Source organism: Poromitra crassiceps, assembly GCF_964638095.1.
Source record: "Poromitra crassiceps genome assembly, chromosome: 17".
Classification (NCBI taxonomy): domain Eukaryota; kingdom Metazoa; phylum Chordata; class Actinopteri; order Beryciformes; family Melamphaidae; genus Poromitra; species Poromitra crassiceps.
Genome location: NC_139635.1, coordinates 33581719 through 33870076, shown reverse-complemented (window position 1 = coordinate 33870076; position 288358 = coordinate 33581719). Strand labels below are relative to the sequence as shown.

General features: G+C 42.8%; 7 protein-coding genes across 7 annotated transcripts in view; 4 read left to right on the top strand and 3 right to left on the bottom strand.

Annotated features, from left to right (window-relative positions):
• Positions 1 to 18544: 18544 nt before the first annotated feature.
• LOC310792357 (uncharacterized protein) lies at positions 18545 to 47849 on the top strand (the record flags this gene model as incomplete). The annotated part of the gene is made up of 15 exons (XM_083654079.1): positions 18545 to 18673; positions 22112 to 22333; positions 28694 to 28830; positions 33174 to 33254; positions 36013 to 36110; positions 36996 to 37076; positions 37350 to 37430; positions 38354 to 38489; positions 38747 to 39309; positions 39400 to 41370; positions 44046 to 44228; positions 44757 to 44918; positions 45296 to 45388; positions 45490 to 45550; positions 47833 to 47849. Exons 1-15 carry the CDS (start codon positions 18564 to 18566, stop codon positions 47847 to 47849), a joined length of 3996 nt encoding a protein of 1331 aa, XP_083510205.1. The 5' UTR covers positions 18545 to 18563.
• A 2749-nt stretch (positions 47850 to 50598) lies between these two features.
• On the bottom strand, positions 50599 to 60136 carry LOC310792356 (plexin domain-containing protein 2-like; the record flags this gene model as incomplete). The annotated part of the gene is made up of 14 exons (XM_083654078.1): positions 50599 to 50808; positions 51269 to 51426; positions 51649 to 51684; positions 53475 to 53706; positions 53788 to 53848; positions 54659 to 54740; positions 55117 to 55212; positions 55549 to 55648; positions 55772 to 55890; positions 56088 to 56210; positions 56699 to 56768; positions 57350 to 57493; positions 58101 to 58321; positions 60040 to 60136. 14 exons carry the CDS (start codon positions 60134 to 60136, stop codon positions 50599 to 50601), a joined length of 1749 nt encoding a protein of 582 aa, XP_083510204.1.
• A 1909-nt stretch (positions 60137 to 62045) lies between these two features.
• On the bottom strand, positions 62046 to 65276 carry LOC310791880 (peptidyl-prolyl cis-trans isomerase Fkbp12-like). The gene is made up of 5 exons (XM_083653557.1): positions 65162 to 65276; positions 65028 to 65075; positions 64325 to 64437; positions 64066 to 64236; positions 62046 to 62525 (listed from the first exon to the last, which is right to left on the bottom strand). Exons 1-4 carry the CDS (start codon positions 65196 to 65198, stop codon positions 64108 to 64110), a joined length of 327 nt encoding a protein of 108 aa, XP_083509683.1. The 5' UTR covers positions 65199 to 65276; the 3' UTR covers positions 62046 to 62525; positions 64066 to 64107.
• A 48419-nt stretch (positions 65277 to 113695) lies between these two features.
• On the top strand, positions 113696 to 142589 carry LOC310791941 (macrophage mannose receptor 1-like). Its single transcript, XM_083653623.1, has 31 exons — positions 113696 to 113829; positions 114286 to 114642; positions 115005 to 115175; positions 115484 to 115639; positions 117613 to 117723; positions 119362 to 119499; positions 119658 to 119834; positions 120396 to 120547; positions 121820 to 121933; positions 122248 to 122363; positions 122721 to 122869; positions 122957 to 123156; positions 123713 to 123825; positions 124220 to 124292; positions 124897 to 125050; positions 125986 to 126024; positions 126333 to 126496; positions 126699 to 126760; positions 128510 to 128610; positions 128761 to 128903; positions 129065 to 129170; positions 129550 to 129677; positions 129782 to 129826; positions 130571 to 130673; positions 132253 to 132485; positions 133296 to 133461; positions 133776 to 133946; positions 136999 to 137115; positions 137241 to 137399; positions 137763 to 137792; positions 138446 to 142589. Exons 1-31 carry the CDS (start codon positions 113727 to 113729, stop codon positions 138694 to 138696), a joined length of 4302 nt encoding a protein of 1433 aa, XP_083509749.1. The 5' UTR covers positions 113696 to 113726; the 3' UTR covers positions 138697 to 142589.
• A 2112-nt stretch (positions 142590 to 144701) lies between these two features.
• LOC310792355 (macrophage mannose receptor 1-like) lies at positions 144702 to 184529 on the top strand (the record flags this gene model as incomplete). Its single annotated transcript, XM_083654077.1, has 29 exons — positions 144702 to 144705; positions 148803 to 149153; positions 150148 to 150318; positions 150939 to 151094; positions 151569 to 151679; positions 152009 to 152146; positions 153138 to 153314; positions 155285 to 155439; positions 157615 to 157728; positions 158465 to 158580; positions 158734 to 158882; positions 158981 to 159180; positions 159425 to 159543; positions 162133 to 162205; positions 162338 to 162476; positions 164046 to 164078; positions 164636 to 164799; positions 165026 to 165087; positions 165846 to 165946; positions 166078 to 166223; positions 174666 to 174762; positions 175351 to 175598; positions 175774 to 175939; positions 177588 to 177755; positions 177843 to 177959; positions 178409 to 178573; positions 178771 to 178803; positions 178953 to 179139; positions 184010 to 184529. The coding sequence occupies 29 exons, from the start codon at positions 144702 to 144704 to the stop codon at positions 184527 to 184529; spliced, it is 4380 nt and encodes a 1459-aa protein (XP_083510203.1).
• A 126-nt stretch (positions 184530 to 184655) lies between these two features.
• Positions 184656 to 235009, top strand: LOC310792354 (macrophage mannose receptor 1-like; the record flags this gene model as incomplete). The annotated part of the gene is made up of 32 exons (XM_083654076.1): positions 184656 to 184713; positions 188350 to 188724; positions 194706 to 194876; positions 195531 to 195686; positions 196122 to 196232; positions 196552 to 196689; positions 197185 to 197361; positions 198264 to 198418; positions 201222 to 201335; positions 204951 to 205066; positions 205188 to 205336; positions 205429 to 205628; positions 206019 to 206134; positions 206669 to 206747; positions 206871 to 207009; positions 208016 to 208051; positions 209680 to 209843; positions 213347 to 213408; positions 215217 to 215317; positions 215469 to 215614; positions 216355 to 216457; positions 218079 to 218200; positions 219631 to 219672; positions 219956 to 220033; positions 231466 to 231562; positions 232101 to 232348; positions 232611 to 232779; positions 233106 to 233273; positions 233361 to 233477; positions 233928 to 234107; positions 234290 to 234328; positions 234478 to 235009. The coding sequence occupies 32 exons, from the start codon at positions 184656 to 184658 to the stop codon at positions 234732 to 234734; spliced, it is 4383 nt and encodes a 1460-aa protein (XP_083510202.1). The 3' UTR covers positions 234735 to 235009.
• Positions 235010 to 240556: 5547 nt separating this feature from the next.
• Positions 240557 to 288358, bottom strand: part of LOC310792030 (voltage-dependent L-type calcium channel subunit beta-3-like) — a gene marked incomplete at both ends in the record, with an annotated part of 49958 nt that continues 2156 nt past the window's right edge. Inside the window, 12 exons of the mRNA XM_083653713.1 lie at positions 240557 to 241294; positions 242825 to 242998; positions 243829 to 243924; positions 244552 to 244736; positions 246317 to 246426; positions 246530 to 246588; positions 246968 to 247048; positions 247237 to 247262; positions 247364 to 247422; positions 249410 to 249549; positions 252725 to 252847; positions 258309 to 258374. Of these exons, the coding sequence (XP_083509839.1) occupies positions 240557 to 241294; positions 242825 to 242998; positions 243829 to 243924; positions 244552 to 244736; positions 246317 to 246426; positions 246530 to 246588; positions 246968 to 247048; positions 247237 to 247262; positions 247364 to 247422; positions 249410 to 249549; positions 252725 to 252847; positions 258309 to 258374 (1857 nt within the window). The remainder of the gene's footprint in view (positions 241295 to 242824; positions 242999 to 243828; positions 243925 to 244551; positions 244737 to 246316; positions 246427 to 246529; positions 246589 to 246967; positions 247049 to 247236; positions 247263 to 247363; positions 247423 to 249409; positions 249550 to 252724; positions 252848 to 258308; positions 258375 to 288358) is intronic.

Sequence of the window (288358 nt, the reverse complement as noted above, 5' to 3'; positions counted from 1 at the left end):
GGTGTTACCTCCAGATGGGGGAAGGCCAGTGACGAAGTCCACCGCTATGTGTGACCATGGCCGGCTGGGGACAGGCAGGGGACGGAGCAGGCCAGAGCTGGGCTTTGTGGAGGTCTTGCTGCGGGCGCAGACAGAGCAAGCTGCCACAAATGACCGTGTATCCTGGTCCATTGTGGGCCACCAGAAACTCTGCCGAAGGAAGGCCATTGTCCGACGAACCCCCGGGTGACAGGTAAGGCGGGATGAGTGAGCCCATTGCAGAACCTGGGAGCGGACAGAATCAGGTACAAACAGGAGGTTAGGAGGACCATTACCTGGGTCGGGCTGGGCCCTCTGGGCTTGGCGGACCTTGGTTTCGATCTCCCAGGTAACGGCAGCGATGACACATGAAGATGGAAGAATGGGCTCTGGGTCCGTGTTTGCCTCCTCCACCGCAAACTGGCGTGACAGCGCATCAGGCTTCACGTTCCTCGAACCTGGGCGGTAGGTGAGTGTGAAATTAAACCTGCCAAAAAACAGAGCCCACCCTGCTTGGCGTGAGTTGAGCCGCTTCGCCTCCTTGATGTAGGTGAGGTTTTTGTGGTCTGTCCACACGACGAAGGGATGCTCAGCCCCCTCTAGCCAGTGTCGCCACTCCTCCAGCGCCACCTTCACAGCCAGGAGCTCTCTGTTGCCGACATCGTAGTTCCTTTCTGCGGGGGAAAGTTTGTAGGACAGAAAGGCACAGGGATGTAGTTTATCATCAGCCAGTGTGCGCTGAGATAGGATTGCACCTACCCCTACATTAGAAGCGTCCACCTCCACAATGAACTGCCGGGTCCGGTCTGCCTGGACGAGCACTGGAGCGGAGACAAACCTGCGCCTGAGCTCCCCAAAGGCTGTCTCAGCCTCAGGTGTCCATCGAAATGAGATGGAGGTGGAAGTGAGTGCAGTCAGAGGGGCTGCTATCGTGCTGTAATTACGGATAAACCTTCGATAGAAGTTGGCAAATCCTAGAAACATTTGCAGTTGTTTGCGGCTAGTGGGCACAGGCCAGTCCCGGACTGCTGCCACTTTGGCCGGCTCCATCTCCATTTTCCCCGGGGAGATGACGAAACCCAGGAAGTGCACTGTGGATGCATGAAATTCACACTTCTCGGCCTTAGCAAACAGTCTGTTTTCCAGGAGACGCTGCAGCACTGCCCGCACATGTTTCCGGTGTTCCTGGAGAGACTGGGAGTAAATCAGAATGTCATCAAGGTAAACAAACGCAAAATGACCAATCATGTCCCTGAGTACATCGTTGACGAGTGCCTGGAAGACTGCGGGCGCATTAGTGAGGCCGAAAGGCATCACTAAGTACTCAAAATGGCCCAGGTGAGTGTTGAAAGCAGTCTTCCATTCATCTCCATCTTTGATGCGCACCAGGTGGTACGCGTTCCGGAGGTCCAGTTTTGAAAACACTGTGGCATCATGAAGGGGCACAAAAGCAGAGTCAATCAGAGGCAGGCAGTACTTGTTTTTAACTGTGATGTCATTTAGTTTTTTATAGTCTATGCATGGTCTCAACGACCCATCCTTCTTGCCCACGAAGAAGGCACCTGCACCCACCGGCGAGGATGAAGGTCGGATGATCCCTGCTGCCAAGGAGTCCTGGATGTATTTCCCCATGGCTTGCTGTTCCGGCAGAGAGAGATTGTACAGCCTGCTAGAGGGAAGAGGAGCTCCGGGCAAAAGCCTTACCTCACAATCGTATGGTCTGTGCGGAGGGAGTGTTAAAGCCTGTTGCTTACTGAATGCAGGAGCGAGGTCATGATATTCTTTTGGGACAGACGACAGATCTGGAGGTTCTGGTACTGGTAGCGGCTCAGAGGAAGGTGTCTGGGCGGAACGGAGGCAGTTAGCATGGCAGAATGAGCTCCATGACCCCACCAGTGGTCCAGTTGATCTGGGGGTTATGGAGTTTTAACCAGGGGAAGCCCAACACCAGAGGAACATTTGGAGAATGAATGACATGAAACTGAATTTTTTCTTGATGATTTCCAAACATGTGAAGGGACAGGGGAACGGTTTTTCTGTCCACTTGGGCCAGCAGTACCCCGTTGAGGGCTGTGGTATTTAGTGGGACATCGAGGGGCTCAGTCTCGATGCCCCACTGCTGGCACGTACCATCATGGATGAAATTCTCATCTGCTCCAGAGTCTATGAGTGCAGAGAGTGTAATGGATTGCTGGCACCACACGATGGCAGCATCGAGCTGTGGACGGACAGGGAGAGAGGAAGTGGCTGCTCGACTCGACAATACCTCTCCAACTATTGCCGAGCCGACCCTTTTGCTGGACGGATGGGGCAATCCGAAATACGGTGGCTGGGGTTACCACAGTAAAAACAGGTCTGTGCTATAGCCCGACGACGAGCCCTTTCCTCAGGGAACAGATGGACCCGGTCGAGCTGCATGGGTTCGGGTTCTGGAAAGTTTGGAGTATCGGGACGTGACGAGAACAGAGAGACGGGGGTGTCAGTACGCCACAGGGCAATTTGATCCGCAATTTTAATGGCCAGACTAATGGCGACGTCTAAGGAATTTAGTTCTCCCCGTAGTGCTATTTCCCGCCCAATCTCTCTATTCAGGCCGCTCTGGAACGCTGCAATGAGGGCCACATTATCCCATCCCGACTCAACAGCCAAACTGTGGAACTGGCTTATGAACTCACGAACTGGGAGGCTTCCTTGTCGAAGCTTCAACAAGCGCTGCCCCGCCTGTTGCCCTCGTATCGGGTGGTCGTACACTCGTTTGAGCTCCCCAGCAAATACGGCAAAGGACTGGGTGAACGGGGAGCCCTGTTCAAAGAGAGCATTGAAAAAGTTAAGCGGGGGTCCCTCCAGTAGGTTAACCAGATATGCAATTTTGGCAGCTTCAGTAGAGAAGCGGATGGGCTGAGCGTTGAACGACAAGTGACACTGTGTGAGAAATTGACGACAGCTGTGTGGATCACCTGAGTATTTTGCTGGAGGTGGGATGTGAGGCTCCGGAGCTGTGGTAGCAGGCAGCGCTGGCTGGTCGGGCTGAGGCAGAGCGGCAGCTGGAGCTGGTGTAAGACGCTCGGTGAGGCCCGTGATGGTCACACAAAGCCTCTGCATCTCCGAGGTCAGGGTCCGCAGACGCTCCTCCTGGCCTCCCAGCCATTGGCCCTGCTGAGCAAGGGCTTGTCTCATGGCGTCTGCCTCTGCCGAGTCCATATTGGTCAGAGTATCCTGTTAGGGTTTTGTTTGTTGGACTCAAGGGCAGAGACAGACAGAGACAAAATATCAAGTTGTAACACAGTTTGTTTATTTAAATGTTATTGGTTGAGTCCGGTTGGACTAGATACTCAGGTTATGGCAGGCTAGAGTCCAGATAGGTGAACGAGCAGGCATACAGAAGTCCGGGCTGGCAGAGAGCAAGCAGGCTGAAGTCCAGGCTGGCAGAGAACAGGTAGGCTGAAGTCCAGGCAGATGGCGAGCAGGCAGACAGACAGGTGAGGATTGGCGCCAGTAGTCAGAGTTAGGACAGCAGACGTTCCTCTCCGTGTAGCTGAGAAGATACTCTGACAGTGTCTTGGAGTCTGGGCTGGGTATATGAAGCCTGCTGATTAATGATGATTGGCAGCTGCGATAGCTGGGCCCCAGCTCCACACACCTGGCTCCAATCCTGTAATCACACAGAAGGAAGGGGGCGAGAGAGACTAGGAGGCAGAGGTTGAGGGCATGACAGTGGTACTTAGGGCCAAAACAACATGTCTATCTAATTCCTTGGCCCCAACAACCTTGGGTTAGACCAAATAAGTGTGTCTCTATCTTTATTAGTTACTGAGATATTAAAAATATTTGTTTTGTGGCGGACACCTTGGACGCCATCTTTGAAACAGTTATTTTTAACTAGCTGTTTCAGGCAAAGTAACATTCCTTCTCAGGTATATGAACCCCAAAACCTTGGTTTATACCATAAACAGACTGTTTTACTCAAAATAATTACATTGATATGATGAGCACTCGATAGAAATGGCGGTCATCTTGAAAAATGGTCGCAATATTGAATTTTTGAGTGGCCAGTGCCTTTCATCCACAAACCCAAAAACCTATGTATAGACCCAAAAACTGTGTTTCTATGTATTTTAGATCATGAGATATTATCACAGCTAGTTTTATGGCGGCCATCTTGCACACCATCTTTGCTACAGCAGTTCACATAGTAGTTATGACAAAGATAACACTTATAATAAAGAAATGTGAGACTCATAAAACATTTTATGTTACCAATCATAGGTTACATGCTCATTTAGTACAACACGTGGAAGCCATCTTGAAAAAGCGCTGCCATCTTGGATTTTGGAGTGGCCAGCGCCCTTTTTCAAAAGAGTGGCCCTTGGAGAGTGTTTGTGCAAAATGTCATGCTTGCATCACAAAGTGAACGGTTGTTCCACTTATCTGCTGCACTATTAGAAAAGTTCAGTAGACTATAGTCGTGTTTCCATTACCGTCAGAAATGCGCAAAATCTAAATATCGCAATAGAAATTGGGTAATGGAAACACGTAAATTTCGAAAAAGCTCCCAAATATCGCAAAACGTTTTTGCGCTCTCATGAGGTGGTTTTTCAGACGTGTCGATATAGCAGTTTATCGCAAAAGTGTAATGGAAACAGATTTTCCGCATTTGCACGTCATGTGACCCTTCTCCTTTGGAAAATGAAAGGAAATTAGGGAGAAAGGGTTTGATAAACCGTGGCAAAACCTTCGCAGCAAGTGGAAAACTTTGAAGCAACGCTACCTAGCAGAAAGACGTGTTGTGCAAAAGCGGAGCCGGAAAATAGATCATGTTTAATGGGAGAAATCGATCCATGCCTGTGTGCGCGCATTTGGCACAGCGGCGAGATGATCGGCGGGATGAAAAGCACACCGGTGCGGTGCTGTTGACTGAAGTGATTAATACATTACACACGTTTCAGGTGCAATGTTATAATTATAATACACGATATTCTGACTATTGCACCATATCAGCCTTTGCCTCCCTCCTCCATCTCTAAAATGGGACAAGTTGTAGGCTACCTTTTTTCCTCTGCCTGTCGCGCTCACTGCATTCACCGCAGCCCGCAACATGTTCTTTTGAATTGATAATCAGGCTCGTTTATATGCGTTGTAACTTCATGTTGTGATTTGCATTGACCATTGGTTGGATTTGAGCATGCAGGGGACGGGATATGGGGCAGATCCGCGTGCGTAATCACTGTGGCAGCTGCTGGTAACGGGAATTGCGAAACTCAACTTCAATGGAAACGCCTACAAGTCGCAATTGTACATTGTCGAAGTTGTAGAAATATCGCAATTATTTCGCGAAAAACTGTAATGGAAACACAGCTAGTGACACGTATATTAAAGGTCCCAATTCGTGCAGCTGTAACCTCTTAAAAACGTGTGTCTCTGGTCCATAAAACATGATTCTGGATTAATTTGTCGAAAATATAGCAACCCTGTTTGTTGTGACGGAGTTCTCACTTCCTCATCTCGTCGCTTCCCAAGAATGGCCTGTTTCTATAATATATTCAGAACTAACAGTTCCCATTGGCCGCTGAGGGAGAGCCCGCCCCAGGCTCCCAGCGGCCAATCAGATTAGCGTCTGTGGACCAGCATGCTAGGTTGCGAGTTATCGTTAACTTAACGGTTACTACGCTGAAGAGGACATCTCAAAATGCCTAGACTTACCGAATGCACCTCTGCAGTTGCTGGATCACGTACAGTTGGCGTCGCTCCAGCTAGAAGTGTTAATTTTGTGGCTATAGACAAAATGGTGCAGGTAGCTTGTGTGAGAGAGACCCGCGCAGTATGCGTGAGGAAGCTCGTGACGTCCCAAATCCCCCTCTGGGCAAATGAAGCGTTTGGGGGTGTGGCTTGGAGGAGACTGCAGGGGGACGCTGGATAGGGACAAATCCAACTGTGGCAGTTCTGAGGTTGTGACCACTCATTACAGGGAGGGCTGACAGCAGTATATATGCATTTACAAGTAAAAACTGCTTTTGCACGGAATGGGACCTTTAATCACTCTGACTTACCAACTGCTGATTGTTCAATGTAAGGATATGCCAAAATACGAGTATGTGTGCTTCCTGTTCCTTTCTGCTTCTGTATAAATGATTGTTGAGTTCACTCTCCTCATGAGGACAGCACACTCTATAATAGTGTACAGAGTCCTCACAAAGAGACCAGCAAGGCTCCCTGACTCCACATTATAAGCAAACAATTCTTGTGCCGTCGCCTTCTCCCTGTTTAGCCCTGCCCTGCTGGTTTCTTGGTGCTGCAGCTTGATTGGCTGTCTTGCTGTCTTTCCGTTTTCCATTGGTCTTTTTTTAATTTGGCCCCTCCTCTCATCCGATGTTCGTGATACCAGGTAACCCAACATGCTTTTTCAGTGATTTGGTCACATCAAATACAAAGTGAATGGGGGGCGAGGGTTGTTCACTATACAGTGTGCAGGCAGCATAAACAGTGCAAAGGCGACTACATGCAAATTTATCGCTATATCGGCAGCAACTCGGCAGCAACTTTGATGTGATTTTTGTGTCATGGCCCGTTCTCTTGAGCAAACAATTTGCACAAGCAAACTAGTGCGAGTGAAGCTTTTTTTCCCCCTTAAAGAAAAAACACGAGGTTCACATGTGTCCATAGGTTTAACATGTGGACACATGTTACATTTCATATGTGAAAACATGTGGAACACATGTGAAACCCATGGGAAGCGTGTCATTTTACAACATTTTCACATGTGGAAAACATGTTATCACATGTTATAACATGTTTTGCCACATGTTGTATAGCAACATATTTTCCACATGTGGAGCACATGTGCAAAACATTTACATGGGTTTCACATGTAATCACATAGGTTTCACGTGTAATCACATGGGAATTTACATTGGTTTCACACATTTCACATGTGAAAATGTTCCAAAACCACACGCTTCCCATGGGCAAAGCACGTTTCACATGTGAAATTTCAGATGTGATTTTCCACATGTGAAGTTCATGTGGTTTTTCTGTAAGCCCCCCCCCCCCCCCCCCCCCCCCCCCCCCGTCTATAGGCTAAGGACTTTTTGAAACGTCAATGGGAAATTCACTTCCTGGAACCATTCAAAAGTTGGAACATCATGAAGAACAGCAATAAGGACTATCAAGTGATGCAACCCTAAGGACTCATAGGCCAACACACATGGTCACGCACGCACTCCCCCAAACCCCCCCCCCCCTCCCACCCCCCTCCCCTAAACCAAACCCCCCGCCTTCAGCAACTTCCCCCCGCTTTCGCAACCCCCCCCCCCCCCCCTCCCTTCCCTCCCACGAACCAAGCTGGCGCTGAAATGGCAGCCTCCTTGGTGTCGTGGTGTGGGTTGTCTTTGCTGGTAATCCTGTACATTTACAACATATGTATTTGTATTGTATAATATTGAAGTGTGCCTTTATTACTTTTCAAATGAGTAATAATGTGATTTCTGAGTTATTTCATTTAAATGCTTTGTCCAGTCCAAATTGCTGGCGCTGTTCAATGGCGACCCGGTTTTGCTCTCCGACTCTGAGAGGGAACCAAGCAGAATTTCGCTCGTGATACTTGTACCATGTAGTGACAATAAAGTTTATCTCTCTCTCTCAACCCCCGCCCCTTTGCTACATGAATGAAAAAGTGTTGTTGTTGTTTATTATATTATTATTATTAGTAGTAGTAGTAGTAGTAGTAGTAGTAGTAGTAGGAGTAGTAGTGTCATTATTATTAGTATTACATACAGTAGTGAGTGACTGTGTGTGGTATGGTGGTTATAGGGGGGGAGGGGGTGCTAAGAAATACCCAGCATCTTACTAGAAGTGATGCGTTCAAAGAAATGGACAGGAAGTCATTTTGTACATGAGGTTGTTTTCACAGCTGAAAAGACGAAGCAAGCGAAGAAGGTGTGAAAGACCTCGGACTTTCTGAAGCCTCTCTTTGTTTTAACTTTCTACCACAGCAACATGGCCAACAGCTACTACACTCTGTGTGTAACTGTGTGCTATCAAACTAGCCTGGGTAAACCCATCCCCCACGTGACCTGCTCTCAGACCTGTTCTCAGTCACTAGTGACTGGGAACTGAGAGAGCAGGTCACGTGGGGGCTGGGTTTACCTAGGCTACTATCAAACTGCATCTTCTCCATCATTACCTACAGCTGGCTTTGCTCACTGAGCTGCATCTGTCTTCTTTCCACAGAAAATTGTCATGAATTGTGGGGAATGTGTGTCATGATTACTTTAGTTAGAATAGGCCATGGTGTTTGTGAAGCTGGAGTCTCTCTCTCTCTCTGTCTCTCTCTCACACACACACACACACACACACACACACACACACACACACACACACACACACACACACACACACACACACACACACACACACACACACACACACACACACACACACACACACACACACACACACACACACACACACACACACACACAGTTTTTTAATTCCTTCTCGGCCATGGCCGATGTCCCAGAGTTATCTGGCTGACAGACAACATCTGTTTCCTTCCTATCACTCCCCCTCTCTGGACTCCCTGCACACATTACCAAGGAACTGAGATGTTATCTTTTGGGCCAGCGCTAGCGCCGCGCCGTAGGGCCTACATGTCTGCGAGCCGATCTGCAAGCCGATCTGGTCATTACATTACATTACATTACATTACATTACATTACATTACATTACATTACGTCATTTGGCAGACGCTTTTATCCAAAGCGACTTACAATAACACATTTTTGTCAGCAATAGAGCAATCAACTATGGAGTACAATCTATGACAACTACAACTTCTGAAGGAACAGTGGTACAAGTTTAGGTTAGTGGTACAAGTTTAGGTTAGTTTTTTTTTTTTTTTTTTTAAGAAAGAGAGAGAGAGAGAACGAAGTTAGATCAAGAAGGGCCCAGCTGGAGCCTGAAAAGGTGAGTCTTTAGTCTTTTCCGAAAGATCGGCAGTGATTCAGCCGTCCTGACCGAAGGTGGAAGCTCGTTCCACCATTGAGGTGCCAGGGACGAGAAGAGTCGAGATCGGGATGAGCGACTTTTGAGCCCCCGTAGCGAAGGAGGGGCGAGGCGACCAGCACTGGTGGAGGAGCGAAGGGAGCGCTGAGAGGTTTGGAACCTGACCATAGATTGCAGGTACAGGGGAGCTGTTTGGTGTGCAACCCTGTAGGTCATCTGCACGCCAATCCGAGGAAGCCTTTGAGCCTTTGGGTGGCAGGCCAAGGAAATGCACCTTCCAGAGCATTTTGCAAACGGTTTCCACTTTTTTTTTCTTTTCTTTTTTTACAGTGAAACTAACATTTCATAACTTTTGCACATCAAGAAAAAGAAGAGAAGACCTAGTGCTGAAGTCTTGCACAGACGCAATATATAGCTACAAGTTTTCATGGATGCAAGCCAAGGCAATCAACTGAGTTATACCGATTCGTGTGCATCCTGGTGGCTCACGTACGACGTTGGCTCGGTCCTTCGTGCGGGCGGCGCGGGTTCGAATAAGACCTGAGGTCCTTTGCCGTATGTCATCTCCTCTCTCTCCCCACCTTTCCTGTCTGCCTACTGCCCCATCTAAATAAAGCCCCCCCCACCCCAAATGGCTATATACAGATTTGCATACACATCAGCAAGGCTAATGTTAACAATAAGGCCACTCACACACAACTACACAAGAAATACAGTATGCTCTGCAACAACCCCAGGCACGTGCACAGATAGATCCCAGGAGGTGCTCAAGCACCTGCTCATTTGGCATCGCCCATCGCAAGATGTCTAATACTTCCTTGGCATGGTAGAGCCTCTCTTTATTATTGACCTTTGGTTAGCCTTGATTATTACTTGCGAGCTCTTCTCTTAGTGACCTGCCCACATCTGCTATAGATGGCAGGTTAGAGGTATGCAGATATGCAGATATGCAGGTGTACAGTAGAGGCAGGTTTTTATGATTAGTTCCTCATCTCTGGTAATCACTCATCAATCAATCATCTGCTGCAGTGTTGGAATGAAAGGCTGCAGACTCACGGCCCTCCATGGCACCTCCATGGCACCTCCATGGCACGACACATTGTTGCCCACATCCCTGCCATAACACCTTGATAACATCTTGTTATCACATTGTTATCACATCTTGTCCTCCATTCCCGCCATCAGAGAACGCATTCTTTTCAAACTACTCCTCCTCACCTTCAAAGCCCTCCCTAGCCTGCCTCCCCCTATCTGACTGACCTCCTCCCATCGCCCTAACCGTAAGATAAAGAGAAGCAGGTCAGATGTGAGATGTGTACCGTGTGAAAGGGACTGGAACTCAACGTCACAGATGTCTCTTTCCACTGTGTCATGCCACTGAAAGGCACCACACCCTTGCTCGATGTGTGGGTGTTTGTGTGTGAACAAATTCAGCCTATAGACGGTTTTCACCAGAGCGCAACCCCACAGCACTTCCTTTTTCTCAGCATTCGGCAAACTGCAGAAATATTCACTCGACATCGTTACTTTTGTTTTCGCCGCTCAGCTGTATAGACGGTTTTCACGGAATGGTCAGTCCTGCACTTGAATGTTTTTTTTCCCTTTATGTCCATAGCAAACACTGCAACAGGAAGTGAGCAGGGGGTTCAATTTAGAATGTTTTTGTTGTCAAGTTAAAACCGTCTATAGACAGTTTTGACTCGACCAACATTCTAAATTGGCTAGCATACTTCCTGTTGCAGTGTTTGCCAATACAATAGTTGCAAGGAAATAAACTAGGTTTCAAACTGTTCAAACTTACATAAGAGTTGTATAGAGCCTATACCAGGAAGGCCTATTGTTGCTGGCTGTGGGTCAATCACAGAGCCCATTTCTCAATACATTGATTGCCACATAAAACATAGTGTGACACAACTTCCATCTTACCTTAAAGATACTACTGATTTTTTTAATAAATTAAACTCTTTACAACGTATTGGAGAGAATAGCTTGTTGTGCACGATGGATGTCAACAGTCTATACACTAATGTACCCCATGAGGAGGGTTTGGTGGCCTTATCATATTTTTTAGAGAAAAGATCAGCTCTGACACCCCCTAGTGATTTTCTGGTGGACCTCTCTAAGCTTGTGTTGAATACCAATTATTTTAAGTTTGAGAATGCTTTTTATCTTCAATGCCAAGGTGTGAGTATGGGAAGTCCTTGTTCGCCCAATTATGCTAATCTATTTATGGGGAAGTTTGAAGAAGATTTCGTGTATCACAATGATCCTTTCTCAGAATTGTTACATTGCTGGTTGAGATTCATTGATGACATTTTTTTCATCTTCACGGGATCTCTCAATGAACTGGAAGAATTCAAGGTATACATTAACTCCAGACTGTCCTCTATTTCATTTACTTTAGATCACAGTTTAGAATCAATTTCATTTTTAGATGTTTTGGTGACTAAATCTGAACATCTTATGACCAAGGTTTATAAAAAACAAACTGACAGAAACAGCTTCCTGGACTTCTCCAGCTTTCATCCCCCTAGTCTCAAGAAAGGTTTACCTTACAGCCAGCTTCTGAGAACGAGGAGAATTTGCAGCACTGATAGCACTTTTGAGGAACAAGCCTCTGAACTATGTGAACGGTTCTTAGTTAAAGGATATGATAACCAAAACCTCAGTAAGAGCTTGCAGAGGGTTAGGGGCCTTAACAGACAGGACCTGCTAACACCAAAAGCCCCCTCTGTAAGGAAGTCCAATATTGTTTGTGCTACTACCTTTTCTCCTGCTTCATTATTAGACATTAAGAAAACCATTCTCAAACATTGGCACATCCTACACAGTGACCCCCTGGTGGGCCACGTGTTCGAGAAGCCCCCCATTTTTGCACAGAAACGTGCTAGGAACCTGAGAGATGCTCTAGTGAAAGCAGATTGCTACACACGCCCCACACATTTTTTATCAAACTTGCCAACTGGTAATTTTCCCTGTGGAAATTGTATCCAATGTAATGCTATGATCAGAGGGGAATTTTTCACCCACCCCCATTCTGGTAAAAAATACCACATTAATAATAGAATCTCTTGTAAAACTAAATTTGTGGTTTATTTGCTTAAGTGTTCATGTTCCAATATTTATGTGGGCAAGACTCGAAGGGAACTCAAAACTCGTATTTGTGAACACAAGTGTAGCATTAGAAACCGAGATGAGAAGTCGTCTGTGGCTAGACATTTTAATTATATGGGCCATGATGTGTGTTCACTCGGTTTCAGGGAATAGAGGTTGTTAACCCTTTAAAAAGAGGTGGTGATAGGGACCGAGCCTTATTACAAAAAGAGACGTTTTGGATCCACACACTCCAGTCAGAACACCCAAAAGGATTAAATGAAGAATTACTGTTGGGCTGCTTCCTGTAAAAGCATTTCTCTTTTGGTATTCTGGTTTGTATTTGTGTATTTGTGTATATTTGTAGTGTCATTTGTCACTTTCTTAAATTTATAGCCTACATAGGTGCCAGTCTGCCTTGTCACTTTGAAGACAACAGAATTGTTTCTTTGACTGTTTTATTATTTTAAATTTATATAAAGTCCAGTCCTTTTTATTTCTCTCCTGCTGCCACTTTGAAGACAACAGGTCGTTTTCTCGAGGCTGTGGTATGTTTCTAATACGAATTATATTATATATATACATTTTTTCTATCTTTGTACTCGTATCAATGCTTGTGTACTATGCTGGGTTACATTCTAGTATATCTCATCGATGCATAACGCACTTTTCGAATGTACATATATATATATATATATATATATTATTATTATACCTTTTTTCTACACTAATTGTTTGTACTTCCTGTCTGGCTGTATTTATACGCCCTTTTCCGCCTGACACAGCACAACGCTGACGAAGGCTATTGCTGAAACGCGTACGTTGTGGTTGTAACAGGAATAAAAACCCTCAAAAGGACATCATTGAGTGCTGGCTCCTTCTCTACTGCTTACTAGAAACTCTTGTGCCGTGCACCTAAAACTTTATTTATCCGGTGACGGTGCAGCCACATCTACACGTCATTTGATGCGGGCTGACGCTGCTGCCCATCCACTTTGTATAGACCAAATCACCGTGACGTCACCATGTAAACAAATTTACTTCCGGGTACCACTTGGGGAAGGCGGCAGGTTTAAATGTGCGTGTTGTCATATAAATGCTGTCAAACCCTCTCGTTGTTTTCGGCCGACTACTTTCAATTTAAATGGTTAAACGGTTGGTAAACATGCTTGTCCGACGTATCTAGCCTTTCTTCTGTGTTTGTTTTATGTAGTGTTAGCTAGCTAATAACGTTTGTTTGTCTGTCAAACTCGCTGTTTTTTTGCAGACTTGTTAACGTTACAGACAGAGCTACTAACCTCGCGTCACCAGGCTCTTCTCGGCGAGAAAGAGCTACTGACGCCACGTTAATTTAATTTAGCTTCAAGTCTACTCTGGTCTGGTCCAACAGGTAAATTAGCTAGTCTGGTCTCCACTAACGTTAGTGAAAGTGTTGTTATGAATGATATTAAACAACAACACAACACGGACGAACCATTTTTGTCTTCTTTGTCTGTTTTTGTCTTCAACACGTCAGTTTGTGCCGTCCACCGCCATTATAATGTGTGGACCCAGGGGTACCCGGAAGTAAATGTAAACATCCCGCTGATTTGGTCTATAGGAACATGCTGCTCGACGCCTCGCAAAGCATGCTGGGAGACCAAGCGAGCATAGCAGGCTCGTGAAGCGACAGTGGGCAACAGAGGGGGCGGGGTGGAATTTGACAAAGTACAAAGCTAGCCAATTGAGCTCGTCCTAGGACCTATCCTACCCTTCCTGTCCTCTTCCACTTCCTCTCTAACACCAATTTTCAAAGAAGCAAAGTAAATCTAGCAGCAGCTAGCTTGGGAGCTAGCTGCTAGCTTGGGAGCTAGCTGCTGCTTCCGGATTTCCACGCCCACCAAGCGTCAAGCGTCCATACAGCCAAGCGTCAGCCCGCGTCAAACGACGCGTAGATGTGGCCGGGCCGTGAGTGTGCGGGCTGATAGCTCCCCAGCTATATCTGCCCAAAGTTGCAAGGAAATAAACTAGGTTTCAAACTGTTCCGTGGCAACACAATAATTGTGCCATAATACCAGTTTTCATGTCTTAGCAATTGCAAAAAAACTGTAAGGGATCAGGATCTTGGTAAACAGACGGGTTCAACAGAATCTGGGGGCAACTGCCAGGGTTTTAAACAGCCGTTCATGGTAAAACCATGCCCTCTTTAAACTGTAAATACTCCATACTTTAAGCAAGCCCGCCATTTAAAATTTAAATGAGTCACCACTTTTCAGACTCTATCACCTTAATTCAGCTTTAATTTATCTTTGTACTGTTTGAGAAATTGTAGGTTGTGTTTTATGCTTTTTTCAGCCTTTATAATGGGACCCTATGGAGCCAGCCTGAGTGTGTCTCACTCTAGCAGGCTGTGCTTTTTACTAAATTCACACATTTTACATCTTCAGTATCATGTGTTGGTCAATTGTTTTTAAATTTATGGCAAGAAAGCTTCCACAAGGCGGAAATTCAAAAACTGTCTCAATCACCCTTAATTTACCCTACACTATATAGTCTCTTAAAACAGACTGTCTCATCTACATCTGGCGAATGCAGCTATATAACCTCGCGTCACCAGGCTCTTCTCGGCGAGAAAGAGCCTGGCTCCCGCCCACAATTGATTTTGTCACCCTACTGGTTCCGGCCTAGAGCCCGCCCTAGACCGGATGGCAGCGTTTCTAGCTCGTCAACTTTCACGTTAACTTGACAATTTGACCCAAGTATCAGAACGGCAAACAACAAAACAAAAGATGGACGTACCGAAGTTCTTTTAGAAACATTGCGGATTCACAATCTCACATCTTTTAAGCCAATACAGAAGCTTTGCATCAGACAATTAATCGAGGGAAGAGACATCAAGCTAACAGCAACACAGATGTTTTTTGGCGCACTGCCTTCCGGTGTTCATTCTGGTTCCGTGGTTTACGCCCCATGACAAAAAGCGGGGTGGAAGGTGCCCAGACTAGCAGCTATACAGTCTGTACGTTACACCCATGGATGGGTTACACCCCCAGAACATGCACAAGGAAGTTGGGAAAAAAAACTTCAGACAGGAAAGAAGTTCGACGGAATCCGACCAATCACGACACGTGTGTCCACGAAAAATGCGGCATATTGGATGCTGATTGGACTAATGAGCGGAAGACCCGCCTTTCTGCGATTCTGATTGGACTAATGAGCGGAAAACCCGCCTTTCTACTTCCCATTCCGGTTGGTGCATGATTCTCCCCCACGAAGTACAGACGGTATGGCGGAAGCATTTGAAAATTGCGGAAGCCAACTCGTCTGTTTTAAGAGACTATACACTATACAAAAGATGCAAACAAACTAAGTACAAAGATTTTATTGATGCACAGTACAGATGTTAGTTGGGCTTCACTCTTCCCACAGTTGAGGAAAAACCAAAAACCTGGTGACCCATTTTTTCTTCTTTGGAGGTACATGGGTGCTCATCCGACCGTTCTCTCCCTCTCCATTTTCTTCTGTTTCCTCTGTTCACGGCATGCCTCTCTCCTTTTTGCAAGGCGGCTTTCCCTCTTCATTCCATCTTCATTCTTACGAAATTCACTATATGCAGCTCTCCTTCTTGCCAGCCGGATTTCCTTCTTCATTGCATCTTCTTTCCGGCGATATTTGCGGGCTGCCTCTCTCTTTCTTGCACGGCGGATTTCCTCCCTCTTCATTGGGTCAACAGGGTCAACACTAGTCTTGCCTTGAGGCAGTCGCGCAGAATCCCTTTTCTTCTGGCGATATCGACAGGATGCCTCTCTCCTTCTTGCTAACTCGATTTCCCTCTTCATTGCTGAGTCAGGGTCAACACTCAGTCCCTCAGAAGCCCTTTTCTTTTGGCGATATTGACGAACTGCTTCTCTGTTTCTTGCACGGCAGATTTCCTCCCTCTTCATTATTAGGTCAACAGTCTTGTCTTGAGACAGTCCCACATAATCCCTTTTCTTATGGCTATATTGAAGGACTGCCTCTCTGTTTCTTGCACGGCCGATTTCTCTCTTCATTAGTTCAACAGGGTCAACACTCTTGTCTTGAGAGAGTCCCTCAGAATCCTTCTTCTTCTGGCGATATCGAAGGGCTGCCTCTCTCTTTTTCGCAAACTGAATTTCCCTCTTCATTGGGTCAACAGGGTCAACACTCAGTCCTGCAGAATCCTTTTTCTTTTGGCGATATTGACGGACTGCGTCTCTGTTTCTTGCACGGCGGATTTCCATCTTCACTGTTGGGTCACACTCACACATTCCTTGAGACCTATGGTAGGTAATGTTATGTCCTGCAGCCTCAGGAGAGGCACCGTTAGGCACCAGCACCATCTGCTGGCCGTCAGGTGTCTGGGCATGCTGCAGGATGGCGCTGATTTGCTGGGCAATATGTCGAGGTTCTTCCTGAATGACTTCAGACCCTGGGCCCAGTTGGCTGGTCTGGTAGATTGGGGTGGTGGTGGTATCTGTCACTCCTGTGGAGGTAAGGGTGTCATCATTTCCCTGGGTGTGGCTGAACTGCTGTAGGGCTGCTTCTCCCATAATCACTCCGAAGTACTGCAGTGGACACCCATTTTTTGTCCTCATGTTGGCTACCTACTGCTCTGCTCAAAGACGTCAGGTACAAAATTAGCTTGGGGCCGCATGGATGTGCTCTTATATAGACCGACCGGCCTACGTCATAATATGACGTCATCATCACTATGACGTCAAACGATCATGACGTCATTTATCGTCTGGCCAGTGGCCAGAGACTTCTGAGGTTTTTGTTAAACAAGCTAGCCAATAGCCACAACACGAGACTTTGGCGTCCAGCCTTCAAACCACGTTAAGCAGACGAACGGAATAGTTCACCCACGGTTGACAGACGAATTGCTGCAGTACCGCCGTCAGGCAACAACTGTATATGTGTATCAGAAAGTCTAGTTTGTTGTTGGTAGTTTAACCTTTATAGTCTTTGTTAATCGTGTAAACTACTTGATAGTTTGATGTGTCCGAGTTGACACTGATCCAGGCTTTACCCATAGATCTCTGTGAGTGTGAAACAGATTGGCTGCAGTGAATGATCACCCCACCGGGTCTCGAGGTCACCTGTACCCGGATTTTAAGCACCAAAGTCGGGCTTCCATGAGCCAGAAGAGAGCCCCAAGCATGGTAGTCACCTCCATGCGGATCTAATGCATCAAAGTCGGTCTCCATGAGCCAGGAGGACAGACCCCCTGGCTTGGAGATCACGTCTATCCAGACAATTATATCATTTTTAAACAGTTAAGTTTCCACAATAAATCATTAGAATATGCTCCCGTGAAGTCACAGTGGAGGATGCATTATCGGCGGGCGTACAAAACTCGGCATAACACCTGATCCTCTGCACGCACACTCCCAAGTCTGCTCCTCCACTTTACTTTACATAGCCTTGCCTCCTACTACTGACGACTCCGTGCATTGTGGTTGGTTGTCGGTGTTGGCAGTCGCCCAAAGCCTACTGTAGGCTACTGTACGTTCAGAGAGAAACACATGGTCCGGTCAGTCATTCCTGCTGGGATTTAAAACAGTGGAGGCGACAGGCCCGGAGCTCGGTGAGTTTGGAATATTACATGAGCTAAAATCATTTAACTTAAAGATTCTGAAAAAACTCTTTCTCAGATAGCCACCATAGCCTACTCTAATTTAGCCTAATGTTGACAATCACAATAGGCCAGTGAGTATAGGCCTATAGGCGATGTAGGCTATTAGTGACCTTATTTAATTGTAGGCTATGCGAGTATGCGCTGTCTACCACCTGCATATATTCTGTTTCTGATGAATGTTACCACCAATGATTTGCTTGAGTAACGTTAAGTGGCTTATACTATGTTGAAATGTTTTAGGCCTATGCAAGTGGCCACAACTACACTCATGTCAACCAGGTGCATCTGCTTATAGGCATATTCAATTGAAGTGTAGCCTACATAAATACATAGCCTACTGCAAAACCTGATGTATTTTCGGTCAGTAGGAGCTTGTCATACAGTGGAGAGATCATCTATCTCTAGCTAATAGCCTAAGTTGCTTACTAGAGTGTCTTGCATGAGTCAAAATGTGGAGCCTATATTTTAATGGCAAGAGGCGGCCAATTCCACAAAAATACACACGTGCTGCCCTACAAACAGCAAAGTACTTTTTGTATAGCCTATTTTAAAGCTTGAAGGTAGGTTTCCTATCAACAAAAATATAGAAAATAATCAACAGAGTTATTTTCTTGTTTACACTACTTCTATATTCACTACTATGGCTTTGTGAAGCAGCATAGAGACCCACCTGTTGCTTTGCAGCATTACAGTAAACCCTTGTTGTGCAATGAGTGTGGAGTAGCCTATATGAATATTTATTTTGTCCTTCGTAGGCGGTTAGAGACAGCTGATTGGTCAGTGGGGTTGAGTGACAGCTGGACCTGTGTCAGCGATGGGCCGGAAGCTGGATCTGTCCAGCCTGACAGAGGAGGAGGCGGAGCACGTGCTGCAGGTGGTGCAGAGGGACATGAGGCTGCGCAAGACAGAGGAGGAGCGCCTCAGGTGAGTCCTGCCCTCCTGGGTGAAGGCAGCAGGTGCATGGTGTCACTGGGCTGGTGGTTAGAGAGGCTCTCGTACAGCCAGACGGTCACAGGTTTGAGCCCCACAGCAGCCAATGTGTCCCATCAACAGCCGTGTGGCCTGTCAGTGTGTCTTTGAGCAAGTTAACAGACTCTCAGCTGGTCTCTCACAGCAAGTTGCTTCTGATTGGAGCGTCCGATAAATACCCATACAGTGAGTGTGTTATTGATTTATTATAGTTCATTCCAATCCATATTCATTGCTTCTCGTGTGGCTGCAGTGAAAATGTGTCCTCAGCATCTTTAACATATCAAATAGAAAGAGTATCTTTATTAAAGGAGCCCTATTACAGAATATTTAGTTTTCCAAAATCTATTTACATTATGATATATGATCAAGGATATTTGATACAGCTAAAGTGAAGATTTTATTTGAAGGGTCACATTTAAAGTTATTGCAACATTATTAAACAATTCATCCATTACAGGCAGTTTCGGCAGTTAACTCCATGTTAACACTAATTAGGCTATACATCATAACTGGACTTGCTTGATTGGTTCCCCTGATTCATTCATAAATACCCTTTTAAATTAACTACATTATTTGCAAAACATCACGAAGAACACTATTCTTATCCTGAGCCACAGTATATTTGAAAACAAAAACTCAAGAATACAAGAATATGCTATTTGCACCTGTACGTCAAATACGTCGAATTTAAAATGTTTAAGCACGTCTAAAGTATGCACATGACATGTGCACCTATGTGCAGTGAATATGCCACTGTCTCTGACTTGTCTTATCACTCTATTGCCTTATTGCTTGTTGTGTCTCTTGTTGTTTTTGCACTCATATGCCCTGTTATATTTGTACTATGTTGTAAACGGAGTCCACAGCACAAGAATTTCACACGTGATACTTGTACCACGGAGTGACAATAAAAATCTTGAATCTTGAAAGAAGTGCACGAGTATTGTGCATTTACACTACTCTAACCATAGGCATTTTCTGTGACTATTGTTTGTCCAAGGCTCAGTTTGCATCCCAGACATTATTAGAAATCAGTGGAAATTTCCCACCCTGCCTCTGTGCTCTGAAGTGTGTCCTCAAAACCCTGGACAGGAAGAGACTGCCCTTTCCTGTTCTATTCTTGCTCACTTCCTCGAAACATCGGGGGTCCTCAGTCCACACATAAGGACTACGTGTGTGAACACACAAACACAACATGTTATTTGGCCAATTTCAAGTGAAACGAAGAAGAGTGAATTGATGGCCTGAATTTGGGCTGATAGTGCAAGCATACCACTCTAATGTGGTACACAATAGTCGGAAGCCATTTGTCTGCTTGTTGGCGCAAATAACTATTCAGAGGTTAAGAATAACACGATTATGTCAGTATCCTCCTTCTCTCTAGTCTACTCCATGCACTTGAATCTCAAAACAGATCCTTCCTGTTCTCTCACAGGGTGTTATTGCTCCGCATTGCGAAAAACACTTAGTGGAATCAGGGAATCTGCTCAAGACAACACGTTGATTGTCCCCCACCAAAGGGGGGGGGGGGGGGGGGGGGGGGGGGGACGCTAACTGGTCGTCATGGCAACTCATTACCGTATGTTTTTTGTGAGTTTGGGTCCCAGGGAGACACAAAATGTACCTTTTGGGTCCCAAGATGAAAACGTTTGGGAACCCCAGCTCTCCATCCATCCGTCCGTTTGTCCGTTTGTTTGTTAGTCACACTATAACGTTGACTTTGTGCCGCTAGGGGGCGGTGTTGACAATGAATGGGGACTCTGGTAAAGCAGGAATCACTGACCCAAGGGTGGAAGTACATCACCCGGTGGACAGCATGTTTACGATTTGCTTGTTTTGTATTGTGAACAAAATTGCTGTTTCCTTGAGATTTAGAGGAATGCCTTAAAAGAACACGTAAAATTTTTGCAAGATTAGCCTATTTTGCCATATTCCCGATAGTAAGGTGAGCATATAGATGCCTTTCTTCGATGGCACAGATCATTCCTCTATGTCTGACTCTATCTGAATGAGTGAGAGACAAGGGAGTTGAGTTAGAAATGAATAGCGATGGAATGAGGAATACAGTGATGAATGTTGTTGCTGTGTGTGTGTGTGTGTGTGTGTGTGTGTGTGTGTGCCTTTTCTTGTGCTCCTCCTGTTGCACAAGTAAAAGCCTTGTTTCTTACACTGAGACAAATTGTCACTTAACTCTTTAGCCGATCTGCACGTTAGTCTGCTGATGTTGCATTATCTGTCACAGCTCTGTCAGGGTTTCAGATGTCTGAAATATTCCAGGAATTTCCAGCGATATTGTTCTAGATCAAATTTATGAACGATCTTGCCTTTTACTTGAGACTATTTGCTGCAGTGCAGTATGCCTTTATGATACTAAATAAACCCTTCAGTTTACTCAATATAACATAGGAAATGGCCCAGTGTACTGTGGGATTCCCAACCTGTAGATTAATAATGTACATCTACTAGCCAACAGGGGGCAGTGTTGAGCGGAGCAAAAGCATTGACACACTGTCAGCCACATTAACATCCCAGTTTCACTCATGGTGACACCTATGTGTGTATATGTATGTAGTATAATCTGGATTTACAGCCGCAGGTAATCTTATGTAATCCTATGTAAATTGCGAGATTATCTAAAGAATGTACAGTGTGCAACATGCAGTCATTGAGGAGTAACAGTGTTTATAATCTTTGAAATGAGGTCATGCTCGGTATTAACAATGTGAATCTGTGAATGATACACTGCCATCAGTAGCCATGCAGGGAGGAAAGCTGCTGTTACTGTGAGGAAAACACTGATGTATTATTCAGGACAGCTTCCGACCTTTGACCTTTACATACAGCACACAATGAACTGGGAATGATGCATTCTCCGCTTAAGTCATTCATATTCAATTAGCTGTTTATGATTAGACAAACATAATCATCACAAACATACATCACAAACACCTTTTATTATGATGAAATGACTGTATTCTTTATTTTCAGCTCCATTTCCATTAAAGGGATAGTTTGGTATCCACTATCCATCCATCCATCCATCCATCCATCCATCTATCTATCTATCTATCTATCTATCTATCTATCTATCTATCTATCTATCTATAGATCTATCTATCTATCTATCTATCTATCTATCTATCTATCTATCTATCTATCTATCTATCTATCTATCTATCTATCTATAGATCTATCTATCTATCTATCTATCTATCTATCTATCTATCTATCTATCTATCTATCTATCTATCTATCTATCTATCTATCTATCTATCTATCTATCTATTTATCTATCTATCTATCTCACACACACAACCTCACTGTCTGTCTCCCTGCCCCTTCGCCTCTCCCTCACCATCTCCCCCCTCCCTCCCTCTCTCCCCCCCGCAGCGAGCTGAGGCAGCAGCTGGAGGAGGAGGGCAGTCGCTGCCTCCTGCTGTCACGGCAGCGTCGCTTCAACCAGCGCTGCTGCATCCGCTGCTGCTCGCCGTTCACCTGGCTGCTGAACGCCGCGCGGCCGTGCGGAGCCTGCAGCTACAACGTGTGCCGGGCCTGCCGCCGCTACAGCAAGAGAGACAAAGCCTGGCTCTGCTGCTCCTGCCAGAAGAGCAGGTGAGCTCGGCCGAGGGGTGGGTGTGTGTGTGTGTGTGTGTGTGTGTGTGTGTGTGTGTGTGTGTGTGTGTGTGTGTGTGTGTGTGTGTGCGTGCGTGCGTGCGCTTGCCTATGTGTAGGGAAGTACAGGGAAGCAAAGTTAAGGATGACAAAGGCTAACGTCGAAAGTTACTTTCCATTGAGCTACAATAACTGCTGGAGAGATGGATTTACCATAACGTATTACCTTGTTATACAAAGTATGGTAATTGATACACATGTACAATATAGCGGTGGTGCTTTTCCGTGCAGCGCCCAGGGACCAGCTTCTGTCGTGGTCATCGCCGGTCTGGTGACAATCTTCTGCATCTTTTTAGTGCGGGTCCATACTGATATTTTATGGAGGAAACACCAGGGAGAAAATGCAAACTCCACATAAAGGTTCCCTTTTGACGAGGTGGCCCACCTGGGCGGTGGGTGCTGGTGGCGTGTCGCCCCACGGCGTCCGAGGCGGGGGTCGAACCCAGGGCCTTGTAGCTGGGAGTCGACGGCACTACCACTGTGCCACGGTGCCCCCAGTTTATTGTGTGTAGTATGTGATTATTACTCCTCTATAGTTTGAGAAAAATGTAGGTTTATGAAACCCTTTCAAAACCATATTGGATACTAAAAAAAAGACTAGGCAAGTCTAGTTAAGCCGGACCCAGACTGCTGCCACTGGTGCTCAATAATCACACATGCGTGTTTCAACAATGGGGAGTCAGTCAGTCAGTCAGTCAGTCAGTCAGTCAGTCAGTCAGTCAGTCAGTCAGTCAGTAAGCTCCTAGCTGAGACGTTTCTTAGCCAGCTCGTTCCGGGTCCAGGAAAAATAATGGTGGTCAAGCTAAGATCAATGCTGTTTTTGGAACAAAATAAAAATAAATAAAACTAAATTTTTTTTTTTTAAAGTTGACATGTTGATATTTCTTAAAAGCATATTGTACATTAGAAATACTGTATATGATGTACCATTTCAAGAGTTTAATTGTGAAATCTGTACAGATTCAAGTGTGCGGAAATTCCTTTTATAAGAGTTTAATTCCAACAGCATACACTAAGACATTTCCATCCTCAACAAAGTCTTGTGATATATTTTATGGGAGTTTAGTACATAGTTTAGTACTGAGTTTTACTTTCATCACAGCTATCACTTTGTTAGAGAAGGTGTCGGTGGATATGTGCAACATCAGCAGCTCATGTGCTGCTGGCAGGCGGTGTTGACGGCTGATTTAACAGTCAAACCAGTCTGTCTGGGGAGTCGCCTAAAGATGGGTGACACCTGGAGAGCTGCGTGACTGTCACCTCCACCCACTGTCACCACACACGCACGTACGCACACACACACACACACACACACACACACGCACACGCACACGCACGCGCACGCACGCACGCACACACTCACACACACACACACACACACACACACACACACACACACACACACATACACACACACACACACACACACACACACACACATTTTCACACATCACTTCACTGTAACTTGCCAGCGTGGTGCACAGATGGTCACACATTAAACAGACCTTGAAAAATGAAGATCTCTGCAATATCCTTTAAACATCCAACTTCGTCTGTGCTTAAAGTAGCCTATGTGGTGTCCCTTATGTATAATATCAGCGATAGGAAGTCCAGTTTAGTGCTTAAGGAATCTTGCAGATGACAGATTAATTTATGGTAATACTGTAAGATATTACAAGGTTTTATAAAGCTATATGGGTAACTGTAAGCAACTGAACTCAAAACATTGTCCTCATGACGCTGTAACACAATGGCACAAGCTGCATTAACATGAAACATGAAACATGCGCAGAGTTGTGTGCTGTGGTCAGTAAAGATGATGGTGCATGCAGTAGCAGTACGGCCCTCGGGGACACCTGTATGTGTGCTGTGGTCAGTAAAGGTGTTGCATGCAGTACGGCCCTCGGGGACTAGGGTTTAATCCCGGGAAACGGGATTCCCGGGAAATCCCGACTGGACCATTTCCCAGAAAATACAATAGCGGGAAACGGGAAAAAATGAATTTAAGAAAATAGCTGTACAGCCTATTGTAGCCTAAATAAAATTGCGTAATGACCATTACTGCAGTTAATACGGTAATTCGTCCACACAGCCCACACCAACCTGTTGAGTGAGTCACACACTGAGAGCACCATGCTCATGGATGTATTAAAAGAACGGAGCACGCTCACCACGCTGGTGGATTCCACCACGATGTCTTCTGCTGCCACGCCTGCCAGTAGTTTTGCGTGGAGATACTTTACAAACAACCAAAACAACGAGGATGCCACATGTAACCTCTGTGAGCGAGTGATAAGATGTGGAGGACGATCAACAAGCGGGTTGCTGCGACATTTGGAGTCGCAGAAACCCCGCAAGTGAAGCATACTTAACACCAAAAGCCTCGGTGGCCGAAATACTGTCAGAAATGGCAGCATATTTTTTTTGCAATTTTGCACAAGCGGCACAGGCCGTGATTGTTTGCACTAGTTTATTGATTCAATTGCACTTGAACAATGAATGTCACTTGGAAAGTAAATGAAATTGTTTGGCTATTAGAAAGGCTGCTGAACGCTATCAGAATATGGAATCCATCTCAGCTTCATTGAAACACGCAAAATAACTTGCTTTAACGAATTTCATTTGTTTATTGTCCAATATCACTTCCCAAATTAAGTGCTGTAACGAATTCCGTTTATTTATTGTCAAATAACATTTCCATGAGGCTGTTCTTATCAGCAGACGATCACATGCAATGAACACGGCATTTCATATGAAGTTTTTATCTTAAATTATAATGTTTGTTAACATAAATTCATTCTTTTTCTTTAATCCTATAATAAGAATGAGAATAATTATTGATATCAGCAAATAAGACACTACAGCATAAAATTATCAACCCATAGATTTATTAAAAAAAAATAATAATAATAAAAAATAAAATAAAAAGGATGATTTTTCTTCATTTCCCGTTTCCCGCTATGCCTCATTTTCGGGAAAAATATAACCTATCGGGGAGACCTGTATGTGTGCTGTGGTCAGTAAAGATGGTGCATGCAGCAGTACGGCCCTCGTGGGGACACCTGTATGTGTGCTGTGGTCAGTAAAGATGGTGCATGCAGCAGTACGGCCCTCGTGGGGACACCTGTATGTGTGCTGTGGTCAGTAAAGATGGTGCATGCAGCAGTATGGCCCTCGTGGGGACATCTGTATGTGTGCTGTGGTCAGTAAAGATGGTGCATGCAGCAGTACGGCCCTCGTGGGGACACCTGTATGTGTGCTGTGGTCAATAAAGATGGTGCATGCAGCAGTACGGCCCTCGTGGGGACACCTGTATGTGTGCTGTGGTCAGTAAAGATGGTGCATGCAGCAGTATGGCCCTCGTGGGGACACCTGTATGTGTGCTGTGGTCAGTAAAGATGGTGCATGCAGCAGTACGGCCCTCGTGGGGACACCTGTATGTGTGCTGTGGTCAGTAAAGATGTTGCATGCAGCAGTACGGCCCTCGTGGGGACACCTGTATATGTGCTGTGGTCAGTAAAGATGGTGCATGCAGCAGTATGGCCCTCGTGGGGACACCTGTATGTGTGCTGTGGTCAGTAAAGATGGTGCATGCAGCAGTACGGCCCTCGTGGGGACACCTGTATGTGTGCTGTGGTCAGTAAAGATGTTGCATGCAGCAGTACGGCCCTCGTGGGGACACCTGTATGTGTGCTGTGGTCAGTAAAGATGTTGCATGCAGCAGTATGGCCCTCGTGGGGACACCTGTATTAGAGCTGTGCATCTTCACTGATCTCACGATTCGATACGATTCGATTATACAAGTCTACGATTCGATTCGATTCGATTATACGATGCATCTTAAATCGATGCATCACTTTTTCCGCAATACATGATTTATTTTTTCTCACTTTCTTTTTTCTCACTGTGTGGCTACTTTTAAAATAAAAGTGCATTTGGAATTGCATTGTATTATGATCCATAATTAAAATAAACAACTGCATGTACTTACATTCTATTTTATTTGATTATTTAAAAAAAAAAAAAAAAAAATTTTTAATAATCGATTTTTTATATTTGTTAATCGATTCAGAATCGTCCTATTAAGCATCGCGATGCATCTCTGAATCGATTATTTTCGACAGCTCTAACCTGTATGTGTGCTGTGGTCAGTAAAGATGGTGCATGCAGCAGTATGGCCCTCGTGGGGACACCTGTATGTGTGCTGTGGTCAGTAAAGATGGTGCATGCAGCAGTACGGCCCTCGTGGGGACACCTGTATGTGTGCTGTGGTCAGTAAAGATGGTGCATGCAGCAGTACGGCCCTCGTGGGGACACCTGTATGTGTGCTGTGGTCAGTAAAGATGGTGCATGCAGCAGTATGGCCCTCGTGGGGACACCTGTATGTGTGCTGTGGTCAGTAAAGATGGTGCATGCAGCAGTACGGCCCTCGTGGGGACACCTGTATGTGTGCTGTGGTCAGTAAAGATGGTGCATGCAGCAGTACGGTCCTCGTGGGGACACCTGTATGTGTGCTGTGGTCAGTAAAGGTGTTGCATGCAGCAGTACGGCCCTCGTGGGGACACCTGTATGTGTGCTGCAGCAGTGCAGCTATAGCCTCTCATTAAGCTCATCTTTTATTCATTCAATTCTTGCTCTGTTGTGTTGTAAACATCCGCATGAGCTGCTCAGCTGCAAATCACAGGCCGAGTTTTTCAATCGATGCCATTCTTAGATAAAAACTTAAATCCTGCAACTATATTTTCAGAGTAATTGTGAGTGCGTAAACGTGATTGGAAGTTACACTCAAACATTCAGATTCATGTATGCACAGCCTCAAACACACACACGCACGCACGCACGCACGCACACACTCACGCACGCACACGCACACACACACACACACACACACACACACACACACACACACACACACACACACACACACACACACATTGCCAGTAGCAGCTCTATACTGAGTCTCCTCTCCCCTCTTGTCAACATGCCTCAGACTGAGAAGTCTGCTCGTAGCTGAACCTGGAGGTACGCTTATGTGGATTTGTGAGTCAGCCCGTCTACTGGGCAATTTAGCTTAGCGAGCGCAGAGTTAGAGATCTTAGAGAATTTCCTGACTTTTCAGATGTTTCCTTCTCAAAATGTGTTGTAGTGTTGTCATTTTGAATCATACAATTCTTACTTTCTTAAAATAAGTGAACAAATCTGCCACTGGGGTTAGAAAATTTCACTCTCTTCCAATGCAAAGCAACTTATTTCAAGAATTTTGTAGAAACAAGTATCAATTTTGTGATAATGCAGTGATCTTCTTAATCTGAGTTGTTTCAAAAATAATGACACACTGATAATGACACTCTTGGTTTAGCAAAATAATATTTTAATGCTAAATATCTGATTAAATTGTGTTTTTCTTTAACTATAGGACTTCACAACGAGCTGGTGGCCTTTTCCTTCTTCACCTCCTCTCTGTGTCCACCTGTGACTAAGCTGTCTCCTTGTTTTGTTTCTCTCTCTCTCTCTCTCTCTCTCTCCCTCTCTCTCTCTCTCTCTCTCTCTCTCTCTCCTGCTCTCTCTCTCTCCCCCACTCTCTCTCTCCATCTTTTAGCTGTTGCCGCTCTCTGTTTGTCATTTAACCCAAATATTGGTGGTAAACCACAGGATGATATTAGGTTAACAGCACTGTCTAGGCACCCTGAGACAGAAGCACAGATAAATAGTGTAATTTGGAGAGGACATGGAGAGTGAGTCTAAATTGATAGAGGGCAAGAGAGAGAGAGAGAGAGAGAGAGAGAGAGAGAGAGAGAGAGAGAGAGACCAGGAGAGTGAATTGTATGTGAGAGGGAGTTGGCAGGTGGCCAAGGTGACTTCAGGATAAGAAGGGACATTTTCCTCTGTCCACAACAATCCTGTAGCTACATGCCTCTGTGTGTGTGTGTGTGTGTGTGTGTGTGTGTGTGTGTGTGTGTGTGTGTGTGTGTTTATTTTTTTTATTTAACCTTTATTTATACAGGTGAATCACCTTGAGACCTGGATCTCATTTTCAAGTGCGACCTGTTCAAGCAGCATCCAGACAGAAAGTTACAGTACTGCGTGTGTGTGTGTGTGTGTGTGTGTGTGTGTGCGCGTGTGCGTGTGCGTGTGCGTGTGTGTGTGCGTGCGTGCACGTGTGATGTGTGTACATTGGATGACATTTTCCTCACTAAAGCATTTTCAAGTAATTTCTCTCTCTCTCTCTCTCTCTCTCTGTCTCTCTGTGTGTCTCTCTCTCTCTCTCTCTCTCTCTCTCTCTGTCTCTCTCTCTCTCAGGCTGTTGCAGACCCAGTCTCTGGAGTGGTTCTACACTAATGTGAAGAGCCGCTTCAAGAGGTTCGGCAGCGCCAAAGTGCTGAAGACGCTTTACAAGAAGCACTTGGTGCAACACGGGACGCTTTCAGAGCTTACTGGTAAACTAGCCTACTGCATTGTATGAGTGTTACTCCTAAAACATATTTTTATGGGTTTTGTCAGGATTACTGTACGCCCACTACTACTACTGTACTTTGAATGTCTGCTAATAGTACTAGTTGCTTTGTAGTAGTTTAGTGACCTGTAGTTGATAACAAAATACAGAAAACTTATCATTATGGAGGATGGGGGAGGAGAGAGCAGGTAAAGGTAGGAGGTGGGGAGGGAGAGCGGGGTCGATGTGGGGGAGGAGAGGGCAGGTAAAGGTAGGAGGTGGGGAGGGAGAGTGGGGGCGATGTGGGGGAGGAGAGGGCAGGGAAAGGTAGGAGGTGGGGAGGGAGAGCGGGGGCGATGTGGGGGAGGAGAGAGCAGGGAAAGGTAGGAGGTGGGGAGGGAGAGCGGGGTCGATGTGGGGGAGGAGAGGGCAGGGAAAGGTAGGAGGTGGGGAGGGAGAGCGGGGGCGATGTGGGGGAGGAGAGGGCAGGGAAAGGTAGGAGGTGGGGAGGGAGAGCGGGGGCGATGTGGGGGAGGAGAGGGCAGGGAAAGGTAGGAGGTGGGGAGGGAGAGCGGGGTCGATGTGGGGGAGGAGAGGGCAGGGAAAGGTAGGAGGTGGGGAGGGAGAGTGGGGGCGATGTGGGGGAGGAGAGAGCAGGGAAAGGTAGGAGGTGGGGAGGGAGAGCGGGGTCGATGTGGGGGAGGAGAGGGCAGGGAAAGGTAGGAGGTGGGGAGGGAGAGCGGGGGCGATGTGGGGGAGGAGAGAGCAGGGAAAGGTAGGAGGTGGGGGGGGGGAGCAGGGGAAGGGGGGAAGAGGAGAGCAGAACAGATAGAATATACAGCAGCTACTCAATCCGCCCGGCCATCCCGCTGCAGCGGCACACTGGAACCAGCAGCAGAGCGTCCAGGCCAAATGAGCAGCAGCTCAGACAATCTGACTACTCTAGCCATTAACCTGAACTAATATAAATATCTCGCTCAGTCATTTCTAGCACTCATTTCTAGCACACGCTTTATAGCGCTCACTTTTAGCGCCTTGCCGCCTTCTTCTCGCACATGCACAGTAGAGCAACAGCAAACAAGGTTTTATTTTATTCAAATCTGATGAAACCCCAAAACAGCTAAAATCTACATTTTCTCATCAAATCACGTTTCTACACAACATGGCAGACTCATCAGACTCATCAGACTCATCAGACTCATTTGGATAGAACAGCATCACATATCTCCAAGCAATGGAGAGAGGAATTAGGGAGCGGGCAAAACAGGATTAAGCTCTCTGCTGGCTTTCATCTCACATAACTTCAGCAGATTACGCTGGCTGCTGTCTGACTGTCTGTCTGACTGGCTGCTGTCTGACTGTCTGACTGTCTGTATGCCAATGTTTGTTTGGTTCCTCCATATTGTCACTCAGCAGGGAATCAGGAATCAGGAGTGCAAGCTAGTGCGCTTGAGTTTATGTCTGCATATATTTCTGTGTGTACCTCCAGTAATACCGGTACATGCATACAGTATGCATGTGTTTTTGCAAAACGTATGCCAGTCATATGAATCTTATCAGTGCTGTTGCATAAAACTGCATTTTGTTTCTTAACTGAAGGCCCATGAAACCTGTTAAAATCCATTATCATCATCATCATCATCATCAGTATATAAATGGGAGCTAGGGCTCTGTTTGTCTGTTTGTTTCTCTGTCTGTCCCACTGATGACATCATCAGTGATGTCATAAATTAATCAGTGATGTCATAAATCCCACTGATGACATCATCAGTGATGTCATAAATCCCACTGATGACATCATCAGTGATGTCATACATTCACTCACACTAATGATAATACATGTATGTTTTTTTTCTTTTCCTGTGTCTGAGCGTGTTCGTTTGTATTGTCCAGAAAATTTAAAATAAAATATATATAAGCAGCATGCTACATCTGTCTAGCCAGGGACAGACTGCAGTACAGGCAGAGGCCATTAGTTCAGAGCATGTGATCTGATTGAACAGACAGGGGATTTCAGAGTATTATGTGTGTTTTGCGGAGATGTTGACAGCTCCGCGGTGTGAGCTGTGCCCCCCGGTGAGAGGAGGGCTGATGTGGGTTCAAGCTGTGCCCCCTGGTGGGAGGAGGGCTGATGTGGGGCTGGCATCGGGTTCGAGCTGTGCCCCCTGGTGAGAGGAGGGCTGATGTGGGTTCGAGCTGTGCCCCGGTGAGAGGAGGGCTGATGTGGGTTCGAGCTGTGCCCCCTGGTGAGAGGAGGGCTGATGTGGGTTCGAGCTGTGCCCCCTGGTGGGAGGAGGGCTGATGTGGGGCTGGCATCGGGCTGTTGCTCATCGTCTCATTCTGTTTTATCTATCTGGATTTTCTTCTGCATAATTTGATTTCAAACACAAACACACACTCATGGTCACACGCTGTATATCATACATTCTAATTTGTTTCGAACTGACCTGCACTGTGAAATCTTTGGCGTAATACGACTCCCAAATCCAATCTGCATAATCTGACTCATGAAAGGATGCCTTGGTAGTGTTACTTTGCATAAGAACAGTGTGAGCTGCATGAATAGCTTCACATTTAATAGAGCTGACATTTGAGAACTTAAAAGCTGTGGGCATAGTCATCGTCAAGTGTAGAAATTGTGCAGTGGTGCAAAATTCCCCTTCAAGATGCATAGCAATAGTGCTGTGAGACACAACCATCTAAATACCAATTTATAGCGGCTCAGTGGTTAGCACTCTTGCCTCACAGCAAGAAGGTCCCGGGTTCAAACCCCGGTCCGTCCCAGGTCCTTTCATTGTGGAATTAGCATGTTCTCCCCCTGTTCATGTGGGTTGCCTCAGGGTGCTCCGGTTTCCTCCCACCACCAAAAGACATGTATGTCAGGGTTAATACTCCTGGTAGGGTCCCCTGACCAAGGACTGGAGTTGGTCCCCGGGCGCTGCACCGCAGCTGCCCACTGCTCCTAGTTCTAGGAAGGTTCTTAGTAGAGGGCTTAACTTGACATGCTTTTTTCCAGGAAGAGATTTTGACATGAAAACACATTGGAATAAATGTTTTGTTGGCAAAAATGGTCAAATAAGAGTGTGGTAGGATAGAATTACAAGGTGAAAAAGTATATATATTTTTTTCATTTCAGTGTCACTTTAAGTGCAACTACTTTAGCTTATATTGCAGAATTAACCCGCCATATATAGCCTATGCATTTATCATACACATGAAAGGACTGTGAGTGTACTGTAGATATTTCTATGTGCCTATGTGTATGTCAGTATGACTCCACCATCCTGAGAGGCTTGCAGAGACTTCAGAGTTACTGTGACCTTTAGCAGCGCTAGTAGTTGAGATCCTCAATTGATCACCTTTTTAAGACGTCGTCGTTCTGCTGAACTCTCATATTTCCCTGTAGATCGTTTGGCAGTGAGAGGAATTGAAAGCAGAGTGCTCTCTGCATTTTCAAAATAATCTCGTTCATACACATCAGTTGGGTTAAAGCCCTATGTTTGCCCATTAAAAGGATTGGAAGTGACCCTGTGCGTACTCCCCGACCCCGAACACAGCATCTGAACATGCTGTGCACGGATCAGGTCCCTGCAGTAATGCCACACATGAGACCACTGTAATGCACTTAGGTAACCACAAACGGCAGCATTGTTGCGCAAATGTTTACATGGTGTGAAAAAGAGCCTCAGGGTCCTGAGCGGGGAGGGGGGAGCCATTACCAAATAGCCCCAGGCTGGAGGCAGGGATCTGCTCAGTCACTGGCTGGCCCCAAATCACTAAGTACACATTCAAAATCTCAAACCATATTTTTAAAGACGTGAGCAATTATTCTTGTTTAAATAGATGTGTCACTAACCCTGCGTGCGTGCTTTTTTTGTCGTCTTTTTTAAATCATATTTATAGATTATTATTGCTATTATACTCACAGTCCTAAGTTTATATGGAGTGTTCACTTCAAACATTAATATTCATGAACTAAGTCATAACATTGATGAGATTTAATATAGTACAAAGTAAATCTCTTTCCCCAACTTTTTATTATTATTATTATTAACATATTTTTTTATATATTTTTTTGCTTCAATTTCAACATACTTTTGTTTCCAATCTAAAAAGCAAGCTTCCCGACGAGAAATTCATTCCATGTAAATGTGCCCCATCTGTGTATTCAGGGATTCACAACATTGAAATGAACTGTCAAAAACAATCCAGCGTTCCATTTGAATTAGAGTGGAATAATACTTTGTTGACCTGTCAGAGTCGTCCACGTCCCCGTTATGCAGCAGCTATGCATTACGCGCTGTGCTGTGTCCACATCTGTCTGTTTGTTTGTGTCTGTCTGAGCAGAGGGCAGCGCCTACGAGGACAGCATCTGCAATGAGGGCAGCGTCTGTGGGAGCGACTCAACCTTCTACAGACAAAGTGAAGGTGCACACACACACATTTTAATATTCCACGTTATTTCACTGTTAGCTGTTTTTACCGTACACCTGTATTTATAAAGAAATAATAATAATAATTGATTGGATTTCCATATCAGGGGGTGTGTTTGTGCCGTGGGGGGGGAGTCAACTCATCCACCACCAATGTGTAGCACCCGACTGATGCAGTTTTGCGCCAGAATGCTCACCGCACATCAGCTATCACAGTGGAGAGATGAGGACTGAAAGTGCCAATTAGCTCACGAGCGATGATTAGTTGGCCATGATGGAAGCAATTAAGGCCTATGAGCTTATTTAGCCAGGGCACCGGGGTTACACACCTACTGTACTCTTGTTTGCGAAGAGTGCCGAGTCAGGACGTTGGTTTAACGTCTCATCCGAAAGACTGCTCTCTCACAGGACAGAGTCTCTGTCTCTGCCCTGGGGCATTGGGGGTGGGGATATATTCATGAGACCAGGGGGAAGAGCACCTCCTGCTGGTACTCCGACGCCACTTCCGGCAGATGGTCTCCCATCTCCATCCCCAAGGACTAGCCACACAGTCAGACCGGCTTAGCTTCCCCAGCATGTAATGCAGGAGCCACGGTGCAGTTTGTAAACTCTACTTTTACAAGTGCTACACATAAACAACTTATTACACATTATAGTAGTTTAGAAAATGACCCATATACTGTCCAGCTGTCTCAGTAAGTGTTTAACTCTGGCTCTAATGTAACCTCAACTCTCAGTTCAAGGCTTTCTCCTCATGACGTGCTCTCACTCTTGAAGCTTTTTCAAAAGACTCTGGGTCAGTGTGATCCTGTTAGGAATCCATAAACTCCCATTTGGTCTCCCAGGCTGGTGACTGAAGCACAGATCCGGTGACTGAAGCACAGATCTGGTGACTGAAGCACAGGCCGGTGACTGAAGCACAGGCTGGTGACTGAAGCACAGATCTGGTGACTGAAGCACAGGCCGGTGACTGAAGCATAGGCCGGTGACTGAAGCACAGGGCCGGTGACTGAAGCACAGGCCGGTGACTAAAGCACAGGCTGGTGACTGAAGCACAGGGCCGGTGACTGAAGCACAGATCCGGTGACTGAAGCACAGATCCGGTGACTGAAGCACAGGCCGGTGACTGAAGCATAGGCCGGTGACTGAAGCACAGGGCCGGTGACTGAAGCACAGGCCGGTGACTGAAGCACAGGCCGGTGACTGAAGCACAGGCCGGTGACTGAAGCACAGGCCGGTGACTGAAGCACAGGGCTGGTGACTGAATCACAGGCCGGTGACTGAAGCACAGATCCGGTGACTGAAGCACAGATCCGGTGGCTGAAGCACAGGCTGGTGACTGAAGCACAGGCCGGTGACTGAAGCACAGGCTGGTGACTGAAGCATAGGCTGGTGACTGAAGCACAGATCCGGTGACTGAAGCACAGGCTGGTGACTGAAGCACAGGGCCGGTGACTGAAGCACAGGCTGGTGACTGAAGCACAGGCCGGTGACTGAAGCACAGGCCGGTGACTGAAGCACAGATCCGGTGACTGAAGCACAGGGCCGGTGACTGAAGCACAGGGCCGGTCCCCTGCTGAAGCACAGATCCGGTGACTGAAGCACAGGCTGGTGACTGAAGCACAGATCCGGTGACTGAAGCACATGCTGGTGACTGAAGCATAGGCCAGTGACTGAAGCACAGGCTGGTGACTGAAGCACAGGCTGGTGACTGAAGCATAGGGCCGGTGACTGAAGCACAGGCCGGTGACTGAAGCACAGGGATGGTGACTGAAGCACAGGGCCGGTGACTGAAGCACAGGCCGGTGACTGAAGCACAGGGATGGTGACTGAAGCACAGGGCCGGTGACTGAAGCACAGGGCCGGTGAGTCGGTGACTGATCATAGCAGCAGACAAATTAATCGTTAAAGGGCCTTGGTGGTAATCTCTTGGGTCGGGTGCCACTTGCATCCCAAACAGCTGTGGAGGTCTCTCCTGCTCTCTCCCTGCCTGCCTGTGTCTCGTCTCCCTCTCCTCCCAGTCCAGCGCACTAACAGGATGAGTAACTGCCACCATGAATGAAAGAAGGCAGTGATCTAGCTCACGGTCATGTCTCTCCCTGTAGTGATTAGTGTTGCAGCGGCGGAGTTAAACTGAACAGGATATGACTACTCCCTCCCATGTTACTTATTTGCAATCATGGCCGGATCTACCATATGGGCAACCTGGGCAGGAGCCCAGAGGCCCCTCAGTATGAAGGGGCCCTCCAAAAAAATAAAAAATAAATAGAAAAATGCTCAGGCTCATGTCGGGCTTCACAGAACTATGACACAAATCTAAGACTAATCAGAATAACATAAAAATAGTTTCCAAGTCTCATGATTGAGTGTCCTTGGATGGCTGTGGGCAAGTGGTGACTCGTCAGCCATTCATTTTTCATAGACATTTTGTAAAATGCTTATAAAAAATAGATTTACTTGGTAAAAAAAAAAGCATTTCAGTTATATTTAGAATAAGGAGAGACCATATAACATTTTACTCTGACCTAAAAAAGAAGTCCCTTGTGTCCGAGTGTAATGTTCGGGGAGTGTGTGTGTGTGTGTGTGGGGGGGGGGGGGGGGCTTGTTTGCACTGGGTAAATCATGTTTTGTTTTGATTTCATTTCATTGATGATTCATTTGATTTCATTTGGAGGTAATGGTACAAAGCTGGATGATGGATGGATATAGAGATGCATGTCTAAATAGATGTGGTGGTTATGTTCCCCTGTCAGAGCACAGCATGGCAGAGACACTCACCGTGGCTTTGCGGGTGGCAGAGGAGGCCATAGATGAAGCCATTTCCAAGGCTGAGTTCGACACTGCCAATCAGGTAACTCATTTCACCCATTTCTTATAAATGGTCTGTTTTAAATACACATATCTCCTCCTCATATAAACACTTCATCTGCCTACGTTGTTTGTCTGTGCCACTGTCTGTCTACAGTGTCAGCAATACAAGTATTATTATTTATTTACAACAATGCAATGTAATAATGTAACATTTATCCTGTAAATAATGCACGGAGGGTAATGCTACAGTACAGTATATTACTTTCCGCTGTCTCTGCACTATGAGAAAGATGCCAATTTATATGCAGTTCTGTAGAATAAGGTAATTTCCTTAAGCTGACTTCTGTTTGAGTCAGATGATTGGAAAGGATTATGTTATATTGGAAATGACATGTATTCATATGGGATCTTGTGAAACCCACATGAAAATTGTTGATATGTTTATGCATCATAATGCTGGCCATAGACCACATTGGTCATTCATTTAAAGTGAAGTTAAGCTGATAGCTTAGTGTAGTTATGTCTTCATTCATGTCTCATAATGTTTTCCAATGTACGAAGCGTGATTCCTCTGTACCAGTGCCTGTTACTTCATTTCAATGCATTCTAGTTGTGATGAATATTTTGTAACACAGCAGCTAACAGTACACACAGCCAAAGTACATTTCAGCTTCTTCAGCTACTGCAATATATTTCCCAAAAGACTTACTGTACTTCTCGCTAATCTGTAAAATATCTCAAAGCTTTTTGCGTTGAGTACAGAAAATGTGGCATATATTTAAGAGGAGTAATCCGCTTTTGCCTCTTTGCATTATGCTCTCTGAATACCTCTCTTATTTGTGTGTGTGTGTGTGTGTGTGTGTGTGTGTGTGTGTGTGTGTGTGTGTGTGTTTGCTTGTTTGCTTGTTTGTTGTTTACTCACTAGGAGAAGCAAAATGAGGCACTCTATCTGCAGGAGCACAGAGGAGAGTTTATTGAGGAACTGGCCAAAACTATTGTGCAAAAAGTAAGTCACGGTGATACATTTTAGTGTTAGAGATGCTGACACAATCATTCCATTATAATTGACGTAGAGATTTTTTTTTATAGTGAGTAATTAGGGCGATGTATTTAGTGTGAAAGCGATTGCACAACCCTCAAATGTAAGTCAACAGGGGGCTTTTGCACAGCTGTTACACCAATAACATTGAACCATCAGTCTGCCCTTAACGGGAGGACGAACTGATTTGGGATCAGAGATATAATGCAGCACTGATCCTGTCTGTGTGCATCATGTCAGATCATCAACAGGAAGAAGACCGTGGGTGAGATGAACCAGCACCTGCCCGCCCGCAGCTCCCTCAACCAGCCCGGCCTCTGGGTAAAATACACATCACAGACGCGTGATTTCTAACCCCACATAGGATAAGCAATAACCACGCCCTGTGGCGCCGGGATTGGCCAGGAGCATTGAGCTTGGGACTAAAGCACCTGGGGTTTTTCATCTTTTAAAATAAAGATGTTTAAAAAACTATTGCTTGTTACATTTTCAGTGCTGTGCCTTTTCTCTGGGTAAGAATTGAGCTTGAAATTAACGATATGATACATTATATTATATGAGCTATGAACGTGAACACAACACCGTTTATATTATTGCATGTTTTTGTAGATTGTGTACATTGTGTAGATTACAATTATTATGCTGTCGCTGTCCGTTCTCAAGAGCTATTCAGTTGGTTCATGAAATCGCTGGGCTGCGTGCCCTCCAGTGTTGCTCCTGGCCAATCCCGGCGCCACAGGGCGTGGTTATTGCTTATCCTATGTGGGGTTAGAAATCACGCATCACAGACACAGGCAGATGCACTGAAGCTTCCAAGTACAGTTAATGTACAGGAGGACAGTGTGTGTGTGTGTGTGTGTGTGTGTGTGTGTGTGTGTGTGTGTGTGTGTGTGTGTGTGTGTGTGTGTGTGTGTGTGTGTGTGTGTGTGTGTGTGTGTGTGTGTGTGTGTGTGTGTGTGTGTGTGTGTGTGTGTGTGTGTGTGTGTGTGTGTGTGTGTGAGTGAGAGCGTGCGTGCGTGCGTGTGTGTTGTCTGCTCCACTAATGGCTCCACTACACATCTTCTGAACTGGAAGTTGAAATATGCTGACCTCTGCTGGTTGGACATACAAAAAAAAAAAAAAAAAAATTTTCTTTTTTTTGGCATTCAGCCTGACCACTGCTAACAGCCATAGTTATAGTGTGAGTGTGACGCCTATTGACAAATTTCTTTTCAACATTTTACATTTGTCATGACTTCCCCCAGAGGTCTCGCTCTGCCTTCTCCCTGTTGGACAATGACCTTCCAGATCTGCACCAGGACCATCTGCAGGGGTTAAAGAAGGAAGGTGGAGGCTCTGCCATGTCTACTTGGAGGAGTGTAGACCGGCTGGACAACTCTAGTAAGTTCATGTTGATCACTGCCTTAAATACAAACATTACGTCCATATTAAAGCTGAAGTCATTTAAAAATGATATTTGACAGCAATATTCACTGTTAGTTCAAGCTTGTCTCCACTGTGTTTGTTTTTCTTTGTTTTTCTCTCCTGTCTGTAAGCCGCATGTGTTTTTGTCTGCTAATGTCTGTCTCCTCGTGTGTGTGTGTGTGTGTGTGTGTGTGTGTGTGTGTGTGTGTGTGTGTGTGTGCGAGCATCCGGAGGCATGTCTTCAGTGCTGAAGAGTCCAGATGGGAACTGGATTGCCCTGCAGAGCGCCCAGCTCTCGCGCCCCAGCCTGCTGACCAAAAGTAAGAGCCTGGTCTACAGCGCCTTGGAGAAGGAGTCCGGGGTCGTCTCTGCCTACGAGGGCATGGGCTCCGACAACGAAGCCAAGCCCGAGCCCGACAGCTGCTGGGGGGCCGCCCTGCACGAGTTCCACAGGAAGATGACAGACTCTAACTTCAACCTCCAGGACACCCGCGGTCACCGATCCAGCACCCCCTCGCCTCCGACGGGCCGCCGAGGCAGCAGAGACGCCCTGTTCTCAGACTCGGAGGGGAACTCGAAGCACAATAAGCCTCTCCTCGCTATGTTTAAGCTGCCCCAGGAGATCAAACGGCCTTCGTCATCCCGCCGGACCAGCATCATCGATGTGAACTTTAACCCGGAAGGAGCAAGAGAGGAGAGCGGAGGAGCTGCTGAGGTGGAAGTGAGAAAAGTCAGGAAATCACGGAAGAAAAGGAGGAGTAAAAAGGAGCAAGTGCCAGCTTCTACTTCTGTGCTGGTAAGGGCAAGAGATTATAATATAAGATAAGATAACTAAAAATAAGTTAAATACATTTTGCTTTTAACCTGTTATTTATTAAATTCACAGGATTACAACACTATCCCTCTGGACATGCTGGTGAACAAGTGCATTGTGAATAAAGGCAACCAATCCCAGCCTACATCTGACGCGACGCCTGGCACGCTGACCCCTGAGGTCGCCACGCCTGAACCGCTTGACCTCGATGACGACATGGCCACTGGAGCCGGAGCCGATGGAATAGTCCAGGAACTCACTTTCAAACTACAGCGGCTGGCGAGCCAAGTTAGCATCTCCCACCTTTCCACCGGAGTACATGTAGACAAACTTGACGGCGGGAGAAGCAACAAGCGACAGACAGAGGAAGGGGAGAGCGGAGGAGGCAGGCAAAGAGAGCGCGAGAGGTTGTGGAAGACGGACGTGGACGTGGACCGAGGAAGAACAGAGGACGGGAAAGAGGAGGAAGACATCGATGAGGAGATGAAGTGCAGACTGTACAGGCTTGTTGGCCAATCCACGCTCGCATACCTCTCGTCCACCGATGACGAGCTGGACAGAGCGGACCAGAGTGAGGAAGACGTGGGAGAGCTTCAGCTTACCTACAAACTGCGTCAGCTGGAAAAGCAAGCCGGGGCTAACCAGCTCTCGTCCACTGAGGACGAGCTGGACAGAGTTAGCTTCAGCGATGGAGAGAGAGAAGAGGAGGACGATGGGGAGAACGAAGATCTGGCGGTCAAACTCTGCAGATTAGCCAGCCAAGTCAACGCTGCCCAGTTTTCATCCACCGAGGACGAACTGGACAGAGCAGGCAGCGCGATAGACGAAGAGACCCTGTGGACAATGGAGGCGGCCCGGGCTGCTCAGGTGCGCGACTTGGCCGGCCTAGTCAGCGCCTCGCAGTTCTCCTCCACGGAGGACGAGCTGGACAGAGTCGGGGAGGACGAGGGAGAGAGGGAGGAAGAGGTAGATCAAGGAGAGATCGTTACTGAGAGTGCCGCGGAGAGGAGCGGAAGCATCGGAGACATAGATGTGAGCATGTTTGACTTTGGGGACGAAGTCGACCCGGAAGGAGAGAAGTCGACGGACGCAAACAAAGTAGGAAAAGACACGGGAAGAGGAGAGAGCTGCGAGGAGACAGTGCCGGACAGCGAGAGGAAAGCGGAGGCCGTCCAGCAAGATGAAACCGCAAAGAAAGGTTGCGTGGGAGAGGGAGCGAGAGAGGAGCAAACGGGAATGGTGGACGTTTTGAGAGAGGACCAGGGGGAGCGAGAGAAAGAGACAGATGAAAGGAAAGAGAAAGAGTTAGACATATTGGTGGAAGCCAAGAGACTGAAGGAAAGGGTTGTGGAGAGGATAGCCACAGCCTTACAGGGCACAAGAGTCCCACATGAAGCAGAAAATGACGAAGAAGATGTGGAGTTTGACATCATCATCAGTAGCATGATGATGATGTCTCTGGATGAGATGCAGGTAGACACACATGCCCAGAAAGTAGAGGGTGGATTTGGGGAAATAGGAGGAAGGAATAAAGGACTAGCGGAAGTAGATGACAAGATCGTGGGCGAAACTGGAAAGATGGAAAATAATGTTGATGCACAAAGCACAAATGTATCGAAGGAGGCAGTAAGCGCAGAAGAGAGTAGAAGTGGAGGGGATAACGTGATGCCAGAGTCAGTTGTGAGTGAGGGAGAGAGAGGTTATCTCGAAATAGGTGAGCTTTGTAGAAAGAATGGAGATGCCGTAAACATAAATCCACAACAGCAGACAGAAATACATCCCCCGGAATTAGAGAAGCAACGTACAGTAGATGTGACAACGAACGACACGCGTGAGGAGAGAGGTGAAGCCAGATGGACATGCAAAAGCAAGGCAGTGCACGAGGAGGACCAAGAGGAGACGAGAGGAAAGGGGAGCCAGGAAAATCCTGCTGTAGAGAGTGATGGAACATTTAAAGGAACCAGTGAGAAAAGTGGGGAAGACGTGGAGCAGAGCGCCTCCTCTGAGCTGGAGGGTATTCTGTCACCAGAGGAGATTCAGAATGTAAGAACTGCTGAGGGAAAAAACATATTTTGACTTCTCTAAGGGAAGTGATACTACACAGTAAAGTGGCTTTCACACCAATCCACCAGTGCACATATTTTGCGCAAGGTAGAGTGCAAGCTGGAATTTTGGTAGGCTACAGAAACATATTATATTCTACGATTTCAACAGCCTATGCGGTTCGTTTTCTGCAAATACTCCATTTTAAACGGTGTATAAGCATAGATAGATTTACTAATGACACGAATAACCTGCTAAATTGCTGCTTTCAAGTCTTAACATTGTTCAAAGCAGCGGAACTATTTCAACAATGATGCTATCTAGGCTTGAGCTTCTTTTGAATATGTAAAAAATGCAATATAATCTTTCTAACCTGTCCTATCCCCATCCATGGCATGGCAGATATTATCTGTCAGTGACTTTTTGGCGAGGTCCCAATATGTTTTTAAATCCTTGGTGCTCCGGAGCCTACAAAACCTCCACATCCTGTAAATGTCGGACTGCTATTGGTAGCTGTCAGTGTATTTTGAGGTCAAAGTGCAATATTGTTGAACTTTTCTCACCGAACCTGGAGAGAAATCAATGTGATGTGCGCCACTTTCCGCTGTGCAGCTAGGAGAGCGCTGCCGCGTCCTTCATGGAAAACAATGGCCTTGCTCTGCACAATGAATTGCACGATCGGTGTGAAAGGCGGTTAAGCATTTTCCCGGGTAAATGGGCAACAGCAACAGTATCAAAGTGAGACACAAGTTCAAAAGCAATTATTTCCCAAAAGACGTGATTAAAGCAACATTGAGCATTGAGCAATTAAGCCCATTATTTGCCAAAAACCAGCTAACACTTCCTTCAGATGCTTTCTGCAATGCAAGTAACCGCTTAACACTAATGACTAACACTATGATGCTGCCTTTCCCGCGTGATTTCGAATCGCACATAGGTTACGCAAAAACCACGCCCTGTGCCCGCCTACGCAGCAGTCAAGCGCCGGGATTGGCCAGGAGCAAGTCTTTTGTCTTCTTTTGACAGCTGGAATCTCCCACACCACAACCACTGCATGGTACGCAGCCCAGCGATTTCATGAACCAACTGAATAGCTCTTGATAGCGGACATTGAAATGAATTATTAGTGTAGGCTAATGAAAACGTAACACACAAGCTTTTAACACATTTCCCACACACCACAAACACTGTGCCCAGCCCAGCGATTTTATTAACCAAATTGCTCTTGATAGCGGACATTGAAAATAAAGTACTGTAATAACGCCAATGAAAACGTAACACAAGCTTTTAACACACAATCGATTTTTAAACATTTATTCCAAAACATCATTGTAAAATTCAGGCCTTTAGCCAAAGCATCAATAACAGAGCTCAGCTGACAGTTTAACCTGCAAATGAAAAATATAAAAAATATCAAATTAAAAATACAATAGGCTACAGCACATATGGCCTCTGTGCACTAGGATAGAGAGGTGGAGCTAGACAAAACAATAGACTTATCAACTCTGCTAGAGCAGGTGAGACTGACTTCTGGTTTTGCTTTGGTAGGCAGCATGGTAGAAAATGACCTCCCATACTCAATCTTTTCACTTAATTTTTCCTTTCACATTATTTCCATGTGACGTCTTATCTGATTTTGTCTTTTCTATTTTCAATATGCTGTATTTTCCAATGTGTGCTCTGCACAGAATGTGTATTATGTGTGGTTTTCCAATAGGGTTTTGAGCCTTTGGGGGGAGATTTTGCATGACAGTAAGCATGAGTGGACCGAGCAATGTGTTTTTAAAGCACCTCAAGTTTCAGACTTAAAGTCATTTCAACGTAAAAATGTGGGACTTTGAAATTCTTTAAAATGATAGTAAATGCTTGAGTTTGGGTTAGTCGTTAGTGTGTAGTCAGGGTTATCCTGAATGCAACCATATCAGTCATTGTCAGAACTTATGCAGCAGCACCCACACTTTGTACACATGTGGGACTTTAACTTTTAAATTCTCTAAAAGTAAAAATGTTTGATTTTGAGTTGGTATGCAATCAGGGTTGTCCTGAACTCAAATATATCAGTCATTGTCAGGATTTCTTCCTTTTCTTGCAACCCAAAACCAAAGAAAAAAGTAATGTCCCTAAAGATTTAGTGGGATGCTTTAATTGATATGGCTGAAACCTCTTTGGGGGGCACCAAAATCCTGGAATATTTGATATCTGGATATATTTGATAGAAGGTCAATATTGGCCTTCTATCAAATATCAGTCATGTCGTCCACCACCACCCACAGCTACATAAAAAGCCTGTAAAAGAGGCATTCTATTTTTGTATTGTTAAATGTTTTGACAGTGCTGTATCACTGAGATTCCCCTTCCATTGAATATAGGCAAACCTTAAAATCATTTTATTATAATGGTTTTCAGTGGAGAGTTTTTTTTTTATTTTTTTTAATGCAAATGGAAACTGGAAATTGAAAGATACGAATGTGAGCACAAAATATCAGCTATCTGAAGCTTCAGTACAAAAATAACAGCATCAGCCTTGGTAAACCACATTGGTCACTTATATTGGCATTAATGTATCTTTGTATTATTTGTATGTGTGATTGTGTGTGTGTGTGCGTGTGCGTGTGCGTGTGTGTGTGTGTGTGTATGCGTGTGCGTGCACACGTGCGCATGTGTGTGTGTTGTAGCGGTACTCCGCGGTGTCCCTGCGCAGCATCACCACAGAGATGTTGAAGGTGTTGAATGCCACAGAGGAGCTGCTGCAGGGGGTGGACGGGGCAGCCAGCAGCCCCCGGCCCCCCGGCCCCGCCCTGCCCCCCAACACGGACCCCAACAAGCTGGACCAACACTTCTCCAGACTAGAGGAGAATGTGAGTTCAGCTTCATTTCACTTGTTCACTTGTGACATTTCATTAACATTGCACTTTAGGAGGACACTGTTTGTAAAAAAAAAACTTGATTTAAGTCGATTACCTGTAGCTGTTATCCAGATTGATTTACGATGAGTGTAGCAATAGTAGGCTATATAGGCTAGTAGTATACATTAAGTATATTTTGATGCATGCAAAATTGCCCCGCTTAAAGTGGAATGTTCGATTTATGTCTTTTGGGTTCCATAGTATAAAAAAGAAGATTTTGAAGCCTAGTAAGTAAGTAAGTAAGTACAAAAAATATATAAATATACAGTACTAGTCAAACTTTCTCATTTAAGTTCATGGGAAGGTGTGTCCAAACTTAACGCTATTTACTGGGCGGTGATGTGTGTAACTGTATGAATATGAAGCACATGCTTAGTCGACTTTCCATATAAATATCCAATAATACCTCGTGATATCAGTAATAATCCACATGTGAAACCGTTGATTATGTTGTGTGGCCCTGGCCATGCCATGCTACAGGTGTATGTGGCAGCTGGTGCAGTGTACAGCCTGGAGGCGGAGCTGAGCGACCTGGACGAGTGCGCCAGGGGCATCAGTGGAGCCACGCCCGACTGTGAGTTGTCCTTCCTGGAGGAGCAGGTGGCATCAGCAGCTGCCAAGGTCCAACAGTCTGAGCTACAGGTGGGTTTGGCCTGGGTATGCACCTAGAGCTGAAACAGGCATATCAAGGGTCCTGAACATGTTCTACCACTAGTATATAATAAATAATACTATCTCATAGATGGTGTGGTGTGTAAAATGTAGCCCTGCTGAGTGCTGACCAAGGTCTGAATCCAAGGTCTGAACCCAAGGAGAACTTTCTTTCTTGTGCATTTTCCCACTGCGTTGTGGTGGTTAAAAACATGAACTAATTGGCTGATGAAGAGGAAATTAAAAGTAACAAAAAAAAATCTAAATCTGAAAGGCCATAACTGATCATTTTGATGATACTTGGATGCTGGTCGTTTGCGGGAGATGACGTTTCACTTGTGTCACGTGCTGTTGGTGCTGTACTGTAGATATCGGACATCTCTGCCAGGATTGCTGCGTTGAAGAGCGCAGGCCTCAATGTGGACCCACTCTTCACTAAGGCCAGGAACATACCGGTCATGGTACGGTACTACTGTGCAGCTTATACCGACAGTGTATAACAATCATAATGTCTGTGCTGGCACCTAAGAAACCATCTCTCTACCTGTGCTTCTCTTTGCAGCCCATCACCCTCGACTCATCAAGACAGCTGAGGAGGAGATTACCTGCCCCACCTGTGAAAGGTAATAGACTCATTGTGCTATTACTTCACCACAGACTGATGTTTGACTTTACTACACAGGTTTAAAAGCGGGGGAAGCGCGAGACGAGAGAGACAAACAAACAACGTTACATCATATTTGTCTGTCATGCATTAAAATGAAAGTAACTAGCCTGTTTTGAAAAATGTAAGGAGTAGAAAGTACATATATTAATGTATAAATTGTGTTAAATTGTAGGGAGTAAAAGTACAAAGTTGTCCGAAAAATAAATACTCTGTAAAGTACAGATACTGTACCTGAAAATCCTACTCAAGTACAGTAACAAAGTATTTGTACTTAGTTACTTCCCATCTCTGGCTTTAGGCATGAGGAGTGATGGTTGGTTAGGTTAATATCAGGGTAAGAAAAAGTCCACAATGAAAATAAACCTTTTGATTGACTTTATTCATGGATATAGAGACAATAAAAGATCCAAGGGATAACATGTAAAAGTGTAAACACTTATTTCCAACATGGTCCCTAATGTTTTATTGTGTTCTCTTGTGTTCTCAACCTCGATGGTTTTTTAAATGTACTATGTATTCCTGCTGGGCAGTTGTATCCACCTTATTTCTAGCTGCCGTGATGCCTGATGGGTGCTTCTTCCGCTTCCGGTGTAATAGACTGTTTTAACTTTACTTGCCAAAAAAACCATCTATGAGGATTTTACAGCAGAGCCATTCTGCTCTACAGCCGTGTCGTTCGGGTGCGCGATATTTTTTTCCCCATGATGGCGAAGGCATGACCCGCCCCTCTCTGCCTCTGATTGGCTGACTGTACTCGGCTGCTCCCACCTTCTTTCCAGGCGAGCCAGAAGTATCTCAAACGTGAGCAGCAGGTGCAAAACAATCATTAAATCAACAAGCATGAGATACTTCATTATATGGAACATTACAATAGCAAACTAACCAATCATCACTCCTCATGCCTAAACCTAACCAATCATCACTCATCATGCCTAAACCCACCCAATCATCACTCCTCATGCCTAAACCTTTGCATGTGAAAGTTTCTGCCATTGCCTTGTGGTCACTTGTAGTATTATAGCTATATATTTTTTATATTCTTTGGCCAAATTAATTTAAAAACTACATTTATTTTGAATGACGGCTAACGTGCTGCATGCCATATCTGGTTTTATTTGGGGACGGGGGGGGGGTCATTATAAAGTAACTTTGAAGTCATGAAAATTGACTATTTTCTTAGCACCCCCACAGATTGGTCTAGCCTCCCCCAATCCCCCCCTTAGAAAACCTGGAGCCGTGCCTGTTCCTTTCATTTTATTGCCCAAAATTGTAGTTTGTAGTCTGAGTAGTTAAACTACACCAAAATTACCAAAAAGTAGTTAACTACTTGACTCACTACCCAAATATGAATGTAGTTGAACTACCAGCAAGCTACTACAAAATGTAATTAAACTACATAGTTCAACTACATGTAGTTCACTACTCCCCAACACTGTTGACTACTCAGTATGATGCATCACTTTACATTAGGGTACCGTACACAAAAAGAACAACTAATGGTCAGGTAATAAGTAAGCAATGATTCGGTACTCATGCAGTAACAACTCTGGAGCAGCACTTAAGGGGGGAACGATAAAGGTAAGTGGTGTTAAGTAATAATGAATGAGTCACTCTTTGGAGTGAACAGCTTTGATATACCTACAAAATAATCATTAAATAATCATTAACTACTCTATATATTCTCACACATATTCTCACACATAACTCACATTTAGGCTACTAATCATTAACCATCTATTCAGGAATTGACCGACTAATCAGTAACTAATGATTAACTAATATATTCACTAACTGACATTTATTAATCATTAACGAACGATTAACTACTCTACTCATGGAACTGACCGACTAATCAGTAACTAATGATTAACTACTATATTCAGGAGCTGACATTTAGTAATCATTAAGTAATGATTAACTACTCTACTCAGGAACTTCGATACTAATCATTAACTAATGACTACCTACTCATTAACTATGATTAACTAGTGATTGACTAATGACAAATTATTCATTAGCTATTAGTTAATGATTAGTTTACTAGTAACTACTACATTATTTGTGTACGTTATTGTAAAGTGTTACCCTATGTTCTTGTGCTATTTGAAAATTAAAAAGAAATCACAAAAACAAATACAGTATTCTGCTGAGGTCTGCATCATTTTTTGGTAAGGGCCCCTAATCATTCTGTATTTATTTCATATCTGCATTTGTTGTCTTTGTCACATTGTGTCTCAGAAGATAAAGAACCATAAGCGGGGCTGACTGCCATGTGACGAGCCAACCTGGACCTTTGCAGTCTCTTCCCCCACAGTAGTGCCTTGATCCTGGGTGTCTGCAGCCTACAGGCCGCTCCAAGTGATCCAGCTGGACGGGTGCTCTTTGCCTTAATTTCACACTACATTCAACTACGCTGAGCCTCAGAGAATATGGGACAATACTAGGGGTGTTTTCTGTTCATGCTGTATATAATTATCACTGCTAGTGGAGAAAAACCTATGATTCTTCAAATGACAACTTTTCAGGACTTTAGAAAAAAGGCTTTATTCTCAGATTGATGACTGTGTACTTTTTGAAAATTCCTCCTGAGGTTTTGAAGGACGTCATGTCCTTGTTCAACTCTACAGCATAGATCAGATAAATCAGCTCATATAAGAACAGGAATATCACTAAAAGTTGAGGATTTGATATTCCATGTGTGGACGATTTTCCAACAGTGAGATAGAAGTGGTGAAATTAGTATTTGTAAAAATCAATTGTTAAATGTTTAAAATAGCATACTTTTGTATAGAGTGTTTATCCTAACTATGCCATTGAGTGAAACAATTTGTTAGTTTGTTGACCATTGAACTTGTTGATGAATAAAGCCATATAAATGCTGTACAATGACTGAGTATTATCAGCCACATTAACAAGCAGAACAGCTATTGGAACCTGTGATTAATAATATATTCACTGTACTTGAATAAAAAATAAACAGATCAGTTGTCATACATGTGAACAATTACAGCACGATAGGAGAAATCACACTAATTCACTTCATGTGTTGTTTTGCCAAATATTGATTAACTACTGACTATGAATAATACATAACTAGCATTTTGAGGTAAAGATCTAATTTTACATCATGCTCCATGGTTGTTAGGTGTTATTTCATCAGTATAATCAGTAAATTGTTCACATTTTTTATGCTTTTATTCAAATTACCTCCAGATAATAAATAAAAAAAACAAGCATTCCCAAAGTCACAAACATTTGTTCCACTGTGAGAATATATCATGCACTGGGGATAAACAGCACTGAAATCTGTCTGTGCCCCGCTCGCCCCCAGGGCCGGTGAAGGTGGGTGTAGTGGTGAGGAATTTCGTCTGTGTTTTTGAGATGAGGAAATGACACCCCAATATGACATTCTTCCTCGTGAAGGAGGTGTGTGAACGACGTATAAGAGCTCTGGAAAATCACAGCCGCCCTTGGGAGAGATGAACTCAAAACAAACTCTGAACAGCGTCACCTTTTGGTTTTTTATGATGCTGCAGCAAACACAAGTTTCGGGTTGTCCTCCGTCCATCCGTCCCATTCTCGTTAACGCGATGTCTCAGGAACGCCTTGAGGGAATTTCTTCAAATGTGGCACAAACGTCCACTCGGACTCAAGGATGAGCCGATTACAATTTGGTGGTCACTGGTCAAGGTCACTGTGACCTCACAAAATAGATTTTTGGCCATAATTCAAGAATGAATACACCAATTATGACAACATTTCACACAAATGTCTTCATAGGATAAAATGATGAAGTGATGAAATGTTATATCTAAAAGATCAAAGGTCAACTTCACTGTGACATCATAATGTTTTGCTTACCACTGTACCTGAGAAAACGATCTTGAGTCATTCTACAAAAACGATGGAAGTGCTGTCACTCACTTTTGCAGACACCAAAACCCTTTAAGTTGACCTAATAATCACATTACTTATATTGATTTGGACCCCAAAATACTATTTATCACTTTTTTCTGACCCCCTCTGCCGATCAGTCGCCTTTTCACCTGACAGCGAAGAGTTCCACCGGCAGGACGTACTGTAGCGCGTGGGAGGATCACGTTATTACACCCAGTTGCCCCGACTGACCAGAGGAGGCACTAGTGCAGCGACCAGGACACATACCCTTAATCTGTCTTCCCACCCACAGACACGGCCAATTTTGTCTGTATGCAAGCCCGACCAAGCCGGAGGTAATACGGGGGAGTGAATCTCCACCCCAAGATACTGTATAAGTCCACCTTCACTTTCTCTCCCTGGATGGCAACCAGGATGGGGGCCTCCTGTTAGTCCACCACCACCAGCTCATTGGTTTTGCGGATATTGAGCTTCAGGTGATTGTCGTTGTACTCTGTGATGAAGCTCTCTATCAGTCCTCTGTACTTATCTGTAAAAAAAATAGTCTCTAAGTGAAGACAGTATGTTTCTCACTGGAATCATAGTGATATCTTCCATTTTGCAAAAAAAAATGCACTTAATAACTTTTATTAAATTCCTTCCAAGTCTTCACTACATATATTTTATGAGTCTGGACAGACATGGATGTAGACTGCAACTTGACTTGTTGGCGGAGGCATACAACCGCGAGGCGGTTATTTCTAGTTTGCTCTGTGACTTTGAGTCTTTCACACATACTTGCCGTTAGACAAGAGGATTTTCCTCCATTCGCACAGCTTTACGCCATTTGAAACATTTCCTACGGCTTCACGAGAGAAAACATGCAGCCACACTGCGGCAGCCAAGTCCATCAGTCAAATTTAAAAATGTAATTTCACTTTCCATTTCCTCACAGAGGTTTGACGCTTTCCTCTCTGAACGCTCGACTCCGGTCCTTAGAGTGAACCTGAGCAACAGCTGAATAGGAAAGAAGAAGAAAAAAACGTCTCAGCATTTAAGGAGGAAGGAGCCCTTGCTCACATAGAGAACCAGCTCTATCCCAAAGCCTTCTGGGATATGTAGTTCTGGTCAGGAGCTCTCTGAAACCAGGAAGCGCTCCCTCTGATCTGGAACTATGAAGCCTTCTTTCTGGTCACTCTCTCTTCTGCCTGATATGATGAAATCCTGTCTGGGGTCGATGACACTGTCCTTCTCCTGGCTGGCAGCCTCAACCTCGGCGTAGGAAGGGTTGCCGGAGCCCCGCCGAAACTTCATGATGGGCAAGCGGGTGGGGCGCCGCTGTGCGGGAGGAGGGGGAGCATCAATACATGGATAGGAGGGTTTATGAATGGAAGGATGTATACATTTCTGGGGGAATTTAATTTCAGGTAATATAATTAACTTCTTCCATATTACTGAATTATTAAACCAGATCTTAATGTAAGCAGCAGCAGCCAAATAATCAATAAGCAAGATTTTTACTACCCCCTAGCACAAAATGACCGTAATATATCTGTGGGGGATTTATAGGATTGTTGAGAAATACCAATGACACAATGATTTCTTTTTGGATTTCTGTCTTTCCAAACTCACTTTCTGCCCCGGAACCCTTGTTTAAGAGCTATAACTCCCCAACCATGTTGTTGCAATTCCTACTGGTCACCACTAGAGGTCGGTACACTTACGTTATGCACCTTTAACTGGTGATTCAAACTGAGGCAGGTTAGTGCAGAGCTACTAGCTGCGAGGTGTAACCGACCTCCATGAAGAAGAGGCTGGCGCTGGAGGTGGGGTGGTTGTACAGGTAGACAGACAGAAGGACCACTGTTGCCATAACAACCATCACCAGGACGATGCCCACTAGGAGACCCGTCTGCAGTCGCTCCTCCGTCTCCTCGGTGCTCTCCACCTCTGCTGCTGGAAAGAGGTGATGGTGAGACACTGTGATTTTTTAATACTTAATAGTATTAAAACTTCAATTATAAATTATGACAAAAAATTGACTTGACAAGAATTTAAATGATGTTAGAATGACATAATGAAAAAATCATGCTGATCATTGCAACACTGCATACGTGTATTTTTTTCAGAACCGTTACATACACAAGCGACAAACATAGGTGAACAAGAATGACTTACGTGCTTCATTGATGTGCAAAGAGATCTTTGTGCCATCTAAAAGGAGAAAAACAACAACACAGACTAATCTAAATGACATGACACATAGCTTTTTCCAGCACGAGTGGCCTTTCAGAATTCTTAGGACAAATTAAATCTCGTAATTCTAAGAAAGAGCCCATGTCAAAACAGTGTCGGGCCGCTAAGCCTACATACAGTAGCTCCTCGAGCCAAAAATACTGTATACATGAATCTCTCCCATATTTTGACCCAACCAAGACACATAGTGATACACACATATAGTCATCCTTCAGTAGCTGAGGACAGTATGTAGTATTTAACATGCCGTTGTATACGCTCAGCTATGAGCTCACAGAGGGCTGGGAAATAGCTGGCCACTTGACCCTCAAATGGTCAGCCTCACCGAATACCTTCAGCCTGGACACCATGCAGTGACATCAAGCACTCATTCAGGAGATGATCATGACATTAGCCCTACCCCGCTCTGTAATGGGTCAAAACTGGGGGAATGACTGCTGTTCGAAGCACAAATCAAAACAGTCAACGTGGAAATGAAATGGGAACTGAAATGTATATTGATGTAAAACTAGGTGAAGAGTATCCTGCTTCTTAAAATCCTCATGAAAGGAAATTGAAATGTACTTTTGCTTCCTGGAAAAGCAAGTACTGTATGTTTAATAGTGACCTCATGCTGCATGGTGCACCAGTAGGTGGAAAAATAAACGCCAACCAATAAAACTTGAACTACCCCACCCCTCCCTCCCCACCCCTCTCATCACATAAACCCAACTGATATTCCATTGGTTCAGACCTTTGAATGATCCCTCACTGCATTATGTCCCGCCCCAAAATCCTGTTTGACAGCATCCTGTTTTACATCAAATCAAGGAAGCTGCATCTTTACATTCAAAAATCTGAATGGGAATCCAATGGGAAATCCGTTAGGGAGAGAAAGGCATTTTTATGGGAGGGGTGGAACTGTTCTGTGATGTGATGTTTTATTGGTTGGAGTTTTTCATGCTGGTGGCTGGTGCAGCATGGTCACATTTAACACTGCTTCCTAGGAAGGAAAAGGAACGGGGACTTAATGGCGACACAAAGACGATTATTACAAGTGGATAATTAGATTAAACGATAAAAACATTCATTCACTACAAAAAAAGATAGATAACATTCTCATTACAGATATCTTGAGGTGAGAAGTAAAGGGATCCCTTTGAAAATGGCCATGCCCGTTTTTCCCTCACCAAAATCTAGCCTAAATTTGGGACATTATTTAGCCCTCTTCCTTGACATGGTTGGTACCTCTAGTTCCATATGATATCAGGATCTTCACCTTGGCTTTAGAAATGACCTTGCTACCCCCCCTGAAAGACAGTAATGTTGGCCACGGACGCTGGAGTCCTCAATGAGTAGAAGAACTTTTTTCTCATGCACACATCCACGACTCAGGTCATGACCCACCAGTTGAGAACCACTGGTCTAGCACCTGCCCGTGCAGACACCAGCTGCTTATTCTCACCTGACAGCGAGGAGTTTCACCAGTAGGACGTAGCGCGTCGGATGATCACGCTATTCCCCCCAGTTCCCCTCCCCCCGAACAGGCGCCCCGACCGACCAGAGGAAGCGCTCGTGAAACGACCAGGACACATACCCTTAATCCGGCTTCCCACCCGCAAACATGGCCAAATGTGCCCGTATGGACGCCCGACCAAGGGGGATACCATGGGGGGCTTGAACCTGCGACCCTTCGTGTTCTTAGGCGGGGAATCTACCGCTGCGCTACCCGGACGCCGTCGCTACAAACTACTTGAGTGTACACGAACCCTCTGGAGGTTTGCTGGTAGCGGGCCGGGCAGTGGATACTGTTCTTCTGCTTGTGCCGCTGCGCGTGGGGGGGTTGGTCACCGTGGAGATCTTGGTGACGGGGGCGGGGGCAGCGCTCGACGTCCTCTGCCGCTCTGTGGTCGATGTGACCGGAGCGGTCGTGTGCGTGAGGTGGGGAGAGATGGCGTTTGTTGTGATGTTGGCCGTTCGGACGCACCTCGGGTCCCTTCTCTGCAAAAGGAACGTGGATTTAGTTTCTGCTCAGTGCTGTTACAGCTTGAATGTCTGCAGTTTCAGGCAAAAGATAAGCACCTCGTCCGGACAGCCGAGGTCGACCCAGTCCTGCCGATTACGATCAAAGCCGCTGGAGCATCTGACAAGGGAAGCTGCAGGCTCAACCACAGATACTGTGCAAACATATACTGTATATTTGTGACCGAGATATTCACAAGTTTCACTTAATCCCAGTCCAAGTCAGGTCTCAGTCTCCCATGAGTCTGAGCCAAGTCTCAGATAGTCTGCTTAAACTACATCATGGTGGTTTCTTATTTCTCATACTTATTTACAGCCGGCTAGTTACATTATGTCTTATTTAGCTATTATCAGGCATTGGTTCATTACAATGACAGTGTAACATTCATGATGACATAGTGATGTTACCCCCATGGGTCACATAGTGATGACAAGTGTACATGCTGTATACTGCCTGCAATGAGCGGAAAACAAACAATGAGTTTTTCAGTCTTTGTAACGGAATGCTATTATAGATGGCTCTGCAGCTGATGCCATGCTGCTGTTTGTCGGGTCAGCGTGATGTTTACAAACATCTGTAATCTCAAAACAAAACAAAAAAAACACCGCAAACATTTTTAAACAATGCAGCGATGCTATTCTTTTACAGATTATGCATTGCTCATGAGTCACTAATCTAGAGTCCAAGTCAACTCTGAAGTCAAGTTTAAGGTCAATTTGTGTGAGGATATGTGCAACTTGTGTGTTCCCATCCCCTGACTTGTCGTGTGCCAAATATCTCAGTCACAACACAACACCGTCAAGTCCTTGACTGCATTTCAACTTCAGGCGGCTCTTTACCTTTGCAGTCGACTGCACCAGCTGCAGTTAAACTTCAGGCGGCTCTTTACCTTTGCAGTCGACTGCACCAGCTGCAGTTAAAGCTCTTTACCTTTGCAGTCGACTGCACCAGCTGCAGTTAAAGCCGATCTGAGAAGTGACACATGGAGCACAGCTGGAGAACTGCAGACACGCTGAGAAGAAAGAAATATGACGGGCGGCTTAGTGACGAGTCTGGAGGAAGAGACAGCCTGCATGTGGGAACCCTTCAAAACCTTATGCTTATCACAGGCCATCCTGCAGAGTACAGCTAACTTGCAAACATGGCTACCTGTTAACATACAGTACGAGTCACTTAAATGTGTGTGGGAAAGGTGTGTTCAAACTTTTGACTGGTACCATACTGTACCAATGTAGTCATTCTTACAATTTCACCGTGTTGCAAGCAGCCAAATAATCAAATGTTGGCCAGGCTAAATGGGTGACATGGTATCAAAAATCCAAAACATGCGTTTAGATTAGGTTCTCAGCCTCACCGCTGTATCTATACTGTAAGTAGGACTAACTTACTAGGGAGAGGTAGCATCTCGACGGCTGTAGAGTTGGAGATTTTGGATTTAAGGATGTCAACTTTGTGGTACTCATAGATGGTCCTCCTCCGAACATCTGAAGCGTGGCACAGAGAACATGACTGTCAACAGTGAGGAGAGCTCAAGTCTTTGTCACAAAACAATGTCACATGTTTTACTGAATGTTGTGTTTACTTGAATTGAAGGATTGCATAGTTCTCTCTGGGTTAATGGGAAGGTTTTAGGACCCTTGGGTGTATGAAGACCTTTAAAAAAACTTTGATAAACTGAAAAAGACATGTTCACAAATCTAACGATAAGGTTGATTTTCTTTGATAAACGTTTTGGAGATTCGCATTTTGGAGGTTCAAGGTTTTCAGCCAACAGCAGTGACAAGAATCAAGCGTAGATATAAGACTAATCTGCCACTCACTGGGGATCTGCTGTATCTCATGGAGCACCACAAAAGCATCCGATAGGCCTACTTTGACCGGGTGATTCTCGGCACTGATGTCATCGATGTCAATGGGAATCTGTGAACAAATATATAATAATAATCATCATCATCATCCAGATTAACCTAATTTCCTGTTAAAAGATGCAAATGAAGAAGATGTGACAGTCCGAAATATGGCTACAAAGAGGAGAAACGTCACCTCTTTGTAGGCAAAGACAATCCGTCCGTCGCTGTGCAGAGCGGCTTGGAAGGTGAAACTTCCCCGACGGAAGCTGTCTTGCAGGTGAACACGGTTCCACTGCACCACCAATGCTGTGCCTGAAGATACAGACACACGCGCGCACACACACACACACACACACACACACACACACACACACACACACATCAAGTATACACACAACCACATACAGAACATATTCAACAGCATGATCAACAGAACAGACACGACAAGCCTGTGTGCACACAGTCACAAATACAATGTCGGTCATGCTAACAAGCTAACTCTCTCTTACCATTATCAAAGTAAAAGACAGTTGAGTTTTTGGAAAGGCTCGGGTCAAAATTAGCCATAAGAGGGGCGATGTACTGAGTGGCTGTTAGCATTCGGTGGATGATGTCTCCAGTGTAAATGAAACCTGCGAGAGGAAAACACACACACACACACACACACACACACACACACACACGCGCACACACACACACACACACACACACACACACACACACACACACACACACACACACACACACACACACACGCGTTACCATCAGTAAGTCTGTAAGCTCAGCTGTGAGGACAGAGACATTCACAACATCCATCTCAATCAGGTATTGTGTAAACGGAAAATTGTGTGTTTCCATTTTGACGTTTTGATCTAGAATGAGTTCTTCATATAATGCAACTCTTCATTTAATGTGGCCCTACAAATATACGTACATATAGCTTATGTTCATTTAAGAGGATAAACAATAAAAACCTTATAGTCTTTAATGTTTGTTTATGTGTAAAATTTAAGGTTCAATATCTGGAAACTACTCTGAGCACAAATACTGTAGACCACAATTAGTAGAGGAAAGACGACATGTTGATTGTGTTGCCAAAAAAAGAACAAAAAAGACTTACCTCCAGTTGCCACGGTGATTTCTTTTAGTATATAACCATAGAAAGGAAAACCAAAGGAAAGATTCACTCTCTGGAAGCAAAGAAAAGTAAAGTCCACTATTATCAGAGTGTAAAAAAAAAGATCCTTGTCAGAATCTATCATTTCAACTTAAATATAATAATAATTTATACTAATTTAAATCATTGCAACTAAGTGACAGTTCACTCTATCTTTGATTTCCATAAATTGTTTTCCTGTCGAGGTTTGGTGTCATTCCCTTTAAATCCTTTCAAAATGTAAAGGAAAAAACAATTTGTATATTAATGACAGACCTTTCATCAAAATGTATGTCTTTATAATTTGGATATAATAACCTTTTTATGGTGACATTTTCAGTTATTTACTGTATATAAATTATATATTTTTTAAATTCAGGAACATCCATGAATTCAAAGTGAATTGATGCCATTCCTGCTATCTATACACTTTGACTTTGAATACTGTACCTTACTGTATCTTCTACGGCAGCTAAAGTAATCTGTGAGAAAGCAGCGACGGCCCACTGCCTTCACATGGACGGATTCCATATCTCAGCTTGTCTGTGGGTGCTGGACAGGAGGCCATGCATACCTCAGCTTGTCTGTGGGTGCTGGACAGGAGGCCATGCATACCTCAGCTTGTCTGTGGGTGCTGGACAGGAAGCCATGCACCTTCCAGCCATCCTCCTCCATCTCATCAAGCTCCACCCACAGCTCTCTGCTGGCAGGGTCTGCAGCCCCGTAGATTTTAGATGTATAGTACGCATGATCGATGTCCTGTCCAAAACACCACCAGCATACATGATACATGACATGCCATGACGAAGGCATGTAAAACCTTATTCTGCAAAGTGACTAGTAACTACAGCCGTCACATCATTGTAATAGAGTAAAAAGTACAAGTTCAGGAGGAGAGGAGAGGAGTAAAAGTATTAAAGGGGCACTTCACAGAAAAACAATGTTGATTTATTTTGCACATGATCTCACACATATCCGAAACCTGACAACAGTTTTGCAGACATTCATTTAGTTTGACAGTTATTGAGTTGATTTGGGTTAAGTTGATGCCAGTGAAGTCATCAGAAGGCACTGAATCATTAGGTTGGATTACAAGTCTTCTGATGACATCACTGGCATCAACTCAAATCACCTCTCAATAACTGCAAAACTAAATGAATGCCTGTGTGACTTGAATCATGTGCAAAATACATCAGCATTGTTTTTTTTTCCAGTGAAGTGCCCCTTCAAGTTTCACAAAATGGAAATACTCAAGTAAAGTGCCAGTACCAACTTGTACTTAAGTACAATGAACTTATGAAGTACTGAGTAACTGAGTACAGTAGATGTGCTTACATTATTGCTTATGGGTGCACAGTAAACCTACCACTATCTGTGAGGAGTTGTCGTGTCCCTCCTCAGTGAGCAGGTCAGAGTCCGAGTCCTCCGGCTGGTGCTGGTCTCGGTAGTGGCCCCTCTTATCGGCCCAGCCAGCGGCCCCAGACTTGGCCCTGGACACCCACCTCCTCCACCTGGGCTTGGACTTCTCTACATTTATATCCAGTGTTCCCTCTGGAGGAGCCAGCCCCTGCACGTCACGATAGACCCCTATGGATGGTCGAGGAAGGGACATGATGACAGTTTCCTTCTCGCGTGTTTATGATTGTGTTTGAAGGTTATACGATGTGGTCAACAGTGTAGTCAAGCACAAAATGCTCAGGATCTGACCGCATATTTGGTGAAACTCTTAAGAGGATTTTCAATGCCCGAAGAACCTCTAGAATGTCTCAAACATTTGTAAACCAGTTGGCATGAAGAGCCTACAGAACAGAATCCAGTTTGACAGCAACATTGTTTTCACAAAAGCAATACATCTAATCCTGACAAACATGACATGGCGTTCCCTCTAGCACAAATACTTAAAGGTGTCAATTCCTGAATATACTATTCAACATTCTCCGGTTTTACCCCAGACTACTGCCTGAAGTTTTTATGCATTACTCTGCTAATTAGTTTGGAGGCGGTCTTTAACCACTTTTCAAGAGTTGTGCACCACACATAGAGATATCTACAGACGTAGAGGTATCTACAGACGTAGAGATATCTACAGACCCTCATGTTGTGAAGCAGGGAGTTGGTCTATATTCTGAGGCTGTCTAGAGCTGTCTAGGCCACCAAAAACACAGAGGTGACGTTTAGTTCTGATGCATGATTGATGACCTAAAAACCTGTAGCACTGCCTGAGTTACAAAAAGTAAAATAATTTGCAAAACTCACAGTTGGAAAGCGTTTTGTTTTTGAAGGATATACAATGATAATGAATTCATACACAAAATGCTCAGGATAGTTATTTGGTGGAACTCCTAAGAGGATTTTCAGAGCAGAAGAACATCTGTAGAACATCTCAAACATCTTTAAACCTGGGGTTTCCAATCCTTGCATGCAACAGGACAAAAACAGTTCTTCAGTTGTTTGTGGACCATGTGGCAAACATGCATGGTCACCCCGTGGTTCTACAGTGACAGCAGTCCAGACTCCCTCCTTCACAGCAGAGGGTGAAAGGATGCCTCACATTCTTCACACCAGCAGGTCCAGGAGTGGGCCTGAGAGGCTGGGCAGTGGTGGCTGTTGTGTCTATATTTCTGTCACATGGCTGCAGAAGACCGGTGACCCCAAGACGCAGTAAAAACCTACATCATCTCTCATATTAGCTCACTCAATAACATCACATGGGGACATAATGTGAGGGCAGGTGTGAAGAGGTGGAGAAACTAGACACAGCCGTTCCATAACAAGCACCTTCACTATAGGTTCAAATGTGCATGGTGACACCCCCCCACCACCGAAAATGAGTAGTCATCTCTATTAACATTAGGTGATTCAGGCTGATATTGGCCAAATATTGGATATCAGCAGTTAATGTTGCCCAGTACTGATTTGAGGATGCTCACCAGGTACAGGGGTAACAGTAGGTACAGTCTGCAATGAAAGTACAATGAAGCCTGCCTCTCCCTGCCTAATCCACCTAAACATGTTTACTTGTAGGCACGCACACACACACACACACACACACACACACACACACACACACACACACACACACACACACATGAAGAGCAAATAAATGAAATTAGATGCTAATAAAACTTAATTTTACTGCCCTTAACTATTACAGTACTGTATCTTCATAGCAATGGTCCTAAATTAAATTACATGTTTGTGGTCCTATCCAAAGTGATCACTGATCACACACTACAGTACCAACAACAGCGGGCTGCTGGCTGCACTCTGCAGCACCATTGCGACTCCAGATTGATCTGACTTACCATGGGCAGATTTGAACTCCATTTGGCTGATTTGAAACTGGAAAATAATCATCATCCCGGCAATAAGACGAATGATCTTTGCCACCGTCATCGCCATCGTTCCTCTCTTCCTAATGCAACTTCAGAGCGCAAAGAAAGTCATGGATGAGCGCTCCTGCGCGGCTCTGGCGCAGAATATCACACTATATGATCAATCTGCAGTCGGTTGTTTTTAGGTAGGTCAAGAAGAACAAAAAGTCCGAACTCTTCTAAACTTTAAATGTGGTAGTTGGTAGCCTACTATAAAGCAGAGTAGACGATGAAAAGTTGCTGCATTATTTAGCCTATGTAACTTTCAAGTGCGTTGCCGTGTCAATGTCCATGCCAAACAAAGTGCTCTCAAATGATTGGGAGACTACGCATGCCTCGGTCTTATTTCCATAGGAATGCGTCGTTTTCTCATCTGAAATATGGTCGGTGATGTTGAGCATGGTGATGAGCTGCACTCTGGTCCTTCGCGCAAGAAGAGTCCATGCTTGTGGAAATGTGGCGTTCAAGTGCTGTCGTAGAGCGCACATACTCGACAGGACAAAGTGTTCAGTAACGACTGGGAAAGTCAGAATTGTCACTGCTAGCAGAGTTGTGGATATCTGGAGCAGCAGGCAAGTCGTGAAACAGTCGTATCATTAAATATAATTATGATTATGAACAACCTTTTTGGTTCAACAAATTACATGCCCTGAGTGCCCTCCCTGATAGACATATTGTTTTCACTCAGCAGCTGCTGCACAAATGAGCTTTGTGCCATTTACTTTGGCTATAGAATAAAACGATAAAAACTACTTTGGTGCAGGGCAGTGCAGGGCAATGCGCCTACATGTGTGCCGACAGGCCAGATTACGACCTCCGGACTGCGGAGGAGCACTTGAAGACACCAAATTAATGTGACGACTTCCCCGACTTTTGCCACTTGGTGTCGCTGTTAGCCGACAAGTTACAACTGTCATTTCCACCAACTTGAAACAGGAGATGTCCAAAATGGGGATAACAGAGGGGAAAATGATTAAAAATAAAAGTAAAAAGGCAACAGTACCACCAAGAACCAAAATAAACTCACTATACTATAGGGCCAGGTGGTAGGGTGATGAGTTTAGCTGGTTGCTTAGAAAGTGTCATCATCAGGTTATTTGATTTGTCTGTTATCTCTGAACAGTTTGTTGTGTATTTGTTGGCACCGAGGAATGACTACAATGTGTGGTCTGAGGTTTAGATAGACAGTCCAAAGGGAAATACACTCCTAATGCCATGCACTTAACTGGGAAAGTATGTCAAGCTGTCTCAGACACCAAATGTGCAGTTAACATCACTGCACATGAAGAACAACAAATACCTAAATGTCACTGGCCGGCTGCACTTCAGTCAGTTGACACACTGTCAGTGTATTGTAGGCCTTTGTAGGCCTATGCTAACAAACTACATTTTATCAGTGTGTATATGTTCAAAACTCTTGGCATGAAGCGCTGAAATCCACGTATGCCTACAGAACAGAATCCAGTTTGACAGCTCAGTGTTGTTTCCAAGAAAACAATTAATCTAAACCTGACATGGCGTTCCCTCCAAGACAAATAATGAAAGGCGTCAATCCTGGCTTTTACCCCACCTGTCTGAAGCGCTCATGTGTATTTCTCTGCTAACTAGGCCTACTGTAACACTGAGACCATAAGAAGTTGGTTGTGAGACTTTGCTAACCTAAGATGAGGAACACGTTACTTCCTACTACACGCAAACATGGTAAATAATTACAAGTGTTGTCTGAATAAACTATTAATCTTTGACATGACATGACGATTATAAGATTGCACAGATATCTATCCCAACGAGTTGTGTAACAGAACACGGTGGTTTGCAGCCTACTGTATTTCACTTCAAACTATTCACTATTTACTTACAAAACCACAAAACCCATTCACCTCAAAAGATTTGCACTGAATGTGTTACATGTTTCTAAAAACAAGCAAAAAAAGATGCAATGAGAAGTGGAATCTTTATTATCCCCATTTGAAATACTTTAGGTAAAAACAAATGTTATGATGGAAATGCACAGCCAATATACTATGAGTTCTGGACTAACAGATTTCTGCATTTGTAGTAAGCTGACAGTAGGACCAATACAACATGCTTGACCATGCACTGTATCCGGTGCAACTTTTTTCCTTGCCAGGTCATGACGTGTGGAACAAATATTTACTCAGTTTTTAATTCAAGACAATTTAATCCTCAATTAATACCATTTCAAATGGATGATACACTAAACAAAACATAAAAAAGAAAACATTACCATAAAATACAGAGGAATGTGATCAATGGAAAGCTAAACATCTTACAATTTAATATGAGGAAAAGGTGTCATATCAAATGCCGTAACACACTGTCTGGAAAGGAGATTCAAGTAGGCCTGTTGCAGCTCCAGTATAGACATGGGTGTTAGGCAAGAGACAGGAGTCAACCTGTAGTGAAAGGAAAAAGGAATTCAGTTTGCACTCCCCTTTTTTACCATGACTGTGTAAATGAAACCACAAAGGATAAAAGCAGAATCACTGTCAGCTAGGGCTGCACAATATATCGTTTCAGCATCGTCAACGCAATGTCCTGCAACTCACCCTGTCTGTGGCTAAAAACACACTCACTTCCTACTACGTCAACCACGCACGTTACCCACTAGGCCACCTTCTTAAATGAGCAAGGCTTGATAGACCTATTCAAGACTTTTGGTGAAAATTCCTGTATTTTTTCATATCGCAATATATATCGCAGAATAAAAAAATATTGCAATGTCAGTTTTTTCCAATATCGTGCAGCCCTACTGTCAGCATGTAGAACATAAGCACTTAATGAAACCTGGTACTAATAGGCCTACACCTGGGTACGATAAATTAAAGAAAGAAAGCTGATGCAAATTGTAGGTTAGTATTGCTTCTAAACATATTAATATGAACTCCTGAAAGGCTCCATCTTGTATCAAGCATTTTTTAATCAAGTCTTTTCAGACACCTCTAGGTGGAGTTTTAGCAGTCCTCCTTAGTAACCTTTGACCGAGGAAGTGAGGTTCCTATTTGCAACAGGAAGCAACATGGTTCATGGGAAATGTAGTCTTAAGTTTGGGGGAAAACTAGGGTGTTTTCTCTATTAGCATTCTTGTTTTCTTGTGTCCTCCATATAGAGTTTGATGTAATATCTAACAGCCGCGGAAGACATCAAAAACAGAAGAAACCAAGGCTGGAGGGCGGATAAAGATCCCAGAAGTTTAACTGAGGAAGCATCAGATGGTGAATAAGCTGATGAGAACTAAGAAGGAAAGAAGCCCCAATATTCATGGAGAGACTGTGAAACAGACGCATTACATCCAGACAGATTTGTTTTTTTAACCTTTATTTATTCAGGGTCCCCTGATCACATTCACTCACACATTCACAGTCTGATCTGCTGGCAACTGGAGCGGTTGGGGTTAAGGGCCTTGCTCAAGGGCACTCCAGTGGTGGTAATGAGAAGGGACGAGTGCGGCTTATCACTTCCCCCACCCAGATCTATCCTGCCGGTCCCGGGGATTGAACCAACAACCTTCCAGTCACAAGCTGGCTTCTCTAACCTTTAGACCACCACTGCCCTATGTCTTTTGTTGAGCCGGTTGACAGGTGGGAAAATTACCAACCGTGCTTTTTAATTGTTTGCGTACGATGTCAATCCCACAGCCCATCTCAAACTATGAGGATGCTTCCCTGTGCTCGAGCAGCTGAGAAGTGTCTTCTTGCCAAGACAATTTCAGAAGATCGTTCTCAACAAGGACACAAACATCAACTTGGCACTCTTGGATTTGAGAGTCAGCTAAGAGGCACTAACAATATCACTGGTGTGAGACTATCAAACGTCTCCACCGTGGTCTAGTTTGTTTACAGTTATTAGCCCAAGATATCACCATTAATTCAACAATGACATATTTGAGGTTTAAAAATGCTACACAAAACACCTTTAAACAGCCAGTCCTCTCACCTGAGAATTTGAGTGGCATTAAATGCTGTGAAGACAAAAGATTCAGGCAAAGCTCAGCAGCTCAACATCGAAGATGAGAGTGGAGTTGGGAGGGATGACCTCCCCGAACCCTCGAGCACCATAGCCATAGTCCGGTGAGCAGGTCAGCTTGGCCCGCTGGCCCAGGCTCATCTGTGGAGGTGTTCAACAACTGAGTCATAAAAACGGAAATATATTGTTGATATGAAAATGGAATATCTATGAAAACGCCTCTTCTTACCTGGGCTACTCCTTCATCCCAGGCTTTAATCACCTCACCCATTCCAAGCTTGAATTTGAAGGGCTTTCCGCGGTCCCTTGAGGAGTCAAACTTGCTTCCATTTAGCAGTGTGCCTGTTCAAACAACAGCTTGTTAGCAGCTGGTGACTAATCTCTCTACATAGTTATGCTTACAAATGTTAATTCTCTCCCCAGCTTGCTGGATATTAGCTACCTTATTTTTGTTGCAGCTTAAATTTTCATTATAATTGAGTATTGAGGTAACACTTTACAATAATGGGGCACTAATGAAGCGTACTTAGTTAATTATGAATAATGATTAACTAAGGATTAGTTCATGCTTATGAGGATTAGTTGGTACTTGTGAGTGAAATTACTGGGTTTTGCTAAAATAGGTAGCATTTGTGTGTGTGTACGAGAAAAAGCAAACTATTTCCACATAATGTTATGCATTTGAATAGTAACATGGGCTCATGAAGCCAAAACATACATGGACACTATTTTGATGGCAGTGTTTTAAATTGATCACACCCGTGTTTCATTGATGCCCTGTGTATTGTTTTGGCGTTTCATTTTGCCAGAGATTTGTGGAGTTTTGACAAAGTGGTTAAGTCTTTTCAGTTTTGTGTTTTGAGAAATTGAGCCACAGCTTCTGGAAATGTGTTAAATACATTAACAAAATACTGTTACACAGTCTGACTCACCAGTATAGTGCACAGTGACGTTTTGTCCTTTTTTCGGGAAGCTGCTTCCTGAAAAGGGGAGAACAGCTAAACATCACGATATTGCTGGGAAAGGAAACATTCTACTGTAATTCAACTGGAACAAAGCAGTTTACCGTCTCCCGGCTTTATGGTCTCAACCTGTACTCCCATTTTCACTCCTCAATCTTCCTCGTCTCAGCCTAGCTTCAAGCGAGCTACAAACAATGTGCTATTGTGTGTGTGTGCGTGTGTGCGCGCGCATGTGTTCACTGTTCAGTAAGCTGCAATAGCATTGGTTCGTCTTCTGAGTGTCCAACGGAGTCATTGGTTAGCATGTCTCACATGGTTGAGAGGCATGGGCGGAGTATGCGGGGGGCACAGGCCCGGGGTACGCGCACAGGCCCTCCAGGTTAGGAGGCCACCCTTCATTTTTATTTTTTTTGCCCCATTTATTTATTTATGGGAATTGACAGGCATATATTTTTTATTATGGTGGCCCCATACAACTCAAACTCCACCCATGTTGAGAGCATGTTTGCTTGAGAGAGAGAGAGAGCAAGAGAGAGAGAGAGAGAGAGAGAGAGAGCAAATGTTGCAAGCATGGCCATCGTCATCACTCTCATAACTTAAGGTATATTCTCATAAGGTAGGCTATATTGATAGTATGGTACATACAGTAAATAAATGGATTCTCCTGTATTTTTTGGCTCCATAGTTATCAGGGAAAACTCATCAATCTGGAAAATCAACCTCAAGCATTCTCTCTGTTGTAATGTACTTGTGGCTTATGCAATAACCTGCTGTTTGCACCACTTTGCACTTGTCTCTCACCTCCAGTTCTCGGCACAGCATTGCGTATACACTTTCAAAACGATTTCCTTTTTTATGCCTTCTTAAACTTTCTCAACATGCATGCTGCAGTGCTGTAGTCAAATGATACAATGGCATGTGGAGTAGCCTACACTCACATTTATCTGCCAATTTATACCTATATAATACCATTAAAAACACAGTTGGTAGGTAACCTCATATTCAAATAAGTCATGTGGTTACTGCTGCTTGAGACAGTTGTTGCTGTTTCTAGATGCCACTCCTCCTCACATGCCTGAGTGTGAATGTGCTCAACAGGACAAGTTTCATTCCTGCAGATAGGATTATGGTCTTCCTGTTCATTCTTAAATCCTTGCACGGACCAGGAATTACATTCTAGGAATTACTGGAAACACAGCAGTGCCACAGAGGAAACACATACATGATTAGCTAGCACCGAGAGGGATTACTTATAGCCAAGTTGCATGCCATGTATTACAGTATTTCTGTATTATAATGAGAACACTATGTAACCATGAGAGTTTCTCTCAGAAACCTCTTTTTGAATCTCAAACACCACTGGTCTGATTTTGTCAAAACTTGGGGGGGGGGGGGGGGGTGGCACTTTTTAGCACTGTTCTGGCATTTAACAAATTACAGTGAATGGCCTGATGGGGGCGCTATAATTAAGGCAAAGATTTTGAACTTTGAAAGGCCATAACTGCTACACCACTACTTCAGTTTTCTATCCCATCATGCGTCAGCCCATATTTATATAGATACACTCAAGACAAAATTAAATTAAAATTAAGACCAATTCCTCGTATGTAATCTTGTATATTGTGGCAATAAAAGTGATTCTGATTCTAATATATATACTATTTGTTTTACTATATCGTCAATACTAACAAATTCAATTCTTTCTGGCATTAATTCTGTATGTATACACTGCATGAACGAGTATACTAACAAACCGCAATAAAAGCAAAACATGCACTACTGGTTTTGTTTAGGCATGCTCATACACAATATAAGACTATAAGCTACAGGCTTGAAAGTCCATTCAAATGCTCAGCAAATGCTAAGTACACCATGAAATCAACTCCAACTGGAAACTGGTGGCTCAACAGAGGCCTCCTCAGCAAAATTAAGGCACAGAAAAAAAAGAAAAAATACTAACAGTCATAAATAAAGCATAAATAAAGCAATAAAGCAAAGTGAGCTTTCAGTTGTGGTTTAAGATACAAGGTTTGTTCCTTAGCCAAGCGGTTCATAAATCTACAGGCCAGGATTTACAAATGCACAATTTCCAATAATTTGTCTCTAACCCTGATAATGTAATAAACGGACAAATAATCAGAAAAACACAATGTACAACTGTCATGGAAATATATCATTTGATCAATCTCCTCAGCAAAACACCACATTAACATGAAAACAATTCATTTTATGGAAATTAATGCAATTATTCACAAACTGGTCATGGTCCATTTGGCTCATTACAAATGACATCGGTAAACAAATAAATGTGTCAGAAGAAATACATACAGAAATATAAACGTATCTATTTGAAGCCGTTATTCTCATTTAGTTTGAATTATCACTGGGTTAAATGCGTGGTGTTTTTCTCGTGCTGGCACGTCACGTCGGGACTAAGCATCAGTTGTAGCCACTGTGGGTTCAGTTGCGTGTTCGGACGGGTTGTACAGATTGTTGGAGAATGTAAAGTCAGAGACCCTTCCATGCTGCGTACCCTGCAAGGAAACACATGCTTTTACCATCTGAGCTCTACAGAGCCAGGACAGGAACTCAGGCAGTGATGCGTTGTTATTGCATTTTGCTCACTTACATCTATTCTGCAGTCATAGAGGTCAAACGCCGAGTTCTGCTCTTGTTCTTGTCTTGTTTGGTGTGGTATTTTTGGCCGGATCCTGAGCAATAAAGGCAGAAATGGTAAATAAAGAATATATATATAGTTATCATTCCAATAATCACTAGTACTATGAATATATGATATGCCTTAATGTATTGATCAGCACTACATACATCATACAGCCCCTTCTGTTCAGCATGAAGAGCACAGCCGAGATGACAACCCCAGCCAATAGCGTCAGACCGACCGCGAGCCCGACGGACAAGGAATCTGCAGACACAGATAAACACAAAATATGAGATCAATAACCTCCTAATACTGATCACATCCCTTTGCATGCCATGTACTGTATGTCAAGCCTTAAAAACCCCTCATTAACTTCATCATTACTGATGCAGGTCTAATACAGCTAGGGAGTAGAGCATCATAGCCTGTTAGTATCTGGATTGACATGGTCAGTCTATTTCATATCAAACTAAAGGGATTGACATGCTCAGTCTATTTCATATCAAACTAAAGGGATTGACATGCTCAGTCTATTTCATATCAAACTAAAGGGATTGGAAGCAAACTTGTCAAAGTATTTACTGTATTGAAGCTTCAAAAGCACATCAATGAGCAGCAGTGCATAATGACCAGGTGAACTTGGTGTTCTTGTGGACAATAATAATTCCCCCTCGGCGATCAATAAAGTTGTTCTGATTCTGATTCTGATAAGCTGGACTGGAGAGAGAACTCCGGTGCCATCTTTAAAAGGGCCCAGTCCAGGCTGTTTCTTTCTTAGGAAGCTCCGGTCTTTTAATGTTTAAGCAGGTCACTCCTTCATGTTCTTTTTACCACAGTATTTTACTGTAGCTAGTAGTGTGTTATGTTATGCTGTTGTCTGTTGGGGGAGTGGCCTAAGATCTGAGGACAGAAACAGGATCAATAAATTGATCAGGATGGCAGGATCCATTATTGGCCTGACCCCTAACTGGAGCAGGATCTTTTGGAGCAAAGAATGGACAGGAAGCTCAAGGGGATCATGTATAATGAGGGTCACCCAATGTTCCCTGTTTTTAGTGACCCGAAGATCTCTTTTAGTGACAGGCTTGTCATGCCCAGATGCTCTGCAGAGAGATTTAGGAAGTGCCTGCAGCAGTGACGTTTTTTAATGAACATCGTCGTTGATTGTAGCTGACGACCAGGTGTTGACATTGTCGGTTGTGAATGTTAGCATGAAGCAGAAACGCCTGGACAATGTGGCAGTTTGTCACATACATCAAGAAAGCGTTGATGCCTTGGACAGGAAAAAGCTCTGCCAGGAAGTTATCTCTGCCAATGGTCGGAGACTACATGTGTTTGGATTTTTTACATAGAAGTTGCCTATCTGAACGAGAAAAGAAACTGAACTTGTAGCAGAATAAAAATTTCCCTGATAAGATGTAGCAAAATAGATTTATTATCTACAGGTTTGTATGCTAATACATTTAGAGAATATAGGAATTATATAGTATTCAACCCCCCATAAAAACACAGCCTATCGTGCAGAGAAGTCATTAAAGTTGCTTTGCTATTTGAGGGTCTTTATCTGAGGGGAAGCAGCTGTTTCCCCTCGCTGGGTGTGTGCTTTGTGTGTGTTTGTGTGTGCTTTGTGTGTGTTTGTCGCAGAGGGTTGTCAGGATGTACGGCGCCACGTCTGCATGTGGTATATAAGCACGGAGCGTTCTAAAGACAGATCTTTTCACCTTAAGCCTTGTGTCTGTATTTATCATTGATGAACTTCAACAGTGGATAGTCTTTTTATGTGAATAACATTTTGGGTGAAGCAAGATTTAGCCATTTTTCATGGAAAGTGTGTAGAAGCCAGTGTAGAAGTGAGCGACTAAGCTATTATTATTACAACAGTAGTACTATTATTGTGTTATTATTATTATTACTATTATTATCCCTGTATCAACGGTCTCTGTTTGATTATGTCAGAGCTGATTGGCAGGATGAGATCTGGTGGAGGAGGAGAGCAAGAGAGAAAGATTAATTCTTCAGAAGAGGTGAGAACATTTGAATCTGTTGGTAAAATCAACCTGTTATATTCATAATGCGTGTTTGTGTGTGTGTGTGTGTGTGTGTGTGTGTGTGTGTTTGTGTGTGTGTGTGTGTGTGTGTGTGTGTGTGTGTGTGTGTGCGCGTGCATGCCTGCATGTGTGTGTGTGTGTGTGTGTGTGTGTGTGTGTGTGTGTGTGTGTGTGTGTGTATTCCTCTTCCTTCTTTTCTTTTCTTGGTGTGTTGTTGTTTGGGGCATCACCACACCGTCAACGTGACATCACAGACTACTGTATGCCTGTAATGTAAGTTTCTTCGTGACTGATAGGACATGGAGGTCACGTGGAGGCTGGGTTTATCCAGGCTATCACCACACAATGGCGTGGGGGCGGAGGGTGGGGGGGTTTGAGACGAAATGTGCACAATTGACTATGAAATGTTTGAATGTTTTTGCGAAACTTAATAAAAAGAAAGGAAAATAACCTGTTAGCTTGCCTATTCATAGGATGCCGTACTGTCTGTCAGAATGCTTGCTAATTATTCTCTCTCCCTCCCTAATTTTGGTAACATTAGCCTGTTGGCTTGGTTATTCATACATTTGTGATGAGATATTTCACAATGCAAAGCTGCTACTGTTTTTCAGGTCTGGATGAAATAAAATATGATGCCATTTATTGTATGATGTGCGATAGTCTGATATGTTACACAGTACATACAACAAGATATGTTTGTCTTCTAGCATTATGCTTTCATATCATAAAATACTTTGTCAGAGATAGAAATGACTTTATATTCATTATATCTTTCCCTATGAAACAGAGAGACACCAACAGACCAAAATGTCACCCCTGTTTGCAGTGTGGGAAATCTTTCAGTCAGTCAGGTAACCTAACAATACATCAACGCATTCACACCGGAGAGAAGCCATACTCCTGTGACCAATGTGGAAGCAGCTTCAGTCAGTTAACTAGCCTAACAACACATCAACACATTCACACTGGAGTGAAGCCATACTGGTGTGAACAATGTGGAAGCAGGTTCAGTAAGTCAAGTGACCTAACAAGTCATCAACACATTAACACTGGAGTGAAGCCTTATTTTTGTGACCAATGTGGAAGCAGCTTCAGTCAGTTAACTAGCCTAACAACACATCAACACATTCACACTGGAGTGAAGCCATACTGGTGTGAACAATGTGGAAGCAGGTTCAGTAAGTCAAGTGACCTAACAAGTCATCAACACATTCACACTGGAGTGAAGCCTTATTTTTGTGACCAATGTGGAAGCAGCTTCCGTCGGGTACATCAACTAACAACACATCAACGCATTCACAGTGGAGTGAAGCCATACTGGTGTGAACAATGTGCAGGCAACTTCAGTCTCTCAAGTGACCTAGCAGTACATCAACGCATTCACAGTGGAGTGAAGCCATACTCCTGTGACCAATGTGCAGGCAACTTCAGTCTCTCAAGTGACCTAGCAGTACATCAACGCATTCACAGTGGAGTGAAGCCATACTGGTGTGACCAATGTGCAGGCAACTTCAGTCTCTCAAGTGACCTAGCAGTACATCAACGCATTCATAGTGGAGAGAAGCCATACTCCTGTGACCAATGTGCAGGCAACTTCAGTCTCTCAAGTGACCTAGCAGTACATCAACGCATTCATAGTGGAGAGAAGCCATACTCCTGTGACCAATGTGCAGGCAACTTCAGTCTCTCAAGTGACCTAGCAGTACATCAACGCATTCATAGTGGAGAGAAGCCATACTCCTGTGACCAATGTGCAGGCAACTTCAGTCTCTCAAGTGACCTAGCAGTACATCAACGCATTCACAGTGGAGTGAAGCCATACTCCTGTGACCAATGTGCAGGCAACTTCAGTCTCTCAAGTGACCTAGCAGTACATCAACGCATTCACAGTGGAGTGAAGCCATACTCCTGTGACCAATGTGCAGGCAACTTCAGTCTCTCAAGTGACCTAGCAGTACATCAACGCATTCACAGTGGAGTGAAGCCATACTCCTGTGACCAATGTGCAGGCAACTTCAGTCTCTCAAGTGACCTAGCAGTACATCAACGCATTCACAGTGGAGTGAAGCCATACTCCTGTGACCAATGTGCAGGCAACTTCAGTCTCTCAAGTGACCTAGCAGTACATCAACGCATTCACAGTGGAGTGAAGCCATACTCCTGTGACCAATGTGCAGGCAACTTCAGTCTCTCAAGTGACCTAGCAGTACATCAACGCATTCACAGTGGAGTGAAGCCATACTCCTGTGACCAATGTGCAGGCAACTTCAGTCTCTCAAGTGCCCTAGCAGTACATCAACGCATTCACAGCCAAGTTGTGTTCAGGGAAGCCTCAACGTCCGTTGACACCTAACAAGACATGAACGCATTCACAGTGGAGACAAGCCATAATGCTGATGCGAAAGAGATAGATGAAGTACATGAGTTAAAAAAATAGGTCTTATTTTAGATTCCCATCTTAAGTTTGACAGACATGTAAAGAGGTTGTGCAAAACTGTCAAAAACAATTTTTAATTGCTTCCGCTTAATAAGACGAAATATAGCCTACCTCTCAAGGCAGCACAGCAGTTTATGAATGCAACAATATTTCCTCATTTATCATACTGTATAACCATTTGGGTTCAGGCCAACCAAACAACAATTACACCCATTAGATCATTGATAAGAAATCAGTCAGATGACACCGTTGCTTAATTCTACAGAAACAAAAGCTACTAAGTGTTGACAGTTTTGCAGACTTGTAATTTATTAAACTTATTATTAAATGTGCAAACAGCCTTGTTTTCAATCCACCTTCTGACTGCCATTTTGCCATCATGGAAGGCTGCCCTGTGTCATGTCATGTGACCAATGTAGCAGATATCTACCAAGTGTAATTTCTGTTAATTTGAATGTTTCGGAAGCTGATGTGCAGACACAAAGGCCAGAAGACAACTCATGTGTGCGTATTGTCTTCTGCAGATATGCATTTTCATGTTACATGTTATAAGTTGTGTTATTTCTGTTTAGTCATCGCACCCCACACACCATTTTATATTGCTGTTCTTACTTTTGTATAATGTTTTTCATGGTTCAATTTAAGTTTTGAAGAGGAACAGTTTTAAACTGTTGTGATCATTTAGGAAGAAGAAAAAGGTTTCCTGCATAATGTGCTCTTAGTGAAATATTTCCTGTATTTAGAAATATTGTTAGCATGTGTAAATACTCTATAGCTCTTGGTAATGTAAATATATACTGTACTGCAAGGGGGGAAAGAACAAAACAGACAGTGCCATCTTGCAAGGAAGTAATGGGGGGAGGGGGGGGGCTCAGGCGGGACTATTGGACTCATGCACTTTTTGAATGTGGACTTTTTGAACATTATACTAAAAAGAGAGAGAGAGAGACCCATCAGGCATTAGGACCACGCAAATCAAGCTTCCACCGACCGCCCATATAAGCAGCAGGAGAAGTGGCACATTGGTTAATTTTTTTATACTGAGTGACACTGGGCCATCCAATCATATCTCTTACTAGGCCCAGCCCCAGAGCAATCTAGTAAGAGACATATACATTTTGGTTATCGGCCATAACAGCAATGTTAATCGGTATTGGCCAACATTTTCATATTGGTGCATAGACTGCAAACATGAAGAATTAGGCAACGCGTTTCAGGCTCAGTGCTTTTCCCCCCCAGACAGTCCATTTCATAGAAAGAACATTATATTATTTTGTATATTTACACAATAGTTAGAACATATTAACAGGGCTTAATAGTAAAAAGTCATAAAAAAAAAAATGCTGTTCAAACCATCAAACTCTGTACTGGACCTATGTGCTAAAAGGTATAGTTAAGAACAGAATAAATGAGTCCAGATCTGAATCAAATAATACTTCAGAATTTCTTTTAAACCGTTTCAGGATAATCAATCCAGAAAGAACAGATAATAGAGAAATGATATGCTACAGAGCAATTTTGCTTCCAGTTCACTAGTATTCTGTACTATAAATGACAGTAAAGTATTACAGTAGTAGAGTGTAGAAAAGGCCTTGGTGTTCAGTAGCAGTACAGTGGGAGTTTCAGTGTACCGTGAGTAGCAGGGGCTTTGGTGGGCGGCACTGAGTAGCAGGGGCCGGGGAGCGTGGTGATGTCATCTAGAGCAACGTCCCCACCCGCGGTCATCCCCCTCTCATACACAAACACAAACTGTGACAAGAAAACAAACACGCATGGAGGATAAAAAAATAATGTTCTGTAATGTTGTGACATTTGTTCTTAGAGCATAGTTAGCTGTTCATTGTCTCTTTTGTTTCTTGGAACATTAAAGGTTTTCATGTTTGATTCTAAGAAACTGGCACCAACCTCTTCACCACCGCATGCACTTTTGAGGGTAATAGTTGCATAAGTTAGCGCTGCTATTACTGTATTAGTATTACGGATAGTATTAACAAACACTAACAGGACACTGGCTCCAGTTCCAGGTGTGGAAGCTTTGAATGTCCTCAGAAAAAGCTAAGGGACAACGATACAGGATTTTCAAAAAACTAGATTTGTCCTCTGAAAACAATCTGCTTCATTTTTGTTTGATGACAGCAGGGTGAACTAGCTGCTTACCCAGAATGGTTGTCCATGTTCTACAGACACACTGGCCTCCTGCCACTTGTCTCCCTGGTCCCCCGTCTCACTCCACTGCAGAATCCCTTCCTCGTCTCCACCAGTGTCTAGTTTCCTAGGGGACATTTGTGAAAGCAGCCTTCAGTATTGTTTAATAGACAGCTTAGTAAATGAATGTTTGGCACACGTTTTAAAATGCAGCTCTCTAGTGTAGTATTGTTGCTACTCATCAGGCATCAAATGGTTACCTGTCATTTATGGAGACTCTGAGAGTACCAACATTATTGCCATACATGTGGAACCAGAATTTAAGACAGTGCCCTCCAGTGGCAGGCTGGAGTACATCACTGTAAAGGAACAACAAGTCTCCTCTCTGGCCCATATAGCTGTCCACATAGAGATAGTAACCTGGGAGAAATATGCAGATAAACAAATAAACAAATAAATAAGTGTGTGTGTGTGTGTGTGTGTGTGTGTGTGTGTGTGTGTGTGTGTGTGTGTGTGTGTGTGTGTGTGTGTGTGTGTGTGTGTGTGTGTGTGTGTGTGTGTGTGTGTGTGTGTGTGTGTGTGTGTGTGTGTGTGTGTGTGTGTGTGTGTGTGTGTGTGTGTGTGTGTGTGTGTGTGTGTGTGTGTGGCTAGCTACTATAACCTGATGTTATTTCACAGCTGGTATATTGTATTTACTGTACACACCAAATGGGAGCAAGACATGTTTGAAACATTTGAATTTCAATAACCAGAAATCATGATGTCATGTTTACCAACCCGCCCGATCTGTGACGCTTTACACCAAATGATACCAAAAGGTCAAACATTACAAAAGGCAGTTGTAATGCAAGGTTTGCCGATCATAATGTTATAAACACTATACCAACCCTGTACTGAGTTGGTGGTGTGGTCCACACTGGGGCCGGTGTTGTTCGAGGCTCCTCTGCTCCTTAGCCAGTCCCCCTGATCCAGTCCTCCGCCCAGGTTGCTCCAGCTGCACAAGCTCCTCTCAAAGTCACAGTACCCAGGAGGAGGGCAGCGGACATCGGTCAGCCCCACGTCATCAAAGGCCATGTCCCCCTGCTGGCTCGAGCCAAGCTTCACACCTTCCACCACAATCTGAAACACACGCACACATGCATGCACGCAGGCACGCGCACACACACATACACACACACACACACACACACACACACACACACACACACACACACACAATGCTATGGGCGTCACCGCTTCCAATACAGTGTACAATTAATCTGTTAAGATTTAATTTTAGTCACATTTTATTGACTGAAATGTTTATTGAGTTAAAGCCCCATTCAGCAAGTTTTCCAAGTTTTGCTATTGGGGAAACTGCGCCCTCTGCGTGCAATAGTATCGATAAAGATAGTATTGAAAACACAGTGCCAGAAAGCTCTATGTACATGTTGTGACATCGGGTACTCACCACGTGATGAAATAATAATCCATAGTTCCGTGAAACATCATTTTCGTAGCAAATCCGAATCAAGTTACTTCCTGGTTTTCAGGAATACAACGCTGCCGCTGTAGAGCGCATGCGCACATCTTTTTTTTTTTTTTTTTTATTGCCACGGGACGTGGCAGACAAACTGCTTAGTCCCAGGGCTGGCCAATGGAGGGCGGTGTGGGATAAATAAAGGCGAGAGTCTCCCTATTACAAGTCAATCTACCATGTCCTATGACTAAAAAGCTCTTATATTACAGTAAAAAATGTCAAAAATCTTACTGATTGGGGCTTTAACAGTGAACATGGGTTCATTATAATCCCATTACAAATATAAAAAAAAATATTAAAATGTTGTTCAGAGGATTTCTAAGATTAATTAATCTCTTTTTTTCTTTTTCTCAAAACATTACACTCCGACTGTAACCTAAAGATAGCAGAGTGGATAAGCATCTGAGGCTGGACCCAGTGACTCACCCTGTACGGCTGCAGCCGGTGCACCAGTCCAGCCTGGGCGAACCTCCACAGCCGGCCCTGGTCTCCTCTCTGTGAGAAGAGCAGAGCTCGCCTCCCCTCCTCACTCTCCTGGTACACGTTCAGGGTCCCCATGCCTTCACCATACATGTGGTACCACAGCTCCACACATGCTCCTCTGTCTGAACAGCCACAGGAGGGAACACTACATATATAAACTAATGGGGCTGAGGTGTTTTGATTCCATTGCTAAAACTCTGTGGGGCGATCAAATACTAATAGCCACTGTATTAACTTTATTACCCTCCCTTTAGATCTGTAAAGTCAGACTACTAGATGTGCAGTGGGGCTGAAATACATATTCTATTTCCAATTATCCTCATTATTGTTTAAATAAAAGTAGAACCAAGGAACCTATAAAAGAAGGAAGAGTCATTACACCATACCAACGTTCTAATGTTCTGGTTGGGGCCAGACTTGGGTGCCAGTTCTATTGAAGCCTATAGGAGATACATGGAGAAGCACACTAAAACCTAACATATCTACGTCGTATGACCTTTGATGAAGAAATGCCTCTACCAGATCAAAAGAACACAAGCAGAGTAGAACGTTGCTATGATATAATGGCTCTTCCTTCTTTTATAGGTTCCTTGGGTAGAACCATGGAACCAATCTACGGCACAGTGCTGATCTGAGTGTGTATACATCTCAAAAGGAAATGACCGTGAGACTGTTGTCTGTACAAGAACAGTGGAAAGCAAGCAACTGCCTCACCTGCAGGGTACAGCGGTGAAGCCATCTTGGCCGTCTGGCCGGCCGGGTCAGTGGCAGAGGAGGGCAGGTAGTAGTAATTTCCAGCGGGAGTGTTGGTGGTGTGGTCGCTGTCTGGCCCAGTCCCGGGGTTGGGAGTGGACCCCGACTGTCTGACCCAGTCAGAGTCATCATTGGTCTGCTGCTGCCAATCACAGCTCCCCTTCTCGAAGTCACACCGACCCACAGAAAGTTCTACAGGACAATATTTTGGAGGGAAAGGGGGCGGGGGGGCGATTACTCAAAGTTTATCATTCAATATCTCTAAAATATAGAGATGAGTGTGTAAGTGTGTTACAGTTCTTTGAGATCAACTACTATGTTGTACGGTTGTTTTAATTTCTTCTCTCCATCGGTTTGTAAAACTAGGTAGGCTATCACTTGCCAAATGGTGGATATCAAATTTTGGAACAAAGGGTCTCTCACTGGGTCTATCTGCAGTTTCAGAGGCCTCTTCACAATGCAAAAGGGGAGGAGGGGGATCATGCACACATAAACCCAGACTTTCAGCTCCCTTATATGATGGACACCAATCTACACTATAATGACAGGAGTGTCTGTCTCTCTGTCTCTCTCGCTGTCTCTCTGTCCTTCGCGTATCTCGAGAACCGTTGGTCGGATCGACTTCAAAGTAAACTTTGGGAGTGCGCTAAGGGGGACCTGACATAGAGCAGTGCCCAATTTCGTGCAATTCGGCACAGCGCCACCTACTGGCAACACAAAAAGTTGTTTATCTTGAGAACCGTTCATCCGATTGACTTCAAACTTGGGGAGTGTGCTGTCATCTGATCAACTTCAAACTCGGGGAGTACGCTTAGGGGGACCCAATAGCGCCACCTACTGGCAACACAAAAAACGGTTTATCTCGATAGCCATTCATCTGATCGACTTCAAACTTGGGGAGTGCGCTGCTGGGAACCCGACATAGAGCAGTGGCGAATTTTGTGCAATTCGGCACAGCACCGCCTACTGGCAACACAAAAAGCGATTTACCTTGAGAACCGTTCATCCGATTGACTTCAAACTTGGGGAGTGTGCTGCTGGGAACTCGGCGTAGTGCAGTGCTGAATGTCTTTTACGTTTTTAGAGTCTAGTCATAATCTAATAATCATGTTAAATGCATAACGATCATTTTCTAGTGGCATTTTCTCCCAACAGCAGCCTTAGTACCTGTGGCAGGACACGACCCATTGATGAGAGAGGTGTCATCAATGGCAATGTCTCCTGCCTCTCCGCCCACTGTCGCCTCCAAAATCACTTGGTGGACTTTCTGTAAGGTCACATGACTCCGCACCACACGCCACTCATCCCCTTGATTTCCTGTCTGTTGCCACACCTACAGGAAAGAAAGGACACTGATTCATTCTTCACAATGAGGATGTGAGGAGATTTTTGCAATACCATGAAACCGACCAGTCAGTCCTCCTCAATATGCCATACAGGCATACATTGATGTTATTTTGCAACCAGCCTTGCACAATTGAGTGAAATGTATAATAAACAAACTGAAAACACACTGGAAACGGCCCTGTGTGTTTCTCAATCAACCTCAAAGTCGTTTTTCTGCTAGTTAAGGGAAGTAGGCCTAATTGTGGGCATCATCCATCAAGCAGACACGATCAACAATACAAATGTAGGCTGTCTTACCCACAAACAACCCTGCACTTTGATTGAAATGTAACTTTATAATATATATATATATATATATATATATATATATATATATATATATAGAGAGAGAGAGAGAGAGAGAGAGAGAGAGAGAGAGAGAGAGAGAGAGAGAGAGAGAGAGAGAGAGAGAGAGAGAGAAACATATCCCTATTATTTTATTTGAATATCTTGCATGTCTTACCAGTGTTTTCTTTAAGGGGTCAACTGTTTGCAGAACCATCTTCAAAGAGCCCACTGTGGCGCCAAACATGTGGTACCAAAATGTGAGGCAGTAGCCGTCTTCACCAGCGGGCGGCAGCAGTGCAGACTTCAGCTGGGCCACACTCCCCTTTGTACTTGGAGGGGAACTTTCAATGTACAAGTATTGCCCTGTGAAGCCCCATACAAAATTGATAATGGAACTAGGAACCATGCATCTTATACTGTAGCATCAAAAGCTGGTCGTCTTCTGTAATAATTCAGATGACATCCATTTTTAGTTAAAGTGGCAAAAACAATGATACAAATACAAAACAGGAAGTGGTGATCTTTCGGACTCATGTCATTCACACACACGCCTGCGCGCGCGCACACACACACACACACACACACACACACACACACACACACACACACACACACACACACACACACACACACATCATGCAATATTATCATTTGCTTATCCACAGTGTCCCATGCGATTGCTTATTACCACAAAACAGACGATGCTCTGTTATCTGTTGTACCAAGGCTCCAGTAGAGTTTAGAGTTTTTCTTATATATGATCTAAATCTGTTTGGTTTGTGTTTTGTTTAAATATGTGCCACAAGTGTGATTGTCAGACCTGTTTCACCATACAGTGGCAGTGAATGGCCAGGAAGCTACACAGCCCCCCAAGTACTACCAAAGATCGTCTAGCGTAGCACTGACCAGTGCTGGTGGTGTGGTCTCCTGCAGGCCCGGTGTTGGGGGTCTCAGTGGGACCAGACCACCTCTGCCAGTCCAGCTCCTCCTCAGCCCCCTGCACCCACCCACACAGACCATCTTCAAAGCTGCAGCCGGAGACAGACAGGGCTGAGGAAAGAGAAATAATTTACTATTAGCCAACCTTGCTCCAAAATTCTCCCTTCTTGTTGGTTTCAGCACAGTACACAATGCAGTGCAGCACTGAGGGTGGCCCCTGCTATGTTTAAAGTTATGCATGGCTGCACTCTCTTTCAGTCGAACTACTAGCTTCTAGATAGGCACACACATTATTAAAGGGATAGTTCGGTTTGTTTGAAGTTGGGTCCTATCAGCTAGTCAGATACACTAACGTAATTCGGTACAGTGGTCTGGAAGCGAGGCGCAGTGTCTAACGAGATCCGGCACCCAGAGCAGCAGCCAAACCAGCCTTTTCTCTCTCAGTACTGGGGGTCAACAACTAAAACTATAACTGTAATTTAGCCACCTAAAACAACGCCCACCTAAACAAATCGATATCCGTGTACATGCACGCTCTATTTTGACAATTTTCATCGCTTTACTTTTCCGCAAAACAGCAGTTTCATTCGGCACTGCTTTTTCTCACAACCGTACAACCACCGTATTCCGCCGCTAAAAGCCAGCTCCGAGCCGCAGCACTGGATTACTCCGCAGTTATTTGGGGGTAGGCTATTTTATTTCTCCCGGTTTGAAGACACAACAAATAGAATACACGAACGAAAATATGAGTGATTTTGATAGCGAGGATGATATGCCATTCACCTTGGTGACAAGAGGATACAATTATGAACCAGAGAGAATACAGAAGAGGAACTTTTGCAGAGAGTGAACAGGCAGAGAGATGCGCCTGCTGCCTAAATGCCTGGGTGCCCTGGCTGCAGACCTTATTCACCATTCCCAGGATAAATTGTGGAAAACGTCCCAGACCAGAGAGGCCAGGTGACTTGTTGTCTCTAAAGTAAGTCAGTGTTTTATCTCTATTCTAAGCCTTCCTGTTTTGTAAACCGCGGCTCTGTGCTCTGTGCTGGCTTTAGCGGAGGAATACCGTGGTTGTACGGTTGGGAGAAAAAGCAGTACCGAATGAAATGACTGTTTGGCGGAAAAGTAAAGCGTAGAAAATTCTCAAATAGAGCGTGCATGTACACAGATATCGATTTGTTTAGGTGGGCGTTGTTTGAGGTGGCTAAATTACGTTTTAGTTGTTGACCCCCAGTACTGAGAGAGAAAAGGCTGGTGAGGCTGCGCGAGGCTGCTCCTCTGGGTGCCGGATCTCGTTAGACACTGCGCCTCGCTTCCAGACCACTGTACCGAATTACGTTAGTGTATCTGACTAGCTGATAGGACCCAACTTCAAACAAACCGAACTATCCCTTTAAGGAAATATTATTTACCTGGTGGTTGGAAGGAATTTTCACAGTTTAGGAAAGAGATGTCATCCACAGCAACAACGGGATCTCCAGCTGTAGTCCCCCCCTGACTAGCTCCATCCACACTACTGAACAACACCTGAGAATAGAAACAATCACACGAATGCTTCAGTTCTAGTCACTCAGGTGTACGGGACTACAGGTGTATGGGACTACCTGGACTCCCTGTATGGGACTACAGGTGGAAACTAGCCCTTGGGCTAAAACCTGGCATATTTACTGTACGGCTGTACTGTCCATTAATGTGCAATGTCCCATCTTCTAAATAAATGAATCTGAATCTGAATCAGGTCCTCCTTGATTTTGAATGAGCCCCGACTCCTTATAATTATCAATCAGCATGGAACAAAAACCTGCAGGACACTAGTAGAGCTCTTTCTCAAATGTGTCCTCGGGTGTTCTTGTGTCCTCCTCCATGACACGTTTTATGTAATATCTAACCGCCAAGGCACCAACACAAAAGCACCAATGGTGACTTGACCGGTGAGAATGAATTGAAAGCCCCCAAGCTTCATTGTGAGAACGGCACATTCTACAGCAGTGCAGTAGTCTACACAGTACAGAGGCAGGGTAATGAACTGCTGTGTGTCTTGATCATAATTTAATCAATTGATTATGCGCTCGACGTGAAGCACACAGCCTGTCTCAAACTGTATGATGACTGTATGGAAGCGTCTCCGTGCTGACCTTCATGAGAAGATCTTTCTCTCCAAGACAATTTGGGAAGAACTTTCTCCGCAAGGTCACAAACATCCTCTTGGCGTTCTTGGATTTGATAAATCAGCGTAGACCTCAAGGGCCGCAATTGAGTACCAATAATTATAGTAGTGTCCCCAAAAACAAAGATAACCTCTCGACTGTATTGATCAGGATGGCGGATTGGCAATGTACTACGTATGTAAGGGATCGGCAACCATGTGCCATGGAGTGTGCCATGGAGGGCCAAGAGTCTGCAGGCTTTCATTCCAACCAAAGATTACGCCGGCTGATTCCACTAATAATTAGCACATCTCCGTTAAAAACACATATTACATTTACTTGCATCGATTGTATTCTTTCCACCTGTCTTAAAATGGAACTATTCAATGGATATGAAGGCACACCTTATAAGGCCGTAGGTGCTGGCCCAGGGGCAGATACTCGGCGGTCCACGTCGGGGAGCCGTCAGTCATAACAGAGTTATGGCTGCGTGACCACAGGGTTGCTTCACTGCCGTCAGCGTGCTGCATAAGCACTCTGAGTGACCCAGCACTGCCCGCACTCATGTGGAAGTGAAACCTGGGCCCAGCGAAGAGGGAAGGAAGCCGGGGAGAGCGTTGGGTTAGGAAGGGAGGCGTGTGTGTGTGGGAGGGAGGGAGAGAGGAGGAGGGGTGTGGGGGGCATTGAGCAATTCATACACTACCAATTCCACTCTCAGTATCAAAACAAACATTTGATAGACTTTGGGCATGATAATGATAATAATAATAATAATAATAACGTGGCTTTTTGTTATAAGAGCAAACTGGCCACCGGTGTCACGGCTGTCACTCACAGAATCTGGCAGTAGGGGGATGAGGGTGAGAGGGTGGGACTCTGGAGTCGGGCCTCGCACTGCGCGGGCTCTTGGCTGAAATTCACTCTCACGTAGTGGCCTGGGAAAGGAGGTAAAACATCCGCGATCAGCAAAGTTGCCTCTTAAACTTGCCTGCTTCAGCAGCTCTGGAGCGTTAGCAGCAGCGACGATCACTTGAGCTCCACGTCCAGGTCAGAAAGGTCACCTGTGTCTGTCGTGTGGTCGGTGGGAGGCTCAGTGTTGTTACTGGCTCTCTGTCTCTGCCATCTGCTCTGCCCAGCGCTCATGTCAAGCCACCCACACTGGCCACTCTCAAATGTGCACGGACCTGAAAGGCACGTACAGGGCATGAGCCACCTGAAAGGCACGTACAGGGCATGAGCGACCTGAAAGGCACGTACAGGGCATGAGCGACCTTTGTTGGGGAAAAGACAGGAAGTGAGTATTGGTTCACTTCGCTCATAGCATTGTTAGGGGAGAAATTTCGATTTATTTCAGCAGCAAAAATAAATATGTATTATATTTCAAGTAAGAACTGCTATTGATCATCCATGGCAATCAAAGCAATTTTTGTAACAGCAGTTTGTTTTTGCAGTTTGAGAAGAACGATCTATTCTTTTGTCACAAAATACCCATACTGTATTTATAGGCTAGTGTACCTTAAGTATCTAAAAAAAAACACAGAATCTGTTTCGTCATTATAAGATTAAACTCTAAAGTAACGGTGTGTTTCTCACAGAACTGTGAACTTGGAATGTGCAAATGCACAAATCTCATAGAAAACATTGGCCAAGTGGCCTTGACAAAAATAACTGGTTGTCTTCTAGAAGAAGGCGGTCACCTCTCATTATGCATCTCTTTAAAGTGCTAATATGACTGGTTGTACAGACCACTTTATTATATTCTTTCTGTATGAACAGAATGATGGATATTCAAACCTATGAAACTCTGTGTAATGATCCACAACCTGCCAAACTGCCACTCTCCGCCTCACTGATGCGCCAAGCAGCTCTCACCACAGTTGTCCTCGTCCTCCCCTAGGGGGCAGTCCAGATGATAGTCACACTGTGCGCTGGCCAGAACACACACTTTGCCGTCTGACTGCCAACAGAAAAACTCATTATCCTGCAAGAGACAAAGAAATACCTTGAAGCCCACAGTGCGGTGGTGTGGCCATTCAGCCTTATGGCACTTTAGCCAATGTTTGGGGGTACCTCAACAACACGGCTAATAAAAAAAAACAAAAAATGGTCCTAACCCTAACCTCCCACAACCACATACCCCTTGCCACTCCCCTACCCACCCCTCGAACCCCGACTCTCTACCACCTTCCTATCCCTAGCTACAGCCCCTTTCCCCTAGCACCACCCCCTTCAATCACCACCCCCTCCTCCCACCACCCACATCCCCATAGCCACTCCCTCTACCCACCGCTCGAACCTTCCTATCCCTCCTTTCCTTGATGGAAAGGATGGACATGAGGTCACAGTGACCTTGAACTTTGACCACCAAAATCGAATCAGTTCATCCTTGAGTCCACGTGGATGTTTGAGCCAAATTTGAAGAAATTCCGTCAAAGCATTCCTGAGATATCGCGTTAATGAGCATGGGACGGACGGACATATGTACGTACCCGAAAACATAATGCCTCCGGCCACGGCTATCGCCGGCGGAGGCATAAAAACAAACAAATTTGCTTTATTCATCATTGAATTGCCTCTGCGGCCATTGCTTTGCTTATCTCACCATTGTCCTGTACAGTATAAATGTCAACTAACTCACCTGACAGGGATTGGTTGGTGCAGTTGAGGGTGAGGGCGTGGCTGGAGAAGTGGGTGTGGTAGAGAGAGTGGGTGTGGTAGAGAAAGTGGGCATGGTAGAGAAAGTGGGCGTGGTAGAGAAAGTGGGCGTGGTAGAGAAAGTGGGCATGGTAGAGAAAGTGGGCATGGTAGAGGAAGTGGGCGGGGCAGAGGTTGGCAGTGCGCCAGGCAGTTGGCTGTTGTTGGGGTCCAGCACACACTCCCTCGAGAAGGAGATGTCATCCAGAGCAGCCAATCCTCTCTGACCGTCTCCTCGCTCGTAGCAGAAGACAATCTGCGGAGACAAACATACTAGAGAAACTAGGCCTTTCTGACCTTACTGCAACCTGCTATTTTCCGTGGTACTATGTGAGCACCCTCTCTAAAACAAAGAACCATACACAAAGCCAAGACCTTTTAGCGGACGTAGGTCTTGTTATTATTGTGCTATGCAAGTTCACCTGGAACACATTGTCAGCGATGACCTAAACAACCTATTTGTGAGGTAGTGAAACGTTGCCTTATTATGAAATGAAAAGATTTGAGAGATAACAAACATAAATTGGATCTGATACTGCATACCATCATGGGATCTGAGGCCCTCATTAAAAGTAGGTTCTCACCAATGCAGTTCTTCATTAAATCTGATTTATTTTTGTTCATCAAGATATGAATGCCATAGATATGAATGTGATCTATTATGTCATATGGCAGAATGAATGACCCGAGCCCATCTTTCTTTTTTTTAATATATAAATGAGGCTCTAGGTAGGATTCTATGGTGACAACAGTTGTATTCCATTAATGAACCAGCTGTCTGTGTTCTCCTCACTGACCTTACTGTTGGCGGAGGAGGAGAAGGTGACCTCTGCTCTCTGCCAGCTGAAGCTCTGTGAAGTTTCCCTGAGCCACAGCACTGCATCCCCACTGGCAGACTGTAACGTTCTGGACTGGACAGTCAGTCTGGCTGCGTCATCATCCAGACTGTAATGGAAGAATCTCACCTGCATGGATTCAACAAGCATAGCTGCACTCATGTGACCACACAAAACAAGGCGATGGTTTGCTTCGGAAAAACAAGAATTACCAACTTCTTTTTTTCTACTTGGTTTGTGAACCAGACGGTCTTGTGAAGGGCAATCTGGGAATCAGTTAAAAAAAAAAAAGTATTTTTCTCTAACCTCTGGAGGCAGCCCCGTTTCAATGTGGCGCAACAGGAACTCAAGAGGCTCCGTCGGCAGCGGAAGAAAATCCCTTTCCGCTCCCTGCAAGCTCTGCCATTGGCTCTAACCGACCGGCTCTGACCATTTATGGATTTCCTTTCAGTTTCCTGCGTGTCGCTCTCAAATCTTTCCATCGCTATGAAACAACAAGAACAACTCTTGCTACATGCCACAACTTGCTACACGCTGAAAACAGTACGTTTTGACTACACACCGGTCACGTCCACTCTATTTTGATCGGGTAAAGCGCAGCATGCAAGCCTGCACCCTGCGAGCACTGTTGCACCCCTTTTCACGGAGCTTGCCGACAGATTTTCGATGCAAGTGGGAAAGTCTGTCTCGAGAGATTATGTGAAGGATGATCAACTCGCAAGGTTGCCTGACTCACAATACTAATAAATTACACTATCAGTGAATGTACAATGTTTTTCATGATCTTAAAGCCATTTTGATCTAAAGGCGTATGCTTAAAAGCTTGGAATTTGTTTCTTAAACGAATATAAATAGTGAAGCCTGCGTGTCTGTGTATGACTTTCCCTTTGCCTTTCTATCAGCGGCTACTTTAAAGAATCAAAAATATAAAATCATTTTGATTTGTGTCACTGCATAATTCCATTTGTTATGTCATAGTTTTAATGTCTTTGCTAATATTGTAAAATGTGGAAAATAGCAAAAATAAAGAAAAATGTGGTCCGTCCAAAATTTCGACTGGTAGTGTTACAAAGGGTAAAAGCTATAGACAACGCTGTCTCTCCTGTCGACAGCTCATACATACAATGGAGAGAAATTCAGAGAATGAATAATGTATACTGGAATGAGAGACAACGCAAGTAACAACTCAAGTCAGTTAGCTGTATCATGCCCAAATACCTGGAAGGCCCATGTGCATCTATACTCACAGTGCAGTTAGAGCTGGGTAGTAAAGTATTGGAGAGGATCTCTGATGTCTGGCCCTTTTCAGCCAGGTGAGTCCCAGGGACAATATAGTGACCTGGATGATGATGATGACAGTAAAAAAAATAAAAAAGATTCATAATTATGACAGTAAATAGAAAGACAAATTAATTTTGAAATCCCAGGCCAAAACCCACCAATATGTAACTCCCCCCCCCCCCCCCAAAACAAACAAAACACAAAACACAATAAATATATTCACAATACCATTAATTTATGATTTGTGTAGTCATTGATTTGTGTAGTCATGTATAGGCAGGACTCTTAGGCATTAGCACATTGCTGGTTACTTCAGAGAGTGACACACCTGCAGCTGTGTTTTGGGTGTGATCCCTGGGAGGCCCGTGGGCCGGCCAGGCTGCCTGCCCCTCGCGGAGGGTCCACTCAGCCCCAGGAGTGTCGGCCTCACTCCCAGCCCAGGAGCACAGGCCCTGCTCAAAGCTACAGCGCTCCACCACACCCTGCCGCTCTACAAAGAGTGAGAGACTGATCACAGGTTTCAAACAGGTACACAACAGGAACACCAACCTGTGAATTTACTAGGAATTTCAAATATAGACACAGACATTGCTTTTAGATTCCTAACAATATCACACCTGCATGCTTTTATATTTCTGTCTGTAAAATAAGAACTTTGTAATGCATTAAGTCAAAAAGTACAGTACCTGTATGGGCAGTGTGCTTGCGTATATTAATTTGACTGTATATGAATACCACTATTTCTAACATATTGACTGTTGTTGTAACTTGCCACAGTTGGTCTCATCAGACCAATCCCCACAGTCGTCACTGAAGTCACACACTTGGGTGTGCTGCACACAAACATTGTTGTTGCAGGTAAACATGTCCACTGGACACCTGGGCTGGGGCTCTGGAAAGGATGGAATGACCAAACATGCATATAAATTAGCTCGATGCTGAAAAAAGTGCCATGTATTCTAACCATTCGCTGGATAAGAAAAAGGCTATAAAGGGCAATATTTACAATAATATTTAATTAAATTAATAATCCACTGTTGGATTACACTGTTAGTATCAAAAATCTGCAGCTGCCTTACTTTCATTTGGCTAACTGATTCATTTTTCAATATATAGTGGAACAGTTTTTCAATACACTGTTATTATAGCAGTTACATTATAGCATTATTAAGTAGTAGTAGTAGTAATAATAGTAATAATAGCAGTAAGTAGTGCAGTAGTAGTAATAATACATGACAGTGATATAGCGCATTTCTAGAACTCAGTCGCTTAGTAGTAGTGGTGGTACCTGTATTATCCATTTCAAAGGGATAAGTAAGAAGAAATAAGTGCTGCGTTAGTGAGGTGGTCTGATTTGATTTGAGTTGAATTTATTTGGGATAAACAAAGTAACATACAGTACATGGTAAAAGTACTTCATGTAAGTTTCACCCCAGAAGATCGCCCAAGAAAGTATGAATTAAAACACTTATTTCCATTGTGGTCCTCATTTAGTGTGGTCACACTAAATGTGTCTGAGCCTACCAGGCAGGGTGCAGTTGGAGAAGTCTACGTCATCAATGGCAATGTGGCCCAGCTGGCTGAAGGTCCTGGTGGCTGCAAACAGGACGGTGAAGTCCTGAGGGGTCCGACCGACCGTGACCTCACCGTGACGCCACGAGTCTCCCTGGTTTCCAGACAGCCACCACAGGGGAGTGGACCTGGATCCCTCCTTCAGCAGCACCTTCAGCTCCCCTATGCCTGTGACAGTGTGACAGTATGACACTGTGCACAGCTGAAGATCACATGCAAGGCAACGTACCGCACATATATTTGTGGACACACATACAGACTCTCATATGAAGACAGGTACACACAGGCGCGCGCGTGGGCCCACACACACACACACACACACGCACACGCACACGCACACAACATACTGCACATACTGTATGTGACAGGGACTGGTGTTTTGGATAAGTAGGCTATTTTTTTTACAGATTATGAAAGTGCAGATTGTAAGCTTTCAAATGATGTGTGATAGTTGAAGAAGATATGCTTATTTGAATGTTCGTACTCATAAAAGCACGCACGCACGCGCGCGCACGCACCCGCGCACACACACACACACAATCATGTCATTATGTATGGATGCATACACACACACACACCTTCTCCATACATGTGGTAGTAGAAGTGCAGTGTGCAGGTAGCGCTGGCCTGCTTCATGCTGGGACTCTGCAGGGCAGCAAAGCTGATCTGGTTTCCTCGGTCAGCCTCCACCGCCATGTACCAACCTGGAGGAGTCAGAGAAGAACATGAGTCCTCTGTATTTATGCAGCAGTGCTAGGCCACCACAGCAGGAACACAGCCTCCACTGTTGGAGGAATCCCTGAAGTGTAGGCCTAATGTTTAGAATAAGCAGCTTTATGATGAGTATCCAAAGAAGAATACAAAAATCAACGGTGTAAACTTGCACATACAAGAACCACAACTGGGACAAAACAAGGTTGGTGGTGGAGACCAAGTCAGCTGATACACTGTTGAAGTAATGTGATACCAGGTAAGGGTGGGGGGGGGGGGGGGGTTGGGGTGTTTCGTTACCTAGCTCAGTGCCCAGTGTGTGGTCCACAGAGGGTCCAGTATTCTCAGTGTCATTAGCGTTTCTGCCTCTCTGCCACTGAAACAGGCCCACGCTGATGTCCTCCCAGCTACATGTGTCATTCTCAAATGAGCAGCCGACAAAACCTCCACTCGTTTCATTCACTGGAGAAGATATTAGTAGACGGAGAGCAACAACACATTGGGCAATTTTTTTTTTTATTATTTATTGTTTTTCATTACAGAATTTAGACTAATGGAATATTGAAATGAAGAACAAAACAAAAATGGCAGTACCTGGACAGAGGCCTGGAGTGAAACTGATGTCATCGATGGCAATAAATCCCATGTCTGTGGACTCTGCTTGGATCAGCACCTGAGCATGGTGGTTGAGGATATCAGTGAATATTATTGATAGAAATTGTTTTTGAGGAATCAAGTATCAATTTAGGTACTCAACTACAGTTTAATGTAAAAATGCTTCCACAGTCTGTTTCTCCACACCTGGAAAGGTTTGTCCTCCACGACAGAATGAGAGAACTGGGTCCAGCTGGATCCGCCACTGCTACTGTTGAATATCATGTCCTTCTCTGATGGCCCTGACCGTGTGTACACCTGCAATGTCCCCGAGTCACTGGGAAACAATAGACAACTGTGATGTTTCTGTTAAATTTCCTCATTGTAAAAAAATAAAACCTCCGTTTTATGTTAAAGTCAGGGGGATCAAACAATGTTGTTTTAAAAAACTTTGCAAAACAGGTCTTCTCAACACATCTCAATTCAATTTGAAAGTGTACAAAGTGAACTCTGCCTCAGGATATTGCTAGCACAAACCAGTGATTCACTTCTATGACATTTGAGCACACTTCCTGAGGAAGTCATGGGAAACTAAGCAGGAGAAACTTGCTCAAAAGTGCATCCTCTGTATTTTCACATACTCAGTAATGTGGGAAGGGTGATGATTTAGGTTTTTCTTTCTTCTGACCTGCTATCCATATGGTACCAGAAGGTGAGACAGCAAGTGTTCTTCAGTTGGATCCATTCTGAGACTACTTGAGCTAGACTGCTGCGGTTTGGGGACTTTGATGAGCTCAGCAAGAACCGACCTAATAACGAATAGATAATAAAAATGGGACAAAATCAAGAAGAAGAAAAAAGCTTAAAACTTAAAACGAGTTATACTGTGCTTTGATGACAGCCATTGTATTCATCACAGCAGCAGCATGGACCAGGAGCATTGCCTTAAACCAGTGGTTCTCAAACCTGTTCATGTCAAGGACCCCTAAACTGACTAAAATTAGACTACCGACCCCCATTTGATCATTTGATAAGATTTTGTCCCAGGGTCCCCCATCTGATAAGGTTTTTGTTTTTAGGTGTTTTATTACAGAAAGTGTATGAAACCCTATGACCAAACTAGCCATACATTCTGTCATTGTGTTACTTATGGATAGAATTATAGTGAAAATAAATTATTCACATTTTTACTGGGGACCCCCTGGAACCCTCTCAAGGACCCCTGGGGGTCCCCTGGACCCCACTTTGAGAACCACTGCCTTAAACCATGGCTACAACAAAGGCCCTGTGCACTCACATCCGTACAAAAACAATGAATAGCAGTGACTTCAGATAAATCGAGATTGCACCCTCTTTAGTTGTTAACGTCACCTTCTTTTATTACTTCTTACTACTTCTTTACGGTTTTTAACTTTTCACACTTTTCTGGACCTGCATAGTGACCAACCATATCTGAAGTCAGTTGGCTGACGAAACAGACAATGCAAGACTGCAAGTGTTGTTGTTTTTTCAATGAGAGGAGGACAATGAGCAGAATTTTGCAATCCATGACTCGGAGTGGCGATGCACACGGTGCAGCCAACTGTTGGCGGTCTTAATTGAGTAAGGAGATTTCATATTGTCTTGGGAAATAGCATCACATCAGCATGGTGGAGAATCGATTGTGTTAAATATGATTTAACTTTTACTACTGTAAATTAAATCACCGTTGCATAATAGCATCATTCTTCTATCAGGCTTAATAAACAGATACATAAATTGCTGAATTAAAAAAATATATGCTATTTTATAGAGCATTGCAAGCCGGTGGAGACATCTGAATTGTGACCTGTTTCTATGGCAACCACTGCTGATAAATTACACAGATTGGCCTAATGGGGGTGTAATAATTAAAGGTGAAATTGTAAACTTTTAAAGGCCATAACTGCTCCACCATGATCCGATTCTGCTGAAACGGCGGAATTACTGATTGGCCCATCCATCATTGCATCATGGGTGATGACACTTGTTTATTAGTGTTCTTATTTTTTTATTAGTAATCCAACTGCTTTCCAGACAGCAATATTGGTGTTATGGTTCCCCACCATATCACCAGCAACAAGTTATTATCGCCAACAAATTCATCACACCTACTCCTGGGATGTTGTTGGGCACAGCACAAAAACGTCCTTGTTTTCCATGATCGTTTCTGGGGCACAGCAAGATAGCACTAGTGGACCTGCCCCAGTAAATGGAGAGCTAACAACACCCTTGGCACGGACGGTCTATTTCTATTCCACTGGGATGATGATGTTTATCTTATTTACCTTATCCATGCGTTAGGTCTTACCCTCTGGCGTGTGAGTGGTGTGGTCTGTCGGTGGACCCTGGAAGCGTCCGTCGGCCAGCACCCAATCATAGCCCTCTTCCTGGGGGACTTTGACCCAGGTACACTGTCCTGACTCAAAGTCACAGCTGCCCAGGGGAGCGCATGGCCCATCCCTCATAGAAACATCATCTATTTGCATTGTAGAACTGGTGCCTGGAGCATGGCTTGCCTTAAAGACCACCTGATGAAGGTAGATGAATGAATGTTTTACCATAAAACATCTCATTGTACTAAATGGTACTCAAGTAGAAATAAAGATTCCCAGAAATCTAGTGTTACTAAACTAAAACAGTAACTAGTAATTTTCCACATCTGCAAATAGACAGCACAGACTGACTGAGAGAGAGACATGTTTGAAAAGGACCGCCATAGGAATGGCTTACATAGAATTTGCTAGGGGAGGTCACAGTGACCTCTGCCACCTCCCAGCCTGCAGAGGGAGCTCCAGAGCGCTGCCACAGTGCAGGACCCTGCTCCCCGCTCCGCAGCACATGGACAGCAAGGATGTCAGAGGAGCCTGTGGTCAGCCAGTACCTACACACACACACGCACGCACGCACGCACACACACTCGCACACACACACACACACGCACACGCACGCACACACACTCGCACACACACACACACACACACACACACACACACACACACACTCGCACACACACACACACACACACACACACACACACACACACACGCACGCACGTACGCACGCACGCACACACAGTTATGTGAACTGGTACATACCATGTTGTACAGTAAACTGGTACTATAGCTCTGGACTCACCAGAAGCGTATACACATCGCTGCTGTAGAGCTTAACTCTGGTGTGAGCAGCTGAGTCACTTCAGCCTGCGTAGGAGTCAACACAGTCAAGTAGAAACCTACAGGAAAGACAGAAAATGACAGCTGTTTAAAATCCAGCAATGGGTTGTTGTTTCAGCATAACTAAAACGTGTGTGTGTCTTGAGGTACTGCTGACATTGTACTTTGGGTATTGCGAGCCTTTCAATCTCGTTTCAAATGCTTTATAAGGCATAGATAGTCCTCACTTTAGACGAGGTCCCTTCAATACTTAACTAACAACTAGTTAATGCTTTCTAACGACCTGAATCCATCATGAATCACATACACCATCAAGCACACGCTGACTTTACTTTCTGTGTGTTTTTCAAGTATAGAGTGTTATACTGATTGTTTGACTTCTGGGCTATAGGCCAGCTACAGGACTAGCGGGTCAAGCTTTTTTTCTATCTTGTGTTTGTTCTGTTTTTACTCTGTTTGCTGTAATTATCCTTTGCGCTCATTGCATTTGACTATTTCTTATCTTTTTACTACGTTATTTTACTACTGTATTTTACTCTGTTTTGTATGTAATGTGTAATGTGTCTGGACCCCAGGAAGACTAGTGGTCGTCTTGGCGGCAGCTAATGGGGAGCCTTTTAAATAAACAAATAAATGAATTGCAGTATTAGTATGTCTTTATAAAACATTTAACCATTAGTGCATGTCTAAATCATTATATGGATAAATGCATGCATAAATATACATCTTGTTAATCATTAACTTACACTTTCTAAATGATCTTATGAACCATCAACAACTCCTAAATAACTGGTAGAATAACACATTTATAAATGATGAATTTTAGTATTTACTAATACTTAACTAATGCTTCATAGCGTGCAGTTATTATGAAGTGTCGCCAACTTTTGTGGTTCACTTACTATTAACCAACTGCACACGTTTGAACAGAGCACTGTCCCTGCCGCTGCTTCTACAATGGCAAACCTGAACTCACCATTTTCAGTTCCATAGGTGTGGTCCACACGATCTGCTGTTCCTCTTTTGCGATCCCAACGGCCCGTATGACTGACATCCTGCCCAAAGCCGCACCAGCTGGAGTCAAACCCGCGCACATCTACACGGGTGTAAAACGAGCAACGCTGTAAGCATCTCTATTAGGGGTGTCACAATATATCGTCCCACGAAATTTCGCGATAGTAAAACGTCACGATATGTATCGTTGAGATGAAATCTCATATCGTGAAAAAAAAAAAAAAAAAAAAAAAACATTTTTTTTTTTTTTTTCAAAAGTAGACAAAGAAACGTCTTTGTTTGTTGAAGTTCAATGTGTGGAAAGTAGTTCAGTTGAACAAGTCTCTGAAGAGACACATGAGAAGTTATACAGGAGAGAAACCATTCAATTGAGTTTCTGGCAAAACTGTTTACTTGACAGGAAAAACTGAAGATGCATAAAAAATAGACTAAGAAAAGTCTTGTTGTTTGAGTTTGAAGAAAAACTGAAGATGCATAATGATAATTTATACTGCTGAGAAACCTTTTAGTTCAAAGTAAATCTAAGTGACGGTGTAACTCATTCTATTTCAAGATAAGCCTTATCTCCAATCTCATGTTTTTTCTAGTTGTTATTGTAATAACAATTTCCCACAACAGCATGTTTTGTATTTGTGCATTTCAAATAAAATACTACTTTTCCAGTCATATATTGTCATTATTCAAGTTTAAAAAAATATTGTTAAAATCGTATCGTATCGTATCGTTATCGTGAACCCAGTATCGTGATACGTATCGTATCGTGAACTGAGTGTATCGTGAACTGAGTGTATCGTGACACCCCTAATCTCTATTCATGTTTTTGATTTGCAGTAGCCATTGCTTTCTGAGTGGCCGGGTGGTGTTGGTTACATAGTATCCACTTACTGTGATCATTGCATGCTCCCTGCCTCACTGTAATATCATCGATGGCCATGAATCCTCTGCTGCTGGCATTTCTCTGACCTGCGATCATGATCTATGCACAAAAGCAGGAATACTGTGTTGTTGTCGAGTGAAATCCATTGTACAGTAAAAGGTGACGTGATTTGCTCCAGCACCGCTTTTATTGAATACAAACATACAATGCAAAATATGGGTGTTTGTTGGTGTGCTTTGGATCAGGTGTTGTTGTGCTTTGCTTCATTCTCTGATCATGATCTCCAAGAGAGCTGATTTTTACCTCCGCCAAACAGAGGTCATATTTTCGCCCCCGTTTGTCAGCCCGTCCGTCTGTTTGTCGGGAAGGATATCTCAAAAGGTTATGAACGGATTAGCACGAAACTTTGTCGAAAAGCAGGTCATGGGCCAATTTAGAACGGATTAGCTTTCCACACCCACTGGCCAAGAGGGGATTATGGCAATGGCCGTGGCCTTTCGCAAAAAGGCGCCTAACTTCCAAACGGATACGTGTAACACAACACTTTGTCGAAAGGTTGATCATGGGCCAATAAGGAAGCACTGATTGACTTTCCACGCCCACTAGCCAAAAGGGGGGGGGGGGGGGGGGTAATGGGTGTAACCAATCACGAAAAGGCACCTAAATTCTGAACGGATTCACGTAACACCATAAAACTTTGTAAAAAAGTTGGCCCTCTAGTTATTTTCCGGTGCGTGTGTAGATGTACGTATGTGTGTGCACGTGTGTGCGTAGAACATCAAAACGTACCCCCATCGTATCGTTCATGCTGATGGTCACATGTGCATTCATCCATTCTGAATCCTGGCTTCCTCGCCGAGTCCAGGCTGACAATTTAGAGGAGTTCTAAAGGGAAGTATTTCATTATCGCTCGGAAGTTACTCAATCCTTTACAATTCATTCTTGTTGAAACATGCACAGTAGACATTTTGCAGCAGTGTCAGGTTACATACTGTTTGAACCAGTAGATCCAGGGTGGACACCGATGGCCCCAGCATGAAATACCAGAATCCAACACAGATATGTGATGTAAGAGCTCGGACAGGAACAGAGATGGCTGCGCTCTCGCCATCCGTAGATCCAGATCCATTCAACAGTATGTAGAAGCCTTGTAGAAAGAGAAAACTGAGCTCACTGTAATGTAAATAGCTGAATATTGTAGCCTACTACTGGATCAATGTTCTTTTGTCTGTTTTATCATCAAGAAGTTTCCATATACAGTTACTTACTGAAATCAATCAAATCAATCAATACTGACTGTCTGATTGGTTCTTTATAATAAACATCTACTGACAACTCATGGGCTAAATTGAGAAGAGAGGTCAGTAATATGTGATAATGTGTAGGCTACTTGGGCAAATAACCATATATGAATGCACATTGCACACCCTTGTTCCCCCATTCCAGTCCCACTTTGGCTACACCAGTTTACAGGTAAGCCAATTTCTCACTAGACATCCATTCTAAACTTATTTCCAGTTAAAACCGAATAACGGCAATGTTCATTCATGTGTATTTCTGCGTCGCTATTCAATACCTTGGTCATTGCCAACAGTGTGATCGTACAGAGGTCCATCCCACGGCTGGTCCACTTGAAGCCCTCTGTGGAGAGTCCAGTCCAAATCATCACTGACCTCCTGGTCCCAGTTACAAAGACCTGATTTACAAGATAACATTTTAAATCTGGAAATACTTAAAAGAGAAAATAATGGAATATATAACTATTATTGGAATTATACTAATGTATATTGGATTTATATGTAGTTATATGTAGTTCCTAATAATATCATAACTATATGTTATGTACTGCACTGGTACAATATTTCAAAAACATGGATGATTCAGCCCTCAAAAAGAGAACTATCGAGCAAGAAACTTAAGCAAGGTTGTTAAGATGACTCACAACTTTAACAGAAAGCCACAGTTTGCTTTCACATCAATAATCATTTTATGAGCTTTTCTTGGTCGGGCATCCATACAGGCACAACTGGCTGTGTCTGTGGGTGGGAAGCGAGATTAAGGGTATGTGTCCTGGCCGTTGCACTAGTGCCTCTTGTCAGGCTGCCTGTTTGGGGAGAGGGGAACTGGGGGCAATAGCATGATCATCCCAAGCGATATGTCCTGCCAGTGAAACTCCTCACTGTCAGGTGAAAGAAGTGGCTGGCGATTGCACGTATTGGAGGAAACATGTGCTAAGTCTACAACTCTCCCAAGAATCTGGGGCCCAGATTGACAGAGGGGGGCGGAGCAACGACCAAGACAGCAGCGGGAATACAATAGGTTGAGGCAATGTCTCGTCATAGACGCTGGGTTAGCTGGCTCCGCCTGGCTGGGGGCGTGGTCAGGGTGGGGTAAATCCCCCGTTCTATCCATTCAGCAAAGTTAGAATTTAGCTGAAAGCCCAGCCCAGGCAGACATGATCGGGGATTTAATCACCGCAGTAAACGCACATGAGCAGACGTCTTGTGTTCTGCTCTAGAACCCCCAAACCTGTAGTTTAGAGCCGCAGCACCGTCCTTTGGTGAGTCAGCCCATTGAGATATATCGGCGGTTTTACCCCACTTGCGCGCCAGCCGTTTAACATTTTGTGGGCGTTCCCACACATTCCGACTGTCTCTATTGGGGAGTACAAGCACAATTGGGGAGAAAAGGGGGGAAAACTTATATAAACTCTTATATTATTTTTTATTTTTTTAAGCGCATAGCATCTTTAGAAATTAATCAGATCGACAAAGCACAATCTGGCCTGACTACAGTCAGTATATGAAACCTCCCATTTCCCTAAGTCACCCTGCTCAAAGGTGCAGTCCATGGGGGAGGCCGGGGGAGTGGTGGTGGTGGTGGCAGGGTTTGGGGTGGTGGCTGGGATACCGTCACACGCCTTGTCCCTCATGATGTGGACGTCATCCAGGGCAATGCTTCCACTGGGTGCAGACATGCGCGTGGCGTCGCCTTGCAAAATGATCTGCGGAAAAAGGACAGAATTTTATTCAAATCTAATTTATTCAGTGACAATCTTTAACAGGCAAATGTATCAATGTAAACTATAAAATGACGGCCGTTACCTGGTGTACTCCTGATGCGTTGTAATCCACCCTGGCTTGGTGCCATGTTCTATTCTTATATCCACTTGCAGTCCACACAGAACGCAGTCCAGCGGTCTCATTTAGAAACACGGTCAGCCAAAGGTCCGATGGCCCTGGAACCGCCATATGCATTAGAACTCATAGAAAGCCAATCATCAAAAAACAACACCCTGTTTACTGAGAAGGTCTTGACCATCCAGCTGACAATCGTCCTTTTTCAACCCACTGGATAGATTCTCTCCCCTACTGCATGATGCAATTATCATCAGGATAAAAATACATCATGTGATGATGGTGATAAGTCATAAAGCATTTGTATAGGACAATACTTAGATGATTGGATCTGCTCTCTTTTCATTATTTGATTAATTCATTAATTATTTTAATTATTACTTTAATGGATCTGTTGTTGTTTTTTAGCACACCCAGGATCAAAAGAGAGCCATGACCTCATTTGTACTAAGGAGCATACAATCTTTCCTCAAATCTTCTATGTACAACTTTGTTTCATCCCTGTTACTGAGCATTTCTCCTTCTCTAAAATGATTTTCTCATTCTTATGTCAATATTATTATTTGCTGTGACCAGGGGTGTGTGTACTACAATTCCCGATAAACAGATCCAGGATCTGTTCTCTTGATCTGGATTGACTTAACCAGACAATCACAATCACGCTAAACGATCACACGACGGTGGTTATCAGCTGGGCCTGTCATTTTAGGAGAAACACAATTTAGGATCAGATAAACACCTCAGACAAGAAGGTACTCTACTCACCAGAAGTCCAGCCTTCGGCATAGTGCCAGAACTCCAGGCAGGCACTTTCTACTGCCTCCATCCACTCACTCTCCAGACGGACAACCTCCTCTCTGTCAGAGGGCAAGAAGAAGACAAAGTGGCCTGTTGAAAGAAAAGAAAAACACATATCCAGGAAAACCATCTTCAACAGTGCTCTACTGTCCATGCTGTAACATGTAGCATGTTACTGTTTCCTTTCCCAGTCAGTCCAGGGATTTGAACAAGCTTTTCAAAATTTAAGAATCCGAATCAGAAACGTTTATTCCCCAAGTACACTAGACAAAGCATTCCCTAAAGTAGATTAACATGAAACTAATAAACATTTTTTTAAAAAAAGTTTTTTTTTAAAATCATATATATATATATATATATATATATATATATATATATATATATATATATATATATATATATATATATATATAATTTATATGCAATACAATACAATACATGTACTGTATGTGCAATGAGCAATGTGCAATGTACATACAATCAATAATGATATGTTTAGTTAAATCTGCATGTGTGAAGAAATCTATAATGAATCTAATCTATAAGTTTATAGATGGCAGAGACATTATCAACATTGTTCAGATATTGATGCATCTGATGATTGTCACTTAAAAGCAGTCAGTGTAGCTTGACAAATGCAAGCATGACCAAACGTCACCTGTACCTAATTGAAATGCTTATGTGCCTATAACCTACCTCAAACGTCACCTGTACCTAATTGAAATGCTTATGTGCCTATAACCTACCTCAAACATCACCTGTAGTGTAAGCTGGCGAGGATTTTTCCTGACATTGATCCCACGTGTGATAAATGTCGGCAAGCTCCTGCAGATCTTTGTCATATGTTTTGGCTGTGTCCCTCTCTCTCTTCCTACTGGGAAGCTGTTTTTGATACTTTGTCTAAGGTCACTTCGGTGCCCATTGAGCCATCCCCAATTGCTGCACTGTTTGGAGTCCTGCCAGCTGGGACTCTGCCCAAATACTTCTTAGATTTTGTGGCTTTTCTAACTCTTCTAGCGAGGCGATCAATTCTAATGAATTGGAAGGGTCCCTACGCTCCCACTCATTCTCGGTGGGTGGGGGACGTGCTGCATTTTATGCAGATGGAGAAAATTAAGCACACCCTACGAGGCTCCCTGCACAAGTACTATAAAATCTGGCAGCCTTTTTCAGAATATATAAAGGGCATCCAAATTATCCCGCCAGCTCCGGACTGAAGAACCTTTGGTCCCTCTTGATCTTGTCTTGACCCCGATCTACAGTATCTGACCTCTGTATAAGCTACTTCTACTGACCTCTTTTTATCCTTAATTCTGTCTACCCCCCCCCCCCTTGTTGTTTATATTATTTAATATTATTTATTTACTTTTTTCTCTGTATTGTATTGTTGTTTTGCTGTAACTGTGAAGTTATGTGTGTTGTGTTGTGATGTACGTGTTTTGTTTGTGTAAACTTGAAAAATCCCATAAATAAATCATAAAAAAACAAAAAACAAAAACATCACCTGTACCTAATTGAAATGCTTATGTGCCTATAACCTACCTAACTGAGACGCCGTGGAGTGATCCACCTTTGGGATCAATTCAACGTCACTCGTCCCTGAGAGCCAGTCCCAGTCAACTCCAAACTCTGCTTGAGGACTGTTTACCCAGCCGCACAAGTCCATCTCAAAGTCACAGAAACCTGTAATGAATAACAGACATAACACATATACCCCCCCGACCCCCCCCACTCACACACACACACACACACACACACACACACACACACACACACACACACTTCATCTTTCAGTGCATTTGCTCTTTAACTTTAACAGTTCTCTATCTGAAGCCACACAGTGGGTCACTAACCCGCCGGTGGACAGACGCCATTCAGGACAGTGAGGTCATCAATGGTGATGTCTCTCCTCGGTCCATCACCTACCACCGCCTCAAAAATCACCTGTCAATCAAAATGACGCATGTATATTTGTGGAGTGGATTTGAATTGACAGCTACATCTCTTTGTACGTAGATGGTGCAGACTGATTGCAATGCATCAACTGTCTCACAGGCGGACAGATCCGATTCACATTTTACTGGTCTGAACTACAGCAAACTAAACTGAAGAACCAACACCATACTGTATACACTAGATGCAGACATGGAGCTGAGTGGGGAAAACCCCTATCAGATACAAACTCACCTTTACTTGCAGATTTCTACTCTCATTGAACCAAACATAATTTTATACACAGCATTTAGCATTTTTTATCAGCCTATTGTTTGCCACATATTTGGGTGTCTCTGCTGTCAACATACACTAAAATCTAAATAATTTGTAATTATAGCAGGCAAAGAAAGCTACAGTACAGCATTTAGCGGCTTATCATTATAGTTTCAGGCATCCAGAGAGGGCCACCTGATAGGGGGAGTCAGGACTGAAAACCGTCACTCTTCCATGCCTCCAGTGTGTCCCCTGATCTCCACTTCTGGTCCACAGCTGGACAGGGCTTCTGGGGCTCTTCTCAGGTGTCTGAAGGTAAATATTGAGTTCCCCAACTCCCTGCTCCTCCATGTAGTACCAAAACATCAAGCACTCCCCGTCAGGGGGGGTGGGCTCCATCACGGCGGTCACCATACCACCTCTGGACCCCACAGGGTGACTCCATAACTGGGCACTCAGGTAATAACCTGGGGATGAGGCAGAGTCATGCACATGGTCATTTTGCATGTGTAAGTTTGTGTGTGTATGCATGTGTTAAACACTTTATTTTCTGGGTACACAATTAAAAATTAACAAATAACAAATATGACAGCCCTTTCACAAGTTCTATCATGACCTAAACATTTATATTAGCCATACAGAGTATATCAGGGATATTCAACTTGCTTTGCCCGGGGTCCACTTTTGCAAAATGACAGGAGGCCAGAGGCCAGTTAATAAACAAACACCAATATTATTTTTTCTGTAGCAGATTGTAGGTTTTTGGGGTGTTAGCCAGAGTTTAGTCTTACAATTTTGTGCTTAGGTTACTGTAAGTTAAGTTAAGTTGGTTAAGTGGATAAGTGCCTGGGTGGTGAGCAGGCGGTGATATTTTACAATTTAGCTGGAGCTCAGTCAAACTTTAACATTCACTAGTTTTCATCTAGCCCCCGGGCTGCAAGTTGAGTATCACTGCAATCAGAATCTTGAGGATCTCTGGGGTCTCGAACCTTGCTCGGTGCCCAGAGTGTGATCCTTGGCTGGGCCGGATGAGTTGGTGGGCTGGGTCCCTCTGGTCCGGCTCCACCTGAAGTCTGCAGAAGGTTGGGGCTGCAGCCCACAGAGGGAACCCTGGAAGGTGCACTCTCTTTCAGCCGGACAAGAGCCATTAACACTGCTGGACACCACAATGTCATCGATGGATATGCTCCCTTGTTTACCACCCACCACTGCTTCTAGGATGAACTGGGAAACACACGAGAAACAAAATGTCTGTCAAAAGTGAATTCAAGTTGGTCCATTATTCCAAAGGCTGCTGTAAGAGTAAGAGAATGTACTGTAATATTGGCAACACTTTATTTGAATGGGTGTGCATAAGACTGACATGACACTGACATCATAACCATGACATGTCCACCTTTCATGAACATGAAGGAGGTTTTCTAAATGTTTATGACTATTGCCATTCGGTAAATGATGTCATTATGTCATTATGTCATGGTGACAGCTACTGCCGATCTTCTTGCTCCTTCCTTCGTCCGCGGCTACCGTGAAGATTTCAGCTAAAAACAGGGTGTAACTTATTTTGACTTTTCAAGTCAACTTGGCATCTCAGGGCTTCTGGAGACTTATGCCAGGTGAGCAATATACTTCTTTTTTTTCTTCTTTTTTGTTGGACCACATCCACTTCAATTGTTTTCGGAGAATTCTGCAACAGTGTTTTGCTGTGAAACTCCACAAATATGTTGTGGAGTAAAAAAAAACATCACCCGTCCTTCCATCAGCATGGGGGTGAGTAGATAATAACAGAATTTTCATTTTTGGGTGAACTTATCCTTGAAGTAAAAATGTTTTGCTATTCAAACATCACTAAGATGTTTGAAGGGAAAACAATCTAGGTATGATCATGCCCTCAGCCCACAGCTGGGAACATGTACAAAGGAACAACAAGAAGAATTCAGCAAGAGGAAAACCTGTATGGGCGTTTCACTGGTGAAGGTAAGATCAGCGAAGCGCCACTTGTATCCCTGAGTGCCATTCCTCATCCACACAACTGTCTCCGGTTTACCCGCATGCTTTGTGATGAATTTCAAAGAACCTAGAAAAAGGGCATAACAACAGAACCTGTGCTATGAGGAAAACGTGTGTTTATGAGTAATGGTTGAAAGACGGTGATTGAATCACACACTACGGAACTTACCTATGCTGTTCCCAAATATATGGTACCAGAAACTGACACATATGACATGACCTGCAGGCTGAGGGTAGCTGATAAGTCTGGCTGCTGATGAGGGATCCGGGTTGTTTGTGGTAGCTATATAGATGTAGTATCCTATAATAAACAAAGGGACGGAAGGTTGTGAGAATATAATGCAATCTGAATGATTCATCATATAAAGTCATCAGAATCAGAATTAGAATCAGAATCACTTTTATTGCCACAGTATGCAAGTTACATAATGAGGAATTTGTCTTAGTGTCTGTATGCAGCGTAGCGGTCACATCAATATACAGAGATAAGAAGTAGGAAGATAACTAAAGACAATCACAAAGTTGCAAGTGCAATCAAATCTAATCAATATATACAATATGTACATGAGTGGTGAAGTGTTCTGTGGATGATAAATATAACATTGAATTTACATGAGATTTACAGACTGGTAAAGTACTGGTAAAGTGAAATCAAATGCATGATGTCAAAACAAACAAGTTTTGTTGACGGAACATCTGTCCATCTCACAGCCTTCTGGCGCTGCTGAATTGTTGTTTTGTACAGTAAACTTTTAGTCAGCTGTCAATAGCACACTCACCATCTCCAGTGGTGTGGTCACTTTAATAGCACACTCACCATCACCAGTGGTGTGGTCATTTTAATAGCACACTCACCATCTCCAGTGGTGTGGTCATTTTAATAGCACACTCACCATCTCCAGTGGTGTGGTCATTTTAATAGCACACTCACCATCACCAGTGGTGTGGTCATTTTAATAGCACACTCACCATCACCAGTGGTGTGGTCATTTCAATAGCACACTCACCATCACCAGTGGTGTGGTCATTTTAATAGCACACTCACCATCTCCAGTGGTGTGGTCATTTCAATAGCACACTCACCATCACCAGTGGTGTGGTCATTTTAATAGCACACTCACCATCTCCAGTGGTGTGGTCATTTTAATAGCACACTCACCATCTCCAGTGGTGTGGTCATTTTAATAGCACACTCACCATCTCCAGTGGTGTGGTCATTTTAATAGCACACTCACCATCTCCAGTGGTGTGGTCATTTCAATAGCACACTCACCATCTCCAGTGGTGTGGTCATTTTAATAGCACACTCACCATCTCCAGTGGTGTGGTCATTTTAATAGCACACTCACCATCTCCAGTGGTGTGGTCATTTTAATAGCACACTCACCATCTCCAGTGGTGTGGTCATTTTAATAGCACACTCACCATCACCAGTGGTGTGGTCATTTTAATAGCACACTCACCATCACCAGTGGTGTGGTCATTTTAATAGCACACTCACCATCTCCAGTGGTGTGGTCATTTGAATAGCACACTCACCATCACCAGTGGTGTGGTCATTTTAATAGCACACTCACCATCACCAGTGGTGTGGTCATTTTAATAGCACACTCACCATCTCCAGTGGTGTGGTCATTTTAATAGCACACTCACCATCACCAGTGGTGTGGTCATTTTAATAGCACACTCACCATCTCCAGTGGTGTGGTCATTTTAATAGCACACTCACCATCTCCAGTGGTGTGGTCATTTTAATAGCACACTCACCATCTCCAGTGGTGTGGTCATTGTAATAGCACACTCACCATCTCCAGTGGTGTGGTCATTTTAATAGCACACTCACCATCACCAGTGGTGTGGTCATTTTAATAGCACACTCACCATCTCCAGTGGTGTGGTCATTTTAATAGCACACTCACCATCACCAGTGGTGTGGTCATTTTAATAGCACACTCACCATCACCAGTGGTGTGATCATTTTCCGGGCTCTCATCCCCAAAGCTCCCTCTACTCCTTGTCCACATAAGGCTGGCGGTGTAGTCGTGGTACCATGAACACGTGTCCTCTTCGAAATCGCATGAGAGCTGGTCTGACCCTGCAGGGATATTTCCCTCCCAGCAGTTCTCAAAGCTGATATCATCAAGCATGACATCCTTGACTCCATAGAATAGGTGTTCGAATGAAAACAGCAGCTATGGAGAGTATTATTATTATTGCATGGAAATTGTTATGAAGATTTTTTTTTTTTATTGATGAGAGTGGCAGATTACTACCAGAGTACAAAAAATACATAAACTTCAGTAGAAATTCAGTGTAGTCAAGTAAATGAGAGACATAAGTAAAAGAGTTAAGTAGGCTAACAATTACTTTCCACCTTAGATAGTATTGCTGTGAACAGCCTGAAGGGATGCAGGCTATTGTGCAGAGCTCACCTTGTAGCCTCCTGGCTGATTACCAATGAAGGCCGTGGCATTCTCCCAACCATTTGTCTTACTTTTTGAAATCTTCCACAACTCCTCCTCAGTGGTGCCTCGAACCATTTTCAGATAAAATGATGCTGATGGTGAGTAGGGCGCATCGTCATAAATATAGTACCAAAAGCTGAAACATAATCAACAGTCACATCACAAAAAAAACAGACAACTGCTAAAATGTGTCAAAAGCATCAAGGATTTAAAATACTTTTCATCCACGTTTTTATTTTTATTTTTAACTGTCGTTTTTGAAGAATAAGAATTACATTGTCAAAATGATGGATATTTTTCTTAAACTTCATTGAAAACCCTAAATAAACTAAATCAATTAGAAGATAGCTCATTCGGTACCAGATCTGGCATCCTAGATCTGCCAGCTTGTCAACAGAATACTCCAAAGTGGCCTCCGAAGTTATGCTTCTTTGTTTTCCATCTATATACATGACATGTCCTGTGAAAACAGACTCATATCAAACAGGTAGGCTACAATGGATGCAATGATGAGATCAGTGAGCTAGGCTAGAACCAGTAATCGTATACACATAATACAATGACAGTACATTTACAATCCCAGTGTATCTGTTAACAATGAATCAGTATGAAATGACACACATGAAACATGACAAAGTCTTAATATTTACCCCAAGGGCTTCCTGTGGTATGGTCTTGTCCAGGTACTGAGGTGATATTTGCCATCTCCAGTCTCCAGCAGTAGGTGGTCTCACTGGTGTCGTTCCAGCCACAGGAGTGACGCTCAAAGTCACATGACCCTTAACCAGGAAGGGGGGGGGCAACAGAAATTAAATTGCTTCAATGTTAGTGTGTTTAAAAGACATGCATATTCCTTTACATTTGTTTTAAATGCAAATTTGATAAGGTTTTTTTGGTGACATCAAGCTGAAAAAAACAAACAAAAATGAATCCGCTTATTTGAGTTGCACAGGTTGTGCAGAACGACCAACGCACCACAAAAGTCTTCATGTGAGCCATCTTCATAGTCACTCTGGAAATCATAGATCGCCCCAGCAGGAACACATTCTCCAGATACTGACTCAAACTGGTCACCAAGACAAGATGACACAATGACCAGAAATGCTGTGAAGAGAATGTTATTACAAATGAATAACAAGAAGACAAGTTGAGGGGAAAATGTGTCCATAAGTTCGAATGCCAGCATGGCCCAGATAAAGTTTGACAAGCCTTTCTCACAATCCATCCTCGATGTTGAAATAATGGCAATAATAATGACAACAACAATGACATTATTATTATTAGTAGTAGTAGTAGTAGTAGTAGTAGACGTAGACGTAGACATATGTATTAGTATTAGTATTATTATTATCATGATAAAAAAATGTGTTTAGTAGTTACAAAGTGCTCTGCAGATAATCAGCAGATGAATAAAGGCTTTTTTCTCCCCAATTGTAGGCTACTTGGCCAATTCCCCCTGCTGTCCCAGTCATGGCTCCACCCCCTCTGCCGAACTGGGGATCTGGGGAGAGTTGTAGACATGCTTCCTCCGATACATGTGCAGTTTCCAGCCGCTGCTTTTCACCTGACAGCGAGTAGTTTCACTGGCAGGATGTAGCACGTGGGAGGATCATGCTATTCCCCGCCAGTCCCCTTCCCCCCCGAACAGGCGCCCTAACTGACCAGAGGAGGCGCTAGTGCAGCGACCAGGTCACATACCCTTAATCCGGCTTCCCACCCGCATACACGGCCAATTGTGGCTGGCTGTATGGATGACCCGACCAATGGCAGATAAATAAAAGCTGATAAGATAAGCAATATAAATTCAATAACAGCAGCATTGTAGATAAAATATGTAAAACATAACCCTGATTTCAACTCTACATTATCCCCTTGGGAAAAAGCCAGATCAGCTTTAGTCTCTGTCACTAATAAGGCGAAAGATTTTAAATTGATTCAGATTCAGATTGAAAACTGAAATTTACACCTATCCACTTAAGACACATTTGCAGTCGCCGTTACTGAAGGCAGTCAACCATTTTTCATTGTTAAAACATAACAAAAAAACTATGACTACAGTGTGAAAAGCCCCCCCCACCCGGCTCCACCTCGCTCAGTGGTACAATGGACCAGTCACAGATAGCTCTTAATTATCATGATTGACTCTCATGAGGACCACTCCCTTCCATTTTACCCCCCATGTTTGACCATATTGTACACCACCGACTTGAGACAATAACGATTATACAAACATCTGTATATTTGGCCTTAAAGACCTCTTACCTGACAGCAGAATCAACAATTGCTTCATGTCTAGCAAAACACAACACTGACACGGGCCAATAAATCTAAGGAAAGTACTAGCTTCTTTAAAGCATGATCGCTACCCTGTCAAACCCCTCATTAACAGCCTGGGCAGTGGGCATGTATCATTGGAGTACATGTCAGGGGTCCTTATCAGTAAAGCACGCTTAAAGTCCACAGTGTACTCAGTAAACTGCCATTATGTTTCCATTGCTTGTCTTTATTGCTCTCAGCATATAAACTTAACTCAGTTTGGGGAGGTCTGGACTAGAGGTATTGCATAATCTCATATAGGCTAGCTAGATCTTCAGAGAGTGCAAAACCGGAATTTTATATTTCAAGTAGCCTACAGATTGGCACTAACAGTGATGTGATAGTAAAATATTAAAGATGTGGGTAAACAACCATATAAGAATGATGATGATCGGAAAATGTATGCATCTATTGTATGCTGTAAATACCGGACATGTAAACAACATAGGAGCATACAGAATAGTGTTACTTTAGAATGTACTGTCTTGTAAAGACACTTTGACCTTTACTCACATCTGTGCTGTGTCCCAATGAATTTACAACAAACACCTATCAAAGTAAAGTGAATTCAGATGGGTTTACCTTAAAAAGTATGTGAACCTTCTTGGTCACATCCTATATGATCATATCTGTATTTCTAAGTTTAGTACGTCATAAACTAGATAGAAACTCCAGGAAAAGTAGATAATGTTGGTGTCCATGTTCCAGGTTCAGTATGTGAGGGCAACAACGATTCTGTGAAATAATCTGAGGAGGATGCCTTGAATGCTAATGCATTTGAATGTTTTGGAGCATTTATGCTATGTGCATGCACTGAATGAGAAAGATTGTACTTGAACTTTCAAATTGTGTTTTAAAAGTGGATTCATGCGGCCAGCTTCAATCAGTCTGATGACACTACACTTCCTTCTCATTTATGCCAGTGCAAGCACATAAACACACATATAACCTGCATCATCTATCGGCCACATGCTGTGCAGTGCAAGTAGCAGCATTCATCAGTGCTTGTGCCTCTCTGGATGGAGGTTGGTTCATGCATATGTTTTTTCAGCAGGACAGCAATGTTAGACAGCACACCTCAAACACTCTCCACTGCTACATCCAACCCAATCTGCTCTGCTATTCCACTCCCTACCTCAGATCCCCCTCAAGTGTTTTCCAATCAATTCAAGTGAGCAGAAAGAGGAAGCTTCAGATTCCTCTTTAATCTGTCAAACAGCCACAGGCAGCTGAATACATTATTGTGAGACCATGAACAATAGGGCTGGGTTCAAAAAATTGATTCTCCGATTTTTAATGGATTTTTATTTTAATCCTCGATTATCGATTCATATGTCCAGAGATCGATTTTTTTTAATTTAAAAAATAAAATAAAAAATAATAATAAACAGGCTAAAATATTATGCTGTGTGTGGTCGTTGAAACATAGTTTCAAGTTGACGTTTATTTATGTTTGTAGTTGAAACAAAAACAAATGGCTACATGAATGGAAATGTCTGATCATTAATATCTACTTTTAGAAATGATATAGGCTGAAATCAAATCACTGTGCATAATTGTGAAAGTGTCTTTATTGACAGATGAAAAGGCTGTTATTTACCCTTTGTCACCACCTGGTGAGTAAATATATGTGTAACTAAAACCATTAAAATTGACAACAGGTCTGCAACTTTTTTCCCCGTGTATCTACTTGGCTGGTTGGGAACCCCTGTGTTACATAACTGGACATGTAATTCAGGGTACAGATCAAAAAACATTTTGAAACATATTGAAATCGATCGAATCGGAATCGAATCGAATCGAATCGAATCGAAATTAATCGATTCGCAAACCTTGTGAATCGGAATCGAATCGATTCTTGAAATTTGAACCAATACCCAGCTCTAATGAACAACACGCTGAATTACCAGCTCATGTTCTAGAATTGTCATTCACAATACGTTGCAATACAGCTGACCCTGCAGCGGCTGCCTGACATGCTTGGTTAAAGTGACAACAGAATTTCCCTTTGAATCCCTTTGTCATATTTTTAGTATCTTCAGATGATTTCTTTTTTACCAGTATTCCCTGACTGTAAAGTGGATAAAGAATATCATCACATCATATAGTATGTAATCACTTCTTCTTTCATTTAGGTTGAATCTAGCTGCCCATTAAACACGTCACCATAGTTGATGGCTGCTGAACCATGTGTGAAGCTCTTTCCTGTCCATTTACCTACCATCCACTTCCTCTCCAGCCCGGGCCACGTGATCACAAGTCAACCGCCTTCCTGCTGTAACCTCCTGACGCTGCTGGACTGGCTTGAGGAGCTGAAATACTTCTGCCTGGTGCTGGACGGGCTCTATAGTGCTGCATGGATCTACTGTACCTGCTTGGATCTAATGGATGGCAGGCTGATGAGGACCAGGCCATGAGCTGATGATTCAGATCAGGGGAGGATGCAACTTCATTCTAGATGAAGTTACACAATAACTCAAGAATAATAAATGATAGAAATCCCATATTTACACCACAGGTTCCTCATATAGAGTAGAGATGATCTGATTTGATTTTGGAGCACCTGGCTACATACATTTGCATATTGATGAGTAAAAGCTACTATACGAGGGATCAGCGTAACATCACGACACCGCAAAACACCCAGAACCATGGCAGTTAACTAGTATGAGTCGTTCCAAACATCTCAAAAACTATACATCACATCGCTTATATTTTGACATTCCGTGTGAGAGCAGAAGTAGCTCAAGAGTTTGATGTATAATATATGCACGTCGTGTTAATGTTGTGTGAACTGTCACAGTCTTAAAAATGTAAACAGGGTCAGCCGGCTAGAGTCAGACGCTCAAGCTCAGGCTCCATAGGGTCCTATTGCCGTTTCCACCCAGTGACGCCGTTTGCTTACAAAAATGCTGATCGGCTGATCCCTCGTATAACTCTTTAATGGTTTAAGATACAGAGCTGATGATGAGATAATACCAGAAAATAAGTATGTTGATTTAGAACTATAAATTAAATCAGGGCTGTATGTTCACTTTTTTGCACATAGCACTGGTGTATGGGCAATATTGATAAAATCAAGCATCACAATATTTTACACGGAAAACCTCGATAATATTCTGGGGATGAGTAGGCTTTCCGAATATATTTAAACACAGTTCGCAATGATCATCAGTAATCAGAGGTTGATAGTTTTGTAGCACAGGCCATACAATTGTAGCACGCATATAGGTACAGTCGGTCTGTGTGGGAACGCCCCCAAAATGTTATATGGCTGGCTGGGGTAAAAAAAAACATATCTCAATGGGCTGACTCACCAAATGATGGTGCTGAGGATTGGGGATTCTAGAGCAGGTACATATATACTATAAACGTCTGTTCAGATGTGTGTTTACTGCGATGTTTGAATCCCTGATCGTGTCTGCCTGGGCTGGGCTAGCAGCTAAATTCTAATTATGCTGAATGGGGAGAACGGGGGGGATTTACCCCCACCCTGACCACGCCCCCCAGCCAGCTACCCCAGCGTCTATGACGAGACACAGACTGTCTATACAAATGTTACAATCTCTAAAAACAACAAGTAGGCCTGTAGTGCAGCTCATCACTTAAAAAGGTCAGTGACTGGCAAAGGAGATTAATGTTGCATGCATACAGGGCACACAATCGAAGCCAACAAGAAATGTGTTTCAAAACAGTATCTAAATTCCTTCATAGCACAGACCTTTCCCCCCGTAGCAGTGCTACTGAATTAGCTTAGTTAAAAACCTTATTAGCATGGCTAGCCATGTCTACTTCATGGTGATTCTTGTGTGATATTAGCAGACAGGACTTCTGAAAGTGACTACTGTATCATAGGCGTCAGGCCACTGTTCTGGTGTGCCGGCGGCATCTGCCCATTAAAAGCTACACTGACATTTACCCTGCTAGCTGGGCGCTTCTCGCTCATACTGAGCATTAGCGCCCGGGGACCCACATAGCATTTCCAATCAGACAATCGCGCCGCTCTCGCGTCTAGGTCTTAAAACGAATCCTTACCTGAGCCAGAAACTTGAAGTGAAGACTCTACCCGATGCATAACATCCTCTTCTTCTAAATAGCAGATGTTGCCGCTTCCAACTTGTTGCATAAAATCCACTTTTATGTATTTTATCTCAAAAAGTTCTTGATGCAATACCATTCAGGAAGTGTGGGGGGCAGTAGTGTAAACACAGTGCGTCGCTGTCCGTACTGCCCCCCACACTTCCTGAATGGTATTGCATCAAGGACTTTTTGAGATAAAAGCTATATTTACAGTCCATGGATAAAAGACATACAAGTGGATTTTTCTCTCACCATATACTGTAATAATCACACATATTAATCACCAAGGCTTGCAACGTGCAGTAATCTAATGACGACAACAACAATGAAGAGAGTGCAGTGATGGGGCAAAAGGTCTGACCCTTATATTTACAGTCATGGTCTGACCTGTGAGATTATAACAAGTAAATCCTAGAAAATAAATGTTCTATTTAGTTGGTTTTCATTGCAATTATCTTTCTGAGAAAAAAGATGAGGTTTGGCAAGAAATGAATCGGTGCAATGCCTACATGTAATGACTAAAATACTGACACTAGTGCAACTACGACTACTACTAATACTATAACGATTAGTACTAATAAAAATCACAATATCATAATAACAATAATCATTCAGCACATGGCTGAGCCAGAGAATTACTTAAGAGGAAGTGAAACTACAGAATGCTATGATACATAATAAAGGAAGAGTTGGGATTGACAAACTGTAGACCACAAGATCTAAATGTGTCCGCCCCAGAACAGGATATTGTATTGCTACATGCGACACAAGATGTTCGCTTCATCAGCAACAGTGTGACACTACCCTGGTCTAATAACCTGACATGGAAGCTTGTCCTTAATACTATCTGAACATTTCCTGTGTAGCCTCCATTGATTTATAAGTGACTTTTAGCCCCTCTGTATGATTGTACGTAGATGATGGAAGCAATATAATTGTTTTATGGTCTCTTACTCAGACTGGACCAATTCCAGCAGCTTGATATAGATCATGGTTTTGATCATGCACGTGTGTGCTCTTGAAACACTTTTTTATAGTGTATATAGGGTAAGGAAGAAGCAGAGAAATGCTGCAACTTTTCTAATTGATAGAATACAACTTCTAAGTATGCTCCTTTTGTAAGAGAGGTACTGAACATTTTGTTGTTGTGAAGTAAAGCAGAAATCGTATTGATGAAGTAATCAATCAACAGCACTATCAAACCTCAGATACATGTATATTGCAGTCAGTATATTGAGATAAAGTATTACTTATTGCACCTTTAAAAAGCATGAAGAGAACAAAAAGATATTTTCTAGATATGATTCGTTTAAGCTAATTGGCTCACGTGCTCCAGTCAGGCTTTGCAAAACGTAGAAGCCAAATCACAGGCGGAGTTAATGAATATAAATTAAGTTTCGAATAGCAAGTAGGCTACCGTATATGGCTTAACACATTAGATCAGCAGAACCTGATTTGATCAGAGAGATTGATCGGTGACCTTAGTTGATCTTTGTAGTCCCCTCTGTCCACATTTCCCTCAGGTCAGTCAGATGAGTCATGTTTTGGGTAAATTTCTACTATTTCCTCCTCCTATCTGACTGGGACTGCAGAGGCCACTTGCTGGAGCGTGACACCAGAACTTCCTTCTGCCCCCATTGTATAGTCATCTCGTGTGTGTGTGTGTGTGTGTGTGTGTGTGTGTGTGTGTGTGTGTGTGTGTGTGTGTGTGTGTGTGTGCGTGTGCGTGTGCGTGTGCGTGCGTGCGTGCACGTGTGTGCAGTATCCACTGGTGTCCAACTTGCATGCAATTGTAAAAAAAGAAGAAGAAAAAAGACAAAGACGGCACATAATTGTCACATGGTCAGCACTTGGTTGCAGAGAGAAGTGAGGGTGGGCAGTCATCCATCCTCAACCCCCCACCACCTGACCCCCCCGCCTTCACAAAAAAAAGTTGAAACAACGTCAATTTGTAACATGATACTTCTTCATTGAAGAAGGGGAAAAAACGTGACAGGATGGGTCAATGCTGTTAAGATGCCCTCACTTTCATGAACATGCTCATAGCCAATAAGTCCTCTGCTAGCAAGGCATGGACAATGTCTGTTGGTGTAGGACATAACAGAAGAATGCTAACCATGAGGATTAGTGTTGCTGCATTTGTGCTCCTCATCCAAACATCTCAGTGTTTGGCTTCAGATGGTACAGTATGCCGTAAAGCTTTTTTTGTGTGACATGTATTTGAGGCCTTTTTTTACTTGGTTGACAATAGTTTTGATGATTTTTAGTTTATTTTGTGAGTTATTTGTGTGAATTGATATCTCGTCCTTATACAGTAGGACGTATACAAAAAATAAAAAAATAAATCTAAATATGGGCCGGGCACAGACTGGCACAACATCAATGATATGACTGTATTGAGTTGTAAGAAGGATGCTCTGCATTTCTCTGCATACCACAGTCAAGCAAAGAGGATTGTAGGACTGCAAGACTGAACTACTGAGTGATACATTTATTATCCAAATGAACATAATGTATATCATTTTGGAATGTAACCCTTCATGTGTTAGGCTGTTGCAAATCTAATTTTGTACTAGACAATGGTACAAAAATACTGTACCTACCTATACTAATTGCTTGAATAATCTTTCTCCACAGATTCACCCTTCTCACTCACTAGCAAGGCCACTGGTTTTTGTTTGGTGAAAAGAGGAACCCGCTGCTATGAAGTGCGCTGGACAACTGGTGACCGACTTTTCAGTCCTATCACCAAAAAGTGCCTGGGAGTCCAGGGGAAAAGTGTGGGGAGCGGAGTCACCACGTTTGATTGTGATGAAACCAGTGATCTGCAAAAGTGGGAATGCAAGAATGAAACCGTTCTTGCCCTCAAAGGCCAACAGCTTTACATAGAGTTCAAAGCAGAGGACTCCATCGTTCTCTCCAGAGAAGTAGGCCCAAACAGCCACCTCACTATTTCAGGAACATCCAGTGGAGCTTGCACAAGAACATACAGAGGTACAGTAACACTTGAAAAAGACAATACATGCGCAGATTGATTTTGGTGATTGGATTACCAGGGGCGGGCAATTATTGTTCCTGAGGGGCCATATGAGAAACTTTTTCTAATTGTGTCACTAGTTTACATGATACAAAATGTGATGTGCACTTATTCAGGAAGAAACACACTCATGATATATTAATTGGCTATGGTATCTCAAGCAAGTCAATGTCGTGGAGAAGATACAACAAAAGTATGATTTAGTCAGTGGCACATATTTTGATGTAGATTGTCATACAGCCTCTAAAAGGGCTTATTATTTCAATTAAAGAGCTTTCTATTATACTCATTTCTACTCATCTCCTATTTTCCCTTTTAGAACTTTACACCATTGAAGGAAATGCAGCTGGCAGGCCTTGTATGTTTCCCTTCCAGTATAAAGACCGGTGGTTTGCAGACTGCACCACATATGACTCCTCGACAAGGCGTCCTTGGTGTGCAGTTCAAACAAAATATGATAATGAACTCTGGGGCTACTGCCCAACTCTTTGTGAGTATGCATATGAAAGACCTCAGCATATTGAAATCACATGCACATTATTTGGACGCAAGTAACCGATGTAGTTGTCAGCTGAGAACACATTTTACAGTTGTGTCTTCAGGCGGTTTAATTATTCTTCAGAGCATCCATTAGCTAAAATGCTGCTCTGATGAATGACCTACCGCTATGTAGTCAACCTCTTTGATGCCTAATGCAAAGTAAGGTATAAAGGTCATTTTAGGTGAGAGGAAATCAAAGGTTTTAATGACTGAAGAATGAGCTTTTCCATATTTCTGTATCTACTGTACTTTTCCCAGCCACAGAACACTGGAAGAAACAACCTATAACAGCGGAATATTACCAGATCAACCCACAATCAGCTCTGAGTTGGCCTGAAGCTCAGACCAGCTGCAAGCAGCAAGGAGCCTCCCTGCTCAGTATCACCGATCCCCACGAGCAGGCTTACGTCACAGGTACAGCACCCCCTGTGGATATCTGCTTGTAGTGATGAAGCAAGTTTGCATTTTTAAACGTGACCCAACAGAGAGATTTTCTTTCAGATGTAAAATGAATGTCCTGTAAAGTTCAATGAGCCAAGGATATGGCATTTGGTTATACAGTGTAAGTGCACCACATAATATGGTCATACATGCACTGTACTGTACCGAGAGGATATTTCAAAAGTTATGCATCCATTTTGGGGGGAAACAAAATCTAAAAATCCAGATCCAAAAGACTTACTATCTCTAGTTATACTGTCTATTACAAAGTATAACAATGTATTTGTATAATAATAATAATAATAATAATAATAATAATAATAATTATTATTATTATTATTATTATTATTATTATTATTATTATTATTATATTGTAAATTTATGGTCATAATAATTCTTCATTCAAGATTAACTAAACCCCAAATCCCCTTGTAGCAATGCAGCAATCTTCAATTGGTGCAAAAAAAAGAGAGAAAAGAAAAGACTTACTTTACTTAAGCTTAACTTAACACTTAACATAACATAACTTAAACCACTTCAACCTCTAATAAACAGTATAGATATTAGTTCCTTTAAAGCAATATAAAGTTCAGTTCTTTGCTATGGCAGCCAGCCATTAGCAGATGCCAATTTCAGTAGCATGCTTTCTTACAATTAAAGGTCAGGCTTTATACAGATTTGGGTTTGGCATTGAGTTACTCTTTAATCATAAAGTACGGTAGGTGTCACTTTTGAAATGCACTTTTCTTGTTTGACACATACCAGATATTCCGTGTTGTTTTTAAAAGTAGGAATATGCTCTTACATAAGATTGCTTGGTGGGGATTTCTAATCCATAGTCTCTATATTATTGGCCCTTCAACAGAAGTTAGTTCTGCAGAAAGATCATCTTTGAGACGGTTGGGGTTAGTCACAGCCACAGGTCCTGCTTTATCTAGGTGCAATAAATATAATTTTCTTGTCCGCCAGCACAAAATGACCATAATATATCTGCTGTAGTTTGAGGGTTGTAAACTCGCAGCTGTTTGACACCGGTCCCTATGACAGAAATTGTGGACTATATAGTGTGTTGGCCATGTTGTACTAGTGTCCAAATTCTCAACCGTTAATTTGATTCACTATATAGTCCACTATAAAATACCCACAATGCACTGCAATTTCTAGTGAACAGAGAATGTACCCTACATTTTCTCCCATAATACCACAATGCAATGACGCCGTGTTTACCAAAGGAGAAGAAGAGTGAGGTAGTGTCCGAAACTTGTTTGATCGTTCCCCAAATAGTTCACTATTGATAAACACTACATGGGGAATAGTGAGTGAGTGAATGAGTCAGCCATTCACGGCTATTGAATTTTCAAGACTCGAATCCCCCAAGACATTCCACTTATGTGACAATGATTTGTGTCAACTACAGGCCACCAGAATGGGCAAGAAAGTGTTGTTGTTGCAATTCCATAAACGCTGATAAAGGTGGACAAGTCATACTGTAGCCTTATAAAAGGAAAGCAACTAGGCTACCCCAAACACTGTTAAACAGCTATTATACCTTGCATTTCTGGGGCTATTTTGTGTGTGTGTGTGTGTGTGTGTGTGTGTGTGTGTATTTTTGCATTTTTTTGTATTGATAAATTCATGTAAATGTGCACTTGGATGTTATCATGTAAATGTGCACTTGGATGTTATCCTCACGTTAACCTATGGTGTATTTTTTTGCACTCTTTTTTGTGTTGACAAAATTTAATGTGCACCAGGATACGACCCTCTTGTGCAATGATCACACTGACTATTATGACTGACTATTAGAAAAGAAGAACAATTTATTTACTGTCATTTCCCTTTTTCTTGTCTGTCTCAACCACACCACACTACACCACACGGCACACGCACGCACGCACGCACGCGCACGCACGCACGCACACACACACACACACACACACACACAGCACTGCTGGGTGCAGACAACTATCGACTGTGGATTGGGCTGGTCCTGGACCAGGAACATGGATGGCAGTGGACTGATGGGAGGCCCTTCCGGTACCTGAGATGGAACGCCGGTAAGGTTCCCTTCCAGCACGTTTCAGATACACCAACAGCTTTTTACATTCTTGTTTGAGGAAACGGTCAACTTGAAGAATCTTTGACTTTAGAATAGTGAACTTTTGGATCAAGATGGTGCTTTTTGTGGTTTATGTACTTCACCTTTCCCACATGTACTGCTGGAGTGCCCTTGAGCAAGGCCCCCAACAACACCCAAGCTACAGTCCAGCAGTTTACTGACCAAGCAGTACAAGAGTAGTTGTAGTAGAGTAGTTGTAGTAGGCAATGGGAGCGTGTGTATTCCTAACTCCACCCAGCATCTACTGTGCACCAAACAAGAAGCAGTCTTTTAGCACAGCAACAGCCTCCTGAAGATAGGACAGTAGACAAAGGCTGAAAACAACTTGTTAACATTGCCTTTGAGGCAGAGTCTTATGGAGCACACAAATTCACACATTTTCCTCTTGTGTTGTTATTTCCTCCCTTACTTTTATCACATATACAGTACTTATATCTTGATATAATAAGGCGGCCTGGTTACACTCTGCCCTTCCGTCCATGGCACACAATTGCTCAAGTGACATCACTGATGACATTACAATTGCTTGAGTGACATCATTGATGACATCACAGTTGCTCAAGTGACATCACTGATGTCAAGGAGGGGAATGGGCAGATTTTGAAGCGAGAGAGTGGTGGTGGTACCAATGGAGGTCCAATGAGAGATGGGGTTTTACAGAATCTAGGGAAACAGTGGATGGATAAATCCGGAGACGGGTAATGCAACATAAAGGATGCCAACTGCCATAAAACGGCACAGAAGAAGAAGAACGGAGGTCCAAGGTCGTGAGGAATGGGGGAAGGAAGTGCCCGAGGGGGGATGCGAAGGAGGTCCCCCTGGGAGTTGGCCAGGGAGAAGGGGGAAGATGTTCAGCAAGGAGTTGAGTAGGGAAACAGTGGATGGATAAATCCAGGAGGCAGTAATGCAGCATAAAGGATGCCAACTGCCATAAAACACCACAGAAGAACTGATGACAAGAAATTGCGGCAGAGATTTGCCATTGATTTTGTGAACCAACATTTTTGTTTATAGACCAGACCAGCACATCCGGGTACTTTGCAAAATGTGAAGGCCGCGCCCCTTTTAAGGGGAAAACACAAGCCATTCGCCGATGACTTCAATGTAAAATAGCAGTACAAAAAAATCTATAGAAAAAGAACAGAATTAATTTAGTTTATAAATGACCCCAAAGACACCATGACCAAGATACATCGGCAATAGTACTTTCCTTATATGAGCACTGTATCCAGCACACTGATGAGTTTCCACCAGGTTACATGCATCATCCACATTGACGTATCACTCCTACTCTATTAAGGAAAACATTCAAGTTTTTTTATTCATTGTCAATGAAGCTACCGACACAGCAACTCATCGGCATATGTATATCAAATTAACCCGTTTTAAATAGTTTGTTTGAAGTGTTTTCGCGTTCTTGTACAGTCTTTTCCTGTGGTGGGTTTCCCCGTAAAAGGGGCGGTGGCCTTCGCGCTGGATGCTTGATGACACGGCGCAGTAGGACATCATGTTAAGGCCGGGGCTCCCCCTTGTTGTAGATGTAAGAACTGCAAGTTAAATCCTCATCTGTTTTTAGGTAATCCACTCCCTAATCCGGGACACAACTGTGCAATCGTTGATTCCAGTGTACAGTACTTCTGGCAAAGTTCAGCTTGCTCCAAGAAGCTGGGGTACATCTGCTACAAAGGAGGACCCTTGCCACCTCCTGTTCATGGTAACGTAGTCGATTTTATTTTATTTTAATTTATTTTATTTTATTTTATTCTGCAACCAGTCATCTTTTGTTTACAGTGTTACTGAATTGTTTCTTGGTATAACACTTTCACAATAATGATGATCATTCAGTCCCTGTTTCTCTGTTCTTTTTATCAGTTGAGACAGGATTTTGTTCAAGCCCTTGGATCCCCTTCAATGGCCACTGCTTCCATCTTCAACGGGCTCAGAAAACATGGACTGATGCTCAGATTGAATGCCGTAAAGAAGGAGGAGAGCTGGCGAGCATCCACAGTGTGGAGGACCAAAGCTTTGTCATCTCTCAGCTTGGATTCGGTATGAGGAAACAGGGCAAAAAAGTTGATATATTCACAGTTCCCACTTCGTCACAAGACAAAGCTTATTTTGGGGTCATTGAAGGGTGTCGGTTGTAAAAAATAACTTCTTTGAATCTATACTGAATCTTTTTCCATATTTCATATGAGGTCCAAAGAATTCCTCAAATCTGAACTGAACAAGAAGCGAGAACCACGCCCAAAGCCGTAGAAAACACACACACACACACACACACACACACACTTGACCTCAAAGTCAAATTTCAGCCCTCTGCTTCTGCCATCTAATTTTTCCTGGACCGACTGCCCGACCAACCAATTGAATGAATTATAGAGCTGCTGGTCGCAGCTAAAATCACAATGGATAAACAATTTGCATTACTGACAGATGTATAGATGTCTGCAGTTTTACATTTGTCAAAATATTATACCAAACAATTCTAGTAAGTCCAGTACGCAGTCGCAGAGCATGAAAATATCTGTAATTCAATATTTAGGCTATATATTAATTGATGGCTTCTGGGTTATTAAACAAGGTGCATTATCTTCTCTGTGTCTGCAGCAACCAGTGATGAGCTGTGGATTGGACTGAATGACAGGAGGACAGAGGGGCTGTATGACTGGGGTGACCACTCTACAGTCACCTTCACCAGCTGGGAGTTTGGGAAGCGTGCCTCCGCTGACCAAGAAGACTGTGTTCTCATCAGGGGAGAGGTACAGTAAGGGGCAGCATTTCAAAAATTTCAAAGATATTAGATAGTAGTGGATTCCTCTTATAGGGCCCTATCTTCGCAACGGCGGTCATTTTGCGTTAGCGACCGTTTTGTGCTGGAATAGCGCCTGGCAAAGCCCTAATTGTGGGCGTGTTGGCCGCAGCTGTGACAGCAGCTTCTTTCTTGCTGAGTGCAAGCGAGTGACAGAGTGAGAGAGAGAGCTATTTGGTGGCGTTAAAATTGAGAGTACCCAAGGCCCCTTTTTCTAACACATTGTGCTGGAACGCCTATTTTGAAACGGGCAATGCCCAAACCTCTGTTTACGCTCGGAACATAGCAACAGTATCTTCGCCAGAGTGCAAAATGACACTTGCGGGAGGCTGATGATAGGCTAGAGAGGCCCACAGACACGCCTGGGCCACGCCTACACCTGTGTCTGCGCTTAGCTCCCAGCGCAAAACTGGACGGTGGAGGCAGACGATACCTTAAGACACAGGGAAGATAGCAATAAGAGGCGCGCAAACGATAGCGCCGTACGAAGTTAGGGCCCATAGTGTTCACTTTGGGAGAGGTCAAATTGATCACTATAAGCGGATGATCATTAGCTACATGAATACAGTATAACAATGAAATGGACAGCTTCGCTATTTACTGAATTTGATTGACTTTCAAAATACATACAGCAGTTGTTTCAAACACAGCGGTCTTGCATAGACAGACAGACAGAGATGCTGCAATCTCTCCATATCCAAACAGACATGCACCAAGTATCACTGCTAAAATCTCGTTCGTTGGCTCATTTTTGGCCGTTTGTAAGTAAAAAAAACAACTATATATAGAATTACTGTACTTTTAAACACTTTTTTCCATTGTTCTCCTGTATGAGAAGACCTAACTCCTGATTACGCAAATTGCATCTGTATAGGAATTATTCTGTACCAAGGTTTTTGATCCAAAGGGAGTTGATCACTATAACCGTGATCACTATAAGAGGATTCCACTAGACATAAATATACTAAACTTTATTATATTTATGTAGTAACCTATCTTTGAAGAGTGTACAGATTTCGCATTGACTTTTGATTGTGACCATTGTGTCCATCAAGTACATTGTGTGTGTGGGTGTCTGTGTCTGTGTGTGTGTGTGTGTGTGTGTGTGTGTGTGTGCGTGTGCGTGCGTGTGCATGTGCATGTGCGCGCGCGTGTGTGTGTGTGTGTGTGTGTGTGTATATATTATATATATATATATATACATCATACTTTTCTCTTGTAGAAGGGGAACTGGGCAGACCGTGCGTGTGAGGAGCGACATGGCTTCATCTGTATGAAGAGCAGTGCCTCCACACCCTCTGGAGATGAAGTACCAGTGGATATCGGCTGCAAGGCTGTGAGTGAGCTTGACTTCTTTTAATATACGATAAAAGGAGCCACATCTACCTCTGGACTCTCGCGCTGCGTGATTTCCACCCGAAAGAATGTTTAACCTTGAAATTCAGTTGGATCATTATTACTTAGTTAGGCATGTCTATTTCAAATAGATATAAACATTCCAAACAAAGCATCTTCAAACTATTGACAGCGGGTAACTAAAATCTTTGGTTGGCAAAATAACACTTTAAAAAACTGGATAATCCTAGTTTGAAGTAGAACTCCGTTAATCGGCACTGGTCAAAGATGTGCTTGTGTTTTCCTGTACTCCAGGGTTGGAAAAGGCATGGCTCCTACTGTTACTTCGTAGGGTCAGAGACAAAGACGTTTGATGAAGCCAAAGATGGATGCAGGAGCTCAGAATCTTACTTGGCTGATGTTTCAAATGGGTAAGAACGTTTCCCACACACACACACACGTGCACACGCACACACGCACGCACACGCGCACACACGCACGCACGCACGCACGCACGCACGCACGCACGCACGCACGCACACGCACACACACACACACACACACACACACACACACACACACACACACACACACACACACACACACACACACACACACACACACACACACACACACACACACACAAATACATAATTACCAGGCATCAGAAGTTTGTACTGGGATTGGCAAAACGGCAATAGGAAAAGAAAATATTTGTGATTATACTATTTTTTAAAGGATGATTTGATGCAACCAGAGATAAAATAAACTGTTGTAAATATTTCCAGAGTGGATAATGCATTCCTTGTCAGCTTGGTGGGGATGAGACCAGAGAAGTACTTCTGGCTTGGGCTCTCAAACCAGCAAAACATATATAACTTTGAGTGGACCAACGGAAACGCAGTGACATTTACTCATTGGAATGCTGAAATGCCAGGTATGGAGACATTTTTCATTTATAAGGTCTTGTAGAATCTGAGTCTTCACCATTTACATTTTCCAATTTCCCCCTCAAAAATGCAAGGACACCGACAGGGCTGTATTGCCATGACAACTGGGATTTTTGCCGGACTCTGGGATGTGCTGCCCTGCACCAATACGTCGAAATACATCTGCAAGCACCTAGCAGAGGGGGCAGTGTTAACCCCCGTCCCACCAACTGTTGCCCCTGCCAGGTGCGCTAATGGCTGGAATGAATTGGGAATGAGGAGCTTCTGCGGCAAGGTACAGCCACAAGAAATAAAGGTTGAACTCAGTTGAACACAAATGAAATGTACAGTATTTGACCCTGTAGGCCTATCTCCTATAACACAAGAGACACTTGAGCTACTGTACCTAATGTACCATAATGACCAGGATGCAACATAAGAGGATGAAGAGAATAAATGTTTCTCGTTGATATGCAAATTTATGCAGCAAGGTTCTCATGATCACACTCATCTACTTTACAGCGGGTACAGCGATCTAACTGCTAAGTTTATATGATGTATTGTTCCACAAGAATGTGTCTACACACAGAGAGACAAATGTCGCCATGACAACATAATGTCCCACATACAGTACCATGTGCCACCATGACGGCACAAAAAAATATGTCTACATGCTTGTGCTACTAGTCATGCACAGTCTTTTGAAAAATAAAAGATTATGCACATACACAGTGTAAATACAGTGAAACATTGTATATTTAGTTGTACTTTGGGGGGGGGTTAAGAGTAAGTGACCCGTACTGTACCAAAATCATCCTAATCAGGGCAACACCTCTTCCCTTGTTTTTCAGTTCTTTACAGGACCACGTGAATTTGAGAAGACTTGGTATGAGGCCAGGGACTACTGCAGGGCCATTGGAGGAGATCTGATCAGCTTCCACAGTGTTACTGAGGCAGTGATAGGGTATGGGAAAACACATTTTCTCAGTTTAAATCACAAATCGCAGCTGCAACAGTGGAGATCATGGCAAAATGACAAAATGGCAAATAGAAACTTAAGAACAAAATACAAAACCTCTTAAACATCAGCCAACGAGTGCTCAATCAAGAGAAAACGGACATACATCATGATTACAGGATTTCTGAGGTGGAGGCCTTCAGACTTCATAAATTAAAACTGTTATTGCTCGCTGCTAGTTGGGGCTGCCAAGCAACTCAATTGCCTTAAAGGCATCAATTGCTCTGTACAAATGTTTGTGCAAGTATTCTAACTTGTATTACAGCTACCCACTAACATTTTAAATTAAGTTTGGATTATTTTATTGGATTGATTCTTGATCTGATTTTGCACACTGTAGCTATGGAAAAGCCTGGATTGGCCTTAGTGCCCCTGACCCAATCACCGGTTACGTATGGAGCGATGGATCCCCAGTGAGTTACCTTCTTTTTAAATCTTACACCTAAGTTGAACCCTGCATTCTTAGTTTGTTTATTATAGTGTAATTAAACTGATATTATACAACAGTTAGTTCTGACCGAGCAATTTGATTGGACAAGAGGCATTCCAGCCGTGATGGTATTTCAGTCCAACATCACGGGCGCTTCACTCTGTGTATATCGCTCCACTTCACAGCTGTTCTAAATGTAGCCTTGATTAGGCTGCGTTCAGACAGCATTCACACCTAGGGACAATGATATGGATTTGAATGGAACGGTAAGCTGAAATCTTAAATGCAGGCAGCAAGTTTACCGGTTGTTACGTTGTCATCTGTTACTTTAAAATGTGATTGTTATTCAATTAATAGCTTTGTTTATATTATACTGTACAACTGTTGTATAAAAGCAATATCACACTCAAGGTTGCGCTGTTGTTAGTGTAATATCGTCACGGCTGTGATTATCTTTGGCACTTGAGCTGCGGCCTCGTGCCTACGACCGAATGGCAGCCGTGGCGATATACAGCACTCCAGCTCATGTAATATTGCTGAAATAAAACGCTGAGAAACTGTATTTTTGTTTTGTTTTTTGTTCACAGCTAAATTTCCAACACTGGCAGTCTGGAGAGCCAAACAATAAAAATAATGTGGAATCTTGTGCTGAAATCAGATTGTCTGGCTGGGACGTGGAAGGTTCTTGGAATGATGTGCACTGTGAGAGTTACAATGACTGGATGTGTCAGATCCGTGCAGGTACAGTTGAGAAAATGTGGGCAAATTTTGGTCATCACAGCTACTGTACAAGAAACTTTTTTTTTTTTTTTACCAGAGAGGTGAAGGCATACGCTTCTAGAGGGCAATTATTATTGCTCGGCCCGAGCCACATTCCCCCCCCCCCCCCCCTTCGTTCGTTGGTTTATTTGTTCCTTTTTGTATTTTCATCACCTAAGCATTACACTAAATGTAAGGCTGGATATTATGCCTAAAATCTATATCACAATATACTTCTTCATATCATTCGATATGATAATTATTATTTGTGTGTATTAACATTATAAAAGCCATGGGAAAAATGGCTAAGAACGCCCATTTACAAATTTTTTCTGATTTTCCCCCCTCCAAAATTGTACTTGGCCAATAGAGCTTAACACGTGACGTCTCCTGGTCCGGAAGAGAATTCCCCATTAATTTCCTCCATAGACTTTTCCAACGATCCGTATAGAACGGGTTTTAAGGCTGGAACCAAGTCAACACCAGCGACCCACTGATTTGTGAGTGACCATAAAACATTTCACTTGGAGCAAAAAACAAAAACAAAAATAAGCGGGGGTGGGGGCGGAATCGAAAAGTCAAAGTGACTGTCGAGCTCTATTCCCCTCTGCCAATCCGGGGAGAGCCGGAGACTAGCACATGCTTCCTCCGATACATGTGCCGTCGGCAGCCGCTTCTTTTCACCTGACAGTGAGGAGTTTCACTGGCAGCACGTAGCGCGTTGGAGGATCACGCTATTCCCCCCCCCAACAGGCAACAGAAGGCTTCCCACCTGCAGACATACTGTAGCCAATTGTGTCTATAAGAGCGAGCACTTTTACCTCTCCACTACCCAAACGCCCATTTTCCGTATATCGCAACGGATGTGTGCAGTGCACCTACAAATGTGTCTGAACAACCAATGTGCTGTGTTACAGGAGTGACTCCAAAGCCACCTCCAAATGACACTGCCACTGGTGAGTTGCCACTCTATGACCTCATTGATACATTTTTACGTTTCCTCATTTAAATATCTAAAGCAACTTGCACTGAGTTTAATGTTTTGCTGAAGGACACTTCACTTCCATAGGACACAGTAGTAGTGGGCATCACACTTTGAACTTCTTCAATTTGAACTGCATGTTCCCCGACCTTTATTTAGACAGGGTATAACACATTCAAATAATGATATAAGATAATTATGGTAAAAGAATACATAACAACACAAACAGAACACACAATGAATGCATTGCACTAAAAAAAATCGCTTCTAAACTTTTTGCAGCGAATAATGTCACTGCTGACGGCTGGCTTGTGTGGAAAGAAAATCAGTATTATATTAGTAGAATGGGAATGGCCATGGAAGATGCTCGTCACTTCTGTCAACAGAGACATGGGGACTTGGCAGTTATCAACAGTGAAGAAGAAAATGTCTTTATATGGAAACAGGTAGGCACTGACATTTAAGGAACATTACTTGCATTGGTCAACAGTTACGACATTCACATACAGTATCAGCAGCACATGTAAAAAGTATGATGTACAGTTAGGTCTTACTGTGTGTGTGTGTGTGTGTGTGTGTGTGTGTGTGCGCATGTGTGTGTGTGTGTGTGTGTGTGTGTGTGTGTGCATGTGTGTGTGTGTGTCCCAGATATCCAGACGCTACTCCTCTTATTACATAGGCCTGAAAGTGGATCTTGATGGATCAATGTGGTGAGTTTAAAATGAAATAAAAAGGAGGGGGCCAATGAGAGGTCTTAGTTTTAAGCATTAGTTACATTTTCTCTGAACACATAAGGCTGAATAAGCCATTTTCTGTGTTGTTACTTTGAGTACAGGTTGTCCAGTACATGGTTCATTGTCACCCTGATTATGTTGATGGCTATGAAAGGGTGGTAGTGGTGGTAAAGGGCACTGTATGTAAAATGTCTAATTATTATTACGTTTTTGAGTAGAATTCTGTTGGATACAGTCACAATCAGACAGTACCAATCAGTTGCCAGCTGGGAACTTAACTTAAAGGAAGCATGGCCGATTTTTTTACCTGCTTTGTATCATTATAATCTCTGTAATATAAAGGAGATGGACAGTGCTTACTTTGTGTATATGTTCACTTCTGCGTCCAGAATGTCCAGATGCGTTTTGCATCATTCTGAACACGGAAGTGCAGGAGTAAAACTGTGAAGCCCTCGGTGCAGAAAAACATGAAGACAAGGTAAAGGCTGCCCATCTGCATAATTACTGGCATTGTAATGATACAAAGTGGGCTGAAAATCGGCAATGCCTCCCTTTGCCGATTAGGGACTTAAAGGATGGCTTTACCGGTAATCAACCCACTTTGTATCATTAATAATCTCGGTAATATAAGAACATGGGCAGTGATTACCTTCTCTCTCGGTTTACCTCACGGAGAAAAATGCTCCTGCTGCTGCATGCAGAAACTCCTTTAACATACTGTAACATAACTTAAACCAATTGGACCTCTTAATAAACAGTTTGGATATCATGTTTCTCTAAAGCGTTTCACTTATGGTGTAACAAAGTTCAGGCCTTTCAGCTGGGAGCACCAACTGAAGATTGCTGCCACTGTAAGCCATTTTAATGGTGCAGCTTAAAACTTCCATAACAATTGTGTATTTTGCGTATGATAAAAGCTTATAATTTGGTACACTTACAGCCAAAGGCATTGGCACAAAGAATTGGTTTGGATATGGAGCCATCATGATTTTTTATTTTTTTTGCGGCCACAGACTGGCAGCCTATGGAAATTGTAACTGCAATAAAGTTGTGTAGACAAGTCTGATATGGATGGTCTTGGTGTCAAATCATAATTTTTTTTTTTGGAGGAATTAAATTTTTTGAACAATTGCTCAGAAGCTTCCTTCTATCTCACAATTCCAGAGGTTAGATTTGGGCAGTTACGGCAATCACTTATTTTGAGTGTTGAATTGTGAGATAAAAGGAAGCTTCTGAGCCATTCCAAAGTTCCAAATTTGAATGTGTGATTTCACACCAAGATCATCCAAAGGCTGTCAGACTAGTCTACACAACTGTATTGCAGTTACAATGTCCATAGGCTGCCAGTCTGTGGCCGCAAAAAAGAAGAAGAAAGAAGAAGAAAAAACGATTTTTTTTTTATTCAAAATTTCATGATGGCTTCATCTACAATTCTTTTTGGAATGCCTTTCAATAAAAGTGTACCAAATGATATGCTTTTATCACAAAATGTACAATTGTTATGGTTATCTGCAGCACTATTTGAATGCTTTAATTTGACTTCATATGCTACTGTTTTTAAACATTTTCACTCTTGTTCACTTGTAGGTTATTTTATACTGTAACTGCCCTATAGTATGTGTCTTCAATTAGTTTATTATGGCTTTATATCAAAGTTTCAACAATGATCAAATTAAACATCAAGTTAGTATCATTTACAGACAACTGATTTGTCTGTGTTGCAAGGTGGATGGATGGTTCTACAGTCCAGTTTCAAAGGTGGGATGAAGATCAACCTAATTTTCAGAATATGGATGAAAATTGTGTTTGCATGACATCCTATACTGGTAAGTGAACTATAGAATGTGAATGCGACAAATCTAACAAAACATTAAGCCTGGATCGATGTTCAAATATGTTTATTTTTAAATAAATACAACTAAAATGTATGCATTTGTTTAGATTGAATTGAATGTTAAATTGAAATGTGCTCACAGGATTCTGGCGTGATTTCAATTGTGGGCGGGAGTTCCAATTCATTTGTAAGCGAGGTGGTTCCACACGTGTCAACAGCACTGCAGCCCCCACAGTGCCCCCTAAAGGTGGCTGCCCAGTCAACTGGTCAACATTGGACTCAAAGGTCAGAGGTCACTATTAACTTTCAAAGTAATTGAAAGGAATGGGAATACAGTACCTTTAGTTTTTGTCATATGGGAATGGAATCTGCTAACTGTATAAGGACAATGTATAGGTGGCTGTGTTCAGTGTATTTTTCAGGAGTTTATTTCTTGTCAATAATAGTGTTACAACATCATTACCAACCGGCAAGACACATGGGAAGGCGCAAAGAGACAATGCGTTTCAATGGGAGGAAAATTAACCTCTATTGTCTCGAGGCGTGTGCAAGGTTTGTTTCATTTGTTTTTTAATTGGCCTGTGATGGAATTTTGGTATAAAAATACAATAAAATTATGTTTTAATTTCTCTGGCATTTACTGTTACATAGGATTGTATTATGACATGGTAAATGAGTTAACAAGTTGAACCTTTTCATTTCATTGTGATGTAAGATAGAAATATATGTAGTACAAGGATTTCTGTCAAGAATGTCTGAAAAAGGATTCTACATTGCACATGCAGGAGTACAGGAACAAGCCAAAGAACCCTTGAATGTGCTAAGCAACACTTGTATTTTGAGGACATTAGCCACAACTGGAGGAAGAAGAAAATAATTACATCCACACACAAAGATGTCTAATGAAATGTGCATTATGTTCAATTTGTAGCATTTTTGACCACCAAAATTGCTGTGGCAGCTACTACAGACCTATGGATTGGTTTGAATAGTTTAAGAGGTGATGAATTTTACTGGACTGATGGGCGACCAAGGAGATACAGCAACTGGGGCTCTAATGTAAGTGGAGAAAATATATTATTCAGTATTGTGATGAGAAGTGAATTTTCTTTTTAGTGTGATTATAGCCTAAAAATGTCTGATCATCCGATTCTCTGTTGCAGAAAAACCGCCGGCGTCAAGGATCTTTCTATCATAGATATAATGAGGTAATATATTCAAACTTGATTTTAAGTTCAATACCACTCTATATTAGCCTGGTATCCAGTCTCTGAATCGCAGTTGTCATCACTGGGGACATCATTGGGGCTGGTTACCAGGGAAACTATATTGTAATGACTTAGAACAGACCACAACGCATTTGTTGACATGAAGAATCCTCCCCCTCAGCTATAAACCAGAGAACACAAAAGGTTATGATGTCATGTGATGTCATGGATTTCCCAGCTAACTGAAAGGAGAACAAGCACAGATCCTGTACAGAGCCACAGTGAATGTTCAATTCAATGCACTGAAGAATTGCGACACAGTTGTGGGTTAAATAATTCCACTAACGTTATTTAAAGGCCACAAGGAAATAACATTACCTGCCATTTCTGTAGGGCAGCAGAAGAAGAAATTGGGGAATGTTACTCGCTTATGTATGCTGCTGGTCTGTGCAGCTCTAAATGACATGAGGTTATGCAATATTCATGTACATATAAATGGCATTACGGAGATTAAAGGGGGAACACACTTGTATTTTCTTTTTCCCTGTGGGAGAATGAATATTTATTAAAACGCACCAAAAGGTCCAATGTGAGACATGCTCATTCACTAACCATAAAATATCCCTAAATCCTGCCCAAATTACACTAACCCCTGTCTGTCACAGTTGCAAATTACCTCTTTCCCCGCTTTTCCTAAACATTTAACATAACGAATTCCTAACCATTCTCTGTGTCCCTCACCAGGAAAACTGTGTTGTGATGAGCAGCAATCCCACCTATGGGGTTGGGAAATGGACAATAAAGGCCTGCAATGACACAAATGGATTTGTCTGTCTTCGGAACGTTGGTGAGTTCATCTTCTGCCCTTTCTCTTTGACACAGGTCCTGTGAATTACAACTGCAGACAAGAAAGATTTAATATTGTCCTGCAGTATTTCTTAAACCTGAGACACATACAGCCGTTTAAACGGCGTCAGCCATGTCTTTGGCATCTGTCGCCCTACTATTTGCGTTATGTCCCGCACCGTTGGCTCTAGTCGCCTTTGTCGGCGGCTTTTCCTGCCAATTCGGCATCGGGTCGTCGGTGAGAGAAATCACTCTGACTGGTTGAACTGGTCAGCTGGTACAGAGAAATCACTCTGACTGGTTGAACTGGTCAGCTGGTAGAGAGAAATCACTCTGACTAGTTGGACAGCCTGAGTGCCCACCGCCCGGGTGGGGCTCGTCAAAAGGGTCTTTCTGTGTGGAGTCTGCATGTTCTCCCCATGCCCCCTGGGGGTTCACCCCCTCACCAAAACATGCAATATCCTGGTCGCTGAAGTGGTGCCTCCTCCGGTCGTTCGGGGCGCCTGTTTGGAGGGAGGGGAACTCGTTGGAATAGCGTGATCCTCCCACGTGCTATGTCCTACCGGTGAAGCTTCCCCTGTCAGGTGAAAAGAAGCGGCTGGCTACTGCCCATGTCTCGGAGGAAGCATAGGCCAGTTCCGGCTCTCCCCAGATCGGCAGAGGGTGGAGCAGCAACCAGGATAAATAAATAAAAAATTAGCACTAATGGTGGATAAAAATGGGATTAAAATATCGGGAGGGGGGGGGGGGGTGTTTACCGGGTACATGCATGCCAAAAAAAACATCTGTGTAGCTAACGTTAGCTAGCTAGAGCCTGATAACACGAGGTGACAACTGTTAAAAGGTTACATACTACATAAAACAAAACATTGATGCAATATGGCATCGCCACCTGTTCGTGGCGACTAGTTATCCTACACAACTCGAATCGGAAAGAGGGAAGAGGTGTTTTTCACAAGAAATGGGTACCAGGCTCTTCTCCTCGGGAAGAGCCTGGTGATGCAAGGTTAGTGACCCTACAGTCCCTTATACGACCATTAGAAAATCTTACAATTAAGTGTAAAGCGCGGTCGGAAAAACAATGCTCGTCTTACATTGTCGTCTTCATATTTTGATAACACTTTACTTGAGAGTGCATGACAATTAACAGACACCTGTCATGCATATGAAGCAGGCTGTTTATGAATGTTTATGACATTGTGTCATTAGGTAAATTATGTCATTGTTAATGCAATGTTGACATAGTTTGAGTTTGAGTTGCCTTCGTTATGGCAACTTGACATGAACCAAGACAACATAACCTGTCAATGTCTTTGTTATGACAACTTGACATTAACCAAGCCAGTGTAATTACACTTAATGAAACAAATTGTACCACTGTAGTTGAGGTCAAGGAAAACACTCATGACACAGTTATAAACTAATTTGACAGTGTTATGACACATGATGACATCTTAATGAAATGTTCAAATTGTATCACTGTAGTTGAGCTTCACGGAAAATATGAATGACACCGTTATAAAAAATAACTCTTGAATTTGGATAAACTGTTGTGATGATTTTCCTCTTCCCCTCAACAGACCCAAGTATCAGAGCCTCACCAGATTTAACAACTCCTGACACCTATGTCAACCTGGTTAATGACTCCATTAAGGTTGCGACTAAAAATATGACCTGGAATGATGCCAAGAAGCAATGTGAAGTTGATAAGGCCAAACTGGCTAGCCTGCGAAATGAGTGGACATTGGCCTATGTTGAGCTGCAGGCCATGAATCTCCAGGCTCCTCTGTGGATTGGACTGAACAAAGCCGAGGTACAGAGGGCACAATAGTGCATAAGACTAACCTCTATAAATGTTGATAAACTCATACTGGCTACAGAAAAATTGGGAATAACTGAATAATAACAATCATCATCATCATTTTCATCATCATCATCATCTATTGATATACTTCATGGCTTTTATCACGTTTTATTTCAAGTATTTAGTAAGAGTATGACAGCATGAAATCCTCATGTGACAGTGTTGATGTGTCTCTGGTCAATTAGCCCCACAGGAGCAAACCATTACAAGGGAGATCCTTTCATCCACTTTTTAGTGGGTGAAAGGATGGTAGCTATGATAATTAGCAAAAAGGAAGTGAGTGAATACAAGCAATGGGAATACAGTCACCTGATTTTTGTGTGTGAAATAATGGTAACTAGAAGCTACGGAAACGTAATGCCGTCACTTGAGAAAAGAAATCGCCTGTTTTTCTGAATTAACAAGATAATTATCTCAGAGTTGACATCTCAGAGTTGATATCTCAGGAAAAACAGGGCATTTTATGATTACAGATACTTAAAAAAAAAGACAATTACTTGTTTGAGTAAAAATTATGCCATGATGAAATTGCAATTCAATTATCAATTACAAGTTGGGAGATGGAATAGCTCCTTCATTTAGCGACATAATGGCTTTTTGAATCTATTTGGAAATCAAACAGCAAATTAAAATAATCACATTACAACCTAAATTTCAATGTTATGCTGAATTTTATGCTATTAATGATTACAATTTGAAGCAGGCAATTTTCATTTATATTCTGTAGTTGATTGCATTTTGATTGATCCTTGCTTTCAGACCGGCGGTTATTTCAGGTATATTGATGGCTGGCCCTTGAGCCTTGTCAATTGGGCTTCAGGTGAACCGAGTAGTGATCGACCCTGTGTGTACCTGGATGTGGATGGAAAATGGAAGACTGCTTTCTGCAATCGGACCATGAACAGTGTTTGTGTGAAAACTACAGGTATGGCAATTAGCAGATCAATGTAATGTTATGTAATGTCAGGTTACTTGCCAACATCATTCAAGTTTAAGTGATTATAAATGCCAGATTATATATGGTCTCTACCAGAAGGTTTCAAACTCATAAGTTAATTGTCAATACTACAAATCCAAGGCTTTCTCCTGATGTGCCACCATAGATGCCAGACCGCGTCTGCCATCTAACGCGGTTCGCGGTCTTAAAGGGATACGCACACAAATGCTGCATCAGGTATCAATGGGTTAAGAAAGGTGCTATACCAAGAAAGTTTATTATTATATCTATCTCACTCACAGATGTGGTGCCAACATATGAGTCTACCACTTTCCCAGGAGTTTGCCCCGAAGAGCTGGATATGGAGTACAACAGAGGCAGCTTTGCCTGGCTACCATTTAGGGGCCATTGCTATGTCTTCATCACAGACGAAATTGAATGGGCAGATGCAGCTTCTAGCTGTGTACGACATGGTATGGCACTCTACAATATTTCCTTTTTGTCTGTCTGGTGTCCTTTGGTATAAAGCAATCAGAGACTAGATGGCTGGATTGGTAAACATGAATTAGCTGTGTGCAGTTTACTGATGTCACATTACATGACTTCTGGGTAGTGAAGTTCACATTTTTCAAGTAGGATTTGGAGTGCATTAGGCATGCATGTGCAAAGTTGTCTATTACAGCTTAACGGAGTAATCTGTCTTTAGTTTGGATTTCATTAACAATTGACTTGTTAATGAAATTGACAGGCTCAGTGGTTAACACTGTTGCCTCACAGCAAGAAGGTCCTGGGTTCGAACCCCGGTCCGTCCCAGGTCCTTTCTGTGTGGAGTTTGCATGTTCTCCCCGTGTCCGTGTGGGTTTTCTCCGGGTGCTCCGGTTTCCTCCCACCATCAAGAAAGACATGTATGTTAGGGTTAATACTCCTGTCAGTGCCCCTGACCAAGGTACTGGCAAAAGAACTGGAGTTGGTCCCCGGGCGCTGCACAGTGGCTGCCCACTGCTCCTAGATCTAGGAAGGTTCCTAGTAGAGGATGGGTCAAATGCAGAGGATGAATTTCCCCAAGGGGATAAATAAAGGATAACTTAACTTAACTTAAAGGAGAATTTCGTTTTTTTTTAACCTGCAGCCCTCTCCTCACATTAATTATGATCTGATCTCCGCAGCGTTTTTGTCCGTCCTAGGCGTTGTTGTGATCGAAATAGTGTGCAAGTCAGTCCTAGAATGTAGCTCCGTGGGGGCCAAGTGGCAGCGTGTTTTCAAGATTCAAGATTCAAGATTTTTATTGTCACTCCATGGTACAAGTATCACGTGTGAAATTCTTGTGCTGTGGACTCCGTTTACAACATAGTACAAATATAACAGGGCATATGAGTGCAAAAAAACAACAAGAGACACAACAAGCAATAAGGCAGTATAGTGATAAGACAAGTCAGAGACAGTGGCATATTCACTGCACATAGGTGCACATGTCATGTGCATACTTTAGACGTGCTTAAACATTTTAAATTTGGCGTATTTGACATACAGGTGCAAATAGCATATTCCTTATTAAACATACAATTAAACTCTGCATTTTAAATTTGGCGTATTTGACATACAGGTGCAAATAGCATATTCCTTATTAAACATACAATTAAACATTAGACATACGTAATGGTAGCAGCTACAGTACGGTACAGTACGGCTACTACACTATTTGTGTATGTTAAGGAGTCTCGTGGCCTGCGGAAAGAAACTGTTCCTCAAGCGATTTGTGCGTGCTTTTGGAACCCTGTATCTTCTCCCTGAGGGTAACAGGGAGAACAGGCTGTTGTGGGGATGATTTGTGTCTTTGATGACCTCCTGAGGGACCTCCTGAGGCACCGCTGTTTATATAGTTCATGCAGTTCTGGCAACTCACGTCCTGTTACGTGCTGGGCCACGCGTCTCACTCTCCGTAGCGCCCTGCGGTCCATGGTGGTACAGTTCCCGTACCAGGTGGTGAAGCAGCCAGTCAGCAGGCTTTCAATGGTGCCTCTGTAGAAGTCACTAAGGATTTCTGGCCTCAGCCCAAATTTCTTGCTGTGTTTAGTCGCAGATCCTTGAGCTTGCGTACCAGCCTGGAGGGCACTATGGTGTTGAATGCTGAGCTGTAGTCCACGAACAGCATTCTTACATAGGTGTCCTTCCCCTCCAGGTGGGACAGGGCGGTGTGGAGCACGTGTGCTACTGCGTCCGCTGTGCTCCTGTTGGGGCGGTACGCAAATTGTAGCGTGTAAATAGATGGGCTCTATCGTTGCATCGGCCTATGAACTGCACCCAACGCCAGACGCAGCCCAGAGTAGTGGGCGTCGACCAGCGCACTCAATATTTTGGTATCGGTGCTACACACAGCCTTAAGCATTACAACCACGCCTTTTAACCGTAAAATTATGCACTATCTGCTCATTGGGGAAGTGCAGTAAACGAATCACATGCTTCACTTTTCAGCTCCAATTCCACAGAGCGATCCAGTCCGGCTTCAGAAAAGCCAAGGGCTCTGATCTCCCCCCCTCCCTTTTATCCCCTTTTATCCAGAATGATATCGTTTTGCTACCTTTTCTTCTCCCCTGCTGCACAGGTAGGATGATGCACATAAATATAGCCTACATTATGTAAAGTCATTGCATAAATGTGTTTTTATTGTAAAACTAAAATGTGAAGTAGAGCCAATTTATTGGAGCGGACATCACAGTAGGACATGACAGTAGAACCGCGTTACACTGTCACTCATCTAAATCACGTTTAATCTGCAAGGGATATATATAGCCCCAATATGACATATATGTTTCACATAGGGTGCTGTTTTCATTCGATGTATTATTTGGTCCAATATTGAAATGTTCTACAATTGCAGGTTGTGTTAACATTACACATTATTTAGATCTACCTTTCTATCTATTTCGGCTCATTTGGTTGCTATTTATTAGCGAAATTAATTAGCCCATTCTTGCCCATTCTGGGACTGTGCCATGCCTATTTCGCGTAAAGCACATTTCGGGGCCTAAAGCCATGTTGCTATCTTCCCGAGGCAGGCGCAAGGCACGTTTTTTTGCGTTTAAGGCCAGTTTTTGCGCCGAAGGCCTGTAGGGCCTGTAGGCGATCCACGCATATCGTCTGATCGTTCCTTAGGGAACAGTTTATGACGATATGCATCGAAAACGGGAATAAAACTGTCTATTTACATGGAGGAAAACACGCTGCCACTTGGCCCCCATGGAGCTACATTCTAGGACTGACTTGCACACTATTTCGGATGGACAAAAACGCTGCGGAGATCACTGGGTGAGTCGTCAGATCATAATTAATGTGAGGAGAGGGCTGCAAGTTAAAAAGAAACGAAATTCTCCTTTAACTTAACATGACTTCTGGGTAGTGAAGTTCACATTTTTCAAGTAGGATTTGGAGTGCATTAGGCATGCATGTGCAAAGTTGTCTATTACAGCTTAACGGAGTAATCTGTCTTTAGTTTGAATTTCATTAACAATTGACTTTTGCGTGAAGGTGGAACCCTAGCCAGCATTGAAGATCCCCCTGAGCAAGAATTCATCAAAACAAATGTGGTCATATTTCAAGATGCCCACACCTCCTTCTGGATCGGCCTTTTCAAAACTCACAAAGGTACAATTTCAGAAACAGAACAGAGAAAAATTGTGCAAAAAAATATACATGTAGCTAAATAAGATATTTGGTTGTTCTGTCAAATTAGCAAAGACAAAATATACAGACTTTCTATTTGTCCCCAGGGCAGTGGTTGTGGTTGGACAAAACGGTCATGGACTATACTAACTGGGGTCCAGGTCAGCCTAATGACAACTCTTATGCACAGATCGGGACAACAGATGGGAAATGGAGCACAGGGCGCCGCTGGCATGACAGGGCTTATATCTGTAAAACACACAAAGGTAAGACTATAGACCCTTTTCGCAGCAGCCATTTTGAGGTGTCAAAGCAGGGTAAACACAGGTGTAATCAATAACATTAATGATGGTTCCATTCCATTTTGGGGTTTCTAGTGCTGTTATGTTGGTATTGGTTACACCTGTAGTGTGTTTACCCTGCTTTGACACTGCTGTGAAAGGGCTATATTGCAGAATGAATTTCGTAATGATAGGAATGCGTAACAGGTGTGATCTTGTAAGGAACACATTAACGAATTAATTAATGGCTGAAATTAATTTGTTTTGGTAAAATCAGTCATAGTCATATCGTCATATATTCCTTATGAACAGTTAGTTATCTGACCATGTTTTCTGTGTTGCCCACAGTGACGCGGCAAGGCAACGCATTACCAACAGGTAAGTTGCATCTGCATGTTGCATGTGGTCATGTAAAACATGTAAAATTGGATGCACCAATTGCAACATTCTGGGCCCATAGCGATAGGGATGCTTAAAATAACAATTTGGCCAATAGCATATATATATATATATATATATATACTGTATATAAGTACCCCCTTTGTTACAGGGAAACAACAAATATATTAATTATAAACAAATAACTGAACTGTTTTAATAAAAGTCTTTTCAGCCCCTCATCACACTATCTTTGAATGAGCACGAATTCAACCATAAATATTTTTTATTATGAAACAAATAACATTTAATATAACCTTTTTTCAGATGACAAACATTATTTTGTGGAAAAATAACTGTTCAAAAGCCTTTTTAGCCGGCTATACAACTACTTACTCAATGATAATTCTTCAAGGTGTGTGAATACGGTAGCCAGGCAGAAATTATATGGTCCAACTGATATAATATCGGCAATCGGTGAACGCCACCTTTTTTGCCGATAGGCCGATTGCAGTCAACAAGGCCAATATCAGCCGATACTGATATATCGGTGCATCCATAAATGTAAAAAGAAAACTTGGAGACTGTCATTTCTCTCTGACTTTGTTTTAATTTTGTTGCCTAATCATCATCTATTTAATGAATCTGTGCAGCACATCCGATTGTGGATCCCCGTCAGCGTGTCCGCACAAATTTTGCAGTTGTGATGGTCATTACTGGCATTGCCATTGTGGCAGTCATTGGATTCTTCCTGTACAAGAAGTCTGGTCAGACTTTAACGTTACCCACCTTTGACAACCCTCTCTTCTTCGACGGTGAGCGGTCGCAGCCGGACGTGGTGGACACCAATAAACTGATAGAGAATGCAGTGGAAGAGGACCCTGAGCCTATGATAACTCTGTGATGTAAAAAACTACCAGTCTAATGCAGGGGTGGGCAACTGGCGGCTACGGGCCGCATGCGGCCCCTGACCTCACTCAGTGTGGCCCCTGAGTCAATTTCGGGGTTTTTTCTTCTTCTTTTTTTTACAAGGCGGACGTTTTTGGTTAGGTTAGGTTAGGTTAGGTTAGACCAGCAAAATCTGTGTTTTTATTTTACTGTACAACCCAGAACATGGCACTAATGGCGTTAGCATTGTCCATCCACATACTGTTTAATGTTAGCATTTGAGCTAACGCTATTGTAACAAACTATATCCAGGATGCACATTGCACATGCAACATTACTAATCTGATTAATATCACATATTTGGGTGATGTACCCCATCAAATTGCTGTAGCGGGCTGTTTTAAAGCTAGAGCAAAGTTTCTGGTGTCATCTGAATGGATGAATTACTAAATTTCAATAATGAAAAATATGAATGTTGGTATAAATAAACTTTGATTACTAGTCCTTTTTTTTTGTAGCTATAACTGGAGTAATGGTGTTACAGTAGGCTACTGGTGGAAGTGCACGGTCACAATCTGGCCCTCTGGTAGCGAGGATTTGTTTTTGTGGCCCTCTCTATCATCAAAGTTGCCCATCCCTGGTCTGGTCTAACGGGATGGGACATACACTGTACCTAGGACTGGCCTCATTTGGTGTTCTCTTATTTTTAAATGCAGTTATTTAACAATGAATACTGTCATGAAGCATGATGAGTTTCAATGGAGCTGGCTACGTCTGGCCTCATGGAACAAAACAATTTAGGCTCTAGGATGTCTCATTGGGAATGATCAGTATTTGAAATAATCTTACCTGAACCTGTGATTGAATGTATAGATTTTTGTTACGTGTATTTTATACCCACTTTCATTGTTCATTGTTTGTATTATTGACATTTGTAGAATTAATATTGCTGTCAGTTTTGTGCCTTCCACTTGGTTTGCCCGATGGTCGTATTGTAAATATCAAACACAAAGAGGTTATTTAATGTTTTGACCTTTGCTGCTTGGAAGAATATTTGACTGTTTTGGGTTAAGGGTACTGCTCCAACAAAAAAGTCCTGGCACAATCTCATAATGGAATGTATCTCAGTGAATACATCACTGCTCCACATTCCTCAGTGGATGCTTTCTATAAAGCATGGGACCCTTACTGCAGTGGTTCTCAAAATGTTTTACATGAAGGATCCCTAAACTGACAAAGATTAGACCACGGACCGCCATTTGATAGGATTTTGTCCACGGTCCCCCATATGATAATAAGATTGATGCTTTTAGATGTTTTATTACAGAAAGTGTATACAACCCATGACCAAAATAGTCATTGTGTTACTTATGAATGGAATTATAGCGGAAATAAATTACTCCCCTTTTGGCAGGGGGCCCCCTGGAACACCCCCAAGGACCCCTGGGGGTCCCGGGACCCCCATTTGAGAACCACTGCCTTACTGTACTTAACATATATTGGACCCACACTGTCATCTTCTATCCTACCAGGGGTTCCTTATTCCTGGCTTTTTATATTTTATTTTTCATAAACCAGTCTGTCTGTACCCTTATTGTTTTTTTTTGTTTTGTTTACTGTATACATTTATTTCTCTGAGGCTGCCTTGCTCTGTTGTACGGGAGGGGGAGGGTTGGGGGATAGATCTTATACTGCCCACAATTTTTATTTCATTGTTTCTTATTTTTACCAACTAATTTTATTTGTCATGACATGTCTGAGCTGTTCTGCTCTGTGTTGTATATGGCTGTCACTGGTTCATGAGAATTAAACTAGACAATAAATATAAAATGTGTCTATAGGGTTGTATTTTCACATAGTATTCAACATAAAATATATAACATTACTTCTCTTTAGGTTTATACATGGGAGACACTCCTATTTCAAATAGTACAAATGATACAGCTGAGAGACATAACAAGCATCCACCAATCAACCAGCAGTTGCATGCCCCCGCCAGCAAGTCAAGTTGCAGTCTACATCCATGCCTGTCCAGACTCATCAAATATATTATGTACTGTAGTAAAGACTTTGAAGGAATTCAATAAAAAGGTATTACTGTATGTGTAGGCTATTTGTTGCCTAAATGGAAGATATCACTACATTGGCATGAATGATTCCAGTGAATAATTTCCAGCAAGAAATATCCTGTCTTCAATCAGAGACAGTATGAGGACTCATGGAGCATCATCAGACGGTGCAACAACAATCACCTGAAGCTCAAATCAGCAAAACCAATGTGGTGGACTAACAGGAGCCCCCTGTCCTGGTTGTCATCCAGGGAGAGGAAGTCAACAGGGTGGACCCTGATACAAGTACCTTCCAGTCCAAATCAATATAATTAATGTGATTATTAGGTCAACTTAAAATATGTTGGTGTCTGCAAATGTAAGTGACACAGCATGTCCGCCGTTTTTTTTTTAGAATGACCCAAGATCGCTTGCTTACAGTGGTAAGCAAAACATGATGTCACAATGAAGTTGACCTTTGAACTTTTGGATATAAAATGCCATCACTTCATCATTTTTATCCAATAAGACATTTGCTTGGAATTTCTGTCATAATTAGCGTATGACTCCTTGAGTTATGGCCAAAACGGTCTTTTTGTGAGGTCACCTAATTATAATCAGTTCATCCTTGAGTCCAAGTAGAGGTTTGTGCGAGATGTAAAGAAATTCCCTCCAGGCATTCCTGAGATATCTCGTTCATGAGAATGGGATGGATGTGAGGTCACAGTGAGCTTGACCTTTGACCACCAAAATCTAATCAGTTCATCCTTGAGTCCAAGTGGACATTTGTGCCAAAGCGTTCCTGATATTGCGTTAATGAGCATGCAATGGACGGACAACCCCAAAACATGCCTCCAGCCACGCGGCTGTCGCCTGCTCTCATGGTTGTGATATCAAATGCAAATTGCTTCATGGATCCAGTTTCAAGATTCAAGACATAAAGCACAAAAACAAAATACAAATCAGCAGTTTAAAAATGCACAACAGTTCAAAGTGCAAGTAAAACAGACACAAGCAGCCGTTTACAATGCACAGCGGTGCAAAGTGCAAGTAAAACAGGCACAAACAGCAGTTTAATGTGCACACGTTTTGTACATAGGCTACATGTATGAGGGAAAGTGTTGACCGACTCTGATTGAGTAAAGAGAAAGCATGATTGGATTGAATGAGAAGTATTCTTCCCGATTGAAATTACGTCATACAACTGAGACATTACTTCATTGGACATCGGCTACATGGATGAGACTTGTTTAGCAAAACAAATTCATTGTTGAATTTGTTATTTTCATAGGATTTGTTGAGGTGATCAGAAGGAGGCCAGGCTAAGTTGGGTGGCGCCAGCCGAGAATCGCTGTAAGACGCCGATGTGATCGAAGGCCAGAAATTGTAGCCTAATTATTCATTAATCACTAGCCGAATTAAGCCAAGTTAGGATCGATCTCAATTAACCACTGGAGATTAGCAGATCTTCCTTTTGGGCGGATTCTCTATCCTAGCTCATACAGAAGCCATATGATAGATAGTGAGAACGGAGTAATACTCGAATTTCTTTTTGATAATATTTTTGCATTCCCTGAATTTCTTTCTAAAGCGTGGGACAGGAGGAGAAGGTTGACGTATAACTGATAAATTAGAGTTTATTTTTATTTATTTTTGTTTTATTTTCGTATTCTATGTGCAGGTATGTATGAATGTATATGTATGTATATGTATAGCCATATTATGTCTGCATGTATATATACTCTCTAATTTGGGCTGCACTGAAAGTTTCTGGTTTGGTAACATACCGGAATGTTGTGCTTTGTTAAATATTGAATGTTGATGTGTCTGATAATCCCATGTGGGATGGGTCATGTAATTGTCCTGACACGAAAATAAAATATTCATTCATTCATTCATTCATTCATTCATACAGAAGCCCTCCTCTCGCCTCAAGAGGAGCGCCATCTTACAATGGAGTCATACGCCAAAGTATTTGCCATCATGCCATTTGCTAAATAAAGTATCTTGTTAAACCTACCGACCGGTCTCTCATGATTGAAGTGAGGTTTCAACCAAATTTCAATCAGGAAGGCCGCCATATTCACATTACCTGATCAGCCCGTGACGTCAGTCAAGCCCAAGCGTGACGTCAGTCATGACGTCTGTTGATCCCGTCCAGTATGACGTCAGTCATCGCCAGTCCATCCTAGTACATATAGGGTCCTACGTCACCCCCCACCTCTGGCGGATCATAGCAGCAGTTGGCATCACGGCTGCCCATTTCCCCCAGAGCATACTCAAAAGCTGTTGTTTCTCGACTGCTCTTAGGAAAGCGTGAAGGGAATTAGACATACTGTATCATTGACAGAAAAAATTGAAAGACAATTGAGATTCGCCAAACAAAGACACTACAGGGAAATAGAGCAAGTAGATTACTGGCATTCCAATTAAGAAAACAACAAGCAGCAAATATAGTACAAATCTAAAAATCCACATTCCTTCCTAACAAAACCAAACGAGATTGCTGAATCTTTTGCACAGTTTTATAAAACTCTGTATAAGAATTCAGATACATGTACTGATACTGGAGCGTTGAACTCCTTTTTACAAGAAATAAAATTAACAGAGTTAACAGATACAATCGCTAAAGAACTAGACAAACCAATTGTGGCAAAGGAAATTGATGAAGTAATATCAACACGTAAGAACAATAAAAGCCCAGGGCCTGATGGCTTTATTATTGCATTTTCTTTTATGTTTAAGGATATGGTGTCCCCCCTGTTGATACAAGCTTATCATTGTTGTCTGGAATCTGGCTCTTTAGCTCCCTCCTGGAGGGATGCAACAATTGTTGTCATACATAAGGAGGGTAAGGACCCTACTGAGTGCCAGTCATACAGGCCCATTTCATTACTGAATTGTGACCTCCGTATCTTAACAACAACTCTCTCCAGACGGGTAAATAAAATTATAACTCAAGTGATACACCCAGACCAGACCGGGTTCATAAACGGCCGTTACTATGGTGACAACATTCGAAGGCTCCTTATGACCTATGCTCAAACAGGGGGAGAGGAAGCCATGCTTCTCTCCTTAGATGCACAGAAAGCGTTTGATCGCATATCCTGGCAATTCTTATTTCAGACATTATCACGATTAAATTTTGGACCGAGTTTTCTCAAATGGATTAAAACATTATACTCAAACCCACAAGCATCAGTCAGAGTTAATGGGTGTAGATCAGAGGCTTTCAATTTGGAACAAGGCTGCAGACAAGGCTGCAGACAAGGCTGCGCGCTCTCACCTCTACTGTTTGCAATCTGCATTGAACCCCTTGCCCAACTAATCAGAGACGATATAAATATAAAGGGTATCACGATCGGAGACGAGGAGCATAAACTCTCGCTATATGCAAACGATGTCCTACTATACTTGTCTCATCCCATAACAACTATATCTCACCTAAAAAAGATTATAGATACATTTGCACTTTATTCAGGCTATACAATAAATGTGGAGAAAACTGAAGCCATGGACATAGGACATAGAATCCCTCACCTCGTTAAATCCCAGAGTGGGTTTGAATGGCCCACAGGAGGGATCAAATATCTAGGAATTCATCTCGATATCTAGAAAATCATGTTCCTCACTCCCTGCAGCAATTATACAGTGCCAACTGTGACAAAATAAGTAAAGGTATTAAGAACGACTTGGAACGCTGGACGCCCCTCCCTATATCTCTCATAGGACGGATAGAGAGTGTACGTATGAATGTCTTACCTAGATTGCTCTATTTATTTCAAATGTTACCTATTAAGATTCCAATAACTACATTTAATTTACTAGATCGGCTGATATCAAGATTTATTTGGCAGGGAAAAAGACCACGCAATAGATTTAAAATATTACAACTCCCCAAATCTGATGGCAGACTTTCCCTGCCAAATCTAAGGTATTATTTCTGGGCAGCTCAGTTGAAACCAATGACGGCATGGGTCAGTGAATGTACAGAGACACGATGGCTGAACATTGAGAAACATCTATGCCAAGAGACTCTCTCAAATCTACCATTTTTAGATGTCCCAGTCAAAGATATTCGGATGAGTGAATGGACTAAAATGACTATGAATGTGTGGGGGGGAAATACAGAGATTATTTAATTTGCCCAAGTCAGTCTCACCTTTATCAAGCATAGGTCTGATTAAGAACTTTATTCCTAACCTATTAGATACGGGAGTTAAAAAGTGGACAGATTACGGTCTGCTTTATATACATCAGCTATTTTGTGAAGACAACCTGAAATCTTTCGAACAAATACAAATGGAATTTAATCTACCAAGGACTGACTTTTACTATTATCTACAGCTGAGAAGCTTCTTATCTAAACATAAAGATTTGAGTAAAATAAAAAATCGCACTAAAATAGACAGATTCTGGATAAAGGTGCAGACTGAGAATGTGTTGTGCAAAATTATTTCCAGGCTGTATCAGTTGTTTTTGAGCATGGATCTAAATAACTCTATTTGTATAAAAGAAAGATGGGAGACTGAATTAGAACAGGAAATACCGACAGATATGTGGAAGAATGTATGTTCGGAGGCACACTTAGTCACATGCTCAAATTCTTGGAGAGAATTCAGGTGGAAGACCATAACCAGGTTCTTTAAGACACCACATATAACAGCTAAGATAAATCCTGCCATATCTAGTAACTGCTGGAGAAACTGTGGGGCACAGGTGGGCAACTATATACACACATTTTGGTCATGTTCAAAATTGAAAAATTACTGAAATGACATATTTCAATCTGTTGGAGAAATAATGCATCTTGACATCCCACAAGACCCAAGACTCGCTCTGTTGGGGATGACACCGGATGGGATAGAAGGAAGGAATCAAAACTATCTTCTTCAAATCTTACTCACAGTAGCAGTGAAATGCATCACTTTGAACTGGTTAAAGCCTGACCCTCCCACTTATAATTCCTGGTTACAAAAATTAGGGGATGTGTATGAAATGGAGCAAATAACATACTCACTGAGACTTCAAAACCATACATTTATTAAAAGGTGGAGCCCTGTGATGACGCTGTTAATGTAATAAGATAATCTCCTACCTCACCTCGGACAGGGTTTCTGTGTTTGCTGTTTTTATTATTATTTTTATTTGTTTTGGTCTTTTATTGTTTTTTTTTCTTGTTTTTTTCTTTCATTGCATAAGATGTACATTATTGTTTAATCCATGTATGTACTATGAATGGGACGATCAATGCTCTCATTACTGTTTAATTTGTTTGTTGTCCATGTCACTGTGTTTGAATTGCTGTAATAAAAAACAAGTATAAAAAAAAGATGTTGTTTCACCCCACCCGCCTCTCCAGTCCACCACCAACGACTCTTGACTCCTGAAGAATCCCCCACGGAAGGGGGTGTGGGGGGGGGGGGATTCTCTATCCTTGCTCATACAGAAGCCCTCCTCTCACCTCAAGAGGAGCCCCATCTTACAATGGGGTCAAAGTACTTGCCATGCATGCCATTTGCTAAATACAGTATCTTGTTAAACCTACCGACCGGTCTCTCATGATTGAAATGCATTAAAAACACACACCTATCTTATAATAAATATATTATAATAATATATAAAGTTTGACTTTAAGACCTAGATAAGTCCAATGCTTACAGGGCCCTAAAAAGCATTAAGTCAGCATTGCGTTGTCATCAATGTTGCACAATATTTTACCAGGAAAAACGACATTGAGAAAGGAAATTTACAAGAATTTCAGTGTTGTCGTCACTGATCGGATGACGATCTTCTGCATGTTTTTAGTGGGGGGTTATGTACGGAGGAACCCCCTGGGGAGTACGGGGAGAACATGCAAACTCCACACAGAAAGGCCCTTTCGATGAGATAGCCCACTTGGGCAGTAGGCACTGAAGATATGGGGGGGTCACAACTCCAGCGCCCACAGCGTCCCAGGCGAGAATCGAACCCAGGACCTTCGAGCTGTGAGGCGACAGCGCTTACCACTGCACCACCGTACCCGTATATTTATACCGTACCGTATACTGTATACTGTACCGTATATGTATATGTATATATATATATATATATATATATATATATATATATATATATATATATATATATATATATAGTACATATTACATAGTACATATATATATGTAGTGAGGTCTCTAGACCATAGTTCAAGCAGAAGGCCATTCGTGCATAATCTAATCCGATCACCCCTGACGTCAATCAAGTTCTAGTATGACGTGGTCAGTCAAAGTCTTAGTATGACGTCCGTAATGACGTCAGATATGACGTCAGTTAATTCTCATATATATAGCAAGGGTTCTACGTCACCTCTCTCTCTCTGGCCGATCATAACAGCAGCAGCTTCACAGCAGTCCATCTCCCTTGAGCCCTCCTCCGGAGCGTTGTTTTGCCCCACCCACCTCCCCAGTCCGCCACCAGCGAGTCGTGACTCCTGATCCCCCACGGGGGGGGGATCTCCTAGCCTAAGCAGATGCCCTCCTCTTGCCTCAAGAGCAGCGCCACTGGCTAATGGAGTCATGCGCGGCCAGTCGGTAGGATTTTAACAAACTTTATTTAGCAATCGGCATGCATGGCAAATACTTTGGCGCATGACTCCATTAGCCAGTGGCGCTGCTCTTGAGGCAAGAGGAGTGCATCTGCTTAGGCTAGGAGATCCCCCAAAAGGAAGATCTGATTACCGGAGGTTAATTGAGATCTGCGGGCACCGGTAGTTGATTGTACTTTTCTGGCCTTCGACCTTTTTAACGACTTATGGCTACTTGCGGCTGGCGCTTCCCAACTCGGTCGGGCCTTCGATCTTGAGCCCCCTACTTGCGTTGCGGCTGGCGCTTCCCAGCTCGGTCGGGCCTTGCACGCCGCACGACTTGGCCTTCTGACTGACCCTGACTCTCTCTCTCGACTCTCTCTCTCCCCCAAAAATGATGTATGTTTTTATAATGAATTTTGAGCTATGAGTTCCCAAGGTCTAAGGAATATGATACAGGCACAGCAATGTACTGTAATGTCCTGTAATGTCCTGAATCACACCACTCGATATGGCACAGATAACATTTAAGGAGATTTTCTATAACTAGACTTACACCCCCCCACGCCCATACATACAAAACCAAGTAATAAATTAACAATCTTGAGAAATGTTAGGAAAGCCTCCTGTTTTGCAGAAAGATCACCTACAGTATTGTACAGTACATTGTCAGTACATTGTCATCTTCTTCAGCCTTCCACTTTTAGTCTATGGTCTATGAACTGGCTTAATAACTACTGTACTATAGAGAATGAAAGTTGTCCCAAACACCAAAGTGAAGTCAACAAATGCCTTTGTCCTCTTTAAGAAAGCTAAACTTTTTTCCTGTAACAGCCACATCTGCGAGTGGGAGTGAGAGTGAGAGTGTGTACCACTCCCTATTCATCAGAAGAAAAACATTAAAATGTGTCAATCTCAAACGTCTTTTTTTTTTACAGGATGTGTCAATGCTATTAAGAGGCCCTCCTTTTCGTGATCATTAACACAACTCATAAGTCTTCTGCAAGTAATGCATCAACAATGTCTGCTGGTGTGAGACATTTCAGAAGAATGCTAACCATGAGGAGAATTGTTGCAGCTCTTGTGCTCCTCATCCAAACATCTCAGTGTTTGACTTCAGATGGTACAGTATCAGCTTTCATTTCAACCTTTTGTGTCTGACTTGAAAAGTCTACTGCTGTGCACTGTATATCTTACACTGTTATCCTTTGTCTTTGTACTATGTGGGTCAATGTACTGAACTGCCACCAATGTTATGAGTTCCAGTTCATTTGTTGTACTTGAAAATGGATGTAATCCTGATTTTAATTCTAATTCTTCTAATTCTTCGTATTGAGATTTAATATCTCATCTCTTTAAAATCTAGATTTGGGATAGACGCAGAACTAACAACTCCAATATGTATTGACATCAACAGAGAGGAACCTGTTGAAGAGAGACAAGCACTAGAAATGTGCAATTTACAATGTAAATGTATACTGATTCTTTAAACAATCTCTTTCTCCACAGAATTTAGACTCGTTAACAAGGCCACTGGTTTTTGTTTGGTGAAAAGACATGGCTTCTGCTTTCCTGTGCGCTGGACAACTGGTGACCGACTTTTGGTTAGATATCTCAAGAAATGCCTAGCAGTCGGTGGGAAGAATGTGGGAAGTGAGATAACCCTCCTCGATTGTGACGAAACCAGTGATCTGCAAAAGTGGGAATGCAAGAATGAAACTCTGCTTGCCCTCAAAGGCCAAGAGCTTTACATAGAGTTCAAAGCACAGGACTCCATCGTTCTCTCCAGAGAAGTAGGCCCAAACAGCCACCTCACTATCGAAGGAACATCCAGTGGAGCTTGCACAAGAACATACAGAGGTACAGTATGAAACACTCTGGTGTTTTGAACCACTTCCACTCTCCATGGTGTTTTTTTTTTTTTTTTTACTTTATTTAAGCAGGAATCTTAATCTCCTTTGAGATTAAAATCTGTTTTCCGAGGGAGACCTGGCCAAGACAACATGCCAGTTACAGTTCAAATTAAAATACAAATAAAACACAACAGATAGATCATACAAATATCAAACACACAAGGAAGAGTCTAAAATCCAGCTCAGTTTAGGCAGTTGCATTTCTCAGTTACAAAGACTTAACATAGCTTTAAATTTCCACAAAGGGACTAGATTAGTACCGGTAGTTATTAACCCAGTTCATAGACCAAAGACTGAAAGTGGAAGGCTAAAGACACAGGGTGGAATTCTTTAGGATTAGTATTTTAGGTAATTATACTGTAGGTTATCTTTCTGCAACACTAGAAGTTTTCCTAATATTTCTCAAGACTGTTATTTTATGATTTTTGTATTGGGGGGATTAAGTCTTATAGAAAATCCCCTTAAATCATGTTCTGTGCCATATCGAGTGGTGTGATTACATTGTTATATCACATATTCGCTTGATCTTGAGAACGTATCCCTCAAAATTCATTAAATTTTTTAAAGAATCCAGAATAAAATGTTTCAAGAATAACAATTAAATCCCCCTTTAGGACATTTCAATGTGTTGTGGAGCCTGATGAAGTTGTACCAGGAGCATTCCTAAACTGGCTGGAGTGATACTGATTGCATTAGTACATACTGTAATCATAAAATCTAATGGAAGATCGCAGTTGAATTATTATAATTCAAAATGGTATATCCTTCCTCACTAGACCCTGGTGTCTGGAAATTAGTGCTGTGAAAAGATAGATTTTTTTTTAACAAAAACATATTTTAAGTAGTGTCTTATTCGTTAAAAAAAAAGGTTAATAGTTGCAGTTAAAGATTATCTAACATCAAGTATCTGTTTTTGTTTGCTTGTTTTTATCCCCTTTTAGAACTTTACACCATTGAAGGAAATGCAGCTGGCAGGCCTTGCATGTTTCCCTTCTTTTACAAAAACCAGTGGTATGAGGACTGCACCACGATTGACTCCTCCACACAGCGTTCTTGGTGTGCAGTTCAAACAAAATTTGATCATGAACTCTGGGGCTACTGCCCAACTAATTGTGAGTATTGTCTATGGAAATTATAACTATACATTCATCACATAGCCTAACAGTATGTGGAAAGCATATTTACACTGCATACATTAGCTTGTGTACGTTATTTGGAAATAAGTAGGATAGTTCATTGCATGAGAGGAAATTCTGTACAAACAACATCCATACAGAGGCCACAGAAATACAAACAAAGAAATGACATACAATGAAGAAGGTGAGTATTGCAAACATTTGTGAGTCATGAGCCAATATCAAGTTTTTGTATCTTCAGGCAGTTTCTTTTTTCCTCTTCTTCTTCTCAAGGTACAGTATTAGAAAATGCATGAGTTCGATTTCCGATGCTGCACTTACTAGTTTAGATTTAGTCCTCTTTACAGGGGTAGCCCATCAACATATCTCAATGGGGTAGCCTGATATTCTGAGAGATTGCACTCAGTTCAGGGGATTTCTATGAAGGGAGGGGCTTTGATTTTCTCTAACCAATCACCAAGGTGTCCACGGCAAGAACAGCCAAATCCACGACTGTGGAGTGGGCGGGACTTCGAAGGTCTGGAGCCAGGCTAATACAGGGGCCATTTTAGGTTAGAGAAACTCATCAAAGTTTTCGATGCATCTACTTTTCCCAGCCAGAGAACACTGGAAGAAAAATATTGTAACGGGAGCATATTACCAGATCAACTCACAATCAGCTCTGAGTTGGCCTCAAGCTGAGACCAGCTGCAAACAGCAAGGAGCCTCCCTGCTCAGTGTCACGGATCCCAGTCAGCAGGCTTACATCACAGGTACAGTGCCCCCTGTGGATATCTGCTTGTAGTGACAAAGTGAATCACATTCCATACCCTGATAATTAACCGCTTGTATTGATACACTGAGAGGTATTTAAAGTGTTACACTACTTTCCAAATTGCTGTGTGTCCATTTTTTTTAAGGGGGGGGGGGGGGGATTCATCATTCGATATTTCTCAAACATGATCCAGTTAGTAAAAGTCCGGTATTTTATCAACATGAATTAGCTACTCTTTCTTAAAACATGGCATAATTTATTTTGATGCTATTATTAGTATTGCACATGTGTGCATAGTGTGCTATGATGCTATTGTGTTATGCTAATGATCAGACATAATATTATGGTCTGTGCTTTACTAACAATCATTTGAATGGTATGAGGGAAATATTAATTACTTTGTCATTTACCTTCATCTTTCCTTTCAATCACTCTCTCTCACACACACACACACACACACACACACAAACAGCACTATTAGGTACAGAGCACTATCGACTTTGGTTTGGGCTGGTCTTGGACCAAGAACATGGCTGGCAGTGGAGTAGTGGGAAGCCCTTCCGGTATCTAAGATGGGACTCTGGTAAGTTTTCTCTGCAATACAACACTTTGTTGTGTTATGCTATGATGTACTTTATGTCACTGCTACTGTACAACACTGTTGTAGATTTGCTTTGTTGTTGCAAGATTACTGCAGAAATTAGAATTGCCCATTGATAATTCCCTTAATATCTTGCTAATATAATTGGGCAAAAGGTGAATTTGTGGAAACCCCTACTCTTGGTTTTCAAATTCATGTGCATCGTTTAACAATTTGTCCTCTTGGATTAGTAATCTGTTCCCTCAAATTAATAATCAGTGTCAGCACCAATCACTGTGCAGCAGTGCTCATAAGTCCTCATATTTGTTTAGGTCATCCACTTCCTGACCCGGGACAGAACTGTGCACTTGTTGATTCCAGGGCACAGTACTACTGGCAAACTTCATCCTGCTCCAAGAAGCTGGGGTACATCTGTTACAAAGAAGGAGCCTTGCCACCTCCTGTTGAAGGTACAGAACAAGCCCAAACCTTTACAGCCACACGTAGTGGTGTCGCCATTCAGCTTGATGGCACCACGCACCCGCTCCCACCACCCACATCCTCCTAGCCACTCTCGCTACCCACCCCTTCGAATCCCGACTCTCTAGTCTACCACCTACCCATCCTATAGCTACAGCCCCTTTTCCCTACACCGCCCATCACCTATGCACCCCTCGAATCCCAACTCTCTACCACTGTGGTCTTCAACAGGGGCTCCGGGGGCCCCCAGGGCGTTCGCAGAGGTACTACAGAGGGTCCGCCAATTTGTCAGTAGTTTTGTGAAAGTTTTAAAAATGTATTTAGATGAAAATAATAATATTGAGTAAACTCCAAGCATTAATAGGCATTAATAAGCTATTTTTGACAAAAATGATTTACAAAGCGAATCTGATGAAGCAATATGCGAAACACATTGTTCGCTCCTTCTTGCTTTTTTAATTCAATCTATTAATAAAATGCACTTTTTACAGTGCCCAACCCACATGGGCTTACAAGACACACAAAATCCACAATACAACATGCACTAAGCTACCCACCCTATCCACTCCTCAAATCCCGACTCTACCACCTTCCTCTCCCTAGCTAGTAGCTACGGCCCCTTTTCCCTACCCTCACTAACATGGGCGGAGGGCAGATATGCGGTCGCTATGACGACCAGGTGTGGGCGGGGGCAGATGAACGGCGGTCGAAGCAGAACGTCCATCGGGTTGAAGGAAGTAGAGCCGAGTGGTGACGGGCTGTGCAGGGCTGTAAAATGTGGTGGAATTGAGCCATAAATGTCCATGAGTGACTGAGTGACTGAGTGTCCTGCCATCCTCTGACCCCGGCAGGGCTTGCTGGTCCAGTGCCGTGGGAAAAATATCTAATTCTAGTCTAGTCTATATAGCCTAAATGAATTGTTTCTTGCTGTAACACATACAGTATATCATTCAGTCCCTGTTTCTCTGTTCTTTCTATTAGTTGAGACAGGATTTTGTTCAAGCCCTTGGATCCCCTACAATGGCCACTGCTTCCATCTTCAACGGGCTCAGAAAACATGGACTGATGCTCAGATTGAATGCCGTAAAGAAGGAGGAGACCTGGCGAGCATCCACAGTGTGGAGGACCAAAGCTTTGTCATCTCTCAGCTTGGATATGGTATGAACAAACACGACACAAACAAAAGTACAGATCGAAATAAGTTATTAGTTTATTAAAATATGGTCAGTATAGAAGCCGTAGGGTGATGGAAAATATCAAATAATTTAGGTTAAATTGAGGTCATTAAGTGAATAGTAAATTTAGTCAAAATTCAGATTCAGACTGGATGCAAATGACAATTTACTAAAAGGTATACTATGCAACTATTTCATTTCAATAATGAGAGACTAGAAGGAAGGTACAATAATTGGACAAACAACACTTAGATTTGGCATATGAGTCCATGATATGATGACGCCCCTCCTGAGCGAGAGGACGTCAGTGATGTATAGGATAGAGAACCCCCCATAGGGAGTTCTACAGGAGTCATGCCATTGGTGGTGTTCAGGGGAGGAGGTGGGGCGAAACAACTGCAACGGCGTAGAATCAACGACTGCGGGTGACACACAAGGTGAGTTACACACACAGACAAATACCAGGGACCTGATATAAGCTACTACTCCATTAATGTGATACTCCATTCAAGTGATTGGCCAGCAGGCCAGAGAGAGGGAAAGCGTGGGAGACAGTGATTGGACAGGATTGAAAGGGGTGTGTCTATTTATAACTGAATGACATAACCTGGCTGCAGGGGAGATAAAGATGAATGGAAGGAATCAATGAATAAAGGAATGAGATAGTTTAATCAGGCATTGACTAGGGAAGGTAGCCTTCATTATTGAAAATTGTCTGAGACATTATTAAAAATATTATATACACTCATGCAAGTTCTCCTTAAATCATCACTTCTCACCCATTGGAATTGTGTGGTGGTGTGTTTATGTGCAGAGACGCTGCCCCCTGTGTGTATTTTCATGATTGGTCATTGTTTTGCTGTGTTCTGTGTTCATGTGGTCGAGTGAGGTTGACAAATAATGGGGAGAGAGAGCGCCGGAAAACCGTTGAAACGCAGCGATTAAAAGTTTTTTCCTGATAGTTTCACAGCGGTTATAAAAGCACAAATAAATATGCACATACCTCCAAACCATCGAGGTATGAGCTCCAAACAGCTCGCAAAATGCTCTGGGAAGAAACTCCATTTCCTGGTTTAGTCTGCGCAGACTCCGCTCTGCTGAGGCGATCTGCTCTCATAACATCTTAGCGATGCTACTGGACTGGGCTGTTGCTCTGTGAGCGATGTAATTAGCTCAGCGCTACACGCCCCACGTGGTGCTCTACACATAACTCTGTCTAAAACCACCCAGAGACAGCACAACAAATGTAAAATCATCCGAATCAGGCAGAGGGCAGCGCCTCTCCACATAAGCACACTGCCACACTAGTGTATGGGTCAGAAGTGATGGTTTTGAGGGAAAACCTTTGTATAAGTATATAGATTGTTTTTAATCAAATAATTGCAAAGTATACCTTTAATAAAATGTGTTATTATTAAGTTGGTATATCCGCAAGCAACAACACCCTACCAAACCTACGCAGATTATGCAGATTTAAGCAATACCACAGGAGAGAGTTCTGAGTACTCTTGTACTGTTCACGGCTGTGATTCAGTCGTAGGCACGAGGCTGCAGGTCAAGTGCTGAAGATAATCACAGTGGTGACGAGCTATCCATTAACAACAGCATGACCTCAAGTGTGATATTGCTTTTATAGAACAGTTGTAAAAGCTATTCATCCAGTAATAGTATTAGTCTATTGTACTTTTAAGCGGTGCAGTCACTTCTATAAGTGACATGTCCGTCCGGTCTGGCATGAGATGTGGACGGGATGTCGGTAAGCGCACGAGATCTGCAGCCTAGGCCCCTCCCCAGCTCCCCGGATGACACAGGCGTAGAGAGAGACAGAGAGAGCGTATTGTCTCAAGGTCGAGGTTGAGGTGCAAAACGCACCAATTTCTAGTTTCACATAACTGATGTGCAGATGGCCGCTGGTTTACAGAACAAGCTGCATTATCTTCTCTGTGTCTACAGGAACCAGTGATGAGCTGTGGATTGGACTGAATGACAGGAAGACAGAGGGGCTGTTTGACTGGGGCGACCACTCTACAGTCACCTTCACCAGCTGGGAGTTTGGGAACCCTAATATCTCCACTCACCAAGGGGACTGTGTTCTCATCAGGGGAGAGGTAGGGAGCATATAAAGCCTATGTACATGTATCTGCTCACATCATACACCCACTGGCAGTGGTAGGGCAGTTTGAATTAATTCCTGAAATAAATCCTCATTCATTTGAGGAAAAAGTAACCTTTTTGCTAAACTAAACTAACAATAACAAATAACTACAATCAAAAAGACAAATAGTGAACTTGAATCGTCGTGTTTAATTCTGTGTAATTTATGAATATAGGGTAAGGGTACCAATTAACCACTAACCCACTAAATCTAGATTTTGACACTTTTCATATACACAGCCTTGATGGATGTATAATCTCTTATCTGCCATTTAAACGTGTGTTTTGTTACTATTTGCTTCAGAAGAGTAATTTAGTTGCAAGAATATGTGAAACCTCTGTCTGGGCTTAATGGGTACAGGTGTATTATTTAAGAGATACGCCAACATTTTGGGAGATTTGCCTATTTGCCATATGTGACACCAGCTGGTGTTTTGACCCTCAATTAGGCCTAGGGCATTTTTCTGATTTTTACAGATTCTGAAATGGCAGACTGTAAGCTTTCAAATGATGTGTCACACATTGTAATCTGAAAAAAATTGAAGGAGATATGCGTCATGTCAGAATCATTCGTCAAAGCGTGATACACAGCCATAATAGCGATATCTCTACATTCTGGCGACATAGCAGAGTAATCCAGCCTCGTGTTGTAAATGACGTTGTCACAAAGTTTCTTACTGCAGGAGATTGGCTGGTGAATAGAGTTCTCTTTACGCCTGGCCTGGCATTTGCAGTCAAAGTTCCGTATTTTCTCGATTTCCTGATCATAATCTGTGTCCACGGTTATGGGATCCACTGATGTTAAAATCTCTTGCACGCTTTCAATGACTGCGCTGTCGGGCATGATCTCCGCCTCGTCTGGGTCTGGATCTGCCACCACGTCTTCAGGAAAATATTCTTCATCGTCCTCATCGTCGCTTTCATCAGCGCCCTGTGTGCCGCCGGTCATGTAATCCAGGACATACGAATTCATCAATTCTTCACTGTCCATTCCACCTGGAATGGTGAATTTGTTGAGGAGAGCAGCAACGGCAGAATCATTTTTCTTCATTTTCGCCTGGTGCTTGTCCATCTTGTCTCAGTCTCAGTCAGCTGTTGAATGTTGATGTTGTGTACAGCTCAGGTGGCTACTGAATATTTATGCTGGTGCGCGTCCTATCGCGCGCCGTGATTGGCGGATAGAAACAAAGGCCGGCCGACACCCAATCGATACTACTTATGCAAATCCAAGACACAGCCTGGCTCACTCCCGTCTCCTTGACAAAACAGGGACTTTTATTTTACAAAATTAACGCATTTAATGACCCCAAAACGTCTTCATTTTATATGGAATGGATAGTTCAAATAATATATTTTGTACTATTGGGAAAAAGAAAAAAAAACATTTTTTCAAGAAAATACTTTTGACGCTCTGCTGTGAAGAACGGCCACGGCCGAATTACGGTCCCTCTCGCCAGCTGGTGTCACATATTGCCGACAGTAAATGGAGAATGTGGATGTCTTTATCGTCACTGTCCGTGTCCTACAAATAGGGGTACAGCCCTCGCTGCTAATTAGCTTAGCGCTACAATGGTAGTGAACGGTACAGCTGCTTACTCCCGTTCAGTCACCCAAAATACACAATGTAACAGCGCTAGAAACACTCACATGTACATGTTGTGACTCGTGTACTCACCACGCCATGAAATCATAATTCAAGGTTACTGGAAACAATCATTTTCGAAGTAAATCCACACACCCAGAACTAACAAAGATTAACCAAACTAACCAAGAGTAACTGAAGTTACTTCCTCGTTTGCCATGACGCGCTGTACACAGGCACATGCGCTGTACACAGCATGTGAGGATATGCATTGTATTTCTTTGCAATATTGTCATCTTTACATCTGAAATAAGCACTTAAACATTTGCAAATTAAACCTGTTCATTATGTCCTTATTTGGCACTATGGCTGTTAATCATGACTGTTGTGGCTTTAGTGTTAATTGTATAGTTTTTGTTGTGGTTTCACTGTGGTTGTTACTTGGTGTGTGTTTTGAAATCCCTGGCTACAGATAAGGTTTCCCTCAGTGAACAATAAACAATAATGGTTGTACATACATGTGTTTTACTGTACCTTCCTCTTGCAGAATGGGAACTGGGCTGACCATGTGTGTACGGAGAAACATGGCTTCATCTGTATGAAGGGCAGTGCCTCCACACCCTCTGGAGATGAACTGGAGCTGAATATAGGTTGCAAGCCTGTGAGTGAATATTGGTTTGTTTGTTGGTTTGTGAAAAAGTAGCAACACCTGCATCTGGTTTAGCAACGTGTTTACCTCAAATCCATGTCTAACCTTGAAATGCTGTTGGATCAATATTTGATTCAATCACAAAATCACTAATTGTCACTATCACATAGGCCAGTGGTTCTCAAACGTTTTTGGCTTCAGTATTTCAAAAAATAAAATAAAATAAACTTGACTACCCCCGTTCCCCGATTTTGGAATCCAAGTCCCCCTTTTTGCTTAGAAAACAGCAAGATCAAACTATAGCATATGATGCAATGAATGAATGATAACCCACCTTTTCAATATAACATTACAAAATAAGAAATTGAGTGAAAGAGATACAATTCGTGCCTCCGGAGCAGATTTATTTTCATGATTTATTCTTAAATTTTTCCATTTCCATTTCTCTCAGGTACCCCCTATAGTACCTCCATGTGTTCAGTGTCCACAACTACAAAGTGGGGCCTGCTCATGCAAAAATCACAACCGTATGCACCAGATACAGTATATTATATATATACTGTATCTAAATAAATCAGATACAGTATATTATATATATACTGTATCTAAATAAATCAGATAAAGTATACTATGATCAATTTGTGGTATATGGCAGTAAAAGCTTTAGGCCAACTTGTTGCTGCTTTGTGGATCATCTGTGATATTGAATGAAAACCTCATATTGATCTTGTACTTTCCTGTACTCCAGGGTTGGAAACTGCATGGCTCCTACTGTTACTTCGTAGGGTCAGAGACAAAGACATTTGATGAAGCCAAAGATGAATGCAAGAGCTCAGACTCTTACTTGGCTGATGTTTCAAATGGGTAAGAACTATGTTCGCTTTATTCTTGAGCAATAGACGCTCAGATGTTCAATGGTACTAGGATTTGCTGAGATATGAAAACATTGTGAATACACTGTTACATAATTCAATGTGACCATAAATGCCATTAACTGTTGTAAATAAATATTTCCAGAGTGGATAATGCATTCCTTGTCAGCTTGGTGGGGATGAGACCAGAGAAGTACTTTTGGCTTGGGCTCTCAAACCAGCAAAACATGTATGATTTTGTGTGGACCAACACAAACTCAGTGAAATTTACTCATTGGAATTCTCTAATGCCAGGTATGAAGACATTTGAAAATATGTTTTTTATACATGTATATTGTAGAAACGAAAGCTCCACATTTAATATTTCCCAATTATTCCCTCAACGATGCAAGGAACCCAACAAGGTTGTGTTGCCATGACAACTGGGATTTTTGCTGGACTGTGGGATGTGCTGCCCTGCACCAATAAGGAGAAATACATCTGTAAGCACCTGAAAGAGGGGGGAGTTTTAACTCCCGCCCCACCAACTGTTGCCTCTCGCAGGTGTGCCGATGGCTGGAGTCCTGTGGGATCAAGGACATATTGCTATAAGGTACAGAGCCTTACAGAAAAAAGGGTGAACTCACCTGAACACCTGAAATACATAATACCCACCTATAAAATAAGTTTACATGCTTGTGCTATGGCAATCATAGCAAGATCATTCTAAAAAAAAAAATTTACTTTTTAAACATAATCATGATCATACTTATGATGAATGGAATAACCAGTAGGCTAAGAACTTGTCCTCTATTCCATTTATGAATGGGAGATGCACCTCTTCCTTTGTGTTCCAGTTCTTTACAGGACCACGTTCAACTGAGAAGACTTGGTATGAGGCCAGGGACTACTGCAGGGCCATTGGAGGAGATCTGCTCAGCATCCACAGTGAGGCTGAGCTAAGAGCGGTGACTCGGTATGATTTGTTTATTTTATTTTTGGTTGGATTCTTCTCCTATTTTCTCTCCAATCTCCAATTGCACTTGGCCAATTCCCCCTGCTGTCCAGGTCGTGGCACAACCCACTCTGCCGATTTGCATACTCCGTTATGTTGTGCAGTCGCCAGCTGCTTCTTTTCACCTGACAGTGAGGTGTTTCACCGGCAGGATGTAGCACGTGGCAGGATCACGCTATTCCCCCCAGTTCCCCTCCCGTAAACAGGCCAGAGGAGGTGTTAGTGCAGTGAACAGGACTCATACCCCCCACGGACTTCGCACCGGCAGACACGGCCAATTGTGTCTGTAGGAACGTCTGACAAAGTCGGAAGTACCACTGCCGGGCATTGAACGCGGGTCTCTGTGATGATCTGTTGTCTTAGGGGCGGTGCCTACTGGATATATCCCCACGTGACAGCGCACTAACTGAACATTTGTCATACTTGGCCTTGCCAACCACTGTCACGCCCCCTTGCCGTCCTTGCTCATTCAGGTCCGCAAGGCAGGTATAACCTAGCACTATCATCAAGGGGATTGATCTTCCCCCGGCACCCCCGATCCCCGGCCAAAGCCTGCTCTCAGCAGATGTCTATAACGAGCCTGCTCTCAGGAGCCTGCTCTCAGCAGATGTCTAGAACGAGCCTGCTCTCAGGAGATGTCTATAACGAGCCTGCTCTCAGGAGCCTGCTCTCAGGAGCCTGCTCTCAGCAGATGTCTAGAACGAGCCTGCTCTCAGGAGCCTGCTCTCAGCAGATGTCTAGAACCAGCCTGCTATCAGGAGCCTGCTCTCAGGAGATGTCTAGAACCAGCCTGCTATCAGGAGCCTGCTCTCAGGAGATGTCTAGAACGAGCCTGCTCTCAGGAGCCTGCTCTCAGCAGATGTCTAGAACCAGCCTGCTATCAGGAGCCTGCTCTCAGGAGATGTCTAGAACCAGCCTGCTATCAGGAGCCTGCTCTCAGGAGATGTCTAGAACGAGCCTGCTCTCAGGAGCCTGCTCTCAGCAGATGTCTAGAACGAGCCTGCTCTCAGGAGCCTGCTCTCAGCAGATGTCTAGAACGAGCCTGCTCTCAGGAGCCTGCTCTCAGCAGATGTCTAGAACGAGCCTGCTCTCAGGAGCCTGCTCTCAGGAGATGTCTAGAACGAGCCTGCTCTCAGCAGATGTCTAGAACGAGCCTGCTCTCAGGAGCCTGCTCTCAGGAGATGTCTAGAATGAGCCTGCTCTCAGGAGCCTGCTCTCAGCAGATGTCTAGAACCAGCCTGCTCTCAGGAGCCTGCTCTCAGGAGATGTCTAGAACGAGCCTGCTCTCAGCAGATGTCTAGAACCAGCCTGCTCTCAGGAGCCTGCTCTCAGGAGATGTCTAGAACGAGCCTGCTCTCAGCAGATGTCTAGAACGAGCCTGCTCTCAGGAGCCTGCTCTCAGGAGATGTCTAGAACGAGCCTGCCGCTAAAGCCCGCCTTCCCATCTGGCCCAGCATTCCGGAGCTGCAACACCTGAAAGAGTGTGCCCCCCCCCCCCAAGAGGACGAGGCAGCTGGAATTGACAAACCGAAAGAAACGCCTGACTTCCCGGTTGAGCCCTAAGAACACCAAGGCCCTTTTAAGGGCTGCTCATCTTTTCAATAAAAGAGCATTGTTCTTCTCAACCAAAGTATGCCCTATGTCTCCTCCTGAGAGCGGAAGCCGCTACTATAAAGTCTGTTTCATTCAAAATATTTAAGACATACCGGCCATGGCTGTGAAACAGCAGTTAGTGCGGGGGTTGTCTACTCTTCACTAGAGTCAAAACAGGTGCCCTAACAAATGCCCAGGTTCAAAGAGCCCCGGTTTTGTGTAGGTAAAGAAACACAGAGTGCGGTCCTATTGCACAAAGCATAACGCCTCTCAGCTGTATACCTCTAAAGCTGTGTTCATACCGAGATATTTATTTTTCTCTCTGTCGCTCGATTCAACCCTTTGGAATCGCTCTGTCGCTGTGTTTAAATCGCTCGTCAACAGGCACAATAATTGACGGACATCTGGGGGCTATAACGTTACGCAATGGCATGTTTGTCCACTATGAGCCACCGTAGTTGTTTACAAGCTAAGCCTATCAGCGTGCTCCTAATGCGAGCTCTATACCAGTAGTACAGACTTCACTTCATGTCAGCTGTCAGCCTGTCAATCAGCTGTCAATGCGGTTTGTTGCCACACAATAAACCAGCGGTTTGTTCCAAGCCAGTGTGATCCTTGACTCGCTCTCACACGGCAGCCAATCAGCGTTGAACAGCAAGCGACTGATGCCAGCGTAATTTCGCTCGAGTTGGGATATTTCATCTCGGGCGACGAGCGAATTTTCGCCCTATCGCTCTGTCTCTGTCGCTTGGACGCCCAGCGATTTTTCTCCCGGGCGAATATACGCTCAATCGCTCGTTTGCATTGACTTTGTATGTAAACTCGATGCCAGCGAAAAACTTTGGTCGGTGTGTTCCTTTGCCCCCCCCCCCCCCCCTTCCCTTCCCAATTCACATCCCATTGTTTTGAATGAAGGTTGAATAATCGCTTAATTTATCTGATCTTTGCACACTGTAGCCATTGGAAAGGCTGGATTGGCCTTAGTGCCCCTGACCCAAGCACCGGTTACCAGTGGAGCGATGGATCCCCAGTGAGTTTTTTTTAACATTTCTTTTTACACAATATTGCATCATATATTCTTAGTCTGTGTATCAAAGTCTAATTATAAATAGACAATAAAACCTTGAGTAATTGTGCTTTTATTTGTTCTTTGTGTTCATAGCTAAATTTCCAGCATTGGAGAACTGGAGAGCCAAACAATCATAATAATGTGGAATCGTGTGCTGAAATGTCCCATTCTGGTCCCTGGAATGATGTGCACTGTGAGAGTTACAATGACTGGTATTGCCAGATCCGTCCAGGTACAGTTGAGAAAATGTGAACTGAATCCATAGATTTGGTCTTGTTTGGTCATCAGAGGTTCAAGAAATAGTGAAGGCATCCTGCTATTGTCTAATTATATTGTCAACTTTATTTATCCAAGAAAAGTTGAGTATCCGTGCTCTTTTTCAACACTGCCTTGTTTCACATCCATAGAGCTAGGCTAGATACTAGTGATGTGCGGGTCACGGTTCCCTGTTGCGCACACAGGCGCGGAACGGAACGGAAGGCAACGTTCACACTCGTCAAATGTTCCGAAACCGGGGTCAATTTGGGGACAAGTGTGCTCGGGGACGGTACCTGGGCGCCAGTGAGAAAGCACCCTAAGGCCCGCCCCAACCCAACCTGTTAAGAGAGCCTCAGAACTGAGTGCTGCACGCCCTCCAGGTCTCCAAAATGTATCTCTCTCTCACTCACACACAAACAATGCATTATTTCTTCAGATCTTAATGGTGAACGATAATAGCCTTACGTTTATGTCTATATGGTCTTTGAATATGAAGGTATCTCTCTATCTCTCCCTCTCTCTCACACACACACACACACAAACACAGAGGTGCTGTGATTGATATTGGAGGATTTTTGGAACATTACGCATGACGCAATGAGAGAGCGAGAGAGAGATGACATCTGTAATTAGGCTGCTTGTCTAGCTGCCATAAGTTATTTAATAATGCTGCTTTGTCATGTTCTGACTTCTGAACCGCCCCACCTGCTAAATTTAACTAATTTGCCAACCCAGACCGCCCACGAGATCCAGCGGGTTATGGGTTAGGGATTTGACAAAATATCGAAATATTGATATATCGTGATACTCTTGAGATACATTATCGATACACTGTTGCCTGAATCGTGATCCCTATTGTGATGCCATATCATGACATTTATCCTGAAATGTGTACTTTTTTCTTTCCTTTCTTTTTTCCCCTGTACACTTCATTTACACAGATTGAAAAGATTTTTGTGAGGCGTCATTTTGTATCCTTCCTTTAAACATTTTAATTCGACACGTGGACAAGTTGCAGTGTGTTAAAGAGGCACTATACAGTCTGCACTTTGTTCTATATTGTTTCATTCCAATTCTATATACCGGTATATACAATTCTAAATATATACAGTATGGTAATTCTTCCTTTTTAGGGGTATTTTCCCCTCCTCAGTTACACAGATATTGTGATGTATCGTAGATTCTATTTCTTGCAATGTATCAATTATTGCAGAATCGCTGTATTGGGATACCCTCGTTATCAAGAGCCAAGTATCGTGATACTATCGTATCGTGAGTTGCTCTGCAATTCCCACCCCTATTATGGGAAGTCCGCGCATCACTAGTAGATACTGTATATACTGTATATTCACATTTACAAACTGCCCACTATAACCACAGTCTACTGATGGCCTCTGCACAGCTCAACGGGAGCAATTTGGAGTTAAGTGCTTTGGTCAAGGGCACCATGACTGTTCAGACTGAGACTCTAAAAGTAACTGTCTTTTACCTCTGCTGTAACTCCAAAGCTCAAAGTAACTGTCTTTTACCTCTGCTGTTACAGGAGTGATTCCAAAGCCACCTCCACCAGTCACCGGTGAGTTGCCACTCTATGACCCCCATTGAAATACCTTTACTTTTTAGGAATTTAAACACAGTGGGGATCACACACCTAAAAAAAAAGGATAATCTGATAACAGAGTTCAAAAGTCATGTTGCATCGTGACATCACCTCTCGTTCCGGAAGAGTATTTCCTCATTCATTTTTCTCAATCACTTTTCGAAAAATCCTTATCTAAAGAGTTTGAAGCCAGGAACCAAGCCAACTGGCCAGCTAGATAATTGTGACCATAAAACATTTGCTTCAGAGTTGAAAAAACAAAAACAGAAACAAGTGCCTGTGTAGAAGAGTGTGCTACATTATTGTAAGAGTGAAAAATTTACTCATCCCATAATCCATTCTGTCCAATCAGATTAGCAGATGATTGAGTGACAGAGCCTTTCAGCCAATAGGAGAGCACTCTGAGCGACAGTGGCTGGGACGAGTGGTCTATATATATATCTATATATATATATCTATATCTATATCTATATCTATATCTATATATCTATATCTATATCTATGCATTATGCTAATCTCTAATATCTTTGCAGAGAATAATGTCACTGCTGACGGCTGGCTTGTGTGGAAAGGAAATCAGTATTATATTAATAGGAGGTCAATGGCTATGGAAGATGCTCGTGACTTCTGTAAACAGAGACATGGCGACTTGGCAGTTATCAACAGTGAAGAAGAAAATGTCTTTTTATGGAAACAGGTAGGCAGTGACGTTTAAGGTACAGTACAAGAATGCATTGCTGAATAGTCATGACATTCAAATTTAGCATATAGTTAACCTTCCTAAAAGCAAGTACTGTAGGTCTCACAGTGTGTGTGTGTGTGTGTGTGTGTGTGTGTGTGTGTGTGTGTGTGTGTGTGTGTGTGCGTGTGTGCGTGTGTGCATGTGTGCATGTGTGCATGTGTGTGTGTGTGTGTGTGTGTAGATATCCAGAAGTTATACAGAATGTTACATAGGTCTGAAAGTGGATCTTGATGGAACATATGGGTGAGTATGAATTAACTACCGTACTGTAAATGCAAATGTATAGAGCTTGGTATGACTAGACAGCAGCAAAAACTGTCCTCATTGAGTACAGGTCAACAAAAATGATGTATGAGGCCAAAATCCAAAGTCCTCATATGAGGATGCAGTTGAAGGTTACGTAAGCCTTCTGTAGGCTTGAGTTTGACTAAGCTGCTTAAAGATTTTCAGTGTCTGTTCAAGTGTAGCCTAAATCAGAGGTTCTCAAATGTTTTTCAGCTAAGGACCCCTTACAAGATAGAAAATATACCGGGGACCCCCTCATTCTGATTTGTGATTTTGGGCTAAGCTTAATTGTTTCCACGGTAACATGCTTGACTTTTAAATTGATAGGTTTGTTAGATTAAAATGTAATCCATGAACCATTTTAGATTTAAAGCATACAATATTTTCATTGAACTATGAAGCTTATGCAAAAAATAACTAAATAACTAAATAACTAAATAAATAAATAAATAAATAAATAAATAAATAAATAAATAAATAAATAAATAAATAAATAAATAAATAAATAAATTCCTGAAAACCTTTCGCGGACCCCCTGGCCAAGTGCCACGGACCCCTGGGGATCCCCGGACCCCCATTTGAGAACCACTGGCCTAAATTGCTGTAAAACCAAACATGTCTTCCATTTGTTATTTATTGTGTCTATAAATGTTGTAACAATAATAAGACCAAGATGATTGACAAAATTCCAACTGATTTGCCTGTGTTGCACAAAGGTGGATGGATAATTCGCCATTGGCGTTTCAAAGGTGGGATCAAGATCAACCTGATTTCAGGAACAATGATGAGAATTGTGCTGTCATGACTTACAATACAGGTGAGCAACATACTGGGAAACATACTTTTTTTTTTTTTTTTTTAACAAAGCACTATCGTTGGATTTAATGTAAATAAATGTACATTGTATTTGCTGAAATGCTGAACATAATATTGTCAATGTGGTCACAGGGTTCTGGCGTGATCTTAATTGTGGGACGGAGCACAAGTCCATTTGTAAACGAGCTGGTTCACTGTCTGTCAACACCACTGTAGCCCCTCCCACACCGCCTCCGAAAGGTGGCTGTCCAACAGGATGGTCACAATTTGACTCCAAGGTCAGAGGTCATGGTTACTAAGCTTGAAGCTTATTGCTTAATTAAGTGTGAAAGTGGCGTGCTCTTAACACCTCTTAGCTGTTGTAAAATCACTGTAAATCACAGCGGGGCTTATTGCTCTTATAAAACAGTTACTACATATAGCCCACCTTTTAAGGTTTGAGCAACAATAAAAAAGCAATATTGATACAAATAATCATTCCTGCAAGCAACGTAGTCCATCAAGCCCCGCCCCAGTCAGTTCAACGTTCTATGAGGACCTGCTGTCCTGTGTAGTCGCACATCATCTGATTCTGTGCTATTCACCTTATGTAGCCCCGCCCACTTGACCTATTGTGTCATGACTTCCTGTTCAAAACGCCTGCTGTTTTACCTGCTCAAACTAGTCTGATTCACCTGGTCAAACCTAGTTTGACTCACATATGAGCCAGACTAGGTTTATGAGTCACAGGAAGTGTAAACACATTCTGTTAGTCTCTCAAGCCAGACTGTCTCTTCTAAATAAGGTGAATACACCAAGGAGATATGCTGGAAAAACAGAGCAAGTTACAACGGTAACAGTATTCCATCCATTAACTTAGCTGCAAGGAATAGCGACATTATTACTGAGATATCAACAACCAACCAGACAGCAGACTTTAAAGCTGATGCCCCCATATAGGAAAAGCGTGACTCAAAATGGTTAACAAGTTAATGTTTTGGTCACTCAGTGGCTTTTTGAGGCTGACCAACAATGTTACAGCCAGCAGGCAGCGAGCTTAGCTAATGTATCTAGCCAACATGGCACACTAGCTTAATACTCTGATGTGGTCACAGGTGTGTGTTTATAGAGTATTTTAGAATGGCTTCGAACGCGGCTGAGCCAATCATAATCATGACCAGAACTATCTGTTTTATAACTTTATGTGTAGTACGTCATTTCTACCTAAATACGAACAAAAAACTTCAAAAAAGCATTTATGTTTTCAATCATATACATGTGCGTTGATATTGACGAATCCCAATCACTTGTAAATAATACGAGTATTTAGTGGACATTAATCCCCATTGCTGATGTTTAACAGGCACAAGTGAACAGACCTCATCAGACAGTAGGGGGAAAAATCACTCTCTTGTGTCTGTTTCCATTGAGTTCAGATTATTTATGATGTTGCAGCATGTCAGATCCTTAACAGTCTCTAATTACAGAGTAAATCATAATTAGAGTAAATCAAGACTAATTAGCCCTGCATCGTTGAATTTTGTTGAAGCACATCTTCTGGGAATCAAACTCTCCTGCTGTCCTCCCGTCTCCTGCTTGAAAGTCTGCCGTCTAACTCCTTCCGAGCCACGTGACCCATAAAGTAGTGAACAGAGCGACCGACAATACATCCATAAAGCCCCTGCTGTCACAGGGCTAATAACATTGAACAGTCATTCATTTTAGTTTATTATTATTGGGTCTATGTAACAATTTGAGAAAAACGTGTAGGCTATGTTCAAAGTACCCCATTTAGTTTCATTCATAAAAGTTTTGAGATTTGAGGTAATGAGTCATAAGACCCGGATTTGAGCACTTCTGGTTCCCTCATCTCAAAGTCAATTGGATTTTTGTTAAATGCCTGAAATAAGGTCTGTGGTGTGGTTAACAAAGGTTGATTAAAGTGTGAACTTTGTGTTCAAGGTAAGCTTCACAAATCAGGACCACTTTTTATTATTTTTGAAGCGTTTTCTGAAATTTGCGATTTAAAAAAAATCACATTCACGTTTCAGAAATCATAAAAATGGTCCTTGTGAAGATTATGAACACAAAGTTAGCAGTTTCATAAACGTTTGTGAACCACAGACCTTATTTCAGGCATTTAATTGAAATCCCCATACAAAAATACCATTGGCTTGGAGACGAGGGAACAAGGAAGTGCATGACTGCTGGGTTGGCCTACACAAATACGTCATCCCTGCGGTACTCTTAACGTTGTGGCCCCTATCGTTGCATCGGCGTAGTTTCTACGCCGAGCGCCTGGCGCAGCGCTGATCAGTGGGCGTGGACCAGCGCACTTGATATCTTGGTGCTGGCGCTCCACTCAGCCTAACGCATTACAACCACGCCTTTTAAGCGTAAAATTATGCACCGTCAGTTCATTGGATAAGTGCAATAAACGAATCGCACGCTTGCCTTTTTAGCTCCAATTCCAGTGGTCCAGCAAAACCAGACAAAACCCAAGCGCTCTTCCCCCCCCCTCCCTCCCTTCATCCAGTCTGTCTGTCTCCATTATAGGCTATTATTCCATATTATTATGCTTCTCAAACCAATCTAACTGCAGTTTAAATACTGCAAGCATGTAAATACGCTACACTATAGCAAGATCAAAGTGAAAAGAATGTTCTAAAGGCATCAGCTAGAAAAAATATAGCCTATTAGATTGGTGAAAGTTTGTCCAGAAAGATATCATTTTCTCTCGCCTGCTGCAGGAAGGATGATGCACATAAATATACCCTACATTATGTAAAGTCATTGCATAAATGTGTTTTTATTGTAAAACTAAATGTGAAGTAGGGCCAAGTTATTGGAGCGGACATCACAGTATAGCACATGACAGTAGAAACGCGTTCCGAAGCGCGTTCCGCTGACACTTATCTAAATCACGTTAAATCTACAAGAGATATATATAGGCCCAGGAGGACATATATGTTTCACTTAGGGTGGTGTTTTAATTTCGATGTTTTATTTGGTCCAATATTGAAATGTTCTACAATTGCAGGCTGTGTTACCATTACACATTATTTTGCAGGCTGTGTTACCATTACACATTATTTTAGATCGACCTTTTATATCTATTTCGCCTCATTTGGTTGCTATTTAGTAGCGAAATGGAGTACCCAATTGCATGCTGGGACATTCACAGGCAGTGAACTTACAACTGCTATTTCCTATAGGACGTGTGTTGTGTCTGTCTGAGCGAGGGAGTCAGAGAGAGACAGTCGTATTGTGCCTGTCAGACTGAGGAGAGAGGGAGAGAGTGACACAGAGAAGGGTGACAGAGGAGAGAGCCAGAGGGGAGGGAGAGAGCCAGAGGGAAGCGCTCCGCGCAACTGGCGCACTGAATAGGCCTGCTTTTCAAAAGCGCAAAGCGCTAAATTTATGCCAGGTGGGAAGATATCAGTACGCCGAGATTTAAGGCCGACACGCCCACTCTGGCCCATTCTGGGACTGCGTCACGCCCATTCGGCCTAAAGCGCATTTGGCAGCGCAAAGCCATATTGATATCTTCCCGAAACAGGCGCAAGGCACGTTTTTTTGCGTTGAAGGCCCGTTTTAGCGCCGAAGGCCTGTGGGAGAATAGGGCCCGTTTACACATTTAGTTAGTCCGTTTTAGTTAGTTTACACACCCTTTACACATGCTCTGAGTTAGATCTAAATTTTGTTTGGCCGTAAAAATAATTCATAAAAGACATATGAAAACGTAGACAAATCCTAATGGATATGGAGGGTCTATCAACAAATCTGTTTGGAAATCTGTTGGGAAATGGAGTGCAATGTTTGTGTGGATGTGATTAGTATATTTTTCAGGAGTTCTAAATCAACATTATCATTGTCTTACTTATAGTGTTACAAGATCAGTAGCCAGAACGACACATGGCATGGAGCAAGGGCACAGTGCAACAGAACGGGGGGAAATTTAGCCTCTATTCCCTCACGTCGAGTGCAAGGTTTGTTTATTTGTTGTTTTTGCCAGTAAAACGTTATTATGCACCTTATAAGCTACTGTATATACAATGGAAATGTAATAGCATGAGTATCTTGCAAAATGATTGACATGCATGCAAGTGTTTCAAAATGGCGCTTAGATAGTACAATTTAGCATGAAATGTTTTGCATGTGAATAGTACCTCTTTTTCTTTTCAAGAAGGTTGTGTGAGGGTTCCTTTTTCAAAGAAACCATTTTCTTTGCCATTTTCTCATGGAGTCAAAATCATTTGATTTTTTTTAGAGTGAAAGGTTTTGAAATGTTCAAGGTCAATACTTTGTTGATAGGCTAATGCCAGATGATTGAAGTTAGCTATAATAAATTAGAATCATGGACATTTTTATAAAAATGGGTTATTGGATAATGGATGTATGGATGGAGTATAAACAAATGCCCATTCAGAAAGTGTTTTCAGTTTTTTGTTGCAGAACCCATACAAGGGCATAAGAACACACAAAACCCTTGGCTATACAATACTATTCTAGCCTTCATTTAATCACAACTGTTTATAAAATACATACAAAAATGTCTGGTCACCATTCTATTTTACATTTTCAGTGTTTTTAACCACTCAAATGGCGGAGGCTTCTACAGACCTATGGATTGGTCTGAATAGTATAAATGGTGGCGGATTTCTCTGGACTAATAATAAACCAAGCAAATACTTCAACTGGGCCAATGTTGTAAGTAAACACAAACAGTATTCAGTATTAGAAAGTGAGTTGAATGCAGCACAATTGTTTATAATGCCACGTTTTTATTTGTACTTTTACTGTATTGTTGCTATACTGTAAACACTCTCCATTGTAGGGTCGTCAGCGCTACGATTCAGGATTTTCAGCATGGCACCAGGTAATTATGTTCAAACTAGATTTTCAAGTGGAATACAACTGCATTTAGGCTAGTTATTGTCTATAGACCTTATTCGACTGACGTAACTCACGTACGGGCATGCCCACCACCGCCATATTGGTGTCATTTCGGCGACGCTCACTGTCAAAAGTGACTGACAGCCTGGTGATAGTAGCAGCAGCCAGCAGCAGGAGTACACTAGCCACCATTACTAGCCTATTTAATACCGTTTTTACTGCGTCAGGAGCTATTTCACAACAGCGATGGCGTGCTGACTAATAACGCACAGCTGTAGTAATAGCAGCAATAAAAGCCCGGGTGTTAGTTTTTAAGCAATCCCTACTGTCCGCAAATGTGAAGGGAAAGAGACAGAAGCTAACGTTAGTAGCAAACATTGGGCTAACATGCAAGCAAGCGTCAGATCATATCAAACAAACATTTAACGTAAGGTTATTTACCTTTGCTGTCACGACAGTGCTTGGTGGCACAAAAGTAAGAATGTCACAGACCTTGCCATAGATGAAATAATTAAAGGACTCAAGGGATTTGAAAGCCTTCAGCTCCTGAGACGTGTATGCCAATACTGTATTCACAAGGTAGTTATAAATGTCCGGTACATTATACTGTACATGGGCACCTGGCAATATAATGAGTTATCTTTACTCATGGTGGCTAAGTCAATTTTTTTATATGGGTCCACATCTCCGACCAAACTTATTTTTTCATCACTTCTCTTTGATGAAGCATAACTGCTGAATGATATACGTTCAGTTAAACTAGCCGGCCAGACAAACCACAGTTACGGCTGTGGTTTGTCAACAATATGGCACCGTCCGGGGTTAGCGAATAGGTCTATACCTAGAAGACAAACATTTGTCAACATGAAGAAATCCATGCCCCAAGTTAACCTCTTGAGTCCCGACCCCATTAGCTGCATTGGATTTTTGATTTCTCTTTGCTATTTGGGATTACTTCGGAAAACTAAGTACTAATAAAAAAAAAAAAAAAAAAAAAAAAAGTAAGTAGAAAATAGTTAAAAAATTATGTCCTCGCTTGTGGTCACTGGTACAATCTTTCTGTCAACACAATAAAGTCACCAACTTAAAATAAAGTATTTCTCTTTATTTGAATGCCTATCATGGCTGTGCAAAAATAAAATGTCTGCAGAAAAACATCCTCCAGCTCAGAGAGGTTGCCTGTTATCCGATACAACAATTTTTCAGCGGCTGTCAGATCAACATGCCCCGGAAACACCCAAAAAACACTTAAAAATATGTATGATTTATAGTATTTATTATTTATATTTATAATTGATATATATTGTTTATATTTATATTGTATACCACACCCAATAACTATTTAGACTCTTGTAAACTAGTATAGTGTCTTCCCTTATCTCCCCAAATAATGTTTTTCTCATTACATTACATTACATTACATCTACAACAGGAAGGATTAACCCACTGTCCTCGTACAAGTGCTTAAATTTAGGAAAGATTAACCCACTGTCCTCGTACAAGTGCTTCAACTTTAGCAACACTGTACTTTGTTACTAATGCAAAAAAAATTCAAACCTGCATGTCTTTACAAACTTCAAAGAGTCCTAAGCATGAATCAACAAGTTTCATCCATACAATTTGATCAGGTTTATTACCTTGGCCACATTTGTCTCAGGAGTGCTGGTAGGAGGATTTGGTTGATTTGCTATCTTGTATTGACAGGAAGTCGATTTTTCTTCTTCTACTACGACAAAATTGTAGCTTAGGTGTCCCCAAGTGAGGACAAGAGGTCTGAGTTCAGCAGAAATAAGTATTATAGTATAGAAAAGGCAAAATGTGATGTCCTCGCAGGAACCCCAGGGGACTCAGGAGGAGACACCAGAGAGCACAAACTCTAAATTGTTTATATACTGATAATAAGGTGAAGCTTGGTGCGGCCCACAACTCCTCATCTGCAGTTGTGCAGGAGAGGCCACATAGTGGCCACATAGTGGCCGAGCAGTGTCTGCGAACCCGCGAAGCGGGCGAGACCTAGAGGGCAAACCAAAGAGGCACAGTACATGTAGGTAGAAATGAGCGCTGCCAATTGAGCGGCCGAGGACGCAAGCGTGCAAGGCTGCGAGGGACGCTAGAAAAGGAGCGTGCAAGATTTCTAGTCTATATTAAGTAGCCTAATAGAGGGTTTTGTCATGAGGAATTGAGTTGCATGCAGCACTATTGTTTATAATATTACATTTCGACATGTTTTGTTGATTTAAAAAATCTGATTTTTTTTTATTCTCCATTGTAGATGCATTTTGGAGATCGTTTTGTGTATGGTCATTACGATCTTTTGCTTAATTATTATCGTCAAAGTCGAAGATTGAATAAGGTAAGATGTTCAAACTTGATTTGAGTTACTAAACCCTACCATAACCTCTGTCGTGAGTTACCTTGACCTTGAACAGACCAAACAACATTTGGAGAACTCTCTCCCCAAGCTATAACCCAGAGAGATGTGATGTCACACTGATGTTTTTCGCAAAATGACAGCATGATGTTATAGGAAAATGTAGCCAGACAACCAAAGATTAACGGTTCACTCACTCACCCATGTTACCCATGTAGTGTTTATCATGTAGCCTAGTGATCTACAGTACAGTATGGGTAACGACCGAACAAAATTTCTGACACATGTATATTAATATCATTGCGTCAAAATATTTTGTTGGAATGGATTTGTGTAACATACGAAGACGCGCATATAGCATCACATAAACAAAAGCAGGTTCAAATGGACTCAGGTCGTATTGATTTTGACAAGTTTTGAACATCAAATTACAAATAAACTGTTGAAATTCTAAGTCGAAATATGGTTTTGTCAACTTTGGTGCTGCTGACTACTAATGGCAGCAAGCTGTTTTGGTTTGGTAAACAAGCTGGTGAGCTAATGACTTGCACAAGCTTTCATATCAACTCCTGTAGAGAGCCAAAGTCGACGTCACTTCCTGCTTCAGCATGCCTACCAAGAGATTTTCATCTGGGAGACGTGGTAAAATGCTGATGAAAAAATAGTTTTACTATTTCTGTAATAAGGAACGGAGCTCATGTTGGTAAAACCGGCAAAGCCAAAATAAAATACCCCACAAAGTTCACTGCACACTTGAAATAATAATAATAAATAAATAATGCTGTTGCATTGCATTAAATTACTTCAACCAGAAGGTATGAGGAGGAATATGAACATAAATATATCCACCAATTGGTACTTTTTTAAAGACATGTTGAAACATCAAAAGGTGCAAGGTAGCCTACTTAAATGTTAGAGGTGTGTCATCCGGTCGACAGCATTTCAGCAAAACATGCATACTCATGCTCTACAGAGGTGAAAGAACAAAACATGCATACTCATGCTCTACAGAGGTGAAAGAACAAAACATGCATACTCATGCTCTACAGAGGTGAAAGCAGAAATGCTGTATTCTTAAGGTCTCATTATGCTTTCCGCATCAGCGAGGAACGCGAGTGTCCGCGCGGAAAAGTGACGTCAAATCAGCAGACACGCCCCTCCGCAAGGGTCCGTGCGGACGGTTTTCGAGCGGCTGTGCGCACGCCGAAATTTGTAACTACGCGGACGCGGACGGGCGGACAAAGTGGAGTTTTCAAGACTGGCGCTCAATTCCGCCTGCAGAAACCCACACAGAGTATAAAAGCTCCACACGTTTCCTCGTCGGATTCCGTGTCTCTCATTTCCGTGCGGCCGGCCAAAGCGTCAAGCATAATCCAGGCTTTAGCCAGAAAATGCATCATGACCCATGACCCAAAAATGACCTTGGATTCTGTGACTTTTCCATTTCCCTAATTTTCCCCTTTGTATATAACAGTGTGTTGTGATGAGCAGCAGTCCTACCCCTGGGTTTGGGAAATGGATAGAAAAGTCCTGCGCTGATACCAACGGATATGTTTGTCTTCAAGATGTTGGTGAGCTCATCATCTGCCATCTTTCTCTCTGGTCTAGAAAGTATTGTAATAGAGAAGAAAGGAATGATCTTGCTAATGTTAATTTCTTACATTAGGAATTTGCTGAAGTTTGGTTTATTAAGAACAATGGCAGAATATTCTAAATCAGCGGTATTCAAAGTGTGGGGGGAGGTTGTCTCGTGCGCCCCAGGGGATGCGCGAGACAACTTCAGCCGGGAGGCGTGACGTCACGTGAGTGGTAGAAATCAGAGAGGAGAAAATGCACAGCCAACTTTGCTGCACATTTTGGCTGCGCAGCCTCGACCATGCGAATCAGCCTGTTGAGGCGAGGTGAGCTCAGGCTGTCCAGGGAGAAGGAAATTGTGATTTTTTTTTAAATGTGAGTTTCACAAATCCGATCACAGCAGTTCTTTGTACATGTATATGTACAAAGAACATACACTTTTGACTAGCAAGGAAGCGAGTGAGGTTCGGCACCAACCAAGCTGTAGTCTACTGGAGCAGTTTGATGGAAAGCATCATCGCATTCACCCTATCAGGGATGGATGAAACTAAAACATCTTTCAATCAATTTCTCACCCTCAACAGACCCAAATATCCCAGCGAAGACAGAATCAACAACTCCGGACATCTATGTCAAGCTGGCTAATGACTCCATTAAGATTGTGACTCAAAATAAGACCTGGAATGTTGCCGAGAAGCATTGTGAAGCTGATAGTGAGGCTTCTAATAAACCCAAACTGGCTAACCTGCGAAATCAGTGGACACGGGCCTATGTGGAGCTACAGGCCATTGAAATCAAGGCTCCCCTGTGGATTGGACTGAACAAAGCAGAGGTAACAGGGCAGGAAGTATCTCACAATAACACCGGAAAATAACGTCTATCGATGGTGCTAAACTCATTCTGGCTACATTGACTAACTTCAGGGAAGATTTTTTTTACACTCATTGTTATATACAGTACAGGGAAACAGTGAAATGTAATGCATTTTGCTCCATCCTTGCTTTCAGACCGGCGGTTATTTCAGGTATATTGATGGCTGGCACTTGGACTCTGTCAATTGGGCTTCAGGTGAACCAAGTAGTGATCGACCTTGTGTGTACCTGGATGTGGATGGAAAATGGAGGACTGCTTTCTGCAATCGGACTATGAGCAGTGCTTGTATGACCTCTACAGGTATGATTCGTAGAAATATAATTTCAAATAAATGAATAAATCAGTTAACATTCAATTTTAAGTGACTATAAAAGGCAAAATATACTGTATGGCCCCTATTGTTGCATCGGCGCTGTTTCTAGGCCGAGCGCCTGGCGCAGCGCAAATCAGTGGGCGTGGACCAGCGCACTTGATATCGTCGTGCTGGCGCTACACGCAGCCTAAAGCATTACAACCACGCCTTTTAAGCGTAAAATTATGCACCGTCATGCTCATTGGATAAGTGCAATAAACGAATCGCACGCTTGCCTTTTTAGCTCCAATTCCAGTGGTCCCGCAAAACCTGACGAAAGCCAAGCGCTCTGCCCCCCCCCCCTTCATCCAGTCTGTCTGTCTCCATTATAGGCTATTATTCCATATTATTATGCTTCTCAAACCAATCTAACTGCAGTTTAAATACTGCAAGCATGTAAATACGCTACACTATAGCAAGATCAAAGTGAAAAGAATGTTCTAAAGGCATCAGCTAGAAAAATATAGCCTATCCCTATATGATGAGATTAATTTTATATTGGTGAAAGTTTGTCCAGAACGATATCGTTTTCTCTCCCCTGCTGCAGGTAGAATGATGCACATAAATATACCCTACATTATGTAAAGTCATTGCATAAATGTGTTTTTATTGTAAAACTAAATGTGAAGTAGGGCCAAGTTATTGGAGCGGACATCACAGTATAGCACATGACAGTAGAAGCGCGTTCCGAAGCGCGTTCCGCTAACACTTATCTAAATCACGTTAAATCGACAAGGGATATATATAGGCCCAGGAGGACATATATGTTTCACTTAGGGTGGTGTTTTAATTTCGATGTTTTATTTGGTCCAATATTGAAATGTTCTACAATTGCAGGCTGTGTTACCATTACACATTATTTTAGATCGACCTTTTATATCTATTTCGCCTCATTTGGTTGCTATTTAGTAGCGAAATGGAGTACCCAATTGCATGCTGGGACATTCACAGGCAGTGAACTTACAACTGCTATTTCCTATAGGACGTGTGTTGTGTCTGTCTGAGCAAGGGAGTCAGAGAGAGACAGTCGTATTGTGCCTGTCAGACTGAGGAGAGAGGGAGAGAGTGACACAGAGAAGGGTGACAGAGGAGAGAGCCAGAGGGGAGGGAGAGAGCCAGAGGGGAGCGCTCCGCGCAACTGGCTGCACTGAATAGGCCTGGTTTTCAAAAGCGCAAAGCGCTAAATTTACGCCAGGTGGGAAGATAGCAGTACGCCGAGATTTAAGGCCGACACGCCCACTCTGGCCCATTCTGGGACTGCGCCACACCCATTCGGCCTAAAGCGCATTTGGCAGCGTAAAGCCATATTGATATCATCCCAAAACAGGCGCAAGGCACGTTTTTTGCGTTTAAGGCCCGTTTTAGCGCCGAAGGCTTGTGGGAGAATAGGGCCCTATATGTTTGTAACACTGTTGTTTCTAAATTAATTGTAATACAATATTATATGCATTCTAGGCTTATATGATGTGGCATAATTTGCTTATTATATAACTATGATATAGGATCGCCTTGTCAAAATGGTTTGTTGCATTGGAATTCAATGCAGGAAAAGAGGAATTAGTGGATCCCAAAACTTACATATTATTCCTCCCACAGATGAGGCACCAACAGAGTCAACCCAGTTCCCTGGAGTTTGCCCTGAAGAGGCGAATATAGAGTACAGAGGTCAGCCTTTTCTCTGGCAGGCATTTAAGGGTCATTGTTATGTCTTCATCACAGTGGAAGCTGGATGGGCAGATGCAGCTTCTAACTGTGTCAGACATGGTAAGGCTTTTTTCTGTGGATGGTCTAATATTGAAGTTTAAAGCAGTGAACTGTTTAATTTAAAACTGACTATTTTGTGCTGCGAAGGTGGGACTCTGGCCAGTATTGAAGATCCCTCTGAACAAGCCTTCATTAACAGCACTGTGAAAGTGTATGAGGACAGCCACAGCTCTTTCTGGGTCAGCCTGTATAAAAAACACACAGGTACAGTTACATTCTGCTCTTTCACAAAAAGAAGCAAAACAATCAACTACTAATTCTGATCAGTAAATGAAGAAAATGTCATTTGCAAACTACAGCATTGAAGCACACAATATACAATTCATACTGCTGAATTATTTATTCATGTATTCCTATTGAATAAAGACATTACATAGCAGCAAAAGCTACAAATGGAGACATTGTAGTAATTTCAGGTTATATTGGACAAAATGTAATAGTTTTAAAATGATATCCTTTATTCTTCAACAAGTGCAGTTTTTTATTTCTTTGTTTTACTTCTTGATTTAAATACCAAACTCATTATAAATGATCTGCAAACATATAATACAGATTATGTAAAACATAGATACAGACAGTACATAAGGATATTATTAAATTGTGGTTCAAAGAGTATCAAAGACACAATGTACAGACTTTCTATTTGTCCCCAGGGGAGTGGTTGTGGTTGGACAAAACAGTCATGGAATATACTAACTGGGGTCCAGATGAGCCTAAAGCCAACAGTATTAACAGTCATGGAAGTATTCGGACCTCGGATGGGACATGGGTGGCAAGCCGCAGTGGGAGAAGGGCATACATCTGTAAAACACCCAAAGGTGAGACCATCAGACCACAGCAGATTGAATTTGGGGTCTTGTTATATAAAATACAATAACAGGAATTTGTAGCAGGTGTAAAGACGTACAGTAATGATCATCAAATAATGCAAATTCATTTGTTGTGGAAACGTCTATGGCTATGCCTTATGAAAGCTTTTTTATCGTATCACATTTCCTTTCTTCTTTCCTATCAGTGATACTGCCAAAGCCTTCACCAAGTTATAAGAGTAAGTTATACTGTATCTCTTCAACTCATGTACTTGTCAAAAATGAATACAATATTTTAGTCATCAAAACCCACATTCATTTGTTTTAATTTTGTCTTGGTAATTAAATTCCTTTGACTGATCATCATCTACTTACTGAATTTGTGCAGATCCATTAAGCGATCCGAGTCACCCTAGCCACAAAGGTGTGGTAGCTGTGCTGGTCCTTGCTGTCATTGCCATACTGGCAGCCATTGCATTCTTCCTGTACAAGAAGTATGGTCACCCCTTACCCAAGTTACCCATCTCCACTTTTGACAACTGTGACGGCCCTCTGCCTTGCAGGGCCTGCTTTATGTGTGTGTGTATGTGCATATGCTCTGCAGGGCTTTGCTGTGTGTGTGTGTTTCCCCTTGTCAATTACCTGCAGGTCCAGTAGTGGTGGAGCTAATCAGGGCAACTGGGAGCACCTGATCAGAGTGCACCTGATCAGTCCTCAGGAGCCTTTAAAGCTGGCTGACAGACCTCAGTCTGTCTCTCTCCCTCTCCATGCCAGCACCATGTTTTGTTTTGTTCTTTAGTTTCTAGTTTGCACTTTACAACACTTTGCACTCACTACATTCCACTCATCCAACAGCTGACACACTGATATCACTGACTTACACACTCCATAGTACATTTTGACTCTTTTGTTGCACATTTTGGTTACTTTTGGAGTAATAAAACTCTTATTTATATTGGCAATGCTGTGTGTCTCCCTTTTTGTCATGGCTCACGAGCCGGGTCATGACACAACCCCCTCTTCTTCAACGCTGAGCGGTCCCAGCCTGACGTGGTGGACACCAGTAAACTCATAGAGAATGCAGTGGAAGAGGATCCTGAGCCAATTTTAGTTAGTCTGTAAAGAACTATCAGCATCTACTGGGACATATGCTGTATCGTTGCTGGTCTCTTATTTTTAAATGCAATCATTAACAATTTGCCTGAGGAGTGTTAATGGTGTTTGCAATGTCTGGCCTCATGGAATGAAACAATTTAGGCTCGAGGATGTTTTTTTGTTTGTTTTTTGAAGGATCAGTATTTGAAATAGAATAGTATTGTAGTCTTAGCAAGCCGGCTAGACCCGTGCCTACCTAGCATCATCTCAGATGATCAAACAGGCTTTGTCAGGGGACGGCAGTTATCGTGGAACATAAGGAAACTTTTGAATATTGTTCTCTCTCCCAGCTCCACACCAGCTGCCGAAATGGTCATTGCATTAGATGCAGAGAAAGCATTTGATCGTGTAGAGTGGGAGTATCTGTTCTCCGTTTTGGGGAAATTCGGCTTTGGCCCTAAAATTATTTCTTGGATACAATTACTATACTCTGCCCCCACTGCTTCAGTGATAACTAATTCTCAGAAATCAGACTACTTTTCATTATCAAGAGGGACCCGTCAAGGTTGCCCTATCTCTCCTCTTCTCTTCGTTCTGGCTATAGAGCCCCTTTCTATAGCTCTTAGATCCTCAACACTTTTTACTGGTATTTATAGAGCTGGACTGGAACATTGTGTATCTCTTTTTGCTGATGACCTTTTGTTGTACGTTAGTGAACCTGAAAAATGCGTCGATGACATCTTACACATTCTAACATCTTTCGGTTCATTCTCTGGTTACAAGCTAAACATCGGCAAAAGCGAGTGCTTTCCCATCAACGAGGCAGCGAAGCAAATTCCGCCAGGCATGCTACCATTCCGGCTAGCTCATTCTAATTTTCGTTACTTAGGAATCAGCATTTCCCACTCTTTTTCCTCTCTCTTTAAGAATAATTTTACAAAGTTAGTGGGTGATATTAAAGCTGACCTAGAACGTTGGGATTTTCTTCCTTTGTCACTAATGGGTAGAATCAACTCTGTTAAAATGAATATTCTTCCTCGCCTTTTATTTCTTTTCCAATGTCTTCCAATTTTTATACCAAAGTCATTCTTTCAAAACTTGGACAAAATTATTTCCAGGTTTATCTGGGCTGGTAAAAACCCGAGAGCCCGCAGAGAAGTTCTCCAAAGAGACAAGCAAGATGGGGGCCTTGCCCTGCCTAATTTTTTATTTTATTATTGGGCGGCCAATTTTGTAAATATTCATGCGTGGTGTAACTCACCCGCTCTCAATTGGTGTGTAATTGAAGACATCTCTTCTCGACCTTCTTCTCTTTCAGCTTTAGTCTGTGCCCCTTTAGACTCTCGCCCTCCCCAATTTATTAAAAACCCTATAGTTCTTTCTTCTTTAAAAATATGGAAACAGTTTAGGCGTCATTTCAATTTGTCTGCCCCTTCCCCACATAGTCCTATATGCCATAATCACTTATTTTCTCCTTCTCACCTAGATGCATTTTTTAGTTTGTGGAGAGAGAAGGGCCTAGTCTGCTTTTCAGATTTATACTTAGAGGGTATATTTGCCTCTTTTGAGAACCTCCGTGTACAATATAATCTACCACACTCCCACTTGTTTAAATATATGCAGGCTCGTAATTACGCTCGCACGCATTTTACATCTTTCCCTTTACTTCCGGCAACCTCCTTTCTAGCCGACATTCTGTTTCTTCCTGAAACACGAGGTTTAATTTCAGTCATGTATAACCTCATACTGAACTCAAACACGATCTCTCTTGCGAGAGTTAGGGGTAAGTGGGAGGAGGAGTTTGGACAAGAACTGTCTGATGAATTTTGGGAGGAGGCACTAGTTAGAGTAAACTCCTCATCCTCATGTTCTCGTCTAACCTTAATCCAGTTTAAAGTTCTTCATAGGATTCACTACACAAAAGCTAAGCTTAGCAGGCTGTTTCCTGATACGAATGACTTCTGTGATCGATGCGGCTTTTCTCCAGCTGACCATACTCATATGTTTTTCTTTTGTCCAAAGCTGTCTGATTTCTGGTTATGTTTTTTTAGAACGTTAAGTGAAGCCCTTAATATTACACTCAACCCATGTCCGTTTATTTCCATTTTTGGGGTGCCCTCTACATTAGTTAATCTCTCTAAAACTGAATCTGATGTTGTCGCTTTTGCATCACTCATAGCCCGTAGACGTATTCTGTTGCATTGGAAAAGTCAAAATCCCCCTTCCTCTACATCTTGGCTGAGTGATTTAATGTCTTTCTTGTCCTTGGAGAAAATTGGGCACTCTGTGAGAGGATCAATTGCCAATTTTGACAGAAGATGGCAGCCTATTATTTCCCATGTCAACTCGCTCTTGTCTTTGGACCCAAACTGACTTTTACTTTATTATTTTTGAGATGGACACCCTGAGCATACTCTTCTCTTCTTACTTTTGACTTTTTACATGTTTTAGATACTTCTTCCTTTTTCTTCCTCCTTTATGGACTTGTCAGTTGCTCATCACCCCCCATGCGACTTATGTCTGATTTGTGTGTTATCATGTAGACTTATTGTTTTGTTAGTTTTTTGTTTTTGTTTTTGTTTTTGTTTTTGTTTTATCTTGTTTGTTTGTTTCGTTGTTGTTTTAGTTTTCCTTCTGTTAGTGCCTTTGTTAATTTGAGATTGTATAAGAAAAAGTTGTGCTCCAGTCTCTGACTGGTGCATTTCAAGAAAAAAAAGAGAGAAGAAATGTCACTTCTCTGTGTGTACTTTGTATATATCTTTGCAAAACTCCAATCTCAAATAAATATATCATAAAAAAAAAAGAATAGTATTGTATTGGTTTTTCCATGTATTTTATACTTGCTAGACTTTGTTATATTAATTGAAATTTGTAGATTTGACATTGCCTGTCTGTGATTAATAAACATGAAACCAGACAATAGAGCGAGCGAGCAATACTTTTTTCAGAAGGTTCTTAAAACTGCTCAGAGAATTTGCAGACTTAATTTCGTTAGGGAACTTGATCCAATTTACTTCCCAGATACACAACACTTTGGCCAAAAACTGTGTTGGTCCCTTAATTTATGCTTTGTTCCAAAAACAATACATTCAGATTTTCCTAAGTGCAGGGATAGCTTATTGTTGCATAACCATGTGTTACCAAGTGCCATCAGATTATTAGTGATTGATTAGTCCCTCTTTGTGATGACAATTAATATTTTTTATAGCAATATAACTTGATGAATGAAAATTGGATAGTTGTGATATCAAATGCAAATTGCTTCATGGATCTAGTTTGCTACATGTATGAGGTGAAGTGTTGACCCACTTCCCAAGTCCCAGCAATGCTTACATGGCCCTAAAAAGCATTAAGTCAGCGTTGTGTTGTCATCAATGTTGCACAATATTTTAACCAGCAAAAACGACATGAAATTTACAAGAATTTCAGTGGACAAAACTATGACATTCGCTTGAACTCATGTGAGTCATGAGTGACTACAGTCTGATTCTGCTTTGGCAGCATGAGGAAGCACAATCGGATTGGTAATGTTATAAATCCAATAATATTTGGATAAATAATTCATTATTTATTCATTCATTAATATACATTTGAATGGGAATATGAATATAAATTAATTGTTATCCAGGAAAACAAGCAGTTACTTTTGTGGTGGGGGGGGACAGAAAATCAGAGATATCTTTAAAGTCGAGCTGAACCCAAGAATGACTTTTCTTTTCTTTTAGTTCAAATACCTGGGTATGCAGTGCACCTATTTAATAATGTATGCAAAACAAATCACAACAATCTAATTTCTTTAGTTTTTCACACTTTTTCACATCAAAAGTTCATTTTTCAAGATTTCATTGATAACAGTAATGTACAGTTTGCTGACGTCACCTTGTACTATCAAATTTCTACCCCATTTCAACCAATCATATCACGACATGCAGCTGTCAATCAAATTTTCATTTCTGGATAATTTTCTCTTCCAAATGAAGTCGAAAATGGCGCCTAGTGCCTCTCATCTGGCAGAACTCCTATCCCATAAACTAACTACTAACTTGGCCAATTGTTAGAAACATGAACAAAAAACAAAAACTATAATCTCTAAGAATGCAGAGAAATGTAACTGGCTCGTTAAAACGCGCATTCCAGGGATATCGTATCGTTACAGCAACGATAATGGCGCCCGCATCCGAGAGCTTGGTTGTCAGGGGTTGCACCTCGGAGATTCCAGGCCGACGTGCTGCACTCTCCGCTTGTCAAATAAAATCATCGACATGATACTATGACCCGCCTCTCAACCTGTCATCTTAGACAAACTATGTTTTCAGTCTGCAACGGACTCATTATGCACGTGACGAACAGGTTCAGTTCGACTTTAAACAGCCTAAAACAGATCACCAACTACAAACTGGCAACTCCCCCATCTCAACACCAGCAGACCCCCTCACCCCCTCCTCCACACCCCACTCCTCCCCCTCCACCAAATCCTCTCCCGCACCCCCCGCCTCCCCTCCCCTCCCCACTCCTCTCCTCTTCTACCCCGACCCTTTCCCCCTCCAACTACACAGCAGGAGCCTGGAGACCCAAACTGCGTGCTGCTGCCCCCTCCTCCTCACCCCCGTCGTCACCTCTCCTCATACAGGAGACAGAGGTGAACAAGATTTTCAAAAAGCAAAAAATAAGAAAACTGGCAGGATCTGACTCCATGTCACCCTCTGCCCTGAAGCACTGTGCTGACCAGCTGGCCCCAGGGATCACTGACATTTTCAACACCTCACTGGGGACCTGCCACGTACCAGCCTGCTTCAAAACATCAACCATAATCCCCCTCCTGAAAAAGACATGGCCCTCGGCACTTAAGACTACAGACCCATCGCCCTGACCTCTGTGTTCATGAAGTCCTTTGAGCGCATTGTCCTGTCCTACCTTAAATACCATCACAGACCCACTCCTGGACTCCCTGCAATTCACCTACAGAGCCAACAGGTCTGTAGACGATGCGATAAACATGGCCCTCCACTACATCCACCTGACCTGGACAATGCAGGAACCTATGCCAGGATCCTGTTCGTGGACTTTAGCTCGGCCTTTGACACGATCATCCCAGCCATCTTACAGGAGAAGCTCTCCCAGCTGGGCGGGCCCGACTCCATTTGCAGATCGACCACAGACTTCCTGACTGACAGGAAGCAGCATGTGAAGCTGTGCAAACATACAACTGACTTTCGGGTCCATCAGCACTGGCGCCGCCCAGGGCGGTGTCCTCTCTCCATACTTCTTCAGACTGTACACCAACAGCTGCACCTCCAGTCACCAGACCGTCAAGCTCCTGAAGTTCACGGATGATACCACCCTCATTGGGCTCATCACAGATGGAGATGAGTCCGAATATACAGGCAGGAGGTTGACAACCTGGTGACTTGGTGCAATCAAAACAACCTGGTGTAAAATGCTCAAAAGACAGTGGAGATGATTGTGGATTACAGGAGGAACCCACCCTCACCTTCCCCCATCACCATGGGTGACTCCCCAGTCAACACTGTGGAGTCCTTCCACTTCCTGGGGACCATCATCAGCCATGACCTAAAATGGGAGCTGAACATCAGAGCTCTCACCAAGAAGGCACAGCAGAGGATGTACACCCTGGCCACAAACTCTTCAAAACACTCGGCAAGAGACTGAGGAGAGACCAGAACCACTCTCCACAAGAACAGCTTCTTCCAAACTGCCATTGGCCTCACCAACAAGGCCCGAAAGCCCCTTCCACCAAGAACCTCACCAACACCCCCCACAAACCCCACTACCTCCTCCTGAACCCCGCTGAATCCCCCCCCCCCCCCCCCCATCAAACGTGACCTTGCAGCCATAACGGCTGGACTTCACTCGTCACTACTTAGTATTATAACTGCTTCCCCTACCAGAACTTTACACCATTAGATTACTCTTGTTAACTACAGACTGTAACTCATTTAATTTAATGCCTATTTAACTCAGACTGTAAATTCCATTTAAATTCAATGTAAATTTGTATTTAATGTCCACTGAACACTCCTCCACTCATCTATATATTGTATATACTGTATATTTGATTGCACTTGCACCATTGTGATTGTCTTTTAGTTATCTTTACTACTTATTTATCTCTGTGTGTGTATTGACATGACCGTACGCTGCATACAGACACTAAGACAAATTCCTCGTATGTCATTTGCATATTGTGGCAATAAAAGTTATTCTGATTCTGATTTGTATCATTCATGACATCTGCTGCTTCTTGCTCCTTTTTAATGAATCAAGACTCAGAATTTAATGATGGCTTATCTGTCTTTAGTCCGTACATAAACAATTAAGTGATTTGATCATTAATACTGATAGGTGACCCAAGTTGATCTCTCTCTCACTTGTCTACTTTGTCCTCAGCTCTGATAAATCATGTTTTGCTCTCGTCATTAAATCATATTGCAGAACCATTTAAGAGAATGCATGCATTAATTCCAAGTAAGTCCCAGCATTGCCTCACAAATATTGCACCAATACCCTTATCCTGTGGAAACTGCATGGAGAAACAAAACTGCCAAGAATTTCAATGGACAAAACCAAGATATTCTATAGAAGCTACTGTAGTCATCGGCAGTCTAGACCACAGTCTGTTCAAATATGCTCACATCTGCTTTTGCAACATGCGCCCCCCTTTGTCCTCAGCCCTGATAATAGTTTTTTTTGTTAAATCTCTTCTCGTGTATTGGAGCATGATACTAACACTTCCTCTTTCCCAGAGCCTGTGTTTGTCTACGTGCAGCACGTCATGCAATGGCATCCATGCATGTGTGTGCATGCATGCTAGCTAGCTCTCTTGGCATAGTGGTTAGCGTGTACGCTTTGGAAGCGGGAGGTCGGTGGTTTGAATCCCACTCCACACCTGGGCAAGCCCATAACATGGGTTGCTGCAAGTGTCGTCGACACAGCGCAGCTTACACGTTCATATCAAAAGACCAAGGGCCTCACACGTACAGTATAAGATATATTACATACTGTGCACAGTAGACTCTTCAAGTCACACAAGATTGAAACGAAAGCTTCTGATACTGTACATGTAATGTGCTTTAAAAAGGACATGAAAAATTTGAACATAATGACTAGTTAATTTGCATTTCACCTCAGATAAGACAGGACTCTGCTTTCAAGTCTGAAATTTACCTCGATTTGCTAGATTAACAATATTTCACCTTTTCCCCAACTAGGGTGCTGCTAGATGATGTCAATAGGTTGACTGTACAGTACAGTACAGTACAGTACAGTACAGTACAGTACAGTGGGGTATAGGCTAGTTAAGTGTTGCTATTAAGTATTTTGAATTCTAACAGGCGCGCACAGCATGATGCTGTTGTGTTTCTGATTTGGCTTGTGGTTGTTTTGATTCATCAAAATGTTCTAACTACTGTACTGTACAGTCAAGGTAGTGATGTCTTCTAGCAGCGTCCTGTCTTGTCTGAGGTGAAATGCTGAAATGCAAAAGAACTAGTCATATAATCAAATGTTTCATGTCCGCTTTATTAAAAAAAGCTAGCCTTTTTTCTGTCACAGCCACATACAATCATCAGAATTTGGTTTACTGAGAAGTGTGTGTAATTTACCACACCCCTATTCATCAGAAGAAAAACAGTGAAATGTGTCAATCTCAAACGTCTTTTTTTTTGACAGGATGTGTCAATGCTATTAAGAGGCCCTCCTTTTCGTGATCTTTAACACAACTCACAAGTCTTCTGCAAGTAATGCATCAACAATGTCTGCTGGTGGGAGACATTTCAGAAGAATGCTAACCATGAGGAGAAGTGTTGCAGCTCTTGTGCTCCTCATCCAAACATCTCAGTGTTTGACTTCAGATGGTACAGTATCAGCTTTCATTTCAACCTTTTGTGTCTGACTTTAAGAGTCTACTATGCACAGTATACTGTATATCTGACATTGTTATCCTTTGTCTTTGTACTATGTGGGTCAATATGTATTGAACTGCTACCAATGTTATCTAGATGAGTTCCAGTACATTTGTTGTACTTGAAAATTGGGTAACACTTTACAATACACATACTAAGTCTGAAGCCCTGCTTTACTTGAGGGGGCGAAAACATGGTACAGTAACTAATGGTGAAGTAATCATGAACTAATGATGAATTCCCTAGTAACAAATAAGTAAAAAATTATAGTTAATGATACTAAAAAGAAAACAAAAGAAAAACATATTTTTTTAAAAGTAATCATTACCTACTGGTTTGTTAACATAGTAACTAATAGTCTGTTCTTGAGTAACTAGTAACTACGATTATGGATCTCATTCAGAGTCATTAAGGAACTACCCAATTAACTATTCATGAACTAGCGGTTTGCTCCTGACTTGTTCCTTAGTAATTATGCGTGTTTTTGTGCTACAGTATTGTAAAGTGTTGCCGAAAATGGATGTAGTCCTGATTTACCGGTAATTCAAATTTTATTTTAGCTTGGCTTTGTTAGGACTTTTATATTTATATTATATTTCACTTCAGCCTTTGCATTCATATTGGGATTTGATATCCCATCTCATTAAAATCCAGATTTGGGATAGACGGACAACTAACAACTCCAATATGTATTGACATCAACAGAGAGACAAGCACTATAATTTACAATGTAAATTTATACTGATTCTTTAAATAATTTCTCCACAGATTCATCATTTACACTCGTTAACAAGGCCACTGGTTTTTGTTTGGTGAAAAGACATGACTTCTGCTTTCCTGTGCGCTGGACAACTGGTGACCGACTTTTGGTTAGATATGTATCTAACCATAGGTATCTCAAGCAATGCCTAGCAGTCAGTGGGAAGAATGTGGGAAGTGAGATAACCGCCCTCGATTGTGACGAAACCAGTGATCTGCAAAAGTGGGAATGCAAGAATGAAACTCTGCTTGCCCTCAAAGGCCAAGAGCTTTACATAGAGTTCAAAGCACAGGACTCCATCGTTCTCTCCAGAGAAGTAGGCCCAAACAGCCACCTCACTATCGAAGGAACATCCAGTGGAGCTTGTACAAGAACATACAGAGGTACAGTATGAAACACTCTGGTGTTTTGAACCACTTCCACTCTCCATGGTGTTTCTTTTTTTTTTTTTACTTTATTTAAGCAGGAATCTTAATCTCCTTTGAGATTAAAATCTGTTTTCCGAGGGAGACCTGGCCAAGACAACATGCCAGTTACAGTTCAAATTAAAATACAAATAAAACACAACAGATAGATCATACAAATATCAAACACACAAGGAAGAGACTAAAATCCAGCTCAGTTTAGGCAGCTGCATTTCTCAGTTACAAAGACTTAACATAGCTTTACATTTCCACAAAGGGACTAGATTAGTAGTTATGAGTATGGCGTATGACTCCATGATGTGACGCTCCTCTTGCTTATGAGAGAGGGGCGTCAGTGCTGTATGAGATAGGACATCCCCCCTAAGGGGATTTGTTTCCAACAGGAGTCATGACATTGGTGGTGATCTGGGGAGGTGGTGGGATGAAGCTTTTTGCTCTGGAGATGCTGGATGAATGCGTGATGCTGACACAAGGTGAGTGATGACTGCACAAGTGTGATTTAAGCTGTGGTGATGGGGCTTTATATAGTACCAGGAGAAGGGCATTTATGATGTCATAACTGATGTCATTTATGATGTCATAACTGATGTCATTTGGGAGAAGGGCATTTATGATGTCATAACTGATGTCATTTATGATGTCATTTATGATGTCATTTGGGTTATGACAGCATGGGGTGCTCTATTAATGCCTTATTTGGTCTTCCATGATTGAACTACAGTCTGCGACTACACTTCAATCATGAGAGACTCGTAATATAATTTTAACAAACTTTATTGAATCAGAATAGACAGTTTGAGTATGGCGTATGACTCCATGATGTGACGCTCCTCTTGCTTATGAGAGAGGGGCGTCAGTGCTGTATGAGATAGGACATCCCCCAAAGGAATTTAAAGTTATTTCAGGAACTGGGAGAGTGAAAACGGGGGTCATGGAGCTCGCCTGGGGTATGCTTTAGTCAGGTCGTGGGCTGACGGGGGGAGAATTTAGGCATGTCGGGAGATGAGGGGCTGACCGGGGTTTTTTAAGGCAAAGCGGGGTTGCAAGGGCGTGGATGTGGATAGCCCGGGCATGGGCGCATTGATGAGGAAAAGGAGAGTTTGATCACCACCAACGAAGTGCTTGTTGCCTCTTTAGTCATGGAAGGAGGGATCTTTGGGCTGATAATATGGTGTCTTGCTCTGGTCGAATGAAAGATGCATAGGCGGATGAGGACCAGCGCCCCAGTTGTTGAAGGGAGGCGGAGGACGCCCCCTGCATGGCTGCTGATGTGGCTGCTCCGATCCTGAAGGAGTGACTGGAATAGTTCTCTGCAGGGATGTTGCATTTCTGGAGTGTGGTCTTGAAGTGAAGGATGAACCAGGATCCTGTCATGTGATGATGGGGAGAGATGAGGAAAAGGGGGCCAAGGGCTGATTGAGGTTTATGCAAATGCCGGAATGATGGGTTATGCAGATTGTCGGACATTGGCTGACTTGTCAGGACGTGGGCTGACTGAAGTTTAAGCAGGATGCAGGGATAATGGGTTGAGCAAGTTGTCAGGATGTGGACTGACTTCTCGGGACGTGGGCTGACAGGTTTAAGCAGAATGCAGAGATAATGGGTTGAGCAAATTGTCAGGACGGGGGCTGACTTGTCAGGACATGGGCTGACTGATGTTTTAAGCAAAATGCAGGGATGATGGGTTGTGCAAATTGTCAGGACGTGGGCTGACTGAGGTTAAGCAATGGCGAGGACACTTATGGGGTTATATGCAAATTGCCCGGGCATGGGCACCAAACGGGGATTGGGAGAGAAGACCGCCACCAACGAAATGCATTAATACTTCCTACCAATCATGGAAGGAGGCATCTTTGGGCTGATGATATAGCAGCTTGCTCTGGATGGATGTAGGACGCATGGCTGATGAGGACAGCAGCCCAGTTGTTGAAGGGAGGACCCCCCCGGGAGGGGACCACCCCCCCCAAAAGAAAAAGGTCAGCGATGACCTGCATTTTTTAAGGTCAGTAATGACCAAGGTCGCAACAACCTGCATGAGCATAGCCAGCAATGGCTTAAAGATGCAATATTTAACCTTTAGCATTATATTATTATGGCATGAAAATGTCTAAAAATGAGTAGACATAATGTTATATTCTTTAGTTGTGCACTTACTTTATCCCAAATTGTATGAGGCAAAGATAGGCTTGATATTTTTCTCATAGTTTTCCTATCTATCCGTTCTATTCCTAATAGATGCACGTTCTGATTTGTGCATTTTGACATTTGGAATATTAAAGGTGGGCTGACCATTGTTAATAAGCACGTTTTCCCCTTGGATTTGACTTTAAGTTGCGTGTCTACAGTATGTCTATTATGGGCCTTTTTCATTTGTTTTGACAGTCGTGTACTGTCACTTCGGGAGAGTTGCACCCTCACCCTCGGCTGAGCTGTTGTACGGTGGACTTAGTTCAGTTGAGGCAGAGACTGGCTGTGGAGACACGCGGTTTTCGTGCCATGACCTTTTTGATTAGTTTTGACGTCCAGCGGGAGGGGGAGCAGTGAATGTGCTGCATCTGTAGAAAGTTTTAAGTCGTCGGCAGACGAGACGATTTCGTCGTAGAAAAATGAGATTCCGTTCCAATTTTCTAAGAGGTGTGCCCAGGGGGTATACTTTTGCTGAAGCCACTGTGCTGTGCCCGGCTATATGCTTTGCTGGAGCCACTGTGCTGTGACCAGGGAGGAGCTCTGCTGAAGCCACTGTGCTGTGACCGGGGATATGCTTTGCTGAAGCCACTGTGCTGTGACCAGGGAGGAGCTCTGCTGAAACCACTGTGCTGTGACCAGGGATATGCTTTGCTGAAGCCACTGTGCTGTGACCGGGGAGGAGCTCTGCTGAAGCGACTGAGCTGTGCCCAGGGATATGCTCTGCTGAGCCACTGCTGTGACCGGGATACAGTGTTGCCAGATGGCAAATGTTGAATTATCGTACCAGAGGGTCAAAATTATCGTTTTTGGAGTGAAATTATCGTACGCCCCCTCCCCAGCGCGCGTGCCTTCGGCGCGCCTATGTCGGGGGGCTGCGCTAATCACAGGCTACTTTTTGGACTTGGCATGATTTTTCAACACTGTGGTCTCAGCCTGCGTTGCAACAACAACAAAACACCCTGCACGTATTAGCTGCAAATATGTTTGTTTGAAGAGATGATTGTATAAACAGATAGAGTGATAGACGTAGGATTCGTCTAAGTGTCACGAAATGATGAGATTCTCGTACGTTTGGGGGATTTGGGGATTATTGATCCTACATCGTACAGAGGTCAAAATTATCGTACGGGTACGATAATTATCGTACGTCTGGCAACGCTGCCGGGATATGCTCTGCTGTAGCCACTGTGCTGTGACCAGGGATGTGCTCTGCTGAATCTACTGCGCCGTGACCGGGGAATGAGCTCTGCTGACCTGACGAGTTATGCATAACGGAAAGCCGGGTGATGCTGCACTGCACATTAAAGCCGTGGTGGACTGGGAGGAGCACCTTTTGTTTATGATCGAGACTGAAGCTTCGTATGCATTTGCAATACCAGAGTAAATCTCGTAGAGGAAGATCGATTCCCTACTGGGAGAAAGTAGGGAACTCATGGTGCCTCTTTTCTGCAACCATTCACCTCTAGAACTTAATTCAAGCATATGCTGAAGCCAGAACCACCCGCAAGCATTTTTCGGTTGAAAAGACGTTTAAATTTGAAAGTGAAAGTTTTTTCACCCGCTATTTGCAGACGTTTATTGAACTTCAGATTTAGACCATATTTCACCAGGATCTTAAATTAAAATATCAGCGCGCACACGGGATTCGAACCCCGCTTTCCCACATTCAAGCCAGTCCGCTCTAGCGCTGAGCTATACATTTTCTTATATTTTGAAGGACGGCAACAGCAGAACTGATGATTATCGCCATTTTGCCTGAAGCATGCGACGGGAGACGATAGTGTCGCATCTTGCATTTGCAATGCGCATCTTTGGCAACGCTAGACCAGCCACGCGCATGCGCAGTATAGCATGGATGGCTAGCCGGGTAGCTAGCGCGCTACTCAGCATGGCCGGAAAAGTTTACAAGGGTTATACTTTATCTAAATGACTGGGATTGGATCGATGGATTGGATGCGTAAGAGAGGAACCATGCTATGAAAAAGAAAAGGTTGACTGGAAACTGGGACTAGAGGCATGTTGTTAAAACCCGAATGGACACGGGAGAGGGAAGCGGCCGTATGCCGTATGCCGTATGCTAAGGGATTGGCACCCGGCCTGAAATGAGTGCAGCAGCAATGCCGCAACGTTGACTGAAACCAGGGACTAAATGCATGTTTGATAATACCCGACCGGACGCGGGAGAGGGAAGCGGCCGTATGCAACAGGGCAGAGTTGCTCGGGGATTGGCACCCGGCCTGCAATGAGTGCGGCCGCCGGAAGAGATGCCGGCTGAAAAGGGGGGATACGACCTGAAACCTGGGGCAGGGCTGTTTGGGCTGCTGCCGTGGGGAGCGTGGGGCTCGCGAGCTGGAGCCTTGGCGCGTCCGCCGAGGAGCCGGCAGTCGTGGTGCGCTTCGCTGGGCCTTTCTTGGAGGTGGACTTCTGGGCTCTTTTGCTGCGGCCACGGCCTCCGGAGTGCTGTGCGGACTGAGATCCGGGGGAGGTGGACTTCTGGGCTCTTTTGCCGCGGCCGCGGCCTCCGGAGTGCTGTGCGGACTGAGATCCAGGCGAGACGAGGACCTCCTTGACGTTGGATCTTCTTTTGCGGCCGCGGCCCCTGGTGAGGGGAGCGTCCCATGAGACGCCTGTGACGCCCGGAGATGGAGCCTGGGGATTGGGGATTTGCCCGAGGCTGGCCGGGGCGTTGAATGTGCTCTGGAGGAAAGCGTCCACGGTGGAGCTGAAACTTTGCTGCTCGTTTTCGGACTCGGACATGGTGCTGGACTGAATGAAGCTTTTTGCTCTGGAGATGCTGGATGAATGCGTGATGCTGACACAAGGTGAGTGATGACTGCACAAGTGTGATTTAAGCTGTGGTGATGGGGCTTTATATAGTACCAGGAGAAGGGCATTTATGATGTCATAACTGATGTCATTTATGATGTCATAACTGATGTCATTTGGGAGAAGGGCATTTATGATGTCATAACTGATGTCATTTATGATGTCATTTATGATGTCATTTGGGTTATGACAGCATGGGGTGCTCTATTAATGCCTTATTTGGTCTTCCATGATTGAACTACAGTCTGCGACTACACTTATTAACCCAGTTCATAGACCAAAGACTGAAAGTGGAAGGCTAAAGACACAGGGTGGAATTCTTTAGGATTAGTATTTTAGGTAATTATACTGTAGGTTATCTTTCTGCAACACTAGAAGTTTTCCTAATATTTCTCAAGATTGTTATTTTATGACTTTTGTATTTGGGGGGGTTAAGTCTTATAGAAAATCCCCTTAAATCATGTTCTGTGCCATATCGAGTGGTGTGATTACATTGTTATATCACATATTCGCTTGATCTTGAGAACTTCATATCCCTCAAAATGCTTTTAAAAAAAATTAAAAGAAAAGAAAACATTTCAAGAATAACAATTAAATCCCCCTTTAGGACATTTCAGTGTTTTGTGGAGCCTGATGAAGTTGTACCAGGAGCATTCCTAAACTGACTTGAGTGATACTGATTGCATTAGTACATAATCATAAAATGTAATGGTCGATCTTCAGTTGAATTATTGTAATTCAAAATGCTCTATCCTTCCTCACTAGACCCTGTGTATCTGGAAATCAGTGATGTGAAAAGATTTTTTTTTAACAAAAACATATTTTGAGTAGTGTCTTATTCTTAAAATATTTTCTTAATCAGTGCAGTTAAAGATGTTCTAACATCAAGTATCTGATTTTGTTTGCTTGTTTTTATCCCCTTTTAGAACTTTACACCATTGAAGGAAATGCAGCTGGCAGGCCTTGCATGTTTCCCTTCTATTACAAAGAGAATTGGTATGATGACTGCACCACGTTTGACTCCTCCACACAGCGTTCTTGGTGTGCAATTCAAACAAAATTTGATCATGAACTCTGGGGCTACTGCCCAACTAATTGTGAGTATTGTCTATGGAAATTATAACTATACATTCATCACATAGCCTAACAGTATGTGGAAAGCATATTCACACTGCATATATTAGCTTGTGTACGTTATTTGGAAAGTAGGATAGTTTATTGTCCATGAGAGGAAATTTACAAACAACATTCCATAGAGAGACCACAGAAATACAAATTTCAAATAAGAAGTAGGTGAGTAATGCAAACATTTGTGAGTCATGAGCCAATATCAAGTTTTTGGTATCTTCAGGCAGTTTCTTTTTTCCCCTTCTTCTTCTTGGTACAGTATTAGAAAATGCATGATTTCGATGCTGCAATTACTACTAGTTTAGATTTAGTCCTCTTTGAGACATAGGCTAATTCAAAGTTTAAATTAGGAGCGATACAGGGGTAGCTTGATATTCAGACTGAATCGTCAACTCGTAAACTTATTTCCATCTTCCAGTCTGAGAGGGCTTCAATCAATTTTCCCTAACCAATCAGTAGAGACCAAGGTGTCCACAGCAAGAACAGCCAAATCCACAACTGTGGAGTGGGCGCATGGGAGTGGGCGGGACTTCAAAAGTCTGGAGCCAGGCTAATACAGGGGCCATTTTAGGATTTAGGTTAGAGAAACTCATCAAAGGTTTCGATGCATCTACTTTTCCCAGCCAGAGAACACTGGAAGAAAAATATTGTAACGGGAGCATATTACCAGATCAACTCACAATCAGCTCTGAGTTGGCCTCAAGCTGAGACCAGCTGCAAACAGCAAGGAGCCTCCCTGCTCAGTGTCACGGATCCCAGTCAGCAGGCTTACATCACAGGTACAGTGCCCCCCTGTGGATATCTGCTTGTAGTGACAAAGTGAATCACATTCCATACTCTGATACTGTAATTAACCGCTTGTATTGATACACAGAGGTATTTAAAGTGTTACTTTCTAAATTGCTGTGTTCATTTTTTTTGTATCATCATTCGATATTTCTCAAACATATACATGATCCAGTCAGTAAAAGTCCGGTATTTTATCAACATGAATTAGCTACTGTTTCTTAAAACGTGGCATAATTTATTTTGATCCTATTATTAGTATTGCACATATAATTGTATGCTATGATGCTATTGTGGTATGCTAATGATCAGACAGAATATTATGATTTGTGATTTACCTTCATCTTTTCTTTCAACCACACGCTCGCGCTCGCGCTCGCGCGCACACACACACACACACACACACACACACACACACACACACACAGCACTATTAGGTACAGAGCACTATCGACTTTGGATTGGGCTGGTCTTGGACCAGGAACATGGCTGGCAGTGGAGTGGTGGGGAGCCCTTCCGGTATCTAAGATGGGACTCTGGTAAGTTTTCTCTGCAATACAACACTTTGTTGTGTTGTGCAATGATCTATGTCACTGCTACAACACTGTTGTAGATTTGCTTTGTTGTTGCAAGATTACTGCAGACAGTATAATTGCCCATTGATAATTCCCTTAATATCTTGCTAATATAATTGAGCAAAAGGTGAATTTGTGGAAACCCCTACTCTTGGTTTTCAAATTCATGTGCATCGTTTAACAATCTGTCCTCTTGGATTAGTAATCTGTTCCCTCAAATTAATAATCAGTGTCAGCACCAATCACTGTGCAGCAGTGCTCATAAGTCCTCATCTTTTTTTAGGTCATCCACTTCCTGACCCGGGACAGAACTGTGCACTTGTTGATTCCAGGGCACAGTACTACTGGCAAACTTCATCCTGCTCCAAGAAGCTGGGGTACATCTGTTACAAAGAAGGAGCCTTGCCACCTCCTGTTGAAGGTACAGAACAAGCCCAAACCTGTACAGCCACACGTAGTGGTGTCGCCATTCAGCTTGATGGCACCACGCACCCGCTCCCACCACCCACATCCTCCTAGCCACTCCCGCTACCCACCCCTTTGAATCCCGACTCTCTAGTCTACCACCTACCCATCCTATAGCTACAGCCCCTTTTCCCTACACCTCCCATCACCCAAATCCCCCTAGCCACTCCCCCTATGCACCCCTCGAATCCCAACTCTCTACCACAGTGGTCTACTCTACCACCTTCCTCTCCCTACTGTAACTACGGCCCCTTTTCCCTACCCTCACTAAACGTCCATGAGTGACTGAGTGTCCTGACTTTGCCATCCTCTGACCCCGGCAGGGCTTGCTGGTCCAGCACCGTGGGAAAAATATCTAATTCTAGTCTAGTCTATGTGATTGAATTGTTTCTTGATGTAACACATACAGTATGATATCATTCAGTCCCTGTTTCTCTGTTCTTTCTATTAGTTGAGACAGGATTTTGTTCAAGCCCTTGGATCCCCTACAATGGCCACTGCTTCCATCTTCACCGGGCTCAGAAAACATGGACTGATTCTCAGATTGAATGCCGCAAAGAAGGAGGAGACCTGGCGAGCATCCACAGTGTGGAGGACCAAAGCTTTGTCATCTCTCAACTTGGATATGGTATGAACAAACACGACACAAATTATTAAAATATGGTCAGTATAGAAGCAGTAGGGTGGCAGAAAATATAAAATCATTTAGGTTAAATTGAGGTCATTAACTGAATAGTAAATTTAGTCAAAATTCAGATAAATGTAATGGTAATTAACAGGTAATTACGGTATATATATGACTGGATGCAAATGTAAATTTACTAAAAGGTATACTATGCAACTATTTCCTTAAAATACACTCATACAAACGTTTCCCCTCTAAATCATCACTTCTCACCCATTGGAATTGTGGGGTGGTGTGTTTATGTGCAGAGACGCTGCCCCCTGTGTGTATTTTCATGATTGGACATTGTTTTGTTGTGTTCTGTGTTTATGTGATCGAGTGAGGTTGACAAATAATGGAGAGAGAGCGCTGCGGAGGCGATCCACTCTCATAACATCTTAGCGATGCTACTGGCTGGGCTGTGCGCTGTGAGCGATATTATTGGCTATTATCTACACATGCCTCCACCTAAAAACGCCCCCCGAGAGAGCACAACAAATGTAAAAGTACCAAAATCAGGCAGGGGGCAGCGTCTCTCCACATAAACACATTGCCACACTATTGTATGGTTCGGAAGTGATGGTTTTGAGGGGGGGGAATGCGGTATGCGCACGAGATCTGCAGCCTTGCAGCCTAGGCTGCTCCCTGCTCTCCCTCCCTCTCCCTCCCTCTCCCTCTCCCTCTCTCTCTCCCTCTCTCTCTCTTTGGCTGTGAGAACACAGCCAAAGAGAGAGAGAGGGAGAGAGCGTATCGTCTCGAGGTCGAGGTTGAGGTGCAAAGCGCGCCAATTTCTAGTTTCACATAACTGATGTGCAGATGGCCGCTGGTTTACAGAACAAGCTGCATTATCTTCTCTGTGTCTACAGGAACCAGTGATGAGCTGTGGATTGGACTGAATGACAGGAAGACAGAGGGGCTGTTTGACTGGGGCGACCACTCTACAGTCACCTTCACCAGCTGGGAGTTTGGGAACCCTAATATCTCCACTCACCAAGGGGACTGTGTTCTCATCAGGGGAGAGGTAGGTAGCATATAAAGCCTATGTACATGTATCTGCTCACATCATACACCCGCTGGCCGTGGTAGGGAACGGGATAGCTGAGGAAGGCCGGTTGGCTGAAACGTTCATTGCTGCTACTACCCAGATGACAAGATTAAAACTTGAAAAGGACATTGGTGTGCTGGCTTATTCTCTATTATCATTGTGCTTGTGCCGTGCACCTGAGTTTTTATCGTTCCCTTGAGTGTGCTCGCTGCCGCTGAGTTTTTAATAGTGATGCTAAACTAAACGATAGTTTTGGCTGTGTAACGGCGTTGTGTAGGTAGTACTTGCAGCAACCCATGTTAAGGGCTTGTCCAGGGGGTGGATACGAACTGCCGACCCTCGGCTTGGGAGTCCGACATGTTAACCGCAACGCCAAGAGAGCTAGCTCCCTTGGCGGAGCTGGTTAACATGCCTTTATACCTGGGGAGTGAGTTTAACCAATCCACTCGCTACCACTCTGGACTCACGAGGAATCCGCGCTGATTCAACTCGGTTACAGCTGCAAATAACGACAATCAAAAAGACAAATAGTGAAATTGAATCATTGTCATGTTTAATTCAGTGTAATGTTTATGAATAAAGGGTAAGGGTACCAATTAAGCCCACTAAATCTAGATTTTGACACTTTTCATATACACAGCCTTGATGGAAGTATAATCTCTTATCTGCCATTTAAACTTGTGTTTTGTTACTATTTGCTTCAGAAGAGTAATTTAGTTGCAAGAGTATGTGAAACCTCTGTCTGGGCTTAAAGGAGAATTTCGTTTTTTTTTAACCTGGACCCATCTCCTGGCAATAATTATGATTTGGCCACTCACCCAGCGATGTCTGCGGCGTTTGCGGTGGTGGTTTTAGCGTAACCTATGTGGGGTTTGGCATAACCTTCGTTATTTTGAATCCCACATAGGTTACGCCAAACCCCACATAGGTTACGCTAAAACCACCACCGCAAAGCGTCCTACCTGTAGTTGACCAGTCGGCAGGAAAGTATCGCGGGACTTCACGAGACTTGGTGACCGAGATCACGTTTGAGGTAATTTGGTCCCTGGGAGAGACCAGGAAATAGCCTGGGGGGAAATATCACTCTGGTGGATGTTGACGGATCAGATTTTGGCGATATGTGGCGAAAACGGGAATAAAAATAGCTATTTAGATGCAGGAAAGACAGGCTCACACTTGGCCCCAAATCAGCTCCATTTTACAACTGACTTGGACGCTATTGATCTCAAAACAACGCTAGGATGCCCAGAAACGCCGCAGACATCGCTAGGTGAGTGGCCAAATCATAATTATTGCCAGGAGATGGGTCCAGGTTAAAAAAAAACGAAATTCTCCTTTAATGGGTACAGGTGTATTATTTAAGAGATACGCCAACATTTTGGGAGATTTGCCTATTTGCCATATTGCCGACAGTAAATGAAGAATGTGGATGTCTTTATCGTCACTGTCCGTGTCCTACAAATAGGGGTACAGCCCTCGCTGCTAATTAGCTTAGCGCTACAATGGTAGTGAACGGTACAGCTGCTTACTCCCGTTCAGTCACCCAAAATACAAAATGTAATGTACATGTTGTGACTCCTGTACTCACCACGCCATGAAATCATAATTCAAGGTTACTGGAAACAATCATTTTCAAAGTAAATCCACACACCCAGAAGTAACAAAGATTAACCAAACTAACCAAGAGTAACTGAAGTTACTTCCTCGTTTGCCATGACGCACTGTACACAGGCACATGCGCTGTACACAGCTGTATACAGCATGTGAGGGCATGCATTGTATTTCTTAGCAATATTGTCATCTTTACATCTGAAATAAGCAGGTTTCATTTGCAAATGAAACCTGTTCATTATGTCTTTATTTGGCACTATGGCTGTTAATCATGACTCTTGTGGCTTTAGTGTTAATTGTATTGTTTTTGTTGTGGTTTCACTGTGGCTGTTCCTTGGTGTGTGTTTTGAAATCCCTGGCTACAGATAAGGTTTCCCTCAGTGAACAATAAACAATAATGGTTGCAGGGGCGTAGGTATAGACGGTGCAGGCAGTGCCGTTGCACTGGGGCCCTTGGGGTAGAGGGGCCCCTGGAGAGAGCAGACAACGTATTAGGCAGAGAAGGGGGCCCTTGCAAATGACTCAAACTGCCACCCCAGAAATACGCCCGTGTTCAAATAAGAACACACATTATATTTAAAGTGGTGCCATTTGCAATACATGCCCTCGAAAGGCAAAACCATCTCTGCCATGGTTGTCTTTTTTGTAAAATAGTCAGTAGGAATCTATAACAAAATGATATGCTTATTCAACATAAAATCAACATTCAACAACATTAAACATGTTAAAGTCAGTGGTAATTTCAGAACCACAGTGAAATGTTCCTCTGCTCTCAGGTGCTGCTTACTTTGATGTCTGTTACCGGGTGTCAGAGCGCTGTCCATGGTTCTGAATCTGATAGCTTGCTCTATGACCTCTCTACTCTCCCCATACAACAGCCTAAGTGACTCATTCAACTGTTAAATCCAACATGTTGATATAGATGTACAGTATATGCCTAATGTGTGTGTGTGTGTGTGTGTGTGTGTGTGTGTGTGTGTGTGTGTGTGTGTGTGTGTGTGTGTGTGTGTGCGTGCGCGTGCGTGTGTGCGCGCGCATGTCTGTACTTCGTAACTAGCGTGTAGGGCGCCATCAAAATTGCTTGCACTGGGCCCCCTCATGACTACCCTACACAACTGAATGGTTGTACATACATGTACATGTGTTTTACTGTACCTTCCTCTTGCAGAATGGGAACTGGGCTGACCATGTGTGTACGGAGAAACATGGCTTCATCTGTATGAAGGCCAGTGCCTCCACACCCTCTGGAGATGAACTGGAGCTGAATATAGGTTGCAAGCCTGTGAGTGAATATTGGTTTGTTTGTTGGTTTGTGAAAAAGTAGCAACACCTGCATCTGGTTTAGCAACGTGTTTACCTCAAATCCATGTCTAACCTTGAAATGCTGTTGGATCAATATTTGATTCAACCACAAAATCACTAATTGTCACTATCACATAGGCCAGTGGTTCTCAAACGTTTTTGGCTTCAGTACCCCCGTTCCCTGATTTTGGAATCCAACTCCCCCTTTTTGCATAGAAAACTATAGCATAGATGCAATGAATTAACGATAACCCACCTTTTGCAGAATATAACATTACAAAATAAGAAATGGATTGGAAGAGATACAATTAGTGCCTCCTGAGCAGATTAATTTTTATGATTTATTCTTACATTTTTCCATTTTCCCCTTTCTCTCAAGTATCCCCTGTAGTACCTCCATGTACACCTAGGGGTACGCAATACCCCAGTTTGGGAACCACTGAATAGGCTATAGAGCTATGCACTTATATAGATACATTTTACTCTGACCAGTGTCCACAACTACAAAGTGTCTAGTGTCCACAACTACAAAGTGTCTAGTGTCCACAACTACAAAGTGTCTAGTGTCCACAACTACAAAGTGTCTAGTGTCCACAACTACAAAGTGTCTAGTGTCCACAACTACAAAGTGTCTAGTGTCCACAACTACAAAGTGGGGCCTGCTCATGCAGAAATCACAACCGTATGCAACCCCCCCCCCCCACACACACACACACACACACACACACAAAATGTGAAAATGCATTGACATTAGGTGACTCAAGGCTGTTGACAAAATATTACAATTTAAAGTGCACCATCTGTGCTCAGGTTGTGCTCATGTGCACCCTCTTGCAGCTGTGAGATAAATTACACCTCCCCCCTGCCCAAAACAAAACAAAAAACAAAACAAAACAAAAAACATTGACATCCAGGGACATTTGTGGTTCACGCAGAGTTTTTAGCATTAGTATTATAGAGAAGGTACAATGCTAGCACTATACAAATCGATGTTTGTGATGAATGAAATTAAAACTACTTAAAACTACTACTCCCCAGTAGATCCTGCCCCCCCCCCCCCCCTTACTAAATTACTCACATGGAGGTGACACTGTTGCACTTTGTCCCACCACCCTCTCCAACACAATGTTAAACAAGGCTAGGTGGAAACCTAGCATATAGCCGGTGTGGTAAAGCGTGCACATATCATGTTTCTCATAGGATGATTGCGGAATGGGATGTTATCTGGAGGGGAAAATGTAGCCTAAAAAAAAGGAAGTTTAACATTACTTGGCTTGTGTTAAATGAACCTACCGTTTGTCAATTATAAACGCCATGCAGCTCTTTATTTTCTGGGTCACTGGTCAAAAAAAGTGGATAAACTAATTTCTGAGGCAGTTTTCTCACATCGTGCTGTTATCTAAAAAAAAGGTGGATAAATAAACTTCACTTGCCCATATAGGCTACGAGACTATGAGGCTAGAACAACTGAAACTGAATCATATATCCCTAATGTAATTTTATTATTATCAGCATCATCAGCATCATTGTTTATTTTGTGGTTTTCTGGCACGTTGGACTTACCCTGCTAGCCGGGCGCAAGGAGCAGACAGAAAGTAAATGCTGGAAGAACGCTGGTCCGCCTGCAATATGCAATTAAGCAGATTGAAAACAATTTTAGCTCAGCAGCTGGAGCTAGCTTGATAGCTACCAGCTAACAAGTTAACACGCTGGTCCGCCCACAATATGCAATGAATTAAGCAGATTGAAAACGTTAGCTCAGCTGTGGGACACGAGCGCTGCCTTGGCGCACAAGTGCACAACTTTCTCTAAGCTCCCAACTTTCTCTATACATGCTCTGTTGTCATTGGAAACAACTGGAAAACTGAAGAAGCTGGAGCTGTGGAAAAGAAGCTCAGTGGACACACTCAGTGGACACACGGCCATTAACGGCAGTAGTGGCAGTGGCATACACTTACCGTGGCAAGAACTTGAAAGCAGAGTGCAGCGCCGTACAGCAGTGACCAGTGGGAATGAGTGGGACGACCACTGGTCAGATGGGCACGCAGGTGGTCGCCAGGTCGGGCACGCAAATTGTATGGACGAGTGGAGATGACAGGCCGCCGTGGCGCATGCGCACGGTAACTGTCTGCTGTCAGCCCTGCCACTCCGAACGTTAACTTCCATTATTCGGACTGGCGGTCGTTCACCTTAGAAGCCGCAATGCCGACCTTAGGTAGGCGTGGGGGTGGGAGAGGTTAGGTTTTGGGTTAGGGTCTGGGGGAGGTTAGGTTTAGGCATGGGGGGAGGTTAGGTTTGGCGTGGGGGCTAGGAGAGGTTAGTGAAAAACGGGGAATATAGACCCCCTTTCTGAGTGCCGATATTTCGGAGTGGCAGAACGTCGGAGTGGCAGCATGTAACCCATGCGCACACACCGGCCAAAAAGAGCACACAAGTCTAGGCGTAATCCCATGAATTGTGGATTGTATTTGTACCTTTGGCAAATGCCCGGTGGCCTGGCCTGGCCTGGCCTGCAATTTTTTTTTTTTTTTTTTTTTTGGTGCCCCCAGTCAGGCCACTCACTGAACAGCAGGCCAGGCGCCGCCTACTGGTTTACTAGTGGTTTTATTACTTTATTCAGGGTTAAAGTGGGTGCATCTCATTTTAAAATTGGACTCAGCCCAAATTGAGCTTCAAACGGCCCAAATCTGGCTTCAAACGGCCCAAATTGGGCTTCAAACGGTCCAAATTGGGCTTCAAACGGCCCAAATTTTTCGCCGCCGCCCTTCGGACGCCGGCACGCACGTCGGCCCGTATCGGCCTGGCCTGCTTGGTAGCTAATGCCCAGCCTGAATTAGAATCCCAGTCCGCCCCTGATAACAAGTGAAACTGCAACAGATAGAACGTACCGATCCTACACAAGTCTCTAGTAGCTAACCTCCACCTTACCCATCCCTTTGTGGCCTGTAATGACACAAACGATAAAGACACAACTTCAAAATGGAGAAAAGTGGCTAATTAGAGCAGAGATCCAGTAGATGTCTAGTGAAGAGGTAATATTCTTGATATGCAACTGTCCTCAATAGCTGGGCAGTGGAAAATGCTCACGTAAGTGGGGGAAGATTGAGGGTGTCTTGAAATCCAAATGAGATTGTTCTACAGAGACCAGGTGACAAAGTGAGCGGTGAAAAACAGAAATGTCAGCAGCACCGGGTGAAGCGATCGACAGCCCTATCAAATACAGTATTACTGTAGCCCTATCAGATACAGTATATTACTGTAGCCCTATCAGATACAGTGTATTACTGTAGCCCTATCAGATATTATATATACTGTATCTAAATAAATCAGATACAGTATACTGTATCTAAATAAATCTGATAAAGTACAATAATAATAATAATAATAATAATAATAATAATAATAATAATAGCTTGGATTTATATAGCGCCTTTCAAGGAACCCAAGGCCGCTTTACAAAAGTACAAAAAGTATATTATGGTCAATTTGTGGTATATGGCAGTAAAAGGTTTAGGCCAACTTGTTGCTGCTTTGTGGATCATCTGTGATATTGAATGAAAACCTCATATTGATCTTGTACTTTCCTGTACTCCAGGGTTGGAAACTGCATGGCTCCTACTGTTACTTCGTAGGGACAGAGACAAAGACATTTGATGAAGCCAAAGATGAATGCAAGAGCTCAGACTCTTACTTGGCTGATGTTTCAAATGGGTAAGAACTATGTTCTCTATGGTACTAGGATTTGCTGAGATATGAAAACATTGTGAATACACTGTTACATAATTCAATGTGACCATGAATGCCATTAACTGTTGTATATAAATATTTCCAGAGTGGATAATGCATTCCTTGTCAGCTTGGTGGGGATGAGACCAGAGAAGTACTTTTGGATTGGGCTCTCAAACCAGCAAGACATGTATGATTTTGTGTGGACCAACACAAACTCAGTGAAATTTACTCATTGGAATTCACTAATGCCAGGTATGAAGACATTTGAAAATATGTTTGTTATATATTGTAGAAACGAAAGCTCCACAATTAAAATTTCCCAATTATTCCCTTGACAATGCAAGGAACCCAACAAGGTTGTGTTGCCATGACAACTGGGATTTTTGCTGGACTGTGGGATGTGCTGCCCTGCACCAATAAGGAGAAATACATCTGTAAGCACCTGAAAGAGGGGGGAGTTTTAACTCCCGCCCCACCAACTGTTGCCTCTCGCAGGTGTGCCGATGGCTGGAGTCCTGTGGGATCAAGGACATATTGCTATAAGGTACACAGCCTTACAGAAAAAAGGGTGAACTCAGCTGAACACTGTTGAAATATAGACGGTTTTAACTTGACAACAACACCATTTTAAATTGAACCCCAGCTCACTTCCTGTTGCAGTGTTTGCTATGGACATAAAAGGGGAGGGGAAACATTAAAGTGCAGGACTGACCATTCCGTGAAAACTGTCTATACATGTAGGCTACCCACATACAAAATATGTTTACATGCTTGTGCTATGGCAAGCGAGATCATTCCCCCTTTTTTTTTTTTTTTTTTACTTTTTAAACATAATCATGATCATACTTATGATGAATGGAATAACCAGTAGGCTAAGAACTTGTCCTCTATTCCATTTATGAATGGGAGATGCACCTCTTCCTTTGTGTTCCAGTTCTTTTCAAGACCACGTTCATTTGAGAAGACTTGGTATGAGGCCAGGGACTACTGCAGGGCCATTGGAGGAGATCTGCTCAGCATCCACAGTGAGGCTGAGCTAAGAGCGGCACGGTATGATTTGTTTATTTATTTATTTTATTTTGCGGGGATTTTTCTCCCATTTTCTCCGCAATTGTTCTTGGCCAATTCTTCCTGCTGTCCTGGTTGTTGCACCACCCCCTCTGCCGATCTGGGGAGACTTGTAGACTACTAGCACATGTCTCCACCGTTACGTTGTGCAGTCGCCAGCCGCTTCTTTTCACCTGACAGCGAGGCGTTTCACCAGCAGGACGTAGCACGTAGCAGGATCATGCTACCCCCCCCAGTTCCCCTCCCCCGAAAAGGCCAGAGGAGGTGCTAGTGCAGCGAACAGGACTCATACCCCACCGACTTCCCACCGGCAGACATGCCCAATTGTGTCTGTAGGAACGTCTGACCAAGCCGGAAGTACCGCTGCCGGGCATTGAACGTGGGTCTCCGCGATGGTGTTTAATGACATAAAACCTAATAATGCCCATGTTAAACCCCCCCGCCCCCGCAATTCACATCCCATTGTTTTGAATGAAGGTTGAATAATCGCTTAATTTATCTGATCTTTGCACACAGTAGTATCTATGGAAAAGCCTGGATTGGCCTTAGTGCCCCTGACCCAAGCATCGGTTACGTGTGGAGCGATGGATCCCCAGTGAGTTACTTTTTTTAACACAATATTGCATCATATATTCTTAGTCTGTGTGTCAAAGTCTAATTATAAATAGACAATAAAACCTTGAGTAATTGTGCTTTTTGTTGTTCTTTGTGTTCATAGCTAAATTTCCAACATTGGCAAACTGGAGAGCCAAGCAATCATAATAATGTGGAATCGTGTGCTGAAATGTTCAGTTCTGGTTCTTGGAATGATATGCACTGTGAGAGTTACAATGACTGGATTTGCCAGATCCGTCCAGGTACAGTTGAGAAAATGTGAACTGAATCCATAGATTTGGTCTTGTTTGGTCATCAGAGGTTCAAGAAATAGTGAAGGCATCCTGCTATTGTCTAATTATATTGTCAACTTTATTTATCCAAGAAAAGTTGAGTATCCGTGCTCTTTTTCAACACTGCCTTGTTTCACATCCATAGAGCTAGGCTAGATACTAGTGATGTGCGGTTCAGGTTTTTTTTTTAAGGCCCGCCCCAAACCAACCTGTTAAGAGAGCCTCAGAACTGAGTGCTGCACACCCTCCAGGTCTCCAAACGGTTTCTCTCTCTCACTCACACACTTTATTATTATATGATTATTATTTCTTCACATCTTAATGGTGAACGATAATAACCTTACGTTTATGTCTATACGGTCTATGAATATGAATGTATCTCTCTCTCACACACACACACACACACACACACACACACACACACACACACACACACACACACACATGCTGTGATTGATATTGGAGGATTTTTTAAGCATTATGCACGGCGCAATGAGAGAGCGGGAGAGAAATCACATCTATAATTAGGCTGCTTGTCTAGCTGCCATAAGTTTAATAATGCTGCTTTGTCATGTTCTGAACCGCCCCACCTCCTATATTTTCCTAATTTGCCAACCCAGACCCCCCACGGGATCCAGCCGGTTATGGGTTAGGGATGGGAGAAAATATCGATATATCGTGATACTTCCTCTTGTGATACATTATCGATACACTGTTGCCTGAATCGTGATACTTATTGTGATGCCATATCGTGACATTTCATATACTGTATATTCACATTTACAAACTGCCCACTATAATCACAGTCTACTGATGGCCTCTGCACAGCTCAACGGGAGCAATTTGGAGTTAAGTGCTTTGGTCAAGGGCACCATGAACACTGACTGTTCAGACTGAGACTCTAAAAGTAACTGTCTTTTACCTCTGCTGTAACTCCAAAGCTCAAAGTAACTGTCTTTTACCTCTGCTGTTACAGGAGTGATTCCAAAGCCACCTCCAATAACAGTCACCGGTGAGTTGCCACTTTATGACCCCGATTGAAATACCTTTACTTTTTAGGAATTTAAACACATAGTGGGGATCACACCTAAAAAAAAAAGGATAATCTGATAACAGAGTTCAACAGTCACGTTGCATCGTGACGTCACCTCTGGTTCCGGAAGAGTATTTCCTCATTCATTTTTCTCAATCACTTTTGAAAAATCCTTATCTAAAGAGTTTGAAGCCAGGAACCAAGCCAACTGGCCAGCTAGAGAATTGTGACCATAAAACATGTGATGGTTGAAAAAACATCAGAAAACAGAAAAAAGTCCCTGTGTGCTACATTATTGTAAGAGTGAAGAACCTGCTCATCCCATAATCCATTCTGTCCAATCAGATTAGCAGATGATTGAGCGACCGAGCGTTTCAGCCAATGGGACAGCACTCTGAGCGACAGTGGCTGGGACGAGTGGTCTTCAAGGTCTGCCATTAGACTGTCTCGCTTGCCAGACTCTATCCCTGCATCAGGAGAGAGTCTGGCTGGTAATACCTCCACTCTGGTCTAGCGGGAAACGGCTCTGTTTACCTTTACAACCATCCACCGAAAAGTACCAAGCAGGCCTGCTTTATTTCAGCGTATAGCAACAAGCTAGCGTTGTTTTTGTTGTTTCTCATAGCGGTGCAGGCATTTGAGATCGACCGATTCGACACGCACAGCAGCAGACGCATTTGAGATGCGACACGGAGGGAGCGGAAAGGCAATCCATAAATGGTTGAAGCCGGTCAGTCAGAGCGGGTCGGAGCCAATGGCAGAGCTTGCAGGGAATGGAAAGGGATTTTCTTCTTTCTTGAATTCAGACTATTAGAGCCAGACAATTAGCTCCATGGCTAACGTTATCATAGATAGACGCATTTCCGTGCATTAATGTGAACGACCCGCCGGCCGGGTAACGGATTTCAAAACGGGTGACGGCGTTGAAAGCAGCGTGACTTGTAATAGTTTTGATGATATACTTTGAGACACTCAGTTGCGGTTCGAGCCCTTTATTCATCAAGCTGCTGTGACCTATGTTCGTAGTAGCCTAGCCAGAGATATTTCAACAGTGCCCTAGCACCCAGCGGGCGCCACCAATCACAGACAATCATACAGCGAGCTCCACCAATCAAAGACGTTGATATTACACTTTAGAATTGTGGGTAGTGTAGTAGTTCTCCATGACATTGAATATATATATATATATATTTTAAATAAACAAGGATGATATCATACAGATTCTAGAGGAACATATACCATTGTTTCACAACTAGCTAGCTCGCCTGTGATAAGTCTACCTTGGGTGCTTACGACATTATGGCTAATAATCAAAATCTCATTGCAGAATATGAATGGGAAAATACTCTTCCGGAACCGAGGTGTCATGTGACTGTTGAGCCCTGTAATCTAAAATTCTTCATTTTGAATAGGCTATATGTCACCGCATCATGACAAAGTGTATGACTTAAAATTACGGTATATATATATATATATATATATATAATTTTAAGTCATACACCTTGTCATGATCCGGTGACATATAGCCTATTCAAAATGAAGAATTTTATTTATATATATATATATAAAAGCTGTATGCATTATGCTAATCTCTAATATCTTTGCAGAGAATAATGTCACTGCTGATGGCTGGCTTGTGTGGAAAGGAAATCAGTATTATATGAATAGGAGGTCAATGGCTATGGAAGATGCTCGTCAATTCTGTAAACAGAGACATGGCGACTTGGCAGTTATCAACAGTGAAGAAGAAAATGTCTTTTTATGGAAACAGGTAGGCACTGACGTTTAAGGTACTGTACATTAAAGGAACAGCTCACCCCAAAATCCAAAATACATATATTCCCTCTCATCTGTAATGCTATTTATCCATCTATATCGTTTTGTTAGAGCTTAGAATTTCTTATATATCAGACACAGACTTGTCATTCCTACCTGACATGTTTTGGCGGTATCACTCCCGTCTTCATCAGAGGCGTCACTAGATGGCGTGTGACGTGTCTTAACAGCTGATTGTTTACTGAGGCGTGACGGAAGTGATACCGTCGAAACATGTCAGGTAGGAATGACAAGTCTGTGTCTGATATATAAGAAATTCGTAAGTCATTTATAAGCCTTTAGTTAATGATGAACTAATCACTTACAAAACATGAATATACATTTGTAGATGATTAATAAATGCTATGTTAACATATCACAAATGTGTTGTAACTAAGTCATCTATAAACTTTTAGTAAATGAAGTGTTCCTCACCTGTTATAAATTACGTGTAAATCATTTACAATTCATTTACAAGGCTTTCTGCAGCCCCTAATCTAAAGTGTAAACCATTTAAATGTGTTCCATACAAGGGGGTAGCTCTGTCAAAATTGAAGCCAATGCGGAAGTGCACTTAAACCTGCATTCTTTCGAATGGGCTGCAGGGGGCATTGGTCTGTGGACTTCTGTTTTCTGACGCCTCACGTATGGCATTTTGGCCATTGCCATCTTGGATCTCGACACGAGACCAGAGGTTGCTGAGCAGACCAGAGCACGGCCTGCTATTGGTCCGTGATCGCCGAGCTGTGTGATCAGTGGACAAGCGACCTGTCAATTACGCCCCAAAACATAGTCTGCAACTACAACATAGTCTTAAACTAGCGATTGAGACCATAAACTCATTAGGAAAGTGTTTACTGAGGCCATACTTGATGCTTCAAAACAGAAGTCCACAAACCAATGGGTCGCCCCCTGCAGGCAAATAGGACACTTCCGCATTGGCAATTCCACAATTTTGACAAACAGAGCTACCCCCTTGTACTGTAACACATTTGTGTGTCATGAATGGTTTACACTTTAGATTAGGGGATGCAGAAAGCCTTGTAAATTAATTGTAAATTTTTTACACATCATTTACAACAGGTGAGGAACAGGTGAGGAACACTTAATTTACCTAAGGTTTATAGATGACTTACAACACATTTGTATATGTTAACAAACATAACATTTATTAATCATCTACAAATGTATATTCATGTTTTGTAAATGGTTAGTTCATCATTAACTAAAGGCTTATTAATGACTTACAAATTACCATTATTATAACGTGTTACCGAAATTCTAAGTTCTAAGTTACAATATAGACACAATTAACCCTTTTGGATTATATAGTTTTGTGTTAGTTGCCTACGTTTTGGAGATATCAGCCGCAGAGTTTCTGCCTTCTCTCCAATACAATGGAACTAGATTGCACTCGGCTTATGGTGCTCAAAGTGCCAAAGAAATAAATTTGATAAACTCAACAGCAATGTCTCATTCCAGAAATCATGACCCCGTTACTCAAGATAATCCACAGACCTTGTTATGAGCAGTTTCATGGAGGAACTATTTTCTTTTGACCGAACTACACCCGGTAGCTGCAAGCTAGTTCCTACATGAGACTGCAAAAGAAAATAGTTCCTAAATGAAACTGCTCACCACAAAGTCTGTGCATTATCTTGAGTAACCGGGTCATGATTTCTGGGTTTGCCGAGTGTCATCCAGTTCCATTGTATTCAAGAGAAGGCAGACATCTCTGCGGCCAATGGGCCCTATCTTGGTACAGGCCTTAGGCGCAAAAACTGGCGTTAAACGCAAAAAACGTGCCTTGCACCTGCCTCGGGAAGATAGCAACATGGTTTTAGGCCCCGAAATGCACTTTACGCCAAAGAGGCGTGGCGCAGTGCCAGAATAGGCCAGAATGGGTGTTTCGGCCTTAAATACCGATCTAACGATATCTTCCCCCTGGCGTTAATTTAGCGCTTAGCGTTTTTCAAAACCAGGCCTTATTCAGTGCGCCGCGGATATTCTGTGCGTATTTAGGCACAGCTCTCCTCTGCCTCCTCACACTCCCCCCCCCCTCTCTCTCTCTCACTCCCTCTCTCTCGTGCGTCAGACAGGCACAAAGACCAATGGAAAAAAGTTGTTATCTCGTAGTTTTGAGCCCCTGTCATTCAGAGGCTGTTCTCTCCTCCTCTCTCTCTCACACTCCCTCTCTCTCGCGCATCAGACAGTCCCTCTCTCTCTCTCACTCCCTCAGAGGCTGTTGAGCCACATGTGAAATCTCCCAGCATGCATTGAGGCGAATCCATTTCGACAAGAAATATCAACCAAATCAGCCTAAACTGCCTAAAGTGGTACATAGAAATAATGTTTCTGTTCACACAACATGCAATTCTCGAACATTTTAATATTGGCGAAAATAAAACAGAAATCCAAACACAACCCTATGTGAAACATATATGTAATCCAGGTGGTATAAATATCCCTTGCAGATTTAACGTGATTTAGAGATGAGTGACAGCCGTAGCACGGTTCTACTGTGATGTCTTACTGTGATCTCCCTCCAACAAGACTTGTCTTAGCCTACTTTACATTCACTTTTACAATAAAAACACATTTATGCAATGACTTTTACATAATGTAGGCTATATTTATGTGCATCATCTGCAGCACTGGAGAAGAAATGGTAGCGAGAGAAAACAATATAATTCTAATCTGGACAAATTTTCACCAATCTAATCTCATCATGACATAGGCCACATGGGATAGGCTATATTTTTCTAGCCAATGCGTTTAGAACATTCTTTTCACTTTGATCTTGCTATAGTGTAGCGTATTTACATGCTTGCAGTATTTAAACTGCAGTTCGATTGGTTTGAGAAGCATAATAATATGGAATAATATACAGACGGGGATGAAAGGGAGGGGGGGGGCTCAGAGCGCTTGTCTTTTCTGACCGGACTGGATCGCTCTGTGGAATTGGAGCTTAAAAGAGAAGCTTGTGATTTGTTTACCGCACTTCTCCAATGAGCAGATTGTGCATAATTTTACGCTTAAAAGGTGTGGTTATAATGCTTAAGGCTGCGTGTAGCGCCGATACCAAAATATTGAGTGCGCTGGTCCACGCCCACTAATCTGCGCTGCGTCTGGCATTGGGCGCAGTTCATAGGCCGATGCAACGATAGAGCCCAATATCTCCAAAACTCAGGCAACTATCCCAAAACGATATAGATGGATAAATAGCACTAACAGGTGAGAGGAAAAATATGTATTTTGGATTTTAGGGTGAGCTGTCCCTTTAATGCATTGCTGAATAGTCATGACATTCAAATTCTGCATATAATTCACTGTCATAAAAAATAAGTTTGTGTGTGTGTGTGTGTGTGTGTGTGTGTGTGTGTGTGTGTGTGTGTGTGTGTGTGTGTGTGTGTGTGTGTGTGTGTGTGTGTGTGTGTGTGTGTGTGTGTGTGTGTGTAGATATCCAGAATTCATGGATATTATTACATAGGTCTGACAGTGGATCTTGATGGAACATATAGGTGAGTATGAATTAGTTAAATGTGGTAACCCTTCATTTTACAGGTCCCAAACCACGTATGAACTATTTGTAACATTTTTGTGTTCATATGTAGTTGCATGGTACCGGACCTGTAAAATGAAGCGATCTCTATTCAAATGTAATTCATATGTATTTACATCGTACCGGACCTGTAAAATGAAGCGATCTCTATTCAAATGTAGTTCATATGTATTTACATCGTACCGGACCTGTAAAATTAAGTGAGCATATTCAACTTTAGTTCCCATGGTACCAGACCTAACGTCGAAGCCACAGCCTGGGACAGACAATGCTTAAACCCAGAGGTGGAATCAAACCACAGAACTTCTGGTTGCAAAGCACACAGCTTTAACCACTCTGCCAACAGGGCTTTGTGAGTTTCATAGTGGAGTTTGGGAGGATAACCTTATGTTAGTCAGATGTAGTTATTGTCACTTCGTAGCTACGAAGCTTTGTTATTATTATACACAGAGACTTGGGAGAAAATATTGATACTTAGTTGTAACTTGAAAGACAGGCAATATTGATTAATATGAAGGCATTTCTGCAGTGTGACTGTGCCAATAGTAAGCCCCACCCCCCTCCCCATGTCAAAATGCCACCCACAGCTCACGTACGATAAATTATAATTTCCGTAAAAAAAAACAATAATGTTGACCCTCTGGTATAATAATGACATTTCCCACCTGGCAACACTGGCTGGAGATGAGAGAAGCATGCTAGCTGAGTAGACTCAGACCTGTATCGAGGTTTCTAGTAACAAATATCCGTGTTACAGCGTGCTGCTGTAATGCAGAATTTGTCAAGTACTGGCTGGTATAAGGTTATCCTCTAAAACTCAACGTAAGCCCTGGTGGCAGAGTGGTTAAGCTTTGTGCTTCGCAATCAGAAGTTCTGTGGAAGGTTTTAGCAATTTAAAAAAAATCCCAGGTCGAGGCTACGACATCAGAAAAACTATCAAATCGACGTTGTAGCAACTAACCGGGCCCACGTTGATTAGACGTTGAAATGTTTCCTGGGCATGGTATCGGACCTGTAAAATGAAATGAGTCTATTCAACTGTAGTTCATATGTCGTGGTACCGGACCTGTAAATTGAAGTGATCAACTGTCGTTCATATGTAGTTACATGGTACCGGACCTGTACAATGAAGCGAGTCTATTCAACATGTAGTTCATGTGTATTACCATGTATTCAACTGTAGCTCATATGTATTACCGTGTAACTACATATGAACTACAGTTGAATAGACTCACTTCATTTTACAGGTCCAGTACCATGTAACTACATATGAACACAAAGATGTTATTGTATACCTATCGGTGCAATTACTGTGTAATAGCGTTGGTGTTCATGTCTAATTACAAATAGTTCATACGTTGTTTGCGAGCTGTAAAATGAAGGGTTACTGTATAAAACTTGGTACAAGTCGACTGACTACAGTAGATGGCAGCAAAAACTATCCTCATTAGAGTATAATAGGTCTCAGTCAACAAAACGTGTATAAAAAAAGTGTATAATGTCCAGGGTAGGCAAAATCCAAAGTCCTCATATGAGGACACATAATGCTTAAGTTTGACTTAATACGCTGCTTTTCAGTGTCTGTTTGTTCAGTTGTAGCCTAAATATTATGTAAAACCAAATATGTCTTCCATTTGTTATTTTTTATTGTGGCTTTGTCTAAATGTTGCAACAATAATAAACATGTCCATCATTAAACAAGCATCATTTAAGCAAGACCAAGATGTTGTGACAAAATTTCAATTGATTTGCCTGTGTTGCACAAAGGTGGATGGATGATTCGCCATTGGCGTTTAAAAGGTGGGATCAAGATCAACCTGATTTCAAGAACAATGATGAGAATTGTGCCGTCATGACTTACTATATGGGTGAGCAAACTAAAGACTGATTCATCTTCACTGGCAAACGTGCATTTAAAAAAAGATTAACAAAGCACTATCGTTGGATTTGATGGAAATAAATGTACATTGTATTTGGTGAAATGCTGAACATACATTAATATCGTCAATGTGTTCACAGGGTTCTGGCGTGATCTTAATTGTGGGGTGGAGCAACGGTCCATTTGTAAACGAGCTGGTTCACCGTCTGTCAACGCCACTGTAGCCCCTCCCACACCGCCTCCGAAAGGTGGCTGCCCAGCAGGATGGTCACAATTTGACTCCAAGGTCAGAGGTCATGGTTACTAAGCTTGAAGCTTATTGCTTAATTAACTGTGAAAGTGACATGCCTTTAACACCTCTTAGCTGTTGTAAAATCACTGTAAATCACAGCATCATGGGGCTTATTGCTCTTATAAAATGGTTATAGCCTACCTGGAGAGGTTTGAGCAACAAAAAATGCAATATTGATAACAAATAATCATTCTTCCGCCAAGCAATGTAGTCCTTAAAGCCCCGCTCCAGTCATAGGCCAGTAAATGGGGACGGGCACGCATTCCTTCAGCGCTCACAGCGTCCCAGGTGGGAATCGAACCCAGGACCTTCTAGCTGTGAGGCAACAGCACTTACCACTGCACCACCATGCCCCCCGATACAAAAGTGTTTTCAATGGATTCTACCATTGGGCATGTTAAATAACATACTAAAAGTCTACCAAAAGGAAAATTCAGGAAAGGGTGAATCAGTTAAATTACCATCAGTAAATTATTTATTGACAAATCCAAGATGGCGTCCCAATAGGGAGGGGAATAAGATGTACATTCTGTTTGGCCGTAAAAATAATTCAGACATACTGTACGAAAACTTAGATAAATCCTAATTTTCACGTGTAAACATGGATATGGAGGGTCTATGAACAAATCTGTTTGGAAATCTGTTTGTAAATGGGGTGCAATGTTTGTGTGGATGTGATTAGTACAGAATATTTTTGGAGTTCTAAATCAATATTATCATTTTCTTACTTATAGTGTTACAAGATCAGTAGCCAGAACGACACATGGCATGGAGCAAGGGCACAGTGCAACAGAACGAGAGGAAATTTAGCCTCTATTCCCTCACGTCGAGTGCAAGGTTTGTTTATTTGTTTTTTGCCAGTAAAACATTATTATGCACCTTGTAAGCTATATATAATGGAAATGTAATAGCATGAGTATCTTGCAAAAATGATTGACATGCGTAAGTGTTTCAAAATGGTTCTTAGATAGTATCCTACAATTTAGCATGAAATGTTTTGCATGTGAATAGCACCTCTTTTTCTTTTCAAGAAGGTTGTGTGAGGGTTCCTTTTTCAAAGAAACAATTTTCTTTGCAATTTTCTCATGGAGTCAAAATCAGATTCGATTTTTTTTTAGAGTGAAAGGTTTTGAAATGCTCAAGGTCAATACTTTGTTGATAGGCTAAATACATAATACCAGTGATAGTGAAGTTAGCTATGATAAATTAGAATCACTAGTGCAGTCCCCGTTCCCCCCATTCACCACCCCGTGGGTGCTTCCCCCCCGACACTGCACTCCATCATGTCCCCCTAAGCGCACTCCCCGAGTTTGAAGTCGATCCACCAAACGGTTCTCGAGATCCGCGAAGGACAGACATACAGACAGTCCTAGATAAGATAGTGCAGTGCCCGTTCCCCAGTTCGAAGTCGATTTGACGGACAGAGATACATGAAAGCTGTGATCTTATTGGCTGAATTGCACAAAATTCACACTATGCAGCTATCAGACATTAACGTTTCTATTATCATCATCATCATTATAAATAAAAGAGAGCAAGTGGGCAATCTCTCTCTGTAATTTTTGTCCCGGAAGTGATGTCATAGGCATTGTGACATCATCAGTGAGTTCATAAGAGCAATGGTGATGTCATCAGTGATGCGAAGTTTTGACATCATCAGTGATCAGTCATCATCAGTGAAGTGTTCGTGTGACAATAAAGACGGGCTTCCGTCTGAAATCGTGTTTTAAAAAATGTCATAAGAGCAACTACAATACCCAGGCATGTCCAAAGTCCGGCCAAGGGGCCAATTGCGGCCCACGGCCCGATTTTAAGTGGCCCTCGGCTTATCTCTCAAAACATATTATATGTGGCCCTCCACACAGTATTGGTTAATCAAGCAAGTTCACTTTGCATTTTTTCCGTTCACTAATGATGACAACACTATCACACAGATTGTAGACAAGCACCAAGTAGGAACAACACAGGCAGAACTAATGTTTTCAGATGGTAAACAAAATCCTATAGACTACAATTGTATTGTATCTTTATTTTTTATAACCTATATGATGCAAGAAACAGCTGGCCCCCGGTATTTTCACATGATCTAATCTGGCCCCCGTTCAAAAAAGTTTGGACACCCCTGCAGCCGTCTCGAAATAAATGTTGCTGCCCAAAATTTAAAATCTTTGTTTCCTTTAACATAAATAAAACATAATGATTCAATCATCAACCTTTTTATTGATATTCACCTGAAAGGGGACATTTACATGTTTTTTTAATCTATCTAGTGACTAGATAGATAAAAACATTTAAATTCATTCATTTAAATTCTTCCGTTTTTTGTTGCAGAACCCATACAAGTGCATATGAACACACAAAACCCTTGGATATACTATTCTAGCTTGCATTTAATCACAACTGTTTGTAAAATATACATACCAAAATGTCTGGTCACCATTCTATTTTAAATTTTCAGTGTTTTTAACCACTCAAATGGCGGAGGCTTCTACAGACCTATGGATTGGTCTGAGAAGTACTGGTGATGGATTTCACTGGACTAATAATAAACCAACGAAATACTTCAACTGGGCCAATGTTGTAAGTAAACACAAACAGAATATTCAGTATTGTGAGTTGAATGCAGCACAATTGTTTATAATGTCAAGTTTTTACTTTTACTGTATTGTTGCTATACTGTAAACCAGAGATGGGAAGTAACGAAGTACAAATACTTCGTTACTGTACTTAAGTAGATTTTTCGAGTATCTGTACTTTACTTGAGTATTTAATTTTCTGATGACTTTTTACTTTTACTCGTTACATTTTAACACAAGTATCTGTACTTTTACTTGTGTACATTTTCAAAACAGGTTCGTTACTTTTGTTTAAATGCACGAGAATGTAATTTAAAAACGAGTAGAAACGGGAGAACGGAGCAGAAGTAATAGACGAGTTTCCCAGCGCTGCTGATAAAAGCTCATTCCAGCTCCGCCAATAGTATGACTTGGCACTCCTCCGGGGCCTGGACAAAGAAGAGAAACACGGATTTTCTCTGAGGGGAGACACACGCAGACATTAGGAGCCGTGCAGACAGCCAGCACTTATTAGCGCTCCTCTTTTTGCAATTCATTATCTATAAGTACGCGCTTAGCGCGCATCTCTTTCAAGAAGCATTTCATCGCGTTTAAAAGCTGGTGGTGTTTTTTTTAGCGCAGCGCTCTGGGCGCTGAAAGCTGAGGAAAGTTTAACAGGAAAAGCGCCCTGCTCCTCTTCACTCCTCCCACCTCGAGTCTTCTCCCAGGAGAGGAGGATTTTCATCTCGCTGCTTCCAGAGTTGCCAATAATCTGGCTTTTCCAAGCGTTCTTTTTTAAATAACCGCATGGCCCCTTATGGTGTTGTTCTAACACATACATTCAGTTTGTGCACTGTCAACATTCAGCTAATATGGAATATGGTGGTGTTCTAACACCAGAGACAGTTCTGTCTTAATAATAAACCTTGAATTTGTGAATGTGATCAACCTGTGGACATTCAGTTCCTTATCCATTAGGTATCAGTATCATATCAGTCTCGAGTATTGTGATTCTGCACTTTGTAAGGGACACCTTGTATCCAGCAGTTAAACTTGTCTAACTATTTGCACATTCATATATCATGGAAATATTAATGAGGGAGGACTAGATATGATTTTAATGGGTTTTTTTTGTGTGGAAAAACCATAGCACACTATGGTTTTAGTAGAGTTTTAAGATGTGTAAAACATTTGTAGGGGATCTTTTATCCTCAAATTATATTCTATGATGTGAGGTTCAGTCATTCAGAAAGATACGGTAAAAATACTTTTACTTTTACTCGTTGGGTACATTTCAGAGCCTGTACTTTTTTACTTTTACTTGAGTAAAATAATTGAATCAGTACTTCTACTTTTACCGGAGTAGTTTTTTACACAAGTAACTGTACTTCTACTCAAGTACAGAATGTCAGTACTTTTCCCATCTCTGCTGTAAACACTGATTCTCCATTGTAGGGTCGTGGCTCCATTTCAAGATTTTCAAGACGTCGCCATCGGGTAATTATGTTCAACTAGATTTCCAAGTGGAATACCACTGCATTATTGGCAATACCTAGAAGACAAACATTTGTCAACACAAAGAAATCCATGCCCAAACTATAGCCTAAACCAGATGGCACAAACTCTGAATTGTGATGTTATACTGATAAAAACAGACTTTATACAGGTTTTGGTGGTTAGTCACTCTTTAAAAAGAAGTCTAAAACACCTAAAAAGTGCAAACCATTTTGGCATGTTTTGTTGATTTAAGAAATCTGACATTTTTTATTCTCCATTGTAGATGCAAGATGATTATTTTTATAGTCATCAACATTCTTTGTTTGAATTTTATCTTGGAAGACAAGGAAGATTGAATAAGGTAAGATGTTCAAACTTGATTTTAGAGTGGTAAACCATACCATAACCCCTGTCGTGACTTACACCTTGACCTTGAACAGACCAAACAACATTTGGAGAACTCTCATCTTTCCCCAAGCTATAATCCAGATAAATGTGATGTCATACTGATGTTCCAGCTTAGCAAAATGACAGCATGATGTTGGGAAAATGTAGCCAGATAACCAAAGATTAAAGGTTCACCCACTCACTATTCCCCATGTAGTTTATTATGTAGTGATCTATTCTACAGTACAGTATGGGCAATGACCTAACGAAATTTCAGACACTACTACATGTATATTAAATATTATTGCGTTTTTTTTTTTGCTCGAATAGATTCATGTGACACACGAAGACGGACATTTTATGTGGAAATATGGTTTTGTCAACTGTGGTGCTGCTGACTACTAATGGCAGCAAGCTGTTTTGGTTTGGTAAACAAGCTGGTGAGCTAATGACTAGCACAAGCTTTCATATCACCTCCATAGAGAGCCAAAGTCGATGTCACTTCCTGCTTCAGCATGCCTACCAAGAGATTTTCATCCGCCATTTATTTCCTCATAGACAGTAAAATGCTGATGAAAATAGTTTTACTATTTCTGTAATAGGAGCTCATGTTGGTAAAACTGGCAAAGCCAAAATAAAATATATAATAATAATAATAAATATAGCCGCAAGCGGCGATGCGGGGTCCAAGCTTCCGGTGACTTGGGGGGTGTATGTCAGATAATATAGACACTGAATTGCACATTTAATCAGAGTTGGTATGTGCACAAGTGCACAAAGTTTGGTTGAGATTTGGTGACCTGACCGGGTTCAAGCAGTAGTAGCAGTAGTAATAGTAGTGTTAGTGTATATCTGTGTAAGTGTGTGTATATATATGTGTGTGTATATGTGTGAGTATATGTGTGTGTGTGTGTGTGTGTATGTGTGTGTGTGTGTGTATATGTGTGTGTGTGTGTGTGTGTGTGTGTGTGTGTGTGTGTGTATGTGTGTGTGTGTGTGTGTGGCGTGTGTGTGTGTGTGTGTATAGGTGTATATGTCTGTGGCAATGTGCACTGGAGCTAGCGGCTGAATTACACCAACTAAGGTACAACCTTGCTACAGTGAACATTTAAGCTAGAATCAGGGTGTAAATGACATTTTCAAGTCAACTTGGCATCTCAGGGCTTGTGGAGAGTTTGATTACACCAGGTGAGCAGTATGGAAGCATTCTATCTATTTGTTTATTTGTATGTTTTTGCTCATGGTCAACTTCACTCAGCAGACAGCTCTGTGCCTGTTGTGGTTAGAGTACAGTTCTATCTCTGTGTGTGATGCGTCCAGAGTGCTTTACCCAGTACAGTTGGAGTACAGTACCCAGTTGGAGGTTTCATTCAGCAGGTTTCAAAGATAAGTTGAATTGGATGTTAAAAAACGTTCCCTCTATACTGCCAACTGTCTTGCACCATCTCCATTCATCAGTGATTCAGTGCACCTGGTACAGAGCCTGACCACAGCCCAACTCTGATTGGCTCAGAGTGATGTCAGTCACACTGCAGGATTACAAGCCCGCCAACTTCTGTTTCATGTAAAATACATTGGTGATACATTTTGCAGTGTAAACATTGGTGAACTGAGTTTACAATTATCAAATTATGTGTTCTTAAGTTAAAGCAACTCTGCTCAACATGTGGTAAAATATCAGCCAGGATGAGCGGTTAATGAGTGTCACACCTATGAACAGGTGAGGGCAATGTGACCCCTCAGCACTGGACCCAGATAAAACCACAAGGAAAGATGGCAGGCACACAGCAGGACAAGGTGCAGGGTGATTTTATTTTCCCAACATCAAAAGTGACAGTGAGGCAATCAGCATGTTGTCTGTGGATAAGAACACAAACAGAATTATTTACCCAAATACACAATGTTAACAAGCAATCCAAATTACATCAAACTAGCAATAAACAAACAATGTAACAATCAATTAAAGCAACAATAAACAATATATTTTAACCATGCTAAAGAAAAAAACATATGCAATTCACCTTTAAGGTCAGCATGAGTTGGACTGGCTCACAGCACCTCTGTAGCAGCAGACTGGGGTTTGGGGCAAGTTTTGCACTTCTTTTATAGCCATAGCTCCACCCATCTCCCCACCCACGTGGCACAATCCACAAGTGAGTGAGTGAAGCACTCTGGGAGATGAAGTACACCAGTGGTGGCCATTTTAGTGTGCGTGTGCGTGTGCGTGTGCGTGTGCGTGTGCGTGTGTGTGTGCGCGTGTGCGTGTGCGTGTGCGTGTGCAAACAGACAAAATAGTCATAGGAAGTAGTATGTTTAGCAATAAAAAACAATATAACAATCAAACAAACAATAAACAATATATTTTAACCATGGCTAAAGAGAAAAACATATGCAATTCACCTTTAAGATCAGGATGGCTTGGAATGGCAATTCAACAATGGCTAACAAAACTACAACTTACTTAATAATGCATCTGAAGGGAGGATAAACACCAAAGGACCGAAACACCAACACAGCCTCTACTGCAGTAACGGACACACACTGAGTGTAGAGGCTGATTAGCGTCTTAAGTGCAGGTGTGTGGTGATCAGTCCAGAATTAGGTGCAGGTGTGGTGTATATGTGTGTGCGTGTGTGTACGTGTGTGTGTGTGTGCGCGTGTGTGTGTGTGTGTGCGCGTGTGCGTGTGTGTGTGTGTGTGTGTGTGTGCTTTTGATGACTATAGCCAGCACCCTGCATTGCAGCTTGTCATGCAGTCCATTTACCATTAAGGACATGTCTGTATTACACACATAATCCACCACTTTACATTAAAAGTCTGCCCTGAATAGAGATGTTTGAACTAATTGGTGTGGGTTGTGCTGTTACAATGGAAGTAAAGTAAAGGTAAAGTCCCACTGATTGTCACACAATGTGTGAAATTTGTTCTCCGCATTTGACCCATCCCCTGGGGGAGCGGTGAGCGCCGCGCTCGGGAATCATATGGTGATCTAACCCCCCAATTCCAACCCTTTGATGCTGAGTGCCAAGCAGGGAGGCAAATGGGTCTCATTTTTATAGTCTTTGCTATGACTCGGCCGGGGATCGAACTCACGACCTCCCAGTCTCAGGGCGGACATTCAGACCACAAGGCCACTGAGCTGGACACATGAGTGACAAGGATAATTCAGATTTAATTCTCTTTTTGGACCTTTCACATCTGAAGACACAATAATGTATTGGAATGTTTTTCCTTTCATATATCTGAAAGAAGGCTCCCAGCAAACACAATTACATCATGATGATGTTCTGATATCATCTTTCAGTGACGTCCAGGACTAGGCCAAATCACAGCCGATTTGGGGATCATTTAGACATCTACACAGGAATGTCAAGAGGACGTCGAAATATGACGTTACCATAAATAGGCATATTCAGTTATTCTGCTATGTACACAGTGTGTATTCAGCAGCGTTATACATAATTATATCCAGATTAACCTTTATTCTACATTTTCAAAAAATAAAACAGTTACCTGGCCGTGGTTTGAACCCAGGACCTCCAGCTTTGGTGTCTGCTACTTTACCCCTACACCATCCTTCCACAGCAATGACAAGGCATGGATATAACCTTATTATGGCATAAACTTGTTTTTATTCAAACGTGGGTGTCAAGTCTTTGTGGATCGGGCATTACTGTGTGACATCTAAACCAACTATGTATTATGCTACAGCAGATGCAGAACCCCAAAACACATTAACCCCACCCAAAATGCTACATTCCAACTTCCAGTAGTAGTAGTAGTAGTAGTAGTAGTATTAGTAGTAGTAGTAGTAATAGTAGCAGAAGTAGTAATAGTAGTAGTAGTAGTGTTGGTAGTAGTGGGAGTGGTAGCAGAAGTAGCAGCAGTAGTTGTAATTGACCGGTTAATGAGTTGTGGGCAATTTAGTGTTGGCGTGTGTTTCATTAAAAGTTTAGAGATTTATCATTTCAAAACGGTTTCACGTATCCAAAATCCTTTACTAACCTTAGGTCGGGGTAGCCCATAGATGACCCAGAAAAAGTTTTGTGTGATTTGGCCAAACGGTCTAGGAGGAGCTCGCAAAAGTAGGTTTTTGATCAAATTCAAAATGGCGGAAAATCTACCACACAGAAATGGGCGTGGCCTAGTGGGTTAGATACATGATGCTCCAGGGAAACCAGTAGATGTGGAATTTTGATTCTACAGCTCGCAGTTCAGAAGTTATGGACCGACAAACATGAAATTGGCTGTTATAGCGCCACCATCTGGTGGATTGGTGTAATTTTTTTACTCTGAGTAGTGGGTGATGTCGTGAACCTGTGTGGAAAGTTTGGGTGATGGGGGGTGTATGGTTTCTGAGATCCACACACTTTTAGGGCAGGAAAAGAACAAAAGTAAATACACAAAAGTTTAAACATTTATCATTTCAAGACGGTTTCACGTATCCAAATTCTTTCTAAGATTTTAAATCAGGGAAGTCCAGAGATGACACACAAAAAGTGTGGGCTCATTTGGGCAAATGGCCTAGGACGAGTTCGTTTTTTTTTTTTTTGAGAAAGTCCAAGATGGCGGAAAATCTAGGCACACGCAAATGGGCGTGGCCTATATGGATAGATGCATATTGATCCAGGGAATACAGCCGAAGTGGAATTTTGATTCTACGCCTCACGGTTCAGAAGATATGGACCATAACGCAAAATGGTCTGTTATAGCGCCACCATCTGGCCAATATGGCTAATTTTTTGTCTCTGAGTAGTGGGGCACATTTCCAACCTATGTGCAAAGTCTGGCTACTGTACCCCTTACGGTTTTTGCCGTGCATACTGTTTTAGCGGAGAATATGAAAAATAATAATAAACGGAACAGATACAATAGGGATCCACGCACTTCGTGCTTGGACCCCTAATAATAATAATAATAATAATAATAATAATAATAATAATAATAATAATAATAATAATAATAATAATAATAATAATAATAATAATAATAAATATAGCCGCAAGCGGCGATGCGGGGTCCAAGCTTCCGGTGACTTGGGGGGTGTATGTCAGATAATATAGACACTGAATTGCACATTTAATCAGAGTTGGTATGTGCACAAGTGCACAAAGTTTGGTTGAGATTTGGTGACCTGACCGGGTTCAAGCAGTAGTAGCAGTAGTAATAGTAGTGTGTGTGTGTGTGTGTGTGTGTGTGTGTGTGTGTGTGGCAATGTGCACTGGAGCTAGCGGCTGAATTACACCAACTAAGGTACAACCTTGCTACAGTGAACATTTAAGCTAGAATCAGGGTGTAAATGACATTTTCAAGTCAACTTGGCATCTCAGGGCTTGTGGAGAGTTTGATTACACCAGGTGAGCAGTATGGAAGCATTCTATGTATTTGTTTTTTCTCATGGTCAACTTCACTCAGCAGACAGCTCTGTTGTGGTTAGAGTACAGTTCTATCTCTGTGTGTGATGCGTCCAGAGTGCTTTACCCAGTACACCGACTGCATGCAAGTACCGCATAGTACCCCACTTCAAATAAACCAAACTATACCTTTCACAAATCAACTCAATAAGTGTCAAACTAAATGAATGCCTGCTAAACTGTTTTCGGATGTGCGAGATGTGCAAAATAAATAAGCATTGTTTCCGTTTTCGGTGGAGTGTCCCTTTAAGGCCAAAACTAACATCTCAGTTGGCTTTAATTAAAACACAAGATAGGAATACATTTCAAATCACAACACATTGCCGTCACTTCAAATTACCTTCATACCTCCCTTTACATAACATTGAAAATATATTTCAGATTGTGTAAACCTCCCTTTAAACTCACAGATTTGGCTTTTGGAGGTTTCATTCAGCAGGTTTCAAAGATAAGTTGAATTGGATGTTAAAAAACGTTCCCTCTATACTGCCAACTGTCTTGCACCATCTCCATTCATCAGTGATTCAGTGCACCTGGTACAGAGCCTGACCACAGCCCAACTCTGATTGGCTCAGTCACACTGCAGGATTACAAGCCCGCCAACTTCTGTTTCATGTAAAATACATTGGTGATACATTTTGCAGTGTAAACATTGGTGAACTGGGTTTACAATTATCAAATTATGTGTTCTTAAGTTAAAGCAACTCTGTTCAACATGTGGTAAAATATCAGCCAGGATGAGCGGTTAATGCGTGTCACACCTATGAACAGGTGAGGGCAATGTGACCCCTCAGCACTGGACCCAGATAAAACCACAAGGAAAGATGGCAGGCACACAGCAGGACAAGGTGCAGGGTGATTTTATTTTCCCAACATCAAAAGTGACAGTGAGGCAATCAGCATGTTGTCTGTGGATAAGAACACAAACAGAATTATTTACCCAAATACACAATGTTAACAAGCAATCCAAATGACATCAAATTAGCAATAAACAAACAATGTAACAATCAATTAAAGCAACAATAAACAATATATTTCAACCATGCTAAAGAAAAAAACATATGCAATTCACCTTTAAGGTCAGCATGAGTTGGACTGGCTCACAGCACCTCTGTAGCAGCAGACTGGGGTTTGGGGCAAGTTTTGCACTTCTTTTATAGCCATAGCTCCACCCATCTCCCCACCCACGTGGCACAATCCACAAGTGAGTGAGTGAAGCACTCTGGGAGATGAAGTACACCAGTGGTGGCCATTTTAGTGTGCGTGTGTGTGTGTGTGTGTGCGTGTGTGTGTGCGCGTGTGCGTGTGCGTGTGCAAACAGACAAAATAGTCATAGGAAGTAGTATGTTTAGCAATAAAAAACAATATAACAATCAAACAAACAATAAACAATATATTTTAACCATGGCTAAAGAGAAAAACATATGCAATTCACCTTTAAGATCAGGATGGCTTGGAATGGCAATTCAACAATGGCTAACAAAACTACAACTTACTTAATAATGCATCTGAAGGGAGGATAAACACCAGACTGAAACACCAACACAGCCTCTACTGCAGTAACGGACACACACTGAGTGTAGAGGCTGATTAGCGTCTTAAGTGCAGGTGTGTGGTGATCAGTCCAGAATTAGGTGCAGGTGTGGTGTATATGTGTGTGCGTGTGTGTACGTGTGTGTGTGTGCGCGTGTGCGTGTGTGTGTGTGTGTGTGTGTGTGTGTGTGTGTGTGTAGATCCGGTGACCTGACGGTTTCCAAGCAGTACTAGTAGTAGTAGTAGTAGCAGTAGTAGTAATAGTAGTAGTAGTAGTGTTGGTAGTAGTGGGAGTGGTAGCAATAGTAGCAGCAGAAGTACTAAGAATAGTAGTAGTAGTAGTAGCAGCAGCGGCAGTAGTAGTGGTGGTTGGCTGTTATAGCGCCACCATCTGGTGGATTGGTGTAATTTTTTTACTCTGAGTAGTGGGTGATGTCGTGAACCTGTGTGGAAAGTTTGGGTGATGGGGGGTGTATGGTTTCTGAGATCCACACACTTTTAGGGCAGGAAAAGAACAAAAGTAAATACACAAAAGTTTAAACATTTATCATTTCAAGACGGTTTCACGTATCCAAATTCTTTCTAAGATTTTTAATCAGGGAAGTCCAGAGATGACACACAAAAAGTTTGCACTCATTCGGGCAGATGGCCTAGGACGAGTTCGTTTTTTTTTTTTTTGAGAAAGTCCAAGATGGCGGAAAATCTAGCAGACTTAAATGGGCGTGGTCTATATGGATAGATGCGTATTGATCCAGGGAATCCAGCAGATGTGGAATTTTGATTCTACGCCTCACGGTTCAGCAGTTATGGTCCAATACGTGAAATGGTCTGTTATAGCGCCACCATCTGGTCAATATGGCTAATTTTTTGTCTCTGAGTAGTGGGGCACATTTCCAACCTATGTGCAAAGTCTGGCTACTGTAGCCCTTACAGTTTTTGCCGTGCATACTGTTTTAGCGGAGAATAAGAAAAATAATAATAAACGGAACAGATACAATAGGGATCCACGCACTTCGTGCTTGGACCCCTAATAAATATAGCCGCAAGCGGCGATGCGGGGTCCAAGCTTCCGGTGACTTGGGGGGTGTATGTCAGATAATATAGACACTGAATTGCACATTTAATCAGAGTTGGTATGTGCACAAGTGCACAAAGTTTGGTTGAGATTTGGTGACCTGACCGGGTTCAAGCAGTAGTAGCAGTAGTAATAGTAGTGTGTGTGTGTGTGTGTGTGTGTGTGTGTGTGTGGCAATGTGCACTGGAGCTAGCGGCTGAATTACACCAACTAAGGTACAACCTTGCTACAGTGAACATTTAAGCTAGAATCAGGGTGTAAATGACATTTTCAAGTCAACTTGGCATCTCAGGGCTTGTGGAGAGTTTGATTACACCAGGTGAGCAGTATGGAAGCATTCTATGTATTTGTTTTTTCTCATGGTCAACTTCACTCAGCAGACAGCTCTGTTGTGGTTAGAGTACAGTTCTATCTCTGTGTGTGATGCGTCCAGAGTGCTTTACCCAGTACACCGACTGCATGCAAGTACCGCATAGTACCCCACTTCAAATAAACCAAACTATACCTTTCACAAATCAACTCAATAAGTGTCAAACTAAATGAATGCCTGCTAAACTGTTTTCGGATGTGCGAGATGTGCAAAATAAATAAGCATTGTTTCCGTTTTCGGTGGAGTGTCCCTTTAAGGCCAAAACTAACATCTCAGTTGGCTTTAATTAAAACACAAGATAGGAATACATTTCAAATCACAACACATTGCCGTCACTTCAAATTACCTTCATACCTCCCTTTACATAACATTGAAAATATATTTCAGATTGTGTAAACCTCCCTTTAAACTCACAGATTTGGCTTTTGGAGGTTTCATTCAGCAGGTTTCAAAGATAAGTTGAATTGGATGTTAAAAAACGTTCCCTCTATACTGCCAACTGTCTTGCACCATCTCCATTCATCAGTGATTCAGTGCACCTGGTACAGAGCCTGACCACAGCCCAACTCTGATTGGCTCAGTCACACTGCAGGATTACAAGCCTGCCAACTTCTGTTTCATGTAAAATACATTGGTGATACATTTTGCAGTGTAAACATTGGTGAACTGGGTTTACAATTATCAAATTATGTGTTCTTAAGTTAAAGCAACTCTGTTCAACATGTGGTAAAATATCAGCCAGGATGAGCGGTTAATGCGTGTCACACCTATGAACAGGTGAGGGCAATGTGACCCCTCAGCACTGGACCCAGATAAAACCACAAGGAAAGATGGCAGGCACACAGCAGGACAAGGTGCAGGGTGATTTTATTTTCCCAACATCAAAAGTGACAGTGAGGCAATCAGCATGTTGTCTGTGGATAAGAACACAAACAGAATTATTTACCCAAATACACAATGTTAACAAGCAATCCAAATGACATCAAATTAGCAATAAACAAACAATGTAACAATCAATTAAAGCAACAATAAACAATATATTTCAACCATGCTAAAGAAAAAAACATATGCAATTCACCTTTAAGGTCAGCATGAGTTGGACTGGCTCACAGCACCTCTGTAGCAGCAGACTGGGGTTTGGGGCAAGTTTTGCACTTCTTTTATAGCCATAGCTCCACCCATCTCCCCACCCACGTGGCACAATCCACAAGTGAGTGAGTGAAGCACTCTGGGAGATGAAGTACACCAGTGGTGGCCATTTTAGTGTGCGTGTGCGTGTGTGTGTGTGCGTGTGTGTGTGCGCGTGTGCGTGTGCGTGTGCGTGTGCGTGTGCAAACAGACAAAATAGTCATAGGAAGTAGTATGTTTAGCAATAAAAAACAATATAACAATCAAACAAACAATAAACAATATATTTTAACCATGGCTAAAGAGAAAAACATATGCAATTCACCTTTAAGATCAGGATGGCTTGGAATGGCAATTCAACAATGGCTAACAAAACTACAACTTACTTAATAATGCATCTGAAGGGAGGATAAACACCAGACTGAAACACCAACACAGCCTCTACTGCAGTAACGGACACACACTGAGTGTAGAGGCTGATTAGCGTCTTAAGTGCAGGTGTGTGGTGATCAGTCCAGAATTAGGTGCAGGTGTGGTGTATATGTGTGTGCGTGTGTGTACGTGTCTGTGTGTGCGCGTGTGCGTGTGTGTGTGTGTGTGTGTGTGTGTGTGTGTAGATCCGGTGACCTGACGGTTTCCAAGCAGTACTAGTAGTAGTAGTAGTAGCAGTAGTAGTAATAGTAGTAGTAGTAGTGTTGGTAGTAGTGGGAGTGGTAGCAATAGTAGCAGCAGAAGTACTAAGAATAGTAGTAGTAGTAGTAGCAGCAGCGGCAGTAGTAGTGGTGGTTGGCTGTTATAGCGCCACCATCTGGTGGATTGGTGTAATTTTTTTACTCTGAGTAGTGGGTGATGTCGTGAACCTGTGTGGAAAGTTTGGGTGATGGGGGGTGTATGGTTTCTGAGATCCACACACTTTTAGGGCAGGAAAAGAACAAAAGTAAATACACAAAAGTTTAAACATTTATCATTTCAAGACGGTTTCACGTATCCAAATTCTTTCTAAGATTTTTAATCAGGGAAGTCCAGAGATGACACACAAAAAGTTTGCGCTCATTCGGGCAGATGGCCTAGGACGAGTTCGTTTTTTTTTTTTTTGAGAAAGTCCAAGATGGCGGAAAATCTAGCAGACTTAAATGGGCGTGGTCTATATGGATAGATGCGTATTGATCCAGGGAATCCAGCAGATGTGGAATTTTGATTCTACGCCTCACGGTTCAGCAGTTATGGTCCAATACGTGAAATGGTCTGTTATAGCGCCACCATCTGGTCAATATGGCTAATTTTTTGTCTCTGAGTAGTGGGGCACATTTCCAACCTATGTGCAAAGTCTGGCTACTGTAGCCCTTACAGTTTTTGCCGTGCATACTGTTTTAGCGGAGAATAAGAAAAATAATAATAAACGGAACAGATACAATAGGGATCCACGCACTTCGTGCTTGGACCCCTAATAATAGATAATGCTGTTGCAAGGCATCTGAATTTTTGCCTTTTTTAAATTACTTCTACCAGAAGGTATGATCATGACTTGACTTGACAAAGGCCACGTTGTCTATTTATTAAACTCATTGCATCGGAGCCAGAGTGTGCGGTTTCTATTTTTCCTATGGATCATGAATATGGCCATAAATATATCCACCAATTGGTACTTTTTTAAAGACATGTTGAAACATCCAAAACGAAGGTACAAGTTACTTAATGTTAGAGCCTAAGTTGTGCCTAAGTCGCCAGCATTTCAGCAGAAGAAATGCATACTCATGCTCTACAAAGAGGTGAAAGCAGAAATGCTGTATTCTTAGCCATAAAATGCATCATGACCCATGACCCAAAAATTACCTTGGATTCTGTGACTTTTCCATTTCCCTAATTTTCCCCTTTGTATATACCAGTGTGTTGTGATGAGCAGCAGTCCTACCCCTGGGTTTGGGAAATGGATAGAACAGTCCTGCACTGATACCAATCGATATGTTTGTCTTCAAGATCTTGGTGAGCTCATCATCTGCCATCTTTCTCTCTGGTATAGAAAGTATTATAGTAGAGAAGAAAGGAATACTATTGCTAATATTAATTTCTTAAGTTACATTAGGAATTTGTTGAAGTTTGGTTTACTAAGAACAATGGCAGAATATTCCAAATTGACTAACAAGGAAGCGAGTGAGGTTCAGCACCAGCCAAGATGGAGCAGTTTGATGGAAGCATCATCACATTCACCCTAACAGGGATCACTAATCCCAAGGAGTTAATGACTTTTCTTTTTATGCTGTACTATTATTACTGTGTCATATGCTAAACTATACTGTAGCCCTATTCAAATTGTACACACCCTGAATAACATTGGATTTGTTCAAATGGATGATATTATATTATTCTTCTCAGGAAAATGGAGATGAAAACAATTACAGTACTCTAGTCACTAGAGCACGGTTTATAGACACTAGCGTCTAGTGTCTATAACCCATACCCATGATGTTAAGTTGAATGTAAAAATTAAAACACCTTCCAATCAATTTCTCACCCTCAACAGACCCAAATATCCCACCCAAGACAGAATCAACAACTCCGGACATCTATGTCAAGCTGGCTAATGACTCCATAAAGATTGTGACTCAAAATATGACCTGGAATGAGGCCAAGAAGCTTTGTGAAGCTGATAGTGAGGCTTCTAATAAACCCAAACTGGCTAACCTGCGAAATCAGTGGACACGGGCCTATGTGGAGCTACAGGCCATTGAAATCAAGGCTCCCCTGTGGATTGGACTGAACAGAGCAGAGGTAACAGGGCAGGAAGTATCTCACAATAACACCGGAAAATAACCTCTATCAATGGTGCTAAACTCATTCTGGCTACATTGAATAAGTTCAGGGATGATTTTTTTACACTCATTGTTATATACTTTACAGTGAGACAGGGAAACAGTGAAATTGAATAATCCTTTCATATATATTCAATAAATGTTTGATGCAAGGTAACCAAAACGTTACAGTAATCAGGCCGTTTGTAATTGAATGCATTTTGCTCCATCCTTGCTTTCAGACTGGCGGTTATTTCAGGTATATTGATGGCTGGCACTTGGACTCTGTCAATTGGGCTTCAGGTGAACCAAGTAGTGATCGACCTTGTGTGTACCTGCATGTGGATGGAAAATGGAGGACTGCTTTCTGCAATCGGACTATGAGCAGTGCTGCTTGTATGACGTCTACAGGTATGATTTGTAGAAATGTAATTTCAAATATGAATAATCAGTTATGTTAAAAGGCAACAGCATTCAAGTTTAAGTGTAAGTAAGTGTACAGTATAAATGGCAAAATATATTGTATATTTTTGTAACACTGTTGTTTCTCAATTATAGGTAAATTGTTGTTTAATACAATATTATATGCATTCTAGGCTTACATGATGTGGCATAATTTGCTTATTATATAACTATGATATAGGATCGCCTTGTCAAAATGGTTTGTTGCATTGGAATTCAAAGCAGGAAAAGAGGAATTAGTGGATCCCAAAACTTACATATTATTCCTCCCACAGATGAGGCACCAACAGAGTCAACCCAGTTCCCTGGAGTTTGCCCTGACGGGGTGAATATAGAGTACGGAGGTCAGCCTTTTTTCTGGCAGCCATTTAAGGGTCATTGTTATGTCTTCATCACAGAGGAAGCTGGATGGGCAGATGCAGCTTCTAACTGTGTCAGACATGGTAAGGCTTTTTTCTGTGGATGGTCTAATATTGAAGTTTAAAGAAGTGAATGGTTTAATTTAAAACTGACTATTTTGTGCTGCGAAGGTGGGACTCTGGCCAGTATTGAAGATCCCTCTGAGCAAGCCTTCATTAACAGCACTGTGAAAGTGTATGAGGACAGCCACAGCTCTTTCTGGGTCGGCCTGTATAAAAAACACACAGGTACAGTTACATTCTGCTCTTTCACGAAAAGAAGGGAAAAAAATCAACTACGAATTCTGATCAGTAAATGAAGAAAATGTAATTTTCAAACTACAGCATTGAAGCACACAATATACAATTCATACTGCTGAATTATTTATTCATGTATTCCTGTTGAATAAAGACATTACATAGCAGCAAAAGCTACAAATGGAGACATTGTAGTCATTTCAGGTTATATTGGACAAAATCTAATAGTTTTAAAATTATATCCTTTATTGTTCAACAAGTGCAGTTTTTTATTTCTTTGTTTTACTTTGTGATTTAAATATCAAACTCAATATAAATGATCGCCAAACATACCATACAAATTATGTAAAACATAGATACAGACAGTACATAAGGATATTATTAAATTGTGGTTCAAAGAGTATCAAAGACACAATGTACAGACTTTCTATTTGTCCCCAGGGGAGTGGTTGTGGTTGGACAAAACAGTCATGGAATATACTAACTGGGGTCCAGATGAGCCTAAAGCCAACAGTTATTATTATGGAGGTATTAACAGTCATGGAAGTATTCGGACCTCGGATGGGACATGGGTGGCAAGCCGCAGTGTGAGAAGGGCATACATCTGTAAAACACCCAAAGGTGAGACCATCAGACAACAGCAGATTGAATTTGGGGTCTTGTTATATAAAATACAATAACAGGAATTTGTAGCAGGTGTAATGATGCAATGATCATCAAATAATGCAAATTAATATGGTGTGGAAACGTCTATGCCTTATGAAAGCTTTCTTATCGTATCACATTTCCCTTCTTTCCTACAGTATCAGTGATACTGCCAAAGCCTTCATCAAGTTATAAGAGTAAGTTATATCTCTTCAACTCATGTACTGTACTTGTCAAAAATGAATACAATATTTTAGTCATCAAAACCCACATTCATTTGTTTTAATTTTGTCTTGGTAATTAAATTCCTTTGACTGATCATCATCTACTTACTGAATTTGTGCAGATCCATTAAGCGATCCGAGTCACCCTAGCCACAAAGGTGTGGTAGCTGTGCTGGTCCTTGCTGTCATTGCCATACTGGCAGCCATTGCATTCTTCCTGTACAAGAAGTATGGTCGCCCCTTACCCAAGTTACCCACCTCCGCTTTTGACAACCCCCTCTTCGTCAACGCTGAGCGGTCCCACCCTGACGTGGTGGACACCAGTAAACTGATAGAGAATGCAGTGGAAGAGGATCCTGAGCCTATTCTAGTTCTGTGAAGAACTATCAGCATCTAATGGGACATACACTGTATTGTCGCTGTTCTCTTATTTTTAAATGCAATTATTTAACAATTTGCCATGAAGCCTGATAATGGTGTTTGCAATATCTGGCCTGATAGAATGAAACAATTTAGGCTCGAGGATGTTTTTTTGTTTTTTGTTTATTTGAAGGATCAGTATTTGAAATAGAATAGTATTGTATTGTTTTTATGTGTATTTTATACTTGCTAAACTTTGTTTGTTGTATATTAGTTGAAATTTGTAGATTTGATATTGCCTGTCTGTGGTTAATAAAAATGAAACCAGACAATAAACTCCCTACATATTTTAACATACAAGACGGTAGTAGGCTATTTAGCATAAAACAAGAGGGCTACATTACTGTAGGTTTATACATGGGACACACTCCACGTGCTAGCAAGAATTTGTAGTAAAAAGTGTAGTAATTTATTTTGGGGTGAACAGCACCCCCCCCCCCCCCCCCCCTTTTTTTGCTGATGGCCGATTGCAGTCAACAAGGCCAATATCGGCCGATACCGATATACGGCCGATATATCGGTGCATCAGAAGACAGAACTCATCCGGTTGGTGAGAAAAATGTGTTTGAAAAACAAGGCATAGACAGTTCACACTTGATTAACATCTTACTGTCTAATCCTACTAGCTAGGTCATACAATTTCACATTGCGAACATAACCAAAATACCACTAACTGCACTGACATTTGCTAACTGTATCCACTAGTGGCCTAAAGTGCTACTAATAGTAGTAGCACTTTAGGCCTACATGGTAAACTTGCAGCAGTGTAATTTTGTGTTTCTGTTTCACAAAGGTATTGCCAACGTTGCAAGGAAAGAAGTGATTGGCTGCTCAAAAAATAGCTAGAAAGTTGCCCGATTTTTTATTTATTTTTATTTAAGGTAACAAGGTTTGTCCCATTGAGATGAAAATTAATTTTACAAGAGAGACCTGGCCAAGAATGGCAGCAGTATATAGAGTAGTTTCAGACACAACATAAAAAATCGCATCAAGACAACAATTAAGCTCAAAGTGCATTACAACAAAAGTGCGTAGGAAAATATAAACGTATCAATTAAAACATTTGCAATTATCAGTAGACTTGGATTCCATGGACTTTGCAAATCATTTAAATCCAGTTGGAGTAACTAGGTCCTACAGTATATTCAACCCAAATACTACTTTTTGTCCAAATACTTATAGTTTTAAAGGTATATTGTATGCAACCACTACTTCATGTCCAAGTACTTATGTATAGTACAGCCAAATACTACTTATGTCTAAGTAGGCTACTTGTGGTTTTAAACGACAGAATATACCTTCAAAACTATATGTACTTGGAAAGAGAGTATTGGGTGGAATATACCTTTAAAACTATAAGTACTTGAACAGAAAGTAGTATTTGGGGAGAACATACCTTCAAAACTATAATACTTGAGTCTCTGGCTCTACAGATCCATAGTCTGGTTCTACCGACTATCCTGATTCAACAGTCTAGTCTAGTTACTTAACTCAGTTGGTAGGGAACCTGACTAACAATCCTAACAACCTTGGGCTGTGGGTTTGAATCTCAACCAGAACTCTTGAATTTATTTGTTAGGTATAAGTAATGATTCAGTACTCATTAACTACTCTGTATAATGTTTCACCCAGACATTAGGGTACACAAAAAGAGTAACTATGGACAGCATTTCCCACTTGCTCCCTTTTAATATAGAAGATATATTACGATATCCTAACTATGACAATATCTACTCTCATACTGTATCACGGCATCAATACAGACTAATCGATATTGCCCAGCGCTATGGATACAATACATTTTGATCATCATGTGGCAAGGCCATAGCAAATAGGCAATTGCAGTCTGTCCATCCTCCTGTCTACTATGCTGCTTTGCATTTTCTCACAACATGAATATCAAACTGTGTGTGAGTAATCATGTGAAATAGAAATAATGAATTACATGTCACCAACCTGCTCTGTGCAGGCGCACTTCAGGATTTAACGCGACCAGCAGCTTTTGTTGACGGTCGATCTGCTGTTCTGAACGTGGAAACAGTTTCACACACTGACAGCAACTTTTCCTCAACTAAACTTATAATTTAGTGAGCTGGGAAGCTGTTGGACCGAAGTAGCATCCATGAGTCCATAGAGAGAGTGGCTTCACCTTCCTCCTCCTAATAAATTAACGGCTCCCTGTTGCTCAGTTAGTTATTAACTCAACTTTTGAAAGAAAGAAAAAATATTTTCCACCTGATCCTGACTTCCTTCTTCGAGGCTTCGGCTAGTCTACGAAATAATAGCCAACGTCGTAGGCTATAGAGGGTATGCACACCCACTGGACCCACTGGAACACGCCCCCTCAATCAGGAACGAGTGTCAAAACGAGTGTCAAATTCCTCCCTGAGCAGCAGGTGTCAGTAATCTAGGCCGCTGATTGCTGCATTCAAGCTCAGTCTTGCTGTGACTCAGTGGGCGTGACCCCACAGTGACTTCTGCCTCTGTGACATCACATGCATACCCTCTATTATTGCTCCCTCTGCAGCTGAATGTATGTAAACCATAGAAACACATGGGTTTTCATTTCATAGAGTTGTCCCTCCTCACCAGTTACTAGGGTGACCAAATCCCAGCAAATGCCCGTGCAATTGTCCCAATAGAAACAACGATAATCCGTTACATCCATTGACCTATACATCACCTTGTGGTTTTGCGGTAAGCCTAGATCACAACTACTTCCCCCTTGTGGGCGTGGCATAGGCACTACCGGTAATACCCAAATAAAAAGAAACCAAAAAGCACCCAACATGTTTCATCGACTCTAAAAGCAAAACATCTTATCAGATGGGTCCCTGGACTCCCTGGGACAAAATCGTATCAAATGGGGGTCCACTGGCCTAACTCAACTCCACTTTTTTCTGTGGTGACTCAAGTCATCTGCACTGCACATTGTTGCATTATTTTCTTCCTTTGCTTGTTGCCCTGAGATATTGAATCTTGGTTTGCTTTTCTTGACACATTTACAGTGTCTCCCAGTTTACGACTTTTTACACTTCCTTATATCAAATAATAAATTAACTCTTCCTCTTGCAGTGCTGATCATCATACTTTCAATGGTGTCAAAATAAACCCGAAATCAGTCAAACAAAGGGAATCAGTAGAAGTAAACTCATTTGCAAGACAAACTATTAAAACCTGATGAATTATTTCCATCTGGCTACAAAATAGCATTCATTAAGGCTGTTCAGTGCGGCATGTCATCCTCCCCCCCCCCCCCCCCTCGTAATTAAGCTTTACACTGTAAACCTTCATTTTGAAAGAATTTCCATGTCAGGTACAAGTTCATTGGTCTGGAGAGTAATCAACAAATACTCACACAGTATTTTGTTGAATGACTTTATCGTCAAATAAAACGTCAGTACTTCACATGATCTTGAACAAAAGAATGCTTATTTAGTCAAAACCAACTTCTGAATACTGTACAAAATTAAAATAATCAAAACAAATAATTTTGAAAGGAACGGAGTCAATTCAAGTTGGTACACTCAGGTCTTCTCAAATCAAAGCGTCGTTGCAACATGGTCTCACAAAAGTTTGTGTTGGCGGTCACAAAACTTGAATCGATTGATTCATGTACATGGGCACGGTACAAGACCTTTTTCCAGCATATCTTCTTAGTTAAAAATGGCTAAGTGGGTGGTGTCTGTCTGTCTGTGGTGGTGGCCTCAGTCACGATTATGTCATCAGTGATGCAACTTGAGCAATTGTGATGTCATCACAGTGATGTCACTCGGGCAACTGTGATGTCATTTCAATCATGAGAGGCCAGTTGGTAGGATTAGACAAACTTTATTTAGCAATCGGCATGCATGGCAAATACTTTGGCGCTTGACTCCATTGGCCAGTGGCGCTGCTCTTGAGGCAAGAGGAGGGCACCTGCATAGGCTAGGAGATCCCCGGCGCTTGACTCCATTGGCCAGTGGCGCTGCTCTTGAGGCAAGAGGAGGGCACCTGCATAGGCTAGGAGATCCCCCCCCCCGTGGGGGATCAGGAGTCAAGACTCGTTGGTGGCGGACTGGGGAGGTGGGTGGGGCAAAACAACGCTTCGGAGGACGGCTTCGAGGGAGATGGACTGCCGTGAAGCTGCTGCTGCTATGATCGGCCGGAGAGAGAGAGGTGACGTAGAACCCTTGCTATATATATGAGGATTAACTGACGTCATATTTGACGTCATAGCAGACGTCATACTAGGACTTTGACTGACCACGTTATGCTAGAACTTGACTGTCGTCAGGGGATGATCGGATTATGCATGTGTGGCCTTCAGCTTGAACTATGGTCGGGAGACCTCACTAGTGATGTCACTCGATGTCATCAGTGATGTAATAAATCCTTCCTGGTATGAGCCGATGGCGCACAGTTGCACGATGGCGATTAGGTGGGTGGGCGATGTCTGATTGTTTGTCTGTCTGTCCAGAGTCTCCATCCTGAATCGAGCATGCATAAGCATGTGAGATTCCTATTACTTGAAAAAGGTCTTGTACCGAAACGTTGTATAATAAATACGTTGTATAATAATTTGAGCAAGTGAAGACAGTGTCCCATCCTCTATGAAATGTACATGGGGAATGAAATCCCTTAGGTCCCATGCTGATGTGGAGCCTTGGGGAGGAGCTTAGGCTACAGACATCTCATGCTACACCGGCTTGGGGAGCCGGGGGGAGGGGCCTAGGCTACATCTCATGCTCAAACTGACATCCCGTGCTAGAACGGATGGACAGACACACATCGTCATGTATAAAGAACAAACGTGTCCATGTACACAAATCAACGGATTACATTACATGACTGCCACACAAACCTTTGTGAGACCGGGTTGCAACATCAGGTACAGTTCTACCAAAACAGTGCAACAGGCTCTCTGGTTCTTCTTACACTTAACTAACAAGGCAATTATGAAGTATATACAAATGCATAGAGGTTGTATTCAAGCAATATATTGTATCACAAGAAGATGCATAGAGTATCCAGCACATAGCACAAGTCAATGTCACTAAAAAACTATCCATGCTTCCAGACAGTGCAATGCAGTCAGTAAATATGCTTGAACTCCATTAGAAAAGTAGGAAGCAAAGTATGACTTCAATCACTTCATTTTATAATTGTGTAGAAAAATAGTTTGGGATTTTCCTTACCAATGCTTAAAATAAATTGTTGGCTTTTGATGATACGCATGGAATTTTAAATACATGGGAGCAGAGTAAAATGTGACATTGAAACAAGCAAATCAATTGTTTTCCTCAGTTACTTCACCAACGTTATACTATTAATGCCGTTTCAAAACAAAACTTCCCTTTTGGTGACTTTGTAGAAAAGAAAACCGTACGATCCATTCAATGACATGGCCAACGCAAAATTAAAGATTTAGAAAAGGAATACAAGACAAGAATGAAGCATGAGTGAGCAAACATGTAGTGATGCGTTTCCCAGAGTGAGGTGCAGGGAATACACACAGACTTAGCCATGTGGTTTACATGCTAATAAAGCAATGCATACAGTATGACAGACAAAGAGTTGATAAAAAAAGAGTACTTTTGATAGAAAAAGAAAGACGAGACTATGAGAGAGTGAGCGAGAGAGAGAGAGAGAGAGAGGGAGAGGCAGCAGGGTAGACAGAGAATGACAAAAATGATGAGGAGTGTCCAAAGTACAAAGATGACACACCCTGCCCATCCATTAGTGCATTATAACACGAGCAGCATAAAACCATGCACCCACCCACAGTAGAAACAACAGTCACTAGTGTATATAAGAATCCCTGTGCCACTGTCCTGCATCCCCATGCCTCCTTTCCCCATCCCGATCCCGATATTTATCTCTGTCCCTATCTTTATCTCTGTCTCTGTCTCTGTCCCTGTCCCTATCTCTGTCTCTGTCTCTGCCATGGTAGTGGTGGTAGTTGCGATGGTTGTGCGCGGGGTAGTGGTCGGCGTGGTGTGTCCGTGGTGGAATATGCTGGTGGTGACTGTGTTGCCGGTTGCGCTCGTTGTGCTCCAGCTCATAATCCTCTCCGGCATGCGGCTGGCTGTTCCCGCGCTGCTGATGCGGGTGGTGGTGGTGGCGGTGGTGGTGGTTGCTGTTGTGATGGTGGTGGTTGTGGTCCCTGTGCGATGCCACGGGCCTGTGGTTGTAGTGGACCTCCTCCTCCGCATCCTCCCCCTCCCCGTCCTTCTCCTCGGGCAGGTGGCTGCGGGGGAGCCTCTGGGTGGCATCCCTGCCAGACTGAAGGTCCATGCCCCCAGGTGGCTGGCTGTGCTGGGTGTAGTTGTGGTGCTCCGGCCTGCGGTGGTGGTGGTGATGGTGGTGGGTGTGCTGGGGTCTCTTTGGTTCAGTCCTCAGGGGCCGTGCTACCTCCTCTCTGTGGCCCTCCTCAGGCCTCTGCTCCTGTGTCGGGGCTGAGGGGGGCTCCTGGTCCAAGTGGTTCCCCCGGGAGCCCTTCCTCTTGGTAGCTGCCGACTTCTTGCTTTTCTGCTCATCCTGGGATGAGAAGATGTAACGTTAATGCAGGGGAATGTGACTGCTCACGCACACACACGTGCATCGAATAGAGCGCAAAGCCTTGGAATTTTTAAGTCACTGCTTAAGACCCATCTATTCAAATTAGCCTTCAATTCGGGTTAAGATTGTGCCTATTATGTATATTGCTATGTGTTTTCTTCTTTTATTTCTACTGTATCAACTGTCTGTGTCTATTTGATATTTGCCTGCATTTTGGTCAACCTTGGTTGTGTAAATGTGCTATATAAATAAATTTGACTTGACTTGACTTGACTTGAATCACCATGACGTGCTAACAACAACAGTCACTTCTGAGTAGACAACTGATTTGACTTGCAGATCCGCAAAGTATAACTAGTCCTTTAGAAGAGCCCTATGCATTCACTCACCCAGAGATAGATATTCACTGCACGTTCACAAAAAATTGGAGGTACGTGGTTGTCTGCAGAGAGCCTGATGATGAAGTTTACGTCACGCGGACCGTGGCGGACTCGCGGATCCGCAAAGTATAACTAGTTCTTTAGAAGAGCTCTACGCATTCACTTACCCAGAGTAAGTAAGAGTATGCAGTGAGTAGGCACGCACTGAATCACTATTCTACATATTTGTTCTACACAGTACACACCATATACACACAACAAAACTAACTTATGCACTCAGTGGCTACTGTAACTCATCTAGGGTTAGGGTTAGGTGGGCCGGTGGGGACTCAGCTACAGTAGCATTTGATGGTGTCTCACTCACCAGAGGTAGAACTATCTCATTTCTGCATATTTCCCCAGTGGAGTAGGATGAGGAGAAATGAAATTAAAATGTTACATGAATAAACAGAAACAAAAACAAAAAAATAGATGCAGGAGACTGTGAAGTTCCAATGTCAGTGAACAACTAACATTCCTACTGTATCCATAAATTACTATGGAGACTATATATATATATATATATATATATATATATATATATATATATATATATATGGAGACTATATATATATATATATATATATATAGTCTCCATAGTATATATATATATATATATATATATATATATATATATATGGAGACTATATATATATATATATATATATATATATATATATATATATGGAGACTATGGAGACTAATGAAAATGCAATGAGATGAGATAGGATGAGAAGGGGGTGTAACATATCCACAAGACCAGATTTTTCACCAGTAAATTGCAACTAAAAACCATCACAAGTTCGCAAAATGTATCACACGCATGTCTTTTGCTTTTCAGCTCTATGGTTTGAACTACACATTTGCACATTTGTGTTATAGGTTTGCAAGTCGTGGTACAAACTCACACTTGTATTTTAACTAACTAACGCAAATACAAGTGATTTTGTTTCTTATTCCCAAATGTCTCTGGGATTCACCTCTCAACACCAGCTTCTCTCCTTCCTTGTGTCACTCAGTCACATCCATACTCATGAACTATCCATACATTGTGTCGCCTCCATACTCCCAGTCTTCTCTGTCACTGTACCTGCAGGGCTGAAGGACTCCTGGGCAGTGTGTTCTCTGCTAGCTGGGCCACCATGGGGCTGGCAGGCTCCATCTCCGGGGGATGAGTGGCCCTCCAGTAGGACTCCAGGAAATCGGCAAGGTGCTCACAGGCGTCAGTCAGCTGGTTCTCGTCCAACATGACATCAAACATTTCCTACAGTAGAGGAAACAGCAAACAAGGAATGGGTTAAGGAAAGGAGGGAAAACAGGTAGAGGACTAGCTTGTAACTAAGACAGCAATGACAATTTAATATATGTCATCGTCTTCTTTTCCAGTCCCCCTGGACGCCACTGACAGAGTAGGAGGCACTTTAAAAATAACTCTCCTGATAATCAGATCAAGTTAGTCTGTGATTAGGTCCTGCAGCCAGATTCAGATAAGATGTGAGGAAATAAGCTCATCTCAGAAAAAGGACACCCACGTACAGTACAGCGTCTGAGCATTCAAATAGAGTGTGTGGGATCAGGAAAATATTTGTAATGGAAATGTTGATCTAAAACACTAATTGTAAGGAATTCTAACTAATTAGAATACACCTTTCATGTAGTATGCATAGATATAGTAGGCCCTGCTGTATAGTAGTAGGACTTGCTGGTGTTGCTAGTATGCTACCAGTCTCCTAATTCCTGGTAGCATTACAAAGTCATCGGTTATTTCCATTGTACAGTCTGTTAACAATAGAGACAAAGCAAAATATAGGCTACTATAGAATTATTATTTTGTATATGTATCTACAGTAACATCATGACTGGATAACCAAGATACAAAATGGATTTTGAGATTTAGGTTTACCCACATTCCAAAAATACATGATTTGGCTGAGAAACTATGACCTATGTGAGCCACCATGTTCTTTCCTGGCTCTTAACTGTCTGTTTATATTCACTTCTCCACGTACAATTTATTATCCATACCACACAAAAAAAGAGGGAAAAGAGGAAAATGAACACAATTCGATACAAAAGCCACTAGATGGCACTCACCGTTGGACACTGGGCCAGCTTGTCTGCTGCCACTAGCTGAACATTAAGATGTTTGGTCTGAGACTTCCCTCTAGTCTTGATCAGTCTGGTCAACACCTACACCACAGCAGTGAAGAGAGGGAGGAGACAAAGGAAAAGAGAAGCAAACAAAGAAAAGAGTGGTAGTATTTTATAGGGGTGTCGCGATTCTCCAAATCCAGGATTCAATTTGATTTTGGATTTATTAATTTTTTCTCAGCACAGACGGCTACTGTTAAACTATCGCGTCTTGATTTTTAAAGATCAAGGCTCAAAGATGATATTTGATGCTTAAACCCTGAAAGAAAGAGCCAGGCGATGCCACTAGTAAGGAGGATTTTCCACTTCTGTTTCTCCACTAATGGAGATGCTCATCGCTTCATTTCCAGAAAGATACTTAGCAGATACTGCAGATATGACTAATAGCACGAATAAAAAAAAATTATACAACCAGGACCAGGAGTATCAGGTTTCTTTAGTGTACTGTACAGTGTACACACTAATACATTTGGAATGCCTGCTCACTCCATGTAATGGACTGAACAGGTGAACCCAGGTCAAAGTTTGGTCACCTTATTGATTTCACTTATTGAAGTCCCTTCAATCATGACAGTTACATTTTTTTTGTAGTCTTGAGAGAATTGACAGGCAGTTTGTCCAAAAGAGGGAGCGACCCAATATTGTGTACGCTCTGGTGAAGCTTGCCTTGGGCGAGGAGATCTTGACATAGACGAGGATGGGGGCCAGGGAGGTCTTGGCCATCTGGAGAGGGTGGTTGACCGTGTCTGCGTCCAGCAGCACCAGCTGCAGGCTGCGGGCCAGCTCAAAGATACGCTCCACCTCCCCCTGGATCTGAGCTGCAGGAGCAGACAGGAGGTTTTCTCTAACACCTAATCAATCAAGCCTTTCATTTCCTGCACATAGCTCTTTACCTCTAAAATAAGATACCATATATCAAGGGTAGCCTAGGCAGATTAAGGCTGAACAGAAATAAAATCACATAAATTAACATAAAAAATGTATGTATTTATATTACTCATAAACACATTTTCAGATATTTAACCTCTACCCCAGAATTACCAATGTAAAGTGCATTGCTGGCACTCAAGGATCCTTCAGATGGAAAGCCCATTTTAGGCCATTGCATGTCATATCAAGTGATTTAATCATGTCATATCGAGTGATTTAATCATGTCATATCGAGTGATTTAATCATGTCATATCGAGTGATTTAATCACATCATATCAAGTGATTTAATCAATGTTAGCACTGAGCCATTATGTGAGCAACCCGCACGACAAATGGAGAATGGCTCGCATCACATGACATCTCAGCAGATGGAAAACTTTAAATGTGACAAGCGGTATAATTTCTTGTTAAGAAAGGACTAGTCCTCATCGAGTAGAGTCTACTCATCGAGTAGAGTAGAGTCGAGTAGACTCTACTCAATGAGTAGAGTAGAGTCGAGTAGACTCTACTCAATGAGTAGAGTAGAGTCGAGTAGACTCTACTCAATGAGTGCCCAATTAATTGATTTGTCTATAGTTTGCTGAGGGAGGTAAATAATACATGAGTCTGGCATGTTGCACTCATAGGGAGAGTGATTTTGGCATAAGCCACTAGAGGGAGAGCAGGAAAGTGAGCAATGGAGGAAGCAGTCGCAGTGGAACTTCAGTCCTTTATGCAGTTACAGACAGTTCTTAGCATTATGTTACCATGATAACATTGAATTACATCCTACCCATCTGTCTGCCCACTAAAAAAACAAAAACAAACAAACAAACAAACAAACAGCAGAAACAGAAAAGCATCTGCTTGTACTGACTTGATCCATGTCCTCTAGCTTTAAATGGCTATGAAGAAAGCAAGCTAATGCCCATATGAATCACAATCTACACATCAAATACTGGCAATACAGTGGCTGCTACAGTTATGAAATGGAAGGAAGGAAGCGAGGTGGAGCATCCAAACACAGATGAACTAGCAGCTCTTTCAGTCATACATACCGGCAGCATCTGGATTCAGAGAGCAATGAGAAAGACAGAGTAGAGAAAGTCAAATCAATCTGATCCCTCCTCTATTTGGTACCCATGCATTCGTTTTTGACCCAAGGGGAAACCTAGAATAGCCTACCACCTCACTGTGGCAATGAGAGTAAAGTCGTTATCATACAATCTTTAATCAGACAATGAAACAAGGCTATGTCTCAAATGGCCTATGTTCTATCTGATACTTAATTATCTTAATTTATTTTGATTGTGGTGCAAACTGTAATCTCTAATTTACATTATTATCATGGTGTGCTGTGCCCTAAATTATTGCTCTTAATATAATAAGGACAAAGGGTTAATTTATACAATGTATATACAGATAACATCACCTTCCCAAGCAGGTAAAAGAAATGTCAAGATTTGCCACTACTATTTGACACAGGTCAAACTAACTATATAACTATAATAAACTATGTACCTAGATTGGAGCGGGTGTTGGACCGGTCCATTAAGGCCTTTTTGCCAGGGTTGTTGAGTATGGACCTTTTAGCCAGAGAGATGTCTGCCTGGACCCGTGTAATAGTAATTCTAAAACAGAAAAGAGACAAAGTAACAGGCACTACAACACAGTTATCCTTTTTTTTATCACCAAATAACAAGGGTGATATTAAATAAATAAATCAGAACTTGCCTGCCTTCAAATCGATGTTTTAAAAAGTCAAATAGTGCTTTTTGCATCATATCTGTAACCTGGAATTCAACAAAAAACATGGATTAAAAAAATCGACCTGTCAGAGTCTGATTTCCCAAAAGTCTCTCAGCACTAACAGAATCATAGTTCCATTATAAGTCAAGGGCTACAGTAAGATTCTTCTGGTCAGTTAATGAGTGTGTTACCTCATTTACACCAGATAATGGTTACATTTAAAAACCAGGTGTAAATGGGGTGAAAGAGATCTGGACACAATGTGAGCCAGATTACCTCCAGATGTGGGCAGGCAGATCTGATCACAATGCGTTTACACCTTGCATTAACATGTGTTTTTCCTTATCCAGATAACATCCAGATAACTTATCCAGATACTGCTTTAGAAACCAGGTATAAATGGGGTCTGAGAGGCAGGTTTACCTCTAAGCCCTTCAGCGATGGTCCCATCAGAATGACAGGACGCATGGTAGGCACTACATCGTACATAGCCACCTGCTCCCCCTACAGCCCCAAAGGAGAGAAAGGGAACTTTGAGTTATTTGCATTTAAGATATCTGATGGTATTATCTTGACATTTTGTGAATATCTGACTGAATGTGTGTTCACACTGCGAGCAACATGTCACCAGAAGTCCATTCATTTCCTATGGAACTGAGCAACCAGGGAAACTTGGCCAATATGTCACTTACCGGTTTCTTTTTCACCTGCTGATTAGCTGTTTATAGAGAGGGAGAGTAGAGTTATCCAATGTTAACTCAACAATGACCAAATATATAATTAAAAAATATCTATCTTTTTACATGAGTGCAAACCGACCTTGTGAAGGAGGGGTATATTTCTTTGCCATGTCTTGAGCTGCTTGGTTTGCTGCTTTGCTGAAATGAGACAGAACGTTCCCAAGTAATGTCTCACAGAAAATACTCTCTCTGATAAACAGGGAAAATGTCTGAGCCATTCTGATGAGCAACATTACCCAAGAAGTCGATTTTTGGAAGTATTATCCATCTACTGTACGCTTCATTTACACTCTAACATGCTCTGCCTCAGTCATGGTGAAAGAAGATCACTATTATATAGCAATATGCCATAATGCAATATTGTCAGCCTTTAGAAGCCTTTCTGTGATTAGCAGTCTCTCTAATAATATGTTCCTTTGACATGTTAACATATTATGTTAACATGTTAACATAGGTTAATTATGTTAATATTAATTAACTAATTATATTAACTAATTAATAATAACTAATTAATAACTAATAAATAAATAACTAATAAATTAATAATAACTAATTAATATATATATTAATTAACTAATTATATTATTATATTATTAATTAATTATTATATATAATTAATTATGTTAATTATGCTAATAATTAACCATTATTAACATTACGTTAATAATTAACATTATTAACATTATGTGTAACATAACATGTTATTTGATTGTGTGACCCACTGTGTGGGTCACACAATGTTTAATATAAGATGCACCCATATAAAGATAAGGTAAATCCCTTGAACCAATTAAGCACAGAAAGTTGCCGCCTCAGCCACATCTTCAAGATCAGACTGCAAGAAAACCTCTGATAGAATCAATGCTAACTGGTCCTCCAGGCGTGTTCCTGTCAGCGTAAATGGGTTTAAGTCAGCTCAACATCTTGCCCCGTGCAACAAACAGAGTTTACTTGAATGCTAACTTGAGTGTGGATCAGCCTATCTAGTCAGGCGAGTGGAAGGCACAGTCTGTGCATCTGGGACATGCAACTGTTTTAATGACCAGCCACTCAAAGTCAAAGACTTGGCAGCAATATTGTGCAGCCTTGCAATTGCTCATGTAACTTAAAGAATGCATGCATATCAGAGTGCTTCTCCATCCCACCGGCTCAGCAGCTAGTTGTCTACTGTTTACACTATCTCGTGCAACTGCCTTACTGTTTCAGACAGTTAGCTTTTATTTCATTCACAGCACTCGATCTACGTTCCTGCCAGGCCACTCAGAGTCAGTACAGCCTAACCAGAGGGAAAACATTCCTTTTCTCCCCCAAAATAAGTGCGATTATGAAGAAATTATCCTCCTATACTAAAACCATTTGAGATTCAATTTCATGTTGTACAGTATGCACCTGTGCCTTCTTTGAGTTGCACAAACAAGTGCCAGCGTACACATTATTAGTTGCCATGAGATTACAAATGAACACACTTGGCTGGGTCACCCTGCAACTCTCGGCCTGAGAGGTCAAACTGCCTCTCGGTGGGAACAGCCTGCCTGGTGAGCTAATAAGGCTGCATGGCTCCATCGGCATCATCTGTTAATCGCTTCTTAAAACTGGCTTTCTAGAGTTGCTTTTATGCAATGATCTGCCCTTGATCACCTTCCATTTTTTGTTTTCCTCGCTTTGCTTGCATTGCTTTTCACAGCAAACTGTTGCCTGTTCAGGCGGGCAGGAGAAGTAGGGGGAATAGTGTGATAACTCCAACGCTACGTTACGTCCTGCCGGTGAAACTCCTCACTGTCAGGTGAAAAGAAGCAGCTGGCAACTGCACATGTATCGGAGGAAGCATTTGCTAGTCTACAACTCTCCCCAGATCGGGCAGAGGGGGTGGAGCAAGGATCGGGACAGCAGGAGGACAAGTATAATTGGGGAGAAAATGGGGGGAATCTGGAAGGGGAAAAAACTTGATAAAAAAAAATTGAATTGAATTGAATTGAATAAAAAAGAAAATAGCCTTCTATGTCTCTCCTCAGTCAGTGTCAGCTAAATACCTATAATGTAATGTAATCCTCCACTGTAACAGCGCACTAGGGTCATGTGCTAGTGTGCGATCACCCTGTATTGGAACTAGCAGAAGCGTACATACCTAGCTAAGGCTTTGGCAGCTTTCCTGGCCTGGACTTCTCTTCTGATGAGGATGGTTTCCAGGTTGACTGGACTAGGGATGAAGCCCACCACGCCATCCTCCTTCACCGGTCGTCCGATCCACCACTCATTGTTAAACTTCTGGAGATGGGCAAACAAAATCAGAGGCAAAATCATTTTCATTCACTAGATTGGTCACCATTTTTGTTAGGTAACTGCATTACTGTATTTTTTCATTATCATCAAAAGAAACTTGAAAATCTGTCAATATACAACGTACTGAGATTTCTCTAGGAACTGTGTATTAGCATGATGAAGTCATTGCACAGCACCTTTAATCTTGATGTCGTTTATCCTTTTCTTAGCTGCTGAATTGAAATGACCCAATTTCCCCACAGGGATTCATTTCATCTCTGTAGCCACGGGTGAGTGAAAAAAAGTCCCGCACACTGTGAAGTTGCAATCAAATTTGTTTTACTGTGACGTTTCGGTCACCGACCTTTTTCAAACAAACATTTAACAGAGGTGAGAAAACCATCTTAAATAGGGGCTGGCAGTTTCGTTGTAGCCAATCCAAGCTCCCCACGGAGATTGGCGTTCAGCTCTGACAAGACGAGTCAATTACCTAAAAGGTACAACACATACCATTATGCCTTTTTGTCTATTTATTATCATTGTCTTTCTGTCTAATTCCCTGTGAAGCTTCACCTTGTTTATTCACACACTGAAGTGTATTTGTAAAATGTTTATTTGTACAGATCACTTGATCAGTGTTGTACCTTTTAGGTAATTGACTCGTCTTGTCAGAGCTGAACGCCAATCTCCGTGGGGAGCTTGGATTGGCTACAACGAAACTGCCAGCCCCTATTTAAGATGGTTTTCTCACCTCTGTTAAATGTTTGTTTGAAAAAGGTCGGTGACCGAAACGTCACAGTAAAACAAATTTGATTGCAACTTCACAGTGTGCGGGACTTTTTTTCACTTATTACGGACGTTTTTGTCTTTGCCCGACGCACCTGGCCTGAAAGATGTGCGGAGTTTCTCTTCAATCTCTGTAGCCACAGCATCGTTAACATAACATAAACGTCAGCCATTTTGTTGATGCTATTATCTCAAATACCCTACACCAGGGGTTCCCAAACTTTTCCGTCCAAGTACCACTACGTAGCAAACCAAATTTCCCAGGGACCACTTCCACTGCGTATCCCATCCCCCCCACAAAATAAAATTAGCTGATTTAACCACGCAATAGCAGCAGAAAGGCTAAATGACATTATAAGGCTAAGCTGGTTCAAAACGGACACATAAGGACACACACACACACACACACACACACACACACACCTGCCAACATTAGGCTGTTAAAAAGAGGACCCCTTTGAAAATGTTTTTTCTGTGTTATTTTGGAGTGTTATTTAGCTACCTTCTTGACAAACTAGCATGACATGGTTGGTACAAATCGATTCCTTAGTTCGTCTAGTTTCATATGATACCAAAAACTTCACTCTGGCTTTAAAACTGAGCCTGCTGCAGCCTCTGAAATTAAATTGTGATATTTCCCAAATATCGCAATATTTCCCGAAAATCGGCCCAATCCGGCTACGCCTCAGGGTTCAATTGTATGTGTAAAAACTGTTGTCTGTAAAAAATTTATAAAAATGCAATTTTCTGGCGGACCACTAGGCAGAGCCCCGCGGACCACGGACCACAGTTTAGGAACCAATGCCCTATACAATTGGTTCCCAAACTGTGGTCCGTGGACCACTCCACCTGGTGGTCCGCCAGAGAATTGCATCTTTTTTAACAGACAACAGTTTTTACATACACATTAACCCTGAGGAGTAGCCGGCTTGGGGCGATTTTATCGCGATATTTGGAAAATATCACAATTTTGAAAATGTACTGTCAATTACATTAATACACTAATTTCATAGTGATACAAATCAAATGGCTGTAGAGGGCTTAGTTTTATAGCCAGTTTCTGGTATCCTATGAAACTAGAAGGCATCTAAGAAACACCTAAGGCATCCATCATTTGGTACCAAGCATGTCATGCTAGCTTGTCGGGAAGAGGGCTAAATCAAATAATAAATAAAACCCTCCAAAGATAAGCTAAATTTTGGTGAGGGGAAACTCAAGAATAAAAATGGTTTCATAGGTACGCATGAGTCTCCCCTTTACGCAGTGGTTCTCAAACTGGGGGTTGGGACCCCCAGGGAGGGCAAAAGATTATTTTGGGGGGGTCGCCGGATGATTGTAAAAAGAAAAAGAAAATGACTTTTCTCCCATGACGATTAAATCTCCCATAACAATGATTTACTATCTTGTATAAAGCTATATAAACTAAGCTATATAAACTATAAAATGTATAGGAAAGATTTCAGTGAGTGAGTGAAATCAGTGTGTGAATGTGTGCTCACTAGGAAGTCGTTTGGTTGGACAGCGGTGGGCGGGGGGTCACGAACCCTACCCTCAAGGTTTTTGGGGGTTGCGGCTCAAAAGGTTTGAGAACCACTGCCTTTACGGATAAGGTATCATTTTTTTGATAGGGTAGCACAAGCATTCTTCATAGTTAATAGCTTGTGGATTGATTTTTTTTTATGTTGTTGCTCATCACAGTTTGTCTTAACAGATCTCATCTGTGTTGTCCACACAAATAGTTCTGATGAGTAAGGGGGAAGGAAATGTTGGGCAATCAGGCTTTTGGGTATTTTGCTTAAATTTTGGCATGAATGGGATATTATTTTGTAGGCTACTGCATTGCCGTATGCCCACGTTCACATGTTTTGTTTATTAAATAAAAATATATAGGGAAATACTTCATCTTTAGTCCCACGTGTTGATCAGAGTTGTGAGGGCCACACAAGATTTTCAGATTTCAAATTGGGCCAGGTCATTCTTAAGGAATGGCTGCCCTATAGACAGTTTTAACTTGACAACATAAACATTCTAAATTGCCCCTAGCTTACTTGACTTCCTGTTGCAGTGTTTGCTAATACAATAGCTGACAGGAAAGAAGCTGTTAAAACTGTTCCCTACCTAGCAACACAATTCCGTGAAAGCCTTCCATACTTTCATATGATATCAATGTCATAGCGGCATACAGCTATACAGAATGATCAATCATCAATCAGTCATCAACATTCTCCTCCTCTTCCTCCTGCTCCTACTCTTCACCATCACTGCTGTCAGCCTCATAATAGTTGTTTATGGGCTACCATCCACTTGTCCCGGACAAGTCAGGAGCAGGTCTCAGTCTCACCGGCTAAGCCTTTGGAATAACTAGATCTAATCGACTGACGCCTGTGTGTCCAACCTCTTTGACGTGTAGGAAGTCTCTGGCCTCGAAGGTGACAGCCTGGCCCGGCACAGGGACGTTGTCGTCATCTGCTGGCGTGTAGGAGAAGTTGCAACGCACAGCAAACGCCACAGGCTTGTACTAGAGGCAGAGGACAGGTGTACATATTATGTTGACAAAATTGACAGACATGTAGACATTTAATGTCCTCTCTGTCAGTTAACTTATTTATTAATATAAGTGTTGACCGTATCATAAAGCTTAATTTATTTAATTTTCATTAAGCAGGCACATCACCTAAGCACAATTTTATATTCAAAGGATAGCATAGCAAGAGGGAATTCACCACTTGATGGGACGAGGGGAGGTGATAAATATAAATACACCAACATAAATGAAAATGCTTTAGTGTTGTCAGCTTGGTAGAGTAAAGGGCAGTTTATAGTACAGCGATTTATGGTGGTTGCGACTATATTCCATCGTCGGTGGCAACGATATATGTTTATACTTCCAGCGACGTGCGATATGGCGTCTTTGCGATGATGGTTGCGTACGGCATGGTAGGATTGCCTTCTTCCACGGGAGGTTCTGGTGAGACGAAGGAGGTGCCCGGCCTGGAATCACCCCACAGGGCCTTAGACCTCCATGCACCGAAGGTCTTTCAATTCTGCGGTGTAGCACTAACTCTATTGCAGCGGATTGGGCGTGATCAACCCTTCCGCGGGCAACGTTGCAGACAGAGTAGGAAGGCTGACCCGTGAGCGGCTGCTTCTGGGACGCGGGTCGGGGTCGTAATCGGCCTCGGCTGGGTCTACTGGGCGAGGGTGTATGATGTTGACAGACCCGAAACACCTCACGACCCCAGTTAACATCACTGATGACGCGTCCCAGCGCATGCTGTAGTATGTATATTTGAAAATAAAATCCTGGCTCCCCCTGGCCAGTGACACTTAGGAATAGACTAGGTGACAACCAAGTATAGTTTGGTGACAAGCTGGAGAGACAGTTGACGGTCAGAGAGACGGCATCCGGTACGGGATGGGTTTTAACACCCCAGCCTGGCTCTCTCGTGAGGGAGAAATCCACAAACGCTACGGATCAGCCTCCTGAAAATCTGCGCAAAGATCGGCGCGGCCTGGGGTCCTTCAGGCTAGAGCGAGGTGCTCGGCGTAGGCGAATGACGTGCAGCGCACAGGCCTTCTTGAGGCATCCTCCCTGCCCATGGTACGGCATGGTAGGATTGCCTTCTTCCACGGGAGGTTCTGGTGAGATGAAGGAGGTGCCCGGCCTGGAATCACCCCACAGGGCCTTAGACCTCCATGCACCGAAGGTCTTTCAATACTGCGGTGTAGCACTAACTCTATTGCAGCGGATTGGGCGTGATCAACCCTTCCGCGGGCAACGTTGCAGACAGAGTAGGAAGGCTGACCCGTGAGCGGCTGCTTCTGGGACGCGGGTCGGGGTCGTAATCGGCCTCGGCTGGGTCTACTGGGCGAGGGTGTATCATGTTGACAGACCTGAAACACCTCACGACCCCAGTTAACATCACTGATGACGCGTCCCAGCGCATGCTGTAGTATGTATATTTGAAACCAAACGTCCATCACCAAGACTTCATTTGGATTCAACTTTGACCCCATCGCTGGCTCAAGAAAGTACTGCTAGCTCTTGTTTTTCTACCTCCATGTCTTGAGAGAAAGTGAAAATAAAGCAAATGAAATGAAACTGCGTCTCTGCGATGCGTTTTCCTATCGCTTAGTTATACCTTTTATGAGCGACAGCGCCAAAAATCAGCATCCAGCGATAATTAACGTTCAGCGTTGCTCGCCGGGCGATCATTAATAGCTGTACTCTAAACTGCGATTAAGTTTGTTGCTGGGATGGAGTAGGCTAGAGGGACCTTGGTACTCTTCAGAAAGTCATGAGCAAAAATCCAGTTTAATTCTTTCTACGCTGACTTGAAGGTCAACTGGGTGAAGCTAAAAGGGTGAGCAGATTCTGAATAATTTATAATTCAACTGATTTAAGTTGACAATGGCCATTCATCATGAATATGTGCCTTGGAAATAGTCTTTTCCCACAAGCCAATAACAATATTGTATTGAAAAACTCGAACTATTGTGAAATAAGATCAATATGGAAACATATATCTAGACAGAAGATTTGATACTATGACACTTTTAAACTCAACGTTACCAAGCATTTTTCAATACAAATAGTTTGGTATATAACTGTATACGGCTACAGAAGTAATCTATGAAGTGACTGCAAATATGTAATAAACCAAGATGACATTTTTAAGCGATCTGCCCAATTAAAAACAATAAACAATATATGTATCTTTAAAGGATAGAAGGGTCGTTAACTAGAGAATACATTAACTTAGTAACTGGTGTGTGTATATTAATATTCTATCTCGTGAAGCCAGAATAATTATGCAGTCATGATATAATTATGGTGTGTGTGCCTCAGAGCATGCCGGTGTGTCTTTGCGCATGCTCTGTGTGTGTACGTGTGTTTGTGTGTACGTGTGTGTGTTTGTGTGGGTGTGTGTGTGTGTGTGTGTGTGTGTGTGTGTGTGTGTGTGGGATCTAGAATAGTGTGCTATTTTTAAGTGCCGCAGGGTGCCAATACAGCTCTGCAGGTTTTTTAACAGCTTGCAAATTATAGAGTATGACCTTAAATCATTCATAAGGAGAGAGAGAGTTAGATAATGTAGGATGCTGGTTAAATGGGCAGCATATGGGAATAAGGAAAGAAAAAGCATAATGATGTACATGTATGAACTACATATTTATTACTTATCATAATGAACATTTCCTACTGGGCCACCCAGCCATAAACAAGCATTATGGAAACAATGGCCAAATATTCTGCTCTTTTTCCACTGATGAATAGAGCTCCTCCTCTAAAATGTCTTTCTCAGCATACAATAACAGCACAAAAACTGCAACATAGGGATGCACAATATTGGATTTCTTTTGTCGATATCCCAATATTTTTGGCACATTGCCGATGCTTATAAATTATCTCACCACACTATAATTGGAGAGGGATCCGCGGCGCAGCGGCACGCACTTGCTCGCGAGCTGCGTCTGCGAGCCCGTGAAACGGACGAGACCTCGAGAGGAAACCAAAGAGGGACGGTAGAAATGAGCGATGAGTAGTCTCTTAAAACAGACTGTCTCATCTACATCCGGCGAATGCAGCTAAACAGTCTGTACGGTACACCCCCAGAACACAAGGAAGTTGGGAAAAAAAACCTTCAGACTGGAAGGAAGTTCGACGGGAAATCAGACCAATCACGACACGTGTGTCCACGAAAAAAAATTCTGATTGGACTAATGAGCGGAAGACCCGCCTTAAAAAAAATCTGATTGGACTAATGAGCGGAAGACCCGCCTTTCTGCTTCCCATTCCGGTTGGCGCATGCTTCTCCCCCACGAATTACAGACGGTATGGCGGAAGCATTTGAAAATTGCGGAAGCCAACTTGTCTGTTTTAAGTAGTCTGGGCACCTTTCACCCCGCTTTTTGTCATGGGGCGTAAACCACGGAACCAGAATGAACACCGGAAGGCAGTGCGCCAAAAAACGTCTTTGTTGCCGTTAACTTGACGTATCTTGCCTCGATTAATTGTCTGATGCAAAGCTTCTGTATTGGCTTATACGATGTGAGATTGTGAATCCGCAATGTTTCTAAAACAACTTCTTCAAAAAGTTCGTTCGGTACGTCCATCTTTTGTTTTGTTGTTTGCCGTTGTGTCAAATTGTCAAGTTAACGTAAAAGTTGACGAGCTAGAAACGCTGCCCTTCCTGTCTAGGGCGGGCTCTAGGCCGGAACCAGGTAGGGTGACAAAATCAATTGTGAACGGAAGCCAGGCTCTTTCTCGCCGAGAAGAGCCTGGTGACGCGAGGTTAGTTTTAAGAGACTAAGCGATGAGGAGGAGAGTTCTCAGTTTGAGCCCGAGCCCGACGGGACCCGACATTTGGTTCGGGCTGATAATGTATGCTCATTGGTCGGGCCGGATCGGGCTCGGGCTTCAACTTACTAGGGTTGGGTCGGGTCGGGTTTGAATTTTCAGACCCGTTGAGAACTCTGAGGAGGAGGACAGGAAGGAGGATGAGGATGAGGCACGGTAGGCTCTGTTTCTAGTATAACCTAATTATACCACCTAATTTCAGATAACATAAGTCTCTCCTGTAGTGGAATTAACACATGTATTATGCCTACTCTTCTCATGATGGCCGACTGGCAGATGCAGAAATAATAAATACAATGCTTTTCAAAATGTACACATTCATTCATTAAGAAAACTACTTCAACTTACGTTATGTAAAGTTTTTTTTTGTATGTAACATTTTCATTTAAACAAATATTCCTTTAGTTAAGCATCAAGTATTTGGCCATAATTAAAGCATAATTTTACCTGCCTATTATATCGGTAAAAATGATCGTTTCAGGCCGATGCCGATATTTCATTTGAAAGCCGTTAGCGGCGATATCATCGTGCATCCCTAGCTGTCCGTCCTCCCCGTTGGTGTTGTAATCCTATCAGAGTCAAATGTCAACGACGTGCCGATTGGGCTGCTAATGCCTCCAGCGTGGACAGTTTGGTGCTGTGGGGTCAGCGTGGGACGGGCCAGCGTGGAGAGTTTGGCGCTGTGGGGTCTGCGTGGGACAGGCCAGCGTGGAGAGTGTGGCGCTGTGGGGTCAGCGTGGGACGGGCCAGGGTGTTTGCCGCCTTAATTACACCGCACCAGTGGGAGCACATTCAATCTGCCAGGAGGATTTAATTCAATTTCCAGCATGATGACGGGCATCAGCAGGTGCAGCTCAAAGACGAAGTGAGGGGCGGAGCTTTCTTATCTGGTGTGATACCGTTATGCCTTTGTGAAATGACCTCCATGAATCAATGCTTAAAGAAAGACTTTGATGTCAGGTTTTAATCAAACTTTCAGTTTTGATAGAATGCGTTATGTTTAATGTTTTTATGCCCCCCCCCCCAAATAAGCTTCATCAAATCCTGTAACTGTAAATTAATCAAAGCTGTTCATTACTTGCACCTACTTTCAATCCAGCATTTTGAGTTGCGCATCCCTTCATTATAATTCAAAACGGTGTCTGAAACTCTCTATAGCTCCTTCAGGTTATAGTGTGAATCACAGCGAATTCTGTCATTATCAGTCTTGTTCTGTTTCTCTACCCTTGAATATGCGAGAAAACCTTTGAAAAAGTGAGACTAACAAGTGATTTTATAATCAGATTACAGATTACAGTCCTAGTATAGCATTAATGAAAACATTCGTCGTTACATTTGTCCTAGATAGGCTATTTAAACAGGATTTCACCATGACCCTTCTCTAGCCATTGAGCACATAAAGGGATGGATGACAAGGATGAAGACATTGCAATGAGTCATTTTAGTAGCAGAATATTGCTCTGCTAATCCGAAAACCTGGATGTCTGCGTTTCCTGTCTGTGATGTAATCATGTCTTTGAGAGCAGCCTGTCTGGAAAAAAGTGTGTGTGTGTGTGTGTGTGTGTGTGGGCTGGGGTGGGGCAGGTGGGGTTTATACCCTAATGCAACAATGAGAGAGTACCTTAGACGTCTCCAACTGCACCTGGGCATTCCTCTCCTCAAAGGCATCCGAGTCATGACGCTCTCCCTGAGAGAGAGAGAGAGAGGGGGGGGGGGGGGGGGGGGGTTATGTATTTCACTGCAAAAAGACATGTCCATCTTAACAAGTCAGTTCATTTCAATATTATTTTTCTTAAAATGAGAACTCTCCCAAATGGGTGAGATATTACCTCCACTTGTTTCCAATGCACTTTCACTTGTTTCAGGAATTTTCTAGAAACTAGGCTCGGCTGCTGCGCGGCCTCGCCCGTAGCTCGGCTGCTGTGTAGCCTTGCCTGCCCTAATTGGTGCGCCAGATGTGTGTGTTGCTCACTAAATGTTATTGCATCAGTGATGTCAAAATGTGTGTGCCCCATTATGATATCACTGATGACATCATCAGTGTGTGTGTGTGTGTGTGTGTGTGTGTGTGTGTGTGTGTGTGACATCACTGATCAGTCTTGTCACAATGCCTCCGTGTGTGTGTGTGTGTGTGTGTGTGTGCGTGCGCGCACGCCCTTATGTCATCACTTTTGACATCATCGTTGATGACATCATCACTGATGACATCACTGATGACATCACATCATTAGCTAGTTAGCCTAATTAAAAAGTCCGGCTCCGTCAAGTCACCCGCGTGGGTGCCCTTTACACACCCTGAAGGTTTCAGCCTGATTGCACGTAAAACGGCATAGCTGTGGCCCAACACAGAACTTGAAACAAACAAAGTCCACATATTCAGATAGATGTCGGTATGAAGTGAAATAGTCTCACCCCATTGGCAGATTCCGTCACTCATTTTAAGAAAATTACGATTTTAGGACTCAATAGTAGACTAAATGACTTGCTAGATTGGGCTTTTGCAATGTGGATAGTATTGTACATTGCACTACAGTATTATCAGTGACAGCCGTGCCGATAATGAGTCTTTGAAAAAACAGACACAGAGAGAGAGAGAGAGAGAGAGAGAGAGAGAGAGAGAGAGAGAGAGAGAGAGAGAGAGGGAGTGCAGTACGTGTCCAAATCACATCAAATCCATATAAATCACCCAAACCTCTGCATCCCACCACCTTTTAATGGTCAGGAAGTGGCGCATTGCATCCCCTCCTGGGACACTCAGGTTTATGTGCCATGTGTCCAGAGATTAGATTGTCCCCTCCTGGGACACTCAGGTTTATGTGCCATGTGTCCCAGAGATTAGATTGTCCCCTCAAAGACATGGTAATTAATGCCCTCTCATTGGCGGGCGGATGCACAGCCCCCGCATCAATCTGGCACTCAAGACACACACTCGCATCCTAAAGTCACAAATCAACTCTCACCTCCTAGACAGTCCGCTCCCCCGGTGCATTTTAACAATGCAACAATGCACACAGAGTCCTCGGTGTATCAGAGCCAGCATTCTCAAATCAAATTGTTTTCACAAATGGGGAGATTCATAATCACATTCTGCACATACTTACCGTAATAACATTTGACTTTAATAAGGGTTTCACTATTCGATTTTGCATTGTTTATATATTCCTTTATTTAGATCAAACATGTACATGCTTATTATATCTGTATCTACCTGCATTTACTTATACTGCAAAGTTTTTGTGTTCTTTCTCTGGACATATTTCTGTAAATTCCCCCTCTACCTCAGTGATGAAATTGTTGAATTGTTGTTGGCAGCTATATTTGCATAACCCCTCAGTTGTTATATTTTATTGCTTTTTCCTGTTCTTTCTTATTGCCTACTGGAGGAGGCGGGGAGAGCGGGGGGAAGGGACAAGAAAGGTGGAAGAGAAAGGCAAAAATATGCTAAAAGTGTCAAGGTCAAACGAGACAAAACTCGGGGGGTGGAAATCGGGATATATTAATGGGAAAAGTACACACATTCTTTACTTAAGTAGACCTGTGTAAAAAAAAAGACTGGTAAAAGTAGAAGTACTGATTCAACTTTACTCAAGTAAAAGTAAAGAATTACAGGCTCTGAAATGTAATCAAGTATAAAAGTAAAAATTATTTCTACTGGCTGTTTCTGTACAAAGCTAACTAAACTTCACATCATATTAAGATAAACAGAATTTTGTGCGCACTCATTTTAGGGTGGGGACTAGTAGTAGGATTGGCTACAGGCTATGCTGATGGTATTGAATCTCTAGTCCTGGATTTGTTTGAAACAATGAAGAACTAAACCTAGGAAATGAAAATAAATACAGTCCTTCAAGTCAGTTTTGGTGGAGAACAAAGTCCTTCATCACTTGAGTTAGTGGTAGGGAGTGGACTTGGTCCAGGCGATGTGTGCCCAGCGCTTGGCGGAGCCGGATCCGACACACGTGGGCCAGACTGCGAGGACATCTCTTGGCCTCCAGAAAGACCCTGAGAGCCTCGGGATCCGGCCTCTCCTCCGGCGGCACCTGTTTCCTCACCAGCGCCGGGTCGGCGCCGTGGTTCAGGAGGAGCTGGACGAAGGCCGCCTGGCAGCTGTTATGCAACACCTCATCCAGCAGGCGAGAAGCCACTTCACGGGTCAGAACACCAGAGGCCTGGAGCAGCAGGTGGAAGCAGTCCAGGTGGTTATGTTCAGCGCTGATGTAGAGAGGAGACCTCTTGAGGGTGTGAACGCTGTCGTCTATGTCAACAGGAACAGCACCGAATTTGATGAGTTCCTGCAGTATGCCCAGCCTTCCATCACGGGCAGCAAGGTAGACCAGAGTCTTTGTGTGTGCCCTTCTGTTGGGTTCGGCCCCGGCTTCCAGAAGGATCCGGACGCAGTCCAGGTTACTGCAGACCACGGCCCAGGAGAGAGGCGTGTAGTCTATGTAATCAGCTAGGTCTACCTGGGCTCCCTGGGTGATGAGGTAGTCCACACAGGCAGCGTGACCATGGCTGGCTGCGAGCCCCAGAAGGGTGTTCCTCCAAAGGCACCTTTCATTGATCCGTCTTCTGAAGCGGTCTTCCTGCAGCAGGGTCCTCAGTTTGTCTAGGTCTCCTGCCTCGGCGGCACAGTGGAGCTGACTGTCGTCATGTCCTGCTCGATCACCCATTCCTTCAGCTCACTGTACCTCTCTACCTTGAAGGGACAAATGTTCGAGTGACATCACTGATGGCATCACTCAATGATGCCACAATTGCTCGAGTGAGATCACTGATGACATCACTCACTGATGACATCACTATCGCTGGAGTTACATCACTGATGACATGCTCGAGTGACAAACAATATTATCACAATTGCTTGAGTGACATCACTGTTGACATCATCTGTGACATCATCAGTGATTTATTTGACATCACTATGGTAGTGACCTGGCCCCCAGGCTGAGCGATCTAGAACCATCTAGTGATTTATGACCTCATCACTGTCTGTGACATCAGAGATTGATGACATCATCGGCCATTCCATGTCTTGTATTGTTTTGAATGTGCGTACCCTTGTTTGTTTGTTTGTACAAAGACGCATTTCCATTAAAAAACAGGGAGGTCAACCCACACTGGACCAACAATTTTCGAGGCGATTGGAGCAAGGGCGCATCTTGCAACTCCGGACGGAGGGACGGATGGACATGCCTCCAATTATAGTACTAGGATTGGAAGACTATTAAACTTAGAAGATCCCCTCCAAACATGTTTTAAGATGTATAAAGACTATACTTTGAATCAAATATGTGATATGTTTTTTCCACAAAAAAGGCGCACATAATGCGTGAAAGCTGGGGGAGCACGAGACAAGAGAGACAAACAACGTTACATCATTTTTGTCTGTCGTGCATTAAAAGTAAACTATGAGCCTTTACTCAGTAAAGTACAGATACCTTAAAATCCTACTTAAGTACAGGAACTAAGTATTTATTCCCATCTCACATGACTCCAGAGAGAATACATAAAACCCACAGATGCATAACTACAGAGAAACCATAGACAAACATCTTTGCACAACCATCAAATATATATACAGTTAAAATAAATATAGATCAGACCCGTAGAGTAGGCCTACATAAGAAAAACAAGATCAGGCTCTCTGGAGTCATGTGACTATCACGTGACCGGGTCACAGGTGTATTACATGGCATCTTTGTATGATTTTCTATGTCTGAGGAAGAGCAGTCGCTCGAGACGTCCCATTTCATTTGGACGGCTTAATAAAAGGTAAACGGAGCTTCAGTGTGCGGACCTACAAAGTTTGGTTAGCATCGTACAATGTGTTCCTGTGTTAAGATGATGTTTTGGGAAATAGACCCGACCCACAACAGTTGACCAAACTTTGGAAGTCAATTATATGAAAATGGTGTAGACTATCAACAAACTGCTATGGGACTTTTGTGCAGGGCAGTCCACACATGCTATGTGTCGTGGTTTGTTGAAGATTGGACATTTGTAGGAGTAGCCGAAAAAAATGATTTTTCTTTTTTCTTTTTCTTTTTTTTTGGGGGGGGCCCCCCCCCCCCCAAAAAGGGGGGGGGGTAAAAAATATCAGAACATTTTGTAGACCCACTTGCCAAATGTGGTTGCTCTGGGACCTTACATCTGGACATTTGGGACATTACAGTGTGACAAACAGACGGACGGACGGACTGAGATGATGCATAGTCACCCCCCTTGGTCTCCGACCGGTGGGAGACAACAAGAGGTGTTGAATTTAGGAAGGATGGTTTAGAGACAAAGAAAGAAGAGTCAAGAAAGATAATTAGATGTCAAGGAGAGGGAAGGAGAGAGGAGGAGGAGGAAGTATTTCTCCCGCTCGGGCACAGTTATGCCCAGGCGCGTGTTTTTGTTTACCCGTGTCTGGTGTAGACATCTGTTCGCACAGCACCCGCCTCTCCTGCAAGCCAACGTCAGCCAGCCAATAGCAGCTACAAAACACCCCTGCTGAATTATTAAACAATGTTAAGCTTGCTACTGCAGGTGTCTCACATATATTTATTGCCTGGGAGTGGGACAAGTAAAGTGCTGCAAAAAGTCTGCAAAAAGTTAAGTAGTACCAGAATTATTCAGAGGTATGTTTTGGGCGTAACATGAACTCAACCAATCAGCATCAGCTTTTGTCTGGACTAATTGCTTGCAGCCAAGCAAAGAACAGACCGAATCAACCTAATATAGCCTATATGGAAACAAACAGACTACATCAAAAATCATATTTGGGAGAGAGAGAGAGAGAGAGAGAAAGAGAGAGAGAGACACACAAACACACACACACACAGACAGAGAGAGAGAGAGACAGAGAGAGAGGTGGGGGCAAAATCGGCATGTTTGTGTCACTTTAATACAAGTTTTTCAATGAAGAACAGTTGATTGCTTCACTGAATTCTCTTTTTAGTAGAATAATTACATTCTACATGACACAGATTGATGTATTGATATCATTGCATTACCTTGAAGCCTCTATCCCCCTGCACACAGAGACAGCGGCTCCACGGAGAGCACTGTGCTCCATGCATACATTATTGGCATAGAGACAGTTCAAATGTCCACATTTATTCGAAAAACATAGTTTGAAACAGTCCCTAAATTCATATCATATTTTTAGCAAACGAAAAAATCAATGGTAAACACGTTTTGCCGATGTGCCTATTAGTTAGAGGTCTCTCCTGTCTGTCCATTTCTCACTTCAGCACCACGGACAGCGCCCACTGCAAAATAAATGATTCATCTTGGTGTGTGTGTGTGTGTGTGTGTGTGTGTGTGTGTGTGTGTGTGTGTGTGTGTGTGTGTGTGTGTGTGTGAGAGAGAGAGAGAGAGAGAGAGAGAGAGAGAGAGAGAGGATATATGAAAATTATCTGTATTTTACCTGTTCTGTGCCCGAGATTGTAACTAATCCAGTCCTTTACCGGTTTAACTATCTGCAATCTGACGGCAATAACTTTTTTGGCACGAGACTTGCCTCACCAACAGAGAGGAGAGAGAGAGAGAGAGAGAGAGAGAGAGAGAGAGAGAGAGAGAGAGAGAGAGAGAGAGAGAGAGAGACATCACAGCAACAAAAAAGTGCCCGGAAATGCGTAACCGCAGCAGTTAACTAGTATGAGTTGAAGGAGCAGATAGAGTTAAAAGAGGGCATGGTTTTACCATGAACTACTGCACCGGGAAGTCCGCCATTGAAGCATTTTTTTTTATGTTTTGGGGGGTTCCTATCTGGACGAAACCCCAGGGGAGCATGGGGAGAACATGCAAACTACTCCACACAGAAAGGCCCTTTTTTGATGACCCCAAGCAGTTTGTTTACCAACACTATGTTTTTATTTATTTATTTATTGGAATGTAGATAAGTGTGTGCCTCACATGTGCGTAGCAGGGCATATCCGTCCATACCTACACTCAGCCTTTTGCGTCCTTTAGAACAGTGGTTCTCAAATGGGGGTCCGCGGACCCCCAGGGGTCCGTGGCACTTTGCCAGGGGGTCCGCGAAAAGTTTGCAAGTAATTTTTTTTTTTTTTATAAAATGCTACATGTTACTTATTCCTTCTCAAACTACTTCCTACATGGTGCTAGTCTATCAAAATATCTTGGCTGTCATTGATTGTGTTGCATAGTGGTTTTCTGTACTGTTGACAAATTGTGATATTGTAAGTCGCTTTGGACAAAACAAAAGTGTCTGCTAAATGACGTAATGTAAATGTAATAAATATATTTTTTTTTTTGCAAAATCTTCATAGTTCAACGAAAATAGTTTATGCTTTAAATCTAAAATGGTTCATGGATTACATTCTAATAACAAACCTATCAAATTAAAAGTCAAGCACGTTACCGTGGAAACAATTAAGCTTAGCCCAAAATCACAAATCAGAATGAGGGGGTCCCCGGTATATTTTCTATCTTGTAAGGGGTCCTTGGCTGAAAAACATTTGAGAACCTCTGCTTTAGAAGATAGCAGGGATACTCTGTGCCGGCTTTTAGACCAGGTATCAAAAGCCTGAAAATAGCAATGCGCCAGCAATGCGCTTGTCCACACCTCCTTTTAGGACCACAGGCACGCAGACAGACGCAAAGCCAATTTCTAGTTTGGCAGTAGGGGTGCAGGGCATAAAATTGGCAAGTGCAAAGGTTATAACATTACGGTACTTGCGTTTGTGTAGAAAGCCATCTCAGTCCCATCAATTTCTCCCAAAGAAAATATTCTGCCTTATTTCCCAGGATCAACATATAAAATCAGTTGTAAAAACAAAACAAAAAAAAACGCAAAAACAAATTGTGAAAACAAAATCAAACCTCACAATTTTTTTTTATAAATGTTGACATTTTCTTAATGGTTTTTATTTGTGTGTCATAAAAATTATTAGATTTCAGAGAGCAACTTATTTTGAAAAACAAAGCCATTGTAATAAGCTGATGACCCCCCCCCCCCCCCCCCCCCCCACATCACCCACAATTCCAAATGTATAATATTGCCTGCTTATTTGATCTTTTGTCAAACTATGCACTCCAACCAAAATGTCCATTAAAGCACAACTCATTCTTCAATTAAGTCCGCCATTTTTTCCAAACCACCCCCCTCCATTCATCACCTCTCCATCCACCTCCACTTCCTTTCCCTTATAGCTCTTCCTGCTGTCCCTCTCTGTCTGTCCATGCAGCCTATTGGAGAACCATCCCAGCCCATGAATGTGCTTATGTGGCTTGAGGCTGGGCCAAGGAGGGTGGAGGAGAAGGATGTGGCGGGTGAGCAAGTAAAGCCACGTTCAAAGTCCCTCTCCCAGGCCCTACCTGAAGGTGACTCCTTTCCCACTCAAAAGCCTTTACACAGCTCTTTCAGCATGCGCCCGGGGAGCACATTAGGAAGCGAGTATCTGATTGGGGAGATGGACCCTCAACTAAAATAATCAAAGCCATTGAGTCACCAGGAGCCAGCTGGCTAGCCTGGAGCATCCCAATCTCAAGGGGACAAACTAAACTGTGGACTGGATCTTATAGAGAGGCAGAATCTAAGATTGCGCTGCGAAGCATATGTGGAGTGATTTATTCAAAGGTTTTGCTTCAGTTCATTTGAGCACCAAATGATCACACTGAGATCACCAAGTAAACGGCGGTGCATTTCTTTTTTAGGGGAGCATAATCTGAACCGGCTACAACAAACCACCCAAAAAGGCAAAGAGGTTTTATGGGGATAACGAGATGGATGTTGACATCTGATCGTTAGCAGTTCCTCATGTTTGGAGAGCCTATAGCATAACAAAATGAACTGTGGGCAAACTGCAGTCTGAACTGATGCTTAGCTTCAGCTGTTTCTTCATGTTCTTAACAGGAACACCAGGCAAAGAGCGCAGAAGTCCATAATGCTAACTACACTCTGGACATTTACATTGTAGATATCAAAGTGACAAGTGGCATGAGTAGGGTGCTAACAAGTCTGATATGAGATATTGGAAAAAGTGATACTGTAGATCAGTAGGTCCCAAAGTAGGGTCTGGGGACCTTGATGGGGATCCAGGCAAAATAAGGAATAGCTCAATTTCACTGTTACTTCACTCCCTAGAAGAGCATGCTTTGATCATAGGTTTCACTCTCATACCGTAGGCCATACATGGTCAACATACGGCCCGCGGGCATACGGGCCCCGGGCATACGGGCCCCGGGCATACGGCATACGGCCGCGGAATTGCAAAAAAAAAAAAAAAAAAAAAAAAAATTACAGTGCACTTGAACGCAACATGCAATATACCCGCTGAATAAGTGTCCAAATGTTCATGTCATTCTGGGGAATACTCTTCTGTTATAGCATTTCAGTCTGGAATATGGAATATCTTTCAATAATATTAATGACTAAAAGGCTAAAAGTAATCTCATGTGTAAGAAATGACTGTTCTACATTGAAGTAGAAATTTAAATAATTAACTTGTTGGTTTTGGATTTATTTAGCTTCAAGAGTGCATTTTTGTTCTTGTGTGACCCTCAACACAGGCTTTGAGAATCCCGGCCGGGCCACTTACTGATACTTATGCTTAAATTAACCCACTCATATTCTGGTTTATTTCAAGAAAAACATTTCGGCTAGTGGAAATTCTAATTGGCTGGTAACTTTAAAATCTAGCAGCCATATTGGCAGGTGGTGAAAAAAGTTAATTTCAAGCCCTGAAGGGCCTGAAGGGTGGTGACATAGGAGTGAGTGAGGAAAAGGATCAAATATTGGTGGTTAAGACTGAATAATGACATCACAATTGTTAATTTAAAATTAGTTATTCCTCTAAACCTGGCTTCAAATGCCCCAAATTTTTCACGCTGGCGCCGTTCAGCCCTCAGCAAAATCTGGTAGCGACTAGCGAGGACATTTTTTTGTGGCCCTCTCTATCATCAAAGTTGCCCATCCATGGGTTACGGCATGACAATATTTGTTCGGCCCCCGGCAACAATCTGGGTTTCTCATGTGGCCCCCCATGAAAAATAGTTGCCCACCCCTGCCGTAGGCTATGATACACTTGGCAAAAATACTGGTGCTGTCCTTCATTTCTACTGTACCAATTATTCCAAAGTCCTGGGGCCAAATGTATAAACCATGTGTAGACACAAAACATGTGCTGCTGCACCACTTTCCACACAGGTTTCCCAATTCATTCAAATCCACAGGCCGTGAGAATGTGTGTACACAGTCTTCTGAGTCCGAAACATATCCATTTAAAGATATGCCACCTAGCCTATTTACCACTCCCACTAATTAAATACTTCTCCGGTTATGCAGTGATCCTAGGGATGCCCCGATCGACTAGCGATCGATCAGAATCGGTCGATATTCAATATGAGACCACTTTTATGACTTTTGAAGCGTTTTCCGAAAATTGCGTTAAAAAAGACCATTTACACTTCAAAAGTCATAAAAGTGGTCCTCATTTGTGAAGATTATCTTGCTGAACACAAACTTTGCTGTTTCATAAACTTTCCCCATACAAAAATCCCATTGCCTTTTATCCCTACAGTATGAACCAGCATCGGCGATTTCTGGGTAAGCCTACAAAAATACATCATGCCTGTCTGTGGTACTCTATTCCACGTTGAATTAAGTGTATCCTGCAAGCCACTGAGTCTGAGTCTTGTGCTCCGGTTATCTCACTAAATCATGTCACGCTACCTAGAACCCATATGGTTGTGTTTACATAATGATCAAGTAAATATTGTTGAGGTAGAAAAAAGAAAATGTGGATACTTCCAGGACTCAATTTGATGGGTGAAATGTATGTAAAATGGTAACTGTTTGACCTATAATACTGCTATATCCTACCTGCTGCGATCGGCAAAAAAAGAAAAAGAGGAAAAAAGTGATCGAAGCCTCTCTAATCCTAGGAGAATTTGACATTCATTCATTCATCACACTTCCAAAACGAATAGTGTTTCACAATGTTTGTCATGGACTAAATAAACACTAACAGTTATTCAGCACTACATCTGAATCAATAGGAGATCCACAGAGGGACTATGGAAGTGACAGTTACATCTCCCATAGAGAATGTCAGTATAATTAGGTCGGCTTGGCAGTGTTCATCACAGATGCTACTGTAGCGTACTTCTCAGTCAAAGACAGTGACCAACTAATGATATCTCATCATCATTCAAACCAGTTGAGACACTTAATACACCAGTCAAATATGAATGAGCACAGCACACAGACGCATGAGCCAGCCACAACACCAACACACACAACAGGCAAGACAGCTTCAAAGTTACAGAGAGAAACGAAGACACGCTCTAAAATAAAGTGCATGCTTGCTTACCCTGAAGGCTACATGCACACTTCTCGCACGCCTCCTCACACATTGGTCCAGCATCACCACAAAGTATAAAGCATCAAACAACCCACATCAAAGCTGAACTAGGCGACAGTGTAACTCCACAGTGACTGAGAGGGCTGGGTTCAGCAGCACATGCTTGCCTATACGAGGGGTAGGTGGACATCTGGGAAATCAGCGTGTGTGCGTGTGTGTGTGTGTGTGTGTGTGTGTGTGAGTGTGTGTGTGTGTGTGTGTGTGTGTGTGTGTGTGTGTGTGCATGTGTGCGCGCGCGCGTGTGTGTGTGTGTGTGTGTGTGTGTGTGTGTGTGTGTGTGCGTGCGTGCGTGTGTGTGTGTGTGTGCGTGCGTGAGTGCGTGCGCGGGTGTGTGTGTGTGTGTGTGTGTGTGTGTGTGTGCGCCTCCAGCCATGAAAACTGAGCAGCTTGGGCCCTCAGACAGAGACTTTTAGAGGGGCAGCAGTAAGCTCGTCTAGAGGTTGGCACTTCATCCCGAGTTTAGTTTAGTTTATTTTCTTTTAGTTTTGTTTAGTAGCTGTTATGGAATGGAATTTCATCACTCCTCATCCCGCATAAACAACATTTTCAGCCAATATGAAAACGACGACCAAATATTGATTGAAGCCAGGAGTCGAGAAGTTGTCTTAGAAGAATGTATTCAGCCAAAACATACAGTATCCATAGTATTCCCATGATGTCACAAGCATTTTCCTACCAAGATGGCGCTACAATACACACAGCTCATTGGCTGGTTGTGTCACTTGATTGTAATCACCTGTTAATTGATTACAATAACCTGCTATTTTCCTACCAAGATGGCCGTGTGGTGCTGTAAGTTAGTGTAACAGAATACTATCGATACCCCTGTAAACTTCATTAGAGGGGGACTGCGATCTTCTCAGTATACATGATGTATGGAATACAGAGGATGCAGAATGCAGTAAAGATATAACAGTTGTCATGGTTCTTATACTGAGGCAGAGAGGTTAGAGAGAGAGGGGAGGGAGAAGGGAGGGGCGAATCTGACTTGGAGCACACAGCACACTCAAGATTGTAGCAGGGCTGGAGCAAAGCAAGGTCAGCCACGTGTGACATCTATGTGTGTGTGTGCAGTTTATGATGAACACCAATAACTATTTATATAGAATGGCGCCATGTCTGTCTGTGTGCGCGTGTGTGGCAGAACGCATTGACCTGCTCGATGCCACAGAGGCAACAGATGAGCAGGCTGTCTGTAGATTATGGTGTCTGCCTATGGCCTGTCCATGTGACGAGCATTTTTCTAATAACTCATACCAATAATTATGTGTATGCAATTATAGCTTTATTGAATATGTAATGACTTAAATTCTATAACAGTAGGACATGCATTTACAATAACATCATAGATAATTGAGACATTCCCCAGGAGAACAGGACGGAGCCAAGGCGGAGAGAAGTGGACTCTGGGATCAATCCACTTTCAATTCAATCAATTGGAAATGTGACAGGAAATTGCACTTTGTTTGTTGACTAATTGACAGGTTGAATGTACCGACATTCCCAATCCAACTGAACAGATATTCCAATATTTGAACTCTGAAGAAAATCAACTTTGTGAATGTACTGAAGTGAAAAAGAATTTGACTTACTTGACTCTAACTTACACATTCTCTATACACTAGTGTCTCCACTAACGGGCAGGCCTTTTAGTCGATTGGCCCAGCCTCCCTCTCTCCCTTCCCTCTGCCCAAGTTCTACCTCAGTGCAGAGCAGAGCGATATGGGAGGTTGAGAATATAAAGTCGGGGGTAACTCTCTCTGTGCATGTTGAGCTCTCTCTTTATGGGGCAGTTGTTATCTCTACACTTTTTGCTCAGGATGCCTCTCTCATGTGGAGCAAACATTTCCAAAGGGAAAAAACTGCCATACAATTGTCTGAGGCATAATGCATAGATGCCAGAGTCCAAAGAGTAGAAGTAGGAGGGGTACTGTCTGAGCCCAGAAACCTCACCTGTGGGGTCCCCCAAGGAAGCATTATTGGTCCTTTATTATTTGTCTTGTACATTAATGACATGGAATCAGCCTGCTCATATCTTTTATTTCTGTACGCAGACGACTCCGCCTTGTTGGTAGCCGGAGAGAGCTTAGAATCAGTTAGATCATCACTCAGCAAAGAGCTTCAAAATGTAAGCTCATGGTTATGCAACAAATCTGAATGTATTGTTTTCGGAACTAAATAAAACTTAAGGGACCAACACAGTTTTACGGTGGAATGTAATGGTACTAAGCTACACGAAAAATGTTGTGTAACGTATCTGGGATGTCAATTGGACCAGTGTATGTCGAGTGAGGCTATGGCCCTCTCTGTCATTGAGAAAATCCGCTCAAGGACAAAGTATTTGGCAAGAATATCTAAATTCCTGGACAAGAAGACCATGAGGCTTTTAGCTACGTCTTTAATTCAATGTCATTATGACTACACCTGTATATCCTGGTACAGTGGTTTAACTAAAGGATTAAAGGACAAGCTTCAGAAAGCTCAAAACAAACTAATGAGGGTTATTCTTAACCTCAGTCCAAGAACGCTTATTAGCCCAATCCATTTGAAAGAGTTGAATTGCCTCCTTGTTGAAAGTAGAGTCCAACAGTTGAAACTCATCATGGTCTATAAAATATTGCATGACCTGTGTCCAAAATACTTGACTAAGTATTTTCAGTTTGTTGGGGACGCTCACGGCCGGAACACCAGAGCTCGTGTAGCAGACGTGAAACTAGCTCATCTAAAAAGCAAGGTGGGAAGAAGTACATTGATCTACATGGGGGAGAGGAGTGGAACAAGATCCCCAATGAAATTAACACTGCGAATTCTCTGAGCAGTTTCTGAAAAGATACCTGCTGAGTAATAAGCTAGAGTAGTGGAGTCTTTTCTTTTGTTTTGTTAGTTTTTGAGTACTGTTTCTTGTACCTCTCGTATTCTTTTTTCTTGATTGAATCAGAATCAGAATCAGAAAGACTTTAATGATCCCCGGGGGGGAATTGGGAATTGTTGGGATTGTTCTGTAATGTTCATTTTTAGGGATGCACCGATATGAACATTTTGGCCGATACCGATAACCGATATTAACATTGCTCTTATGGCCGATATTTACCGATGTCGATATGATCTGTATAAAAACACTTTTGTATGATAATCAAATTGTGTACATACTGAAAAACACACGTAAACACTGTGAATTTGAAAAAGTAATGCATTTCTTTATTTCCAAAACATGTGGAAAAGCCCATAAATCATATAATAGATTTATCGCATTGTTTCCTCTCAATGTGAAAATTTTGGCTGATACCGATAACCGATATTAATATTGCAACATCGGACCGATGCCGATGTGTTAAAAAATTACTAACATCGGCCGATACCGATATGACCGACACATCCCTTGGATTTTCTGTCTTTTATATCCAAATAAATTCAATTCAAATCAAATCAAATCAAATCAAACAGCCTATAAAATAATCAGTCACTCTGTAGGGTGTTTCTATGATTTAACTCTTAATATCTGTACAACCGCATAGCTATTCCTGTAATCTTTGAGAGTTCAGCCAATGCAGGTATCTCAAAGCAGGTTAGATTCTCTGCCCAAACACGAGCCCGGCCAGCCCCAGGCCGGAGTTTCCCTTCTATTCCCCGGGCTCGTGGTCAGATATTTATATAATTGGGGTAATATTTGCATTTGGTGTGATAATCAGAATGTTATAACATTGTAACCTTAAAGCCTTATGTATTCATAAGACTTAACATACAACAGTGTTATAGTTTAGATAAACAGCCAACTTACTAAGAAAATGTGGGATTTAGGCTGGGCTCAGGCCCATAAGCAGCCAATGGGACAGGCTGAGCCAGGCCCAGACAGAACGGGCTCGGGCTTGGGTTGGGTCGGGCTTGGTTTTTTTGGGCCTGATCTAAGCTCTATCTCGCATTAAAGAATCAAGACTGATGTTGTCAAGTTGCTGCTCCCTTGACAAAGCATGGGAGGCTGAATTTGTGGACTTTACGAACATCCATTTGAGCTCTCAGGACATTTCTTCCAGATGTTAGAGAACTGGAATCAAAGAATCTAAAAAAAAAAAGTAATGAGCATGGAGAAGCTGGGTGCAACAAAAAGGTGTTTAACTTGCACCAAACCTCTGTGGGAGCCGTCTGTGCTGGGCAGAGCATCCCAGAAAACATTTGGATGTTGCATAGGTGTAATACAATACCGGCCTACACCAACGTTGAAAATTAGTGCCAAATAGTGCTAAAGTGAAAGTTGGGACGATGTCTGTTGCTGCCTGCTACCTACCTAAATATCATTCAAAACCGTTTTCAAAGCTGTTATAAAATGAATATGTACCGCCTCACATTGTGAAAGGTTTGTGCTTGTTTGGGTTGATATTGAACTTCTGCACATCAGCACGCTCTGCTGTGCACGTGCGCATGTGTGTGTCTGCACATGGGAGCAGGTGTGTGTGTGTGTGTGTGTGTGTGTGTGTGTGTGTGTGTGTGTGTGTGCGCGTGTGCACATGGGAGCAGGTGTGTGTGTGTGTGTGTGTGTGTGTGTGCACGTGTGCACGTGTGCACATGGGAGCAGGTGTGTGCGCGTGTGCTGAATATGTAATAGTGAATTCATGTGAGGGGAGTGAGAGGGGAGGTTGGAGCAGGTAGCTTTATGATCAAACATCAAAGTGCAAAAGACCCAGTTTGTGAGAATGCCTCAATTAGGACTAGAGAAAAAAGATGTGCTGACTAAATGATCTACATCATGTGTGGAGTTTGATGATTAGTGATTCCCAGCTGTTAAAAAATATATCATGTTCATAGTAACATATCTCGGCATGTCCTGGATCTGCAGATACACAACATTCTTATGTAGTTTGACTGCAATCGCTGAATAAATAAGGTTGATTAATCTGGCTGGCGAGCTGCAGTGGACAGAGTCATGCATCAAAAAAGGGCAAACCAAACACCCCTTACCTCAAAGCATTATGGGTGGTGGAGCAGGTCACTAATCTAATTGTGACTAATTTCCTGTCGGCCCTGCAATGAGCTGCTGGCAATGAGCCCAGGTACTCGCAAATTCCTTAGTTTCGCCTATAAATGTTTTCTAGCGGCTGTTCCAGTGGCAGAGGAATACTGATCATTTATCCCATAACTCAATCCTGTTACATTTAGCTGGGGCTCATTTACTGACGCTACATGCGCTATTCATCACGCAGCAATGGTCACCTTGCTGCTCTTGGTGATTATGAGTGTGTTCATTTTGCATACAGTGTTTGTTTGGATCCAGTTTTCTCCAGGACCTGCCTTATCAGCGGCTTTGCATCATCTGTCTGGAGGAGACCGGCACCTTGCCCTCTGTCTGATACGACCATACAGCATGTATGACGACTAGGCTCGGCTGGCACCTCCAGCTTTACTTTGGCATGAACCACAGTCTGCAGAGTTAATGGCTGTATTACAACCCTTTAGAATTCCAATTATAGATGGAAGGTGGCAAGGCATCTAAACTACAGTCAATATAATGTATCTTAAAGAGCGTGGTGCAGGTAAAAAAAAAATAAGAATAATTTACAGTTAGGACTCAAGATTCTTATGAAAATATCCCAAAAAAACAAAAACAAAATTAAAACATGCCATCAGGGCAGAAATATGGAGAAAAAGGTGGCATTATAATGCACATGTTCAAAAGAAGAAAAAAAAGCCATCTGTGCAGATAACACCTGTGACGACACTTGCGCTACTGTACTTACTGTAATAATAATATACAGTCAATGTGTACAGCAGAAAACATTCCAAAACACCAGACGTACGATAATTATCGTATTTGTACGATAATTTACCACCAAAACCAATAGCATTTGACCCTCTGTCTGGTACGATAGTTTGACACTGCCCAGAATGCATTTCGGCATTGACAGGAGAAAAAGAAAACTCCGCTCCATTTCTCCTCCAAAGGTAACTGTTTACTTTCTGTTTAGTTTGGGCTCTATCTATGGTTATATGGCACTTTATAGTTTCAGTAGTCAAACTTATCTAGTAGTAAAAACTAGTTGACCCCCAATATGCAATCGTTTTTTCAAAATAACGCCTATTTGCAAAGATACATTTGGGTCCGACCATCTCAGCTCGTGTAAGCCGGCTGCAGAATGGTCTGAGGTGGATAACTTTATCGTCTGAGACGGACGCAAGTGGCACTCGCTGGAGCTCATGAGAAGAGGAGATTTTTAGCTCCAGAGGGGAGGTGATGTACTGTAGCAAGCGGCCTCTCGACGGGCGGACAGGTCAAACCGGGACAGACGGTCGGCGTACGGAGGTAATGTTCCGAGGGAACATTTATTGATTACTGTGTATTAAAATCGCCACAGGTGTTATTTCTAGATTTGCGGGATTTTATGTGCGCGTGCCAGAACCAGTCTAGAATGCAGCTATGTGTGGGGAAAAAAAACAAAAAACAAAAGAGAATCCTAATTGCTACATAAAAGTCCCACATATTAATGCAAAGTGGTGTCTAACCTGCATCATGCTCTTTAAATGAGGTTAATATGGGTTTGATCATTAATGACCATGTCACCGCCAGTCTGCAGTTTTGAAGAAGAAAAGAAATACTTGTTACAATTTATTACCTCGACCAAGGGGGTTATGTATTTGGTCAGGTGCCATTTGTTTGTCTGTTTGTCAGCAGGACTATGGGAAAACTACTGGGCCGATTCTCATTAAACTTGGTGGAAGGGAGTAGCATGGGCCAAAGAAGAAGCCAGAGCGGATCTGGATCCAACGCACAAACAAGCAATTGGCCTTGATGGACGTCTGCACTCTCCGAGTGGCCTTCTAGTTTTAGTCTGTGACCATGCCACACAGTCAGTCCATAAATGTGGAATAATAAAACAATGGTAACATCCATCAACGATCTGCAATCTCCAAATGATCATTTCGATTTTACAGTGAGAGTGCATCAGGATATTACAATCTACTCGTTCATAGCATTTAGCTACTATTTGTAAAGAGGTTGTGCACAATTTTGACTGAACAACAGAAAGAAAAAAATAAGATCCCAAAAATCGAATTAGAAATAATCATTAAAGTGGAAACAGCAATGTGTATTTGGGCCTCTCTCTCTCTCGCTCTCTCTCTCTCTCTCTCCATCACTCTGGGTCATGACTGTGTCTGAGTAAGGAGATTAAGATAGCATGCGTCAATCCAGGATTTAGAGAGAGAGAGCGAGAGAGAGAGAGAGAGAGAGAGAGAGAGAGAGAGAGAAATGCTATCCTCACAGAAAGGCAACAATACTGGTTGCATTAATATGATTGATGATCTATATTGCTTAATGCCTGGCCTGCTTTGTCCTGTAATTATTACAGTGTAATAGATACATTTCATCTGTAGCTCGTGGATGACAGGTCTCTCTGCACTTCTGCTCTGCACAGCTATGATGCAACATGATTACAGTTAAGGAGGGGCATGGGGAGGAGGGGGGTGTTATGACAAAAGATTTGACCAAGCATCCCTGTTATGTTCATTTTTCACATAGCATAGAGGCAATTATTGAAGCATCACTACTGTAACTGTCACCGCTGTCACTTTTCTGCAGTGCGAGCAGGGGGGGGGGGGAATCTTGTCGGTATAAATAAATAAGTAGATACAAACAAGAAAACAGTCCAATCTAAACAATCCAAATGAAGGAGCTCTAACAACTACCAAGTCTTCTTCTGCAACTTTCCAGACAGCTCCAATACCTGCTCTAATGCCCCAGTAACAGCTAAGAGGCTTTTCCTATAGGTAACAGCAGTGGGCCAGCACTAAAAAGACAGTGAGCAAAGTTTCCTCTCCAAGCAATCTGCACTGCGTTCTAGGGCATATACCGGTATGCCTATAGGCTATAATGAAATTGGAACTGAAATTCAATTAAATTCCATTTCAATCATGACAGACTTGTAAGACATTTTAACAATCTTTATTGAATCAGAATAGACATTTTGAGTATGGCGTATGACTCCATGATGTGACGCTCCTCTTGCTATGAGAGAGGGGGGCATCAGTGCTGTATGAGATAGAAAATCCCCCCTAAGGGGATTTGTTTTCAACAGGAGTCATGACATTGGTGGTGATCTGGGGAGGTGGTGGGGTGAAGCTTTTGCTCTGGAGATGCTGGATGAATGCGGGATGCTGGCACGAGGTGAGTGATGACTGCACAAGTGTGATTTAAGCTATGGTGATGGGGGCTTTATATAGTACCAGGAGAAGGGCATTTATGATGTCATAACTGATGTCATTTGGGCAACAGACGTCACCCTGCAAAGGTGACGTCATAGAGAAGGTGACGTCGGAGATGGTGACGTCATTTGGTGACGTCATTTGGGCTGAGGGGTATGACAGCATGGGGTGTCTATGCCTTTTTGGTCTTCCATGATTGAAATTCAGTCTAAGACTACACAATATTGGATTATGTTATAGGTGAGAAAAAAATCTGCAATTCATGTAGGCTATGTCTTGATGGAATGATGGCTTGCAAGTGTGTAGCCTACACGGCACTTGACTGCACCCTGCGGTGAAGTCAACATTGTAATGTGTGCAGTGTGCACCTCCAGGCAGCTGCCTTCTTAACATAAGTCGTGTTTCCATTACTCTCAGAAATGCGCAAAATCTAAATATCGCAATAGAAAGTGGGTAATGGAAACACAGCTATAGACTAGAGAGAGACAATAAAGAGGGAAATATTTCCCTAAAACTCAGATCCAGCTGAGCCGGGTCACGCACCGAGCTCACAGCAGGTCTTCTTGTGCAAAAGTAGGCTAAAAGATGAAGTAGGGGTAAAGGCTAGGAACCGTTTATTCCTCAATATATTCTTTCTGTGTTATGCAACTCAGTAGACTACATCTGTGTGTAATCCACAGAGGCCTCTATAGTTCATTATGGTTTGCCCCTGCCTGAACACGTGTCCCACACATGACACAATACATGCGTGTTGTTGTTGATACAACGCATCTCCATCCGCCCCCTGCGCACTGTAGTAGTCCACAGTGAGTGGCAGTGCAATGATGTGGAAAGGCCTCACACAAAGATTACCGCTCAGTGCAACAGATGGTGCGTTCTCCTACCCTTCCTGCACGCGCGCACACGCATGCATGCACACACACACGCGCACGCACGCACGCACGCACACACACACACACACACACACACACACACACACGCACGCACGCACACACACACACACACACACACACACACAATATGGAATATATTACCTTTTTCTTGGGTGGCATGGCGGTTGAAGCGATCTGCTAGTTGCTCGGTTATGGTTCACCTGGCTGCAGGAGAGGAGACATGGACACGTGTGCCAGCAGATTGGCTTTCACCTCTCAAAGCATTCGAGTGGATTTATCCCAAACGGTCCTTCAATGATTAGAAAAACGCCGTTGTTTAACCGCGTAAACTGCGCGTAAAAGGGGAGATGTACCGTTTCCAAAGGAGCCGCGACGCGCATGCAGCCCGGAGAAGACACACAGACGAGTGACGTGAGGGTTTCACTTCAGTCTGTATTGTGAGTTTAGTAAGTTACCCTTTCCCCTGAGCCCTACAGGCATTAAAGGCTTATTTCCCGGCGTGGCATCTGTTGCTTCGCACGCCGCTCACTCACTAGCCTACATGTACCTCAGGGCACTCTGCAACGAACTACATAGGCTTCTACACAACACAGGTGAGGTGAGGTACTGTCTGTAGGTGTCCAAACCGTTCAGTCTGTCCGTGCGCGCTGATGAACGCTGAGAGTGCATAAATGTGTCATTAATGTTGTTGACTAGTTGCTACTACATCCGCTAGAAAGAGGACATAAAGGCTAAATACTATTATTTCAAGAGAAAGAAATAGTTTTTGTTTGTTTGTTTATTTTTTTATTTGTACCCTACAGCTATACAGGTAGGCATAGGCTACAGTACTTGTCTGGTGTGTTATGATCACCCTAATGTATACTATCCATCAAGTAGCAACCCCAACACTATTACACATGCTGGCCCCGAGCTATCCCGCTAACTCAGCAAGTGACAGCTGGGAACTCAGTCACCCCAGCAGTGATTTCTTTCTTTCTTTCCATTTACGCTCCAATTAAACCCACATCATGACATGGTGGAACTCATTAGCTGCGAATCCATGCATGTGTATGAAACCCACGTGTAAATGTACAGGTAGACGGTCCTACATAAATAGCACAAACCATCCTTTAAAGCAGTGGTTCCCAACCTTTTTTTGTCTTGTGTACCTCTTGAGGTTTTTGCCATGCCAATAGTACCCCCTCACTCATGTGTGTCGATGATTCTCCTACATTTGTTCTATTAAACTCACATCAACCTTTTAGTCAGGATAATATCTGATTATTAAATGTAAATCATTTAAATAACTCCCCTTTAATACAATTCTGACAGTTTTCAATTGGAAAAAGTCATCAGTTTTACCAAGATTGACCTATTACTTGGAATATTGTTTTTATCATTTTGGAAGTAAAATGTAATCCCCAATCATTCCAAGTACCCCCTGCAAGCTGCTCAAGTACCCCTAGGGGTACACGTACCCCTGGTTGGGAATCACTGCTTTAAAGGAATACATTCAGAATACATTCAGGCGGTGTCGACATCATCGTGGTCAATGGATGAGCGTGGGGGAAATCCCCCCACGGCCACACATGCACACACGGCTACCGGAAGTAACGTGACCCAACTATCTATAGTTCCCACAACAATGACAATTCTAAATGAAACACAGGTGAAACTTGTTAGTCCATGTGACACACAGGGAGGTTGCAAACAACTTAGCAGCCGCGGCCTTCTCCAAAACAATTGAAGTCGTTAAGAGTTCCAAAACAAAAACAGACAAAAACAGGCACACTGTGAGTAAGAGCTATTATTTGTTGCAAATCAATCAGCTGTAGTTAAGATTTGCTCTAAATGGCGGCGTAAATATAGATCTTTTTGGAACTGTGAAGAACCGGTCCCCACTGACTTCAGTTGTTTTGGAGACGGGCTGGAGGGAGGTTGCCAGCACCCCCCTGTGTGTTATACAGACAAACTTCACTTGTGTTTCAACTGGCATGAGGGGGAGTAGATGATGGCAGAATTTTCATTTTTGGTTGAACTGCAATGTTTTTCGGTCCATTTGGCACCGTGGCCTGTAGCCCAGACAGCCAGGCAGGCAGGGCAGGCAGCAGCAGATGGGCGATGAGGGGAGGCACTCAGATCTCCAGGGAGGCTTTGGGAGCGGAGGGACACACATGAGTGGGTTACATAATGGAGAATGGAAAAGAAAATATCCGGTGCTGAGGTGGGCCGGGCCGGGCCGGGCCGGGGCGGGGCAGTGTGGGGCGAGGTGCTGTGAAGCTGACCTCAGTGGGTCAGAAACACACAGACATACAGATACACACTTAAAAACACTTCCCATACCTATTAATATCCTATCTATTTCACTGTTGGAAAGGCCACTAGGGCAGGCCACTATATGAGCACTACGGCAGTCTCTCTCTCTCTCTCTCTCTCACACACACACACACGCACACGCACACGCACACGCACACGCACACACACACACACACACACACACACACACACACACACACACACACACACACACACACACAAATACAAGTGTGTGTACACTGTATACGTCTTGCTGCTAGACATTTGATCAAGTAGCACATTTCATCCTTATTTCAGTGTGTTTTACACCAAGAAATAATCCTATCAAGACAAAGCCCAGCAGCTAAGTCAGATATTTTTATCACCTGTTTTGTTTTGGGATTTTATGTTTATCTTGCTTCTCGAGTGCTGCAGTCTACAAAATCAAGATGACAACAGGAGAAAAGGAGGCAATCATAATTTAAGATATATTATGGTGTTGTGTTCTATTCTATTCTGGAGTGTTTGAGTAACACTAAAATAATATATCACACAGATATCCATATAAGGTTGTCGATGCAGGCATACTTCACCACAAGATTCCGCAGCACAACACTTTGTCTCAAAACGTCACTCACTGTAAACCCAAGGTTCCAACGTTTTAGCCCATGACCCGGGAGTGAACCAGACTGGGCTTTTACCAAATCTGCTCTATGACATGCAGGGCCGTATGCAGGGTTTTGTAAATACCGAGGTCATTGGTAGATACGGCCATGATGACATGTCAAATCCCCTCCAGCAAGAGGCCACTCTTAGCACCCGGAGCGCCAACCAAATAGGCTACCCAAATGATCTCCCGGCCGCTTACTTTCGCTCACTCTCCGCACAACATGTGAAGCTATTACATAAGAGAGACTGATCTTTCCTGCAGTACTGAAAGCAGCTCTTCATGAAGTAAATGAAGAAGCTAAGAAATCCAGTGAGTAATTGACATGCAAGTGCCATGCACCTCAGCAGCCCACATGGGCCTTAAAGTCGACGTGAACCGGAGGCGAATGCAATAGCACGAGCGTCGGAGACTGAAAACAAATTGGGAGGCGGACCATACGTGTCGATGATTTGATTTGACAATTCTGTCGACTGGCTTTGGCATTGGTCAATCATGGCGTGTTCCACCCCCAAATCGAGTGGGATTCAGCGTGTTGTCGTGCGGAGCGAGTGGGATCCGCGGAGTACCAGGCAGCCACTTGCTTCGTGCGGAGCGAGCGGACAATCTGATGCATGGGTGCTGCCCGCCCGCCTGAAATCTCCGAGGGGAGACCCCTGACTACCACGCTCTCAAGCGCGCGCCTTTTACGCTATTTCCGTAAATACGATATTCCTGGAATGCGTGTTTTAACGAGCCAGTTACATTTCTTTGCATTCTTAGAGATTATAGTTTTTGTTTTTTGTTCATGTTTCATGCAATTGGCCAAGTAGTAGTTAGTTTATGGGATAGGAACTATGACAGGCACTAGGCGCCATTTTCTACTTCATTTGGAAGAGAAAATTATCCTGAAATGAAGATTTGATTGACAGCTGCATGTCGTGATATGATTGGTTGAAATGGGGTAGAAATGTGATAGTACTAGGTGACGTCAGCAAACTGTAGATTAGTGTTATCAATGAAATCTGGAAAAATGAATTCTTTATGTGAAAAAGTGTGAAAAACTAAAGGAATTTGATTTGTTTTACTTATTTTTTGCCTACATCATTAAATAGGTGCACTGCATACCCAGGTATTTGAACTGAAAGAAAAGAAAAGTCATTTTTGGGTTCGGCTCGACTTTAAGCTGGAAGTATACCTCCAGAGTCCCGCATGGACTGTCGCACGGAAATGAGAGACACGGAATCCTGACGAGAAAACGTTTGGAGCTTTTATACTCTGTGCAGGTTTCTGCTCGCGGAAGTGAGCGGGAGTTTTGAAAATTCCACTTTGTCCGCCCAGCCGCGTCCGCGTAGTTAGAAAATGTGTGGTGTGCACGGCCAGGTGAAAACCATCCGCACGGGAGCCTTGCGGAGGGGCGTGTCTGCTGATTTGACGTCACTTTTCCGCACAGACACTCGCGGTCCTCGCCGATGCGGGAAGCATAATTCCAGCTTTAGGAGGCACTCTGCATCCATGGTTGCAACTGTGTAGCCTAAAAGTCCAATCATATCCTCGCCCAAACTCAAGTATCATGCAGAGTATAGGCCTATGCAAGTGTTTTTACCATAATCTACAAATTAAGTGTAAAATGGGCAATCATACTCTGACTCTATTTTTTAAATTGTAATAACACAAACACAACATTCAAAACATAGATTATGCTTTCAAATATTTGAATTACTTGAGCTGCACTTGACAGACACTTGGATCGGTGTTAAATGTGGACACACAACACAAAGTGGGTGCAAGTCAATTTATCAGGTGCTCCCATTTCTATTATTGTATATTCAACTACAGTATTTCCGACCAAAAGACTGATACCATATTAACCTGATACAGAAAGGAAACAGCTCATATGATGCACAGCACTGCATTACATAACACACAACCCCACAAGAGCGTGTATAGTGTGCGCCTCTCTCATCTCACCCCCTGCCCCACTCCCCCTGAACACACACACCACGTGCACATGTGCTGCTGTCACACATACAAACACACACCTGTCTCCAAGCTTTTTACAGGCACGCGCACACGCGCGCGCGTACCGAACGTCCGATTGTGACAATTATAACAATGTTAAAAAGATACCATTAACATAACGTTTACGACCTCTTTCGTCTTGTCGCAACCTCTTTCACCGTTTCGACCGGTGTCGGTGTGTCAGGCGATCGTAGCGGTGATGCCGTATTGCATAAACGTTTTGTTTTATGTACTATACAACTTGTGTTGTTATGTTGTTCTTGTTATCAGGCTCTAGCTAACGTAACCTCGTGTCAAGCTAACGGCTGCACAGAATTTTTTTTGGCGCACATGTTTCCGGTAGACTGTTTGCGTTTCCTTGGTTTACGCCCCCGGGTCCAGGAGCGGTGGAAACCGATCCAGACTACTTCCTAATGGGGAGACTCAGCATATTTTGGCCCCTCCTGCTCCACACTCACCGATGGTGTGAGTGATTTTCACCATCAAAGACAGCATCCTTTGCTGGTATAGACATGTTTTGCTCACAGTCTTGTCCAATCAAAACTCATAAGAGCTCACATATTAGCACATTGGATCAAGGAAGTGAGCAATTTTCTATAAAGGAGGATGTTCCCGAGGTCCCAACCTGAGCAAACAACTCTGCAGGTCAAGCTTGTTTTGAATCAGCGTGGTGCCAAAACGCCGCAGGCTGAAATCCCTCAAACTCATCTATGTTCGTACAGGCAAAGATGACAAGATTCCACTAGAGGGACCTCTCCGACGAACCCCCGCATCCAAGACCTCGGCACCAACATCGACACAGATAAGGCAGATGAGAATAAAACAAAACAACAACACTCAAACTGAACTGTGCCTATACAGCCGCCCCCTCCACCCTCCTCCACCACCACCGATACAGCCAGAGACGCAGTACTCACTCACCCAGGAGACATTTTTGTTCTTGGGCCCTTTTGACATGGCTCGCTGGCGGTGGAGCGGGGCCCCACTCCCGATCCCTTCCACTCGGCGTCCTCGCGCACACGGCGAGCCCGGGCCAGCTCAGCGGCAGCTGGACGGGCATGGAGGCATGGAGACAAGGCTTTTTTCGTCTGACTTCCTCCACCGTTCCCGGTGCCAACAACCCTTACCGGATCAATCTTACATCTGCCTGGAACGCCGCCCTTCCAATCTCACCCGGCTAAACGTGCTCAAAAATAGACCCAAGAAGGAGGAGGAGTGGGAGAGAGAGAGAGAGAGAAAAGGATAACTCCAAAACTGCTGGCAAGTTGCACTGTCAGAGGCAGAAATAGAACACGCAGAAAAGTTCCGCCTTTCCTCCTGATGCCTGCCTATCCCCCCCCCCCCCTCTCGCCGCTTTGGGTACATAATGTGTTTGAACCCTGCATGGAAACGCTGGCCAAACATCTGGCCGATGCCCCTCCTCGGTGATGCCAGAGGTTGGTGCCGGCGAGCGGGGCGAGCATGCCCACCCCAACAGCTGGGACTGGGAGAGGAGAGGTTTAAAAGAACGAGGGGAGAGGGATAGGAGAGAGAGAGGCAGAGAGATGGCAGTGATGGTGAGAGCAGGGGAAGAACGATGGAGGGATGAAGGGAGAGGGAGGGAGGGAGGAAGAGGAGGTGGTGGTGATGGTGGTGGTGATGGAGCGGAGGAGGAGAGACGACTGGAGAGGGCCGGTCGGTGTGGGCGGAGCAGCAGAGGGCACGTCGGGGCGGCAGGTTACTCCTCCCCCACTGTGCGATTATGTAAAGACCAAATCATGTGGGCTCAGGACGTGGAATTGGTTATTGTGGGAAATATATATTCACCGTGACTTGCTCAGTCTCTGCCGTCTTCTCTACTACAGCAGCGGCAGCACTGAGAGAGTGGGAGGGAGTGGCGGGGGCGGAGAGAGAGAGAGAGAGAGAGAGAGAGAGAGAGACACTGCATGTCTATACATACTGCATGTATGGTTTTGATTTGGAATCACCATCATGAGACCGGTGAGCTCCCTGCCTGTGATTGGTCAGAGGGAGACCGTGAAGGAGGGAGGGAGGGACTGAGAGGACGAGAGCTTGATGGTGTTATAGATAAATCTCACTCTTCGCCAAATCCCAACCTCAGTTTGACCCTGCTGCTCCCTGCTGCCGAGTCCCAAAATCATAAGCTAGTCAGCAACATTTGAATATATTGCACTCACAGGTTTGAAAAGGTTATACTTTCAAAATGTAATCAACTACAGATTACAGATTACCTGCTAAATTTGTAATTAATAACATAACCCACTGGATTATTCACACTGAGAAATGTCCTGTTACTTTCGCTTTACTTTATTCCCCAAATCCATTGGGGAAATGAATTTGCAATTTAAATAGTCTTACCAATGTACAACCATAACCGAACATTTCTTCAACTTGGGCAAAATTCTTGTTTGTTGCTACAGTACCATCTCAACCTAAACACCTCCTCCCTTCAAACATGCTGTTTTATTCGACAACTGTAATCAGATTACTGCACCCCCATTAGGGCTACATTCAATCCACTGTGCTCTTTGCATCCTATAAAAAAACACGGTTGGCCAGCCTAGAGAGGCTGATGATGGTCCTGCTGCACAGAGACTGCATCTATGTTTAACAATCCCACCGCCTCCAGTGAAGGAAAGCGCAGTGTGGCGAGGCAACAAGTCAATACCTGCTTGTTACATTTACCAAATCCACAGGATTCAGCATCAAAATCAATGTCCATTGTGGCTCTGTATGGATCGGTGCTGCCTATAGATTCACTCAACAATAGTGAGCCACTGCAGCAAAAAATCGAAATAACCCAAAATAAGAGCATCTTTTTGTGTCACTTTAGTGCTGTAGTCTGCACTAGAACTAACTGACAGTAAAACGGAAACGGACATAGAACCCGAAACAACCGCTGCTATTAAATGCAAAATTGTGGTATGAATAAATCAAAATGTGGTACCTGCGAATCTGTCAATCACACCCCAGAATAATGATACATTATTGAATATAACATTGTGAATATAATAATCAGATCAGACCAGAACTCTGCAGACTTCCATCCATGGTCATGTTGTGAGACAGAGGGCATGATTCAAAACTGTCAGGTTCACTCCTCTCCTTGTCTTGTCTCCTCTCCTACACCCAGACAGACCTGAAGACAGGTGACAGCAGCTGGGCATATACACATCAGGAGTCAGATTCAGGACAGTTAAAATTTGTAGTGAAGCAGGCAAGGAGAGAACCTCTGATTTTGCTTCCACCCAGTCACTGTTGATTCACATTTGTACGCTTTCTCCATCTCAAAAAGCTTGTTTTCAACCAGCTTTGTATCATTACAAAATCAGTAGTATATCCTGGCTGTAAACAGTTTTGCAGGCATTCATTTAGTTTGACAGTTATTGAGAGTTCATTTGAGTGAAGTTGTGGGCCAATGATGTCATTCATGCATAAATGACACCACTGTACTGTAAATATATATATTTTTACAGTAACTAAAAATATATATTTTTGATTAATATCAACTTCTCTAAGCTTTTAGTCTAAAGTTACAAAAGGTAGCACTGAAATAGCCTTCTTAGACTGAGGGCATTTGGGGTATCCGGTTAGGCCCTGTGGAATACAGGCTAACATTTGCATAATGGAGCTAACGGCTGTGTCCTGACCTGATGGGAGCTGTTGGCCTGACCCGGTTCTGACAGAACTGACCCGGTCCTGACAGAACTGGCCTTCTCAGCAGCAGCTAAGCAGGGGACAGTAGGATGTCTTAAGACCCTTCTTAGAGCCAGGTAAGCACTTAAGGTAATCCAGCTCTGTCTCCTGCCAGCAAAGGCCCATATCATGGACCCCCACCCCCACCCCATTCACCAAAATGTGAATTGAACATTACATTACATGTGGTTTAAGCAGGACCAGTCGAGTTTTAACAGGGATTTGTTATTCTTGCCATAAACTAAGCTGAAATAGGTGGTGTAGAGCGTACAATGTGCAAATTGTAGCCAAGTAAGAGATGTATCCAAAACCAAGTGGTGACTTTGATTGATTCATCTTTTTTAATCTCAGTGCTGACTGAATGCAGTTGGCATCATATCACATCGTGTGATGTAGCAAAGTGAGAACAACAGATGAGTTGTGCACTTGCAGAGCATTAGACTGAAGGGCAATGACAATTTGTCATTCAGTGTTTGGCTGAGTGCTTCTTTTCTATCCAATGACTTATTTATATCTTCATGTATTTTGTGTATTTTTATATATATATATATATATATATATAAAGGCAAATGCATTTGAATAAATATGACATTTGACAGCCCAGTCGCCAGATTAAAATGTGGGCATTGTACGTTTATAGAATCCACGCAGCTCATTTGAGGATGTAGACTATACTGCACTATTGATTTTATATTGCCTTTTAACTTAAAACATTGGACTAATACTGTTTTCATTACACATTGGTTTGCTAGCCATTAGTTAGGTTACTGATTGATTGATTGATTGATTGATTGATTGATTGATTGATTGATTGATTGATTGATTGACACACATACAGAGGTGTATGTGTCTTAACTCTGAACCTAAATTATTTAAACTAACAGTAGTCTATGTATCTGTTCTCTGATGAGGCAGAGCCCGAAACATGTTGGCAGTCTAGTCCGAATTCTTTTTTTTTACAAAAGGTAAGTGTGCAGTCTACTAGGCTACTTATGTAGGGTTTAACTGGATTGTTGACCTGCAGATATCAATATTTGTATGTGTGTGTGTGTGTGTGTGTGTGTGTGTGTGTGTGTGTGTGTGTGTGTGTGTGTGTGTGTGTGTGTGTGTGTGAGAATTACAACCATTTTTGTAGATATATTATATTTGAATTCCTTTAATATCCACAAGCATTTGCTGGGCTTAGGGACTTTCTTTTGCACTAAACTGTTGTGTAGGCGAAATCAATGACAGGTAACCAGGTCCCACTTCCTGATGTGTCGTGGCTTTTTAGCACTTTTGAGCCATCGCCGCCCTTTGATTGGCTAAGCCTCTTTGCTATAGCTTGTTGCTGAGGTTGGCACAGATACCACGCAGTGTATACGTGTTAATCTGTTGAACAGCCTATTGAGTGCTGCCGCGGGCTGATAGTAAGCCTATTTCCTCTAGGAATGTGGGTATGATAGGGTCTTCTGCAGTCTGCCTCACCACACACAATGCACTGAGTCAGCTTTAGCAGGACTTAGACGGTGAGAAAGGGACAAGGAGATAGACGGAGAGCAAGGCACGACAGAGGGGAATGAGAGGCCGATCCAATTTC

Coding starts and splice junctions, on each gene's coding strand:
- LOC310791941 (XM_083653623.1), top strand. CDS start 113,727: ATGTCTGTTGGTGTAGGACATAACAGAAGAATGCTAACCATGAGGATT. Junction 128,904..129,064: donor GGTCAACATTGGACTCAAAG/GTCAGAGGTCAC, acceptor TGTCAATAATAG/TGTTACAACATCATTACCAA. Junction 137,116..137,240: donor CCTTTTCAAAACTCACAAAG/GTACAATTTCAG, acceptor ATTTGTCCCCAG/GGCAGTGGTTGTGGTTGGAC.
- LOC310791880 (XM_083653557.1), bottom strand. CDS start 65,198: ATGGGAGTACAGGTTGAGACCATAAAGCCGGGAGACG. Junction 65,076..65,161: donor GACCATAAAGCCGGGAGACG/GTAAACTGCTTT, acceptor TCCCCTTTTCAG/GAAGCAGCTTCCCGAAAAAA. Junction 64,237..64,324: donor GGGATGAAGGAGTAGCCCAG/GTAAGAAGAGGC, acceptor ACACCTCCACAG/ATGAGCCTGGGCCAGCGGGC.